General features: G+C 37.9%; 3 protein-coding genes and 1 pseudogene across 4 annotated transcripts; 3 read left to right on the forward strand and 1 right to left on the reverse strand.

Moving 5' to 3' along the window:
- Positions 1-4945: 4945 nt before the first annotated feature.
- LOC127441503 (contactin-associated protein-like 2) lies at positions 4946-65641 on the reverse strand. Of its 2 annotated transcripts, none has more exons than XM_051699017.1 (25): positions 65205-65641; positions 46269-46379; positions 44808-45001; positions 43002-43149; positions 42040-42243; positions 41602-41786; positions 40194-40337; positions 37255-37513; positions 35959-36108; positions 35178-35340; positions 32225-32331; positions 31910-32029; positions 29088-29203; positions 28892-28976; positions 26375-26531; positions 26002-26129; positions 24904-25074; positions 24513-24731; positions 23482-23718; positions 20967-21194; positions 17131-17264; positions 16941-17034; positions 9257-9487; positions 7720-7794; positions 4946-7420 (listed from the first exon to the last, which is right to left on the reverse strand). In XM_051699017.1, the coding sequence occupies exons 1-25, from the start codon at positions 65290-65292 to the stop codon at positions 7221-7223; spliced, it is 3948 nt and encodes a 1315-aa protein (XP_051554977.1). In that variant the 5' UTR covers positions 65293-65641; the 3' UTR covers positions 4946-7220. The 2 variants fall into 2 exon arrangements, with proteins under 2 accessions (XP_051554977.1, XP_051554976.1); XM_051699016.1 differs by having other exon boundaries at positions 29088-29206.
- Positions 65642-76039: 10398 nt separating this feature from the next.
- On the forward strand, positions 76040-78758 carry LOC127441226 (vimentin-like; annotated as a pseudogene).
- Positions 78759-101982: 23224 nt separating this feature from the next.
- LOC127441635 (dual specificity calcium/calmodulin-dependent 3',5'-cyclic nucleotide phosphodiesterase 1C-like) lies at positions 101983-201578 on the forward strand. The gene is made up of 18 exons (XM_051699251.1): positions 101983-102067; positions 104956-105006; positions 106901-107072; positions 171906-172019; positions 175275-175457; positions 178612-178678; positions 181016-181132; positions 181211-181351; positions 182940-183040; positions 184214-184342; positions 186983-187084; positions 188380-188500; positions 191542-191623; positions 192269-192387; positions 195653-195833; positions 196133-196339; positions 200107-200160; positions 200279-201578. The coding sequence occupies exons 1-18, from the start codon at positions 101983-101985 to the stop codon at positions 200293-200295; spliced, it is 2043 nt and encodes a 680-aa protein (XP_051555211.1). The 3' UTR covers positions 200296-201578.
- A 14002-nt stretch (positions 201579-215580) lies between these two features.
- Positions 215581-218283, forward strand: LOC127441647 (neurogenic differentiation factor 6-B-like). The gene is made up of 2 exons (XM_051699272.1): positions 215581-215649; positions 216498-218283. Exon 2 carries the CDS (start codon positions 216503-216505, stop codon positions 217463-217465), a length of 963 nt encoding a protein of 320 aa, XP_051555232.1. The 5' UTR covers positions 215581-215649; positions 216498-216502; the 3' UTR covers positions 217466-218283.
- The last annotated feature ends 6043 nt before the right edge of the window (positions 218284-224326 follow it).

A 224326-nucleotide genomic window follows, 5' to 3' on the forward strand; every position in this document is an offset into this window, starting at 1 on the left:
GAATTAAAAGAACAGTGTCATGTCTATCCTTGTATTTTCCCATCTTGTCGAGGTTGATAAGGGTTTTAGAAAGTAATTAGTAATAAGTAATGCAATTACTTTTCAGACAGTGTAATTAGTACAGTAATCTAATTACACTGTAAAAGATGTAATTAGTAGTTAGTAATTAATTACTTTTTTAGAGTAACTTACCCAACATTGATGATGCCTGTTGAAAGTGGATTGAGTTATTACACAATGATATTCAGTAACTCAAATAAAAAAGTTTACCCAGAAGAAATGCACATTCTTTCATCATTTACTTTTACTCACCCTCATGCCATCCCAGATGTGTACGATTTTCTTTATTCTGCAGAACATAAATGAAGATTTTTAGAAGAATATCTCAGCTCTGTAGGTACATACAATGCAAGTGAATGGTGACCAAAACTTTGAAGCTCTAAAAAGCACATAAAGGCAACATAAAAGTAATCCATAAGACTCCATTGTTTTAAACCATGTCTTCTGAAGCAATCTAATCGGTTTTGGGTGAGAACAGACCAAAATATATAACTCCTTTTTCACTGTTCATCTTGCCATTGCAGTCTTTAGGCACGATCATGAATTCAAGCTCGATTACACATCCTAGCTTCTTGACCTGTGTGCAGGCTGCATCTAAAAACAGAAAAATGCTTCCTCCGTAGGCTGTATATGAAGGTGGGAAGGGATCAAGGCCTGAATCCAATGTTCGTGTCACATCCTGTCTAGTGAGATACCTTCATCTGATCAGTTTTCGAATGCAGCATAGATGTATCTTTCGCTGCCTATGAAATCTCACAATCGTGTGCACGCAGATCCACAGTGGTTGGCAGCCGAAGAGGTGGCTGATAGCCAATTTGTGTATAAATGTATGTTTTTTCCCAATTTTTCCAACTTTTGATTCCATTTCTAGTGAGAAATTAGTATTGTAGTAATGAAATATGCACTTGGTTATCGCCAAAACTATCTTGATTTTGTCGGTTGGACTTAATGAAGCTAGGTATCCTAGCAACGATGTGATGTTATGCTGCCTCAGTAGCCTTTCCAAAACCAGTTTCATACGCAAACGCTTGTCTATCCACAGTTTTCCTGAACAACCACTGGGCGGTGCCATGATAATTCTAATTGCCTGTTTTGTATTTCTGGTCTTCAGACAGCAAGTAAAAACTGACAAAACGAGGGATCCAGAGGAGAACAACAACCATTTTAGAGCTGATTAGTGTAAAAATGAATTTCAGGCTCAGGCCAGGGTGGCCCACCCAGAATATTAGAGATTATTCTTTGATTTAAAATATATTCAAATGTATACACACACACACACACACACACATATATATATATATATATATATATATATATATATATATATATATATATATATATATATATATATATATATTCACACAGTGCTGTGAAAAATTATTTGCCCCCATCCTGAATCTGTTTTTGTGTTTAAATTGTTTCAAAAACACAAACAAAATCTAATATAAAACAAAGGCAATCTGAGTAAACACAAAATACAGTATTTAAATGATAATGTTATTTATTGAAGCAAAAAAGTTATCCAATACCAACTGGGACTGTGTGAAATAGTATTTGCCTAAATCCTGTTACTCAATTGCCAAATCTATGAAACTGCATTCATAATGGGGTTTAGCTGGGCTAGACACACCCAGGCCTTTTTACTGCCATCCCTGTTCAATCAAATCAACACCTAAATATAACTTTTTCAGCAGCATGAAGTTGGCTAAAAGGTCTCATCCAGTAGCACACTATGCCAAGGTTGAAAGAAATTCCAGAAATGATGAGGAAAAGGAAGATTGAAATACATCAGTCTGGGAAGGGTTACAAAGCTATTTCAAAGGCTCTGGGACTCCAAAGAACCACAGTGAGAGCCATTATCTCCAAATGGAGAAAACTTGGCACAGTAGTGAACCTTCCCAGAAGTGGCCGACCTTCCAAAATTCCTCCAAGAGCACAGTGACGACTCATCCAGGAAGTCACAAAAAAGCCAAGGACAACATCCAAGGAACTGCAGGCCTCTCTCACATCAATAAAAGTCACTGTTCATGACACCACTATCAGAAAGACACTGGCCAAAAATGCCTTCCGTGGAAGAGTGGAGAGGCAAAAACCACTGCTAAACCAGAAGAACATTAAGACAAAAGACATCTTGATGATCCTCAAACCTTTTGGGAGAGTGCTCTGTTGGCTGTGTAACAAGTGGAACTGTTTGGAAGACAGGGGTCCCGTTACATCTGGTGTAAATCAAACACGGAATTCCACAAAAAGAACATCATACCTACAGGCAAGCATGGTGGTGGTAGTGTGATGGTGTGGGAATGCTTTGCTGCTTCAGGGCAATATTTGAAGGAAACATGAATTCTGCTCTCTACCAGAAAAACCTAAAGGATAACGTCCGGTCATCAGTCCGTGAGTTGAAGCTCAAGCACTACTGGATTATGCAGCAAGACAATGATCCAAAGCATAGGAATAAGTTCATCTCTGAATGGCTTAATAGAAGCAAAATTAAAGTTTTGGAGTGGCCTAGTCAATGTCCTGACTTGAACATGATTGAGATGCTATGGCAGGACCTTAAACGGGCAGTTCATGTTTGAAAACCCTCCAGCGTATCTGAACTAAGGAAGTTCTGCAAAGAAGAGTGGGCCAAAATTCCACCACAGCATTGTGAAAGATTGATCTCCAGTTATCGGAAGTGTTTGGTTGAAGTTGTTGCTGCTAAAGGTGGCACAACCAGCTATTAAGTTTAATGAGGCAGTTTGTTTTTCACATGGGTGATATAGGTGTTGGATAGCTTTTTTGTTTCAATATATATATATATATTGAAAACTGTATTTGTTTTTACTCAGGTTGCCTTTGTTTTCATGTTATATCTTGTTTGAATATCTAAAACAATTTAGTATGAAAAATACACAAAAACAGAAGAGAGGGGCAAATACTTTTTCACAGCACTGAATATATATATATATATATATATATATATATACATAAATAATATTTTTTAAAAATGCATAAATTCTGATTTCTGAAAGTGTGAAAGAACTGTTTGAATGCACTGCTTCTCTGTTGTTAAGGAAAATTTGGAGGAAAAAAAAACTAGGGTGAAAACTTGTCCCATCCATTTTTAGTGAGGCCCACCCAAAAGTAATTTCCTGGCTACGCCCTTGGCACTGTCTATAAAAAGGGGTCATCTCGACTTGAAGCTCCAAAAAGCACATAAAGACAGCATAAAAGTCATCCAAATGACTCCACTGGTTAAATCCGTGTCTTTAGAGTCAATATGATGGGTGTGAGTGAGAAGCAGATCAATATTTAAGTCCTTTTTATATCATAAGTCTCCACTTTCACTTTCTCTTCACTTTTTGTGCTGTGCCGATTTGCATTCTTTTGCATATCACCACTTACTGGTCAGTCCTAGTCAAACGTGGATATTTATCATAAAAAAGCACTTAAATATTGTTTCTCGCTTCTCAGGTCATGGATTTAACCACTGGAGTGCTAATTGCGCTAGGAAGTGTAATCGAGCTTGAAATCATAATTGCCAAGGAGACTGCTGATGTCAAGATTAATAGTGAAAATGAGTTATATATTGGACTGTTCTCACCAAAAATTTATTTGACCGCATCAGAAGACATTGATTAAACCACTGGAGTCGTATGGATACATTTTATGTTGCCTTTTTGTGTTTTTTCAAAGTTTTGGTCAGGATTCACTTGCATTGTAAGGACCTGCAGAGCTGAGATCTGGGATGGCCTGAGGCTGAATAAATGATGAGAGAATTTTCATTTTGGGTGAATTATTCTCTTAATTAAAAAAAAAAAAAAAAAAAAAAAAAAAATATATATATATATATATATATATATATATATATATATATATATATATAATCAAACTTTCACAAATAATATAAATAAAGTAAATGTAGTGTTATAGTTAGATTTTATACAGATCTAACAATAGTTTCTATCCCCTAACCCTACCCCTAAACCTAACCCTCGCAGAAACCTTTTTGCATTTTTACATTTTCAAAAAAAAAACAACGTTTAGTATGTTTAATAAGCCATTTCCATCATGGGGACCACTGGCTGGGCCCCACAAGGTAGGTGATCTCAAGTTTTACTATCCTTGTGGGGACATTTGGTCCCCACAATGTAGTATAAACATGTACACACACACACACACACACACATGCACACACACACACACATACTGTATATATACCAAAAAAAGCTACCATGTTTTTGAACATGTACTTTGGTATTCTTTTAAGTTCATAGGAGTACTATGTAATACCATGAAGGTAATCATTAAGTAGCTATCAAAGTTTTATCATCTGATACCATAGTATCGCTAAAGTACTTTTTAATCAGGGTCAAAATTAGAGTTGGATGTATGTTAGAACAAAATATTCAGAATTCAAAGCTTCTGAACTAAGAAATCACTGTGGAATATGCAGGTATTCAGAACTCAGGCAATCATAATAGATGTCATTTTCATTTGATTAACGGTTTCTTAATTGTATCAAAGGAACATTAACAATCACAAACATAATCATTACAAACATAATGAATCATTAAAAGAGGACTGTGTGATGCAAACGCAACTGTATCATCACTTACTACCTAAAGAAATTTGTATCTGTTTAGTAACAAAAACAATCAAGTATAGTTTATTGATATTTGCAATGTGTTCATTATTGGAGACTCAGTCTCTTTACAACCCTTAAAATTAAATGAACATCTTCATGAACATTTCTCGAAATGAACGAGAGAAACAAGTGTATTATAAAGTCACATTAAATAATTTCAAGACAAACCTTAAAGGGATAATTCACCCAAAAATGAAAATTCTCTCATCATTTACTCACCCTCATGCCATCCCAGATGTGTGTGACTTTCTTTCTTCAGCAGAACACAAATGAAGATTTTGAAAAGAATTCCTCAGCTGTTTTGTTCTATAAATGCAAGTGAATGGGTGCCAAAAGTTTGAAGCTCCAAAAATCACATAATTCAGCATTAAAGTTATCCATAAGACTCCAGTGGTTAAATCAATGTCTTTAGATGCGATATGATGGGTGTGGGTGAGAAATAGATCAATATTTAAGTCCTTTTTTACAATAAATTCTCCTCCCTGCTCAGTCAATCTCCACTTCATACATACCGCCCCCTACTGGGAAGGGAGAAGCATTTCTAACAAAAAATAACTTAAATATTTATATTTTTCTCACCCACACCTATCATATCACTTTTGAAGATAAGGATTAAAACATTGGGGTCGTATGGATTACTATTATGATGGCTTTATGTGCTTTTTGATGCGTCGACATTCTGGCACCCATTCACTTGCATTGTATGAACCTACAAAGCTGAAATATTCTCTAAATAATCATAATTTGTGTTCTGCAGAAGAAAGAAAGTCATACACATCTGGGATGGCATGAGGGTGAGTAAATGATGAGAGAATTTTCCTTTTTGGATGAACTATCCCTTTAATAAATATGTTAAGTAGGCCTGTCCTCATTAATTATTGTGTTAATTTAAAAGATCAACAGACATATTAATAATGCATGGAAACAATTTCAAACAGTTGAAACAACTCAAAATGAACAGATGTTTAATATCTTTAAAAAGCAACAATACTTTAGTGCTTTAATACAAATCAGGTTTAAAATCTTGCTGATTAGGTTCAAGTAATACTCATGTTAATGAATCCATGTGAGCAGATAGGGGAAACTCATTGAGAAGTCCCACTTTTTCATCATGTATTTCAGACTTAGTTAAGAATTAAAAATGACTTAAAGCACAAACAACGAAGACAATGATAAAATGGTTTGTACATAAATTTGTTATTTGATTCTGCTATGACCAACCTAAATTAGCAGTGTATTAAACTGCAAACATGTACTCTATTAACATTTATAGTAATGGTTCACCCAAAAATGAAAATTCTCTCAGCATTTACTCAAAACTGTGAAGCTTCAAAATGCACATATTACATTTTAAGCTCGATTACACTTCCTAGCACCATCTAGCGCTCTACACATGCGTCAAGAACTAGGAAGTGCAATCTCACCAAAAACCGATGGGATCGCTTCAGAAAACATGAATTAAACCACTTGAGTTTTATTATTTATTTTATGCTGCCTTTACGTGCTTTCTTGAGCTTTGGTAACCATTCACTTGCATTGTGAGGACCTACAGAGCTGAGATATTTTTCCAAAAATCTTAATTTGTGTTCTGCAGAAGATAGAAAGTCATACACATCTGGGATGACATGAGGGTGAGTAAATGATGAGAGAATTTTCAGTTTTTGGGTGAACTATTCCTTTAAGGGTCATCACATCTCTCATGAAATCCATGCTTGGCCAGAAGCATGACTGAACCCTTGAGGCACATTAAAAGTAATGAATATTTTACGATTTAACACATTGGAACAAAACTGCAATTTCTATCTAAAGCTTATGATTTTAAGAGCATTCATGTTAAGACATTATAAGAGTTATAAAAAGCCCAACCAAATGTGTAGAGGGGGGGGGCTCTAAAATGCCTTATGTTTTTCATAGAGATTAAACAAGCACTTATGGAGAATCAAATAAATAACACTGAATTCTGATAATAACTATAAAGAACATTTACGACGACATACAAATGTGCTGCATTAAAGTTGATGAATGATTCAGGAATGCCACTGTCTGATTTCCATGCTACAATATATTATTGTCCTGAAGATGCTAACAACAAAACATTTAAATACAATCAAATGTCATTATCGGAAACATAATTATGCATTCTGTACATGTTCCGTTTTGTGCTGTTGGAGTATTTGGTGCATTCACATTTGCCGGACATACATTTCTGCCAGTCCAGCATTGTCTGTTCCATTTGTTTACAGACAGTAATAATGCAATGATAAAAATGCTTCAATTCCTTTCACCGTTGTCCATGGAATATGCCTGTCAAGTGTGAAGAATTTGATCTTATAGAAGTCCTTGTGCTGCAGACACTTACAAACAAAACAATTACAGAAAAGACATGCCAGCCAGTGCACAGACGTGGTCCAATTGGACACTGCCAAGTGTTCATTTCACATAGGCTACCCAAAAGACTAAGAATGGGCACTTTGCCCAGATGTATCCCGTATGGTATCCATGTCAGAGAATAAAGCCCCTCCAAGGTGTGTGGCTAAATGAACCACTCCTTCTTGCTCTCGTCGATGGTCTCTGTGAAAGCGGGGTCATTCACAATAATGGCTTCATCAGCGCAGTCGGCAGACTCCGCCCCTTTCGCCTCATTGGTGTGGTAAGAGCCCTTGTGACGGAACATGTGCCGAACCAGGAACACCAATGTGCATAGGATGGTGAAAATGACAACTGCTATGATGCCTAAGTGAGGACGGAGAAGGAAGAATGCTATTAAAATCATGATACGGCTAGTTTTGAAATTCCTTAGAAATTCCGCGAATTAACAGGATTTTTCCAAAATAATGTTTAAATAACGCGGACTGGTGGCTTCAGCTGAAGCATACACCATTGATTAACAACATCTGAGCTCTGAGAAAATCAATTATTCTATGGAGAATATGAATAGGTTTTCAGAAAATACACATGCACTTCACATTTAATATACCCAGCATGAAGAATCTATCTAAGAAATATTTACAAACTAGAACAATAGATTTCACCTCCAATTATTGCAGAGTTTCTGTTGACACCATCACGACTAACTCGCTCATCATTGAATGGGAACTGGGCACCAGCTTGATAAAAGAGGAAAAAAGTGTGGCATTAAATAATTTTCCATTTAAGTAACTCTAAACCTTTACAGATATACAATAAAGAGAATAAGAACTCCTTTAATTTAATCTCTTGTCCTTCATGAATTTCAGAAGGTCAGTGGAACACTATCACAGATGTTATCTCGGCAGCAGATGAGCAAATCTTTGAATACACTCGGAGTGTTTTCTCAGTGTGAGTTAGTGGGTTGATGTTGGCAGGGGAGCAGATCTAAGATGAATCGTCCGCTCTTCTCAGCTGCCATCTCTGCAGGCTCCAAACTCTATACCATAAATATCCAAGAAAGCTCAAGGTATTCAATTGGACATGGGTTTAAACACACAAAGATAACCGCACACAGAACATATTATGTCTGTCCTAAACTCCTTTATAAAATGCAAGATCTTTAATGCCCTCTCTCACTGTTTCAATTATATCTCAATTTAGTGTATTGTTGTGACAAAACCTGTGCATTTGTATTGCCAAAGCATTTTAAGCTTAGCTGTGACAAACACTGAGAACTGGTGCATAAATAAGTTAAATAAAGGTGGGCTCAGTGGGTAGTACAAGTCCCAGCTCAACTGGGCCTTTCTGTGTGGAGTTTACATGTTCTCCCTGTGTTCCTCCAGGTGCTCCAGTTCCCCCCACAGTCCAAAAGACATGCTAGTAAGTTAATTGGAGACCCTAAATTGCCTCATGAGTGAGAGTGTGTATGTCTGTGTGTGTGTGTGTGTTGACCTGTGATGGACTGGCCACCTGTCCAGGGTGTTTCCCTGCCTTTAGCCCAAGACAGCTGGGATAGGCTCCAGCACTACCCACAACCCTGCATAGGACAAGCAGCCATAGAAGATGGATAAAGGTGCACTAGGTAATTTCTTCCCCTTTAAAAAATGTTCTCCTAACGAAATGAATTGCAATTTTAAAAGATATGTATAAAATCATTAGCACTCACATGAGACGAGGACTCGAGTCATATCAGTGACCTTAAAAAAGCTGTTTTATTCTACATTCTACATATATTTAAATATTTAAAATGTCATTTGTTTAAAAAAAGAGTTACAGCGGAAGAAAGATTTGGAATCCGGTGTATAGCACTCAAGTTGTATGGACTGCTTTTATAGTGCTATATTTTCCTTTTTTGAGCCCCTGGTCACAACATGCTTTTGTTGTATGCAAAACAGAAGCGTGAACACTCCTCGAAACATCTCCTTTTGTGTTCCACAGATAAAAGTAAATAATACAGCTTTCAAACAACATGAGAGTGAGACACTTTATGGTGAGCTGTCCCTTTAAAAGGCTTGGCTAGACAATGAACTTTGAACTTGGCACAGAATATCTTGCTGTCATGCTATATCAAACAAAACAAAACTGTGAAATTCATTAAACAACTATGTCTGGGTGTCATGATGAGGAGGTCTATGAAAATAGCATCATTAGTTTGTTCACCTGAATCCGGGTGCCAGGGGTCAAATGCTGCAGACATGGGCGGTACTGTGAGTGGAGACGCCCCGCAGTTGGACTCCACCAGAACTCCCTGTACGGAGGCTGTGGAGGGAATGCCTGTCCTCAAGGCAGCCTTCAGTGGAGCAATGCGGTTGAACTGCACTCTGGAGAGACAGCCCACGAAGCCTGGGGTGTTATAGCGCTCAATCAAGACTGGATCAATCTGTCCGGTCTCTGAAACACAAAGATTACAGCAGAAATTATCAATGCAACAGGATGGAGCAATTCATGAGCAAAACAGTCATTTGAGAGAGTGATCTGTTTCTTTGTGCAGTCTTTCTCTCACAATTACTGAAAAGGCATAATTTAATATAATCCACAAATAAACAGACACATTATAGTCAGAACTGCATGCAAATTATACTCTTAAAAATAGCTCTTTGGCTGAACTTGATTCAACCATGGACAGTGGTTCCACATGTTTGAAATGAGTTTTCTTAACTATGTTAAGCTATGTAATCACAACACAAACACTCTGTGTAGAAAGAACCTACTTGAATTGGGTAAACCAAACAAAATTAGAAGAGGAAATGTAACTCAAATAAATCTCTTTTCGTTGTGTACTTGCTGGTGAAAATGAATGTTAGCATGCTAAATACATGCTGTTTGGAAGCACTACAGAGTGTATTTAAGTAATTATACTATGGTTAGCACAGCAATTTCTCAACGAAGTGAGTCCAGATATTGTTGTTTTCCGTGTCCGTGATCTGATCAGCCAGCTGTTGCAGCGTTGAGCTCACACACGATTGTGGAGGAATATAAACACTCACCAGAATAAACTAGGAAAACTCCTGTGGTGAATAGAAAGTCTTACAGTTGATAAACAGCACTTCCAAATTAGGACAGCACATCTTCTTTAACGTTGTTATATCTGTACACCAACTTTTATTTATGTAAAAGCATGTTCCACCATGTTCCACCAGTTTTCCCTGTTAACTCCGAAAATGCAATCCGCTCTGAACAGCTGAAAGCCTGGCAAATGTAACATGCTCTCCGGAATGGCTTCACTCAGCCAGGTTTCTGTGAAGCACAAGACAGCAAAGTCTTTTTTTTTTTGTAAGGGTGAAGAGATGTAGTTTGTCCATTTTGTTAAGAAGTGAGTGGAGATTCACTAGATGAATACTCGGCAGCGCTGTTCGAAAGCCACGCTGTCGGAGCTTGACCAGCATGCTGGCTCACTTCTGTAGCATCTGGACCAATCAGACACACAATTATTCATTATTTAATGAATAATCCAACAGACGTCTCAAGACCGTAACAAGCAAAGGTCCAAGTAGGCCCAAGCAGTCTCCGAGATGTCTGCTCTCCCACTGATCATTATCAGCTTTTACTCCCCCTTTGCTGACATTGGTCCAGCAACTAGTGTACTTCAGAGGTATTCCAGGTGGGGGAAGGTAGCCACATGCAAAAGCAAAGGAATGTGGGGAAAGTAACTCATTCCATTGCCCCATAGGAAAGACACATAAAACCCATAAAACAGACTTTTCTTCATTAATTTATAGAAAAACTGTTCTATAAATGAGCATGCAGATCCCCAGGACATTGTGTGTATGATTATTACTGTCTCGAATAGTGTCTTTTGTACTGTATACCGTTTTATGCATGCTTTATGACAGAACCACTAGATCATGTAAAATGACTGGTATCATGCTTCCTATCAAATTAATCCTTGTGTGATGCCCTGCACACTGGTGTATCTCACCGCCTTATAGCATGCATTGTATGCTTGTTATATTAATCAGAGCATAAAGGGGCACAAACTGCTAGCATACTCCAATCATGCAAATGAGTCAGCTTCCAAACAAAAGAACTTTTCCCGCTGGAAAATTGCACCTTTCTCATTGGAGTGACCTCCCTCAGGAGTTAAAGGGCACTGTCGGAGTGACCTCCCTCTCTCTATCTCTCCCTTCTTCTCCTGGTTGCTATACGTGTGGGACCGGAAACACCCGGCCGACAGGCCTCATCACATCAAGCCATGTGTAACTTCCTCGACCATAACTAACACCGCAAGTTCATCATCATTTCTTCATTCAACGCGGAAGAAATTGATTGCAACTTCAACACCATCGACTCAAGCAACCATCAAGACTTTCTCCTGAGACTGCATCTGGGCACTCCCTCAACAGCCAAGGCATTGCAAGTATCGTACAGTTAACTAAATAAACAGAGGTTTAGTATAAGCTATGAACCCCTTTGAAGTAAGAAACTCATGGTTCTTTCAGATTGTTAAATGACTCTTTTCATAGATTCATTCCCCTGTTCTGTTCTGGTTTCATTCACTTTCACTTTTCGATTTCCCATGTATGCGTGATTTGTGTGTATGTGTTTGTTTAGATTAGTTATGTGTTCGTGATTTAGTTAAATAAAGCTTTTTTGTACATTCTTGCGAGTTGATTCTTGTCTGCTTGTAAATCAACATCAACTGAACGATTTGATCACAGCTACATGCTAAGAAACAGTTATTTTTCTGTGGCCAAGAAAAATATCCTTTCTGAGAGTTGATAGACCATCAATACTGAGTGTTCGCTGGACGAACAGATTAATTGATTGTAATATTAATTCAGCTACATCAAGTTAATTCTATTAACTGATCCAAATATGTATAATTAATTATAACAAGTTAATATAACGGGACTTATAAATTTGCGAAAATGTCCAGAATTCGGCTTTAGTTGCATTATGATGTGCATCTGGTCTAATACTTCATTGTGTGTGCACGCATATTTGCATTGCTTTAACCCCTCTTTGTAAGTCCCGCCTTCTCGCACACCAATTTTAAGGTCGATTATAAGATGCTTGCAGCAACTATTGGCCAAATTCCTGCCTGTCAATCTCTCCGCGAACGCATTAAGCGCTGTTGTGTTTGGCATCAAACAGTTGCTTGACAGTAGCAGCAAATGACAGCTGAGTGGAAACAATGCCCAATCGAAAGTGCAAATTTACCGAAAATTTGCACAAAAAATTCCCATGCATTCGTCCAGGTCGAGATCCATGGGAAGCAGAATGTATGACATGTAAAGCTGGCACTTATGTGTCAGTTGCTAATAAAGGTGCAAGTGATTTAGAAGCACACAGTAGCTCTGCGAAGCATAAAGGGTCAGCAAAAGGTGAAAGTTCATTAGGTAAATTAATGGACTACTTTTTGCGACCAGGTAAAATTGTTATCACATTGCTTCATTTTCCATGGCCATTCAAAATAATAGTAATAGTAAATGAAGGTATACTCATGGCATCAAATATTTTATTTTAGTACATGGACATTCAAAAGAATGTTGGAAATTTGTATTTATTTATATATATTTATGTTATGCTAATAGAGTGTATTTTTCACTGTATTAAAGTTTGTATTTATAGTAACACTGTTTTGAACCCTATTATTCCAAAAAACAGAAGCAAAAAACAAAACAAAGCATAATATCATTTTAACACTTTAGGGCTATTTTTTACAAATTATGAAAACTGAGGAGAAACATTTAGATCTGCTAAAGCCCTCTCACATTATCAGCCCACATATAAAAAACATTGGTATTAAAGAAATGTCATGTTTACTTAAGAATGCATTTAAATGTAATTTTCTTTTTGGAAAAAAAAAAAAAAGGTAAAATGTCTATTCTTCCATTTTCTCTATAAAGTATCATACTATTCAGTGAGGACAAAAACTGTCCTGCAAATATTGTGAATTTGCACACAATAGCCAGTGCAGCAGCCAGATTTTTGTGATGCTGTTCGTGATTGAGATGGCTGACTCACAGCTGTATAGAACCAAATATAATCAGGACATTTGCAGGTTCAGTTTCACATTATCATTTTTTTTAAGAGCTACAGACCCTGAACAGGTGAGACACACCTGTTTGACACTTCAAGAATAGTGAATAAAAGCAAACTTTTCAGCGCATTTTTGTTGAATGGTCGGTTTTTAAAATCGATTTCTCCTTTGTTGTCTAGGATGTGCATATGTGCTGATAACATTTCTGTTAAAACTGTGGTGATAATTTTTCCATCTGTAGATGTGACTGCACCCCACACAACTAAGCAATTTATATAAATACATTTAATTGAAAAAGATGCAATCAAATGCTCGCCTAAACAGTGTGATCCAAATTTAACAAAGCAGTGTAACTATACTATCGCCAGAAAAGCTTAAACGCGCACTCTGATCCGCACAACTGGTGACGACTGAATGCTGTTGCATGCACCATTGAGCATTGTTAAACTCATCGCTGATTGCTGAGGCTCACGCCTACGGATGCTGAGATTTGCACAGAGAGCTATGGAAGTAAATTCATGACTAAAGTCTTTGAAGCATAAAAGCAGGTTGAATTGCTCTAATTGAAAAAATAAAATTATTGTATTATCAGTGCTTGCATTTTGGAAGGCTGAAATTTAACATTGTTGTATTTTTAAGCATTGAATATTTCATTTGAAAACATTTCACAACTAATTTCATTATTAAAAATTCAACAATAAATATTCACCTTCCAAAGTTAATTTCCAAAATATTCAGTTCATTTGAAAATACAATCTAGTTTTTTCGACAGGTAAAATTCAGCCCGTTCTATTTCGCTAAACAAAATTTGCTTCCTCAAATTCAGTGGTTCAAATTAGATTGGAAATTCAACCTTCTACATCCGGTAATTTCAGGAAAAGCAGCAGAGTACCGATGCACAATCTCCACCTGATGCCTTTAGTTCTCACCAGTAGGTGGTGCATTGCAATCGGGTGTTGACTGCTGAAGACCAAAGCTACAGCTTGAGAGAACAGCCGTGTATGTTTTGATAGTTTGTTTTTTCAAAATTGTTCATGGGTAGAAAATAGATAAATATTTGATTTGCACATGTGGGTGGGCATGAAACGTGTCTTTCCACTGATTGGTCAACTCGCGTCATCATCAGTTCCTCAATGCCGTGCAACAGAATAATTATCCACCGCTGCTCAACTTTTATTGCAACTACATATTATCTCTCTCTCATCAAACAACCAGACTAAGGAATGCCTGTGCCTGTGACACAAACCGTACTAGTCAGGAAAGGGTCTAGACAGGGCTTTGTGCCAACTTTCTTCTGTGTAGGCATGGGTTCTGCAACCTACATGGGCCAGAGAAATATTAGTTGTCTGTTTTAGAAATGGCCTATTGATGTCCCTCACATCTGCATGCAAAATTACTTAGCCTACTTCTTAGACACACAGCCTGTTTTATTTATCTTTCAGCTATCAAAATCTCTATCAAAAGGTGTGGCGAAGCTGCGCACCCAGCGCGACCCACTGGACCGTTGTAGTGAAGCACAGAGCAGTATGTGGAATGCATTGGCTTTTAAAAATGTTTATAAAAAGAATGCCGATACATTGTCCAGGTTATTACATAACTCAGATGTTTGAAGCGCTGTGTAGGTAGGCATTACGTATAATGTAGTAGGGTGACCAGTCCCGAATTGGAAGATTTTTTGTCTCATTTCACTTATTTGTCCATGGCTGGGTTTCCCGTGGCACTAAGTAGAACGTTAGTATCACTAAAGCAGTAGGCTACTTAAACTCTACAGCATGTTTCCCAAAAAGCAATCGGGTGTTGACTGCTGAAGACCAAAGCTACAGGTAGAGAAAACAGCTGTGTACGTTTTGATAGTTTGTTTTTCAATTTGAAAAAACATAATTAATCTAGTTATGTTTATATGCTTATAATATAGTGGCCTAATATCTATAGCCCAATATTTGTAGCCCGAGTAATTTCATAAATACACAAACATTTTTAAACATCAAATACACTATATATACACAGAATATATTGTATATATATATATATATATATATATATATATATATATATATATATATATATATATATATATATATATATATATATATATATATATATATATACACACACACACACACACTGCTGTTCAAAAGTTTGGGGTCACTTGACTGAAATGTTTCTCATGATCTTAAAAATCTTTTGGTCTGAAGTCGTATTCTTAAATGTTTAAAATTAGTTTTGTAGGAAAAAATATAATTGTGCCAACATATTCATTTATTTCATTACAAAACTAAAATTGTATTTAAAAAAAAAAGTTTTTGAAATGGATAACTTTGACCGAATAATAAAGAAAAGCAGCCAATCAGTGCCAGGCATTGATGGGAACTCCTTCGATACTGTTTAAAAGCATCCCAGGGTGATACCTCAAGAAGTTGGTTGAATAAATGTCAAGAGTACATGTCTGCAAATTCTAGGCAAAGGGTGACTACTTTGATGATGCTAAAATATAACACAGTTTTGATTTATTTGAGATTTTGTTTAGTCACAACATAATTCCCATAGTTCCATTTCTGCTAATACAGAATACATGCTGTAAAATGTAATTTGTAATGTATTCCGTTAGATTACTCAAGGTCAGTAATGTATTCTAAATACTTTGGATTACTTCTTCAGCACCGGTAGATTTTTTTCACTTGTTTTGACTATAAAAACTCTGCCAGCACAGTAAGACAAAATATACATGTTAAAAATACATTCTCTGAAAAACCGAAATATCTTATGCAGTGTTGTTTCTAAAACAAGATAAATCAAACTGATCTTGATTTAAGGATTTTTAGATATTTTTACAGGAAAACAATACAAAAAATATTATCAAGAATACGATTTTTGCCCTAATATCAAAGGTCTTACAAGAAAAAAAGAAATTATGATCCAACGTGAATTTTCTTGATAAAAAAATATGATCGTGCCTGGTAATGTGCATGTAAAATGGCTAGAAATAGCATTTTAGCTTAGCGTAAAGCTGACAATTTACACAAGGTTTATTTCTATTTCTTCTGCTCCAAACTTACTTCAAACTTACTTCTCTGTCTGCTCGTATGAATGTAACACATCGCAAGAAAGTGTTTCACTGCTGTTCAAATGCATTTTGGATCGCATCATTTATATGTATAAATGTTTTCCATCTGAAAGGACTAAATATTAAATGAAACAAATGACAATAAAATGCAAAGTAATCTCTTCAGTAATCAAAATACTTTTTGAATGTAACTGTATTCTAATTACCAATTATTTAAATTGTACCTATAGTGGAATACAGTTAATTATATTTGGTATTTTAAATACGTAATCCCGTTACATGTATTCTGTTACTCCCTAACCCTGTATATAAATATTTATTAATTTTTTTAAAGAAAAGGTGGTACGATTTGAAATAATTTTTTGCGGTATGCCACAAATGCTCTCGATTGCACTTTACTTGTATTGATCCCAGAATATTCCTTTAATAAAGTATTAAAATATGTACTATTCATTACATACTGTATATAAATATATAAATCATTTCTTTATTAATTACAGATTTATACCTTCTTAATTTACTCATAAACATTTCTTTACTACAGGTTTTGCATTAAATGAAATATTTTTGCTAGGTATGGTTAACATGTTGATTACTAAGAATGAAAAACCATTTTAAAACTACTTATAAATGAACGTATTAAACAATAATAAATCATTTCCAACAGAAACTCACAGTTCCAATAGGACTATTATGATCGGAGACAAGTTAAAATGCCTTCCTAAAAGGACTTCCTAATTGTCTAGCAGCAACACATTATACCAATTAGTGCTCAAAATATTTAAATAAAAGCTCACCAAAAACTTTTCCTAAGAAAATGGTCTTCACAAGGTTAAACACAATGTCTGAGGCCTCGGGAAGAGTGTAGCTTACTGTTGGATAATGATCCATCTGCAACACACATTGAGACACAGAAATCAACATTCTCTAAGATCACACAGCAGATACATATTACAGGGAAGCGAAAAGCATTTCGGAAAGCTGTACCTGCAGCTGAATGAGTCTGTCATGCCGTGTAATGTTGACATTATGGGGCTGTCCGTTAGCCATGTTACGATTGTTCAGACTGATGGTGAATGGCTCCCTCAATCCCCCTAGATTATAGCGGATCTGCAGACTGCCTGAGAGAAAACACAAAAGACATTCAGAGGAAACATTTTCTAGACATTCACTCTCCATGCAAAATTTAAAGCTGTTGTAAAATAGCTGAAATGCACACCATGTGGCCACTCATCAGATGATGTACAGGTGCATCTCAATAAATTAGAATGTCGTGGAAAAGTTCATTTATTTCAGTAATTCAACTCAAATTGTGAAACTCGTGTATTAAATAAATTCAATGCACACAGACTGAAGTAGTTTAAGTCTTTGGTTCTTTTAATTGTGATGATTTTGGCTCACATTTAACAAAAACCCACCAATTCACTATCTCAAAAAATTTGAATATGGTGACATGCCAATCAGCTAATCAACTCAAAACACCTGCAAAGGTTTCCTGAGCCTTCAAAATGGTCTCTCAGTTTGGTTCACTAGGCTACACAATCATGGGGAAGACTGCTGATCTGACAGTTGTCCAGAAGACTAAATCATTGACACCCTTCACAACGAGGGTAAGCCACAAACATTCATTGCCAAAGAAGCTGGCTGTTCACAGAGTGCTGTATCCAAGCATGTTAACAGAAAGTTGAGTGGAAGGAAAAAGTGTGGAAGAAAAAGATGCACAACCAACCGAGAGAACCGCAGCCTTATGATTGTCAAGCAAAATCGATTCAAGAATCTGGGTGAACTTCACAAGGAATGGACTGAGGCTGGGGTCAAGGCATCAAGAGCCACCACACACAGACGTGTCAAGGAATTTGGCAACAGTTGTCGTATTCCTCTTGTTAAGCCACTCCTGAACCACAGACAACGTCAGAGGCGTCTTACCTGGGCTAAGGAGAAGAAGAACTGGACTGTTGCCCAGTGGTCCAAAGTCCTCTTTTCAGATGAGAGCAAGTTTTGTATTTCATTTGGAAACCAAGGTCCTAGAGTCTGGAGGAAGGGTGGAGAAGCTCATAGCCCAAGTTGCTTGAAGTCCAGTGTTAAGTTTCCACAGTCCATGATGATTTGGGGTGCAATGTCATCTGCTGGTGTTGGTCCATTGTGTTTTTTGAAAACCAAAGTCACTGCACCCGTTTACCAAGAAATTTTGGAGCACTTCATGCTTCCTTCTGCTGACCAGCTTTTTAAAGATGCTGATTTCATTTTCCAGCAGGATTTGGCACCTGCCCACACTGCCAAAAGCACCAAAAGTTGGTTAAATGACCATGGTGTTGGTGTGCTTGACTGGCCAGCAAACTCACCAGACCTGAACCCCATAGAGAATCTATGGGGTATTGTCAAGAGGAAAATGAGAAACAAGAGACCAGAAAATGCAGATGAGCTGAAGGCCACTGTCAAAGAAACCTGGGCTTCCATACCACCTCAGCAGTGCCACAAACTGATCACCTCCATGCCACGCCGAATTGAGGCAGTAATTAAAGCAAAAGGAGCCCCTACCAAGTATTGAGTACATATACAGTAAATGAACATACTTTCCAGAAGGCCAACAATTCTCTAAAAATGTTTTTTTTATTGGTCTTATGATGTATTCTAATTTTTTGAGATAGTGAATTGGTGGGTTTTTGTTAAATGTGAGCCAAAATCATCACAATTAAAAGATCCAAAGACTTAAACTACTTCAGTCTGTGTGCATTGAATTTATTTAATACACGAGTTTCACAATTTGAGTTGAATTACTGAAATAAATGAACTTTTCCACGACATTCTAATTTATTGAGATGCACCTGTATATTAATGTTCAAATTGCCTGCCAGCTGCTTAGCAACATACCATAACCACTGTAATATCACTCTAAAATACCTTAAAGAGGATAGTTCACTCAAAAATGAAAATTCTCTCATTGTTGATATCCCAGGTGTGTATGACTTTCTTTCTTCACCAGAACACATTTGAAGAATAATTGAAAAATATCTTAGCTCAGTGAGTCAATGGAGATTTCTCTTTTGAAGCTCCAAAAATCACAGACAGTCAGCATAAACGTCATCCATATAACACCAGCTGTTAAATTAATGTCTATTTTTCTTCAAATGTTCTGCTGAAGAAAGAAAGTCATACACATCTGGGATATCATGAGGGTGAGTAAATAATAAGAGATTTTTCATTTTTGGGTGAACTATCCCTTTAAAGAAATGTACAGTGAAGGTGTAAGATGGTAATACCATGGTACATTTTATATACAAAACCAGGCAAATGTCTGGATACAAAAATTTATTATATTCCACAAACTATGAAATAATACAAATGGAAAGTAATTATGGAGTGACCAAACATATTAAACAAATCAAAACTCTCAAATATTTTGCTTCTACATGTTCAAAAACATAACAACAACATGGTAATACCATGGTACTCTTTTATTAGTGATGCAGCCTCCCTTGGATTATTGCTATTAATATGAGGGGCTCTATTTTCATGAGCGCGCAAAGCGCAGTTCTACAAGCAAATACCGTGCGCAACGTCTTATCCAATTTTCGTGAAAGCGCTAATTCTAATTGCAATTTTCGTGCCAGTGCAAAGTGCAAGTGGGCGTGGGTGGGAGTGTTGCACTATTGTGGGTGTATGCGCGCAAACCGTGGGTGTATTGCATGTTAATGAAGTTCCGCAAAGCGCAATTTGCTATTTTCCTGAGAAATAGGTAGTTGCGCTAAGACGTTTGAAAACCACGTCTTAACTTAGCGCAAAGTTTAAACTCAGTTCCTGGATTTGAAGATTCCACCAGCAGGTGGTAATAAAGTTCATGTCCAAACTCTGAAAATATAGTGGAACATCAAATTATGTCCTTGACAATCAGAATTTTATATTTTATATTATATAAAAATGTAATGTGAGATTTGTGTTACACCATCTATAGGTCATGGCTTATTTTTCAATTATTATTATTATTACATTTAAATTTACAATTGTATTTATGGTCTAATTTGTAAGTATAAAGGTATTATTCCACCTGTTGTCGTAGAGTGATTTTTAAGTCATTGCAAAACAGGCCGATGGAAGAAGTTGGTAAAATGTTTGAAATTGGTCTGTAATGATTTTTTGACCACTTCGTTATTTTGATTATATTTTCGTTTATTTTGAAGTGTAATTTCAATTTAGAAATATTTTTCCTTTATTTTTATCGTGTATCAGTAAATTAATGTAATTAATCAAAATCGACTAGTAGAATTGAAGTGCGTGCCGATACAATCACTGTTAATACTAGCCAAGATTTGTGTGTCAGTAGATGAAAATGATTAATAATCCATAATTTCTGATGAGAATCACATTTTCCATTCGTATAAAAGGAGCGTGCCGCTGTCATAGAAATATGCCCGACAATCATCAAGGACGCAGTTAATACACAATAGAACGTAATTCTTCTAATTCATTGCATACAGTCCATTTACACTAAAAACTTCTTATGAATGTGCAGTCTTGATTTATATCGCTGATGCTTGAGGGAAAGAATTATAGCCTATAATAGGACACAGACGGTGGAATAATAACAGGAGAAAACATTACAATTAAATTGCACTTAATCCAGCCCATTTGTGCGTTGCGCATGCGATTTTGCCAAACCTACATGCGCGTATACTTAGCGCATGCTTGCACGAAAATACCAAAATATCATGGCCATGCCCACTGACTTTGCGCTTATGACTTATGGCATAGCACTGCGCTTAACGCTAGTGTTCTTAAAATATGGGCCAAGAGATTAATGTCTAAATAAATCGAACACATCTCACCATTGTGTCGCATCACCACAGCCATATAGTCTTGTGTCTTGGAGCTGATGTAGATGAGGACAGAGGGTGTGTGAGAAGTACTGAAGCTAAAGCTCAGCTCCTCACGAGTCAAATTACCCACAGTACTCAGAACTCCAGAACCACCTTCTTTTACTGCAGGAAATGAGCTGCTCTCTGACATAAGGTCATAGCGCACCAGCGTTCCACTCTCAAAGTACCCCCCTACATCTAGAAGAGAGACAGAGGAAGGCAAGAAAATCATTACATTTTGCCATAAAGACTTCAAGTGATCCCACCTGGTTTAGATTTCTGAATAAATTTGTCATTAGGAAGGTCTTTCTCCATAATTTACAGATAAATGAGAATACGGCAACAGTACTGTTACTCTGATGTCTATAGAAATCACTCTGAACACAATAAAACGTTTAAAGGCATTAAATAAATACATTTACAAATGTTTAATTAATGTCATAAGTAGGACTGTCAATTGATTAAAATCTGTAATCAAATTAATTACAGGATATGGTGATTAATCAAATTAATCGCAATTAATCGCATATATAAATACTTGCTGAGAAAGGCCCTCAAATATCAATAATTCAATGTATAATGATTAAATGCTTATAAATAGATTAAAATAATTATAAATATAGTATATACATATATAAATATATTATAAATATAATAATTCAGATAATTAAAATGCTTTACATCCTTGTGGCAGACGAGTAAAACATTGATAAGACAATACAGAAATGTGGAATTTTGCAATTGAATTTATCAGTCTGTCTGAGATAGATTTATTGTGAGGGCTTTTCTAAGGACACGTCAATGTACACATGCATCAGATGGACGCTTTTAGAGCATCTCACTTTGGTTGCATCGCATCATAAACACAGCGTTTTTAGGTTGCTGTGTCAAGTTAAACGTAGTTTGAAACTTAAAAAAAATCACATCTCGACTCTCGAGATCCCAGCATTCAGAATTGCACCCTGTCCAGCTGTTTGAACGCAAGAATGCGTCCTCATCAAGCAAGCCTGAGTGTCGTTTGTTGTCTTTACAGCTGCGTGTTGCCTATACAGCTGGAGTACCGCTTACTGCCCCCTGCTGAAAATGTGGTATTTCAAGCTTGATTTGCTTTGATAATAGGAATATTCAAAGTCAATTTAGCAGGTCAGTCCACTCGGCAGCCATCTTTGGAACGCTCTTGGGCAGGCTGGGCAGCTATTTTCAATGTAAACAAGCAAGTATAGCTCCGATCTGCTTGAATGGGGAAAGACCGAAATCTCCAAAATGGTTGGTCAAGATTACAATCAAAGAACATGTTTCAAATCAGCAGTAAAATCTGACAACACTGGCATCATAAATTGTGCTTCTTTATCTCAGATTATGCTAAAAAAAACAACATAATTTTCCCAGTTGTCCAGCTAATGCACATGCACGTTCTCGAGTTGACTGACAGGTGATGTCTGTATCTAAAAGGTGATTGGCTCTTTTTACCTGTAAGGCAGAACTTCCTTTCTACATCCATTAACCGTTGGGCATTCTAATTTCTCCCATTCATTTTAATAGAAGTGACCCATCTCTGCTAAATAGTCTCTGAATATTCCATATTATACAACAGTTAGTTCCGGTCCTTGAATCTGAATTGATGAGAGACATTCCAACTGGAGCAGTGCAGTAAGAGCAGCGCAGATGTGTAAAAGCAGCTAGATTTGTGTCTTTTAATTTATCCCAGTGATATTAAAGATTTTAGCCAGCAGGTGGCGACAAAATAAAATTTGTATGTGTTATGAGCCAGTTCAGTTGATGTTCATTTGAGTCAGCGCTGTCAGTCAGCGAGCATTTTTTTTTAAGTCATCGTCATTGTCTGTCACTCCTTGATCACTCGGATTACTACTACAGTACAGCTGGGAAATAGAGGTAAACTAACAGCTTCAGCAATAAGTCTTATCACAGCTGAGAGACACAACAGACGGAGTAATCAGGCTTACTTGATATAGGAGATGTTTAGAGGAGATGTAAACATTCAACATTGCGGAGAAGAACATAGTTTCTATAGGAAATGACTCTTGCAAACCAGCTCCTGCAAAATACTCAGGGGGGACCTCTGCTTGGGCTTGGGTGCATCTTTTGAACTAGCAATGGCAGATCCTGATCCGTGGCATAAGAAAGTAGTTCCCTGCACATGTGCATTTTTTGTGACAGTCCTTAGTTTTTCCTCATTATTTTTTCTACTTGTTTGTTGAACTGTTGTATAAAAGCAATATCACACTCACAACCACTGTGATTCACTCTCTGTGATTACCTGCGGCACTCTACCTGCTGCCGAATCACAGCCGTGCTGATATAGGACAATTGTTTTATGCATTATTTTTATTTTTATTTTAATCACACTGCATATATACAGTACACACACTTTTTGTCATTCATTATTTAGAATGAAACAACATGGACTGTAAACTGAACTGGACAGTGATGCATCAACAGTATTTACAACAAGAAGGTCCTGTACCATCGTTGCAGAACAGTCCGTCGAAGGCAGTCAGACCGCAGTCGCAGGAGTATCCGTTGTATTTCTCAATACATTTCCCTCCATTCTGGCACTGCATGCCATAACTGGTGCATTGACCCGAGCAGCCCGGCTTCACCCCTGGTGTGACCTTTGCCCTCTCCTCCAGGTCAAGGGTCACCCCGTTGATCTTCAGGGAACGAATGCAACCCAGAAAACCTCTCTGTCCCCCTGACGCACCTGTAATGTGTAAAAACAGATGTACCGCGTTATTAATTTGCCATATAAAAAAAAAAAAAAAACTACAAAACCTATACCCTTATAAAGTCTGTAAAGAATTGTAAGAAGAAAAAAAAAGGCTAACTGTATGCTAAGCATGAAGTGCTACTGAAAAGAGACCACTTCTTTAACAATGGTAATGTGACATCTGTTCGCCGGAATAAATTGATCCATTATTGTTTGACTAATTTTAATTTAAACTACAATTTCAATCATAATGACAATTTTTTTAAACAACATATGTTTTTTATAATATTATGAAAACAAAAATAAATCTTTTACTTCAGTTACATAATTTGTTTTATCATTGTAATACAGTTTTACGCTCATCAACAGATTTTTTTTTATGAACGTATTTTTTTTAATGCACTTAATAATTAATAACCAAAATATTACGTTTTCACATTGTTGAGATTTGTGAAGTGAATTTAATTTATGGATTTATTATTATTGTAATATTTCTAATTTCTATATATGAATCTTCTTATTCTATCTAAATTTCTCTTTCAGTTTCTATCTATTTTTGTTTGTATTTCTCTCTAGAAACCTTTGGGATACACTGAAAACTAACTTTATATTGTAAAATTTCATGTACACTGAACAATGATTCGCAATAAAACAATACTATCATTAAAGCAGAACATTAGCAGATTGGCTGTATTTATACAGTAGCTATTCCTGGAAATGTACAATTAAATCACTCAAAATTCTTGTTGCTAAAACTCTACTTCCCAAATACCTGCTGGAGATCTTACCTACAAACAGCTGACTGAAGAGCTGCAGGCGGGTGTGGCCCTGAGGCGGAGCTGGCCGCACCTCTCTGTGCATCTTATCCAATCGCAAAACAGCCTCATTAATGTTCCGTTCCGCCTCCACCCTGTGCCACTGGTCATCATTGAGGGGTGTTGATGAGCGTACGGTCAACTCCACCGGTCCGTTTCCCACATCAAAAGAGAACGACACCACCGTGGAAGCTGTTGGAAGATAACTATGATTCACTTTCTCTGAATGACAAGACAAAAATTAAAAGCGCAGTTCATCACAATCTCAAGATGCACTCATAATGCTTATGGCAACCCTATCTAACATGACGTGAAACAAATATATCACGTACACTACATGTTAGATTTTGCACAAACATCTCACATTTCAGTTCCAAGCGAATAAAGTCTGGATTGCCCAGATTTTCCAGAAAGACACCATGGGAAGATGAAGTCTTGAAGTAGAAGGAGATGTCAGCGCTGGTCTTGCCTTGGATGGTGGGGAAATGCAGATAAGATGCAGGTGTGTTGAAGGATGCTGCATTCCAGTAGTGGCCTATAAAGTAATGCAACAAGCAAACAAACAAATAGCATGACGTTATTTAGCGCTGTATCCGCATGCTGGATTTAGCGTGATTTACCCAAGAAGGAAATGTTACTGGGTGAACATAGGGTACTAGATGACGATCAACCAATCAGATTGTAGTGTTAAAATTGGGGTTAAACAACAATCTTATCAACCAATTATTTCCCTCAGATTTAAAGGAAAGGTTAAGGGTAGGAATAGGGATATGTGTGTTCAACAGGAATTTGTTTCGGGACCAGCAAAGGACGTTCATATCCAGAAACATGCTCTACTAGGCTAAATCATGTTGTACGTTGAAGCTAATACATTAAGCTTAAGCCTGATCATGCAGATTTGCTCTGTATAACATCAGAAAAATCAGACCCTTCCTATCTGAACATGCTACGCAACTCCTTGTGCAGACTCTTGTTATATCTAGACTGGACTACTGCAATGCCCTTCTGGCAGGACTTCCTGCATGTAGAGTCAAACCTCTGCAGTTGATCCAGAACGGGTGGCCCATTTGGTCTTCAACGAGTCCAAGAGAGCACACGTCACGCCTCTTCACACTGAACTGCACTGGTTGACAATGGTTGCTCATGTTAATTTCAAAGCATTGCATGCAAAGCAAGCCAAACTCCACCCGTACAGCTGACTCACTAGCCACGTTCAAGAAAAATCTAAAGACGCATCTCTTTCACGAGCAATTGACCGTCTTGACCCTATCTAATTAATTCCTTTGCCACTGTCTCTCACTGTACGTGTGCTTCTCTGAGCAATTTACAACTTTGTATCACAGCACTTCTCTTATTACTGCCTCCTTAGAATGAATCACTTTGGTTGTATTCCAAGTCGCTTTGGATAAAAGTGTCTGCTAAATTAATAAATGTAAATACATTTGAGAACATGAACACTTACGATCTCCTTGACATCGTAGAGGCCCAACAGTGAGTTTGGCTTCAGATCCAGAGCGGTGTGTGTCCCCAACAACCACCTGACTGACAGGCAGATGATCCTTGTACATTAACAAACCTGCATCTTCTTTCCTGGAGAAACACCAATCAAGGAAAGAATCACTGACCACAAGGGGGCAACATAACATTGTGCAATGCAGTTGATAGCATTTTCAAAACTTCATATCACTGTAAAATGCTTCCAGGATTAATAGATGAGTGGCCTTTCCCCCCTGTCTTGCAAAAGTAAGCCATATAACATCTACTGTATTTCAACATCCAGTTGAAAGTTTCCTGCTTGTTTCTTTCACAACAACTTGCAAAGAATGAGATCTCACCATTGTCTCAGGTCTGCATCGCAGTTGCAGTAGTATTTGGGGTCTGTGCAGTTGCGTTCAATGCCACAGGCGCATTTCTGCACGCCTGGTCCTGAGCCGCCCCAGTAGAAGTGCTTCTCATTGCCCCTGCCGACCCACCAAGTGGACGGAGAACCATCTAAGACAGACAGAGAAGCAAAGAAAATGAAACATGACAAACTCTGATGAACGAGAAATTGAAATAAAAAAAAGACTGACTATTAATTCATTCCTACCCATCATTATTTTCCCAAAGTTAAGAAAAACCACAAAGAAGATCTCTTTAAAATCTCAACTGTTTCTCCTAGGCACCGATGAGATGAAACAGACAGCAAATGCTGACTTGTTTAAGTGTCCCATTTCTCAGATTTTTCTCCTGAGAAAGAAACCCCAGTAATCTCACGTGTCTCCTCTAGAGTTTCAGAAGAGATCTAAACTAAGTTTCAAATTGTGCTAAGATTTGCCATAATACCAAAGTCTGCAATCAAAGTCAGAGACCTCAGTATCAACTGAGAGATTTCAAACATTTTCTGAGCTATGCCATTCACTTTCATTATTCGTTCTATATGCTTACTGTATGTCAGCAAATTTCTCATTTGTGTCTATTTAGATTTCATTTAACTTCAGGTAAAAGATCTGAGACAAAGTTGATCCTAAAACTTCATTAATGAATAGTTCACCCCAAAATTCTCTCATCATTTACTCACCCTCTTGCCATCCCATGTGTATGACATTCTTTCTTCTGCAGAATACAAACGAAGATTTTTTTAGAAGAACATTTCAGCTCTGTAGGTCCATATTATGCAAGTGAATGGTGACCAAAACATTGATGCTCCAAAAAGCACATAAAGGCAGCATAAAAGTAATCCATACAACACCAGTGGTTTAAACCATGTATTCTTGGGTGTGAACTGACCAAAATTTAACTCTTTTTATACTGTACATCTCGCCATTGCAGTCTCTAGCCTGGACATTCTTCGGATTCTGTAATATTTCAGTTCCCCAGACTTTTTAAAGTGGTGATTCACTAAAATGAAATGTTAAAAGCTTTTTACAAGATGTTGATATGTCCATTATAATGAATTAAAAGAATGAAAGCATTAAAATAATCTTTATCTTTAGAGCATTTTTTAATGTCCCTCAGGCTTTTTGGGGGCCTGGGTAGCTCAGCAAGTAAAGACGCTGACTACCACACCTGGAGTTGCGAGTTTGAATCCAGGGCGTGCTGAGAGACTCCAGTCAGGCTTCCTAAGCAACCAATTGGCCCGGTTGCTAGGGTGGGTAGAGTCACGTTGGGTTAACCTCCTCGTGGTCGCTATAATGTGGTTCTCGCTCTCGGCGGGGCACGTGGTGAGTTGTGCGTGGATGCCGTGGAGAATAGCGTGAAGCCTCCACACGCGCTACGTCTCCGCGGTAACGCGCTCAACAAGTCACGTGATAAGATGCACGGATTGACGGTCTCAGACGCGGAGGAAATTTAGCCCATAACACAGCTTGACGTGTTATGGGCTAGCACAAAAACATTGGGGTTTTAGTTAAAAACTCTGAATTTACAACATTTTTAACCAAAAACAATGAGACCACAGACAATTTGCCTATTTTTTTACCACATAAAAAAAGAAAGACTATCATAAATATTTTATTTGTAGTCATTAAATTGGTATGAGGTAGTACACATGAGCAGTAGATGTTTATTTTATAAAGAGTGTTGAGTAGAATCATTTTCAAACCACTTACATTATGTTCATGATGGGGCTGAGAACAAAATATGTCCAAATCAGAAAAAAATAAAAAAATAAAAAACGTCTTTGATGCCTAAGTTTGGAAAATATGATTTGTTGGAGGTTTAATATGTGCTTAGTATTGTGGAGTATTCAGACAATTAAACAAATGTAGTTAAAAAAAATTACAAGTTGAAATGTTACCGAATCCCAGGAATGACCCAGGCACCATCACAGTTTCAAGATCGATTACACTTCCTTGTGCTTGTCGGATTACACACAGAGTGCTAGATGGCACTAGGAAGAGTAATCAAGCTTGAAATCATGATCCCCAAGGACACTATTTATAATGAAAAAGGTTTTTGGTTATAGTGATTTTGGTCTGTTCCCACCCAAAACAGATTGGATTGCTTCAGAAGACATGGATTAAACCACTGGAGTTTTATGGATTACTTTCATGCTGCCATTATGTGCTTTTTGGATATTCAAAGTTTTGGTCACCATTCACTTGCATTGTATGGACCTACAGAGCTGAAATATTCTTCTACAAATCTTCATTTGTGTTCAGCAGAAGAAAGACGTACACATCTGGGATGGCATGAGGGTGAGTAAATGATGAGAGAATTTTTATTCTGGGTGAATTATTCCTTTAAGTATAATGAGCTACAGCATGAAAGAGCAACCTCTGTGCTATAAAATGTTCCTTTGGGAAGCTAAAACATAATCAATCACTGAATGTAACATAGTACAGCCAGTAAAAGTTGCCACATCTGTTTACCTGGTGAGTGGAGAAGATGGGATTTGTAACACGTATAGGCCACATGCTGCTCACAGAGCTCTGCACTGCTGGTGACTGCATTCACCTACAAAAACCACACCGTTACAACAGCAGTTTTGCAGGTAAGCTGATCGCCAACTGCGGCGTCTGTTGGTCAGATGTAATGTTCTCTATTAACACTGTTTTTAATGGTCACCTGCTCAGCAGACATGCTGTAGTTGAGTGTGAGCACAGTCTTGTCTTCAGGACTCGAGCCCGCTGTCACTGAACTCTGAGCTGGCAAATCATTCACAATGGTTGTCCACACCTTGTCTTCTGAAATATACATAATTTGCATGAGTACCAGTTAGAGTATTCAGTTTTTTTTTTACTGGAATTATAGGGGTTTGATAGATCAGTGTTAACATAAATAGGTAATGTTGGCACTGGCAGAGATGAAAAAATCAAATATTCTTCATTTAAAATGGTATGAAACTATAAGCAACGCATTTACTTTGGTGAAAATATTGGATGTATTTATTACTTCATGGGGTGATGGGTCATTTTCAACTTTGGCCACTTTTAGCACTGTGGATTTGTACAAAGTGTTGTTACATTTTTTTCACACTCTCACTAGTTTATTTAATTTGTCTAATAACAATATTCAACACTGTATGTACATGCATCACAAGAGATTTATGTAATTCTGTATTGTGTTCAATAGAATTCTGTGGTGGACAGTGATGGAAATGATATTTTTAATGTCTTTGAAATAAAATGTCCGACTTCTTTGTCTTGCTAAGGCTAATTTGATAGCAAACATGTATGTATCCTAAATAGAAACAATTATTATATATATTTTATTTGTATAAAACTTGTATATCACTTTTTATTTTATTGTTTTTTTTTTTTTTTTAAATATCACTTGTCTCATATTTCATCTCAAGAATGCTCTTCGCTGACACTTTTATTGACTTGGTTAAAAAGTAGACTAACTAAAAAAAAAAAAAAAAAAAAAAATTATTAAGGGCAGATTGGTTTGATGTAGGACTGTCATAATTTTAGAAAAACTGATAGAAATCAATTTCACACTATAAATACTGAAATGGTTTATGCTTAAATCAGTTTTATTTAGATTATCATACTTTTAAACGTACTAATTTGTATTTTTATAATTCATTTTGATAATTTAATATTGAACGTCTGGGTCGGGACAAGGCTAAAACAGTAAAATCTGCACATTAAAGACATTGGAAAAGTACCATAAATAAAATATGAAGGCCTGATAATGTTAATGTTAATTTAATGTCATTTTTTTTTTTTTTTTTTTTTTACAAATTCTTAATGTTTGCTTGTATACCTAAAACCAGGTATGAGGAATGGTTCAAAGAACGAAAATCAAAAGTGAAAGTCATTTTTTGCAGAACGTAACCGAAAACCGGAACAAAGTTATTTTCAATTGTTCCGGAGTGAAAACGCTGATCCACTGTAACCGATTAATTTAGTTTCGATACTTTTTCCATGAAACCAAAGGCTAAAGGGTTTATCACAGTAAATGTTTTGAAATACATCACTTCATGTTGCCCGAAAAAATTAAACGTGCTTTGATCCTGAAGGAAACTGCTGCATCACACATTTTTTTGCCTAATTGCCCGAATGTTGCATTCTGTGAATGAAAACCTTTTTAACAACTCCTGTATGTATAATTACTACATATACATGCATGGTTAATCCATATACAAGGAAAACATTATTAGATGTAAAAAGTGTATTTCTCAGTTGTTTCCAAGTCTTCACTGAATTATTGTTATTTTTATTATTTTTTTTGTGGATTTTTTCTCCCCAATTTGGCATGCCCAATTCCCAATGCACTCTAAGTCCTCGTGGTGGCGTAGTGACTCGCCTTAATCCGGGTGACGGAGGACGAATCTCAGTTGCCTCCACATCTGAGACCGTCAATCCGCACATCTTATCACATGGCTTGTTGAACGCGTTACCGCGGAGACCTAGAGCGTGTGGAGGCTTCACGCTATTCTCCACGGCATCCACGCACAACTCACCCCGCACCCCACCGAGAGCGAGAACCACATTATAGCGACCACGAGGAGGTTAACCCAACATGACTCAACCCACCCTAGCAACCGGGCCAATTGGTTGCTTAGGAAGCCTGACTGGAGTCACTCAGCACGCCCTGGATTCAGTTATTGTTAGATATGATGCATTAATACAGATGTGATGCTGCCGGGTTTTGACTGAGAATCAGATCTGTAATTAAAATTAATCTTATCTGTTAATTAACCGTATGCTTGCTATGATTTCCTCTTATTTTGGTGAGGCAAGTGGCTTATTCTGGGCTTGTTTTTCCAGGTTGCTTGTTTCTCTTGTGAGATCTGGCAACACTGCAATTGGTATTTCACCCTTAGCGCAGAGTACTGTCATTTTTAAAAGAGCGTTATTAAACGTACATTTTTTTTTTTTTTTTTTGTTCTAACCAGTTACCATTTAGAAAGGAGAAAAAATACAGTTTTGCTCAGAATGAACTGAAATGAAAAACATCTCATTTTTAGTCCCTGCTTAAAACTGCTCTTGGATGCCTGAAAAACTCCAAGCACAGTTTACTTAAAATTTTCTGTTGTCTTTATTTGTTCAATTGCTTGCAATTATTTTTTTTATTTTTTTTTATTACTTTCACTTTTCTTGAATAATTGCTTGAGAACTTCAAACAATGTTTACTTATTTAAGGAATTTACACTAGTTTTTGCTGTGCTATCGAAATTTATATTGAGAATGCATGAAATCTCATTGTATTGGTATCGTCTACTGAAATTTCGGTTACTTGAAAAAACGACATTAAAAACAATTACATTGACATTCTTCATGATAAGACCCATTTAGATGTTGTTAGTCTGGGAGAAGTTTTCCTTTTGGTGATATCAGCCTATTCCAGTTGGATACAGACACAGAATAAACACCAGTGTATTCACTCACTGTGTTGTGTTTACATCATTATAATTTCCACATTTCTTTGTTAGTTCTGACCCGTCATATTGCAGGCCACTTTGAATGGCTCGAGGGGTCCGCTGCCATCTGGATCGATCCAGTATGTGCCTGAGCCCCTGCCCAAGTGTTTATACTCCTCACAGGACTGCTCGTACACAGCTGCAGAAACACACAGAATAAGCATCAAAACAGCCACCACTGCAAGAAAACCTACAATGCATTATCTATGTGTACCAGTCAGCTCAATCCCTGAAGAATAGAAGGACAAAAGAAGTTTGAAAAATTTTTCTACCACAAACCAAACCTTATGAAGTTGTAATAAATGTTGGATAATATGTATTGTAAATGGCTTACAGTTGTGGCAGGTGGCACCAGAGTATCCAGTACCATCACAGGCACATTTAAACATGTCTCCAGTTTGAGAGCACTTGCCTCCATGTTCACAATGGTTTGGCACACACCTGGAGGAAGAGATCAGGTTGAAGTCGTTTCTTAAAATTCTTTAATAAATGAAATTACATTACAACAATTTTTTTTGACAGCCCCTGATTGGGTGAATTTTATGAAACCTGTCAAGAAGTTGTCCAGGTCACATTTCACCCCCATATCAAAAGGAAATCATAATTGCTTTATGCTTAAAGACAATAAAGCCTACTTTAAGATGTTTTTGCATTGTGACATTGCATCATGACAATTAAACATTTTTTCCTCCAAATTCTAAATACCACTTTTATACAGTATATATTAATTAATTTATATATATTATTTAAACTAATTCAATGTATTATTTAATTTATATACTGTCCACACACACACACACACACACATGTTGGTGCATGTGTTGGTGCACGGATGGAGTTGGGAATGACCTTCTTTCTGTCTTCAAAAAAACGGCTAAAAACACATCTTATCCATGAGCACTTAACAAGTCACAAAAAAAAAGTTGCACTTTAATCTGTCTTGAATACTATTCTGATGCTAGTGAAACTTGTAATATGGCACTTTATATGAGACGTACCACTGTCTCCTTAAGATGATTCGCTTACAATGTATTCCTCTTTTGTAAGTCGCTTTGGATAAAAGCGTTTGCCAAATGAATAAATGTAAATGCAGCTATCCTTATGAGGACTCTCCATAGACATAATGCTTTTTATACTGTACGAACTATAGATTCTATCCCCTAACCCTAACACTACCCCTAAACCTAACCCTCACAAAAAACTTTCTGCATTTTTCATTTTCAATAAAACATCGTTTAGTATGTTAAGTGATTTGAATTATGGGGACACTAGAAATGTCCTCATAAACCACATTTATAGCATAATACCCTTGTAATTACCAGTTTGTAATAAAAAAATAAAAGCCCTCGGAAACCACCCAAGCCAGCACACACACACCCACACACACACCCACCCACCCACCCACCCACACACACACACCCACCCACCCACACCCACACCCACACACACACACACACACACACACACACACACACCCACACCCACACCCACACCCACACCCACACCCACACACACACACACACACACCCACCCACCCACACACACACACACACCCACCCACACACACTGTATATATTGTATATATATAAACCGTATTCTTATATTCTATTTATAATTTGTGTTAAAATTGTATTTAATTATTTAAATGAATTGAATGATTTATAATTATTAATTATTAATCAATAAATAAGAGAGAGTAATTTAGAATAATTACTAGCTGTATTTAAATTTTATTAATAATGAATAATATTAGATAAATTATGAATTATTATAAATATTGTTCATTAATAATGATTAATTAATATTTATATAATTATTTTTATTTAAATTGTTATTTTTACATTATTTAAATATATTGTTGCAATTGTAAAGTATTTATAAAATTATACAATTATAATTATACCATTAATATCATGGTAAACTTGTTGTACTGCCTTTAGTTTATGATGATCATTGTATTACAGTATTGTTTATGCTAATGTGTATATAATGACTCACCTTTGAGAAAAAGGTAAATAATAAAATGAAAAACAAAACAAAAGTAAAACATCTAACGCATTAGGCTAATGGAATTTGGGTGGAAAATGTGTGCTTAATAGTCATGTGAATACTGCCACAATGCAAAAAACCTTGGTTCCAAATGTAAATTTCTTTATGCAGAAAGAAAAACATAAAAAAAAAAAAAAATGATATACAGTGTATGTTACTTGAACATTTTTTAGTAAGTTTCACCATATGTTCCTTTTACATTTAGTAACATATACAGTAAACCATTTAGACAAAGCACTGAGTTAAGCAATTATCATTACACAGTTAATCTGACATCCTCGCCAGTATCATTGGCCTCATTGCCCTGTTTTGATAATCTCTGGGAAACCAGGGTCAGGTGCTGTAAAGCCTTTGTACAGAGCATCTGCTGCTTAAACTTATGTAGCAATGTTATTCTGTATTGTCCCTGTCAAATTAACCAACAAACAAAATTTTGTAGCTCTCTAAAGCCTCGTGTCTGCAGCACTTGAATCCAGTCTGTAGAAGTATCAGATTAGTGGAGAGGTTCCCCCTGATCATGCATGTTAACACAGTCGGCCTGATCAAAAGAGGCCAGGGCACCTGATGGAGTTTGAGGAACTCCTGCTGAAGTGATTCAGATGTGGCTTATGTAACCTCCTTAAAACAGCTCTACAACTCTGAAAGTCCATAGGACACTAATAAAACAACCAATGCCACGACTCGAGGAACAGCACTGACTTTCTATGAATGACTCTTTTGGAGAACACAGCAAAGGCTTTGATCAGATCACAACATTGTGATCAAAGGCAAACATCTGCTCTTCATTAATTTGCAGAGTCATTTGCCATGGGTTTATGAATGAATATGGATGTGCACGGGGACTTGTCTTTAGTGCAAAGGGATTGACTTGCATTTTGTACACTGACTTTACCATATTAAAGAGCGACTCTGTTAGGAGAGTGCATGCTTAGTTTTACAAAGCAGGATATTTATTCACAACCAGTCAAAAGTATTTAGAATAACAGTAAAGTCATCAAAACTATAAAATAACATAAAGGGAAGTACAGTATGGGAATTATGGAGTGATCAAAAATGGTCATATATACTGTACATACATTATACAATATACATAAACATATAGAGTATCTTACATACAAAACTATCTTATAATCAGGTATGTTAACATGTTTTTAGCATGATCAAATTTTGTTACAGTGTTCACCAGATTACAAGGTTTACCGGTGCCTCATCATCATGCCAACAAAGTTCCTTATTACCTGTCAATGATGGCACACATGTCCAGACTGACATTCTCAAAGCTACCCAGTATGCCATGCTCCACAGAACGCAGGTCGACCAGCTGATCATCTACATGTATGAGCTGCATGCAGCCCTGAAATGAGCGCTGGGATGGAGATAGGTCTGTCCGCGGGAAATATCCTACACACGATGACAAAGAAAATTAAAATCTGTAGCCTCAGATTATCTCAGAAAAACTGAAATCAGGCAAAGCAGGAAAGCCAATCTTCATCAATATGATGCTGACATCCAAACTGACATTTTGAATTTTTGTTTATAGGGCAGAATAACTTTATAACTTCCATTATAATGTTGACAACCATGTTTACATCTTAAACCAGCTTTAAATGTTGGTCTTAGCTGGTCTCGCAGGCTGGTCTGGTTTACTGGTTTTAGATGGGTTTTGGGGACTTTACAGCTGGGAGACCAGCTAAACCATCATACATCAACTACCAGCAAAACATCTTAGACTGGTTTAAAAATATGTTCCTTGCAGCAGGGAAGCTCTTTTGAAAAGAGAGCAATATAACTTCATACCTTTCATTATTACGTGGACAACCCTGCTGAAAACAGCATCTTAAACCATATGTCAGCTAGGAGATCAACTAGGCAACCAACTGAACCAACATGCCAAGATGGGAGACCAGTAGACCATTTTAGATTGGATTCAGATGCTTTTCTTTCAGCAGGGAAGCAGTTGTAATAACAAAATGAAATTTATGTTGCAGTAGTTTGACACATGCTCATTTCTGAAATGACCTCCAAAGAAATAATCTCCTCCAGTCCGTATCTGAATGGGAAGAGCAGCTCTCACTGTGGACATCTCGTCTCCATTGATGGTCAACATGGCGATGCTCTCCAGTGCCAGAAAGTGAACACTGTGCCACTGACCGTCATTCAGACCAGAGCCTGCAGAGAGAAATGGCTTCATCAAGTAGTCATTTTCTGAATCCACTGGTCACCAACAGTAATCTTGGATCTTATACTGATAACTGTGGATGTAGCATCACATTAAATCAAAAGTATATTAAGTATAAGCATATTTGTCCCCCATTATATATTTATTCCGCAACCAAAAGATTCTAAAAACGGGGGTTATTGAGATAAAGCAAGTTGTTTTTGGCTGGTAATGTGATCTCAACAGGGCAGCCACTATGAGGGGGCGCCCCATCTTATGCAGAATACATTATCGTTTTACATTATCTTCATCTCACGTGTACATAATTTCAAACATTTGTCAAAGTACTAATCATTTCTTATTAATATACTGTAGGTGTACATTTAAAAAATAATAATAATAATAAAAAAAAATGCTCAGTACACCTTTCACCAAAATAGCACACGTGAATAATCAATTTAAATACAGCTGTTTAGCCGTGATGTCAATTTGTAGGCGAACCTGGAAGGCTAAATCGCCATTGGTTCCACTCTCTGTGAATTTCCTAACGGTTTTTATTATTTATTTTTATATGTAAAATAAGGTCTCTGGTAAACATTACTTGAAGATACTTGGACGTTTTCTTCTACAACGTAAAATCAAACGTAAATCTTTAAGCTGCCTTTTTAAAAAAAATATATACTTTGCTAATAAGTTGCTAAGTAAGGAGCTTTTCTCATGCACTCATAAATGCACAACGTCAGTATTTTCACTGAAAAATTACTTACAGTACATTTCAGGTTGTTTCTCGCCAAAACCTATCCTTTGCATACAGAAGACTTGGAATATGATGCACGAGTCGCATGGACTATTTTAGGTGCCTTTTTAAGCTTTAAAGTGAATCATTATCCACTGCCATTGTATTGAACAGACAGACCGAGATTACAATTTTTCCTTTTGTGTTCCACATCAGAAAGAAAGTCATGCGTTTGGAATGACATGAGGGTGAGTAAACAATGACAGAATTTTTTATTTTTTCTGCAAACTATTCCTATAAGATGCTGTCTAGATAGGCAGCTCACAAGGTTCTGGAACAGATATAATGTTTATTAAAGAGAAACTTGAAAGTTTGAAATTGTGAAGGAGCTCTTAAATGGCACTTTCAGATATAACGTTACCTGAGGATATGTCCACGCGTGTGTTCTTGCCCATTGTGATGTAGATGTGGACAGTGACTTTGCCCTCCACCAGGCTGACCTCCACGCCCCCAGGCATCAGAGGGGTAAAGAACAGAAGACCGCTCGGGTTCCACGTACGGAACTGAAGTTTGACTGAGACCGTATCTGCGTCGGTCCGACCTGGGAGCTGCAGGGAGCTGGTGGAGTTAAAGAACGCCGGGAATGTTTGCGATTCCGAACAGGTGAAGGTCAGGTTGTGCTGAAATAGAAACAGCACAGGATGAGAGTCAATATTTGGTCAGAAAATTAAAGGGACAGTTCATCCAAAATTGAAATTCTGTTGATGATTGAAAATCATTTACTCACATTCTGTTCAAAAGAAGATGTCAGGCAGAATGACTCAGTCACCATTCACTTTCATTGCATCTTTATTCCATACAATGAAAGTGAATAGAGACACTGAGTCATTCTGCCCACCATCAATTTTTTGTAATCCATGGAAAAAAGAAAGTCCTCTAAATCCGGGTTTAGAAAGACATGAGGGTGAGTAAATAATTGCAGTATTTTCTATGATGCCACTTTGTTTTTTTGGAGTTTCAAAGGAAAGATTAATTTGGTCACATGACAAGGGAACTTGACACAGGAAAATTGGTTAGTTCACATCCGGACCATGCTGGAAAATCCAGCTTAAACCAGCTCCAAGCTGGGCATTTATGGTAATTATCTGGTCCAAACTGGTCTAGATGGTTGGTCATCTTGACTACCGGTGGGTAAACCCCTTTCCGACCTGGTAGACCGTCTTGTTTAAGCAGTTTAGAGCTGGTAAAGACCTTTTTGAACCAGCAAAAATTCAGCAACCATATCCCAAGACCCTGTTTAATCACTTTAAGCTGGCATGACCTGGTTTTTCCAGCATGGACAGGGTCTGCGGATAATAACCTCCTGTTATTGGATGTATGCGAACTTCTCACTTCCTAACTGTTCACACATACGCATTATGGGAAAGGGGAGGGAATCTCCATTAATGGATAAGGTTAATGCAGGAGAGGAACTTTAACTACTGACTTTTTAATGTGAGATATAAAAACGGCAAACCTTGGTGAGCTGCGATTACTGTAAGCAATACAAAGAATCAAATTAGAAAAATCATTGAAAACAATAATACATAATGCATATCACAATTGAAAATCATAAAACACAACAAAAATAAAGACATTTTATATTCTTCTCTTAAGGCAGTGCCATTAAAGTTGGAGTTTTATGGCTTTTAGTCCACGTCTTTTAGCTTTTAAATCTAATATTACCTTCTGTATGCTATTGAATTCCTCAAAGCTGACAAAAGTAACTTTAAGCAGATACACACAATTAGTATTCATTTTCGCTTCTGGGAAAATGGACAAAAATACTGATGATGGCTCATCTTGTACACTTGTATATAGGGCTGACTGTTTTAGACAAAAAATATAATCTGTGATATGATAAACATTAAAAAGTAAGAGACAGAGAGAGAGAGAGAGAGAGAGAGAGAGAGAGAGAGCAGCGAGAGAGAGAGAGAGAGAGAGAGAGAGAGAGAGAGACAGCAGAGAGAGAGAGAGAGAGAGAGAGAGAGAGAGAGAGAGAGAGAGACAGCGAGAGAGAGAGAGAGAGAGAGAGAGAGAAACAAGTAATTCATTTTAACCAAATTAAACCATGTTTTGCCCATGCTCAACGGCCAAACTGAAACAGTGTTCTGGAAGGGTATTCACACTTGAGTCCTCTTAAAAAGAACCAACTAAATAAATAAATAAAACAGTGAAACACAGAGGGAAAAACGTCACAATCACGTTGCATCTGTCCGCTGTGTAAATATTTTGTCCAATTTGTGAAAGGGTCAGATCACTATTCATCTTCTTTTTTTTTTTTTAACCCAATCAACATTATTGTAATATAATAGTAATAATAATAATAATAATAATAATAATTATAATAATAATAATAATGTTAAGAAATGATTATAGAATATATTATTATTGTATAATAATAATATTAATAATAATAATAATAACAATAACAATAATAATTACTATTATTAGTAGTAGTAGTAGCAGTATTATTATTACTATTATTTTCAATAGTAATTTATTTCTTAAAAACACATTTTTACTTGCTTGTGGCATTGCTATGCAGTCTGGTTAATCCTTTATTTTGGCAGAAGCTTTTATTCTGGCAGAAAACAGAAGGAACTGAAGTGTCTGTTGTTTGCAGTTGACGACAACCTGTTAATGCAATGAAATGTCCATTTTTCCGTCCACAAAAACCCAGTGTCATGGGTTTATTTTAGACTTGTACATTAAACTGTAGCGGCCAAACACAGAAGTATGTGAAATTATGCAAATGTGCAATTAAAGTAAATCTGGAGTGTTTTAAATATAATGCGTTTAGCGCACATAAGCACACCGAGCTGAACTCAGAGCACATCTGTTACTCAGGGCACATATACATATATAATTTGTGTGTATCAAGCACAGAACAGCTCTGGGTCACATTATGTTATATTTCAATTCATCGCTCAGCCATACTTGTAAATACAAATGGTTGCCCATTAAAATGCTCTCCGGAAAGGGAATGTCCCTCACCCTAATACCGCCTGCCTCAGACCGTTAATAGCAAGTAGCAAATCATGTTTTTTGGCTACTGGTTAAACTAAAGGGTACCGACTATTAAAAAAAAAAAAAAGTAAAAGCCCTTCGATTGCAATATTAAATGTGTAAACACAGGGAAGTATATTGCCTTTTTTAAACCATTTCACGGGCACTTTAACCAGAAGTTCATCTTTTAGAGTTGACAGTAATACCAAACAACAGAAATTCCTCTGTACAGCCACTGATTATCTTCTCAAGGCATTGGATAGCTCTGCAGTGTTTATTTGATAAAAATAGATATGTAAATGTGGCACTTACAAAACTAGATGTGTCGACTTTCTTCCTGCGGGCAAAATTGGTGATGTTGTCCCCGTTGTAATAAATGGCCTCCATGCAGCCGATGTAGTTCTCTTTGCCCCCAGAGCTTGGCTTGGCAGACACTGGCATTCCTCCAAATGTAATCTGGGAACAGAAAGTGATGGAAACATTTGCCATCTGTAATACAGTTAGCGAAACATTAATCTTATGTAATCTTATCTGTGCTTTCTCTGAGATGATTTTAGTGGGGGAATCTCTCACAGAATCTCTCACAAAATCATTCTCATTAAAGTAATTTTTTCATAGAAAAATCTAATTTCTTGTTTTTTTTCCCCCTCCTATTAATTTTGGGGTGAAATATGACCCTAATATTTCTAAAAGGGATGAACATTTTTGTAACCATTTATTTGCTTTTATTTTGTTCCAAACATGTACGATTTTCTTTCTTCATTGGAACACAAAAGCCAAATGTTAGCCTCAGTCACATTTCATTTTCATTGTATGAAAAAGATGCAATGCAAGCGAATGGCAATTCAGTCTAACATTCTGCCAAACATCTCCTTTTGTGCCATTAAAGGGATAGGTAACCCAAAAATGTAAAAAAAGTATCTCATCATTTATTCATCCTCATGCCATCCCAGATGTGTCCAGATGTGTTTATGTCTTTCTTTCTTCTGCTGAACGCAGATGAAGATTTTTAGAAGAATATCTCAGTTCTGTTGGTCCATACAATGCAAGTGAATGGTGGCCAGAACTTTGAAGCTACAAAAAGCATATAAAGGCAGCAAAAAAGTAATCCATACGACTCCACTGGTTAAATCCAAGTCTTCAGAAGGGATATGATAGGTGTGGGTGAGAAAGAGATCAATATTTAAGCCCTTTTTTACTGTAAATCTCCACTTTCCCTTTCACATTTTTCTTTTCTTTTTGATGACTTGCATTCTTCATGCATATCGCCACCTACTGGGCTGGGAGGAGAATTTATATTAAAAAAGGACTTAAATATTGATTTATTTCTCACCCACACCTATCATATCACTTCTGATGACATGGATATAATCACTAGAGTCTAATGGATTATTTTTATGATGCCTTTATGCCCTTTTTGGAGCTTCAAAGTTCTGGCCACCATTCACTTGCAGTGAACGGACCAACAAAGCTGAGATATTCTTTTAAAAATCTTCGTTTGTGTTCAGCAGAAAAAAAGAAAGTCATACACTGCTGGTGGTATGAGGGTGAGTAAATGATGAGAGAATTTTCATTTTTGTGTGAACTATTCCTTAAACAGTTTAAGAATTCAGTTTAGGAATCACTCTGTAGATCTCCAAACCTATAAACAGTGAACAGTCCCCCGTCACCAATAACACTAAAATATCACAAAATAATTTATTCTAATTGTTTTGTTTACTTCATAGTCCAGATCCAGGTGATCGAACTCTCCATTGGTGCGGAAGCTCTGCGTGTGTTGATCGAGAGTGAAGTTGACGCTGCGTCTGTAGCGTTCAATCAGAACTGAGTGCCAATGATCATCATCCAGCAGACTTCCACTGCTTACTGATGTGTGACCCTGAATGGAGCCGTACTGATTACTGCCTGAAATAGACACACCCACAAGAAGCAATTAGTGAAACAGGTCACATGGGTCAAACTGTGACCCTGTATATATATATATATATATATATATATATATATATATATATATATATATATATATATATATATATATATATATGTACACAAGCAATAGTATTAGCTTACCAAGCAGGACTAAATTTCACATTCTGTAGCTTTTTAAACATCATTATGTCTGGTCCTATCACAGTCACTCTTGAGATAAATACTTTACCTAGGTTGATCTGCAGCAGTAGTTTGGCTCGGTGGAGCTCCAGAGTGATATAATCACCCTGCTGCCCCTCTCCATGCAGAAGAACACCGTCTCCTTTAGAGGTCTTAAACTTCAGCGAAATCACATCCTTTAAGACCTTCATCTTTTTCTGTCGGAAGCGATAGGAAATCACTCCCTGCCCGTCAAAACTGATTACGTCCGCCCCTGAATACAGAAAAATGTTTCAGTCTTAAAGGAATATTCAGTACAGTACAAATTAAGCTCAATCGACAGCATTTGTGGCATAATGTTGATTACCACAAAAAAATAATTTTGACACGTCCCTCCTTTCCTTTAAAAAAAAAAAAGCAAAAATTACAGTGAGGCACTTACAATGGAAGTGAATGGGGCCAATTTTTGGAGGGCTTTAAGACAGAAATGTGAAGCTTATAATTATATAAAAACACTTACAGTAATAATTCTGTTAAAACAAATTTGAGCTGTTGTTTAAATTGTCGTTTTTAAAGTCATTTCAGGGTTTTAGAGTTTATCGACATTACATCGTCATGGCAATGAAGTTGTAAAATTGGCTATAACTTCACACAGAAAAGGTTAGTATGTGATTTTATCACACTGAAATCATGTTAACACGCATATAGTTTATGTCTTGTGGCTATACTTTTGAAAAAGTGAGTATTTTAACGTTCAAAAATTGGCCCCCATTCACTTCCATTATAAGTGTCTCACTGTAACCTCAATTTTTGCTTTTTTTAAAGAAAAGGAGGGGCAAGTCACACATTTTTTTTGTGGTAATCAATATCATTCCACAATCGCTGTCGATTGAGCTTAACTTGTATTCAACCCGGAATATTCCTTTAAGCAAATATATCAAGTCTTTTGAAAAAAAAAAAAAGAGTAATAAATAAATTATGATGTGGCCCTTTTTAAATCACAGAAAGTGAAATCTGTGTTTAGACACTTACAGTAAGCACAGCCATAAAGCTCCACTCTCAGTCCAATCCATCCCTCCTCACTCCAGTCCAGCGGAATAAAACGCACGTATCGAGCCAAAAAGGGGTGTTGAAGTTCATGACGCACGGCTCGCTCTGAGTTCCAGTTACCTGAAAACGTCTGAGACAGAAAAGAGGGAACCACACTTCATTAAAGCTCAATTACTCCAATACTACACAGATCAATACAAAACAGATCAACGGTCTTGGCACATATTTCCAGGAGAACTGACCATTTAGCATTTTTTTCTGCCGTTTAGCATTTCAGTATAATTATGTAAAGAATGAGTCAATAAGTGCAGTAATGTTCAACTCTCCAGTGTCATAGAGAATCAGGGTAATCCTGTTTCCAATCTTGAGATGAAATATTTGCAAATGAGCATTTGAAAATGAGAAATAACATCAGTTTATGAGGCTTGTACTATTTCATGCTAGAAAGGAAGCCATTAGAAAGAGAGATCACAAATGAGACCTCTTTAATATCTTAATTGTTTCTCAAAGACAGACTAAAGGAGGCTTTTCAATTGTTTCTCCTAGACAGCAATGCGATTAAATGGAGAGCAAATGGAAACATTTTCTTAAATTTCCGGCTGTTCAGATTTTTCTCCTTAGAAATAAAAAAACAGTAATCACACACATGTCTCCTCTAGAGTTTCAGAAGAGATCTTAGCAATGTCTCACATGTTCTCAGGTTTGCCAAGATACCAAAGTCTGCAATCAAAAATCAGAGATTTCAACATGAACTCAATATGAACATTTCTCAGATTCTTCCAAGACAAAATGCACCTGCTATCCACATTAATTTTATATCTCTAAACTATTACTGTAAATCCAAATTAAGGAATTTTAGGGAAAAAATCTGAGAAAAGTTGATATTTAAATGAAACTAAACTGAGAAGTCCATTAAATTGCCTCTGAGCAATAAACAAGCAATAACATTTCTCATTTTAATAATCCTGCTTTTCAGTATAAACATTACCATTTCATTACCAAATTGGAAATAAAATATAAAAATTAAATCCCAGATGTGTATGACTTTCTTTCTTCTGCTGAACACAAGTGAAGATTTTTAGAAGAATATTTCAGCTCTGTTGGTCCTTACAATGCAAGTGAATGGTGACCAGAACTTTGAAGGTTCTAAAGAGACATAAAGCAGCATAAAACTAATCCATAAGACTCCATTGGTTAAATCAATGTCTTCAGAAGCGATATGATAGGTGAGGTTGAGAAACAGATCAATATTTAAGTGCTTTTTTACAATACATTTCACCAGCCCCAACCAGTAGGTGACTGAATGTGAAATGTGGAAGTGAATGTGAAAGTGTAGATTTTCGGTAAAAAAAAAAAAGGACTTAAATATTGATCTGTTTCTCACCCACACCAATCATATTGCTTTAGAAGATATGGGTTTAACCACTGGAGTCTTATGGATAACTTTTATGCTGCCTTTATGTCTCTTTTGGACCTTCACTTGCACTGTGAGGACCAACAGAGCTGAAATATTCTTTTACTGTAAAAATCTTCATTTGTGTTTTGCAGAAGAAAGAGAGTCACACACATCTGGGATGGTATGAGGGTGAGTAAATGATGAGAGAATTTTCATTTTTGGGTGAACAATTCCTTTAATGTCAATATATTTTGAGTAAAGTTTCACTTTTGCCCCAAACTTATATGGGTATTCTGCAACACAACATCAGCTGTTTACTCTCCAGTAAGGCAGCTAAAACGCCATATATATTCCCTGAGCAATAAATCATTCAGCATTCCCTGTAAACTCACCCATATGTTGCCGTCCTGCCGATAAGGCTTCCAGTTACTTCCTGTGTCACTGTAGAGAAGCTTGTACTGTTTCGTCCAATCAGAGCTGCTGTATCTGCCCTGTGTTGCTATGGCAATGATCTGTTTCTTGGCCCTGAGGTCCACCTGCAGCCAATGGTACCTGTCAGAGTCTGACGGCGACCATCCTCCATTGCCTTTGAAAGATAACACACATGAAATCAAATACTGTAATATAATCGGAAAACAGCACATGATAATGCCAAACTTAAATTATGATGCTTTTAGAATATAGGCTATTTAGACGCATATGCTAATGGTTTAAAATGCTCCATTTCCTTACCAGTAGCCAAAATATGCATTAAAGTTCATTATGACCTATGGAGAAGTACTTCTAGGGAATGCCATCTAAGCAAATCCTGATCTACGCTCTACATTTTCACCAGTGAACTGCTCCCCACATCTCTGTCTAAATGTCAACAAATGAGGAGAGAGTGGCCACAATGATCATGAGGGTGACATTTTGGCTATGTTCAGAATAGAATACTACCATACTACACTTACTACTATTTTTGCACATATATCCTGCAGTATGTTTACTGTGTGCAGTATGCATGGGACTAGACCCACCATTTTTAGTGTCATGAATGAACCAGAAGTAATAATAACTACAATTTTTAACAAATCCCTCTTGACTATTTATTTAATCAGACTGCCAAAAGACATTTTACAGAAAACTGGATGAAAAATGCAAAATAACTGTATTTTTTCTGTGATAATATCTGGATTCCACTCATTGAATTAAACATGTAACGTAGCTAGGTCCAAGAACAACAAGAACTTAGCATTCTACTGTTTGAAATGTTTAGCGATACATACTGCACACCACTTCACATACTTCTTTTTAAATAGGAGGGAGTATACAGTGCATACTGCTCAGTATGCACTAAGTAAACTATTATTCCATTATGAATATATAGGCCATGTGACAACAATATACTGTAGCATACTACAAGTTTTCGTTACATACTTCATACAGTTTTACACACTTAAAAAAAAAAAGTAGGCAGTATACAGTGTATGCTGCACAGTATATACTAAGAAGTAAACTAGTGTTCCATTCTGAATATATAGGTCATGTGACAACAATATACCATACTACTGTTGTGAATGTTTATCGTAACATTCTGCATAATGTTTCACATACTTTTTAAAATAGCAGGCAGTACACAGTGTATACTGCACAGTATCTACTAAGTTAATTAGTGTTCCATTCAGAATATAAAGGTCATGTGACAAGAATATAGCATATTACTGTTTGAAATGTTTATCATTGCATGTCGTCTACATACTCTTTCACATACTATTTTGAAAGTGCAGTATACGGTGTATACAACGCAGTGTGTACTAAGCAGACAAGCACTAGTATTCCATTTCGAACATATCCTAAAAGTCTATGCTCACCTACTCTCCTGTTGAGTTTTGCATAGCCAGCCCCAAATTCCGCCGCCAGCACAGAGGAACTGGTGAAGGCGCTGTAGGGAAGGGGAGAAGCCAACACCTCTTCACATCTCTCTAGAGAAAGACAAGATAGAAACAGACAAGCACATTTAAAATCACGCACAGAATATTCAAAAAAGTTTCAAGAGCAGTTATAGAATAAAAAACACACACACACAAAAGCATCCTTTTTAACATCCTATTAACATCTTAACAATGCATGCCAGGAAAGTCTGTTTTGTGCAAAATCCTAAAAGTTCTGAAATCTTTCAGAAGTGGGAAATTTGTGTCACTGAAAGGTTCTTCATATTTACCTTTATGCATTTGGCAGACACTTTTATCCAAAGTGACTTACAGTGCCCTGATTACAGGGAAAATCCCCCTGGAACAACCTGGAGTTAAGTGCCTTGCTCAAGGACACAATGGTGGTGGCTGTGGGGATTGAACCAACAACCTTCTACTTACCCATTCAGTGCTTTAGTCCACTACACCACACCACTCCATGGAGTGACTTGTTGAGGACACTGTGTGTGGTCCAGGATATTTCTGGACACTGTGTGTGGTCAGTCTGCAGAGTTTAAATAGGCCCCACATAACCCAATTTATCCTGCCAGAAGAGGAGACGTTCAAGGCCAGAGCATGTGTACTCCTTTCTACATCAACAGTTACACCAATATAATTCTATATATTATAGAGTTAATATAAATCATTTTCCAAACTTTACTTCTTCTAATTAACTAGAATCATTAGGTATTAAAAAGCAAACTTAGGTAATAACAAAAATATTCGATGTTTAACACAGCACGCTGACAGCCTTGGTCTCCATTCAGTTTCATTGCACCTTTTTCCCATAAAATGAAAGGAAATGGTGACTGAAGCCCCATTCACACTGCCAGCGACACACAATGACAAAGTGACCCAATCTCATACATTGTCAATGAATGAATGAACGTTACATTTATATAGTGCTTTTCTGACACTACACTCAAAGCACTTTACACAGTGAACAGGGGACTCTCCTCAACCACCTCCAGTTTGCCGCATCCACCTGGATAATGTGACGGCAGCCATAGTGTGCCAGTATGCTCACCACACACACCAGCTATTGGTGGAGAGGAGAGAGTAGAGTTATACAGCCAATTAATGGATGGGGATTATTAGGAGACCATGATTGAGAAGGGTCAATGAGAGCAAAGCGACTTCCAGCGACATGAGCAACAGTGACCGTTAGCAACAATATGTGGGATGGCGTGAAGCCTCCACATGCGCTATGTCTCCATGGTAATGCACTCAACAAGCCACCTGATAAGATGTGCAAGTTGACGGTCTCAGATGCAGATGCAACTGAGATTCGTCCTCAGCCACCCGGATTGAGGCGAGTCACTACGCCACCACAAGGACTTAGAGCAAATTGGGAATTGGGCATTCCAAATTAAAAAAAAAAAAAAAAAGACTGCTCTAAGTCTTGCTTCATAATAAAATATGATCTAGTGTGTGGAATCCCCCTTAAGGCATTGAGTTGTTTATCCCCAAAGCGCTTTTTAAGCGCTATATGTGCTTCCAATTTGTACGGCGAGCCATGACTCGCATGCATCCTCGCAGTAAAGTAATCTGATTGCAATTTTAGAGAAGTTATCAGTAACAGGGGGCAGGTGATTATTTGGGGGAGGAACTCACACAAGCAACTATAGATAGATAGATAGATAGATAGAGAGAGAGAGGGAGAGAAAACACAGAGAAGAAAAACAATAATCTACGTCTACAGACGTAACACTGTAATTAATTACTTTTTTGAATGACTTGCCTAATACTGCTGTTCAACTGGCTGAAACTCAATGTGAGACTGACATGGACATAAGAGACAACAGGAAAAACAAATAAGACACTTTAAATCGGTTTAATACACACATTAACCAAATTTACATAGAGGTTGTTGCAGGAACAAAAGCAGTGGAGAAAATTTCAATGAGTGTTCCTGCCGCTGGGTTTCATATACAGACACTGTACATGAGCAATTATGTGCTGCGGTGAGAGGATATGCCTGCTCTGTTATGATATGGTTGCATTTCTACATTTAGTCAACCCTTAGGAGATCACTGTAAATATCAGCAACACATGTGGAATGTTGACCTTCATCCTAATGTGAGGTTGAGGTTGAGTCCTAAAATGAGTTTTCAGCATTTTGGCATGGGGGCACCATGGTACTAAATGACTGCAATATTCAAGTGCCATTGTATTTACATGGTACTCCAACATACATGTCCAAAAACATGGCAATGCAATGGTACTTTTCGGTACTTTAAGTGCTTTTGATAGTACACCTTGAGTTGCTGGCAAATGATCCGATGTACAGTAGATGCAGTTTTGTTTCAATTGATCGTAGGTAAATATCTACAGTACTTCATCCGACGCTCTGTTTCACATCAGTTTTCTAAAGTTCCCGATACTGGTCTACGGAGTAAGAAACCACTCTAAATAAAAACTCAGTCGCGAACTGATTCAGACCTTCTGACCAATTCATTGAAAAGAACTGCAATTTTATTTTCGCTGTACATAGTCAGGGTTGACAAACCACAATAACCACGTAAGCCACGTTTTCAATTCTCATATCAAAAACAAGTACTGCTCGCGTTTATTGACAATGGAGGATGATTTACGACTACAGTATTAAATCCCGGATTGGTGTGATGTGCTCTCAAAAACAGACTCAGCTGTCACACGGTACGAGTAGGTCTTTGTATTTTATGTTGGCATGCGTATAGAGGTTTATAGCATGTTGTAAATGGTGTTCATGACCATGTGCATGCTCCAAAGAGCTAAGCAAACTAGAGCCGTTTTCATTACCATAAAACTAGGCTAACTCATTCCGTTTCGGTTGATGCTGTTACTGTTCATGAACTTTGCAAATTCTATGCCTACATGAACAAGCCTAGTTTTGCTGGTCTTGGCCAAACATTTACGAACACCCCCAAGTTTAGCCTTTTCCTGGGTTATAGCATTTAAAAATTGGGGGGAAAAATGTGTCAGTCGACAAAGCTGCAAAGACAGAAATTCTTTATCATATTTGAAGGAAAATAGACTGCATTCTCAAATGTACTACACATGTCTTTTAAACATGAATGTTATAGGATCACATAAAGGTTACTGAGACAGTATTGTTTATAGGAAATTAATAATGAATGTTTAATAGTGCCACTGTGCCAGTGAATGTCAGAAAATCTGTACTGCTATACTAATATGCAGACTGCATTAATTATTATGCATTATTTTATTTTTTGTGTGTGAAGTACTGCATATTATATGTAATATATATATATATATATATATATATATATATATATATATATATATATATATATATATATATATATTTTATTTATAAAAAAACATTTTCAAGAATTTTATTTAGTGTGGCGATATGAAATTCATTTACAGTATAGTTCTGGTTGTTACTGTCAGTCTGTCACCTGTCAATCTATCAGTCTTGTCGGATGAGCACTTTGATGAACACCCATCAGAGTTTCCTACATGCCACATAACACAGACCTCAAATCAAGCCATTTACTTTAGCTATTTACTCCCTTCAAAGGCAAAAACAATGGGTAAGAATGCAATCTTTCCCATCATGACAACAAAACAAAGTAAATGATGTGTTCAAGCAAAGTGAAGAGGGAATTATTCATTGATTTGTTGGGATTTTTCGTTTTAGATTATACAAACGTATTAATGTACACCAAATTCCCTTGTGCGATAAAGAATACAGAATACAAAGCAAACCTGAGCGGTATAACGAGATTTTCACTGCTGTTCAGAGCAAATGTTGAATCCTTTATTAAATTAACTTTGCCTATACGCATATTGAAACAGGTAAATTCCTTAGAGCACTATGAACAGAGCTCTGAGCAGAATCTGTTATCTGACACTAGAGTGCTCATACTGTATATTGATCAGTGTTCTCCAGCTGGGATTAACCTTTCATTTAGGGGCATTATGCACCTATTTTCCACAATAATGCCCAAAACTGCTTCAGCTCAATAGAGAGTGAAAACATGTAAACCATCTCTGAATGAGCCAGTCATGTAAATATTGCATTCTGTGTTCAAGTGATGGCTAACAAAAATAAGAAAATTATCTAAATAAAATGTTTTGCATTTCTCTAAGAGTGTGTTATTTCTCCATAACATATTTTAACCACGACCACAGACCACAACATAATTGGTAAAGCAGGAAAAAATAAGTGAAAAAGAAATGCAAATAAAAACATTTTTGTAAGCCAAAGTTGGGTTATTTCAAGGCTTTCTAATAAATTAAATATTTTACTGGGATTCTTCTTCTTTATACATCTCATTGAACTAAAAAAAAAAAAAAAAATGTACTTTATTCATAAAAAATAAATAAATATTGAAAACAGATTGGGTCTTCATAAATGTAGCTTTGTGCATAAAAAATTTAGCCAGTATAATTATGCAATTTATAATATACTCCTTGTCTTTGGGTTTCCCATAATCCCAAACAGTATACAGGCTACTACAACAGTATATAGGGAATAGGGAGCGATTGATCAGTTCGATCAGCCCAGTTCCCAATGCGCTCTAAGTCCTTGTGGTGGCGTAGTGACTCGCCTCAATCTGGGTGGTGGAGGACGAATCTCAGTTGCCTCCGCGTTTGAGATCGTCAATCCGCATATCTTATCACGTGGCTTGTTGAGCGCGTTACCACGGAGACGTGGCGCGTGTGGAGGCTTCACGCTATTCTCCACGGCATCCACGCACAACTCACCATGTGCCCCACTGAGAGCGAACCACATTATAGTGATCACGAGGAGGTTACCCCTTGTGACTCTTCCCTCCCGAACAACCGGGCCAATTTGGTTGCTTAGGAGACCTGCTGGAGTCACTCAGCACGCCCTGGATTCGAACTTGTGACTCCAGGGGTGGTAGAGACTGTTCTTAAGGGAACTGAATAAATAAAAGCTAAATGACAACTGAATAAAGTCATGTCTGAGTGCTCAATGACATGCAGCAGCAGCGAAAATACAAAATATTTTTATCTTGCGCAGTGTGTGCCGTAAGAATTCATGAAACAAAGCGGCTGATGTCTCGTGAACACAAGCGCTGCTGCTTCGATCCGTTTAGCCTTCTACCCCCCTTTTCCCATTGCAAATACGGAACCCGCGACCACCGAGGAATCATGTAAAACAGCCTTTCGTTACTTAAAGTTTTTATAATGACTTGAAAAGGAGAGGATTCACATTGAAATAGAATAGACTATTGTCTTTTTAAAGGTCATTTTAGAATGGCATTGTTTATAGAATATGTGTAAACAAATTAATTATCAAAACACCTTTGGTTGTCTTAAATGACTGATTTATTTTACCATGACAATAATAATAATGTGCATTGTATACATACCTTGGCTTTTCTGTGTCAATGTTTTAAACCAGCTTTTTAAGCGTCTGTCTCTATAAATAGTCACGTTGCACAACAAACTCCATACGGAGTTAGTGATTGTTTTTATTTAACCTCTAGAGGGCGCCGTTATACTGTTGAAACAAGGAGTTCAGACTGTAGAACCCTCCAGCACCGGCCTTGGAGAAATGAAACCAAAAATAACTATCGTAAATTATTGGAGTTGATTTTTTCCGATAGCCGATAGTTTAACCACGCAACTATCGGCCCAGATTAATCGGTAAATCTGTTATATTGTTCGACCTCTATAATAAACTGCTGTTTTCTTTGAACATGAAGAAAAGAGTGTAAAGACACCGCAAAACCTGTCAAATGCATTTCCGCACCAAAGTAAATGAACAGCGACCAGTCAAATAAAAACAAAGAAATAAACTATATTAGACTATAAAAACTGACTGACTGTCTCACAAAGATCAGACATAGTTGGCAAACGTTAATTGCACTGAAGTTGATGCAAATAATTCGCCATTGCCACAGCCATCACCATTGTGTCCTTGAGAAAGGCACTTAACTCCAGGTTGCTCCAGGGGGATTGTCCCTGTAATAAGTGCACTGTAAGTCGCTTTGGATAAAAGCGTCTGCCAAATGCATAAATGTAAATGTAGTTTTATCATTCAAAAGTTGCTGCTTTAAGAACCTGTTTCAACAGTGATGTCAAATGCCATTGGCTCTCTCACCTTTTTTGTGACCGACTGCGACCAGGCTTAAGTTCGGATGTATCTTTTGAATGAGATTTGACTGTTTTTTTAAAGCTGCTTGGATGTCACTGCCTTTACGGAGGGGGAAGATTTTCAGCAATTAAAACCTTCAGTTTCACGTATGGTTTGGAATACTATAAGAGTGCTTTTGTGTCATTTAAAAAAAATAGATATATTAACTATACTTTTATCTGCTTATTACGACTTTATTATTGTTGAGAATTTGTGAGGTTTAGGCATATGGGTTGGGGTTAGGTGCTTGGGAGTGATAATGGGTCGGAGATCTCATTAATTCGAAAATTTCACTAAAATATTCCAAGACCGAATTATCTACACTATGCCAGCCACATTAATTTTATAACTCTTTAGTCTGACTCTTGATGTCAACAATTGTCTCATTTGCATCTAATTTCTCCAAAGGAATTTTTGGAGAAGCATCTGAGATTACATCCCCAAAACTTGAATTCTGTGGCTCCTGTGCCTTCCAAACATAATCTTTAGTCAAGAACTTGACATTCTCTGACGTCTCTACAGTACCATCCACCACAGGAATACTTTAGCCAGCAGTCTGTTCTACTGCTCTGGGATCTTTCTTTATTCCACCTCCTACCTCATTACACACAGTTCTAAATGAACAAGTCGAAATGGACCCTGCTAAGTCGAGGTTATGTCAAAAATAACCCTTGTGTCCTCTTAAAAAAGATTAGCCTTCTATTCATGGCAGCAAATACACACTCGTGTTCACCTGAGTTTGAATAGGCTCAAACTTTTATTTTCTGTGTGTATTGGAGAAGAAGTGATCATTCTAATGATGTTGTTTAATAAAATAGGCTCATACATACTAAAATAGACTCTTCTAGAATTAGTGACATTATCAAGTCACTTTTAAGACACTTTCAAGTCCTTCCAGTTCTGAAAGGCACAGTATGCGCATATAGTCACTAAACACTTTCATGGTCTTAGAGGTATCATTTGGACTGTTTACTTAAAAGGGGATAATTCATCTCAATTGTACTGTGTCAGAACTACCAGAACACATACTTTCCTTTAGTAGAATTCAAGTGCTCATCATCTAAAAAAACAATAAAATGCAGGTCCCAGAGAATCATTTGCGGTACAGTGAGAATTATGATGCAGTTGCTTGGAGTAAAACTCAGTTTACTGTTTATCCTCAGAGAGTAAATTGCATATTTACTGTCTACTTTTTAAGTTGCATTGCCTATTAAATTTGCAGTAATCATACACTCATGAGAGCAAAACCGAACCAAAGGAAGAATGCAAAATGAATCATACTCTCTTGCTGAAAGAAAACTCCTTCAATATTTCATAGTTGACTGCAGTAGTCTTGCAGAGCCAGACTGTTGCAAACTTTGTTGCAAACTAGTTCTGCAGAAGCATTCACCCTGACTTCTTGAAAATTGTGTAAACTGAAAACTGCTTGTTATGATTTCTATGCTGATAAATCCACCACATAGGAAAAAATATAATTGCTTATTTTCGCTTATTTTGGTGAGGAAAGTGGCTTATTTTGGACTTATTTTTCCAGACCAGGGCCTCGTTTCCCAATAACAATCAATCTTAGCGGTTAAGAGCGTTTTCTACTAGCAATTTTGCGAACGTTATTTTTTACATGCGTTTCCCAAAACTGCACTTAACATGAATGCGAGAGAATGCACTTTAAGTGCTACTTTAGAGAGTCACTGTCCCTGTGACAGTGCTGAAATGTGACTGTACAGTGCTGCTCGTCATCTTTTTTTATATTTGTGCGTAACTTTACAATCATTTATAATATACCTCGCTAATATTTGTTTAAAATATTTTCTTAAATATTCAACCTAATTAACTACATATTTACATATTAACTTTACAATAATTTTGTGCAGAACGGTCTATTTCTTTTACACAATCTGCTTCCATAATCAGGTGTGCATGTGTAATATTTTGTTTTCACACATTTCTCTCGATATGAAAGCTTCCAGGATTAGTGAAGACAGCGGAGGCCCTGAGTATGATCCTGCAAATTACAAGCATTCCTTAAACATTACGAGGTTCACCGTGTTATCACGCAGCGCAAAATAAGGAGACGTTTAGAAGATGCGTTTTAGGGACATTCACCAATAAAACGGAGGCCTGCTCTTTACTCCAAAAACTGATAACGGTGATAGCAGTGCTGCATGTGTGGTGCTACACAACTTGTAGTGCTGGTGAGGGTGCCTTTGGGTGTCAGACAGGAAGAGGAGACAAGGATGATGAGCCGATATATACTGACGGTTTTCATGCAGTTATTGACTTTATTCCTTCTCTCTCTGATTTTAATTTATACAATTGTCTGCATCAATCATGCCACCACTTTGCTGTTACCAACTAGTCCACACAAATAACTTTATATGTTTATTAATTAATCTATTCATCCATTTATATAGACTATCTATTTTATGCATTTTGTTATTGTTGTTGTTATTATTATTATTATTATTATTATTATTATTATTATTATTATTATTATTAGATTTGTCTGTTGAAAAAATTAAAAATAAAACATAGGTATCCTGATATTAAAGTTTTAGCATAAGTGTAGCTATAGGTATTTAAATTGTAGCAGGTGTAATTTCACGTTTGTCCTGCAGGTGTCTGCAGAAGTCTATGTGCTTATGATGCTCTTAGCGCTGTACGATTACTCCAGAGCACTCGTAAATCTACGAGCATTTTCAAGCACTACTTCAGTTATGATGCTTTTGGGGAATGGGATGCAAAACTAAGATGAATTGTAAAATGGATTCTACGATCTACTTAGGCTTACGATGCTTTTGGGAAATGAGGGCCAGGTTGCTTGGTTCTCTTGCGAGATCTGGCAACACTGCAACTGGTATTTCATCCTCCCCTTAGCGCAAAGTACTGTCATTTTAATAAGAATGTTATTAACCGTTCTTTTTTTTATTTATTCTAACCGGTTACCATTTGGAAAGGAGGCTGCGGAACTTCTGAACCGTAATGAAAAAATACAGTTTTTGCTCAGAACAAATCTAAATGAAAAACATTAATTTTTTAGTCCCTGATGAAATATAGCATTAAAGAACAAAGAATGACAAATTTCATGTGATGCATGTACAGTTGGACATTGTTAGAAGACAGATGTAAAAAAAAGAGTGAGAGTGTGAAAAATGCTTAAATGGGACTTTACTTTCTAGAAATCCACAGTGCTTAAAATGCTAAAAGTTGAAGAAACACCCTTAAATGTAAACAGCATGGCTATCCTGGTCCACCAGCTGCAGACCAGCACCAATCAGCATTGAAATTCATACTGGTCTAAGCTGTTCTTTTCAGCAGGAACACAGTAAATACTGATCTGTAAGCTTGAATCTTATTGTACCAGACATACTGTAAACTGCGCAAGTTTCAGGATCAGATGCAAGATAACACTGGTAGCAAGGTTATCGATTACGTTTTCTTACTGAAGCAGATGTCTGAATTGGATTCAGTTACGTCAAAGTGACGACATGGTATCTCCTAATAGAACGTAGGTACAGTAAATGGAACTAGTTTTTCCATATCTATTCCATAGAGTGAATGAGATCAATGTTTTGTCAATCTTGATATATTTAAAGGCCCCAGGGGCGGATCTAGAATTTTTTTATGGAGTGACAAGGGGGTGGCATGAAGAGTATGAGGGATGGCAACACTAAATCATGTGCCCATGCGTAGTTCTTATGGATTAAGGTACCAAGCTTCACTGCAACAAGTACTAGTTCATTAATTGGAGTCATTATCAAATTATAAATATCCATGAATTTGTGGTACAACTACATTTCCACAGGAACCAAATAGTAACTATTTTGATACCAACATTTGCCGCCCCCTCGTGCCTCGTGCAGCCCCCCCACAAGATGCCGCCCTGGACAACTGCCCATGTCACCCATGCCTAAATCCGCCACTGAGAAGGCCATTACAATGGGGGACATGGAAAAGAGCACGAGTTGTGGCAAAACTGCTGACACCAAAAAGCACTGATAACAGCCGCAACGAACACTTATCATAACATTCAAAATAGCACATTCCAGCACCTGATCGCCAGTCAAAACACACAAAGATGAAATAGAAACTCAAGAACTGGAGATGTTTCATCCGGATTATACACATACCTGATGAAAGCTATTTCAAAAAGTGGCGAGGACATGTCCCACGTATCTGTTCATGTGGTCATTGTTGTTGAGGAAATAAGCTCATCAACCCACGAGACCCCAAACACTGTACATGCGCTGCAATAGTAGGTAGGCAATTGGTCGATGCTGTGATTGGCTGCTGCTGTAAACAATCACAGGATTGGTTGCTGCTGTAATCAATCAATGGGTCGGTAGTCATTTGTGCGTTCTGTGAGAGTTTAGGCAGTTTGACATGAATAAACCCCTACACAATGTCAAAATCAATGATAATATACTTACATTTATATTTAATACATTTGGATGCTTATGCTGGGGTGGCAGATGGGGTGGCAATGCTTTTTCTTAGGGCGGCATTTGCCACCCCATGCCACCCTGGTAGATCCGCCCCTGCAAGGCTCATAGTAGAGCTTTCTTTCTAAAGCTGTGTATGCTAAGTGTTTGGAGGACCAATTAAAAAAGTTCTTGGAGTTGCAGAGAACTTTTTCCATTGGGTTCTTACAAATGCACTTACAAAGGCATTTATTTTGAGAAAATGAGCAGGTGCAATCGGACAGTCCTACACAAAAACCTATTGTTGAGCTAAATTGCACCTAGAACCTATAACTGTACCTATAAGGTTTTAAAGGTATGCAATTTTATGAGCATACAATGGAATCCAACAATGGATTCTCAAATATACCTACATTAAGATTTAATTTGAAACATTTTATTTCTCTTAAAGGTATACATTTATGCATTTGGCAGACGTTTTCATCCAAAGTGACCTACAGTGCATGTACTCTATACATTTTATAATTTTTTTGTGTTCCCTGGGAATCAAACCCTTCATTTGGGCATTTGCTTGCGCCATGCTCTACCAGTTGATTTACAGGAACCCTCATGATAGTTCACCCAAAAATGAAATCTCATTATTTACTCACCATTATGTTGTTTCAAACCCGCATGACTTTCTTTTGTCACTGGAACACAATTTTGGGCAGAATGTTAGCTTCAGTCAACATTCACTTTCAGTGCATCTTTTTTTTTTTTTATGCAATGAAATTGAATGGTGACTGAGGCTGTTATTCTGCCTAAAATTGTCTGTTGGGTTCCATGGAAGAAAGAGAGTTATGCGGATTTAGCACAACAAGAGGGTGAGAAAAAAAAAAAGACAGAATTTGAATTTTCGGTTGAACTATCCCATTTTTACCGAAGAACACAAAAAAGATAACGATTTTTTAGATGATTCTTAAAAATACCAGTGCAGCCCAAACAATTCCAGTCCACCTTTCAGGGAACATCACATTTTATGTAAACTCTATGAAGCACGTATTTAGACACTTAAATCCACTTTATATCCATGGATTCATTCCTGCTCATGTGAGCCAGCAGCTGCTCTGAGTCAACATGTTTAATAATCTCTGTGGTATAAGCTGTCAATTATGAACCTACAATCAACAGCCACATCTTGAATTAATAAGTTGACAGTGTCATCGCAAATGGCCTTTGTTTGCCTTCTCTTGCTCTCCAAACCACATCTGTTCATAAATTGGGATTTGATTGAAAACATGAGCTCTCAGAGGCTGGATGTGGAGAAGGGCCTGCTGGGGGGCTTTGTGTCATTCAAGTCTCCCTGGGTGTTAGTGAACTGTGATTCAGATTCATTGAGCAAGCTGAAGCTCTGAGTGATAATCAGACATAGGGAGTAATTGAAGGCTCCAGAACCTATACAGCCATAATGAGGTAAATCACACACACACACACACACACACACACACATACATGCATGCAGGCACACGCACACACACACTATCCTTTTGAGGACTCTCCATAGACATACTGATTTTTATACTGTACGAACTATAGATTCTATCCCCTAACCCTAACACTACCCCTAAACCTAACCCTCACAAAAAACTTTCTGCATTTTTACATTTTCAAAAAAACATCGTTTAGTATGTTTTTTAAGTAATTTGAATTATGGGGACACTAGAAATGTCCTCATAAACCACATTTCTAACATAATACCCTTGTAATTACCAGTTTGTAACCTAAAAGAATGTCCATGTAAACCACTCAAACCCACTCCCACACACACACACACACACAGACACACAAACATGTCCAGGTCACATCTCACCCCCACATCTATAAAAAAAATATAAATATTCTGCATATAAAACAATTATGATTATTTTCATGACAGTTAAGCTCATTTATCCCCAAATTCTCCGAACTGTAAAGCATCCGAACATTTAACTTTTGAGTTGTTTTTTTTTTTTAAATGCCCATTAATCTCAATGATGATTCTTAGACTCTCATTACTTTAACAGTCATTTTTACAGCAAAAAGTTGTAGTTTAATTTGAATCTATCAAATATAAATAGCTTTTGATTTTGGGGTAAATTATCTATCTAAAAATTTTAAAGGAAAAATAATGTAGAAATGCTACAGGAAAAAAATGTTAACCTTAGCATGTACAGTGAAAATTATATTTAATTGAACAAGACAATACATGTCATTAAATTATTAATTTGTTAATTAAATTAATTTGTTAATTACATTGTTAATTAAATTAACAATACAATACATATTACAGTAAATTAAAATAAATTATAATTTTTTTAAATATATGGAAAAATTATGTAAAAATTCTACAGTAAAAAACTCTTAATTTGTTAACCATAGAATGTATGGTGAAATGTTATATTTAATTTAACAAGACAACACATGTAATTCTACAGTAAATTATTGTTAAAAAGATTAATGTAATGGAAGAAGAATGTATAAATTCTACAGTAAATAGGATAACCTTATTATGTACGGTGAAAATGTATATTTAATTTAACAAGACAATACATGTAATTTTACAATAAATGATTTCTTAAAATGATGTTACATTTTATTTTTAGTTAATATTTATTGCATTATTTTTAATGTCAGGTGTGTTACCCTTTGTGTTTGTGAGTGACACTGTGCACTGCCTATACATATTTATTGGCCATTGTTCCTGGAATGGCCTCTCTTGATGAAATTTAAGTCAACATGTGGCCTTTTGTAATACCACATGTGTTATTATGGTGGTTAACTGTACATTTACAAACCCAATACATCCATCCATCCATCCACCTATCCAGTCGATAAAGAACCAATTTGACTAAATGTATACTTTGTTAATGAGTGAACAGGTAAAACCAAATAACCACCAACCTTACCAACTGCTGGAGGTGTGACATTACAGACACTGAGTGTGAAATACATAGGGGTGCATGCTTGCTTGTAGGCTTTTGTTCAGTTGTGTCCATCTCTGAGTGGACAAAGGGAGGTGCCTGGTGGATGGGGGAGGGGTGAGATGACAGGGGGAGGCACACACTTTGACAAATCAAGATGGCAGGTGCCAGGAATCTAAATGAGCTTCCTCATTAGCATCACAAAACACAGCGGTACTGATCTAGAGGAGCTGCCACAGCCAATAGGAGAGCTTGAACTGATCTTATGAATATCTGTCTGTATTACAGAGCAGAATTATGTCATGCACGTTATATTGCCACAGTCTCTGCAAATGATACCAACATAGCGTTAACTGGAAAATCTTTGAATGGATAGTTATAATTTGGTTAACACAGATATATTTTGGTTTTGTTAAGACCTGTAATATTTTAGTCTACCACTCTGTAGTGTTGGTTTGAGAGCTGCTTATTGTGTGTTGATTTCTACAATGACATCTGATACTATTGTGTGTGTGTGTGTGTGTGTGTGTGTGTGTGTGTGTGTGTGATTTAATCTGATTTCAAATAAAAAAATTTTTTATTTTTATTAATAAAAATAATAATTACATTTTTATGTTATAATAAATTCTGTTAGAAAAAATATTTTTTCTTGGCTGTTTATTATTGGCAAATACAACTGAGAGACACACTGAGGAAAACTGATATTTATTATATCATAATCTACATTCATAATGTAGGAAGGGCATTTTCTGTAAATGGTGGATCACATAGCAAAATCCAGATATTTAAGATATTTAAAAGATTGACTTCTTATAACTCATCAAGAACAATATTTAAAAAATGACTAATTTTGCACAGTACATTGTAAAAAGTAGCAACCTGCAACTCTTACCTTTAGGAGCTATTTCTACCTGAAGTAGACTGTACTGTAACTGTAATGATACCACATGAAGCACATTTGTAGGTCAGCATTATATGGTTTGATGCATAAATGTCACTCTATCTGGGCATTTGTTTTAGTGGACTGTTACTAGAGAGTAATGGCAAAGGTATTACTTTTGGCTACTTTATATACTATATGCATGTGTAAAATATAATTTCTCATGAAAATGTTGCCACGAAAGTTGTATAAGATTTTGGGACAAATGGTGATGCTAATTTGATTGGAAAATGCCCCATGTTTAACTTTTAACATTTAACTTTTGTCCAAATGCAATAATCTTTTTAGTTTTTTACTTACCTCAACACACACTAAACAAAGTTGTTACATACAATTATTACCTTAAGCTTCTATATCTACTTGATCTGTTGCTTAAAAATTATTTTTTGTCAGTGTAACCTTGTGTATTTATTTTAGGTTAATTTTTTCATAGTAAATAGTATTTCGGACTTTAATAAAACCAGTTTATTTAAATGTTACCATATAGAGCACACTTTAAACGTTTAATTCACACAAAAATTAAAAAAAATTCTCTCATTATTTACTCACCCTCATGATATCCCAGGTGTGTATGACTTTCTTTCTTCACCAGAACACATTTGAAGAAAAATAGAAAAATATTTTAGCTCAATAGGTCCTTAAAATGCAAGTGGATGGTCCAAAAATCACAGACAGTCAGCAAAAATGTCATCCATATGACTCCAGCTGTTAAATTAAGGTCTTCTAAAGTGATACGATAGATTCTGGTGCAAAAAAGATCAATATTTAAGTACTTTTTTTAATTCGAAATCATTGCTTTTAGTCAGCAGCGGTATGCAAGGTAGAACTGAGGCACGTGCGACACAACCGGAAGAGCAGCGCTGTTTACAAGTGAGAAGGAGGAATGCTGTACAGTACCATCATTGGTTTTGGTTTAGATCTGTATTTATCAGTTTCTTTACTCACAATGGTGCATTTGTGTGCTTATCCTGGATATCTCAACTGAAAGGAGAACGTGAGATTACGTCCGTAAAAAGGCAAAGCGAATACGTCACATGAGAGAACGCATGAACTCCACCCGCTCGTGAAGCATTGGATTATAGTTAAAAAGTACTTAAATATTGATCTTTTTCACACAAAAGTGATCGTGTCGCTTTAGAAGACATTAATTTAACCGCAGGAGTCGTATCGATGACGTTTATGCTGACTGTGATTTTTGAGCTTCTTAAGTCGGATCACCATCCACTTCCATTTTAAGCACCTACTGAGCTAAGATATTTTTCGATTTTTCTTCAAATGTGTCCTGTGAAAGAAAGTCATACACACTTGGGATATCATGAAGCAGAGGGAGGCATCCTCCTTAGCTAGTAAGCTGGTGTGCAGAATATTACCAAAATAAACTATTTGGACATGAAATTTTGATAGATTTTGTTATCTGGTGAAATTTAGTTGATAAAGTCATCAATTACATTAACATTATTTAATAAAAGTTCAATTGGAATTGTGTGTGTGTGCCCTCGTGTATGTGTGTGTGTTGGTGCATTAGCTAGCTCCATTTGGAGAAGCTTGTCACTTGTTTTTCTCTTGCTAGCTACCGTGAAGCATGGGTTACCAAGTATTGAAGCAGGCCAAGGCAAAACAAAACGCAACAATGGGTAAGACTTTTAAACAGCACAACATTTTTGATAGGATCATGTTTTTTTCTTAGCTTCATCGCAGGGCAGATTGCAGCAGCTAAGTTGGATAAATTGTTGCTAGCCTAACTTGAGCATACATGGGTCTCATTCCCGACTCGTGGAAGTGTAACCGGTCCTACTTGACCCGATCTGAGAGGGATTCGAACCGGCGTCGCTGGCATGGGAGGCGGGCACTAACGAGGAGGCAAAGGGCTACTGCCTCTAGCGTCAGTCGCTAGTGCGCCTCTTGAGGCCAGGGGAGTGAGGTTTACATACTGCACAGCTACCTACCAGCTGGCTACCGTTACACTCACCCCCCTAAACTTTTGTCTCTGGAATGGGAGGCAGGCATGCTAACAAGGGGGCTAAAGGCTACAGCCTCTAGCGTCAGTCCCAATTCGCCTTTTGAGGGGAGTGAGGTTTACATACTGCACAGCTACCTACCAGCTGGCTACCATTACACTCACCCCCCTAAACCTCACTCCCATCCAGGTCACGGCACCACTGTAACCGGTCCAGCTCAACCCGCTCTGAACGGGATTTGAACCGGCGTCTCTGGCATGGGAGGCAGGCATGCTAACAAGGAGGCTAAAGGCAACAGCCTCTAACGTCAGTCCCAATTCGCCTCTTGAGGGGAGTGGGGTTTAGACTTAAACCAGCTAGTGTGTGTGTTTGTGTGTATCGCTGTACCATGCTACTGCCCTTTTATGTACTGTTGTCAGTAGTAGAAACATTTTGTTGTATTTCTAATGGGAAGTGATGCATCAAAAAAAATTGTCATAGAGCCATCAGTCTTGCCTATACATTTCTACATTAGTAACTAATTCCTTCCTCTGCAGGGAAGAAGACTCCAGTCCAGGAAGAAGTATCCAGTTAAGGAACAATAAAGTCAGTCTTAGACATTTTATTGTTTAAAATTCTAGTTTTTGGTTCATATTTAATTGTGTTTTTATACATTTCCACTTTTAAATGAACATTTTAATTGCTTCCAGTGCTTGGATTTTACTGTTTTGATTGTAAAAATATCTTGTGTGACAGAGTTTTCTACAAAGTGATGTTTTTGTGTGTTTTTTTTCACATTGAATCAATGTTACAAGGATGCACGTGACTGTCAGCGAGTCTCAGAAAGCAAATGTAAAACAATAGAGGACTTGCACACATCTTTATGATTAACAACTCCTTCCCTTTGTTTTTTTCTTTTTCTTTCTTTTATATTTGTCTATAGAAGTACAATCAAATGAACTAAAACTCCTCAAACAATAAATCAATCATTTTAAAACTCTCTAAATATGCATAAAAGATTAACAAAACAATTTCAGGCCCTGCAGTTTACATTGTCAGGGTTACTTGAACAAAGAGGAAGGATTTGCATGTTCAGGAAAGTAGTGCTGTTGTTTACAAAATACATTTTTTTTTTTTTTTACAAAATGCAAAAGTGTTTACAAAATGAAAAATACAAAATAAAATCTATTTAGTGCCTATGTATTTTCAAATTTCAAATGTTGAAAGTTGAATGAAGTTATAAAATAAATATCATTTTTGTGACAAAAACAGTGTCTTCATTTCACAGTATGTAATTATTTTACAGTTATTAATTTACAGTATTAAAATTAATGCAGTAATGCCTGTTACAGTAGTATAATATTTGCTGTGATCAAAAAATACAGCATCCTATTTCTCTGATGACAATTACAGTACTGTGATTATTACTGTAATAACAATTACAGTATTTTATAGGTACTGTGATTACATTTACAGTAAGCATACTGTGTAATGCACTACAGCAACTTACTAACTAATTGCTGCCAGCCAGTTACTGTACATTTCATAGTGTTCTTTTTACAGTGTGTCAATGTATGTAACATATTTGATGAATGCATATTTTAGATAACAATCTGGCATGGATTACTGTAACTGACAAGTAACTGACCCACCTAGTAGGTGGGACACGTGGTGCTCTACATTGTCTCCTAGTGCATCTCAGATTTCTGTGCAGCAGTTTTTGGTTTTAATACTCCATCTCTAATTCTCTCCTAGCTCCATCCCCACCGTTTTCTTTCATTTTTACTTTATACTATATTAATGGATGCCAGCATGTCCATACATCTCTGTTGGGGATTATTTATTAATGCATGACCTCAAGCGGCAAGTGAGGCTACTTGTTATTACTGCAGAACAATTTCATTCCATATGAATTAACTATACAGTATATAAACTTGACTACAACAACAATACTTGGCTAAAAGAGGTTTTTGAGAAAGAAAGAAAGACTACAGAGTTCAGAGTTATTGTAACTTAAAAATTTGCTTATTTTGGTACCATGCACATTAACTGGTTGAAGTCAATAAAAACTATAATGTAATTTGACTGAATCAAATTCAATAATTTGACTACATTAGGTTACACCAACTATACCAATTACAAAAGTAATTTTTAGGGTCAAATCAGGTAGAAATTAACCCTTAAGGTAAAAACTTTACATTTGCCCTTTTTTACAGCACACTAATATTATATACTCCTTGATACTCCCATGCAAAGCATTAAACGTGACATCTCATGCTACCATTTGGCACACATAAATACCATTTTTGTACACATTTGTGCATTGATCATTTAGAAGTGCATTTCTTTCGATTAATCATCTACTAAAACTGTAAAACGTAACAATATATGCAGCATATATGTTAGTGACCAACAGATGAAGTGTCACTGCTGACGCATAATAAGAATATAGAACACGCGCGCGCACATAGGCTACACATGTACTTACGGGATGCTGAACGTGCTCCACTGAGGTGTAGATAAACACTCCAAATCCACAAAATCAGAGGCATCCCCAGTCCGCCAGTCCGTCGCATTCTCACTTTTATTCCGATGTAAACAAAGAGAACCGCGGCGTTATTCCTCCTTCACGCTCACCCCTCCCTGTCCGGAAGGGAACCCACAGCAGCCTGCGCTATTTCAGCGATCTGTACGTGCGATGTCCGCAATACAGCCAGCTTTCCTATATTACCCGACAACATAAGGCCCCAGAAACGGATTGAAGTCGCATTGTTTGTCAAACCATGTCTTAGACGAATATCGCTTCACTGAACGCTCAACCTGCATTGTTACAGTGAGAGGAGATAAAGAGGAGGGTTTCCGAGACAGTCGCTGTCCAGGTGCTGAAGTTAATGAGGTCTCGAGTTCCCCCACTGCGAGAGAAAGTGGTGCAGCCCACCAGCACACATGAACTTCAGGAACTGGTGAAACACAAGAGGAGAGGGGTGGTTGGTTGACTTCTTAAAGGCATAGTTCACCCCAAAAAGAAAATTCTGTCATCATTTTCTAAGCCTCATGTTGTTCTAAATCTGTGTGTTTTTTTTCTGCTTATATTGAACACCAAATAAGATGTTTTGAAAAGAGTTTATATTGCTATTGTCCATATAATGACACTGGATGGGGAGGGGGGCTGTCAAGCCATAAAAAGTAGAAGAAAAACGTGTCATATTAGTAGTCCAAATGACTCATGCTCTATAGTCTAAAACCATAAAATAGTGTTGCGCAGGTACAGACCCACATTTAACTGTTATTCACTGAAAACCAATGAGGTTTGATGTTATTGACATGTCACCCTATTTGATTTGGGTTCTGTATATATGAGTTGATCACTGATTTGATAGTGAACTATGAATTTCATTCAAATATAAACTTTTGTGTTTTGCAGGAGAAAGAAAGTCATATAAGTTTGAAACTTTAAAGGGACAGTTCACCCAAAAATGTAAATCCTCTAATCCAGGGGTGTCAAACTCAGTTCCTGGAGGGCCACAGCCCTGCAGAGTTTATTTCCAGCCCTGCTCCAAAATGCCTCCTTGTAATCTTCAAGCACTCCTGAAGACCTTGATTAGCTGCTTCAGGTGTGTTTATTTAGGGTTGGAGCTAAACTCTGCTGGACTGTGGCCCTCCAGGAACCGAGTTTAATCATTTGCTTACCCTCATGCCATCCCAGATGTGTATGACTTTCTGTCTTCTGCTAAACGCAAATGAAGATTTTTAGAAGAATATCTCAGCTCTGTCGGTCCATTCAATGTGAATGGTGGATAGAACTTTGAAGCTCCAAAAAGCACATAAAGGCAGCATAAAAGTAATCCATACGACTCCAGTGATTTAATCCATGTCTTCTGAAGCAATATGTTAGATGTGGGTGCGAAGCAGATCAATATTTAAGTCATTTTTTACTATGAATTCTCCTCCCTGCCCAGTAGGTGGCGATATGCACATAGAATGTGAGTCGCCAAAAACAAAAGAAGAATGTGAAATTGAAAGTGGATATCTTTTACTCACCCACACCTATCATTTAGCTTCTGAAGACATTGATGGAGTCAAATGGTTACTTTTATGCTGCCTTTATGTGCTTTTTGGAGCTTCAAAATTCTGGTCACCATTCACTTGCACTAAGAGGACCTACAGAGCTGAAATAGACTATTCTTCTAAAAATCTTCGTTTGTGTTCTGCAGAAGAAAGTTATACACATCTGGGATGGTCTCAGGGTGAGTAAATGATGAGAGAACTTTCATTCTTGGGTGAACTATCCCTTTAAGGTTGCCTTTTAAGCAAGAAAGATCTAATCTTTGACAGATACGTAAGTATGAATTTTCAAACAGGCATAACAATCTAACAAAAGAAATTTGTTAGAAATTTTAAAGTACTGTATACTTGCATATTCTAATATTAGTTTAAAATGGACATAATCACACTAATTATGTATTATTCCCTGGGGCAATTAATGGAGTTAGGCACCATTTTGTCATTAATCTAGTACAAAATTACTTCTATAATGAAACATGTGTCATGCTATAGTTTCCAAACAACGTTTCCCTTAAAAACATAAATATAAACAAATAAATAAAAGAAAAATCTTAACGGGATAGTTCACCTTAAAAGTAATAATTTTCCAAACCTATATGACAATAAATGCTAGCATAATTTTATTATATGAAGAAAAAATGCAATTAAAGTGAATGGTGACTTAGGCTAATGTTTTTCATCTCCTTTTGGGTTTTGAACAACATGAGAGTGAGTAAATGATAACAAAAATTTAATTTTAGAGTAAATGATCTCTTTGAGGACGCAGTTGATGCCACAGTAAGGAAATGCTATGGTAATCAACGAATGGTTTATCTGAACACCACATGGGATATTAGACAATTGACATTAAACCCATGTTAGAACCTGATTGTTGACTGCGAAATCAGATGTCTGCATTTGCTCTCTGGCAACAGATTTCTGCCGTTTTACAGTGGAATGAAAGAGTGACCACTAAGGGGCGACAAAACACCATATAGTAATTTTACTCTAACTACTTTATACTGTAATGTGTGTATGTGCATGCCTATTAGTGTTATTATGTAACCCATTCCAACCACTGCAATTATTTGCTTTTATGACTACTATAATTTCCTAGTTTTAATATATCATGCGCTAAACCAATCAAGCTAATACCTTACTAGTTTTCCACAGACTACTCAACTGTGATATATAAACAGTAAATGCAGAGAAAACAATTTAAACTAATATAATACATTTAATATACATTGAAGGTATATACATTTTAAAGCGTTGGTCACCCAAAAATGACAATTCTGTTATCATTTACTCAGCCTGATGTTGTGACATTATTCTGAAGATTACAAAAGGAGATATTAGGCAAAATGTTAGGCACAGTAAGAGAACTTTATGTATGCATTGAATACCCGGATGAACCTTTACCTGTTACAAGAAGAGAAAGAATAGACAAATAACAAACAAACAAAAAAACATAGAATCGACTTTGTTGTTTTTTTTTTCCATTTATTTAGTGTAATTAATGTATTAAAGTGGTCATGACACGAGGAATCAAATTTTCCTTTCTTTTGACATATAAGAGGTAATTGTACTTTAAAAACACTGTAAGTTTCAGAGCTCAAAACTTCCCCCTCACTGCAAAAAGAAGAACATTTGTTGAATTTAAGCTGCCAAAATGTCTCGTTCTGTACTTCCTCCACATTGTAATGTAACACTGTGGTATACATTTGCATCTGACCGCCTCCACAACAACACATCAATGTCTACTTTACCTTATCACTTCTGTAGCCCTGCCCAGTAGTGGTGAGTAGTGAAATGGCAAGGACAGAGCAGGTCAGTCAAGAGCAGAGAGCCAATCAGAACAGTGGACGTTTACTGTCAAGTCTTAAAGGAGAAGCAGCACCAAAACCGAGCGTTTCTGACAAAACGTCAGAATGAGGGTGGAAAATGATCATGTTTTACAAATATTTGGCTTTTTTTTTTTTTTTTTTTTTTTTTTTTTGTTGCAAAAAACATTTACCAATATTACAAATGAAGCTCAAGGAACATATTAAAATAATAAAAAAGGAATGTCATTACCCCTTTAAGTAAATGAATGAAATACAAATTAAAAAGTAATTTAAAAAAGTACAAAATAAAAATTTTAAAATGTAAAAGACACATTTACATAATTTTTTTTTAGGGGTGCTGAATGATTACCATATACAGTATACATGTGAAATATCATGCAATTGCTGTGGTATTTACAAGGAACTTCAAAGAATAGCATAGTAATCAACTTGTAATTTTTATAGCTTTAGTCATATTGTAGTCATAATGTTGTCCTGTTAACAGGTCACACACTCCTTTGAATGAGCCAAAGCTTTACCCTCTGGTTGGCAGCAGATTTACCCAAACACAGTGCTAAACAAAGGGATCACAAAGGCGGCTTGACAAAATTACCACAAAAGTTGCAAATGTGTGCAAAATATGTAAGGTGGACAGAGAGATTTGTGTCGTTGTGACTCAAGTTCCTCTTTACAATAAACACGTTCATGTGCACACATATACATAAATCTCTAACTCTTTTTACAGAGTAGTAAATTCTGCTTTGCTCTCTGTTGTCCTGGAAACCATCCATCACCCTCCTGGGTCATCATGGCATCCTGAACAAAGACCTCTCAGCCTCATTATTCCTCATGGGTGAACTTGAGAGTAAAGGGAAGTCTGCCAAACTCCTTCTCCATATGGAACATTAGACTGTACTGCAAAAACGTTTTACAGTCACTAACACCATTCTTAGGTCCTTTAGAAACTCCCGAAAGATCCACAACTGAGCGAGATTTTTCAGTTTCCATTTGTTCCCTAAAAAAGGCTATCCCGGGACTATATAGCAATATATTTATTTGCTCTTAAAGGCTAAAAATGAAACTTCTCTTATCATTTACTCACCCTAGGGCCATCCCAGATGTGTATGACTTTCTGTTTTCTGCAGAACACAAATGAAGATTTTTAGAAGAATATCTCAGCTCTGTAGGTCCATACAATGCAAGTGAATGGTGGCCAGAACATCGAAGCTCCAAAAAGCAGACAAAGGCAACATTAAAGAATCCATTCGACTCAAGTAGTTTAACCAATGTCTCCTGAATTGATCCAGTCAGTTTTGGGTGAGAAGAGACCAAAACGTTATTCCTTTTTCACTATAAATCTTGCCATTGCATTCTCTAGGCACAATCATGATTTCAAGCTTGATTCCACTTCCTTGTGCTTGAGGCATGCGCGGCGCGCTAGATGGCGCTATAGGAAGTGTAATCGAGTATGAAATCATGATCGTCAAGGAGACTGCTCTCAAGATTTAGAGGGTGCTTCTCAGTTGGACAGCTGCAGCTTAGTAAGGCTGTGTCCTTCCTAGACCAGTCCTTCTGAGGCTGTAGCCTAGGCTCCTCCTCAGCATTCAGCGCTTTGAATGAGATGGTCTAGTACAGGGGTTCTCAATGGGAGCCTTCAAAGGATGCCAGGGGGTGCTGAGAGAAAATTAGTAGAGAGGGGGCATTAGGTTACAAATGGGGGGCGTTTATCACTCATAATATTCAAATCTATCGTCAAGTTCCTCTTTGCATTAAAATGATTATCTAGACTTGGAGTATTTCAGTTGGTTCTCAATCATATGAGTTGGTACACATTTGTACGGCGATTCATCTGATTTTGAAGCGACTCATCTAAAGGATCTGGTTTAGCAGCGTCAAATTCACAGGCGGAGGCACAACCTTGGCTAATGCACCTGTATGGCTCTGTAGATGGATACGGCTCAATGGACAGAGCAGCGTGAGCGAAAAGCTCTTAAAGCTTGAGCTCTTAAACTCGCAGCTTTGCGAGAATCAGTGAGAAGCAAGGCGCAAGAAGCGAAACCATTTGAATTCGGCACAGAATTCTACATCATCACCCTTGAATTTACTATAGTAACACTAACTGTACTTTAGGCAGAAATAGATTGATAATAAATATTATCATTTCACTACTTCAGCTCTATTAAATATATCATAGGGGAGTGAGGGAACATAATACATTTTTGCTACAACTTATAAAAATGTATATTTTGTATTTATTGTTTTTACATGTGTTTAGAGTAGGTCTACTGTTTATATTTACAAAAATGCCATAGTTTGTTTTATAGAAATCATGTTACATCTAACCATGGTAGTGAAGAAGATCCATGCTTCCATGTGTTTACTGTGGTCTTGTTACAAATACCACTGTTAAAACTATACAAATAAATAATCAATGAATAAATTAAAATGTTCAAAAAGGCATATGTAAAATATATTAACAATATCACTGTGATGAGGAGAAGGGCGGGGCCGGGCCGTAAATTGGGCTAATCAGCCAGGAGGGGGATAAAGGCAAGCCGGAGGCGCCAGTTCGGGAGAGAGAGAGACACATGCGGCCGCTGTGTGTGTGTGTGTGTGTGTGTGTCTATAAGTTTGCATTTACATTGATTTAATTTAATTTATGATATTAAAACTTATGTTGAATGCTCAGCCGGTTCCCGCCTCCTCCTTGCCCACCTGTTACACTGGTGCCGAAACCTGGGAAGGAGGAGGGATGTGCTGTCGCGGAGTCCTCGCCACTGCCATCCACCAGGGGAGCAACAACAGCCGTCTGCCTGGCCGCCGAGAGTCGGAGGAACCACTGTCGTCCGCCGAGAAAGGGGAGGAGCTGTCCATCCACCAGGGGTCGGAGGACTCACTGCCGTCCACCAGGGGAGGAGGGAGCTGTCGTCCGCCAGAGGAAAATTGTGATGGAGTGGCTGAGGACCAGGCGATGGCGTGTCTGGGGACCAGAGAGCCAGTTTTCTCTCTCTCTCCTCTCTCTCTCTCTCTGTTGCTCTGCCTCCTCTTTCCCTCTCCCCTTTCCCTCCCCTCATCCCTCTCAGGGCTCCAGAAAGGCAGGAAGACCTAAGTCGGGCAATGGAGGAATGTGACGAGGAGGGCTGTGAGGACACACGCCCGGCCCTGAATCTGGCTAATCAGCCAGGAGGGGGATAAAGACAAGTCGGAGGTGCTAGTTCAGGAGAGAGAAAGACACATGCGGCCGCTGTGTGTGTCTATGTGTTTGTGTTTACATTGATTTAAGTTAATTTATTATATTAAAACTTCCTTTGAATGCTCAGCTGGTTCCCACCTCCTCCTTGCCCACCTTTACCTGTTACAATCACATTTATTATTAGTTTCTGTCTACACATTTTCATTTTATAGGCCCCAGATATAGCCCTCCATCTGCATGAATTCAAGAAACGCAAGGTCTGGTCTCACATTCATGATGCGTAAGCCTGCTGAATTTATTAACAAAACTTTAAAATTATGCAGTGCATCGAAGTTGCATTGAGCAGTTTAAGCAAATAACACAAATATTGAGTTTTGTGTTTTATGTTTTTTTCTTTTCTTTTTTTTTTTGTTACAACAAAGTCTCCGCTTTCAAATTATGTCACATAATTGGCATTCATCAGAACAAGGTTGAGAACCACTGGTCTAGTAAGTCCAAATGGCTATGTCATAAAGGTTTTGGGTAAGAACAGAAGAAAATACATTATAACTCTGCGTTCACTGTGTGAAAAGTTCGAAAATAAATTATTTCTGAACCTCTACAACAACTTTGTATAAATGGAGGAAGCGACCAGGAAGGTGCACCTCTGTTTGATTTGTTTTCCAGTGTTTTCTTTAAAAAAATCTGAATTGTGCAAAGGACTGTGGGTGATTGAAGGCTGCGAAGAATGCATCTGATGCATCCTCCAAAATAAGTCGAACGAAGGCTGCGAGACAAGGCTGCCTTCCAAGGGTCCTCACAATTGAGATGGCCTTTGACGGTGCTTAATGACGTGGCGGCCAAGATATCCAGCCTAACTAGGCTGCAGCCTTCCAACTGAGAAGCACCCATAGTGAAAAAGGAGTTATAAGGTATTTTGGTCTGTTCTTACTCAAAACCAATTGGATTGCTTCAGATGACATTGATTAACCCACTGGAGTTGTTTGGATTACTTTAAAGCTGCCTTTATGTGCTTTTTGGAGCTTCAAAGTTTTGGTCACCATTCACTTGCATTGTATGGACCAACAGAGCTGAGATATTCTTCTAAAAATCTTAACTTGTGTTCTGCAGAAGAAAGAAAGTCATACACATCTGGGATGGCATGAGGGTGAGTAAATGATGAGAGAATTTTTATTTTTAGGTGAACTATCCCCTTAACTTAAGGGGCAACTGGAACAAACAAGCCCCTTACTTGGAGAGTGCCACCTCAGGACATACATGGTTGAGTTTCCATAGAAACGGGACATGAACAGTGGCTCAGAATCACGGGAGGTGAAACAAAAGAGCTTTTCAGCCAAATAGGCCTAAGGTTAAAAACCAAGGCTAAATGAAAAAATAACACTTGCTGTAAATCATTTCTCTCTCTTTTTCTTTTCTCATTCAATTTCAATGTCAATTTAGAAATTCTTTACTGGCATGACTGTTTGAAATGCAATTTTTGTATTTATGTTTTAGCAATAGTTTAAATAAAATAAAATATACTGTATATTTAAACTTTTTTTGCACTGTTCGGTCATTTTTGACTGAAATTTTGTTTCTTCAATAAAACTGAGATTTGGTGACTTTTCATCCATTTGATATCTGAACACACAAAGAAAGAGTTGATTTGATCAGTCTAAGTGGTAGAAAAAAAAGTTAGATTTTTTTGTTCATTATCTACTATATATATATATATATATATATATATATATATATATATATATATATATATATATAAACAAAAAAAAAAACAGCCACAATGCAGAAAACACTCACAGAGACATCTAAACCTAACCCTCACAAAATACTTTCTGCATTTTTACATTTTCAAAAAAACATCGTTTAGTATGTTTTTTAAGCAATTTGAATTATGAGGACACTAGAAATGTCCTCATAAACCACATTTATAGCATAATACCCTTGTAATTACCAGTTTGTAACCTAAACAAATGTTCTCGTAAACCACCCAAACCCGCCCACACACACACACACACACACACACAAAATGGATGTCCTCGTAAACCACCCAAACCCGCCCAGACTATAAAACAGTTTTTTTTTTTAAATTTGTTTTTTTATGTACAGTAATTTCAAATCAGATGATTGCAATGCGCTCCAAAAAAGTTGGGACAGTCGAGTGTTGACCATTGTGAAACATTACCATTTCTTCTAATAACACTTATTAAACATTTGGGCACTGAAGACACAAGTTTGTTTAGTTTAGAAAGCAGAATTTTCCCCCATTCATCCATTATGCAGGTCTTCAGCTGCGCAATTGTACGGGGTCTTCATTGCCGGATGGTGTTCTTAATAATGCGCCACACATTCTCAATTGGAGACAGGTCAGGACTGCAGGCAGGCCAGTCTAGCACCCACACTCTCTGCTTATGTGGTTTGAAGTTGTCCTGCTGGAAAATGCAGGGATGTCCCTGGAAAAGAGTGTGCTGGATGGCAGTATATGTTGCTCCAAAATTTGTACATATCTGTCTGCATTCATGGTGTTCTCACAGATGTGCGAGTTACCCATGCCATGGGCACTTACACACCCCTGGCACATACAGACACTGGCTTTTGGACCTGATGCTGATAAAAGCTTGGATGGTCCTTTTCCTCTTTGGCCTGGATAACACAACAAATTATCTTTTCAAAACTTTTTAAAATGTGGACTCTTCAGACCAAAAAACACAGTTCCACTGGTCTACTTTCCATCAAAGATGGGACCGAGCCCAGAGAAGTCGGCAGCGCTTCTGGACAGTGTTGATGTATGGCTTCTCCTTTACATAGTAAAGTCTTAACTTGCATCTGTGGATGCAGCGGCGAATAGTGTTGACTAACAAAGGTTTACTAAATTAATCTCAAGCCCATGTTCATGATATCCATTACAGATGAATGACGTTTTTAAGACAGTGACGTCTGAGGTATCAGAGATCATGCGCATTCAGAAGTGGTTTTCGACTTGCCCTTTACGCACCGAGATTTGACCAGATTCCTTGAATCTTTTAAGTATATATTGTGCACTGTAGAGGGTGAAATGCCCAAAATCCTTCCAATTTGTCTTTGGGGAACATTGTACTCAAAGTGCTGGATTATTTGCTGAAGTATCTCGAATAATACTTACTCTTGAAGGACTAGGCTATTTTTGGAGGCTCCTTATATACTTTGACACGATTGCCTCTATAGCAAAGGGTGATAATAATTTATAAAATCCCTCCTTTTTGTTTTTATTAGCATTTTTCATACTGTCCCAACTTTTTTGGAACTGGGGTTGTAGGACTATGATTACCAATATGTCAAAATGCCCCTGTAGTACATAAAAAATAAAATAAAAAAAGACACATTATTTTAATAGATCCTGTGATTTCCTTTAACTTTCCAGCAGCAAAACATGATTTCAATACAATACCAGATGAGTTCTGATAAAGATTCTACAATAACTAAAAGGACTCTAGGTTAAAAAAAGAATAAATAAATATTTGATTCTTAAAGAAATCATATTCGATTGCTTGCAAGTTATGATTATAGTTAAAGTAACAATATTTACATTCCTTTTGAAAAGGTTATGAAAAAAAGTTGGATTTAGTGAATTTTTTTTTTTATATATAATTGAAAGTCATTGTGTTACTGTTGCCTACATTTCGAAATGTCAGTAAAAAGGACGTTTTAAAACCTCAGTCAGTCCAAGGTCTCCTCAGTTTGTTTCCTCATAAATTAGATGGGACATGCTGCTGAAAAAAAAAAAAAAGACAAAACCAGTCTAAGCTGGTTGGCTGGTTTAAGATGGTCTAAGATGGTTATAGTTGGTCTAATGGGGCTGCTAAAAGTGCCTAAAACCTCTCTAAAACCACCCAACTGAACAGCCTGGGTGACCAGCTTAACCATGCTAACCAGCTTAGGCTGGTTTTCTACAGGGCAACCAAAATGACTCTTAAAAACTCTAATGTAACTCAACAGGGTCCTTTTAATGTCACTCAAATCCTCCAGCAGCACCGTCATGTGAATTGCATAGGGTGGACTATAAATGATGTTTCCTCTCAACAGGGCCATAGCTAGTGGGGTGAAAGGTGGAAATGATTCTAGGGGCCCACTGTTCCAGGGCCCCTGTATTTTTTAATAGGAAAGGGGCCCAGAGCAATATAGAGTCGGGGGGGCCCAGAATACCCTGCCTCTCAAACAGTCGCTCCCTGTTTGGGACAGTCCTGCGAGCCAGAGGGGATAATTTTGCAAAGCCATTACAAGTTCAGTATGTCTACATCCTATGTCTACAGAAAAAGGTTTAGAGATGTCAACCGGGGCAGCGTGTACTCCAGCCAACAGTTCTTGAACTCTGTGCGCTCCCGTGTGTCTTTCGGTGTCTCATCGGCTCTGATGACCTATGCGTCCAAGAGTTCCAGGGTGCACAGCGCGGCGATGCCACGACTGACCTCGGAGACCCTTGACTTTAACCTCTCAGACACCTTAAATACGGAATTCAAGAGGAATCGCCTAACGAAAAGGTGCAGATGCAGTCGCCAAATGACCGCTTCGCCAGATACATTGAGAAAGTGCGTTTCCTGGAGCAGCAGAATAAGTTTCTCATGGCGGAGCTGGAACAGACACAGGGCCAGAGATCATCCCGCATCACGGATTCATATGAGGAGGAGATGTGTGACCTGCGGCGACAGGTGGATCAGCTAACCACGGAGAAAACACGCATGGAAGTGATGCGAGACAATCTCACAGACGATATAGAGTGACTCAGAGAGGAGTATGGACAGCAAAAACTTACAAAAACTGCAATAAAAAGGTTGCAGTGGCCCCCAAAAGTAGTAATCAATACAAGTTAAGCTTAGTCAACAGCATTTGTGGCATAATGTCAATTAGCACAAAAAATTATTTTGATTCGACCCTCTTCTTAAAAAGAAATAAATAAAAAATAGAGTTACCACGGTGGGAATTACAGAGGGTCTCAGGGGCACTCAGACCCCACTGAAAGAAAGAACCGGAGACCCCACGGAAAGCTATTTTGGGAATAATCTGAATGGAGTCTTAGCCGATGCAGATCTGAGCAGATCCGCTCCTGTTAGCTGTAACTCCACCTCAGCACGCACTTCAACCACCATAACGTTGTGCTTCCAGCCCTTGCAAAACCTCCATCTGCACCATGAATGACATCACAAGATAAAAAAATGATGGGGAGAATGGAGCACTGACATTTCCCCCACTTTCTGCTTTCCTACTCTCCTCACTCCTACATAACTTTTTCTCATAATGCGTATTTATATGTACAATACATACATTTTTAATCTGAAAATGTAGGCCTCGTGAACAAAGTAGTCTTTAGGCTTTGATCACAAAAGCCTTATTTTACTGACAAAACATTATTTTTCAATCTATCCCGATGTTCTTCTCCAATGTGCAAAATAAAGCATTTATTGGGAGTTACGTTTTATAGCATTGTTCAAAATTGTTCACATTTTAAGGAGTCTTCCTCAAGATGGCGCTTACCGGCTGAAAAAGCAGAATCCTCCATTGGGCTGCATGCAAAACTCAGGACGTTTTTGACTTAGACAGGAAACATTTGTACACGAAAAGTATGCTGGCTTAAATCTATTCATTTCCAGGATTGGAAGTAAGATACCAATGAAAATCCGCCCGTGTAATATCCAGAAAATATTTGTTAAAAATCTTACAAACGACTGTAATTGGTGCATCCTGAATAGCGCTGACATACTGTAGTAACAGGTGCCACGTGACAACACTGATTATGCGCAAAAAATTGTGTGTACAAAAATGTGCATATGAATAATTATACTAAAGACCTTAAAAAGTTGTTAAAATTCAAATAAAACCATACTATAAATTTAAAGTATTTTCTGTGTAGTAAAATTGCCCAAATGTTGGTCCGGACATATCCCATATTCTGAAAGGTAATAGGGACATGTCACTATCATCCCTACCTAAATTTACGCCTATGCAGTGAGGCACTTACAATGGAAGAATGGGGCCAATGTTTGGAGGGTTTAAAGGCAGAAATGTGTCATCTGGATTGAAGTTGCCATGCATGTTCTGGTACTGTTAGAGTTCAGGTATAGCACTACAGCGGCACGTCAGGCTCTAAGCTGAATGTCTATGTGACTGGCATTAGTGCTGGGAAATCTTCAAAGCTGCAGATTGCTCTTCATCCTGACTCTGACAAAACAAACTGTTGTGACTGAACAGGCTGCCAAGGGCAGGAATGTCTGGATATGTATGTGTGTGAGCTTGCATTGAGAAAAAAAAAAAAAAAAAAGGGAGAGTTTATGGTAAAGCCCTGGTTAGTCATGCTTTTATGCTGGATGTGCAAGTTCAGTAAGCAGGAACAGACTGAAGGGCATTGTGCCCAGATACTCATTAAAAACACAGAGACCACTTCACTGTGTATTTAGCTGCGTTCATCACAGGAATACTGCGTTATGAAGTGTTGTTAATGTTGTGCGCAGGATGTGGATAGTGCTTCTCTTGTTCGAGTGTATCTGGAAAGGAAGGTGGAGTCTCAAGAGGAACTCACCTTCTCAAAAACTCCATGAAGAGGTCAGACACAATGAGTGCAATACCAATATTAAAAAAATCAGACAAAGCAAGTTTATTTTTGAAACATGATTTCAAGTCTCATGTTAACGGTTTTCTTACGTTGTCTGATTTTTTGAGTAAGCTGATTTTTGGTATTGGTGTGCCACTTATATACTGATTACATTATACTCTCTCATTCTATTTCTATGTTCACAAGATAAGGAAGTCCAACATGATGCCAATCAAAATGTACTACATAGGAATCTCCCCCTCTCTCTTCCTCTCTCTCTAGGAGCTGGCAGAGCTGCAGACACAGATCCAGGGCCAGCGGGTACAGGTGGATCTGGACATGACCAAACCTGATCTGACAGCTGCTCCACCAAAAACATCCAGGAGTCAGAGGAGTGGGATAAATCAAAGGTTTTTAACATGAAACACTTCAAGCACTCTTCATAACCTCTCTGGGGTTTCCTTTTGTATCATCTTCTCAGGCTCCTCTTGCTTTTCATTGCTTCCGCAACCCATATTTCCATATGGGTTTATCTGATTTTATCACTAATTTGAGGCATGATAAAATGGCCCAGTCCTCTTCCTCACTAAAACTCACTAAAAGAGCAATGTCTCTATTTCTGTTATTAATCTATCCGAGGCAGCCAACAGGAATACGGGACTAAGTTGTGAAATTTTAAGCAATACCAAGCTATAGAAAGTCAGATTTTTTCATCAAATAGTTTATAATGTTTCCTGGAGTGTTGGTTATTCATGTTTTTGAGACGTTATAGACATTACAGCTGATTTTCTATAAAGCTGAATAAATAATTTTGATTAAAAGTAGTGGCCAGCATCATCAAATCACTGCCAACCATGTTAAAATACAATTTTGCATTATAAAATTCTGAATCTATGTACTGATTACCATTGTCCCATGTCTGACAAACATTTTGAGTGGTCCAAACATCATCTGAGTGAATGCATTTAGCTGCATAGAGAGCTATAGGATGCACCCTTGCTCCCTTGCTCCCTATTTAGTGAATGACTTAACCTCCAGTGTTTTGTCTATCTGCACTGGTCTCAGAACAGTTTAAAATGCACCTTATTTCCATCCTAACTCCATATAAAGCCTCTAAAAAGCAACATTTTTCAGCTTTTGCATGAACACATGGATTCTCAATGTGAAAATGCATAGTCAATATATAGGAATGTATTTACTAATACTAATGAATAGAACCGTATTGTACAGTAATAACAAAATAAAATATAACAAAATGTATATTAAAATGAAGCATAGTTGAAAATTATTAAAAATAATTTTAAAGTTTAAAATAAAGTTTTTTCAACTTTTAAGGGAATAAGGTCCACATTTTCCACATATGTGGACTTCATCTTTATCAGCGTGCTGATGCACGAAAAATGTATGGATTTTTTAAAGCGGCATATCAAACGAAACTAGAGACACTACTCTTTACAACCAAACAGGTTTCAATCAAAAAACATAAAAACTTAAAGTGCGGCAGAAGTTTAACCCTTAAATGACAGTGTAGAGTTTTGTGGACAGTATTCAGTCAGGTTTAATTCATTTAAATGATGCGTTGTGTATAGCGAAAACAAAATACAACATCTACACAAATGGACGCGGGGTTGCGCAAGATTAACTAGGAAGACAGCAGTTTGAGCCCAGCAAAGGACGCGCGAAACGAAAGTGAACATAAACCAGTGACATTTAAGCGACACGAATTGACATGGTTGATTCAGAAAAAAAAAAGTGCTTTTCATGTCGAATTTGCTTTTAAAACACTATTGGTTAGGTTTAGGCATTGGTTAAGGGTAAAGATGTATGCTTTGTTTACCTCTCATTTATCTTTTAGGACACTATTGCTTATGTTTATGCTAACGTTTTAGGTTAGGGAAGTACATTTTACTCATTAAAACATTCATCTAAAATTCACCTTGCAAACTTGTTTTTGGCGCCCCCCACTGGACATTTCTCTAGGAAACTGCAGCCAAACGTGAAACACAACATGTAATTTTTGTTTCCAAAAATGTTGCCATGGTCACGTAAATTTCATGAGATCAGGCTGGATTTTTTGGGAGTAATCAGCGTATTGGTGTACATGTAAACAGGCTCATTTATTATTCTGGGTCAATCCAGATATATTTAAGCACATACATATGCACAAAACAACACACATTGCCAGCAGCCATATAACCCTGTAGCTCAAGACTGGTTGCCCACTGAAGCTAAGCAGGGTTATAGGAAACCTCCTGGGGAAAACTCAGGTTGCTGCTGGAAGAGATATTAGGGAGCCTAGCAGAGGGTGCTCACCCTGTGGTCTGTGTGGGTCCTAATGCCCCAGTATAGTGAGGGGGACACTATACTGTAAAATAACACTGTCGTTTGGTTGAGATATTAAACTGAGGTCCTGACTCTCTGTGGTCATTAAAAATCCCAGGGCACTTCTTGTAGGGGTGTAACCCTGATGTCCTGGCCAAATTCCCCCCATTGGCCCTTCTCACTCATGGGCTCCTGATAATCCCCATCCATTAATTGGCTCTATCACTCCACTCTCTCCTCTCCACCAATAGCTGGTGTGTGGTGAGCGCACTGGCGCACTATGGCTGCCGTCGCATCATCCAGGTGGATGCTGCACACTGGTGGTGGTTGAGGAGAGTCCCCTGTTCACTGTGTAAAGCGCTTTGAGTGTAGTGTCAGAAAAGCACTATATAAATGTAACATTCATTCATTCACCACTGTTGTATAATAATATGTAAAATAATATAATTTTTATGTTTTGTGCAATAATATGTATTATATCTTTCTTAAACATTTTATTCTCTTGCATGTAGAATTGCAACCCCAAAGTCACCAATTAACACAGGGCCAAAAATATTATCGTGAAATATATAGAAAAGAGTATGTGCAGTTCAGTTTAAGATATTTTTGCATTATCACAGAAACAATGCTTGAGTCCAAGCCTTTTACTGAAAGCACAACTACTAAGAAAGTTCTTATCAAGACCATTGAGACCAGAGATGTGTGTATGTGTTTTATTTCAATTTCACAGAATCTTAGTCAAAAAAATCTTAAAGAATACGTACATTATTCCTATTTGAAATAATTCTAAATGATCATATAGGGATCAAATAAGACTTCTCAATGAATGTATTAAGAAATTACTAGACAATCTTGAATAATAATAATAATAATAAATAAAAAAATTATATTCTTCTTATAATTTCTTAGAAGACTCTTATTGATCCCATTAGGTTTATTATTATTTTTATTTTTTTACAGGGTTTATAAAGAAGTAAAAAATGTTTTGAAGGCTTATAAAAGTATAAAGCTTTAGAACTAATGCCTTACACTGTGATTTTACTGTATTCCTGAATGCCAATGATTTCTTTTCTATCTCTCATGAACATTTCCACTACTCTCTTCCATGAAGGTGATAAAAGAGTCTACTCAGAACCATGATGACCTGTAGTGAATGAAATAATCACCCAGAGTCTTCAGCTGCAACCAACCAACTGCAGCACATATTGCATTCCATCTATCAACTTAATCTTAAGTGAACCACCCACAATAACCTGCTTCAAAGTGCCTTAATCTGCCAAAAAAATATAAAAAAAAAATATAAATATATATATATATATATATATATATATATATATATATATATATATATATATATATATATATATATATATATATTTGACCCAGTAAAAGAAGTGTAATCTTGCTCAGTGTTAGCATTCTTTGGGTGAATTTCAATATTTATAGTAGGATATTTGATTCTTGGAGGTTTCTTATTCTTTTCAATTAATATTAAATAAATTCCAATAGGAGTGCTGAACACATTAGGATTTTTGATTAGTGAGCCGAATTATGATTTGAAATCCAAATTTTCAATGTTTTGGCCCGAAAATAATCTTGCTAAATTATTAGAGCCAAATAACTGCTTGACTGAGGATTGTTCAATATTTTTGTTCAATAAATTGAGTGTCACTCAAAGTTACTATTCATATCATACACTGGCTCTGGATTTGTAGCCCCTCATTGCCACCATGTGGGGAATCAGGAACAAAAAAAAAAAAAGAAAAAACCTTCATAGGGGCATCCTCAGGTTTAGTCTTATTTTTATAATACAGACAATTGCATTACACTTTCTCTCACCGAGGAGGGTTCATGTCTTCTATTAGCAGTTCATATGGGAAAGGATGTATGTTTGTGTCTGTTTGTTCCAGTGATGGAGACTCGTTCTCCCTGGACACGAATGTTCAAGTTCCTGTTTGCTCCCTTGGAGGCACACAGAGATCTCATGTGTCATTACTGAATGTAGATTTTAAAGGAATAGACTACCAAAAATTTAAATTCTGTCATCATTTACTCTCATGTCATTCCAAACCAATATGATTTTCTTTCATAAGTGGAGCACAAAAAGAGATTTTCTTGTTTGTTTCCAAGCTCCAAGCTTCTCTTTCCTTATAGTAACAGTATATAGTGACCAGTGGCTGTCAAGCTCCAAGAGGGACAAAAAAATTTACATAAAAGCAGCCCATATGACTAGTGCATGATATCTTAAAGTCCTCCAAAGCCATACAATAATTTTGTGTTACGAACTGTAGTCTGTATTTGCAGAAAATCATTCCTTCCACCATAGCTCTAAAATTTAATTTGCCCTTTCACATATTCAAATATCAATCACAAAATTAAAATTAAGAGGTACAGTGGAAGGCATGACTTTCAGTGACTACAATTTTGGCGTTTTCCTCACACAAAGCTACTGTATGGCTTCAGTCGGCATTTTGCTTCCGATTCTTCTGCTACCCTAGGATCGGCCACATTATGCCGACTCACTGACAGCGCCGTCTCATGTTAGACATTTTTGCATCGACTCAAGTGTGTTTACCATCCCCTGTAGTGCAACCGGAAGCTGCGTGGTAAATCCGGGTTCAGATTCTGCATTGAAAATAAGAAGTAATCAGGTTCGCATAATCAGTGATGGGCGCAATTTGGAGGTTGCATTTTTCGCACTAACATTACATTTTTACTCTACTGATGGTTAGGTTTAGGTTTGGGGTTTGGGTTGGGGGGTACAGTTTATAAAACATGTATTCCTCTTCACTGTATTACAGTCTGTACAGCTAAAAACAACTCACTCCTCAAATCGCTTTTGGCAGCACTCCGTGGACATTATACCCGGAAAATGGAGCTCACACGTGCCCATACGCCCAACAAAATTACCGCTTTGGACACTGGGGGCAGTGTTTCTCATTTCACAAAACACAGACTGATTTTAGCTCAAGAAAAGTCAACCTACTATTTCTGATATCACTGTGAGATCAGTCTGCATTTTTGACCAAGGACAGGTAAAGAATACATCATACCACATTTGTTGGAATGGATGTGCAAAGTTGGCCCATTTTGGAGAAAACAGGCAAGGCAATAGAGGAAGTGCAATAGATATTCATTTGTGAAATAGCATGTATGAAAATTGTAACTCTAAAATGCACATTGTACATTTTCTACAAGCAGAAATTGTTGTAATCTAGTTAAGATATTATAAAATGCCAAACGGAATTGAAATAGGCTAAACGTAGGCCTAAACTGAGACATCCATGGCCAATTTTTGCCATGTTTTTGAATTTTTGTTGTTGTTGTCATGTTTAAAAGAATTCTTCAAAAATGATGTTATTCCATTAATATTCGATAAATATCTTTAACCCCCTATCACTATTTACTTGTCGTTAAGGGGGATCTTTAGTGCTGTTGTACACTAATCAAGAATTTGTGCATTTTTAATGGTTTTCAATATGGGTCAAAAATGACCTGTAGCACAAAAGGAAGGTGCAGTTTCTTAAAGGAATAGTTCACCCAAAAATTAAAATTCTCTCATCATCAACTCACCCTCATGCCATCCCACATGTGTATGACTTTCTTTCTTCTGCAGAACACAAATGAAGATTTGTAGAAGAATATCTCAGCTATGTAGGTCCATACAATGTCATAGAATGGTAACCAAAATTTTAAAGCATCAAAAAACACATAAAGCCATAAGGTAAGGTAATCCATAAAACTCCAGTGATTTAATCCATGTCTTCTGAAGCGATACAATCGGTTTTGGGTGAGAACAGACCTAAACTCCTTTTTAACTATAAATCCTGCCATTGCAGTTTCTAGGCACGATCATGATTTCAAGCTCTTGGTTACACTTCCTAGCGCCATCTATAGCTCTGCGCATGCATCAAGCACTGGGAATGTAATCGAGCTTGAAATCATGATTGTGCCAAGAGCTTGCAATGGCAAAACAGACAAAATAGTAAAAAAAAGGAGTTATATTCTGGTCTGTTTTTACCCAACATTGATTAGATCACTCCAGAAGACATGGATTATACCACTGGAGTCTTACAGATTAGATACTTTTATGCTGCCATTATGTGCTTTTTGGAGCTATACAATTTTGGTCACTCACATCTGGGATGGCATGAGGGTGAGTAAATGTTGAGAGAATTTTCATTTTTGGGTGAACTCCTTTAAGACAATAGCAGGGTTTCACGTGTGTGGATCGCCTAATGTGATACACTTGACAGACTAATTACAGAGATGCTTGTTTTCATCGCGCGTGACCCCAGAGACTCGTGTTTGCCAAACTAACTTTATTCGCGTGACGACAGCGCGCTTCTCTCGGGAAACCGCAACAAGAGAGTTTTGCTTGTAAAGCGCTTCTTGCAAATAAACGGAACGGTATTAAAGGAGGTGGAACAGCACTTTAATGACAGAAGACACAGTTTGCTTTGTATTGTAGTTTTCTAAGGAAGAGAATTAGAGAGATGACAGAGCCTGAGTCAAAGCCATGGAGTGTTTAATTCGGTTTTCGTCCAGTCACCTGAAGGTTGTTCGGCAGAGATGGGCTCAGTGACCTCAGCTTTTACCAAGTCGCGCAACACGTTAGTCAAAGTGGGTTCGGAACCGCAGAAGGGGCCGGACGGGAAACAGCGGACCGTCTCCGGTGTGATCTCAAGGCAAACCAGCAAACAGCTGCTGTCTGATGCGCTGAAAACAACCGGGACCTCCAAAACGACGACAACACAACCTCCTGGTACAGGTGGGTTCGAGGCTAACATTGTTAAAAGTGCTTTATTTTGTATGTTCTGTTTATCAACAGTGGTCTCAAAAAGAGTTTGGACACTTAAGTCACACTTGAAAATCTAGAACATGTTCAAACATTTGCTTAACTTATGATGATTATGATGCATGAAGTCAGTTCACATGAAGTTCACACAGGTGTCCTAGCAGAATAACCAAAGGTGTAAGATATATGGACTTGTTCCACTGAGATTTGACAACCTGAAAGTGTCCAAATACTTTGTCTTCATTTTATACACTATATATGTTGTTTCATAATTAAAAGTAAAACCAATCAAATTATTTTCGTGAAACGTTGTGCTTCAAAAAGTGTGCGTGTGCTATGCCTCTTTAAAATACATCTCGCATGGTTTGATATTTTGCTTTTCAAAGGAATGACATTCATTTTTAAGTGTGGGTGTCCAAATACTTTTGGGGCCACTTTATCTTTCTGACTCTATTCGAGGAATAGTTAATACACAAATCAAAATTGTGTCATCGTTTGCTCACCCTCAGGTCATCCCAGACAGGTATGTCTTTCTTTCTTCTGCAGAACACAAAGAAGAATATTGCAATGCAAGTGAATGGTGACCGAAACTTTTAAGCACCCAAAAGCACATAAAAGCAGCATAAAAGTAATCCACATGACTCCAGAGGTTTAATCCATGTCTTCTGATGCGATCAAATCAGTTTTGGGTGAGAACAGACCAAAATTTATCTCCTTTTTTTATTTTTTCTTACTGTATATCTTGATATCAGCTTGATATCAAAACCGTTTTGATCATCTCAGAGGACACCGTTCACTTGCATTGTATGGACCTACAGAGTTGAAATATTATTTTAAAAATCTTTGTTTGTGTTCTGCAGACACAAAGGGTGAGTAGATGATGAGAGAATTTTCATCTTGGGGTGAACCATTCTAAGTAATTGTGGAATTTCAGTGCTTGCCTTTATGAGACAACAGGTGGGAAACAGGTGTCTGCTCATTTTGGGTCAAAAACGCAGGTGACAGCAGCCATTTATCTGCACATAAGAGAGTTCAGGCTCTCGTATGTGATGATCAATGATGTGCCGCTGTGATTCTTTGAAGGGTCCAGATCCAGTTTGTTTGAACTCTTTGATGTTCGAATAACAGGGTCTCCTGATTCTTTATATAGCACAACTGTCATCTGAGAGTGTTTTTATGCAATCTAAAACCTTGCAAGCTTTTTTTTTTCTCTAGTGATTTCTGTCCACTTGGAATCCTTGCTAGATTTATTATATATACATAAACAAAGGTGAAGACACCATTTCTGTCATAAAAATGCACTCGTAGAAGAAACGGTTCTATATAGAGCCTAAATTATACTATTACTCGCTTTGTATGTGGAACCCTTAAAGGGATAGTTCACCCAAAAATGAAAATTCTCTCATCATTTACTCACCCTCATGCCATCCCAGATGTGTATGACTTTCTTTCTTCAGCAGAACACAAACGAAGATTTTTAGAAGAATTTCTCAGCTTTTTTGGTCCATACAATGCAAGTGAATGGGTGCCAAAATTTTGAAGCTCCAAATATCACACAAGTCAGCATAAAAGTAATCCATATGACTCCAGTGGTTAAATCGATGTCTTCAGAAGTGATATGATAGGTATGGGTGAGAAACAGATCAATACTTAAGTCCATTTTAACTATAGATTCTCCTCCCTACTCAGTCAGGCTGCACTTTAACTTTCACTTTCAGGTTCTTCTTCTTGTGTTTTTGGTGATTCACATTCTTTATGCATTTCGCCCCCTACTGGGCAAGGAGAAGAATTTCAAGCAAAAATGGACTTAAATATTGAACTGTTTTTCACCCACACCTATAATATCATTTCAGAAGATATGGATTTAACCACTGGAGTCATATGGATTACTTTTATGCTGCCTTTGTGATTTTTTTATTTTTATTTTATTATTTTTTTTTTTGGAGTGTCAAAATTTTGGGTTGCATTGTATGGACCTACAGAGCAAATATTCTTCTAAAAAACCTTAATTTGTTAAGTTGAGAAAGAAAGTCCTACACATCTGGGATGGCATAAGGATGAGTAAATAATGAGAGAATTTTCATATTTGGTGAACTAATCCTTTAAGAGGTTCCATATAGAACCCTTTATAAGGTTCAGTCAAATTAACCTTATAGATCTTATTCATAGTAGCGCCATCTTTGATTTTTAACAGGAACGAAAACAAGGCTGTGAGGGATAGACTTACCATCTGCCCTGTTTTAAGTATTGAAGGGTTCCACTCACATATTTGGACAATATTTAACTTCTCTGTCTTGTCTTATATCATCTGACCATTAAAGCAAGAGGCAACCCTTGAGGGCGACCAAAATATCTCCTGTAGCTCTATGTTTCATGGTTACCATGAGCAGACGACAGTATCGTCTCCCGCTGAACTCCCTGTTGGTCCCAGGTCTGAGTTGTTCAGGATTTTTTTCCTTCCATGGCGTTGCATCTCCAGAGAGCTACAGACGGGGAGACACCAACCAACAGAGTGACTGAACATTACAGCTAAATAGAAGTTTAGATCATAGAGAACAAAAGTTGATGACTCAAAAAAAAAAAAAGAAAAAAAAAGTTAAGTGTTCAGTTTGACCTGTTAATGTGCGGTCAGGTTGTATGGAGTATTGTAAGATGTTGTGAATGCAATTGTAACGGGAGCCAGCTGGTAGATAGCTGTGCAGTGTGTTAACCTCACTCTCCTGACATCGAGAGGTGCACTAGCGACTGACGCTAGAGGCTGTAGCCTTTAGCCTCCTTGTTAGCGCACCCGCCTCCCACGGCGGAGATGCCAGTTCAAGTCCCGTTTGGAGCGGGGCGACCGGTTACAATGGTGCCGTGACCCAGATGGGAGTGAGGTTTAGGGGCGTGAATGTAACGGGAGCCAGCTGGTAGATAGCTGTGCAGTATGTAAACACTCTCACTCTCCTGACCTCAAGAGGTGCACCAGGACCGGTTTCACAATGTTCTTGCATCTCTCCAGGATACTACGATATGTAGCCTATGTCACATGTTTGTTACATAGCTGAAGCAAACTCGTCTCATCAAGAGATCGACCGATAATCGGATTTTCTGATATTCAAGCATTTTTCTGTAATCGGATATCGTTTTGGTAATATTGGATCCACTGATAACTGCCGCTATCTAGCGGTAGTTTCTGAAATTGCACGCAAGACGGCCATTGCAGCAGTGTGTTTGAGAGGAAACAATGCTGGGGGTTGTCCACAGGTAAAGTAACCTGCTTTTTTATTAATACATTTTATTAAATGTAACAGCCATTCATGCTCTAGTGAGATGTGTTACATAAATGCTTGATGTATAGTTTAAGCACTGAGAAACGGAGATGAACTCACGTAAGGACAAATCCTAAAAGATGTAACATTACTTCACATTAATCAACTCGAAGTGCCTTGATGAGTGCATGTTGGAAATATGATGGTTTAATTTAATTCTCTCTTGGCTGTGTTTATTAGTCTTGTAAAGTAAAGTTTCCGGTCAGGTAGATGCTCATGTTCCAATGGAATGACTGGCCGTATGCCAGAATGGCCACCGAATGGCAGTACAGTTTTTTAACACGATCCACTTGTTTTAAATTGACTAAATTGTATTAACATTTTCTATTAAACTTTATTTCGCTATGAATCATCATTTACGTTATTACAGCTCTGTGTAAATTAATTATCTCTGTGACACTGTTTGAGTAAAAGTTTAGCGTAAATGCAAAGACACTTACTCGTGTCACAATAAACGTGTCTAAAATAGCTTTGTGTCGGAATGAGAGCACTGACACTATTTGCGTGTTTTTTATTTTTCTCCCCAATTTGGAATGCCCAATTCCCAATGTACATTTACATTTATGCATTTAGCAGACGCTTTTATCCAAAGCGACGTACAGTGCACTTATTACAGGGACAATCCCCCTGGAGCAACCTGGAATTAAGTGCCTTGCTCAAGGACACAATGTTGGTGGCTGTGGGGATCAAACCAGCAACCTTCTGATTACTAGTTATGTGCTTTAGCCCACTACACCACCACCACACCATCTATGTACTATAAGTCCTCATGGTGGTGTAGTGACTCGCATCAGTTTGGGTGGCGGAGGATGAATCTCAGTTGCCTCCGTGTCTGAGAAGGTCAATCCACGTTACCACGGAGACATAGTGTGTGTGGAGGCTTAACGCTATTCTCCACGGCATCCACGCACAACTCACTATCCGCCCCACCGAGAGTGAGAACCACATTATAGCGACCATGAGGAGGTTACCCCATATGACTCTACCCTCCCTAGCAACCGGGCCAATTTGGTTGCTTAGGAGACCTGGCTGGAGTCACTCAGCATGCCCGACTCGAACTCGCGACTCCAGGGGTGGTAGTCAGCGTCTTTACTCATTGAGCTACCCAGGCCCCTAACATACCGGTTTTAAAAAAATCAATATCGTCAATGTGTAGTCCCTGGGTAACTAGGCATCTGAGGACAATACAGACACCTGCAATGAATAATTAGGGCTTTTGCAATTTTAAATAATGAGCAAGCCGTATGAACAGATGCTGTAGAACTTCATACACAGATCGTGACAGCAAAGATCAAATTTAACCAGAATAAGTGGCACCAGTGTCCAAGCAGAAGGGCTCTGTTCTTCTAATATCTAATATAAAGTGAGGATACACCACCTACAGCTCTTGAGCATAGAACTAGTTTTACTTGTTACAATTTGGTGTAGTTATTAGGGATTACATTTTTCAACACAATAAGAAAGCTAGTGTTCCTTATTGCACTGCAAGTATCTATATTTTATTCACTATTGTGATGAATAATTCCTGTCAGCTTCAGTTTTATTCTGGGAGTCAATGGTGTAAAAATGGTGTTTTAAATGATGCTTTTGAACAAAGATTGAATGATAAGAATTGAATTTGATCTTAGTTAAAGTGCTTCTGTGCAGATGTTTAAAACGAACTTTGAAATGAAATATTTGCAAATATAGTGGCCCAAAAATTATTTGGACACTTAAGCCACACTTAACAATATTTAATTTTATTGTATATAGGTTCAGTCCATCTGAAGTGGTCCAATACAGGTTGCTTGACCATTTTTAATTTTCCTATTTTTTTGTTTTTTTGTTGAGTGATTACCTCTATGTATTGGCAGTGGCGGATTTAGGCATGGGCGACATGGGCAGCATGGGGGGGCGGGCAGCGGCACGAGGCACCCCCAGGTCAACAACTTTGGGGCGTTCTCATTTAGAATCAACACCACAGTCAGCAAAGCTAAAAGTGAACTACAAGGACCTGCTGGAACTTCTAGTCTGTGACCTAAACAGTTATGACTGCATGCTCAACAAGTGTGACCATTATACAAGTATAGAGGCCTTACTGCAAATGCTTGAAGAGTCAGACAAAGATGACACTTCCTGATAACATCACATTTATGCAGTGGGTTATGACTAACAGAGCAGATATGATCACTGTCGTTCTCCCTATGGATGAATTCTCTGTTTCTCTGGCTGAGAAACTCAACGCCTTAAAGACACACCATCGGTTGAGGACATCAGTGTGGAAAACTGTGATATTTTTTTTTAATTCTTCCACCCACCTGGACCAAGAACATCATTCAAAATATCTACTGAGGACAAAGTGTGGGTTGTCATGAATAATGTTCTCAGAAAACTGACACCTGCCAAATTGACTACTGTCAACGGACGCTCCCACAACATTTCAGAGAGACTGAGTGAGGAAATCTCACAGCTTCTAATAAAACATGTACATGTAAACATGTAAAATACTGTTCATTTTTGTTATTTGTTATGCTTATATAACATCTGCTCGTTTCTCAAAATGCATGTATAAAGTAGGCTTTTCCCCAGATTTCTACTAGCCCTAGCTCTGTAACCAGTGGAATCTCAAACTCAGCATTTTTACAGCAGAATGCCACTTTAGAGGACTTATTTCTGTTAATATTTCAGGTTCCTATCTGGTCCCCCACCAGAGATATTCAACCCGAAAGTGAGGGGAATTTTTAAAAAATTGCACTTTCTCATCCCCATAAAAAATAAATAAAAAAGAGAAGTCTCAAACCTGAAATGTTCTGCATGCACGCTATACTTACCTAGGTACCCCCTAAAATAATTAAGACTGAGACTCAAACCCTTCCCATTATAAATTGACCCTAAATGTGGAACTTTGAGCAATCTTGAACATTACATTAGGACTTAAGTTCTAAGCCTAAGGAACAAGAATGTAAAATTCTAAATGTTTATATAATGTAATGTGCTCTAGAAATCAGTTTTTGTTCCAAGGAGCTAGGACCATCCTGAGCCGAGATATTGAGGTTTCCGTAAACAGCCGCATAACCAACATTTGTCGTGTGCCATGACATAAAGATGGACGTCGTGGTTAAACCAAGTAAAATAAAAATAAAAAACTGGTGGTTTTGCCATACCAATACATAGAGGTAATCACTCAAAAAAATTCATTCATTAAAAATGGTAAAAAACTTTACAATTATTGGACCACATGAGATGGACTGACCCTATATAACAAAATATGAAACCAAATAAATAATACTAAACTTTTTTACGAAACCATTTAATAAATTTTTTTTTGTATCAAAATGGTCAAATTAATTAATTAAAACCTTAATCAAATGATAATAGAATAATTGTAATCAATTAATTCTTTTAACATAACATTGCATAATTTTTTATACAATTTAATTTTAATTTTATTTATACAAAATCCTCACAGCACAATCAATTGCTGCACACCAGAACATCACAAACGTGAGATATTGCTTTAATACATTATTATTATCATTGCAGTAAAAATTGCATTACTATATAGTAGTAACATATTGTTGTCTTTTTTTCCCCCCATTTCACACATCCATATATATTAAGCTTTTAATTTGTCATTTCTGTGTGGTTTTGACGGTAGTTTCTCACCTCCGGATAAGCAGTTTGCTACATGGCCCAGTGTGATTATCAAACCCAAAGACGCTGTGATTTAATTTAGAAAATATTTATTTTGAATGTGCTGTGCACTTCAGAGAGCTCTGCTCACTGTCACTTACTACACACATTTACACACCCAGAGCACGCAATGATCATGATGAGGTGTTTTCAGTGTATGAGCTGCCGGCTTCACACATTCATTTTGAAGCGTGCAGCACATGCAGATTAAATGTATTATATTTATGGTGGTTTAATAATCACACTAGGACATGTTGTGATTTTAATTTGAAGAATTGTGTATTCAAACATTCATTTTCATCTCAATATATGTAAAATTCCACGACATTCAATATTTTATAGCTAATGCCATTTTTATGACTGGATTTAGTGATTCCGTCTGTGTTTTCACAATCATGGAAATCATATGGCCCTACATAGGGTAACCGCGGTCTAAACGGACTCCAATTGTTCAATTATTGAAAATTAATTCACACCTTGTAAAGGCTGCATCACAGCACTGTTACCATGGGGTGTGAATTCACCAAAAAAAAAAAAAACAGCATTCCAACCCTTGTCATTAGCCCACGGTAATTGTTTTACATGGGGACGTGAAGTAATTTTGCTGGGGCTAGTCAGTGATTTTATTGCTGTCCGAATCTAAAATGATGGGGCTTTAGTAAAGCTACTAAAGTTACTCAGTCAAGAGCAGTGAGTGGTTTTCTCATTTTCTTGTTATGGTTGTTTGACTATTATAAGGACACACTAGACGGAGGCAGTTCTATTAGCCTACATTTACATATACAAGTTTGACATTTTAATACAAATCCACTTGTTTTCTCCGCTTTTTATGTTCACTTTAAAAATAACTCTCTGTCTTTACGTAACGGTATTTGACTGTTCAGGTGCGTATTAGCGCGAGCATTTTCGGAACACGTGCATGTTCAGCACACACCCATACGCCACCTGTCAAACAGGGCGCAGCTGTTACTAGATCAAACTGTAAAATTACGTGCTCTGGATTACTTTCAACAGTAGAATAAGAATATGAACTTTCTTATAAGTGACACAGGCCTAGGCTATCACAAATATAGCCGGTTATTTTTTTGTTATCGACGTTTTAATCAGTCTGCTTGTCCGGTCGGGCAAGTAAAATTCTCTTTCATTTGCCCCATCAAAAATCCACTTGTCCTGGACAAGCGGACAAGCGTTAATGTCGAGCCCTGATTAAATATTGTATTCAACATTCTCCGATAACAATTTTTTCTTTTGCAGTACAGCTCCTAAAGTAAATATACGTTGTTTTAAAGGAGTTTTAGATATTATTTTGGAAAAAAAGCCAAAAAAGACTAATCAAAAATGTATTTTGTTCCAGTGTATAATGGGCAAAGACTACACACTCTCACCTTTTATCTTCACTTCGATCCATCTTTAACTCCCAAAAAAACAAATTTCTCTTCTTTAATAAAGCTGCGTATCGCTGATTTTCTTCATGATAAGATACACAGTGAACGTGACACATAAATTATGATTCACTATGTCACGAGCCATCACGTAATAATCTAGCTGCGGCAAACGCGCACGAGTGACGAGCGGCCCTGTGCCAGAGTGTGCATCAGCCGAGAGAAGATTCGATCTCTTCCCCGGTCACTTCACGCAACTCATAGACATGGCGCTGACCGCACAGAGAAATGCCAGTTTATGAGTTTATTTTCATAACCTGCTTCCTTATTATTTGAACTTTAATAAAGGATGCTTTAAAGATATAACGCCGGGGTGTTTCATTGCGAAACGGAATGCGGCACAATAATTGTTTTATCTCGATTATCTTGTTTTCATAATCGTTGGAAGCCAAAATCATAATTGAAAATAAAATTTAAAAAACCACCGTGCACCTTCTCTCTTTTTAATGTTGTGGTCATTCAACCATAAACATTTGCTCACAGAGCTGCCAGTTCTCTTAAAGAGACAGTACCATTTTAGAGCTTGTTATACATATCAGTGTAAACTCAATGTAAATCGTACAAGTGCATATAAACAAACATGTAACAAAATGTAGTAAGTGTAATAAATGTGTAAATATAAAAATTTAAAGGCACAATCATACATTATGAAATATTTTAACTTCAAAAAACACTATAAATATTGAAGAATTTGACAAATAGGCTCTTGCAGCATATGTGCAGGGGTTTTTACATGGTACATTTGATATAGTAGCTTTAATTATTATTTGTATAATACAGTGGTTTAGGGCTGTGGATTTAAAGCGTTAATTTAGTGTGATAAATTATATTTAAAAAAAACGTGTAAAACGTCATGCCCCCTGACCCATACGTAAATTCCGTAATAAAATATGGCTTTCCTACATACGAGCAATTCAGACTTGAAGTACATGTGTTTTTACGAGCCACATCAGTAGGTGGCAGTGCGCCTCAACAAACCTCGCAAGCAGCAACCACCAAATGAGAACCACTCACTGAGGAAGCACAACAGGTGGGCGAAGCACAACAGAATACAGGAATCTTGAGATGCGATTTTCAAGGTTTCCACTACTTTTGACTTGACACAGAATCCTAAAAATGTGGCATTTATGACGCTGAATACCACTGAGATGCTCCAAAAGTGTCCATCTGAGGCATGCACGTACATAGAGGGACAGATAAAAATAGTGCAGACGGAATGCAAAAACGCGTACTTTGAGAACTGGACACATTGACGAATCAATGCAAAACAGATTGCTGTCAACTCTACGCTTGTTTAATGATATGAGAATAAAACAAACAATATACTGAGTTCTCAAGCTACTTTTTGTATTATCTAATCGATGCTTTATTCATCTGCCACAATAATGCAATTTATTTCAAACTGAATTTCAATCTGTATTCTATATTTATTATAGGCCCTACATAGTATATTTATAAATTTTGAATTATTATGCATTTTTATATATGTATTATCTTTATTTTGGGGTCTTTCTGAGCAAATAATGATGTATGCCATTAATTCTATTAATTCATCACCATGTCATGTAATTAATTCAGTGAATATTTTTAATTGATTGACAGCCCTACAATTATTACATTATTGTTGGAATTCTGTTTTCATGATTAGGTTCCAACCTTGTGAATTTGTTGCTAAAAATGTGTATGAAATTCATCAGAAGTCTGGTGAGTAAAAACAAAACTTTACTAGCCAATGTCGATTCTCTCTCCAAATTGTGCAAAGAGGGTTGTTCATTGAAAATGTTTAAATCACATTCATAATGTGAATGTGATTAACTTTTAAGATTAACCTGAAGAAAATGTGTGTTCTTTATGTGCTGTAGTGTAGTTTTGTATTAGGCATTGAAGGATTGTTCCGGATTCAACTCTGTTGACAGACACTTGTGGCATTCTATGGATTCTCACAGAAAATATTTTGATTCGTCCCTTAGTTTATAAAGACGAAGATGAAAAAAATGTTCTTTATGCTAATGCAATTATAACGGAAGTCATTTACATTTATTAATTTAGCAGACGCTTTTATCCAAAGTGACTTACAAAATTAGAAATGATACAACAAAAGCAAAAGCAATTCATCATGGAGACAGTAACACGACAAGTGCTGCATACAAAGTTTTAATTGTATTAGAAAAGTACTAGGTAAGACAGAGATTAGAGTGCAAATAAGTAAATATATATATAATGTATACAGTATATTGTATATTATGAGTGTAGGGTTAAGTGCTCACAAAAAGTTGTCTTTTGCTGTTTTTTGAAGACAGAGATGGAGTTTGCTTCACGGTTGGTGTTAGAAAGGTCGTTTCACCATCGAGGTACAGAGAAGCCGAAAGTGCGGGAAAGTGATTTGATGCCTCTTTGTGTTGGTACCACAAGGTGCAGCTCATTTGCAGATCGCAACCTTCCGGTGGGAATGTAGCTCTGTAGAAATGATTGGCTTAGACCCAGTGACTGTTCTGTATGCCAGCATCAGGGTGTTGAACTTGGTAAATGCAGCAACTGGCAGCCAGTGTAGAGAGACAAGGAGGGGTGTAACATGCACTCTATTGGGTTCGTTGAAGATCAGCTGCGCTGCTGCACTCTGGATCATTTGCAGAGGCCTAATTGTGCATCCAGGAAGACCGGCAATGAGAGCATTACAGTAGTCCAATCTGGATAAGACAAGAGACTGAACAAGGAGTTGTGTAGCATGTTTAGAGAGGGTCTTATCTTAATTTTGTAGAGTGCAAATCTACATGATCAGGCTGTTTTTGAGATGTGGTCGGTGAAGTTAAGCTGGTTGTCAGCGATAACCCCCAAGTTTCTGACAGTTTTGGATGGCGTTATTGTAGATGAACCGAGTTGAACGGAGATGTTGTGCTCGACAGCAGTGTTGGCTGGAAAGATGAGGAGCTCAGTCTTTGCTAGGTTGAGTTGAAAGTGGTGTTCCTTCATCCAGGCCGAGATGTCTGCCAGGCAGGCCGAGATCTAAGCAGTCACTTTGGTGTCGTCAGGCTGGAAAGACGAGTATAGCTGGGTGCCATCAGCATAGCAGTGGTAAGAAAACCCATGTGATTTTTTTTTGAGCTTCGACATTCTGGTCACCTTTCACTTGCATTGTAAAGACCAACAGAGGTGAGATATTCTTCTAAAAATCTTTGTTTGCATTCTGCAGAAGAACGAAAGTCACACAACTAGGATTGCATAAGGGTGAGTAAATGATGAGGGAATTTTCATGTTTTGGTGATCAATCCCTTTAACCTTTATACCTGTGCAGTTCTTGGTTAGAGATGCTGTTGATAGAGCCTAACTTGTATGGAACATTCCTTTAAATTCGAACACAAATAAAAACAAATAGTTACTATAGATCCTACTTGTCCAGACAACACAGCATGACAGTGAACATGATCAGTGTGGCTTGGTCCACTAAGTGTCATTATTCTCACATTAACCCCAGCATCTCTACAATGCTGTGGGAAAAGCCTTGGTTGGTTGCTTAGTGACGAACATTCACATTAGAGGCTAGATATACACGAGCTGACCTCACGGGAAAATCACAGAAACAACCAAAAGGATTTTATGTTGACTAAAAGCTCATGAAACTTATAAATAATGACCAGTAAATTTGAATGTGTACCAGTGAACATAATTGCTTATGTTGGAAATAGAGAATGTTTGCACACTTTATCAATAATCATCTACATTTAGAGTCATTTAAGCATTGTATTGTTATCATGATTGGAGACAGGGCAGTTAGAATTTAGATAAATATTCCCAGATGTAAGAATCTTATCTGCATAATATTAGGTGGAGGAGGAGTGCATTGGTGCACTCTTCTGTTTTTTTGTGGCCAGTGTGGTGTAGTAGTTCAGGCTCAGTACTGGTAACCAGAAGTTTGCAGGTTCAATCCCTGCAAGAATAAAGCCATGAGCCATCAACACTGATTCCTTGATTAAGATACTTTACCCCTGGTTGTTCCAGGGGTTTGTCCCTGTTATAAGTTGTGCAATGGTGCTGTTCAATGGCGAGATCACGTGAAATTCTTGGAAATAAATTCCACTGGCCCAGGTCAGATGACGATAAAGAAAGGTTCTATTCTGTCCAGTAACAATTTATAACTTTCTATTCTATCCAAAGTATTTCTATAACTTTCAAATCCATTACTTTCTATTTTGATCTGTTCTATCCTGTTCAATAATGTTGCATAACTTTCAACTCTGTTCTATTCTATTTTGATCAATTCTGTTCCATAATATTGCACAACTATCAACTTTGCTTATTCTGTTCTTTTCTATACAATGCAATTGTATAACTTTCGACTCTGTTCCTTTCTGTTCTCTTCTATTCAATTCTGTTCCATTCTATTATGTTCTACGGTGGCCAAGGGTTGCACAACAAATTAGTAAAGTTAATTTTTTTTCGAAAACACAGCGGGAAAAGCCACAACACAACAAAATTAACTGTGGCAGTTCTGACTCGATGCAGGCGAGTTCATGAGTTTGTTGTTTTGTGGTTTAATTTTGTTGTGTTGTGGCTTCATTTTTGTTGTACTGTGGTTTATTTACATTGTGTTTTCAGCTTTTATTTGCTTTGCTAATTTTGTTGTGTTGTTCACCCCTGGGCCACTGTATTATTCTATCCAATAACATTTTATAACTTATGTTTAACTGTTTCTTTTCTATTTGGTTCTTTTCTATTCTGTTCAATTCAATTCAATACTCTTATTGTGTTTTTTTGTTGTTTTTTTTGGTTTGTATTCTGTTTGTTTGGAGAAGGAGCTTTCTGATTGTATACCACACTCTAATCATTCTCTCACATGCGAGACAATCACAGATTAAACTGTTACAGAATCAGCAGGGGTTTGAGGCCACCTAGTTTCAGCCTCAGACGGCACGCCCACATTCTGTGTACTAACCATCTGACGCTTATAGCACGCAAAATTGGAAACACTTTCTCAGTCCAGTCAGACCAAATCTGATTGGCTGACTTCTACAGGATTTCCGCGAGCCTAGATTGCACTGGTCCGGGTGGAAGCACGAGTCGAGTTCACAAGGTTCCGTGTTGGTACAGTGAGCGCTTTGAGGATTGAATAATCACAGAATTTGCCAGGTTAGTCACATCAACTCTTTTAAAGATATTCAGCATTTGATTTGAGGCACGTAGCAGAAAGTAAAGCAGAGATCCATGAGCAGTTTGTCCATGTCTGTTTAATACTCTGTAATGAGGTTCTGTGCTGTACTTACACTCGTTACACATTTTCCGCTATTTTCCCGTGTGTTTTCTGTGCAATTGCTCGCGGAGACTCGCGTGCCATTATATAAATTATTTGTTTTCCCGTGCTGGTCTTTTATTATGGTATGAGCCATCTTGGATAACCCCGCCTCTAAACATCACGTAATGACAAACCCGACTGTGACTGGTCATTTTACATGTCAGTTAGATGGCTTTTCCTGCCTAAGTGGGTGGTTCTTTGCCAATGTTAGCTGCAATAGATCCCAGACCTTTGCTGTTTAAGTCAAAGGTATGGCTACGCAACGTGATCTCATGAGAATTTGTATGCATTCTTACGTAAAGTTTGGTTCTAGCAACTGTACATTCTCTTACATTTGCATAGACACCAAAACATACAGTTGTAGAGGGGTTCTAGTGGGAAGGAAACGGGAGACGGGGTTGCAGTCCAAGTAAGGGTGTTTTTATTTATTTTCCTCATTTAACTAAAAATGCTTTTCATCCAGACATTCACTTTTCACACACAGCTTCCATTAAACAGTTCAAGCAACTTAAGAATAACAGAGGTTCAGCTTCATGGCGTGGCATCAGGGTGTGCATGTGTGGCACTAAATCTCTCTCTCAATCTGTCGCTCCGGCGGCCTTTTAAAGCCTGCTTTGAAACGAGACACAGGTGTTTAATATCAACAATCACCAGGTGATGGCCCTTACTGCTTCCTCTCTCCCCAGTGACAGACACATGACCACGTCCCGCCCCAAAACAATATTGACTTATTGACAGCATCTAAACGTCATCATTTTACATGTTAACACCTATAGAAACGTACAAATGTTTACGTGTGTCATTTGAATTGATTAATATTGAATAATTCATAGAATGAATCAATTAACTACATTTAATTTATAATCAATGAGATTAGTTAAATGCCATCACATTTATTTAACACAGTTGACATTGTAATATGACATTTTAACGGTTTCATTCGGTTCTGTGTGATTTCTGCTGCCCTATACAACGTTTTAAAGGATTATATCACTTTAACCAAGATGAAACTTTAAAATGTTAAAATGAATACAAATTCTGTTATCGTTCAATCATTTATTAAGCATTTAATTTAAAATTTTGTTTAAAACCACAAAACCACAAAAAGCACCATATAACAATAATAAAATTAATCCATAAATTTGTTAGCTATAATTCAAATATTCAGGCTGCTTTCTGTGAAGAACAGACCCAAATTCCAGCCTTTGTTCAACAGTCTCCATCTCCATCCGCCACAGCGCCACCGTGCCCACGGTAACCGTCAACCTGCTTTGGTTGGTTTCATTTTCAAAATTAAACAATTGGCACCTCAAACATTATGACCAGCGGTTTTACGGCAGTGATGTCAAATGCTCATTGGCTGTCAAGTGTCTCGTAACCACTTGCAACATGCCGTATTCTGCGTTGGATATGTTTGAATGAGATATTACAGCGCTGTTATGGAATGCATCAGGAGAAGATTTACAGCAATTAATAATTTAAATTCTACTCTCCACCTCACACAATGCTATTGTATGCCGTCTGGGAGCACATCGGATGCAGCGCATCGCCCTTTGGACTACTTTTGTACTGAATATTGTCATTTTGTTTTTTTTTTCTGAATGTATCATTGTGATTAAATGTATTTGCCTGTTAAGTTTTTTATATGCTTAATAAATGGTTATGGTTAGGTTTAGGAGTAGGGGTGGGATTAGCGACTGTAAAATATATATAATTGAATATATTGTATCAAAAAGTATTGCTACTGTACATTAATCTACTTGTTACATGTTTTTATATTGTTGCAATGTGATTATGTTTAGAGGTTGGGGCAAGATTAAGGGATCTAAAATATCTATAAAACAGTAAAAATGTACAGATATTTATAATAGATTTGTGTATTCAAATATATTTGTAATGAATTTGTCAGAATTTTACGTTTCTAAAGCAGTAAATGCGTAAAAATGTTTACTTTTTAGACGCTTTCAAACGTCCATATTGTACATTTTAGTGTCTATCCAAATGTAAAAACATGTACGTTTAAATGTTACAAATGTTAACGTACAAATAGCTATGTATATTAATGAGATCAGGCTGGGCTATGTGAGACTAGAGGCCACCCAACCCTACTGTATTTGGAGAGAGACAAGAAGATCTAACCTCCAAAACCATTGCATATTATTTCACCATAATACAGTAGCTCCATCTCTGCCTCCACCCTTCTATTCATCTTTACACTTTTCTTTTCTTGCCTTTGAAGAGAAAGCAATGATTCGTGCTTGAGTCAGATCACGGGAATTGCATGGCCTTGACCCAGCCTAACGCATTTCTAAGATTTTGTTCAACAAATCTGCAGTAACTCGAAATGGATTCAATTCCATTTAGATGATAAAATCATACTCGCACACACACACGCACACTAGGAAAAAGAAGCACATGTGAAAAAAACGAATAGCATTGCAGAACATTGCACAAACACAGTCGAGTTGTAGTGTAGATGAGAGGGGTTATGTTATGCATTGGTACACTAAGTGCTCAGTTGAGAGGGGACTCACATTCAGCCGGGGAGACAATAATGAGACAGAGCTACAGAGGAAAATAATGACAGAAACAGAAAATAGCATGTCCTTTGAGGGAGTACAGTGAGAGGTGGTCAGGATAGATAGAGACAAACAAAAGGACAAGACAGACAGAGAAGCAAACGACTCCAAGCCGTTGGTAAACAAGTTCACTCCACACGTACACCCTAGGATTTTTTACGACGAGACCTCTGCATGTTTGAAAGCTGAGGAAACTCACAAAATCCTCAGCAAAAAGGTAGAAAAAAGAAAGAAAAATGACTGAAACAGATTCAAGAAAAAAGGGCTTCACAAAGGGAAGAAGTGCCACATTCAGCATCGATGGATTCAGCTTCACTATTGGTAAGAAACTAAAAAACTATGTTTATTAGATCCACATGCACTGAAATAGCGTATTGTGTTTTATTTGAGGCTGGATATTGAGTGGATTTCATGAGAATTAGGTTGGTAAATTATTGAACAATTTTTGAAATAGAAATTGGGTTTTGATATGATCAAGAACCAATTCTTTCTGATCTCAGAAAAGATGTGAATTTCAGGATTTGATCTGAGAGTCTGATTTCTGAAAAGACCCTTTCAGGTGAGCACAACTCCACAGTTCCATAGCAGCCAGAGTAAAATACACCTAGGCACAAATGCACGCACATTCACAAACCTACCGAAAAGAAAACATTGCTCTTTCATAGCTCAATGCATTCTCCGTTATGTTTCATTTCAGGGTCAACTTTGTCTTAGATGTTTCTAAGAAAATTCCTTAGGAAGAATGAAAATAGAAACAATTGTTGACTGACTGTAAGAGCATGGAGCTCTAAAATGAATGTGGAAATTATAGCTCAGATAATTTGGTCTTTGAAGAATTTGATGAGGAATGTTTGAGTTCATATTGAAATCTCTAACTTTTGCTTGCTGACTTTGGTATCTTGGCAAAAATCTAAACACCATTTGAGACATTGAGATTTCTACTGGAATTCTACAGAAGAAAATGAGATTACTGAGGACTTTTTCTGAGGTTCTGAGAATCTGAGAAGCACGAGACCAGCAAAAGTCTCCATTTGCTCTCCTTTTAATCACTGCTGTCTTGGAGAAACAACTAAGATAAAAGAGATGCCATTTGTGATTTTTATTTTTCCCAGAAACACATGCCCACCTGAGAGGACAGCGGTCAGAGCGGGTCTAACAGGGAAGGTGTTATAATAGAAACATCATAACACATGTGAGGTGTAAAAATGGTTTTAATATGTCCAGATGATATTTGTTTTTTGTTTTTTACAGCAAATGCTAGTTAAAAGGAAAAGCAAATGCTCATTCCTTGTCAAATTATTTATGTTAATTTATTTAAAGCAATAGTTAGCCCAAAAATTATAATTCGTTCATCATTCTCTCCCCCTCATGTTGTTCCAAACCCATCTGATTTCTTTCTTTCTTTCTTGAAACATAAAAGGAGATGTTAGGAAGAACGATAGCCACTTTCATTGTATGGAACATATATGCAATGAAATTGAGACATTCTGATTAACATCTTTTGTGTTCCCCAAAGGACAAAAAGTCATATTAGTTTGGAACAACATGAGGATGTGTAAATGATGACAGAATTTTCATTTTTGGGTGAACTATCCCTTGAACTAACGAACTTGTTAATGAGAAAATAACACTGCGGAATGAGTTACCCAATAGTACAAGAACGCAGCAGGGAGCCTCATATTCACATTTCATCATTACATGGTAGCATTTTCAAACATCTGCCTGTCGCCATGGTTACGTAGCCCTGCGATCAATTGCTCAGTGTGTTCTGAGCTCATTTTGTGTGATGTGTTGTCAATCAGGTCCAGGGGAGCGTGACGGTGAGCTGCTACAAGCTTAATGATGGTTGGCAAGAGCTGTACATGACCACTTCCTCTCTGAGTGTCACTCTAAAGGCTTTTAATGGGACTGTTGGGGAAAGAGTGTGTGTGTGTGTGTGTGTTTCGGTCTATTTAGGTCTCTGTTATGACACCTGTCGGGGATGGTATGATATTGAACTTCACTAATGCATTTGATAATGTTGCCTCAAATCGGACAATGTGTGTCCATGGAAAAATTGCTTTTATTTGCAGGTGCATCATTTAGACTGTTTTTCTTTGCCTAACCACGATGTATTCCAAAGACAAAACCGCTATTTGCCCAAAAACACAAAAGCAACCATTACAAACCGTTAAAAACTCCTTAGGTTTTTATGACATCAAAACACTCACTTGTAAGATGAAACATTTTAACATTTGCACTACATTTGCAAGCTTATTTAAATTAGTTGTGTGGTAGTTCAACTGATAGTGTTGCACCTGCAATGCAAAGGACCGGAGTTCGAGTCCAAAAGAGCATGCGAGTCGACACGTGATCAGAAAGTGTCTTAGAAGCACCACAAAATGATGTGGTTGCTTCAGCAATTGTGTTTGTAATCTCACATTTGCTTTTTATGAATCTTTTAGCATCACACAATGGAAATTTCCTTGGAACTGCCATGTTACATGTATTTGGCTGTAAAATCATATGGGAAGAGGTGTGCTTATACTTTACTAAGTGACTGGATGATTTTCACCTGGTGGGCAATAAAATGGCTGCAAAAATCTCTTAGACTTCCATTGAAGCAGGGACCCGAGCCATATCTAGGGAACAGAATATCATAGAGTCTTGGAGGTGGGCTCTTTTGACTTGGGCCAGTAAGTTACTAGCTAGCAGCCACCCAGAACACCTTAGCAACTGCATAGCAACACCCTAGCATCCACCCACAAACCCTGTGACAGTGATTTCAGAAAACATACAAATCTAGTTATGAATAAAGTCAATATTGGGCTTGATTGCCCTTCAAATTATACAAGCAACATGCAAAAGACTTTTCTGGGGAACACTCATTTTTATGCTTTTTTTGTACTTGATCTTGTGCCTTTTTATTTGAAGCAACTCACGATACACTAACAACACCCCCACCAGTCCCCTACTGACCAAGATCCATTTAAAATCCTAATGAAAGGCTCACAAACAGCAGCTAAAGTCCTATTAAAGCAGTGTTCCACGCTTTTCCAGCAGCTTAGTTCATTATATTCACATTATGCAAAGAGACACATTAAAATAGCAGCAAAAAGCTTTTTGTGTGGTACATTTAATTTAGTCTCTAAAAAAAGGCTTGCGAGAAACACACACACACTATGCTAATGTTTTCATGTCTTAATACTCTGGTCTCTTTCTTTCTGTAGTGGCTAATGAGGATGGTGAAACCAACAGCAGGCCACTTGCAAGGTTTGCACGTAAGTATCTTCTTTGATAAAGAAACACATTTAAGTTCTTTTGCAAATTGGAATTTTGCACTACCTAAACTGGATTTTATTTATCCAGAGTCTTTCATCTTGTTTCAAATTCATGAGCCACAGGATACATTGAAATAATTTGCTTAAAAATAAAATAAAATAAAAGACCAATTGCTGTAGAGAAACTGCTGTAGAGATTTTGTGGTTTCATAGCTCATGCTGCTCATCTTTACAGCAGGGTTCCCACGGTCATGGAAAATCTGGAAATATTCTATTCCATTCTATCATAAATGTATGTTTTTCTAATTTAGCTCTGCTCTAAAATATTTTTTGAAAATTAGCTAGAAATTGCTTTAATTGAATGCAGTCTCTATGTAAAGATTTGTAAAAATCCTAAACAATAAATCACGAAGTTATGACATTTCTATTGTACTTAATGTTTTTCTAATGTTGCTCTGCTCTAAAATGTTTTGTGTGTCTATTTACACCCCGGTGTGGCAAATGCTATTTACACAGTGCAGCTATTTGCACCCCAATAGTCTGGTGGAACCACAGAAATATACGACAAACTAAATAACAGGTGTCACTGCCGTGGTGTGGGGTGTAAAGATGGTGTGTGATTGTGTAGTGTTATCCTAGCAACCCCGGTTCGAATCTGCATTTGTCCCACACTTTTTACCATCTGATTTTCATACACATACATAAAAATGACTATAAATGTTGATTTCATGGCAGTGATTTGGTCACTGAATGTCGGGGAGTGCAGAGAAGGGTTTGATCCGCAGGCGGGGTCTGTCAATCTCACTCGTCCCGCGTGAAACCATGGTTACTGTAGTAAAACCAAGGTTATTTTTTCTAAGGTAAGGCTAAGGTTAGGTTTAGGGGTAGGGGTTAATGTAGTTTGTGTGGGACTCTAAATAAACACAATAAACACACTGCAGTGATGCCCATACTGTATGTTAGTATTTAAATATGGGTGGAAATAGTATCTTAAACTTTATGCACCAGGGTGCAGTTGGTATCTACCATTGTTTGCACCAGGGTTGGGGTGCAAATAATATTTTCCACTATTTGTACTGGGTGTAAATAGCATATATCATTATTTGCACCAGGGTGCGCTAAGTATCCACCATTATTTGCACCAGGGTGCAAATAGAATCTGCCTTTTAAAAATTGGCTAGAAATTGTTTTAATTGAGTGCAGTCTCTGTGTAGTGATTTTTAAAAACCCTTAACAATAAATCATAATAGTTATTCAATTTCTATTGTAAATTTATGTTTTTCTAACTTCACCCTGCTCTAAAATATTTTTTTTTAAATTGGTTTGAAATTGTTTTAATTGAGTGCAGTCTCTATGTAATCTTTTTTTTAAATCCTTAACAATAAATCACAAAAGTTATGAAAGTTGATTGATAAAAGTGTGGGTACCTTGTTACCGTAGCTGGAGTCTTGATCTTGTGGTCTTGACTGTTTTTTAATTTTTTTTATTTTATATATATATATATATATATATATATATACACACACACACACACACATATACATATACATATAATTTGAAACTTTTAAAATAAGGTAAAAACTTGATTATTGTGTGTTTGAATGCTGTTTTGGTTAATTAAAATTAACAGCCAGGTTCTTACACCAACAGGTCTTGGTATAGATCTAGGCCTCGATAGGTCTAGTCTTAGTCTGTGTCTGGTTCTTAGGGTGTTTAGGCTTGGATAATCTGATTCTGACTCCACGTCTGGTCATTACAACAATCCAATGATTGCAGAAGCAATTTTTTTAGGCATAGGCCTAATTGTATACATGGGCCTTCCACTAGATGGCAGTGTCCGTCATTAGATATTCATGAACGGAACATCTTTAAGTATTTCTTATTTTCTTTGCAGGCTCAAAGTCTCAAAGTGCACTATGGAACACTCTCACAGCTGGGACGGGGAGTAAGGAAAAATTCAAAATTCAGAGCAATGTTCCAGATGATCCGCATAGACTAGAAGAGATCCTAGCAGATGAGCTTCCATCTGCAGATGTGCCAGAGGCAACAGAGAAAACTGCTATCAGGTTCATTTCACTCCATTTTAGTATGATTTAGTATGATGATCTTTTATCTTTCATGTGATTAATCACTAATCACTTGTTTGGACTGATCTGGGAACTGCACCCAGAGGAAAAGTATATCATGGTCTCAGATGTTTCTCTTAAAATTCAACAATTTGTTTGGAAAAGTACAAACAAATTAGACAGTTGTTGACATACAGTAAGAGTATAGAGCTATAAAATTAATGTGGATTTATAGCATAGCTCAGATCATTTGGGCATGAGAGATGATAGGAAATGTTTGAATTCATAGATTTGAAATCTTTTTTGATAGCAAACTTTGGCCTCTTGGCAAATTTGACTGCAGTTTGAGATCTCCTCTTAAACGCTTTTGCAGAATTAAGCCAAATCCATTTTGCTCTCTGTTTAATCTCATTGCTATCTTGAAGAAACAATTGAGATATAAAGTGATGCAATTTGTGGTTATTCACTTATAACACGAGAGGCAATGTTATGAAGCGGAAATGCGTGTTCTTTCTTTGACACTTTACGTTTAAACAAGTAGATCTGATACTCTAGATCAGGTTCATGTGTGACCTTGCCTTTCCTTGCCAGTTTTAAAATGACAGATGGAGTTGTGTGTGGCAGAGCATTCTCTGCATTAGCTGACAGGATTAAAAGCTCTTGAGAACTCCTGAGCACAGCTGAGCATATCGTGAGTGGAGCAATAATTCATCTGTTCCACATCAATGCTGATAACTTAATATATGAAATGACAAACAAATAACGTAACATAGGGTGACCATACATCCTCTTTTTCCTGGACATGTCCTCTTTTTCAGACCTGAAAAAAGCATACTCATACCCCCCCCCCCCCAAACACACACTTATTTCGTCCTGGCGTCGACTTTGCCAATAAATAATTAAATACAAATGCTATAGAATCAAATACAGTATATCTATATAATACTTTTTGCACCATCATTTCTAATAAAGAAATATAATTTAAATAATTACAAATATTTTATAATAAATATATTTGAATGAATAAATAAATACCTATAAAAATAAAATAAAAAAACATGAGAAAAATAAGTTCAAAAATAAGATGAGAAAAATAAGCCAGTAATGCATAGCTTCTGTGAACTTCCATAATTATTCTTTAGAATGTATTTAGTATAACACTGAAAGAGTTATGTAGGACATATCCTTTAACTGATCTCCCATAGAAAGGGCCCCTGACCCTTCATGAGGTCATATAACCTGCTTCCACCATAAAACACACTGTACCATTCAGAGTTTCCAATAATGTGTGTGTGTGTGTGTGTGTGTGTGTGTGTGTGTGTGGAGAGGGTGGAATTATTGATTGAGCAGATAGATAAACACAAATGACTGATTGTAATCAATACCACAATTCCACATTGACTTTAGTTTATCAATTATCTCCTAACACTATGTTTGATCTTGGCTGAACTACTGTATTTTAAGCCTAAACAAGTTCAGAAACAGTTGACTAATATAGGAATTTGCTCATTACTGTAGCTTATTTTGGAATAGTCTAATAGACTGAAAATAAATGCTTCCTCTGACGTATGACTTTCTTCTGTGGAACGCAAAAGGAGATATTAGGCAGAATGACTATGGAAAATTGATGCAATGTAATGGTGACTGAGGCTAATACAGCCTAACATCTCCTTTTGTGTTCCATAGAAGAAAGAAATGAATACAGGTTTGGAATGACATGAGCGTGAGTAATGGATGACAGAATTTTCATTTTTGGGTGAAATATCTCTTTAACAATGCACCTCCAGCGATTTGTTACTATATGTAAAGGTGTATCAAATAATTCTCTCTAATACTTGGCTCCTTTTTTATCAGTGCACTTCATAGCCACTGCTACTATGTGCCCTCAATTTCTGTTGTTAATCTCCCATCTCTGTTTATTTCTTACACCCAGAGACCAACAAAAGTAATATCCTGTGACGGATGACCCCAAGAAATCCAAATGTTATTACATATTTAATTGGATTTCAGTCATTTAGTTCAAATGAGCTTTTTCATTTGAAACTCTTTAGGATGGCCTTTTTGAGGTTTTTCATATCAGAGCAAGTATGATACAACTGCATTAATAGCTCCTTCAGATGGCATTCATTAATTGGCATATACTGTATACTCCAAATGGCAGTCACTGTAATTCTGTTTTGAAAACAGGGCTTTGCAGATTCATTACTGTGAAGCAAGCCTTTTGTAATGTTAACATCAAGATGGCTTGTAATACGCTTTGCTGCTAAAATGTGTTCTTCAAGAGAAAGATGAAAATAGATGAAAGATCTAACCTCTTCTTTTGTGTTCCACAGAAGAAAGTAAGTCAGCGACACTGTTACATCCTCCTTATAGCAGCTGGTTTAAATGCCAACAATACATTGAAAGAATTGAGCACCATTTTTTAGTCAAACAGATAAACACTTTTAATCACAAACCGAACAACTGATACAGCTCACCTAAATGAGTCATTAATCTTTGTGTTTGCTAACTGAAGAAAAACTTAACTATTGGAAAAATGTCAGAAACTTTCCATCATTCACTGGTCTCATAACTGAAGTCTCAGTAATGAGACTTCAGATCTCTGACTCATCTTCAGGGAATACAAATACATAATGCATTTTTGGTTGAAAACACCGTTTTTCTATTTCTTACCATCAAGTATGTGGTGCTAGAGTATTTTTGAAAGTCTTCATTTTCAGTAGAGAAAAACGGCATGTCGACGTTAATGCGTTTTTAGTTAAATTCTTTTTTTCCCATTTCTTACCGTCAATTATGTGGTTCTAGAGCATTTTTAAAGTCTTAGTTTTTGGTGGAGAAACAAAAACGCCATGTCCACTCTAACTAATTTTTGGTTGAAAACTGTTCTCAATTCCCTACTGTCAAGTATGCAATACTAGAGTGTTTTTGAAAGTCTTCAAAACACTGCTCCATTGTGGATGAGAGGCACAAGCGTAGCAAAATCGGTGTGTTTTCACCCACAGTCTTATTGGTGTGGCCTTTCTGCATGCCGGTACATCTGGCCCTACCCTCACATACCCTAACCTTTAGTCTCGCAAAGCTTAGAGACCTTTGACTCTAAACTAAATCTGGTCCACATTGAAGGTTATTCTGGCCAAGAACCACTCACTTAGAAGAGTTGGCTTTCTAAACAACATGTAAACAACACCAACCACAGTTTACTTCTTTATGTGACATTTAGGTGCAGGTAAATCTGAATGCAAAAAATATAAATTATACAGATGTGCTTAAGGATGTCTTGTTTACATGCTAATAAGGGTCTCAAAAACTCCCAGTATCATGCAGAGATTCAGTTCCTTGCACCTAACACATTTTGTCAAGTCTAGTGACTAGTTCTTCCTCAAGTTTACAGCCTGAGAACAAATAAGACAAATGATGACACTCAGGAATTGCATGGATAATACTTTTTTTGAGAAAACACTAATTTTTGCGTGCAATATGCTGACAGACAATATTTTGGCTTGGTGTTTTCAAATTGTGTGAGTTAGGGCTCGACATTAACGCTTGTCCGCTTGACTGTGACAAGTAGATTTTTGAAGGGGCAAGTGAAAGAGAATTTTACTGGCCTGACCGGACCAGTAGTCTGATTACATTTACATTTATGCATTTGGCAGATGCCCTTATTACAGGGACAATCCCCCTGGAGCAACCTGGAGTTAAGTGCCTTGCTCAAGGACACAATGGTGGTGGCTGTGGGGATTGAATCAACAACCTTTTGCTTACCAGTTCAGTGCTTTAGTCCACTATGCCGCCACCACACCGCTGATTAAAATGTCAATAACTGAAAAATAACCGGCTATATTTGGGATATAGACTAGACCTGTGTCACTTACTACAAAGTTTGTATTCTTATTCTGCTTTTGAATATAATCCAGAACGCGCAATTTTAGCATTCGCTAGCGATCTAGTTGATGAGCGGTGTCTGACTGACAGGCGGCTTATGTGTGCGTGCTAATGCAGATACGCGCATAAACTGTCAAACACATTTCAAAATTCCTCCAAAATGCCCATCTTGATGAGGTGTTCATGTAAACACAGAGAGTTATGTCTGAAGTGAACATAAACGGGGGCCGGCTTTGACTCAAAATATCGTACTTGTAAGTGTAAATGTGACCTAATAATAGACCTGCCGCTGTCTAGTGTGTCCATAATATTTATCAATCAACCATAACACGAAAACGAGAAAACCACTCGCTCTTGGCTGGATAACTTCTGCAGTATAAAACTAACTCTCGGTGGGGTGCGTAGTGGGTTGTGCGTGGATGCCGCGGAGAATAGCGTTAAGCCTCCACACGTGCTACTTCTCAGCGGTAACGCCCAACAAGCCACGTGATAAGATGCGCGGACTGACGGTCTCAGACATGGAGGCAACTGAGATTCGTTCTCCACCACCCAGATTGAGGTGAGTCACTACGCCACCACGAGGATTTAGAGCGCACTGGGAATTGGGCATTCCAAATTGGGGAGAAAAGGGGAGGAGGTATTGGAAAGTATATTGGCATTGTGATATATATATATATATATATATATATATATATATATATATATATATATATATACTGAACAGTATATATTGTGCATGGTATATCTTGCAGCAATAACTTGATGAAAAAATAGATCTGATACAACATACAACAGAAACTTTGACATGTTACTACTTGAGCATGTAACCAATGCTCATGTCATTTTTTCTCTCTGGACAAGTAACTTTTTTTAGTCAGACAAGTGAATAACCAGTTTTCTTGTCTGAAGGACAAGCATATCACAATGATTAATGTAGAGCCCTGTGAGTTATGCATTTCAGACAGTGAGACTTTTCCCTGTCAGCTTAGCTGCTGGGACTGACCTGTGACATTTGAGAGACTTTTACCTTTGTAGGCTGTGATGGCTGCTGGATTCTTTTGAACTCAAAAGAGTTTTAAAACTGTTTAAAGAACAACAGCACTTACTGGTGGTGAGCAATTAGGGTGTGTTTTAAGTGCCAAAGTCTAGTTAAAACATTCTAATATTGCTCATTAGAAAATTATATTTGGAAATTACATTATTGGTTTATTTAGCATTTTTAATATCTGGGCTACTACAGTATGCAAGTATGTGAATGCAAACACTTCTTGCTATGCATGCTTGAAATCACACATTAAGCGATTTTCCACCAGCGGGCTAAAAGCACAGTGAGTAATTGTTACAGTAGCATTTCCACTTGACCACGGTTCTTTACGGTACAATTACGGGCTGAATTTCTCATGTAACCATGCTGGTGGAACCCCTGCAGTGACGTGGCGACTCATGATTGGTCATGCAACACCACAGTGGAAAAAACTAAATTTAACCATACCAATGAACCTGGATCAGTACGAAACGGTATTAATGGTTCCAGTTGCATACCAAACACATCAGAGCACAACTCAAATACAAAATGCATTCTCATGTGTTGCCACAAGGGGCAGTGTAGAATCTTGCTGAGCCAGTTAACGATTGTTAAACTGTCGACATGTCTATAGCTAGCCACCTGAATAATAACATCCAGTTCATTCATCCTATCGCCCCTTAACAACAGAAAATAAGTATGAACAAAGGGACCAAAGGCTTGCAACGCTTTGGCCAAGAATGTGAGTCTCTATTTGCTTCTGCTAGAGTATATTTCTAGCTTTACAGTTTAAATGTTTGACACTCTCCGAGAAACATTATAGAGACAAAATGAGTAATGTGAGATGGGCAAAAAATGGCAAGTCAAATGCTTATTCAAGCCTTATCAAGCATAAGGGCTAAGCTTTTCTCATTAAAGGTTAATTTGCTGTGAATTTGCAATTTTGGCAGCAAGCTCAGTTTTCCCACTGTTTCTTAATGAAGCCAAAGTTTTAGGCTGTCTTTTCTATATTAATAATTATATGGATTACAACACCTTTTTCATTTACAGAAAGTAGTAGAACGTATAAACAATTTATACAGATATCTCACACGATTACGAAAACAGTAGTAGTGATCGTTGTTGGGAAAGCTACTTTAATAACATTAACTCATAAATTAAAAACGTTACTTACAAAAAGTAGCTGACTACATTGAAGCTATTTAAGGGGGAAATTATCAGATGATGTACATTTTTAAAACAAGTAGCTTTAAACATAAACAAATTCGCAATAGTAATGCAAAGTGTAAAGCAGAGATTCTAATCAGCCAGTCGTTTCTTTTTGAACCAGTTCATAAACACGAACTGTCTTAATGAACTTATTTGCCTTAAACTAAAGTACTTAAAAAATTTAACAAAAAACATACTTCCACCGCTAATTGCGGGGGTTGTTAGTGGTAAAGCTACACAGTTTTGAATAACTCTCACTGAAAAATTGTATTAGTAACTTCGCTAGTTTTAGAACCACCCCCCCCCCCCCTCCCCAAACAAGTGGTTACTATTGAAATGGAAATACATTTTCAGTTTCACCGTTATCATCATGTAACTGGTGATGATGTGAACAACTGCAAGAGATGCAGGTGAGACAGGTGACGTTAGTCACATTAGATGCTCTCAGCTTCCAGGATGAAATTAACACAAACAATATAAACCTCACTTAAAAGAAAAGTGCTGAGTAGAGATAGCAGATAGAGCAAAGCAACATCAAACAAGACATCTGAAGTGCTCAAAGAATACCAGTTGCCACAACATATACACACAGAGCATCTCCTCGGATGAAAGCGTGGCAGTGGTGATGTGTCTTTGAGACTTTGGCCTGGCATTATCTTCTGCTTCCTGCATCAGGTAATTGAAAGGCCCCTTGAAGCGACTCATCATCTGCAGTGAACAGAAAGGGAAGTAGAGAAAGGCAGAGGAAATCGAGATTGAGAAAAGAGGAATGTCATCTTAGAGCTAAAGAGAGTAAAAGAGTGTTTTCATACAGGTTTTCCGAAAACTCCCCCCATCTGCTGTTGGTCAGATATACAGATAGTCCCGCCCTCATGCTGTTGGTTTGTAGGGCTGGTTGGGATGTGCAAACAAACTAAGCAATGTTTTGACAGCATCTCAAAGCCACAGTGTTTACATTTTTCAGGAAAATAAACCAACAAATGCCTACTTATTTTTGTGTTTTCTAAAAATGTCCTTCCACAATCAGAGCAAGTGAATGTGAGGCTAGGTGATTGCTTTGGTTGGGCCTGTCTCTGTTGGTGTCTTCGAAAACGCAGTGCATTTCTGTACTGGGTGCACTGGTTTTCTAGTTGAGCATTACCCCTTCTGCATGTGGCGCTCCATAGCAGCTTGTTGGTGGCAATTTTTTCTAGGTCTCCTCACATTTTTTCAGGATTCCTTTTAAATGGTCCTTAAAACAGCGCTTCTGCCTACCAGGGTCTCTGTGGGCATTGTGTAACTGACCGTAGAGAACCTGGTGTGGAAGTGGGTTTGAGGGCATTTGGATGGTGTGTCCGACCCATCGCAGCTACTGTCTTACCAGAGTTCCTTCAATACTGATGGTGTTAGTACGTTGAAGGATCTCTGTGTGGGGGAGTCTGTCTCGCCATGTGACACCTAGGATTTTCTGGAGACACCTGATGTTATAAGACTCCAGACTCTTGGTGTGTTGCCTGTAGGGGGTCTAAGCTTCACCACTGTACAGGAGTGTAGAGACACAGACTGCTTGGCAAACAGCTACGTTGGTGTTAATATTTAGCTTCTTATTGTCGAACATCTGTGTACAGAGCCAACCAAAGGCAGTGGAGGCAAGATTGATGCCTGCATGGATGTCCTCATCGATAAGGCAGGAAGGTGACAGGATGCTTCCAAGATAGCAAAAATGTTTGACGACCTTCAGGCAGACACCGTTTATATGAAATGCAGGAGTTTGGAGTGTAGGAACAGTACATTGGGTGATAATCTCTCTAATTTAAGTTTTCTCTGTGTTCACTTTCAGGCCAAAGGCCTGATAAAAAAGAACACACGATGTCTAATGTGTGTTGCATTGCAGCAGGAGTGTGGGCAAAAAGAACACAATCATCAGCATACTGAAGCTCATGAATCCTGCAAATGGTAGTCTTTGTATTTGCTTGTAGGTGGCGGATGTTAAAAAGACTGCCATCCAGTGAGCTGGATGCCATCATTGGGGCTAAGGAATTTGTGATCTACCATAGTTACAGCTGTCAGAAAGAGATTGAAGATTATAGGAGCCAAAACACATCCTTGTTTAACCTCTACCTGAACGGGGAAGGAGTGTGACTGGATCCCACTCATGACCACACAAGCCTGCATGCCATCATGGAATTGCTGCAGGATGTTAAGAAATTTGGGAGGTACTCCAAACCTCTTCATCACAATCCAGAAAGCATCACAATTGATGGTGTTAAATGCTTTAGCCAGGTCTATGAATGCAATATACAGGTTTTTGTTCTGCTCCCTGGCCTTTTCCTGTAGCTGGCGTAAGACAAAAATCATGTCAGAAGTGGAACTATCTTTTTTGAAGCCACATTATAATTCTGGAAGGATGCTTTCTGTGATATAATGGGTGAGACGGATCATCATGACCCCGGTTATTATTTTTCCAGCTACTGACAGCAGTGAGATACCACAGCTGTTTCCGCAGATGGCCTTATCCCCCTTTCTTTTGTGTATTGTTACAATGTTTACATCTTTCCAGTCTTGAGGGACAATTTGGTTTTCCCATATTATGAGGATGAGGTTGTAGAGGCTCTGTGTTAGAAGGTAGCCACCTTTTTTAAGTGCTTCTGCAGGTACATCATCAGGACCTGCACGCTTGTTGTTCTTGAGTCTTCTTACTGAATCAAGGACCTCTTTAAAGGTTGGTGGTGCATCAAGCTCATGCACTATGAGTAAATGTGGTAACTGACTGATTATGCTGGAATCTGAAGGGTTCTTTTGGTTAAGAAGTAGGTTAAAATGTTCAGCCCACCGCTTAAGGATCTGCCCTTTGTCCTTGTGCAGCACTTTTCCATCATCAGCCATATTACCCTGTAGCTCAAGACCGGTTGCCCACTGAAGCTAAGCAGGGATGTGCCTAGCAAGTACCTGGATGGGAGACCTCCTGGGGAAAAACTAAGGTTGCTGCTGGGAGAGGTATTAGGGAGGCCAGCAGAGGGTGCTCACCCTGAGGTCTGTGTGGATACTAACATATAGTGAAGGGGACACTATACTGTAAAAAGGCACCGTCTTTCGGATGAGATGTTAAACCGAGGTCCTGACTCTCTGTGGTCATTAAAAATCCCAGGGCACTTCTTGTAAAGAGTAGGGGTGTAACCCAGTTGTCCTGGCCAAATTACCCCCCATTGGCCCTTCTCAATCAGGGCCTCCTAATAATCCCTATCCATTAATTGGCTCTATAACTCTACTCTGTCCTCTCCACCAATAACTGGTGTGTGGTGAGTGTACTGGCGCACTATGGCTGCCATATTTTTTTCATTTGGAATATTGTGTTGGTTATTGTGTTGGTTATGACCAGATTGTGCTCAGAGCAGTGGGTGAGAAGTTTAAGGCCATTGGTGTTCATCTTGCCAATTTCGTGTCTCCCAATAATGCCCAGCCAGAGTGAACTGTCTGTGCCGACGCTACCATTAACCCTCTGGGGTCGATGGATGTGCCGGCGCATCCTGCTGGATTTTTTCCTCATAACAGCGGAAACAACTTAAAATACTCTGTCATTTTTGGGCATACAGTTAAGTGTAAGACATTAGAGACTATAAAGGGTCTACTTTTATTTGTGTACATTCACAATAACAACAAAACCTTGTGCTTTTGTAAAATAAAGAAAATAAACAGGGTGCGCTTCCATCCGTCTCTGTCTCCACGAGCATCTTTCTGAAACACGTCACAAAAATGAAGTGAAAATGTCTACTTTTAAATAAAACAATTCAAATTTAATGCAATGTAATCTGTATGAAACAAAGCGATGTACAGTTTCTCCTGGCTCATCTAATTATCGCTAATGTGATCACACCCACCAGCAGAGTGCGCTATTCATACAGTAATGTGCTGAGGCGATCAATGCAAATGGATAATGCCCCCAACAGTGCCTTAAATAGCATCAAGTTCATCATCAGATTCATTCACTTTATTGCACGTTTGGAAGATGGCATGCTACACAGGTGAGGAAGCTCTACAGATGGTCCTGGATAGGGACGAAGAGTTCACATTTTCCTCAGAAGAAGAGCGGGAATCTGATGAGGAACGTTTGCATTTTGAAGAGCGACTTGATCCAGTCGAGGATACAATTTCGGAAGAGTAAGTCTTTACTTACATTAGTTGACATGCTATTTTATATAAACATGTACATATTTTACTAGTTGGACAATTTCCAGACTTGCCATCCAGTATTCAGAGTATTGAAATTTGAAATATGTCCTAATAGGCAAGTGTTAGTTACATTTTAAATGTTTCGGCTAAAGCAGGTATTTAAATTGTATGCTGTATGATACAAATATGATATGTAATATGATATAAAAATAATATGAATGTTTAGATTATATTTTAACTAGTGTTTATGCTGCCTCATTATCACCAATGAAGCTTGTGCTTGCAAATATCTGTTTGGGTGTAAATGTGTAAAATGTGCTGTAAATATCCCCATATTAGAAAATCAGCATATTAGAATGATTTCTGAAGGATCATGTGACACTGAAGACTGCAGTAATGATGCTGAAAATTCAGCTTTGATCACAGGAATAAATTGCATTTTACAATATATTCAAATAGAAAAGTTATTTTTAATTGTACAAATATTTCACAATATCACTGTTTTTGCTGTATTTTGGATCAAATAAATGCAGCCTTGGTGAGCAGAAGAGACTTCTTTTAAAAACATTAAAAAATCTTACAGATCTAAAACTTTTAAACGGTAGTGTAGGTCTAAAGTTTTTAAGTAAAGTCTTTATGTAAAGAAAATGTATAGTCAGATTACTTCTTTCAACTTAAACTTGATTTTGTGAATAAGCTACAAACAATACATTCAATCATTAAGTCTCCTCACATTCATTCTCTCTCAGGGGAGGGGTCCTTGTCTCCTCAGGTGTGAATCACATCAATATTCATGATCATCCACGCCTCCTCGCATATGGCCTTTCTAACACTAAAAGTGTCTTACAAAAGTTAAATGACTATATTGTTTTGTATGAATGAGTGATCAGGATGGTTTCCACAATATTTTTGTAGCAAAAACTCTAGGCTACAAGATCCAGTTCTCAAAAGTCTTGTGAACAAATGTTTAGTATGTGTTATATGGCCTTATTTCAGTGACTTAAAATGTTTGTTTTTTCAAAAACCATGCATAAACATTATTTTCTCAAAAATACAAACATGTACATACATGTTGTTCACATATTATTGTGGCCCAGTTTGTGCTGAATACAGTGTTATCAGACTTTAGCCATTAATATGTTTTTTAGCAACTGAAAAAAGCACAAATGTCAAGGCATGTCAAAACTTCTCCAGGGCCCAAAACACCCTCAGACCCCAGAGGGTTAAAGTCTCCCAGGTACAGGAGTTTATCAGAGTTTGGGACCTTAAATATGATTGAATCCAGTGCCAAAAAGTTCTTGTCCACTTCTTCAGCCTCCAAAGTTGTAGCATAGGCACCTACCAGGGTCACATAACATCTCTTTGTAAAAGGCATGCGCCAGGTCGTCAGCCATTCATTGAGTCTTCTCCTGAGAATCGTGTCTCACTCAAAGCAACGATGTCTATATTTTATTTCTGGAGTTCGTTTGCAATTAGTGCTGTGCACCTGTGGGGTAATTTGTCATCATTTGCATCCATTAGGGTGCATACATTCCACGTAACCACAATAAATGGTCTTATTTGCTTTGCTTTTCGACCACTTAATGGCATTCCTTAGTGACTGCGGTAGGCCACTCAGGTAAATAAGGAGCAGGCAATTTTTAGGTCACCTTTTCTAGACCTCTCCCCTGTCAAAGGGTGAGCAGTGCAGACCCTAAACAGGGCTGCTTAGACATGTGAGATGCTACCGGAGGTGAATGCTGCTCCATCCCGTCCACACAATGACCATAAGCTCACGTCGCCTGTGTGCAGGACAAGAGGCTCCTAGCCTATCCAAGACCTGCCTCCATCACCATTGTTCCATCGCTGCAGGACTTGTATTGGTGGAAGTGAAGGCCAGCGCATAGAGTGGATTTAACGAGAAGCCTGGGGTGCGCAAGTCCTGACTCCACAGCTTTACTCCATAATCCATAAACCAGACAACTAGAAGGAGGATGTAGCTTCAGGGGGCTGAACGTTCTTGTTGAGACTTCCTCTAGCAGGCCCCCAATGCTGTCTTGTCTTCAGAAGTAGATAACTTGGAAAACTAACCACAGGCATGTGGTGGCAGCAGGCTATTTGATGGCGGCCTGTAATTGGCATGTCGAGATAAGCCGTATGGCGTATATGGAGTTTTTTCTATGGATCTAGCGATACCAATCAGCTAGCCCCTCCATGCCTGTTAAACCTCCACTGTTGGTCTGCGACTACTTATTCGACACAGAGCTGCAAAAGAGCAGCTCTGGCTTATTTTGTAGCTGTCCTTCATACCAGAAGGATTGCCCACTATCTGACATCTGTGGATGTGGTTGATAGCAGCCAGCTCTGCCCCAACATATGTATAAAATCATGATCACCCACAAGAGATGAAGACTCCAGTCATATCATTAACCTTATAAAATCTGTTTTACTCTACATGGAAAGGGTCCCCTCATGGGGGCTGCCATGTAAGGATCACATGACCAGCCAAATATTACTCGCTTAATCTCAGTAACTGTCTTGTTATTGGACACTTTAAATTAATCCTGGCTGACTGTGAATAGTGAATTTCTACAATGGCATTGGTAACTGAAAACTACTGCCTTTGAATGATGCTGCATCCATATTCAAAAAATTACTGAGTGCATCTTTAAAGTCTATGGGGCAAACGTTCTGGATGGTTTAAGCGCTGTTATTCAATTCAAATGTTTAATCAAATGAATTACATGAAATGCTGATTAATTAATTCAATTAATCTTAATTACTTACATATCAACATATGCTGAGAAAGGCCCCCACATAAAGGTAATTCAATCTAAATAGTTAAAAATATAAAGGCTATATAGTAAATACAACAATTCATATTTTCATATATTCAGATTCAAAAGCATTGCATTATTGTGTCAGATATGTAATGTTTTGTTTAAATAGCTTTAGAAGTCAATACATTGTTTACATGGCAGTATGACATTTGCATATACTGTAATATTAAAGGGATAGTTCACTTTTAAATCGACAGCATCAGTGGCCTGCTGACAATTACCCCAGGAAAACAGAAAATGCATTTACAGTAATACACTTACAATGGAAGTATATGGGGTAAGCGTTCTGGAGGGTTTAAAAGCAGAATTGTGAAGTTTGTTAAAGCACTTGCATGAATTTTTGAGTTAAAAATACATGTTATTTTAGCTGTAAAGGTCAAAATCAACCTTTTGAAGTAGGACTTACTCCCCCTAAAAAATAACTTATTAAAAACCTTTGCTGAGTTTTAGGTCACAATATAATATTTGTATTTAATTCTAAAAGGGCTAGTTCACTCAAACATGAAAATACTGTCATCATTTACACCATAATTTTGTTCCAAACCTGAGTTTTCGGTTGCACTTTATTTTACAGTACGTGTACTTTCAGTATACTTACAGTGTACTTGCCAAGGAAAGTACTGAGTAACATTAGGTAACTACATGTACTTAATATGTATTAAGGTTCGGCTTGGGGTTAGGTTTAGGGTTGGTATCTAGTAATTCCTGTAGTTGTTGTAATTATGTAGTACGTAAATGTAAAACAGTACTGTAAATTAAAATGCTACAGAGTTTTCTCACCATTCACTTTCTTTGCATTTTTTTCCATAAAATAAAAGTGAATCGTGACTGAGCCCAACAAACTACCTCACATCTCTTTTTGAGTTTCAGGGAGGAAAGAAAGGGTGAATAACATGAGGGTGAATGACGTATTCCTTTAACACTATTTGATTTTCTTTTTAAGGAAGTGCTTCTCTGGGTATTGCACAATAGATTTTATAGGTTGATCTGTATGTTATTAATAAACAATGTTTTTAACAATTTCCAGCACTAACCTGCTGCTGTATCTCTCCTACTGATAACAGTCGTTCTTGAATGTCTCCCTTGAGAAAAAACATTTCCAGTGTGGAATTAGATCTCTGCATTAGATTGGTCATCCTAGCTTTCAGCTTTATTGGATTTTCGGGATGTTCAGGAAACTTCCTGCCCATTTATGTAATGGCCCCTTTGTGTGGAGCAGACGAAAAAATACAAAGATAAGAAACAGAGAGGGATAAACTAAATTAATTGTTTCCTTCATATTGGGTTTTGCTTTGCTGGCAGGGAAAAGTAACAGTGTGAGAAAACATAAAGGGGAACCACAACTTGGTATTATGACATTGGCTTTTATTCAGCAGAATATTTTAATTAAAACAATAATTCTAGAGCATTACACTCTTTCAAATAAACTTTTGACGAAACTGTGCAGGAATAAATATAAAGGATAATTTTATTGCTCAGAGGTTGCTCTTACATAGCTCAGCGATTTAAAGAAGTTTCATTTAAAGGAATAGTTCACTCAAAAAAGAAAATTTCATAATGTCATAATTTTGTTACCCTCATGTACACCGATCAGCCACAACATTAATACTGGAATTGTGATATAGTCAATTAAAAGTGAAACAATCTGTCTGTAAACAATTGTTGGAAGAATAACTTGTGTCATGCATAAAGTGGATGTCCAAAACGACTTGCCAAAACTATAGTTTGCTAATATTAAATCTGTGGAGTGGTTAAAAAATGAGTTTTAATGACTTAAACCCAAGTGTGTGTAAACTTCTGAATTCAGCTGTAACTGTATATATATAATAACATGTCTGACAAACGTCTTTGGCTACTGCATTGCGTCTTGTTGTTCCAGTGTATCGTCTATTTATTATTATAGGCTGTTATAAAATAATCTGTTACAAAATGTACAAAAGATTGCATAATCAAAATATAATGCATCATATTTTGCCATTACGTGAAGATTCGCTTCACAACTCAATGAAAGAATGTGCACAACGCGCATCTCTCTGTTCTTCCTTCAAGTTTCCGTGGTAATCTTAGTAAGTGCGCACCAGTTTTTTAGTGACTTTCTGAACCTTCTATTTTCAAATCGCAGTTGACTTAACAGGAGAAGCCATAACCATAGTGTTTTAAATATGAGTGTTAAGTTGAAGTTCAGTTTTGAAGATGCTGCATTCTGTTCCATTTAGCTCCACTCTTTCTAGCTGTTTGAAACACTCGCCTGCTGTTTATGTGCTGCTTCAGCGCATTGAGTCCACTGCCTGGTGTGTGTGTGTATCTCCCCAAGTGTTCGCTCCTGTGGGGAAAGCCATGATGCGCTGTATTGTTGTTGCTGTGATGATTCATGAAGCATTCCATTCAACTCGGAGAGTCAGAATTTCCATCTTTCAACTCGGGGAAAGTGCAACGGAATGACACTACGTTGGACTTCAAACTTGGAAAATTGTACGGAAATCTTCAGCTCCCATTTTGTCAAGATGCAGGTGTGTGTTACGTCAACCAGGGCAGGGAGGTTTACAGTCAGTGACAAACATTCACTTTTATTAAATAATATCCATTAACAAGTCAAACTTCTTACATTTAAATGATAATAAATAGTTTTTTAGCAAACGTTTTGCAGAGACAGGTGGTTGAAACACGGTTAATTACACTCTCTTTTGATTATCGTAACAGTAGCATTGCAGCATCGTATATCAGTTTGGTTGCTATGAGACGTCTCTGACAATCAGTGTACCCCTCAAAATCACAATGTAATCAATCTCAAAATTAAAAATAAGTTCCCTCTCTGACACGTTTTTGTTTAGTCGTCAGCTAATTGTCACTGAATTTCGAATTAAGTGAAAAGTCACATCATGCATGATCACCATCGATCATCATTTTCATGATTGATCATTGTTGACACGTCCGAGTACCCGAGTACTCAAGTACTCATGCTCATCCCTAATTGAAAGCACTACAACAACACATTATTTGATTTTTTTACCTTGTGAATTTAATAATTGTTTTGAAAATATACTCTTATTTCAAATCACATACTTTGCAACACGCTCCAACAAAGTTGGGACAGTGGAGTGTTTATCACTGGAACATCACCATTTCTTCTAATAACACTTAAGCGTTTGGGCCCTGAAGACAAAAGTTTAAGTTTAGCAAGTGGTATTCTGTGCATCATAATGCGCCACACATTCTCAATGGGAGACAGGTCAGGACTGCAGACAGGCCAGTCTAGCACACAGCTTACGCAGCCATGCACTTGAAATCCGGGCAGTATGTGGTTTGGTGTTGTCCAGCTGGAAAACCACTTCTGAATGTGTGTGATCTCCGATCCCTCAGACAGCCACTGTCTTAAAAACCGGCTTGCGTATGTAATTGATATCATGACATGGGCATACTTCGGTAAACCTTTGTCAGACAACACCATTCACCACAGCATCCACAGATGCAATTAAAGGCTTTACTATGCAAAGTAGAAGCCATACATCAACACTCTACAGAAGCGCCGCCAACTTCTCTTGGCTCTGCCTCATCTGAGATGGAAAGTAGAACAGTGGAATCGTGTTTTGTGGTCCAACGATTCCACATTTCAAATAGTTTTGGGAAAAAAACTGCCATCGTGTTCACCGGGCCAAAGAGGAAAAGGAAAAGCAGTTTTCTGCTTCAGACCCAAAAGCCATTATCTGTCCATGATATGGGTAATTTACACATCTGAACTGCAGTATGCAATTCTGAACTCAGCCAAAGTCTCTTTAGCTAGTCAGTACACTTGGCAGCCAAATTTGGGCTTTGGACTTTGTAAACAAGTGGCATACAAGTGCAGCTCCTATCCACTTGAATGGGGAAAGACCAAAATCTCCAAAATGGTTGGTCAAGATTACGATCAAAGAACATGTTTCAAATCAGCAGTAAAATCTGACAATACTGGTATCATAAATTGTACTACTTTACCCCTGAAATTTTTCCAGCTTGTATAGCTAATGCACATGCACCTTCTTAAGTTGATTGACAGGCAATGTCTGTATCTAAAAGGTGATTGGCTCTTTTACCTGTAAGGCGGGACTTCCTTTCTACATCCGTTGACCGTTGGGAGTTCCAATTTCTCCCATTCATTTTAAAGAGCACCTATTATGGTTTTTCAAATATTACCTTTCATGTAGTGTTATATAGCTGTTTGTGAATGTAAAAAAGTCTGCAAAGTTTCAAAAAAAGTGCACGAAATATGGAGTTATTGACACCCAAAAGAAAGAACCGATTCTGAACACCTGAAACGAGTCGTTAGTAATTCCAGACTTACTTCCTGTACTAACCTACATAATTTGGTAACAAAAAACCCACCTCTGGTCTTCATTGGCTGCTCACGAACAGCTTTGACCCGCCCTCAAACACTACACTAAGCGGTAGACCAATCACAACAGACTGGGACATCTGACCAATCAGAGCAGAGTAGGCTCTCTGAAAGGAGGAGTTTAGAATGAATCCTTATGAACGAGTCATTTTTGACACTGGGAAAACAAAGTTAATGCTGCAATTTAAATTATGAGCAAATTAAAGTGTTTTTTGACCTTGGATGCATGTAAATCTATTGTATGAGACCTTTAAAACAAAATTAGGCACGTTTAAAAACCATAATAGGTGCTCTTTAATAGAAGTGACCCGTCTCTGCTAAATAGTCTCTGACTGGCATGATTATTACTGAATGCATTTGTGCTGGAATTTATTAATCAATGATCTACAAGCAAATAGATCTTATTGAACTAAGAGAAGTTACAACCCCAATTCCGGAAAAGTTAGGACAGTATTGAAAATGCTAATAAAAATAAAATTGGAGTAATTTTTAAATTCTGTTCACCCTTTGCTGTTATATAGAAAGCACTACAACAACACATTATTTGATGTTTATTTGATGATCAAAGTCTCTTATGATATTCTGGCCTCTACATATAGCTCAGGTCAAGGCTGTTTCTAAACTTTTGGCACCCTGAGTGAAATCACATTTGTCAAACAGTAGTTTTACTCTGCCTTAAAAAGCACAGGCACATCTGCCCTTCCTCTTTCCTTGAATTCACCCAGTGGGATTCAAGCACTGTGCGTGCACCGCATGAAAAGCTGCAAAAACTGGCATGTGCACGACCATGTGTAAATTTAGGACCGGGGTGTAAAAAAGTGTCAAGAGTATAATGCCACAGTGCTAAAAACCTTAGCGTTCCTAAATGTAGACTTAATTTCTTTAATGCAAAATAAAATTTCGTATTTTTTGTATTGATTTTGGGTTATGTCCAGAACATTTTCTTGGCGGCTTTCATGAGAAATCCCCCTTTTATCGTCTTCCAGGCAAAAATCCATAAATCCGAACGCTTAGAAAAATAATAGCACACCACAAAATTTGCGGTACCATACAGGTCTGTAGCGCAATCAATGCAGGACGAGATATTTTGGTCTTGGAAGAAATGTTTGAGTTCATATTGAAATTTCTTAAATGACTTTGGATTGCAGACACAGATCTTGAAATTGTTGAGATTTCTTCTGAAACTCTATAGCAGGCACATTACTATGGTCTCTTGTCATGATCAAAATCTGAGAAGCAGGAGTCTTAAGCAAAAGTCTCCATTTGCTCTCCATTTAATTTCATTGATGTCTAGGAGAAGCAATTTAGACATTAAAGAGAACTCATTTGTGATTTCTCTTTCCTACGTGAAAAGACACAGTGTGTCATTATTGATCAGGCTGCAAATTGCCGCTGGTGGCTTTGGGCTGCCTGCAATGCCCCTCCCACCAACACTCATGAAATCAGAAGTCTGGGTTAATCTGGGCTGCGCTGTGCTTCTGAATGAGAGAGAGCGAGCGAGCTAGAGAGAGAGTTCTAAGTCAATCGTACAACACTGCAGTACCCACACATACACACTCTCATGCTGAAACCCGGAGAAGAGTGCACAGACATCGTGAGGAGGAAAAGGTAATGGGGGTATGACGACTGCAACGTCCCGGACACAGCTGAACTGAAGAGGGAACTCTGAAGAGTCTCTCTCCTCCTCATCATTTCTGTGATTACGTTTTTTACCTCCTCGGAATCATGGAATCTCCGACCAGAGAGATAGAGGATTTTGAAAGCACGTCACTCAAGTACTTACAGGCAGACCAGATCGAGAAAATTTGGCTCAGACTCCGAGGACTGTAAGTATGATCTCTTCACTAGATTTTCTTGCGTTATATGTGTACAGCATGTGTTATGTGTGTGTCTATGTGTGTTCATAGTTTTGAAGACAACAAAACAAGACAAGGTCACTTCAGGTCACTTTTTTACTTCCAAAAGGAAATAACAAAAATAAGAAATTAAGTTTTTTTCATTAAGAAAATGAATATTTTAGGTCTATTTTAGGTTTAGAATTTTTTTTATATTTTAGAATTTAAAATCAGCATAAAGGCAGTACAACAAATATTACCAAGATATACTGGAAGTTTGAAAACTTTACAATTTATAGAATGGATCATTATGCATAAAAAAGTGAGACTTATTTTATTTTTTTGTATTGGAAATGTTTAATTGACCAAAACAAAACGTATGTTGCAATGCAAAATATTCATTGTCCTAAAAATTTGCTTAATTCTTTTTTATGTTGTGGTGATGTACCGTATGACCCTTACATATTCTTGATGGGTTTTGTGACATGAGATTAAGCAAAGAAAAATGAATGTCTTCAAATGAGCCTCCATCATAAGTATTCTTTAAATTACTGTAGAAGGTAAGTGTTGTTTTACAGTGATTATTCTCACTTCATTGAGGTATTTTCAAATTATATTCTCCGACATAACGGAGAGCTGGTTGCGTTTGATTTAATCAGTTACAAATACTAATCAAATATATACTAAAATGACTCCCATCTGTAGACCTGAACTCATTTCTTGATGTCAGTCACTTTTTTCTTTCTCTCTGGCTGTTATTGGATGTCTGGAGACTCTTCAGATGTCTCTTATTGCCCCAGGACTCAGTGAATGAAATACAATTTCCTGACTATGTGTGAAAATGAAAAGAGGAGGGAGAGACTGAGAAAGATGGAGAGAAAATGCTTAAAAGCAAGAAAAAGCTGAATGAGTTGAGGGCATGTTTGTCTCGTCTCCAGCAGAAGAATGCATTAGTCTTGACTTTTCTCTCTCGACACGCAAAAGTCAACATGAAATTAAAAAGACCCTATTTACTTTCTTAATAGATATGCCCAATCTTATTGTGCATGATTCATCTCTGCATTTTATTTCAAAGAAAAGAAATGTTTGTTTTCGTAATCTCTAATCGAAATGTAACAACTTGCTCCGTCCCTGAAACAACGTTCCTTTTTGGCTGACGTCACTAAACTAAAAAACAAAAAAACATTTATGTAATTGAGATCTCTACAATTTGTTTATATTTGAGAAACCTGGGCTTTACCTTCAAACATTTCATTCAGCAATGACATATATGGCCCTTACACAGTCAATTGTCATGCAGTTTTTGTAAGGACCTAAAGAAATAATTCTGTGTCTAAAATGTAGTTTTTTCAAGCTGATCCAAGTTCGCTCCTTGTATGGACTACTTTATAATGCTTTTATAATGTCTGTTTTGGAGCTTGACCATATATATCATCCTACAGTTTCATTTTATGGAAAAGAGCAGCATAACCATTCATCACTAAATCTCCTTTTGTGTACCACAGTATATAAAAAAGTCCAATTAATTTAGGGCCAAAAACAAATGCTGTTTTTGCCATAATCACGTCACTCCCTTCACTCAGTTGGGATTGTCTGTAGGGCAGTTTTCAGGATGTTAATCTGTTTTGCAGTGTTTTGGGCATGTAGACACAGCTGTATATGTGGATGTTGAAGGTTACAGCAGTGGGTAAATCTGACCGCATTAGCTTTAATCTCACAGAAAGCTTCAAACATGCACAGATGTCATCCTTGTATGTATGCGCACAAACATGAAGAGGTTATGCATGTGCCCTTGTATGTATACGACAGCTTAAGGGTGTGAGGGAGTATTCAGAACTGTGTTTAATGACACCCAAAAATGACAATTCTGTCATTATTTACTCAACCTTCGTGTTGTCCAAACCTGTATCGACTCGTATATTTTTTTCTATGCAATAAAAGTGAATGGTGACTAAGACTAGTTAGTCCCTAACATTCTACCTAACATCTCCTTTTGTGTTCTTCGGTAGAAAGTAAGTCAACAACATAAGGGTGAGTAAATAATGACTGAATTTTAGTTTTTGGGTGAACTATTTCTTTCAGAGAACACAGTGAGAGAGAGCAAGAGGAGGAGTTTCCTTTTCATACGGTGCAATTTCAGGCACCACCAGTGATACAGTGTCTCATGGCAGAAATGACTAATGAATGGGCAGCTGTGATTTCTTTCTTTCTTTTTTTTTTTTTTATATGCGCTGACTAATTGCTTCCCTGTCCTTGTGCTTTTAATGGCCTTTAAGGAGACACGTATGGGTTGTTAGTGAAACACCATAAAAAACATACAGTATCAGAGGTACCAATGCTTTAAACAGCATGCATTCAGACTCATAAAGGCTGAAAAGTTTGATGGTCTTCATTTGAGTCTCAATGGCTCACAGAACACTTTATAGATCCTTTACTGAAAAACTGAACAGATTTGATTGATTATGTCTTTAAGGTATTGCAAGATATTATATTATCAGAAAGGGTGTGAGTTTGCGTGTGTTGAATATGTAGAAACATCTCCGTAAATTCTTGCACAGGATACAATCCTAATTTAATTAACTAAATAAATACAAATTTTCCTGAACATTTAAAAATAATTTTTACTCACACCCTGTCACAAACGCTATGTTTCCAGCAAGTAATTTGACGATCCACACTGAATGTGGAAATACTAAATCTAACTAAACAGAGCATGTGTGTATATATGTGTATGATACCTTGTTTGTGTGTGTATTATTGTTTAAGAAATTAATCACAAATAATTGTGGGAGCCTAATGCACGTTTATAACATGGTGTTTCTGTTTTATTACAGGAGGAAATACAAGAAAACTTCACAGAGGTAAGACAGTGAAGATCTGCTGCATGCTGAACTCACTGCAATCCGGTCTGATACCCAGAACTGTCCTTTAAGCACAATAAACCAGACTTCCCCAAGACTTTGTTAGTAACAAATTCACTCAACATGGTCTTCCTGCTGGAAAATCTAGGTAAAAGCAGCTAAAAGGAGCTGTTTTCTAGCTGGTTTAGGTGGCTGACAAACTAATGAGGTGCTCCTTACTAGGAGAAAAAAAACATAAGCTGGTTTTTGGAACATGGCTGCTGGTTTATTGCTGGCCAGTGTGTTTTACCAGCTCTACTTGGCTTGACCAAGATGATTCATCAGCTCAGCCAGGTCCCCTTTGGCTGGTAGACGGGATGACCACACAAGTTAGAAACCAGCAACCATGTTCCAAAAACCAGCTAATACCTATAAAGTCAACATGAAATGGCAGTTGCAACCCATTTAACTTCCATAATGTGATGTATTTCCCAGTGAATCAGGATTTTCAATGAGAAATCATGTAGGACTTGATTTTATTCTTCGGGAGTGGATCGTATTGTGAAAAGTGGTCTCTATAGATGGTTTGAGAGGTTGAAAAATAAGAGGGGTTGGTGACATCAGCCAAAAAGGAAAGTTGTTTCATTTAGATGGCAAACTGCAAAGACAATTTTTTTTTTCTTTGTATTAACATGCCTGATGAATGGCAAAAAAAAGACGACCAACAGGTATTAACAAAATAAATAGGTTTCTTGTTGACTAAGTTACACTCAATGTTTTTAAAGATTTATGCATTTCAATTTCATGACAAAATTCCATCAGTTTAATTAATAAAAATGTGTTAACATTTACACAGTTCAATTTGATGGAATTTTGTGTGTGTATGTGTGTGTGTATATATATATATATATATATATATATATATATATATATATATATATATATATATATACACACAGGTGCATCTCAATAAATTAGAATGACGTGGAAAAGTTCATTTATTTCAGTAATTCAACTCAAATTGTGAAACTCGTGTATTAAATAAATTCAATGCACACAGACTGAAGTAGTTTAAGTCTTTGGTTCTTTTAATTGTGATGATTTTGGCTCACATTTAACAAAAACCCACCAATTCACTATCTCAAAAAATTAGAATACATCATAAGACCAATAAAAAAAACATTTTTAGTGAATTGCTGGCCTTCTGGAAAGTATGTTCATTTACTGTATATGTACTCAATACTTGGTAGGGGCTCCTTTTGCTTTAATTACTGCCTCAATTCGGTGTGGCATGGAGGTGATCAGTTTGTGGCACTGCTGAGGTGGTATGGAAGCCCAGGTTTCTTTGACAGTGGCCTTCAGCTCATCTGCATTTTTTGGTCTCTTGTTTCTCATTTTCCTCTTGACAATACCCCATAGATTCTCTATGGGGTTCAGGTCTGGTGAGTTTGCTGGCCAGTCAAGCACACCAACACCATGGTCATTTAACCAACTTTTGGTGCTTTTGGCAGTGTGGGCAGGTGCCAAATCCTGCTGGAAAAAAAAAAAGCTGGTCAGCAGAAGGAAGCATGAAGTGCTCCAAAATGTCTTGGTAAATGGGTGCAGTGACTTTGGTTTTCAAAAAACACAATGGACCAACACCAGCAGATGACATTGCACCTCAAATCATCACAGACTGTGGAAACTTAACACTGGACTTCAAGCAACTTGGGCTATGAGCTTCTCTACCCTTCCTCCAGACTCCAGGACCTTGGTTTCCAAATGAAATACAAAACTTGCTCTCATCTGAAAAGAGGACTTTGGACCACTGGGCAACAGTCCAGTTCTTCTTCTCCTTAGCCCAGGTAAGACGCCTCTGACGTTGTCTGTGGTTCAGGAGTGGCTTAACAAGAGGAATACGACAACTGTAGCCAAATTCCTTGACATGTCTGTGTGTGGTGGCTCTTGATGCCTTGACCCCAGCCTCAGTCCATTCCTTGTGAAGTTCACCCAAATTCTTGAATCGATTTTGCTTGACAATCATAAGGCTGCGGTTCTCTCAGTTGGTTGTGCATCTTTTTCTTCCACACTTTTTCCTTCCACTCAACTTTCTGTTAACATGCTTGGATACAGCACTCTGTGAACAGCCAGCTTCTTTGGCAATGAATGTTTGTGGCTTACCCTCCTTGTGAAGGGTGTCAATGATTGCCTTCTGGACAACTGTCAGATCAGCAGTCTTCCCCATGATTGTGTAGCCTAGTGAACCAAACTGAGAGACCATTTTGAAGGCTCAGGAAACCTTTGCAGGTGTTTTGAGTTGATTAGCTGATTGGCATGTCACCATATTCTAATTTTTTGAGATAGTGAATTGGTGGGTTTTTGTTAAATGTGAGCCAAAATCATCACAATTAAAAGAACCAAAGACTTAAACTACTTCAGTCTGTGTGCATTGAATTTATTTAATACACGAGTTTCACAATTTGAGTTGAATTACTGAAATAAATGAACTTTTCCACGACATTCTAATTTATTGAGATGCACCTGTATATTCCATATGTACAGTGTATATACACCGATCAGCCACAACATTAAAACCACCTGCCAAATATTGTGTAGGTCCGCCTCGTGCCGCCAAAACAGCGCCAACCCGCATCTCAGAATAGCATTCTGATATTATATTCTTCTCACCACAATTGTACAGAGCGGTCATCTGAGTTACCGTAGACTTCGTTAGTTCAAACCAGTCTGGCCATTCTCTGTTGACCTCTCTCATCAACAAGGCATTTCCATCCACAGAACTGCTGCTCACTGGATGTTTTTTGTTTTTGGCTCCATTCGGAGTAAATTCTAGAGACTGTTGTGTGTGAAAATCCCAGGAGATCAGCAGTTACAGAAATAATAAAACCAGCCCATCTGGCACCAACAATCATGCCACAGTCCAAATCACTGAGATACATTTTGTTTCCCCATTCTGATGGTTGATGTGAACATTAACTGAAGCTCCTGACCCGTATCTGCATTATTTTATGCACTGCACTGCTGCCACACGATTGGCTGATTAGATAATCACATGGATGATTGTTGGTGCCAGACAGGCTGGTTTGAGTATTTCTGTAACAGCTCTGTACAATTGTGGTGAGAAGAATAGCATCTCAGAATGCTAATCTGAGATGCGGGTTGACGCTGTTTTGGTGGCATGAGGGGAACCTACACAATATTTGGCAGGTGGTTTTAATGTTGTGGCTGATCGGTGTATAAGGGCTGTTTAATCTGTTAATTCAGTGTGATTAATTATACACAAAATAGCATACTGTCCCCAGACTGTATTAAGGAATATTCATACCATAAGAGCAACTCAAGCTTGAAATACCACCTGTTTTCAGCAGGGGGCAGTAAGCGAAACTCCAGCTGTATAGGCAAAGTGCAGCTTTACAGAGAAAAAAACCACCACACTAAGCTTGACACTAGAGACAGCAGGAGTAGAAAATATCCATGTGTTCAAACACAAATATAATCTGCAAATATATGTGATTCATTTAAATTGATTAGATTAATTAATTGGCATGCCATGTAAATAATTCAATTACAAATTTGAATCAACTGATAACTGAGTAATTCTTGTCCCAGAAGAACTGACTCTGGGTTTTGGAGTATTGTGACTTTACAAGCTTCAGATCGAGTAAAGCTGGTATTACCCCTTCCATTTATCAGAATTACATGGCAACACAAACCGCAGAGAGGGCGATGATGGCGTACAGCGTTTGTATTCAGTATGTGGCACTCTGCATCAAAAAAACATCTGTTGAAACAAATGTGTTTTTCGGCCGGCACTGAGCACTCTGCAATTATGAGTGAGAAGAGGTGGAGAGATGGATAATAGAGAACGAAATATGTCAGGAGAGCCGGTGCTGAAAGATAACGTAAAAGAGACCGAACGACAGAGAGATGGATTATCCAGGTCTAATATTAGAGTGAGAGTGGGTTTAATTGGGGGGGCTCAGTGGAGACTTTCCTCAGCTAACAGAGGGAGGGATGACTTCCTGCGCAGCTCCACTCTGATTGACAGCTCAGTGGGAGTCTGGGTAATTATGGCAGGCTAATTGGCTGCAGAGCATTCTGGGACTCTTTCATTACTGACGCAACAGGACAGCTACAAACACGTGTGTGATTGTATGCACATGTGCATGGACAAACACACACAGAAAATGTTGACACCCTTTTTGTCCTTTGAAATTCCAGGACTTTTCTAGTCATATGTGAATACTAGAAACAGATTTTTTAAAATATTTTGATTCAGATACAGCAAATTGTTTGTGAACCGTTTCAACCATTACATTGAAAAGAACCGACTCAAAGGAATGATTCGCTCATCACTGTGGCTTACAAGCAAGTTTTACACAACACAAGAGCAATATATACAGTTGCTGATGAAGTATTTAAGAGGAGAGTAAAGCTAGAAAATGTACATTCACGATTGGAATGGCTTTTAATATTTGTTAATTTCCATGACTTTTCCAGGCCTGAAAAACACAATTTTAAAACACTAGAATTTCTAGCTTTCCCATGACCCTGGGAAACCTATGAAAATTACAATTAAGTATTCATCTAAAATTTCATAAGTGAAGATATTGAGGAGTTATTCTCAGAATCAAACTGTGTTGTGTTTATATTAAGGGTGTTAATAGATAAAAATCATTAAAGATATGTTCCAGGTTCAATACAAGTTAAGCTCAATTGACAACATTTGTGGCAAAATGTTGAGTACCACAAAAAGTTATTTTGACTCATTCCTTATTTATTCATAAAAAAAGCAAAGGTTTTGGTCATGGTCACAGTAAGGCACTTAGAATGGAAGTGAATGGGGCCAGTCCATAAACATTAAAATACAGTGGCGGCCCGTGCATTTTAAGTCTAAGCCTTCAGTGCGATTCATACCATTAAGAAAACACCACACACGAAAGCCAAATCCAAGGAGGTCTAATACCAGGAAACAGCTACTTAATGTTATTTGTGATGCAAATGTTGTTTATAATATTTTTGGTTTTGTAAGGGTACACGGTTACTTTTCAAAACTTGAACCGACACTGAATGCTCCAGCCAGCCTAATTTACACTTAGAAAACTCCTGGTGATGCCATAATGCAAAAAACACTTACCAGTTTGCTTGAAGTGAACATCAGCCCTCCTTTCCTGTTTACATCTCGGTTTTTTAAATCCATAAGGATCTCTTTCTCAGATAGCGGAAGTGATGATACCCGATTAAACCGCGCAGCGCTAAAGCCGAGCGAGATCGGCCCTCCTGTACAACGCATGCACTGGCCGTCGTGCGAGAGCCGAGAGGGACCGTCCCTCCTGTGCAGTGCTGAATAACCTGTTCTGCGCTCGCACGGCATAGTCCCGTGGTAAACACAGCACGAGATATGAAAACCTTAAAGGCTCCATGCAAAGCTGTTTGAAACCAGATTAAACAGCCCTGACGTTCTAAAGAGCAGTGATGAAGTAAACAGGAAAACATTGTCTCATTCACATTGAAAATTACATTATTTTCAATCCACACATCACCATACTTATTGCATTGTAGGGAGTAACAAACTGTAGAAACTATGGTGTTTGTGGTGTTTGTGGCAGTGGTGGTGGTGTAGTGGACTAAACCACATAACTGGTAATCAGAAGGTAATGCTGGTTTGATCCCCACAGCCACCACCATTGTGTCCTTGAGCAAGGCACTTAACTCCAGGTTGCTCCGGGGGGATTGTCCCTGTAATAAGTGCACTGTAAGTTGCTTTGGATAAAAGCGTCTGCCAAATGCATAAATGTAAATGTAAATGTGTTTTGGCAGAAATATTGTATATATTTGTAATATATGTCACTTTAATTATAAATATATTCCATATTTTATATTAAGGGTATATTTCATTTTTATGGCAGGCTTTTTTATAGTCTCTTCATGGATATTGTTTTTCATCATTTAAAATTCCATAGTTTTTTTAGAAACCAAAACTATGTCTTGTAATAAGGAGCATTGTTTTACCTGTGATCAACATGCTCTTACTAATACCATGGATATTATGCAAGAACTCTGGTAAATTATCATAAGGGCAAGTACAAAGGAGAATTTAACGAGAGCTTTAAAGCCTAGACCACTGTGAATTAAGGATGAAGCGATGAGTTTTTCCTCCGTAAATATGTTCAGTTCTAATGAACATTAATGGAAAAAGTTAATTAAATAATTAAGATCCTGATGAAAGAGAAATATCAGTTAAGAAGTCCCACTGTCATAGCTTTACATAGATTACTGTTTACAGATTTTATTGTTGTTAATTTCAGTAAATTCACATCTGCCTCCCAATCAGATTATGCAGTATTAATACTGATAACTGCATTTGCAATTCAATAATAATATCACTATATAAACATCACTATATACAACGTTATCACATAAAAAATTAGACAAGGGACAAGTCAAAATTGTTGTTATTTTCTTGGTAATCAACTTTGTCACAAATGTTGTCAAATTGAGCTTAACTGGTATCGAACTCAGAACATTCCTTTAATCGTGATTAATCTCATATTTTTCTGCTATTGGTTTACAGATACACAGGTTTCAATCTGGTTTGCTTCATGTTCCAATCTTGTTTCCTGTTTCTTGCAATTGCCCTGTAAAGCCATTAAAATTAAGGTCAAAAGTGGGAATAAAATATCTTTAAGAAATCACATAGAACAGAATGTGACAATTGTCAGATTAGGTATACGTGTTAAGAGTTTTCAGTTCAAAGGGATAGTTCACCCCAAAATTAAAATGCTGTTGTCATTTACTCATCCTTATTTTGTTCCAAACTCATATAACTTTCTTTCTTCCAGCCATATACATTTTTGAAAAATGAGGGTGAGTAAATGATGATAGAATTTGTATATTTTAGGCGAACTATCGTTTTACTGCATTAAATATGGTGGCACTATTTTGTGACAAAATTTCTGAAAGGTGGCTGAAGAACAGCAGTGGCTGAGGTTCTGAAAGCCCCTGCACCTGGAGATCAGTCCTTTGTGTAAATATAGTCTGTAAATACAGGATAATAATAAATGCAGCATTAATTAGTGCAGAATATTAGAGTGGTGGCTGCAAACCCTCACAGAGGGTAAAGAGAAGAGCATTGGGCTAATTCAGTTCTGAAACACCTGCATATAAATGACACCAGCAATCACACACACTTCACATGAGCTCTTAAAAAACCACTCAACTTCCCTATTGACGATAAAACTCTTTAACATTATGTGAGTATGTGTGACATACTAGCAGATTTCTATTAGCAGGACACATTTGATACATGCACAGTACAACTGCTTTGTAAGACTCTTTTAGTACAATCAACGCCTTTCTACCCTAAACTTTAACTCTTACCTAAACTTTAAACCTAAACCTAACCAATAGTGTCGCAAAAACAAAAAAATGCAATTGCCGAAGACACCATGTAATGGTCTTCAAGACTCGTACCCCTGTCTTTTGCATCATAAGCGCAACGCTCTATTTGAGCTACTGCACAATTTGATCACACTCGAAGAAGCTTGTAAAGGTAGTTGGTTATGTAATGCAAACATTAAAGGGATGTTCACCCAAAAAAAACAATTCTCTCATCATTTGCTCACCCTCATGCCATCCCACAAAGATTTTTAGAAGAATGTCTCAGCTCTGTATGTCCAAACAATGGAAGTGAGTGGGTACCAAGATTTTTAAAGCTCCAAAAGCTTATAAAAGCAGCATAAAATTAGTCCATATGACTTCAGTGGTTCATTTTTTTAGAAGCGGTAAGTGTGGGTGAGAAACATCAATATTTAAGTCCTTTTTACCATAAATCTCCACTTTCACATTCTTTTTGTGTTTTTGTCGATTTGAATCCTTATCGGCACCTACTGGGCAGGGAAGAGAATGTATAGTAAAAAAGGACTTAAATATTGATCTGTTTCTCACCCACCCCTATTATATAATTTCTGAAGACATGGATTTAACCACTGGAGTCGTATGGATTATTTTTAGTCTGCCTTTATGTGCTTTTTGGAGCTTCAAAGTTCTGGCAACCATTCACTTGCATTGAATGGATTAACAGAGCTGAGATATTTTTTGTTTGTTTGTGTTCAGCTGAAGAAATAAAGTCATACACATCTGGGATGGCATGTGGGTGAGTAAATTATGAAAGAATTTTCAATTTTGGGTGAAATATCCCTTTAAATTAGGTTTACGTAGTGTCTCAAACATTTATTTCAAAAGATAAAGGAAAATCCAGTGATATAACCCCTTTGAAGTATTGAGTTTTTGTTGTTTTGTTTTGGCTACTATAACTGGATTTTTCATCTCTCTTAAAAATTTAAATTAAAATTAGGCAAGACTGTTGCTTTCACTGGTAATTTCAGGTCTCTATATCATCCATGTAGTGAATCATTGGCACCATAAATCAAAAGCAGCACAGCCATAAACTCTCACTCTTATCAACTCTACAGCAGACTCCATAAACTGTCGTCACCAGATTTACACAGATGATGACTTGATTCACCACTTAGTGTCTCTCCAGAGGTTAATGAACCAGAGATGGGCATTCATGCCACTTTATTACTTCTCTGCCCTCCTGCGATAAGGTGCCAGGCATAGACAATCCATCAGACTGTTCATCAGCTGCTCAGGCATAGCCAGCTAGGTCTGACTGAGTGAATTATCTGGATTGATATTGAACCGGCTGTGTAGCAACTATAAATTATTTACTGGAGCTGATGAGCATGTTTGAATGTGTGTGTGTATGTGAGGGTATGGTTATGTTTAGAATGAAATACCAGTGTACTGCCTTCTGCATACCACACAGTGTACAGTACACTCTCTACTATATTTCAAATAGTGAGGCAAACTCACTAAATGGTTGTGCCACTTTTGGACATGTTATTTCAATGCAAAAATCTGCATCTTATTCACTAACAACCTACAATCTAGTTAAAGTATTTCAATAATTAATTCCTTTCCATGCAAATGGGCCTCCTTTCTATATATATATATATAAAAAAAATTAAAATAAATTGGCTCATGATTGATCGCACCTTATTCACAAAACTCTGTGCTATTTGCCCCACCCAATAAACATTGCACTATTAACGCCCGAGAAAAGCAGGCAGTATACTGAAATTTATTTAAAAGAGATGATTGTGTACATTTTTGGTTGATTTTGGCATTCATCACATAATGATCAAATGATGGAGTAGAGTATTATAACCTGGCATATATCCACATGCACAGTGTAGTCAAGGACTTTATAATGTAACTGACATACACGCACACTTTGTACCATCACTGCTGAACTTCTGCATTAGTGCTGGTCTGCTATTGTGCACCTTATTAATCAAGCTTAATTGAGCTGCAAATGGAATATTAATCAGTGTGTTTTACAGAGAACCCCATCTTCAAAATATTAAGAACAGACCTTCATGCAATTAGCCATGGTGTGGGGAATTAAATTGGAAGTGAAAGATAAAGGCGTTAATCTAGTCTGCGGTTTCCTAAAACATTATTTTGCTAATTAAAGTCTGGTCAAAGAAGAACTGTTCTTCAAGGTACATTCAAGGAAATTGAATGGACTTTAATGTCATAGAAGACCAAAAGTAAAATGTTTAATACAAGAAAGTAGGTGTGCTATTACTTTTGTAAGCAATGAGAATTACGATTTTCTTCTGGCGAATGATAAAACAGTTGAAAAATCCTGTAGACCTTTATTGAAGTAGGGAACTGAGCCATATCTAAAGACCAGATTTTTATAGAGACTAGGGAGTGGGCTCCTGAGGATGCCCTGGCAACCACATTTAGAACACCCTAGCAACTGCATTGCAACAAGCTAAAAAAAAAACAAAAAAAACACTCATGTTTTCTTTATAAATTGTACAAATCTAGATATGCATTTTATTGGCAATCTGATTGTGATAAATAGTAAATAGAAGGCAAACTGCAATGAGAACAACATGGGTAACCTATATTGACATTCTCCCAGGGATCTCACATACACGCACACCTGTCACCTGTGTTCAACACCTCTGTTGTGTGATTTGGTCCATTCACTTTTGGGCAAAAGTCAACACAGAAACTGCATTAAGAATGAGTCACCGTATTAGGCCGCAGGTCAGTTTTGCCTCCCTTGACAGTTTCAGCTGTCATGTGCCGACAATATAGATTTGATGAGTGTGACGCTGTGGCATGTGGCAGACAACATAAATAAGTTGGAAAAAATCCCTTGACAGTTTAAAAGAAAGTAGAAAACAGCAATAGGATTCTTTGTAATATTTTGTTTGCAAAACCTTTTCTTTTGCAAACATTACTAATTCAGTTTATTAAAGTAATGGTTCACCCAAAAATGAAAATTCAGTATTTACTCACCCCCATGTTGTTCCAAACCCACATGACTTTCTTGCTTATGCTAAACACAAAAAGAGATGTTTTTATGAATATCGTGGGCAATCTCACCAATACAATGGCAGTGGATAGTGACTCGCTTTTAAGCTTAAAGTATCCTAAAGTGTCATAAAAGTAGTAGTCCATGGGGCTCGTGCATCATATTCTAAGTCTTCTGAAGGTAAACAAAATTTTAAATCAGTGATTTAGAAACAATAAAAATAAATAAATAAAAAACAATGAAAGTTCAGGTTGAATGCCTTCAGAAGACTTGTAATATGAGGCACAAGTCGCATGGACTACTTTTAGATTTTTGGGTCCTTTTTTAAGCATTAAAGTGAGTCATTATTAACTTCCAATGTATTGAAAAGACGGGCTGCACTATAAATCATAACATCTCTTTTTGTGCGTTTAAGAAAGAATGGGTTTGGAACAGCATGGGTTGAGTAAATGATGACAGAATTATAATTTTTGGGTGAACTATTACTTTTAAGTCCATTGTGTTGTTAAAGTGTCATGCTGCCTTTGAATTGGATAAATACATAATTTGATAAATAAATAAGGCTATCTTAGAAACCTTTTAAAACAGCTTTTGCATCGGGAGTGCGCCAACGCCTTAAAATGCTGCCGGCATCTCACTATGTTTTGGAACACAGCCACTGTCTCCATAAACACTTGGCACTTGGCTGTGGGCAATATGTTTGTGTTTATGTGTCTACCAAGTCAGTCAGCAAGGAAACCTGTGATGTTTTCATCTCATGGAGTAATATGTAGATTTAGTGACCTTTCAGAGATTGGATTGCTTTTATTGGATTACAGCAGACGACAATGTGACTAACTGACCTTTTGTCCGGAAAATAAGGGCAGAAATATTTTACACCCTACGTCTTCATCCATCTCTGGGCTATATGACACTGAAATTAATTTAGTCACTGTGCAGTTGAACTATTATGGATTTGCAGGATCCTCAAGCATATGTTTATAACCTCAAATCATATATGCTTAAAGGAATATTCCAGGTTCAAGACAAGTTACGCTCAATCGACAGCATTTGTGGCATAATGTTGATTACCGCAAAAATTTATTTTGACTCGTCTCTCCTTTTTAATATATATAAAAAGCAAAAATCGAGGTTACAGTGAGACACTTTCAATGGAAGTGAATGGGGCCAATTCTGAAAGGGTTTAAATGCAGAAATGTGAAGCTTATAATTTTATAAAACCACTTAAATGAATTATTTTGTTAAAACTTGTGTATTATTTGAGCTGCAAAGTTGTTTTACTGTCATTTTAGTGTTTACGGCATTATGTTGTCATCAACAAAGTTGTAAAATTGTATATAACTTCACACAGAAAAGTTTAGTAAGTGATTTTATCACACCAAAATCAAGCTAACACACATATTGTTTACAGCTGTGCTCAAAAGTTTGCATACCCTGGCAGAAATTGTGAAATTTTGGCATTGATTTTGAAAATATGACTGATCATGCAAAAAAAACTGTCTTTTATTTAAGGATAGTGATCATATGAAGCCATTTATTATCACATAGTTGTTTGTCTCCTTTTTAAATCATAATGATAACAGAAATGGCCCTGATCAAAAGTTTACATACCCTTGAATGTTTAAATGGCAATTAAAGGTTAATTTCCCACACCTGTGGCTTTTTAATTTGCAATTAGTGTCTGTGTATAAATAGTCAATGAGTTTGTTAGCTCTCATGTGGATGCACTGAGCAGGCTAGATACTGAGCCATGGGGAGCAGAAAAGAACTGTCAAAAGACCTGCGTAACAAGGTAATGGAACTTTATAAAGATGGAAAAGGATATAAAAAGATATCTAAAGCCTGAAAATGCCAGTCAGTACTGTTCAATCACTTATTAAGAAGTGGAAAATTCGGGGATCTCTTGATACCAAGCCAAGTTCAGGTAGACCAAGAAAGATTTCGGCCACAACTGCCAGAAGAATTGTTCGGGATACAAAGAATAACCCACAGGTAACCTCAGGAGAAATACAGGCTGCTCTGGAAAAAGACAGTGTGGTTGTTTCAAGGAGCACAATACAACAATACTTGAACAAAAATTAGCTGCATGGTCGAGTTGCCAGAAAGAAGTCTTTACAGTGCCAATGCCACAAAAAATAACCCGGTTACAATATGCCCGACAACACTTTGATATGCCTCACAGCTTCTGGCACACTGTAATTTGGAGTGACGAAACCAAAATAGAGCTATATGGTAACAACCATATGCAATGTGTTTGGAGAGGAGTCAACATGGCCTATAGTGAAAAGAATACCATCCCCACTGTGAAGCATGGTGGTGGCTCACTGATGTTTTGGGGGTGTGTGAGCTCTAAAGGCACGGGGAATCTTGTAAAAATTGATGGCAAGATGAATGCAGCATGTTATCAGAAAATACTTGCAGACAGTTTGCATTCTTCTGCACAAAAGCTGCGCATGGGACGCTCTTGGACTTTCCAGCACAACAATGACCCTAAGCACAAGGCCAAGTTGACCCTCCAGTGGGTAAAGCAGAAAAAGGTGAAGTTTCTGGAGTCCTCTGACCTTAATATCATCGAGCCACTCTGGGGAGATCTCAAACGTGCGGTTCATGCAAGACGACCAAAGACTTTGCATGACCTGGAAGCATTTTGCCAAGACGAATGGGCAGCTATACCACCTGCAAGAATTTTGGGCCTCATAGACAACTATTACAAAAGAATGCACGCTGTCATTGATGCTAAAGGGGGCAATACACAGTATTAAGAACTAAGGGTATGAAGACTTTTGAACAGGAGTCATTTCATTTTTTTCTTTGTTGCCATGTTTTGTTTTATGATTGTGCCATTCTATAACCTACAGTTGAATATGAATCCCATAAGAAATAAAAGAAATGTGTTTTCAGAATCAGAATCAGCTTTATTGCCAAGCATGCTTACACATACAAGGAATTTGTCTTGGTGACAGGAGCTTCCAGTGTACAACAATACAAAAACAGCAGCAAGACATAGATAATAATAAAAAATAAAAAATAAAATGAATTATACACATACGTACAGACACACACATACATACATACATACATACACACATACACATGGGTAGTGCAAATCTAATACAATCGGTTATGTACAGTGCAAATTTTATTTATTTTTTTCCTCAGAGGAATGAAATGGCAGAAGAGGTTGGATATGTTATGATAAATATAAGAAAGACTAAACTGTGTATTGCACATAGTTATTGCTCAATGGGGAATTTAACTGTTCATGAGATGGATAGCCTGAGGGAAAAAACTGTTCCTGTGCCTGACTGTTCTGGTGCTCAGAGCTCTGAAGCGTCGGCCAGAAGGCAACAATTCAAAAAGGTAGTGGGCAGGGTGAATGGGGTCCAGAGTGATTTTTCCAGCCTTTTTCCTCACTCTGGAAGTGTTTAGTTCTTGAAGGGGGGGCAGGGGGCAACCAATAATCCTCTCAGCAGTCCGATCTGTCCTTTGTAGTTTTCTGTTGTCCTACAACCTCTGCTGGGCCTTTTTCACAATGGAGTCAATGTGGGTCTCCCACTTCAGGTCCTGTGAGATGATAGTGCCCAGGAACCTGAATGACTCCACTGCTGCCACAGTGCTGTTTAGAATGGTGAGGGGGATCAGTGTTGGGGTGTTTGTCCTAAAGTCCACAATCATCTCCACCGTTTTGAGCATGTTCAGCTCAAGGTTGTTTTGACTGCACCAGACAGCTGTTCAACCTCCCTTCTGTATGCAGACTCATTGTCATCTCGGATGAGGTCGATGACAATGGTGTCGTCTGCAACTTCAGGAGCTTGACAGAGGGATCCTTGGTGATGCAGTCGAGGGAGAAGAGTAGTGGGGAGAGCACACATCCCTGGGGGGCACCAGTGCTGATTGTACAGGTGCTAGAAGTGAGTTTCCCATGTCTCACAAGCTGCTGCCTGTCCGTCAGAAAGCTGGTAATCCACTAACAGATAGACATGGGAACAGAGAGTTGGTGAAATTTATTCTGGAGTATAGCTGGGATGATGGTGTTGAAAGCCGAACTGAAGTCCACAAAAAGGATCCTTGCATACGTCCCTGGTCTGTCCAGATGTTGCAGGATATGATGCAGTCCTATGTTGACTGCATCATCCACAGAGCTGTTTGCTCGATAAGCAAATTGAAGGGGATATAGAAAGGGTCCAGTGATGTTCAGGTGGGCCAGCACCAGTCTCTCAAATGATTTCATGACCACAGACGTCAGAGCGACAGGTCTGTAGTCATTAAATCCTGTGATTTTTGGTTTCTTTGGGACAGGAATTATGATTGAGCATTTGAAGCAGCATGGGACTTCACACTGCTCCAGTGATCTATTGAAGATCTGTATGAAGATGGGGGCCAGCTGATTAGCACAGGATCGAAGACACGCTGATGAGACGCCATCTGGGCCTGAAGCTTTCCTCATCTTTTGTTTCCGAAAGATGCGGCTCACATCATCTTCACAGATCTTAAGTGCAGGTTGAGTAGCAGGAGGGGGGGAGGAGGGGGGTTGCAGGAGGCGTTGGTGTATGTGTGAAGTGAAGGTCAGAGTGGGTGTGGTGTGTGAGACCGGGCCTTTCAAATCTGCAGTAGAACACATTCAGGTCGTCAGCCAGTTGTTGGTTCCGTTACATCTGTACACCATTTTACATTGATGTAAAAACATGTTCCACCACCTCTCGTTTTCCCCATTAACTCCGTGATGCGATCCGCTCTGAACAGCTGAAAGCCTGGCAGATGTAACGCGCTGTCCGGAATGGCTTTACTCAGCCAGGTTTCTGTGAAGCACAAGGCAGCAGAGGTTGAAAAGTCCTTGTTTGTGCGGGTGAGGAGATATAGTTCGTCCGTTTTGTTAGGAAGAGAGTGGAGATTTGCTAAGTGAATACTCGGCAGCACTGTTCGAAATCCATGCCGACGGAGTTTGGCCAGCGCACCGGCTTGTCTCCCTCGCCTGCATCTCTTGAACAGACACTGAAAATATAATTAAGATGTATTCAAGTAACACTCAAGTGTCCCCTGTTTCTCTCCCATGATTTCTTTGGTCTTATTCTCCCCAGCATCTCCTGCATGTATGCCATCTGGATCCCTCAGTAACTGTCTTTCATCTCTTTAATCCAGATTACTCTCTCTGTTTCTCTCTTGTGGACACGTCAACACAAGTCAGCAGCACCTACTGATTTGCTGTAGCACTGTGTGTGTGTGTGTGTGTGTGTGTGTGAAACCATCAATGAAAGTTGGTGTACAGATGTAACAACGTTAAAGAGGATGTGCTGTCCTAATTTGGAAGTACTCTTTATTAACTGTAAGCCATTCTACTTGCCGCAGGAATTTTCCTTGTTAATTCTGGTGAGTGTGTATATTGCGCCAAACGCATGTGTGAACACAGCGCTGCAACAGCTGACTGATCAAATCACAGACACAGAACAACAATACCTGGACTCAGTTATTATTATTCTTGGGGATTTTAACAAAGCAAATCTCACACTTGAACTGCCCAAATACAAACAGCACATTACATGCCCCACCAGAGACAGGAACATACTGGATCATTGTTACACAACAATAAAGGATGCATATCGCTCTGTCCCTAGAGCAGCTTTGGGACTCTCTGATCACTGGTTCATCTTCTTCCAACCTACAGGCAGAAATTAAAATCAACCAAGCCAGTAGTAAGGACTGTAAAGAGATGGACCAATGAAGCAGAGCGGGAACTACAAGCCTGCTTCGATTGCATGGATTGGAGTGTTTTTGAGGCTGCAGCCACAGACCTGGACGAGCTCACAGATACTGTTACATCATATATCAGTTTCTGTGAGGATATGTGCATTCCTACTAGGACTTATTTAAAGTTCAACAACAACAAACCGTGGTTTACAGCAGAGCTCAGGCAGCTTTGTCAGGCTAAAGAGGATGCTTATAGGGATGGGGATAAAGTCTTGTACAATCAGGCCAGGAGCACACTGGACATGAAAATCAGAGTGATACTCTTAGAAGCTGAAAAACAAGTTTTCAGCTAACGACCCTGCAACATTGTGGAGTGGCATGAAACAACTCACAAATTACAGGACTCCTACCCCCAACCCTGTGGTGGACAAACAACTGGCTGACGACCTGAATGTGTTCTACTACAGATTTGAAAGGCCCAATCTCACACCCCACACCCACTCTGACCTTCACTTCACACAAACACCAATGCCTCCTGCAACCCCCCTTCTCCCCCCTCCTGCTACTCAACCTGCACTTAAGATCTGCGAAGATGATGTGAGCCGCGTCTTTTGGAAACAAAAGATGAGGAAAGCTTCAGGCCCAGATGGCGTCTCACCAGAGTGTCTTTGATCCTGACTTCAGTTCGGCTTTCAACACCATCATCCCAGCTATACTCCAGAATAAATTACACCAACTCTCTGTTCCCATGTCTATCTGTCAGTGGATTACCAGCTTTCTGACGGACAGGCAGCAGCTTGTGAGACAGGGGAAACTCAATTCCAGCACTGGTGCCCCCCAGGGATGTGTGCTCTCTCCACTACTCTTCTCCCTCTACATCAATGACTGCATCGTCAAGGACCCCTCTGTCAAGCTCCTGAAGTTTGCAGATGACACCACTGTCATCGGCCTCATCCGAGATGACAATGAGTCTGCATACAGAAGGGAGGTTGAACAGCTGGCTGTCTGGTGCAGTCAAAACAATCTTGAGCTGAACACGCTCAAAACGGTGGAGATGATTTGGGACTTTAGGAGGAACACCCCAACACTGACCCCCCTCACCATTCTAAACAGCATTGTGGCAAGCAGTGGAGTCATTCAGGTTCCTGGGCACTACCATCTCACAGGACCTGAAGTGGGAGACCCACATTGACTCCATTGTGAAAAGGGCCCAGCAAAGGTTGTACTTCCTTCGCCAGCTGAGGAAGTTCAACCTGCCACAGGCGCTGCTGATACAGTTCTACTCAGCAGTCATTGAGTCTGTCCTCTGCACTTCAGTAACTGTCTGGTTTGATTCAGCTACGAAATCAGACATCAGAAGACTACAAAGGACAATTCAGACTGCTGAGAGGATTATTGGATTCCCCCTGCCCCCCTTCATGAACTATACACTTCCAGAGTGAGGAAAAAGGCTGGAAAAATCACTCTGGACCCCACTTTCCCTGCCCATTACCTTTTTGAACTGTTGCCTTCTGGCCAACGCTTCAGAGCTCTGAGCACCAGAACCGTCAGGCACAGGAACAGTTTTTTCCCTCAGGCTATCCATTTCATGAACAGTTAAATTGCCCCATTGAGCAATAACTATTTGCAATACACAGTTTAGTCTTTTTTATATTTATCCAACACATCCAACCTCTTCTGCCATTTCATTCCTCTGAAAAAAAAAAACAAAAAAAAAACATTTGCACTGAACATAACAGATTTGTATTTTGCACTGTACATAACAGATAACAGATTTGTATTAGATTTTACTACGTATGTGTATGTATGTATGTGTGTGTCTGTGTGTGTGTGTATGTACGTATGTGTATAATTATTTTGTACTTTGTATTATTATCTATGTCTTGCTGCTGTTTTTGTATTGTTTTTGTATTGTTGTACACTGGAAGCTCCTGTCACCAAGACAAATTCCTTGTGTGTAAGCATACTTGGCAATAAAGCTCATTCTGATTTTGATGAGGGAATTCCCTTACTCAGGGGCTTCCCTGAGGGGGATTTCCCTCTGTAGCAGTCTCATGACGAGACCCTCAAGCACACCTTTGACCAAGTGAAAGTAATTGATGGTCAACTGCTCTAACCTAATGTGACGCTCACATACCCGTACTTTTCTATTATCAAAAGCGGTTGTATCAAGTGACGCAGGACACTCAGACCAAAGAGAACACAACTCAGCTGTTAGTACCAAAGAGCCGCCGGGAAACACTCTTCCAGGCGGCTCACTATAACCCAATGGCTGGTCACTTAGGTCACGAAAAGACTTTTAACCGTATAATGGCCCGTTTCTTTTGGTCAGTCATTCACGGTGACGTACGCAAATGGTGTGCGCCATGCCGTGAATGTCAGTTGGTGAATCCACCGGCCACCCCAAAAGCACCATTGCGCCCTCTGCCATTGATCGAGGTCCCCTTCGAGAGAATTGGCATGTACCTCGTCGGGCCATTAGAATGGACTGCACGCAGCCATCGCTTTGTATTAGTTCTGGTGGACTATGCAACGCAATATCCGGAAGCAGTGCCCCTGCGCAACATCTCAGCACATAGTGTTGCGGAGGCACTCTTCAGAATTATCTCCCGAGTGGGGATTCCAAAGGAAATCCTCACTGATCAAGGCACAACATTCATGTCACGTACACTACGTGAACTGTACGAATTATTAGGCATTAAATCAATTCGCACCAGCGTTTATCACCCACAAACCGACGGGTTGGTCGAACGATTGAATAAGACCTTAAAAAACATGATTCGTAAGTTCATACACCAAGACACTAAGAATTGGGATAAGTGGCTGAAACCCCTGCTGTTTCCAGTATGAGAGGTCCCACAAGCCTTCACAGGGTTTTCCCCATTTGAGCTACTGTATGGGCACCGGCTGTGTGGCATGCTCAATGTCTTATGGGAAGCTTGGAAGGAAAGACCTTCAAATAGCAATAACCAAATTCAATACGTTCTTGACCTTAGAGCAAAACTCCACACTTTGGAGCAGGTAACACAGGAGAATTTGCACACGGCATATGCTGCTGCATATCTGGACAATATCAATTATTGTTTTGATTGGCAGTGGCATATGCAACATCTGAGGGCTGTCCTGAGAACGCTGTGGTAGGTGGGACTCAGGACAACCCAAAGAAGTGTGCAATTGGGCAGGTGGAAGTTAGGTATCTGGGGTTCCACTTGGGTCACGGGCAAGTGGAGCGAGCGATCGCAGCCTGCCCGGCGCCCAAGACCAAAAAGGAGGTAAGGCATTTTTTGGGGCTGGCTGGCTACTACTGGAGGTTTGTGCCTAGTTATTCTGATGTCACCAGCCTGCTGACTGACCTTACTAAAAAGGGGGCTCCCGATCCGGTCCAGTGGACAGAGTCGTGCCAACAGGCTTTCCTTAAGGTAAAGTCTGCACTGTGTGGGGGGCCGCTTTTGCATGCACCTGATTCACCTGGCCATAATTATCTCTAACACCTGTCTCTCATTATAGTGATGGCGGAGGAAGACCTGAAAAGGCATGTCAGAGCGGGGAGAGGGACCAGATTCACCAAGTGAATTTGTGTGTGTTAGGCCATAAAGAGCCCTTTTTGTTTGAGTTGTTCTAAACATTGCAAAAGAGTAATAAAACTCTAACCATTGACTATTCGCTGTCCCCTGACTCCTTTGCCCAGAACTCAAAGACATTGTTACACTTGATATCAGCAATAGAAGTACTACTAGTCGAAAATACCAATTTTCTAAATAAATAATTACATTTTGCACCTGTAAATTAAAAATGACCACATTGTGGAAATATGAGTTCTGATCTCAAAAAATTGAATTTCAGCTAGCAAAAACATAATTACTGATAAATTTAACTAGATATTCACTTGTAGAATTTTAGTTATCTGTCATTCACTTCTGTTCAAAATTACATGTACATTAATTTATTACTAGTTGAAATTCCAGTTTTACATACCTGCTACAGTATGTAATATTTATTAATAAAAATGAGATTTTTTATCAATAATTACGTTGTTACTTGTAGAAATGTCCATTCCTGAAGTCAACAATTGAATTACATAGTAAAAATGCAAATTTTTGATATATGTAAATGTATTTCAACAGGTTAGATTTCAGATATCTGGAAATTAATTTCAGATGTAATTAAATTGAAGCGTAATTAACACTGCCACTTATGAAAACCAAATTACAGAGATCATAAAGGAGAATTCTTGCTAGTTTTAATTAGATTGTTGATATTATAAATGGACATTTACACTCGTAACGATGTAATTATTGATATCAAAAATTATAATTTTTAAAAAGTGCTTTTTAAACGTAAAATGCCCTTCCCATTTGTACAGCGTGACTCGCACGCATCCTCGTGCTGGACATGTCATAAACCAGGCTTGACTGGATCGTGCGGAGAGCTAAACATTGTGGCATAACCCAAAACCTGAATTAAATTGATAATTTTCTACTTTGAAGCACTATGGAGAATGTTAAACATCTCATAAAGCCAGATAAACCTGACATTATAAACAGCGCTGACGAGGAAAAGACGAGAAACAATGTGTGCCTTTAATGTAATTACACCAACTGTACAGGTATGATTTGACAGAAACATTATTTTTATCATATAAAAGGGGAAGGAGATGTCTACTTAGTTTTATAACAAAGTCAATTTTAATATGGATTTTAAATATTTAGGCTGTTTTTTCCTAAACAAAATGTTATAGTTTGTTTTATAGAAACCATAGTTACATGAACTTATTCAGTAAGGATTAGATACCCATGGTCAAACCTGTGGTAATTCCTACCAATAAAAAAAGTAAAATCAAGGGAGTTAAAGCTTGGACCTCTTTGAAGTATGGGAATAGTTTTTTATTTTTTATTTTTTTACCTGTATAAAATTTGTTCTATTCTAATGAGGAATTTTTTTTTTTGCCTTCAGATATTCTGAGATGACTTAATCCTAGAATGCATATGTAACTTAACCCCCCTTAAATACAAATGTGAAAAGGTGAAATATAGAGGCTTCTACTTATTTTTTTCCAAGGAAATTTAACTCTAATGATAATTTTATAAGTAATTAACATTTTTAAATAGTTTATATATATTTTATTTAATGCTGAAGACTAAAGACTTTCTGACACATTTAAAAAAAAAAAATGAAGTAGGAATTATGGATGAGAGTTTAATAAGAAAAATGAGCGATTTCCATGTTTGGTGGTAAAATGCGAAATGTCTCAACCTTATGCACACAAACACATACAAAGGAGTAGGATAAAATGTGGTTTTTTATTTTCAAAAACAGTTATAAATTTCAACCTTATGTACCCTGTATTGGCATATGACAATATATTTCTATATTAATCGACAATCAAGTATTACAAAAATAATTCCAGTGTTAAATGCATTGAATACCATTGGAAATACATGGGTCATATAGGACCGACATATGCATTCTAGTGGTTGTCATGAAAATTCTCTTATAATTTAAAAAATATTCAAATACATTTTAAAAAGTTAGTTCACATGATAGAAGACACCATATTTGAGGAATACCTGTAGTGGCAGATCAAAAGACTTGGACTTAATTATGTCTTAAAAACTAGACGCTGAGTTTTTGACCGATAAATGCATTCTAGGGTTAAATCAACTTTTAAAACATCAATAATGTAATATTTCCATTAGAAACACAGTCCCAACTCGCTAACTCACTTTTTTTAGTGTCTCTTTTTGAATGTGTAATCATGCTTATGTTCACGTTTATTAATAATGATAACTTTAATGATATTGCAACCCATACAAACAAATGTTGTATGGGTTGCAATAAGATAGGGGGTCCAAAATGCAAAGTTGTCAGGGGGCCAAAAAATCCTAATGGTGCCCCTGACGATATACAACTTAGCTAAGATTTTGGACATGATTAATAGTGTTGACTGGTCATTTTAAATCACCACTCTATGTCTGACACTCTCATTTACACATGAAAGTTTAAGTTTTGCCAGAAAAAAATAATAAAAAATAAAATAAAATGAATTGTAGGAGAAACCAAACATTTCTGACACTGTCAGAACTTCGTCGGAGGCGCCTGAGATTCATCGCAAAAGCCAGTTAATCGGCAGTCGTTGAACTTGTTACACTAAGCGATCAAAGAATCCCTTTTACGGTTCTAGAAATTTGTCTCAAATTGCAAGATCAGGCCCAAAATCGTTCAGTGTGCACCCGGCTTTAAGTTAGCTGCCTATGAAGCACGTGCTCACTAGGGACTGGAACAAAGCCAAAGTCACTCATTAAAATGTTAATTTAACACTTTACATGCTTTCTTAAAACAACTCGGCTTTAGTTGATTGCAGAGCTTATCAGAAAAGACTAACTGTTTAACACTATCGAAGCAATTCATTTAAAAACAGCCATGACATAACAACTCTTCTTTATCTTTCACCAACAGCAGCAAGTCTATTGTTCACTACAAATGCAACAATTCTGTCTCTCTTGTTCCGTAACTACACAGGGTCAGTATTTTTTCTATTACTATACAACAGAAATTTACCCCACAGTGTGTCAGTCATGCTGTCTGTCCCTATACTGGATTACTTTTACTTGTAGAGATTGAGAGCATGTTGTTCATTAAGATTCTCATTAACTGTCTAATTACACTGTAAAACATTGTGCTGACATTTCTCCAGACACTGTGTTCCATCATTATTTTAAACCGTTTTTCATTAATTGATTTCCTGCCTAGTCTGACCCTTTATGCACTGATTGGCTGCCGCTGAGAGAGAGAGAGAGAGAGACAGAGAAAGGGAGAGAGAGAAGCTGAATTAGTGCTGTCGTTTCTCACTCTTAAACCTTAAATGGTAAAAAGTCTTAATCCATTAAAGCAGTAGTTCTCTCTCTCTCTTTTTGTCTTTCATTTACATTTATTCATTTAGAAGATGCTTTTGTCAAAAGTTAATTAAAATGAGGAAAATACAAGCAATTTAGCATTAAGAAGCTAGCACTTTTAGCAGTGAATTTATGTCAAACATTTAATTTAACAACTGCTATGAAAAGCATTAACTGTATTTGTTTATTGACCTTTTCAGTTGAATAACAAAAAACAGCTTTATATATATATATATATACACTATATTGCCAAAAGTATTCGCTCATCTGCCTTTAGACGCATATGAACTTAAGTGACATCCCATTCTTAATCCATGGGGTTTAATATGACATCGGCCCACCCTTTGCAGCTATAACAGCTTCAACTCTTCTGGGAAGGCTTTCCACAAGGTTTAGGAGTGTGTTTATGGGAATTTTTGACCATTCTTCCAGAAGCGCATTTGTGAGGTCAGACACTGATGTTGGACAAGAAGGCCTGGCTCGCAGTCTTCGCTCTAATTCATCCTAAAGGTGCTCTATCGGGTTGAGGTCAGGACTCTGTGCAGGCCAGTCAAGTTCTTCCACACCAAACTCGCTCATCCATGTCTTTATGGACCTTGCTTTGTGCACTGGTGCGCAGTCATAATGGAACAGGAAGGGGCCATCCCCAAACTGTTCCCACAAAGTTGGGAGCATGGAATTGTCCAAAATCTCTTGGTATGCTGAAGCATTCAGAGTTCCTTTCACTGGAACTAAGGGGCCATGCCCAGCTCCTGAAAAACAACCCCACACCATAATCCCCCTCCACCAAACTTCACAGTTGGCACAATGCAGTCAGACAAGTACCATTCTCCTGGCAACCGCCAAACCCAGACTCGTCCATCAGATTGCCAGATGGAGAAGCGTGATTCGTCACTCCAGAGAACGCGTCTCCACTGCTCTAGAGTCCAGTGGCGGCGTGCTTTACACCACTGCATCCGACGCTTTGCATTGCACTTGGTGATGTATGGCTTGGATGCAGCTGCTCGGCCATGGAAACCCATTCCATGAAGCTCTCTACGCACTGTTCTTGAGCTAATCTGAAGGCCACATGAACTTTGGAGGTCTGTAGCGATTGACTCTGCAGAAAGTTGGCGACCTCTGCGCACTATGCGCCTCAGCATCCGCTGACCCCGCTCTGTCATTTTATGTGGCCTACCACTTCGTGGCTGAGTTGCTGTCATTCCCAATCGCTTCCACTTTGTTATAATACCACTGACAGTTGACTGTGGAATATTTAGTAGCGAGGAAATTTCACGACTGGACTTGTTGCACAGGTGGCATCCTATCACAGTACCACGCTGGAATTCACTGAGCTCCTGAGAGCGGCCCATTCTTTCACAAATATTTGTAGAAGCAGTCTGCATGCCTAGGTGCTTCATTTTATACACCTGTGGCCATGGAAGTGATTGGAACACCTGAATTCAATTATTTGGATGGGCAATATAGTGTATATATATATATATATATATAATATATATAAGGAAACAATGAAAAATACTTTGTTTTCACTTTTTTTGTTGAATAATTATACAGCCTTTGTTGTAAAATAATTAATTAGCTTTTTGTCAGTGGGCCTACTGTGTGTTGTTTTGTGTAAAAATTCTGTATTTGCATTTGCAAAAATACTTATAATACAAATTAAAGTATAGCCACAAGGTGCAAACAATATGCGTGTTAACATGATTTAAGTGTAATAAAATTGCTTACTGACCGTTTCTGTGTGAAGTTATAGCAAATTTTCAACTTCATTGCCATGACAATGTAGTCAACAAACCACAAAACGACTGTAACAATTATTTAAACCATTTTACAGCTCAAATAATACACAAGTTGTAATAAAATTATACGCTTCCAATTTCTGCCTTTTAAACCCTCCAAAAATTGGCCCCCATTTACTTCCATTGTAAGTGCCTCATTTTAACCCAGATTAATGGACGAGTCTAAATACATTTTTGTGGTACACTGTAAATGATTTTTGTTGTTTTGACAGTATTATTGCTGTATTTCCAACTACAACTTACTGTAGAAACTGTTTACAGTATGTTACTGTCAAACTGAGCTGTATTCTTTAGGAGAAAAAAATGAGCGAGAAATTAATTACAGTAATTTACTGTTAAATTGCATGAGAACTGGCCCAATCTCAAATCTGCACATTCATAATTTAGAGGGGAAATTTGTGGTATTATTCAGTGATCTGTATCAAAAAGACAAAACCCAGGAGATGTCTTCTTTCCATTGGATTTACTCAAACAACCATATAAAAAGTAGAGCTATATGGGAATGCACCTGGAACCTATGAACGTTGAGCCTGCACTCAACTCCTCGTCACTTCAGCCTTGAGAGCAGAAGCAAAGCAATCTCTTTTCCACTGAACCAGGTGAGTGCCAAAAATCGCACAAAACATCTTTTTTCAAACATTCATCATTTGACAATGAAGATCTGCATGTAATTTTTGACAAGTAGCTTTGTAATGATAAAGTGTACATTCTCAAACAGATACTAGTAGCCTATTATTTATAGCGCCATTCTGTTTAGTATTGGAGGAAGCACTTACAAGTTTTGAAGTACTGTAAGTAACCAAATTACCTTGTCTGTGAACATATTTTGCGCAGCTGGTTGGACGGCCCATTTTTTATTTTTTATTTTGATGTGCTGCGGAGTTATACCGGCCTCTTTATTTGACCCATCCATCTAAAATAAAGTTATGTTATCAACAAATATAACATATGCAAATGTTATACATTTGCTGAATGATGCACAGCCTTGGTTGTTGAGAGTGTATTCTTTCATTTGTAGCTTAAATGTCATGTTGATATAGAAACAAGACTGAAGTTACATGATACGAGTTGATTTTTGTATTTTGTTTTTTTAGGTCTGGACAGGCAAAGAATCGGAGAGTGTTCTTTCAGTCATTTGGACATCTGGTGAACTTTATATTGTAGTTTTTGAATGGACGTTTATGTGTGTAGTCATAATTTACCTTTATGAGCAACATTTATGTGATATTTGAGTTGTCATTGTGCAATAAATGTTTTGTTTGCAAAAAGGCCTCAATTGTTTCATTCTTTTTTTAAACTTGTAATAGATAGAAGTTAGTTACTCTAACTCTGTAAGCTAATACAAACAATTACTGTAATTAATTTTACTGTACAGCTTATAAACTGTATTCAGTGTTGGGGAAGCTACTTTGAAGCTGTAGTTTGACAAGCTACAAGCTATTCAAAATTTTAAGTAGTTAAGCTACAGTCAAGCTACGTAATGAGGCAATTTTTGTTTTTATGTTACTATCAAACCAATAATATTAATAACAAAATTTACCCTAATGACATGTATTTATTAATGTATTAATTAAATACATTTAATGTGTTTAATTAAATATATTAAATGTATTTAATACATTTAATGAATAGTAACATTAATACAGTTAATAATGGCCATAAAATAAAATACAACAGTATTAACAAAAAAGATCAGACACCATTCAAAAATCTTTTTTATACTATACTTCACACTTTTCAGTCCTGCTGTGGCCAGGTGTAGCCTACTTCCCTAAAGATCAAATTTTGATGACAAACTCTCCTTGGGCTGGCATTTTTTGTTCTTGCCACATAATATTTACTCGGGGCTTGTTTCTCCCCTCACCTGGGTTCATGCTCATTGTATTTTCTGACTTTTTTGCCATTGATATGCAAGTGCCAGCTTTACAGGTTACATACAGAGGTTGCTCTACAAATATTTGTTCGCTTTGTTCAGGTCCAAAAAAAGTGGACAGATGGTCATCCTAGATTGTTGCATAATAATACATGCCATAAATGATTTCTTTTGCCAATCATTTGATTTATTTTGCATGAAAATAATAGTTAATTAAATGCTAAGAAATGGAGAAATCAAATAGTTCTGCATGATAGTAATTATTATAATAATATATACTGTATATTTATAAATATTATAATAATAATTTACCCGCTGCTCCCAATAACGCACATTTGATGAGAAGCGAAATAAACATATTTACAACAGAAACAAAATCCCTCAAAAGGCAATAATAACTTGTTGAATTATTTTATTTAAAATAGTAAAGGCAAATATGCTGTTGTGTGATCTGTTAAGAACAAAGTGTCTGAAACATTCTTTGTTTCATAGAAGAATAAAATGGTGTTCTTTTATCATTTTCAGATTTACCTGCCCCTGTACGTCTTGTAAAGGTAAACAAACTGTGGTTGCTCGCTTTACATAACCATCAGACAATCTCTTCTTATCCAAGTGAGCTGTAATAAGCTCTCAGTAGTTGCCGATAATTCACTATTTTTGTTTGTGATCTGCCATTACGAAAGAAGAAGACGACGCTGCCTGATTCTGATCAGCAGACAGAAATATGCTGCCAGATCGTCGGACGTTTTGCCGGTAAAAGTATGGCTTCTTCACAATAAGGAAGGCTATTAGTTATAATCTGACCAAAATGATGTTACTTGCATGAAAAAGTAGTTTGCTACTGGAAAAGCTACTCTGTTTTAAAAGCAGCTGAGCTACTGTGAAGCTACTGAAAAATGTAGTTAAGTTAGTAGCGTCGCTACATGTAGTTAGCTACTCCTCAACACTGACTGTATTTTAATATACATCATACAAACAACTACTGTGATTAATTTTACAGTACAGCACTGTAACAGGGAAAGGATGGGCAAGGAGGCGGCGGGAACTGGCTGAACAGTAAACAAAGTTTAATGATATAAATGAACTTAAAACAACATAAAACATAAACGAACACAGACACACATGCAGCGTGACTGTGTGCGTCTCTCTCTCTCTCTCTCTCGAACTGGCGCCTCCAGCTCCCCTTTATCTTGCTCTCCTGCTGATTCAGCGCCTGTCGTGCACTATCACGGCCCAGCCACACCCTCCTCCTCTTCACACTCCTCCCCCATCCAATTCAGGCCAGGGCGCCACCGGTCTGACTGACCCATCTCTGGAGGGGAGACGCTGCCCTTCCAGCCATTCTGTCAGCCGGTGGTCCACCCCGCCTCCTTTGAACCTGGGGGAGAGATGAGGGGAGGCGTGGGGAGAGGGAAAGGGCGAGCGGAGACACGCAGAGACAGAGAGAGAGGAGAGAGAGAAGAATTTGCTCGCCAGTCCTTTGCCCGGTCCTCAACCGCTCCTCTCCTTCTTCAGTGGATGGCAGCGGTTCCTCCGGCTCTCGGCGGCCGGCAGCGACCCCTCCATCCCCAGGCAGACAGCCGTGGCTGCTCCCCTGGCGGATGGCAGTGGCGAGGACTCCGTGACAGCGCATCCCTCCTCCCTCCCAGGTTTCAGTACCACTGTAACGTGTAAAGAAGATGCAAGGAGGAGGCGGGAACCGGCTGAACAGTAAACAAAATTTAATGATATATATGAACTTAAAACAGCATAAAACATAAACGAACACGGACACACATGCAGCGCAGCCACATGTGTCTCTCTCTCTCGAACTGGCACCTCTGGTTCCCCATTATCTCGCTCTCCAGCTGATTCAGCCCAGCCAAGCCCTCCTCCTCGTCACAAGCACATACTGTAAATCATTATACAGTATGCTGTAAACTACTGTAGATAGTTTTACAGTCATTTTACTGTGGTATGGAATACAGCAGCTTGCTGGCTATTTGTTGCCAGTAAGTTACTGTTGATTTTACTTAAATTTTTTACAGTGTACTCATCATTATGCCACAAATGCTGTGGACTGAACTTAACTTGTATTGAACCTGGAATATATTCCTCTAAAACATTTTAATTAGGCCTACAGAAAAGGGGTTTTAAAACATACACTGGCGGCCAAAAGTTTGTAATAATGTACAGATTTTGCTCTTAAGGAAAGAAATTGGTTCAGCATTCAGCTGATCACAATGTATAGTCAGGACATTAATAATGTGAAAAATTACTATTAGAATTTGAAAAAAAATTTCAGAACTTCTTAAAATATTTCAAAGAGTTTTCGTCAAAAAAATCCTCCACGTGCAGCAATGACAGCTTTGCAGATCCTTGGCATTCTAGCTGTCAGTTTGTCCAGATACTCAGGTGACATTTCACCCCACACTTCCTGTAGCACTTGCCATAGATGTGGCTGTCTTGTCGGGCACTTCTCACGCACCTTACAGTCTAGCTGATCCCACAAAAGCTCAATGGGGTTAAGATCCATAACACTCTTTTCCAATTATCTGTTGTCCAATGTCTGTGTTTCTTTGCCCACTCTAACCTTTTCTTTTTGTTTTTCTGTTTCAAAAGTGGCTTTTGTTTGCAATTCTTCCCATAAGGCCTGCACCCCTGAGTCTTCTCTTTACTGTTGCACATGAAACTGGTGTTGAGCGGGTAGAATTCAATGAAGCTGTCAGCTGAGGACATGTGAGGCGTCTATTTCTCAAACTAGAGACTCTGATGTACTTATCCTCTTGTTTAGTTGTACATCTGGCCTTCCACATCTCTTTCTGTCCTTGTTAGAGCCAGTTGTCCTTTGTCTTTGAAGACTGTAGTGTACACCTTTGTATGAAATCTTCGATTTCAAGCATTGTATAGCCTTCATTCCTCAAAACAATGATTGACTGACGAGTTTCTAGAGAAAGCTGTTTCTTTTTTGACATGCCAGTCTATTGCATACTGTGGCAACTCAAAAACAAACACAAAGACAATGTTAAGCTTCATTTAATGAACCAAATAGCTTTCAACTGTGTTTGATATAATAACAAGTGATTTTCTAGTACCAAATCAGTAATTTAGCATAATTACTCAAGGATAAGGTGTTGGAGTGATGGCTGCTGGAAATGGGGCCTGTCTAGATTTGATCAAAAATGACTTTTTTTCAAATAGTGTTGGTGCTGATTTTTTACTTCAGTAATGTCCTGACTGAACTTTGTGATCAGTTGAATGCCACTTTGGTGAATTAAAGTACCAATTTCCTTCCAAAACAGCAAAATCTGTACATTATTCCAAACTTTTGGCCACCAGTGTACATCAATTAAAAGGTCAAAATATCTCAAAAGCTTAAATAGTTACTTGATATGGCTCGGAAACCTCCATCAATGGAAGTCTACATTATTTTCAGGGTATTTTTTTGTCTGTCGTGAAAAATCGTATGTCTGATTGTTTAGAAACATTTATAGCACAACTTATACCACAATTTGTAGCATAATGTAGATTACCACAAAAAAGAATTCCCTACTTTTCTTTAAAAAAGCAAAAATCGAGAGACAGTAAGACACTTACAATGGATGTGAATGGGGACAATTTTTTGGAGAGTTTAAAGGCATAAATGTGAAGCATTTATTTTTATTAAACCATTTACATTAATTCTTCTATTTAAAATTATGTATTATTTGATCTGTAAAATTGTTTAAATCATTGTTTTATGGTCATTTTAGGGTTTACGGCATTAGGTCATTATGGCAAATGCTGTATGTTATAAAATTGGGCATAACTTTACACAGGAAATGTTAGTAAGCAATTTTGTCACAATAAAATCATGTTAACACACATATTGTTTATGCTTTGTAGTTACACTTTTGAAACAGTGAGTATTCTAACATTTACTGACTGGCCCCATTCACTTCCTTTGTAACCTCAATTTTTCCATTTTTAAAGAAAAGGAGGGACAAGACAAAAAATGTTTTTGTGGTAATCAATATTATGCCACAATTGTTGTCAGTTAAGCTTAACTTTTATTGAACCTGGAATATTCCTTTAATACTTATATAATATAAGTATTATATTTTGATGCCTTCCTTAGCAAGCAATACTAACAAGAACATACAGTTGGCAATAGATCAACTGAGATTTTGTTTTGATTTAAACTGCATGCCTCAAAAGACCAGATTCAAGGTTCTTTTAATCTTTATGGCCTATTATTTTTCTTCCTGGAAACACTTTGAAATGCAGAGAAAATGCTGTGATTGCCAAACAGGTCTCTCCAAACAGAGATTAAAAGCACCGCAGATTCACATGCAGTGCGGACAGTGAAGATACACAGTTAAAACTGCTTACAGTAAATGTTCATTTCTATGTAGATTTGAGTGTTTTTGTGCAGGCATACAGTAATTCTGTATGTGTGTGTGGAATATAACCACATGGGGCATTGTAGAAATGTATAGGCCTGCATGTACATGATGTAAATAAGTCATAAAAAGTAGAAGGAAAAAAAACAAGGTGACTTGGGCCCTTTTGATCTTGACCAGAAGCAACTAACCAGAACACCCTAGCAACCACATACAAACCTCTCATAACATCTCTCATAGATAAAGCATTGCAAGTCATGTACAATAGTAAAAGTGTTTAGATGTCATAGCATTGTGTGAAGAACAGGGCAGATTGTAAGTGTTTATGAACTGATAATCTGCCGTTTCCTCATGATTTATGTGGAAGTGAATAAAAGTAATTGTTCCAGGGCCTCTAGTGTTCGTTTCATCAGGAAACTGCAGCGATACGAACAACAAGCCATGTAAAAATCAAATTGTAAAAATGTAGGTAGGGATTTGCGGTATGACGATATACATTGTGACAACGATATAAAGTGTCAATTGATAGAGATTTTGTTATACCGTGTATATCGCTATATGCAAATATCAGTGTGCGTGTGCGTATCTATCAGCGGGCAGGGCTTCACTTGAGACATGGACAGAGTTTTTCAGGCATTTAAATTTTCGGTGAAATTCACCAAATTCAATGACATTCATCTTGTGTTCAGCGCTTCATAAGAACTGTGATGAGGAGGAGGGCGGGGCCGGGCTGGGCCGTGAGGACAAACCCCCTGCCCTGAATTGGGCTAATCAGCCAGGAGGGGGATAAAGACGAGCCGGAGGCGCCAGTTCAGGAGAGAGAGAGAGTGACGCATGTGGCCGCGGTGTGTGTCTATGTGTTTGTGTTTAAGTTCGTGTGTTCAACGTAAAACTTACGTTGATTGTTCTGCTGGTTCCCGCCTCCTCTTTGCCCATCCTTTACTCGTTACAAGAACTAAATATGCTTCTTATCTGACACGCGCATCTGTGTTTCACATGAGTGTTGTGGAGCATGCAAATGTGCATTTGTAACAGTATAAGGACATGCAAGAAGGAGGCGCAAACCAGCTGAACATTAAACATAAACTTTTAATGACATAAATGAACTTAAAACAACATAAAGCATAAGGACACAGACACACATGCAACGCGGCCGTCTGCGTCTCTCTCTCCCTCGAACTGGCACCTCCGGCTCCCCTTTATCTCGCTCTCCCGCTGATCAGCTGATTTAGCGCCGGCTATGCACGATCACGGCCTGGCCACGCCCTCCTCCTTGTCACAGCGTTAGTGCAGCATGCTTTTAGATATTTGTGCTCCTGAGACAGGAGAGCGCAGAGTTGTGGATCACTTGTGGCGAAGACCACAAAACTGTTTTTTTTTTCCCTTAAAGCGCTATGAAGGAAATCAAACAGCTAGACAGGCTCTATATTCTTTATAGAGATCACTTCAATAATTAAGTGTTTATTTTCACTTGATATTTTTTTACTTATGTATTATTTTCTTTGTTGCATTGCTTTGAGAAGATGAGTTTCTTGACGAACGTGTTTTTTAGAACATTGACAATATTTGTCAAGTTCCAAATAAAGACAAAATTATAATTCATTTATATATTTTATTTACCGACTGGATTATCTGAAAATAGACATTAAAATATGGATCTTTAATATTAACCCATTTTTATTGATTTTCCAGAAAATATATTATATTATGAAATACTTTATATCGTTATTTTGATATAACATTTATTATAACGTGATATAAGATTTTGGTCATATCGGCCACCCCTAACTGTAAGTATATTAACGTGATTCTATGATACCGGGTTGAAGATTTCTTCTGGAACTCCTGGACAACTCTTTTCTTTCTCTGTATTCACATCAGCTAAAACCTGCATGCGTGAATTTCTCACTTACCTTGACCTTCAATTGGAGTTTCATTAGCCAGAAAACATTGGCTGCCCGGGAAAGCACTTTAGCATGAGTATGTCATAAGCAGTCAATGTGAATAGTGGCTTTGCATTGGGAGAGGGAATTAATGGCCTGCAGGATCATTCCATGTACAAGATGGAAGCCACTCTATGGGCTAATCTCTCTTTCTCTGACACCCTCTTTTTCCACAGCCGTAAAAGCTCTTACGGTGGATGAATGAGGTTGGTTTTTTAAGTAATAACTCTTGTGCCTGAAAATCACTCATGGTCATAAGCTCTGGCAAGCTGACTTGAGCCTCGTTTAGCATCCCACCTGATTGTAACACTCGTACACATTTGTTTATATGCTTGAACACTACAGTATACACTGCACCTTTACAAAATACACATTGTAAAATAGTAAATATATATATATATATATATATATATATATATATATATATATATATATATATATATATATATATTCTGATCAATCGCAAAGTTCATTTGAATGATCCTGATATTGATTCTTAAAATCACAAGATCAATCTTTTATGAGAGAGAGAAACTACACAAATAACAAGAATCCTAACGATCACTATTTATTTCCTAATTTTGCTACCCATTTTGGTATCTCTGTGTGTGCGCTTATGTGCACGTATGCTCCGAGAGAGCTCATGGAGTTGTGATAAAGTGTGCTTAAATGGTAAAATACACTTCAAAATATCATGACAGTGCCCATCTTGGTAAGGTATTAATGTAAGCACAGTGATTTATGTATAAAAGTGAAATAAAAATTTCAGATTTGAAGTATTAATGCAGCCTAAAAGACCTGCTGCTGTCTGGTTATTGTTGTTTGATTAATATAAATGACATATTGTACAACAAAATGAGAAAACCACTTACTGCTCTTGGCTGAAATACTAGTAGCTTTAAAAGGTATTAATATATTATAATCATACAGTGAAGACCAGTAATTTAAGTAGCTTTATGTTACATTTCATGACTTTTTTTCCCTCTTTTTTATTGAAATGCTTAATTGAATACTTGATACTGCTGTTAAAGTTTGTTCTATTGCTTTTTATTTGTTTCTTTGTTTTTACCTTATTTGGTCCCACTTTATATTAGGTGTCTTTTACTACTATGTACTAAAGCATTTTATACAATGCACTTATTATGTACATATGTGTTGTTGCATTGCACTTACATTTAAAGTACCTGCATTTAATTACATTTTTAGTTACACTGTTAACCCTAATCCAACCCTTACCCTAAAACCTAACTCTAACATTTATAGTTACACTGTTAACCTTAGCCCTAACCCTTACCCTAAAACCTAGCTCTAATCCCTAACCTTAACCTTAAGCCTACCCCTGCTCCTAAACCTACCTGTACCTCAACCTCAACCTCATTAGCAGCAAATATGAATCTTGTGAGAATTTTGCAAAAAAATATGCGGTTACACAGTAAATATGCTGTATTGTATGCATTTTAATGTTACTACATAGTAGTTAAAGACACCTAATATAAAGCGTAACCCCTTGTTTTACTGTCTGTTTACTTGTCTTAAGTAATTACTTGATAACTTGAAACAATGTTTATCTTAAATATTCTATTTTGGTATTGAAATGGGTATTGAGAATAATCAAATTGCTTTCATTTTTAAGCAAAATGAACATTATGTGCTCTTTTCATGAGCGCACAAAGTGCAGTGCTACGCGCTACAACCTTGCACTACGTCTTATCCGATTTTCGTGACAGCGCTAATTCTTGGTGCAATTTTTATGCCAGCGCAAAGCGCAAGTGGACGTGGGTGGAAGTGTTTATTATAATTGTGGGTGTATTGTATGTTATTGAAGAGGCGCAAAGCACAATTCGCTGTTTTCCTGATAAATAGGTAATTGCGCTCAGACGTTTCAGGACCACATCTGTTTTCAGCGCAAAGTCTAAATTCAGTTCCTGCATTTGCAGTTTGGAGAGTCCACCAGCAGGTGGTAATAATATTTATGTCCAATTAAATTGCACATGACCCAGCCCATTAGCGCTTTGCGTGCGCAATTTTGCCAAACCCACTTGCACCTAGCCTTAGCTCATGATTGCACGAAAATACCAAAACTTAATGGCCACGCCCACTGACTTTGTGTGCATGACTTAAAGCATAGAATTAGCACTCTTAAAAATGAATCAGAATCAAATAAATCCTAACCGAAATTGGAATTGGATCGAGAGCTTTTGAATCGAATCGGAAATCTGTATTGATAAACAGCTCTACTGTAAAGAGTAAAACTGAGAAGTTGTTACTTTTAATTAAGCTTTTTTCTACCTGATCTGACCCTTATAATGATTTATGTGACCTAATGTAATCAGGCTGACTTGGTAAATAAAAATTAAAGGCAACAAGATACAACACATTTACTTCCATATGTTACATATTTCTTTTTGAAATGGGATATTCTGCTGAAAAAAATAAATAAATAGACTGGATTTTATCAATTGGGAATTGATTGGATTATGAAAAGTGGGTGTTCTATACTAAAATGGCGTGGTTGGTGGGTATGGGTTGGACAAAGAAAAAATGAGAGGCATTTGTGATGTCAAGAAGTCAGAGTTGGCTAGCATTGTCCAGTTAGCTACACTAAAATGGGTGCCAAAAGCATCTTTCTTCATTGATGGCTTTTAAAATGTAGCTAAATATTGTTTAACTAATAATTAAAACTAAATTTGATTACAAAAGTGACCAAATTATTTTGGATAGCTAGATAGACTTTATCATCTAGAATGAAAAAGTCATTCTAGAAGTGGTGAAAGTTATTTAAATTTGACTAGATTTTACCACATAAAGCACACAACATTTTTGAGATACTGTAATATTGAAGAAAGTTTGATGCCCCAATCCCAGACTTTGTTCCAGCTGGATTTTCTGAGAATTAAATGGATAAATAAACAATTCATTAAGGAGAGAGAAGTCGGAAAAAGTGGGATTTTATCCACACAGTACTGTATATGCAAATGCTGCACTCTGGATCTGAGTAAGACTAACCTATTCTCTTGTGGCAAAAATTAATCTGCTGAAGTTTTCCTCGGAAAGATTTCACTTTGATTGGCAGATGCTGACATGGGTGGTTGCGTTCATCCAGTCAAACATCATGTTCCACCCACGTGCCTTAAGTCATCTGTCAATCCCAGCTTTGTGTGCTTAACAATAAGGACTGTTGTTGTTGTCATGATTCTTTATTGACAGCATTTCCTCCATGCATCTCAAACACGCCACCTTGTCACAACATACAAAGCTCACATTGTGAAATGTTTTTAATTAGTGCTGCTTCTACAGCAAACATGACTATTAATATTGCTCATTCTTAAGCATTGAGCTTTCAACATACCACTAACCCTAAGCATAAATATTTGTCAAGTAACTTGTCCTGGACTCTTTTCTGATACGGAATGATACCTCAAATGATAAAGAATCCCAAATCCCAAGTAATTTTTGTTTAGGAGAAACATCTGAGACAAAGTTGATACTTGAATGAAGCATAACTAAGAACTCCTTTAAATCACCTGAGCTATGAATGAGCAACCTCTGAGCATTAACATTTTCCTCTGGGCCGACACAAGAGGAAACTAGACGAGTTATTTGATTGAGGCTTTGTTATGAGTATGATTTGAAACCAGGTGTCGAGAGATACGTATAGACCCATTGTCCTCTTATCTGAGGGCAGCTGTCAAAACGTTGAGAGGAAAATGTTAATCTCCCTCTGTGATTGCATTGACCCCAAGGCATCCATGACACTCTGTCACTGTGTGATTGTCATGGTGACATCCACTCACCCCCTTACTATAGCTCAGGATATGAAATTGCTGGTATTATCATTGTAGAATATTTCCTGGTGTACACAGGTGGGACACATTTGGATTATGCTAGACTATCACATTGAGATACAAATTTAACATAAATATATCAGATATATATGAAAGTATGGTCCGTTTGATCAAACCACTATGGCTATGTTCAGAATAGTATTCTAGTGTACTGCACTGCATACTATTTATTAGCACATTAGCATACTGCACACTATTTTTAAAGAAAACGTGGTGCATGATCTCATGAAAATGACGCGACTGTGGCAACATTTTTGCAAAATGACTTGGCTGCTTAAATGCATTGCTGTGAACTCTTTATTTACTATCGCCTTTACTAAGTCCTGAATCTGGAAATGAATTAAAGTTAAGTTATTAGCTTTAATTTACCTTGGAGCAAATGTAGGTTTTGTTGCTGATGTTATACATGTTCATTTGACAATGAGGAATTACACAATTTAATCCATAGCATGCTCTTCTCAATATTTATTTAAAGATTTTTAAAAAGGAAAGAAAAAACGTGTGTATCCTCGCTTGGTACCTCTTGTCACTATTACAAGTGACCCAGCAACAACATTTTTACATTTTGTGGAACATTTATGTAAAATTCCGCTTAAAATGACTCAATCACGCATCACTCAAGCAAGCACTTGTCAGAGAAATGGCGCACGGCAACAGTTGCTAAGATAAAATTGGTCAGAAACTATTTTAAGGCGGGGCTTAGCGAAGGGTCAGTTAGATTCATTCTACATCCTGGAAATGGAAGGTTATCTCAAGCACATTGCATTGTGGAACACAGTATCTCACCCTAGTTGTAAAGACCTTAGTGATGATAGACGCTAAATCTGTAACCAATGAATTTATTTAATCTGTGACCTGTGTTTTACCAGAAATTCTAAGGGGCTGTCCAGAACAAAAGTGTCCATTGCAACAACAACAAAAAAAAAAGCCAGCCATATTGCTCCATATATAACAGAACACAAGTTGATTTTTTTCTTTTGATTTTTTTTTTACCTGATATGGCGTCTAAAGACGTGGCACTCCTGAACTATACGCTGAAAAAACAGCTGGGCTCAATGGTCAAAGACCACTGAAAAAGAGTGTGGACAGACTCAAAAATCTGTTCAGTGTGAGTGGTTCTTAAAGGGATAGTTCACCCAAAACATGAAAATTCTCTGCAAAACACAAATGAAGATTTTTAGAAGAGTAGCTCAACTCTGTAAGTCCAGTTCAAGTGAATGGTGAACATAAAAGTAATTCTTAAGACTCAGTGGTTAAAGCAATGTCTTCTGAAGCAATCCAATCGTTTTTGGGTGAGAACAGGCCAAAATATAACTCCTTTTTCACTGTACATCTTGCCATTGCAATCTCTAGGCATGATCATGATTCCAAGCTCAATTACACTTCCTAGTGCTTGACGCATCTGCAGAACTTAGAGGTCTGCAACCCGACCCGGGCCCGATGGAACAACCATCACAACCCCGGTTCAGCGGCATCCGCTTCACTTCGGTGAGGGGCGAGAATGCCGCCACCTTGCGTGCGGAGATCGCGACCCTTCTGCGCAAGGGCACGAAAGGGTTAAAGGGTTTTACAGCCCTTACTTCATTGTACCGAAGAAAGGTGGTGGGTTGCGGCCAATCTTGGACCTGCGAGTTCTGAACCGGGCCTTGCACAGACTCCCGTTCAAAATGCTGATGCCAAAGCACATTTTGGCATGTGTCCGGCATCAAGATTGGTTCGCGGCGGTAGACCTGAAGGACGCGTACTTTCACGTCTCGGTTCTACCTCGACACAGACCCTTCCTAAGGTTTGCTTTTGACGGCTGTCAAGTCAATACAAGGTCCTTCCCTTCGGCCTGTCCCTGTCCTCTCGTGTCTTCACAAAAGTCGCAGAGGCAGCTCTTGCCCCGTTAAGGGAAGTGGGTGTCCGCATACTCAACTACCTCGATGACTGGCTGATTCTAGCTCACTCTCGAGAGTTGCTATGCATACACAGGGACCTCATGCTCAGGCACCTCAGCTGGCTAGGGCTTCAGATCAACTGGGAAAAGTGCAAGCTCTCCTCGGTTCAGAGCATCTCTTTTCTCGGCATGGAGATAGACTCAGTCTCGATGATAGCGCGCCTCATGAGCGAGCATGCGTTCGGTGCTGAACTGCCTGAAGTCGTTCAAGAAGAGAACAGCGGTTCCACTGAAACATTTTCAGAGGCTCCTGGGGCATATAGCATCCTCAGCGCCGGTCACGCCACTAGGGTTGATGCATATGAGAATGCTTCAGCACTGGCTTCAGACTCAAGTCCCGAGATGGGCATGGCGCCGCGGCACACATTGTGTGGCCATCACGCCGATCTGCCGCCACTTGTTCAGCCCTTGGACAGACCTTGCATTTCTATGGGCAGGAGTTCCCCTACAGCAAGTGTCCAGGTGTGTCGTCATTACGACAGACGCCTCCAAGCAAGGCTGGTGTGCCATGTGCAATGGGCATGCAGCCGCTGGTTCCTGGACAGGACCGTGACTGTGTTGGCACATCAACTGCCTCAAGTTGCTGGCAGTATTGCTCGCCCTGCGGAGGCTTTTGCCTTTGATCCGGGGTAAGAATGTGTTGGTACGGATGGACAACACAGCGACAGTAGCATATATAAATTGCCAAGGCTGCTTACGCTCACGTCACAACTCGCCCGCCATCTCCTCCTATGGAGTCAGCGGCGACTGAGGTCGCTGCAGGCCACTCACATCCTGGGCAACCTCAACACCACAGTGGACATGCTGTCACAGCAGGTGACGCTCAGGGGAGAGTGGAGACTCCACCCCCAGGTGGTCCAGCTGATTTGGAGTCGGTTCGGCAAAGCACAAGTAGACCTATTTGTCTCCCGAGAAACCTCGCACTGCCCGCTCTGGTATTCTCCGACGGGGGCCCCCCTCGGCCCAGACGCGCTGGCACACAGCTGGCCCCGGGGGCTGCGCAAGTATGCGTTCCCCCCAGTGAGCCTACTTGCACAGACCCTGTGCAAGTTCAGGGAGGACGAGGAGCAGGTCACCTTCGTGGCCCCATATTGGCCCACCCAGACTTGGTTCTCAGACCTCACGCTCCCTGGCGAATTCCCCTGAGGAAGGACCTTCTTTCACAGGGACGGGGCACCATCTGGCACCTGCGCCCAGACCTCTGGAACCTCCCCATCTGGCCCTTGGATGGGACGCGGAAGACCTAAGTGGTCTAACACCAGCAGTGGTAGACACGATCACTCAGGGCAGAGATCCCTCCATGAGGCAGCTTTATACCCTGAAGTGGTGTCGGTTCGCAAATTGGTGTTCTTCCCGAACTGAAGACCCTCATAGATGCGCAGTCGGATCAGTGCTTTCCTTTCTGCAGGAGAGGCTGGAGGAATGGCTGTCCCCCTCCACCTTGAAGGTGTATGTGGCCGCCATAGTAGCACACCACAATACAGTGGACAGTAAATCCTTAGGGAAGCACGACCTGATCATCAGGTTCCTGAGAGGCACCTGGAGGCTGAATCCTCCTAGGCCATGCCTGTTCCCCTCATGGGATCTCTCCGTGGTCCTCCTGGGCCTTCACAGGGCCCTCTTTGAGCCTCTAGAGTCAGTCGAGTTGAAAGCACTCTCCTTGAAGACAGCCCTCCTGATTGCGCTCACCTCCATCAAGTTTTCTGTCAGCGATACCTGCCTGGAGTTCAGTCCGGGTGACTCTCATGTAATCCTGAGATCCCGGCCGGGCTATGTGCCCAAGGTTCCCACAACCCCCTTCAGGGATCAGGTGGTGAACCTGCAAGCCTGCCCCAGGAGGAGGCAGACCCAGCCCTGTTGTTGTTGTGTCCGGCGCGTACTTTGCACATCTACTTGGATCGCACGCAGAGCTTTAGATGCTCTGAGCAGCTCTTTGTCTGCTTTGGCGGACAGCGGAAAGGGAACGCTGTCTCCAAACAGAGGCTTGCCCACTGGATCGTGGATGCCATCACTATGGCATACCAGGCCCAGGCCGTGCCCGCCCCTTCGGGAATACAAGCACACTCCACAAGGAGTCTGGCATCCTCGTGGGCACTGGCCCGTGGCACCTATCTAGCAGACATATGCAGGGCAGCGGGCTGGGCAACACCCAATACCTTCGTGAGATTTTACAATCTCGGGGTTGAGCCAGTGTTCTGTCAGGTATGAACAGGTAAGTTCAGGAATACGGACAGCTGGCCGGGTGTATCGCTTGCGTATAGCACCTTTCCCCTCCAAAGGGGCGAAGATGTGTACTTCTTTTCCCATGCGAGTTCACGAACCTGTGAACCCTGGATGTCCTTCCTCCCTAACCCTGTGGCTCATGAATTCAGCAGAGGAATTCACAGCCGGAACCAGTACGTGTGCTAATATGCCCTTACTGAGGTAGGTGCTCCACAGGTGCCGGTTACTCTGGTTACCCCCGTAGTACGGTCTCCCTGTTGGCGGATCTGCATTTCCCTTTGACAGAGCCCTCTCTGTCCCAGTTGCTGTGTTTGTAGAGCTCCTCCCCTTTCAGGCAGGACCTCCCCCGTGCCTCTTCCATGTGCGGCTCTGAGCCCACATGACGTGCTTGCCACATGTTACCTCCCCTCCGGGCAGGATGTGGTCTCCACAGGGTCTTTTCCCCCTGAAAGAATAGGATAGGAAAAGAACACATTCCCCGGCACATATATTGAGCATTAAAATGACCCCAGCCAAATAACTGAATACTCTGTGGAGAGAAAACATAGAGAGATGGCGCAGCCTGCTTCCATACTAGATACGTCTCTTCCCCCACCCCAGGGATGTGGGGAACTATCCGACGTTTTTTGGGGCGTTGGGGGAGGCTATGTGCTTGCTTGCACCTGCACCGGCAGTCCACGTAACACAGTTCGGCTAGTTGTGGCGTTTCGTATAGGGACCCCTAGTGTCACTACATCGACACAACATCGAGTGAGTGACAGAAGGGGAACGTCTCGGTTACTGTCGTAATCTCCATTCCCTGATGGAGGGAATGAGACGTTGTGTCCCCCCGCCACAACGTTGTACTACCTGCTGAAATGGCCGGGACCCTGTCTCGGCTCCTCAGCACAAAACCTGAATGAGTGGTTGCGAGCCAGCTCCTTTTAGACCCGTATTCCACTCGCCAATTCTCATTGGCCTTTTCACAAAGATCTGAGGTGTTCGGGGCTCTCAAGTGCGACCCCTAGTGTCACTACATCGACACAACGTCTCATTCCCTCCATCAGGGAACGGAGGTTACGACAGTAACCGAGACATTTTGCTTTCTGCAGAAGAAAGAAAGTTATACACATCTGGGGTGGCATGAGGATGAGTAAATGATGAGAGAATTTTCATTTTTGGTTGAACTATTCTTTAATAGCCAGACCAATAATTTTGGACATTAGAAAAGGCTACCCTTTTTTCACTGATATTTACCTAAACATCAATAACTAATTTTCTAAGCTAAAATTCCACTTTTTTTTTACTTCTTGCTAGTAAATTTCCGCAAACAGTCTTAATTGTTTTAACACACTGCAGAGTGCGGAGAGCATTTGATGTTTTGATTTGAAAGTCTTTCCTGGAGGAGAGATTTTTAAAATGGGTTTGATTAGGCTAATGAGCTTAAATTTATCAATTGGCCTTAAAAGCTCAATTAAATAAATACAATCAGAAGAGAGGTGTCTGTCACCATGACAACTCAAATACTTAAATGAATGTCCCTAACAAAAAGATTTCTTTCAAAATACTGCATCAAGATTTAATTGTTTTCTTTTTCAGCTAGGGAAGGAAATGCAATATTAATCTTTATTTTGCAGAATAAAATGCTTCATTTGGCACGCTGAAATCTGCTGATACTCTCAGAAAATTTCTACAAAATAAAATAATAAAAAAAGAGCTTTCAATTGTGTTGTTAGAATTAATGTATGAGTATTTGATTGTCTTTTTCAGATTACGATGTCTGGTGAAACAGTTGGAGAGGGGAGATGCTTCTCTTGTAGACCTAAAGAAAAACCTGGAATATGCTGCCTCTGTTCTGGAATCAGTCTATATTGAAGAAACAAGGTAAAGTATAGATTTTAGTTTTTAATAAATATACCCAATATATACTCCACAATGCAAACAATAGAAATGTAATCCCAGAAAATTTGGAAACAATTAACATTAAACAATTAATATGAGGAAAACCTCAAATCTTTCAAATAAACTTGGTTATATGCGGAATGGAATACTGCCGTTTAGGGCTGTCATGATTATGAAATTTGGCTTATGATTCATTGTCAAACAAATAATTGCGATTATGACGATTAATTGTCTGTTTTAGGGCTATGACGATTAATTTTCATATAAATTGTCATATTTCTTAAGGTGTGCTTTTTTTCTGCATGTGTGCTTCATACATCTTAAGTAATTTTTACACATTTAACTTGAAATATATAAATCAATTAATAAAGTAGGGATATGTGATTTCCTTTTAAGGCTTTAAAAACATATGAATGACACGAAAAATTATGTTTTAAATATCAAAATATTTCTAAACACTTAAAATATGTCTCCCTTTTTGGTCAGCTTTAGCTTCAGTCAATTTTACATTTAAACTGCTGTTTTTTGAACTCATATATTTGACATTATATATTTTTATAAAAAATAAAAAATAATTTGTATATACACTGATCAGCCACAACATTAAAACCACCTGCCTAATATTGTGTACTGTAGGTCCCCCCCGTGCCGCCAAAACAGTGCCAACCCGCTGTTGTACAGAGCGGTTTTCTGAGTTACCGTACACTGTCAGTTCAAACCAGTCTGGCCATTCTCTGTTGACCTCACTTCAACAAGGCATTTCTGTCCACAGAACTGCCGCTCACTGGATGTTTTTTGTTTTTGCACCATTCGGAGTAAATTCTAGAGACTGTTGTGTGTGAAAATCCCAGGAGATCAGCAGTTACACAAATACTCAAACCAGCCCATCTGGCACCAACAATCATCCATGTGATTATCTAATCAGCCAATCATGTGGCAGCAGTGAAGTGCATAAAATCATTCAGACACGGGTCAGGAGCTTCAGTTAATCAACCACCAGAATGGGGAAAAAAATTGATCTCAGTCATTTGGACCGTGACATGATTGTTGGTGCCAGATAAAGTGGAATATCCTGAGTATGCCAGATTACATACTGTAAAATGTTTGGTAGTAAGAGTAGTATAATAGTGTGTAATTCCAAAAATACCGTATGTCATGCTGTTTCAGGAGTTGTTGTGAACTAACCAAGCTGCTCTCAGCCTTGCTTGAGCTAGAACTTATGGGGCAGCTGTGGCTCAGGTGGTAGAGTGGGTTGGCCACTAATCACAGGGTTGGCAGTTCGATTCCTGGCCCACATGACTCCACATGCCAAAGTGTCCTTGGGCAAGACACTGAACACCAAGTTGCTCCCAATGGCAGGCTAGCACCATGCATGGCAGCTCTGCCATCATTGGTGTGTGAGTGTGTGCATGAATGGGTGAATGTGTCACAGTGTAAAGCACTTTGGAACCACTAAGTTTAAAAAAGCGCTATATAAGTGCAGACCATTTACCATTAGTGCACATGCTACATTTATAATGAATCATCATGTCCAAGCTATGTTGTATTCTCTTCAATAATATTTGTACCCACTGCATTGCACACAAAATCGTGACAACAGATTGTTTAATCTTCCACGTCAGATGCTGATCCAGCTTTTCCACACAATCCCTGATTGGAGTTATTGTAAAGAAAATATTTAGAAACTGGACTAGGATCAGTCTAATGGAGCCAAAAGCAAAGTGATGCAAATAGAGGTCAAAGCTATTAGTAGTTAAAGATCCGTGTGTGTCATTCCCAAAACACTTTGTTTTTGACTGAATGGCCTTTCAAAGAATCAAGAGGTCACACTGTAGCGTTGTGTCCTTTAGCTAGACCTTCAACCTTTGGATGACACTCTCTTACATAACACCATGTTTTCATTGCGTCACACAAAAGTACCTTGGTATTAACATGTTTTTGTGTAATTAGTAAAATGATTATTTTTTGAATGAATAAATCAGTAGACAAGTAATTCATGATTTGTAGTGGATTACTTTATATATATATATATATATATATATATATATATATATATATATATATATATATATATATATATTTCACCCAACACTGGCCACAATGCAAAAAATCTTCCAAAAACAGGCAACATTTTCTTTATGCAAAATACTTCTTGTTTTTTCTTTAGTTTTGTGTCATGAAATGGACATGTATTTGTAATGTTCAAATCTCTACTGTGCAGATGTGAGGACATACTGATTGCTGTATTGAGATCACATAAATAAACACCTGCACTATGAAACAAGTCGAACAACGTGCTTATCCAGTAGCATTTCATTCTCGCTCAATTAATGTATTTAATATCTCTCCTGGCACAGCACTCGAGTGCCTCTAATGTCTTTTCATTTTCATGAGCAGAGTGAAGTGTAACAGCTGTGAACATCTAAACGCAAGAAAAGACATGATAAAAGCTTATGGAATTTTGGAATCAGACCATCATCCCAGACCAGAATTAAGCCCTCTCACGTGTCAAACCAGAGAGACCACCAGTCTGATCTGATTAGATTCATATTCCCTACGTGGTTTATGACGGTTGTGGATTAAATCCACATCCAGATATACAGAAGTTTATATCTGGATACACAGATTTTTATGACACAGTTTCACACTGATACTGCTAAGATGTGTTTAGTGGTATAATATCAGACTGACCAATCCATTAAAGAAATCGAATGAAAATTCACAAAAATTCCGTCATTGTTTACCCGCTCTCGTGTTGTTTCAAAACAGAATGACTTTGTCTTGATACTTTTATGGTGTTTTTTTTGGAACTTGGCAGTCCCAGTCCCCATTTACTTCAACATATGGAAAGGAGTGGCCAGGATATTCTTAAAATATATGTTTCACAGAAGAAAATAAGTCATACGGATTTGGAACAAAATGAGGGTGAATAAATGACAGAATTTTCATTTTTAGGTGAACTATCCCTTTAAGCCTTTGCCATATTTTAAGATGGATTAAAGTGAAAATCATTGGTGGAATTACCATAATTATGTGGATGAGTGATGGATTAGTCCTAAACCGGTAGTCTTGGCTGGGGCTTCAGTCACGGTTCAGATTTATTATAAATAGTCATTTATCCTTCTTACATGCACAACATTACCTGTCATGTATGAAATGTTTGGTGTAAATGATGGTGTGTACAATATATTCTAACTGACTAACGATTCTTTCTCTCTGTTTCTCTTTCCTTCTAAGGCGATTGGTCGATACTGAGGATGAACTCAGTGACATTCAGTCAGATTCGGTGCCTTCAGAAGTCCGTGATTGGCTGGCCTCCACCTTCACGCGGCAGATGGGGCTGATGCTGCGACGGACAGAGGAGAAGCCGCGATTCCGCAGCATCGTACACGCAGTGCAGGCTGGGATATTTGTGGAGAGGTGGGATCATGAAATATATCATTTTTGAAAAAGTATTATTGTGAAGCTGCCGTCACTGGCTTTGTGCTCTGTTCACTCCCATTCAAACGTCTCCGGACGCTGGAGACCGGAAACGCAAAATCATGCGAAGAAGTTTTGCATTCCGCTGTGTACAAATGTACAAGTTTGGTAAACTCTGACCTGCAAATTCGTATGATGAAAAGACGTGACCAATAGAAGATGGCAACATCACACACTGACCTCTTGGCTCAATACAAAGAATACATATAAGTTGTGTGTTTTTATTGTTGCAATAAAGTGAGTAGATTGTATACATTAACATTTTAAATACAATATTATTTGTTATTTGTAGGGATGCACTGATGTATGGGCTGCCGATATCGGCCAATTATTGACCAAATTAAAATAGTTTATAAGCATGAAAACACAGAAATGAAAAAAATGTCTTTATTTTTATTTTTATAATTTATTAGTAACACACTTTGTTAAAACTCTAATTTCAAATGCCCAATCCAGAAATAGTAATAGCCACAATATGGCACTCCTAAGAACATGTCATATTTATTTTTTATTGTGGTTGATATTTCCGTGGAGTTGCCCAACATATGCATAGTATGAATTTGTAACAGATCCAATCCATGTTCAATAGAAATTATTTATTGTTAGAACAGTAAAAAAGCTTCTGCACCTTTGTACATTTATCGTACAAAAATACGATATTCTGTTAAAATCAGTATCGACCAAAAATGTTCATATCTGTGCATCCTAGGGGTGTAACGATCCATCGATCTGGATCGATGCATCAATCCAATAACCAACTATCCAGTGTTATTGATACGATGCATAAATATCGATATCGAATTTTTTTTTAAGATGCAACTTTATTTTAATACTCTCATGTCAGCCACGTCCGTACGCATTTCCGTATTACATTCATTTCACTTTAATGAGCACTAAATATGCTTTTCATGTGGGATAAGGATGTGTGCAGGGTCCTTGAAGCCAAAATGTGCTCTGCTGTCCGTGCGCGCGCATCAACCAAGCTTACCGCGAAACACTTGCTCCAGACCAGTGACAGGATCAGTGTGCGCATCAACCGGGCACTCCTTAAAATGCAAGCTCTCATGACAAACGCAGAGTGGCACACATGCGCGATTAATTCAGGCTTCCGACGATATTGTTGCGCATGAGACCCATTTGAAATTTACATGAGAATTTGCTATTTAAAAGTACCATGGAGCAGTTCAACCATCATGTGAAATGTCTTGACAATGCAGACATTTTGAACAGCACTAATGAGGGAAAGAGAAATCACCTGCTCAGCTCCAGCATCAGTTATAAAGCTTTACACATCTACACATCAACACCCTAACTAACATTTATCCCAGTTAACTGTAACAGAATTTTTTATTTCAACTGTGGAAGTTGTAGCCAAGAAAACCGCAGATAGCACGGATAGTTGGAAACAAGTCATGGGAATGCAAGTATTTTGAATTGGATTAAACTGAAAAATAAGCTATAATCAGACGATTGATGATCACTTGTGTGTGACATTATTTTGTATATTATTATCTGTATAATTTTAGTACCTTATTTTGTTGTGGATGTCCCAATGTGGATACTAAATTTGTACTTTTCAGAGAGCTCAATAAGATATTTAAATTATATTTTGGCTGCAAATTGTAATTGATTGTGTAAAATAGGCACATACTATCGATCGCAGGGTCCTGAATCAAATCGAAATCGTATCGCGGCAGACTTTGAAGTATCGGCAAATATCGGATCGCAGGCCAAGAGAATCGATATGAGATCGTATCATGATGAAATGTCTGATTTACACCCCTAGTGCAGCCCTAGTTATTTGTGATTTATTATTTATTAAAACCAGAATCCCTCGAGTGTGACATGATATCCTTTCAGTTGTGATGTCAGCAGTAATTTTACATGCTCTGGCATAATAAAGTAACGGGAACACTCCCCATATCACAAATTCTTTTCTTCGTTTTATTTTTTTCCCTTAGGTCCAAATATGTTAGTCACAGTTCCTTCTAAGACAAGAATCACTATTACTATTATTTAACAGTGTTGTATCATTAACAAAAACTAAAATTAAAACTAAATGAAAACATTTTCATTAACTGAAAAAAAAACTAATATGTAAAAAAAAAAAAAAAATTAAAACAAAACTAAAATACTTTTCCATATTTCCAAACAAATGTAAAAATGTAATTTAGTTTTATTTTTATTTTTTGATACATAGTAATTGTATTCAATTTGAAACCTTTACAACCTGTCTTTATTAGGCATAAACATGCTACTAGATAAAACTAGACAGCTCTGAAAAATGTAATGCCTTTAACATATTTAATTGATATTAGTTAGCGCATGAAATTGCACTAAAATTTAAATAAAAGCTAACTAAACTGAAAATAAATAAATAAAATACCCAAAACTAACACTCACAACTATACTTAATTGGAATGACAAATTAAATAAAAATAAAAACTAAATAAAAAATTCTAAACTATAATAACCCACTATAATAAATTAGGGTTAAGAGGTATCTTACAATGGTGCATAACTTTTTCAGCACCAATGGATGATTTACAGCCAAGGTTGTGATGTCGCAACTCTTCCGAACTCTTCTTACGAAAAACAAATTCTTTTATTTTCAAAAGATCAAAGAACTAAAAGCACATCTAACGCCAATTTTCAATGCTGAACCGAACACAAACAGGCAGTGCTCATGAATCAGTTAATCGGTTGGAATGCTCTCTTGGACATTTTTTCATGCCAGGCAAAATTAAACTCCTCTTCTTTGAAATTATTCTAAATCTATGCATTGAGCACAAAGTGAGTCAGCGTACGTATGCTTCATACATCATCCTCTTGACAAGCTTGAATTACAACCACATTTCCAACCAAGTTCTCTCTCTCTCATCCGTTGGCATCATATCATTTTGTTCTGATATATTTCAGGCAACTCTGCACAAATCAATTTGCTCTGACAAAGCATTTTACTTAAAGAAAGTGCAGTTTGTCCTCTACATTTGATGTTTTGGGGGTTTGAAGGTGAAGATTAGGGTACTATGTTTGGAGTGACTGAGGTCTGTGCAGTCACATTCACTTGATGGTTTTCATCTCATTCTAACAGAATGTACCGGCGAACTTCAAACATGGTGGGACTTTGTTACCCTCCTGCTGTTATAGCAGTGCTTAAGGTGACACACACACACACACACACACACACACACACACACACACATACACATGCATTTTTCCATTCGTATAAATAAACATCCTTATTTGTTATTATTTTTCTGCTTCTCTCCCTTTGTTTCTCACTTTTAAAAAAAGGCTTTTAAAAATACTTTCCTCTTAAAGTAATAGTTCACCCAAACATAAAATGTTGTCATTATTTACTCACCCTTATTTTGTTCCAAACACATATGAAGTGTAGAGTGTCCTGACTGCTCTTATACGTTCAGCGAAAATAAAAATAAAGAGGGATTAGTTCCAAAAAGGCAAAAAAAAAAAAAAAAAAAATACCTTGTGCACTATATTTCAAGTCTCTTGAAACTACACTTAGTTACCACTTTATTAGTGTACACTTGAACACCTACTTATTTGTGCGATTATCTAATCAGCCATGCACACAGATGGAAGGCCCCCTGCAGCCTCAGCTTTCTGTTCTTGGCTGACTGAGATGCTATTCTGCTCGCTACAATTGTACAGAGTGGTTATCTGAGTTACCGTAGCCTTTCTGTCAGCTCGAACCAGTTTGGCCATTCTCCGTTGACCTCTCCATCAACAAGGCATTTCCATCCACAGAACTGCCGCTCAATGGATGTTTTTTTGTTTTTGGCACCATTCTGAGTAAACTCTAGAGACTGTTGTGCTTGAAAATCCCAGGAGATCAGCAGTTACAGAAATACTCAAACCAGCCCGTCTGGCACCAACAATCATGCCACAGTCCAAATCACTGAGATCAAATTTTTCTCCATTCTGATGGTTGATGTGAACATTAACTGAAGCTCCTGACCTGTATCTGAATGATTTTATGCATTGCACTGCTGCCACATGATTGGCTGATTAGATAATAACATAAGTAGGTGTACAGGTGTTCCTAATAAAGTGCTCACTGAGTGTATATGATAGCTTTGTGTGAGGAACAGAATAAAATTTATGCTGTTATTTGCTGAAAATCTTTGGCTCCACCATAATTGATAATTATATTATTATTATTATTAATGATTTATACAAAATCATAATTAATACTACTATTAATATATACAGTAATTTTTGATATATAGTATATATACTGTATAATAATTACAAGATCTCAAATCTCGCTTGCGCTTTTTATCATATAGCTTCAGAAGACATTTTTGGAGCTTGGCAGCCCCTGGTCAGAATGTAGCATGAAAAATAGCAGTGTGGACATTCTTTAAAACATCTTTTGTGTTCCAAAGAAGAAAGCCATACGGGATTTGAACAACATCAGGTTTGGGCCACATCCAAACTAATTCAGTATTAGTATGCGATTTTCAAAACGCTCCCTTTTCAGTGGAGGAAAACACAGTTCATGTGTGGATGAGAAGCGTAAACATAGTGAAATTAATGCATTTTTAAACAAAAAATTATTAGTTTGGATATGGCCTTAGTAAATGATAATAAATTAGGGCTGTCAATCGATAAAACATTTTTATCTGATTTTTAATCGTATATATATATATATATATATATGTGTGTGTGTGTGTGTGTGTGTGTGTGTGTGTATATATATGTATATATGTATGTATACTGTGAAAGGCTCCAAGTAAAGGTAATGTAGAATATAATAATTAAAATAATTATATGTAATATATATTAAATATTAGAATTGAGAAAATTCAATTACATGAAATCATAGACATATATTGTGGCAACAGACAAGTGAAGCATTTAGAAAATACAAAAGGTGTCTTAAAGTCAAAATACTGTTTGTTTTATTTCTATTAAACATAGCCCTATTATTGGCCTACATCCCTCTGCTCTGTTTAATTGATGGTCTGTGTATTTGTGCATCAGGTGGGTGCTTTTGGAGCGTCTCAATTTGGTTGCATCTTGTCTCACTAGTTTTCAGCGCTGTGTTTTTAGGATTATGTGCGAAGTTGACTGTAGTTTGAAACTTTGAAAAACGTGTTACGAGAGCCCAGCTCGGTCCAGCTGTCTTTGAGCACAAAAGCGCCTATGTGGAAGGCTGAGCAGTTGCCTTGACTGCCCCCTACTGCATCAAGTTGGTACATCAAGCTTGAATTGCTCCAATAGTAGAAGCATTCCTTTTTACACAATTTACATACAGGTCGGGGCGTAATTAATAGTGTTACTTTTTAAAGCGTTATTTTTAATAGATAGTAGTCACATGAAAATGCAATAAATCAACAGCCCTATAATAAGTAAATAAAATAAATAGTTTTGGGGTGAACTATTCCTATAAAGGTCTATTACCACTATACATGATTAGCGTACATAATGTTTGCTGTATCTGAATTTGTGTCTCTGTTTTTTTCTCTCAGCATGTGGACAAGTGGTCGTTTGATGTATTTGCTCTGAACGATGCGAGCGGCGAGCACTCGCTGAAATTCATCTTTTATGAGCTCCTCACCAGATACGACCTCATTACTCGCTTCAAGGTGAAGAAAATCTTCTATAGTGAGAGGTTATGCCTGTAATGGTTTACATCAGAGTTCATAAAGTTGTGTTTCCGACAGATCCCCATCTCAGCGCTGGTCTCGTTTGTGGAGGCTCTGGAAGTAGGTTACAGTAAACATAAAAACCCGTACCACAACCTGATACATGCAGCTGACGTCACACAGACGGTGCACTACCTGCTTCTCAAGACAGGGATGGTGGTAAGCTCAAACACACTTAAAGGAATAGTTCACCCAAAAATGGAAATTCTGTAATCCTTTACTCACTCTCATGTTGTTCATAACCCTCTTCTCTGGAGCACAAAAGGTGTTAGGCAGAGTGTTAGCCTCAGTTACCATTCACTTGCATTGCATCTTGTTTTCCATACAAAGTGAAACATCTCATTTTGTGTTCCCCGGAAGAAAGAGAGTGTGGCAAATCAGGTTCTCAATGTGGAAAGGAGGAAGCGGGGACCGGGTGAACAATCCACGTCAGACATTTAATAAACACTTTTCAGTGTGTAACAAAACAAAAACACGCACTGCTTTTCAGCCAGCTACGTATAAACATAAAGACACACACAGACACAGACAGGCTTCATGCATCTCTCTCCGCCTCCCCCAGCTGTCCCTCATCGCTTGGCCATGCCCCCTGCGCTCTCCACAGAGAGTCATATGGGTTTTCATTTTTGGGTGAACTATACATTTTAAATGCCTAAATTGGAAGTATTGGTACTTACTGTACACACAATACATACATCATGTTTGCATTGTTTCTACACTTGCGATGTAGACCACTACTTATTATTATAATACTTACAATGGCAGCAAACCAGTTTTGTTACATTGCATTGTGTTGCTCGTTTTAAATCTATACATTAGGGCTGGATATGATCAACCATGTCTTGATACGCATCACAATACATATGGCACAATTCAGTATATTGAGATACATGCAAAATTATGTGTACAGGTGAAATTAATCTGACATCACACCACAGGCAACCAAGCTTCCAGGTTATTTTGAGCATCAGATTTCAATGGTGGATATGGCTAGCGGTGCAGTTTTAATAATCTTTTAAGCATTATATGATATGATATTGTTTGTCGATGTTACTAAATGTTATTATAAAAGAATATCTATGGTTTACAGTTAAGAAATTATGCAGGTTCTTTCTGAATTATTGCAAAAACAAGTTTTAACTTGATTTGATAGGCCTGTATGATTATGTCGGACATGTGACAGGTTGATGAATACACATCCTTCAATCTCTTCCCTTCTAATCACCTTTCATTCTCTCATCTTGTTTCATCTTGTCTCGTTTGATCTAATCTTGTTTGATTTTGTCATATATCTTCTCACGTTTCATTCTCTTCTCTCCTCTTCTCCTTTCACTCTCTCATCTTGTCTGATCTTTTCTCTTCTCATCTCGTCTTGTCTCATTTCAGCTCTTCTCTTCTCCTCACCTTTCATTCTCCTCTCCTCTTCTGTTCTCTTCTCTCATCTTGTCCCTTCTCATCTGGTCTTATCTCATTTTGTTTTGTGTCGTCATCTCAGCTTTCATTCTCATTCAAATGTAACCTTTCATTGTCTCATTGTCTTGTCTCATCTCGTCTCTTCTGACATGGTTGAGATCTCTTTTAAAACTCTAGAGGAGACAGATATATCAGATTATTGGGGTCTTTTTCTTGGGGGCAAAAATCTAAGAAGCAGGAGACTCCAGGAAAAGTCTCCATTTACTCCGTTTAATCTCATTGCTGTCTTGGAAAAACAACTGATTTTTCTTCCTTTCGGTTCTCTTCTCTCCAGCACTGGCTGACAGAGTTGGAGATTTTTGCTATGCTTTTTGCTGCTGCCGTCCATGACTATGAGCACACAGGGACCACAAACAACTTCCACATACAGACCAGGTAACGGCATGTGAGCACTGGGAGCCAAAGGGCGAGACATTCATCAACCACCTACGCTGACAAACATAGCCTACGGTCACAATACCTCAGTGTGAGCAGGCCAAATGAGACTAGCATGAAAGAGAGAGATAGATTGCCTTTTTTAATAAAACCTAACCAGGGACAAATGAGATGAATGGGGAAAGGGGAATAAAAGAAAAACATAAGTTTTGTGACATTAGAATGAGTTAAATAATCTAAACCCACCTTGAAGGCTAAGAGAGATTTTTCCTTGGTTTTGTTTTCAAATATTTGGATTCAATTGTGGGCATATTTGTACATGCTGACACACACGGCTACCAAATAACATGGACGTGAACTTTTTCAACATTAACGGAAAGTGTGTATTTACAGTATTGTGCTTGCTAAGGTGAGCATCACAATTACTATTGCTCATATTGATGATTAGGGATTTGAACAAACCCCTAACCCAGAGTATTAAACTTCAGCATGTAAATCATCCGGCACCATTTGTGCTAAAGTCATGAATAATAGCTCAAATCATGCATCTTGTTTAGGAAAGGCGTGCTTATACTTAAAATTTTTGGCCTGGCAGATGATAAATCCCATAGACTTGCATTGATGGGGAGGGACCTGAGCCATATCTAGAGACCAGAACACCATAAAGATTTGTGAGTTGGCTCTTTTGACTTGGACCAACAAGCAACCATCCAGAAACCAAACAGAACACCCTAGCAACCACATAGCAATGCACTGGCAACCACCCTAAACGTTCCAACGTCATGGTGGAGAGTTTTGCATGGGCAAGCACCACTCACATTTCATTTCAAAAATGTAAAAATCGATACTTTTTTGCCGTCTTTCAGTTTTCCCACCATATTCAATCACCTTTCTGCTGCTTTGCAGTTCACTGTAATTTTCCTGAAGTGAGACAATTGTATTTTCAGTGAGCTCTAAAACTACTGTACATGCATAATTATTTTACCATACAAAAATAAGAATAATGCTGTTTGAAATAGTTTCAGATGGAGTATGGCATGCCACACTGTAGTGTGCTGCATGTCAGCTACCCAAAGGCTACATTTAATTTCAGTTAAATGCTTCTAAGTCAATTTTGTTTGACCAGAATCCATATGAAAGCTGCATGTAGTGGGAGTATGTTTATTCTGTCAGGTCGGACACAGCCATCCTGTACAATGATCGTTCTGTGCTGGAGAGTCACCACGTGAGCGCGGCCTATCGACTGCTGCAGGACGATGATGAGATGAACATCCTGTACAACCTCTCCAAAGACGACTGGAGGTACAGCAGCATTTCAAATCCATTATTCTGTTTAGTTTCATCATCATCTCACTTCTTTGTCTGCAAGACAGAATGAATTTATAAAACTACATATCACGATTACAGGTGGGGTGAAAAGAAATTGGTATTTCCAATTATTTGACCAAAGGGTCAGTCCATCTCAAGTGGTCCCATAATTGTTAAGTTGGTTGCTTGACCATTTTTAATTTTCCTGTTTTTTTTTAGTGATTACCTCTATGTATTGGTTTGGCAAAACCACCAGTTTTTTATTTTTATTTTACTTGGTTTCACCACGACGGCCATCTTTGTGTCATGGCACACGACAAATGTTGGTTTTGCAGCTGTTTATGGAAACCTCAATATCTTGGCTCAGGATGGTCCTAGCTCCTTGGACCAAAAACGAATTTCTAGAGCACATTACAAGGTACAGGTACATATATAATTGCACAACATAAACATTCTTGTCCCTTAGACTTAGAACTTAAGTCCGAGTTTAATGCTCAAGATTGCTCAAAGTTCCACATTTAGGGACAATTTATAATGGGAAGGGTTTGAGTCTCAGTCTTAATTTTTTTTAGGGGGTACCTAGCTAAGTATAGTGTGCATGCAGAGCATTTCAGGTTTGAGACTTCGCTTATTTATTTATTTTTTTATGGGGGCGAGAAAGCGCAATTTTTTAAAATTCCCCTCAACTTCGGGTTGAATATCTCTGGTGTGGGACCAGATAGGAACCTGAACTTTTCACAGAAATAAGTCCTCTAAAGTGGCATTCTGCTGTAAAAATGTTGAGTTTGAGATTCCACTGGTTACAGAGCTAGGGCTAGTAGAAATCTGGGGAAAAGCGTACTTTATTCATGCATTTTGAGAAATGAACAGAAGTAATTTAAGCATAACAAATAATGAAAATGAACAGTATTTTACAGTAATTATGTTTATGATTGACATACAATAGCTTATGCTTGTCAATGAGGTCTAAAACGTTACTACAATGGCAACAGTGAAGCATGATCTATCACAGGGTTCTTCAAAAAATTACACTGTCTGTGTCTGCACACAACATCAGATCAAGCTGATGATTGAGTCAGCAAAGCTATAAGTGAACTACAAGGACCTGCTGGAACTTATAGTCTGTGACATAAACAGTTATGACTGCATGCTCAACAAGTGTGACCATTATACAAGTATAGAGGCCTTACTGCAGATGCTTGAAGAGTCAGACAAAGATGACACACTTCCTGATAACATCACCTTTATGCAGTGGGTTATGACTGACAGAGCAGATATGATCACTGTCGTTCTCCCTATGGATGAATTCTCTGTTTCTCTGGCTGAGAAACTCAATGCGTTAAAGACACACCATCGGTTGAGGACATCAGTGTGGGAAAACTGTGATATTTTTGTACAATTCTTCCACCCACCTGGACCAAGAACATCATTTAAAATATCTACTGAGGACAAAGTGTGGGTTGTCATGAACAATGTTCTCAGAAAACTGACACCTGCCGAATTGACTACTGTCAACGGACGCTCCCACAACATTTCAGAGAGACTGAGTGAGGAAATCTCACAGCTTCTAATAAAACATGTACATGTAAACATGTAAAATACTGTTCATTTTTGTTATTTGTTATGCTTATATTACATCTGCTCATTTCTCAAAATGCATGTATAAAGTAGGCTTTTCCCCAGATTTCTACTAGCCCTAGCTCTGTAACAACTGGAGTCTCAAACTCAGCATTTTTACAGAAGAATGCTACTATAGAGGACTTATTTCTGTTAATATTTCAGGTTCCTATCTGGTCCCACACCAGAGATATTCAACCCGAAAGTGAGGGGAATTTAAAAAAAATTGCACTTTCTCATCCCCATAAAAAATAAATAAAAAAGAGAAGTCTCAAACCTGAAATGTTCTGCATGCACGCTATACTTACCTAGGTACCCCCTAAAAAAAATTAAGACTGAGACTCAAACCCTTCTCATTATAAATTGTCCATAAATGTGGATTTTGAGCAATCTTGAGTATTACATTAGGACTTAAGTTCTAAGTCTAAGGGACAAGAATGTTTATGTTGTGCAATTATATATGTACCTTTACCTTGTAATGTGCTCTAGAAATCCGTTTTTGTTCCAAGGAGCTAGGACCATCCTGAGCCGAGATATTGAGGTTTCCGTAAACAGCCGCATAACCAACATTTGTCGTGTTCCATGACACAAAGATGCCCATCGTGGTTAAACCAAGTGAAATAAAAATAAAAAAACTGGTGGTTTTGCCATACCAATACATGAGTGAGTAAAAGGTGGCAATATATCAGTTTTAACAACAACAACAAAAATCGCAATATTATTGTATTGCGACCCAGATATCGGCATCATATCGCAAGGTCCCTGCTGATTCCCACCCATAATCGTGATATGGTTTAGTAACAATAAAGTGCCGAAATGTTTTTTAAATGTGCTGTTCTCAGCTGAACACAAGAGAAAGTTGGATGAAACTTCTGTCAAGTTGTATAGCACAGCAGAGACCGAAATGATTTGTCTCTTTCAGAAAGAACACTATTATCCTCACACTTTGAAGCGGAACACATTACCTTTCTTCGGTGAGGACAGTGAGTGTAGTTTCTTTCTGCGTTTGTGTTTTAGAGAGCTCAGGGCACTGGTGGTGGAGATGGTTTTGGCCACCGACATGTCCTGCCACTTCCAGCAGGTCAAAGCCATGAAGAACTTCCTTCAACTGCCTGAGGGGTGAGAAACCTTTACAAACTTATATCAGACATGCTTCACTGATGTCTGTCACCTTTTTGTGTGTGTGTGTGTGTGTGTCTCCACAGAGGAAAATGTTATTGGTCAGACCCAACTGAAAAACAAAACCAACTCAATCGACAGCATTTGTGGCATAATGTTGATCACCACAAAAATTTATTTTGACTCATCCCTCCTTTAGATAGGGCAGTGGTAGCTCAGCGGTTAAGGCTCTGGGTTACTGATCAGAAGGTCAGGGGTTCAAGCCCCAGCACTGTCAAGATGCCACTGTTGGGCCCTTGAGCAAGGCCCTTGACCCTATCTGCTCCAGGGGCGCCGTATCATGGCTGACCCTGCACTCTGACCCCAGCCTAGCTGGGATATGTGAAAAAGAAGAATTTCACTGTATATGTGCAAATGTATAATGTGTGATAAATAAAGAAAATTATTATTAAATTATTATAATTATTATTATAAATTATTATTTAAAAAAAGAAAAAATAGAGGTTACATTGGAGCACTTACAATGGAAGTGAATGGGGCCAATTTTTGGAGGGGTTAAAGGCAGAAATGTAAAGCTTATAATTTTATAAAAGCACTTACAGTAATTCTTCTGTTAAAACTGTTCTGTTCACTACCTGGTCTTCCAAATTGTCTTCCGGCCTAACCAGCTGACAGGTACCCAAAAAACCCTTTAATACCAGCAAACTCGACAAACCTGACCAAACTGGGAGACCAGCTAAAACCAACAAAAGGATGTGTTTTTTTCAGCAGGGGAGCATGCTATTTCATAACAACACATGTTGTTTCATTTAAATATCAATTTAATCTAATAAAAGTCTTATCTCATGGAGACCAGATGAGATGAGACTTTGCTCCTAAAAGTCTAAAAATCAAATAGAAACAAATTAGACAATTGTTCACATAACCTAAGAGTATACAATTATACAGTTATTGTGGAGAGCATGGCTCAGGTTATATGGTCTTGGAAGAATTTGCTGAGAAATGTTTGATTTCATATTGAGATCTTTGAACTTTTTATGGCAGACTTTGGTATCTTGGCAAATCTGAGCCTAGTTTGACACATTGCTGAGATCTTATCTGAATTTCTTGAGGAAACGTGTTAATTTAAACAATGAGCCACAAGGAAATGGCTTAATAAACATACTAAATAATGCCTTGATGAAAATCTAAAATGCAGAAAGTTTCTCTGAATGTTAGGTTAAGGGTATGCAAAATGTAACGACAGTATAATACTTTAATAGAAAAACAAACTTGTGTGTGTTCTCCTCGCACAGAATTGACAAACCCAAAGCCCTGTCTCTGCTGTTACACACGGCCGACATTAGTCATCCAGCTAAAAACTGGGATCTGCATCACCGCTGGACTACATCACTGCTGGAGGAGTTTTTCAGACAGGTTAAATGCATGTTTGTTGTTCAAACACTTTCAACAAGTGTTTTCATTCGTGTATGTGTGAGAAGATCAGGACATGCAAAGAAAAATGTAATCTTGTACCTTGTTTTTTAATCCTCTCTTGGTTCTCTTCCTGTTCTGTTCTGATTGCCCTTTCATCCAATCATGCATAAGCCTGCGTGAGGATTATCAGACCGCAGAAATGAGAGCATGTGGAGAATCATGTCATTCAAGCATGTTTACACCTAATAAATCAACCTAGATTTCACCACCAAATCGAGCAGTCCTGAAATAAAACTGTGGCACATTACAACCATGTGACTTATCAATGAAAATGCACTGTTACAATTAGAGATCATCTCTAAAAATTGAAAACAACTTCATATACAGTACATGCATTTTGTTTTGCTCCAGTAGAGTGCAACAGTGCCCACCTATTTTCTTCTGCCATCTTTGTTCCAGAAGTGTTTTTCCCCTTCATTTTTTCCATAGGGATTTCATAAAGTACTTCGTAAAAAGAGTTCTAAGCCATGAGGCAAATCACAACATTACAAATTTAGATTTTAAGTAAATAACTATTTGAAATTCAGACAAAAAGACAAAGGTGCAATCTTATGAAGTGTTAAAAACATCAGAAAAATATAAAACTGTTGATTATAAGTATAGAATAAATATATTTAAACTATATTGCAAAATATTCAGATATAGGCTAATATTAGGGGCCTGGGTAGCTCAGCGAGTATTGACGCTGACTACCACCCCTGGAGTCGCGAGTTTGAATCCAGGGTGTGCTGACTGACTCCAGCCAGGTCTCCTAAGCAACCAAATTGGGTCGGTTGCTAGGGAGGGTAGAGTCACATGGGGTAACCTCCTCATGGTCGCGATTAGTGGTTCTCGCTCTCAATGGGGCGCGTGGTAAGTTGTGTGTGGATCGCGGAGAGCAGCATGAGCCTCCACATGCTGTGAGTCTCCGCAGTGTCATGCAAAAAGAGCCACGTGATAAGATGCACAGATTGACAGAAGCGGAGGCAACTGAGACTTGTCCTCCACCACCTGGATTGAGGTGAGTAACAGTGCCACCATGTGGACCTACTAAGTAGTGGGAATTGGGCATTCCAAACTGGCAGAAAAGGGGATAAAAAAAGAAAAAAGATATAAGCTAATATTAAGTCATTTGGGAGTGTAGGGAGACCGACTCGTTTGCGTCATTTGCAGTGCGCGGTCGCTGCTTGGCTCTTTTGCCGCGATTTGTTTGCCGCAATTCTCTTGATTGGTGGATTTTCCCCTCAGGATCATGGTTAGTGTAGTTCTTCACAAGGAATTCAGCTATTAAACACTATTTTTTTAAATTACGTTGAAATAAAGTGACTGATTGCTTATACCATTGACAACCTCGGAGCTCACTGTAGGTCTTTAAGGGTTTATTTGAGGATTGAAAATCAATAAAAAAATGTAACTAATTACTCGGACAGTTTTCTGATTAATCGCGATCTTCTGGCATTTTCCAGTAGACTCTTTTAATAATAGGATCAAATGGGCAGATTCAATTCATATTGAGCTTTATTGGCAAGATGAACTTAAGTGTACATTGCTAGTGCATTATTAGACACAATACATACAGATATAAAACAATTTGAATGCTGAAGTTTATTTTGCTAATGTTTAAAGTCTATTATTCCTCTGTCTGCCGTTCAGTCTCTGTCACGCTCATCTCGCGCGGTTTCGCTTTTGACACTGGTTCAGGTGAAAGTGAGTTAGCATTTTCGGGTGATGCGAAGAGATAAGGCAGATTTCCCATATCTCTCTCACACCTGGCTCAGCGCTTGCGGGTAAAATCACCATTCTCTATACAGTTAATAAGCTACAGTGTTTATTATGCCCGGGAAATGCGTCACACATAATTAGTTAAGCATGCACTGCTGCACACAGTCAGTTTCTGTGCTAAGATTTGCAGTTGAGCGTGTACATGCTGGAAATGTATATGTGGCAATTTTAGCCACAGGAAGTGGGGAAAAACATAGTGAAGTTTCAGGAAGTGAAAAAAAAAAAAAAAACGATACAGCATTAATCACGTTTTTTGTAGTTGTTGTTTTGCATTAAACTGTCAACTATTAATCTTATAAATTAACGCGTAAAATTTCCCAGCCCTAGTTTATTAATAAGTTATCGTTAAAACTCAATGGAAAAAATGGAAAATGGGATTCCTCTATGGAAAAAAATGAATGGGATTTTTTACTTCTGGAACCCGACTGTTGCGCCCTTAGTGGTGTTTAATAAGGCAGTCATCACTTATCATTATTTCTCATACAGTTTTCACCCGGCAGAACAAATTTTCACGAACCAGTTTTAAAACGACGCCACACAACTTGGGTGCTGTAGATTGTTCGGCTTCTTCCATGTATAAATTAGGCTTTATAAAGCACACTAACTGATTCTATTCAGCACAGAGTGGGCTACATAAATATGCTTTGACTGATTGACAGATTTAGAGGATGGGAAATATTCCTGTGTGTGTGAGCAGCATTGTTCTAGCAGTTGTACACTCCAGGAGGCACATCAATCCTGACAGCTGAAGCGGGCCAAACAAAAAAAGCTTGACAGTTTATTTTAGCCAGCATTCATGAAATGTTTACAAATGCCTTATATATATATATATAAATCTAATCTTTCAGAACCAAATTAGTGCTGCAACTGCCTGTCAGCCATGTTTGAATCTGACATTTCATAAGCATATACTGTAGTTGGAGTCTGGCAAGTTACTAGTTTCTGTACCTCAGTCAGAACACTTGCGGGCAACAGACTGTGCTGACATTGCTTATTGAGGCTCAGACTGCTACAGCAGTTTTGCTGCGACATTAAATTTAGCTCTGTTTTGAAGATGTGCAGTACAGTATGACTTTTTAATACTTCACATTTTTGTAGCTGTGCTGGTAAGCTTATGTTAATTATTGTGCTATATATTTGCCATAAATTTCCCATGAAACTATAGTTTGTAATTCGTTATTATAGCAATGCAGTGCAATTATGTATTTGTTCTTTTTCAGGGTGATAAGGAAGCAGAACTTGGTCTACCTTTCTCACCTCTGTGTGACCGCAAGTCCACTATGGTGGCCCAATCCCAGATCGGTGAGTTAGTTCTCCTGAATAAATCATAATTAACACACCCTCATGTCATTACAAACCTGTTTCTTTCTTCAGTGGAACACAAAGTAAGATGTTTTGAAGAATATCAGTGCTGCTCTTTTCCATCCAATGAAAGCATATAGACGAGGGACTGTCAAGCTCCAAAAAGGGCAAAAAGCACCATAAAAGTAGTCCAGACATCTTGTGCACTATATTTCAAGTCCTCTGAAGTCATATGATAGCTTTGTATTTATGGATCACTGTCATGGCACATTTATTTAACTTTTATGGTACGTTTTATATTGCTTAACAACCTCTGTCCCCAAATCCCCATTGACTTAAATGGAAATGAGTCGTCTGAACTTGTCTCCTTTTGTGTTGCACTGAAGACAGAAAGCCAAAGATATCTACATTTTCTTGATAAGGTGAACTGTTCCTTTAATAAACAGCCTGTTGATACTGCAATGACTAAAATGCATAACTTACCTGTTAGAAATGATGCCCCGGAAAGTGTCATGATTATAAATATCAGAGTCGAGTGGGTCTTTAATTCAAGTCAGGTTTGTTATTCAAACAGCTGTTTATCAAGTTCAGCGTGGTGAAACACATTTGCACCAAAAAATGACATTAGTATGTAATTTCCTGTAGGGTTCATTGACTTCATCGTTGTCCCCACGTTTACGGTTTTGACTGACATGACAGAGAAGATTGTCACGCCACTGATCGAGGAGGCATCAAACTCTGGTCTTGCTGGATTCCGCAGGTCAGTCTTTTTCTTTTATCCTGGAGAGCATCATTTTTCATACGCTGCTTTAATAAAAAGCTCATTTATGCTTTAGTTGCTTTTGATGCTTTCGTTTCTTTAGGTGAAAAAATACGGCTTCTTACATTGTATAAATTAGGCTAGGTATTAGGGTAGGAATGTAGTTCCGTGACAACTGCATCTTAAAAAGTAGTTTTTTTTTCTTTTAGCAAAAAATGCATCCTGTACATATGAAGGACTACTGAATATACCGTAAATGTAACAAATTGAAATGGTATACAAACAAATTGAGGGTGAAAATATACAGAAGGTTCATAGAAATTTCACAAAGCAGCAGCAGCTCAACAGCCAGCAGAACAACAGAACTGTGATAAAAGATGAACTATTTAATAAAATGTAAAGAGTAATTTAATCCACCACCCATGGAGGAAAACTGTTGCCTGGGGTGTCAGTTCGGTTATAGAATGCGGTTGTCACTCTAACTGAGTTGTCTGTGAATGTAACCGTATTATCCTTTTTCACACTCTGGGTTTTGAAACACGGAAGTAAACGTTTGCAGGGTAAACTTTGACAGCAGGAAACAGGAGTGAATGGGAGATCACAGCAATTGTTATTTTCACTTACCCATTTTCTCCAAGAGCAAAAGAAAAAATCCACTATTTCGTTTGAATGACTTTCCAGAAGAGGAAGAAAATAGAGAGCGGTGGATTAAGACAGTAAAATGGGAGAAGATGCCAAATTTACTGTCACTCTCTCAGTAGCTGTAATAGAAACCCCCTCACAGCTGTGGTAATTCGTTTTTAAAATGAATTCCAGGGTAATACAACACAAAGCATAATGTTATAAATTTACACTCAATATTTAAAAAATGTAAAATACAAAAAAAATTGCGAGATTTACGCTGATAAATAAGGTGGAAATGCGTCATCACAGTCTGTGAAAAGGTTTATTAAGCACTCAAACAGGACTGACAACTGTATTCTGCTGCTCTGTGAATGTGGCCAAGGAGTATTTTGTAGTCAATAGTGGATGAACTACACACACACATACGCAGCCAACAAACTACGGTCACTATACACAACAAATTACAAACACAGAAAACTTCAAACATTCAGTCTACATGTGCTTCAATCTCACAATACTGCAAATTACAAAGTCCATGAAATACACACTAGAAACTAGGAACACTACAAACTCCAAGCATTATAAACTGCAAACACAAACTACACAGTCTAGAAACATTACAAACTCCAAACACTACACTTCAAACCTTAACCTTTACAAACTATAAAAAGAAAACATCACAAACATTATAAACTCCAAACACTAAACTTCAAAAATTACAAACTATACACTGTAAACTATGAAAAAGAAACACTACAAACTCTTTACATTATAAACTCCAAACACTACATTTAAGCGCTGCAGATGTCAAGCATGACAAAAAATGCAAACTGCATGATGGCCCAGTGGGCTAAAGCACAGAACTGGTAATCAGAAGGTTGCTGGTTCGATCTCCACAGCCACCACCATTGCATCCTTGACTTAACTCCAGGTTCCTCCGGGGGGATTGTCCCTGTAATAACTGCACTGTAAGTCGCTTTGGATAAAAGCGTCTGCCAAATGCATAAATATAATATAAATATTACAAACTACACTACACACTACAAATTTCAAACATTACAAACACAACAAACTACACACTATAGAAACATTCCAAACTACACAAACTGTAAACTACAAACTCTACAACCTATAAAAAGCACTACAAACGCCTAACATTCCAAACTACAAGCACAACAAATTACACACTCTAGAAATATTACAAACTACACATTCTACAAACTATAAAAAAAGAAAAACCACAAACTCCAAACATTATGAACTCCAAACTTTACAAACTACACACTCTGCAAACTATTAAAACTAGACTACAAACTAGTTACTACACACTCTACAAACTGTAAAAGGAAACACCACAAACTCCAAACATTACAAACTACACATTGCAAATATCAAGGATTGCAAACACTGCAAACTACAAACACAAGAAATATTACAAAGTACACACACACACACACACACCGCAAACTACAAACACTACTGCATTCTACAAACTATAAAAAGAAATACTGCAAAATCCTAACGTTATAAACTCCAACCACTTCAAACTCCAAACATTACAAACTACAACTACTGCAAACAATCCACAATATTCTCAGTGAGTCCACTGTATTTCGCAAGGTGGTCGGAATTTCCGGATGGCTAGCGGAAGTGCGATTGGTTGGCGTTTTGTGTGTAGCCGGTCACTGCTTGCTTGCATGTCATGCGGTTAGATTCTTGCTTTTTGAATGTTGTAAGATGTCTTAATTTCCCAGACAATGTGTGCAGTTAATGGTTATCCTAATAATCAAGCAAACTAAAGTTTTGTCTAAAACAGCAATGTTATTATCAGAAGCCAATCTCAAAGCACAGCGCTCCTGTCCCAGATGCTGCTTCTTCCATTGGCTGCCTACAGAAGGATTGACTTGGGAACATCTGTTTGACAAAGCTTTGAGATAATTTGTTTGTGTGCTCTTTTCACTTTATTGGCAAGAAGTCAACAGTGGGGATTATTATATTATCCACCGTGACGGTCCGGCAACGATAGAAGTCCAGAAACGGAGCGCAGTTAATTACATAATCAATAGCATTATTGTGTTAACAGGTGTGAGAACCTGTGCTGAAAGTTCATTAGAAATTTTGAGTGTGTTCTATTTAGCATCTTTTTTTGTGAATGCTTCACATGTTTTGAAATGGCATTATAACTGAGTGTTTTTCCTGAACTGTCTGTGAGTAGTGACGATGTTTTCATGCTGTGATGCTAAATGGATAAATTCTACAGTGAATGACCATATTTATTAGATGAGACATGTACAGTAGTGAGCACTAACTAGTCAACTGACAATTACTCTACCCAGATGACACACACTTGCACACAGATAAACCTTTAAACACATATGATACACAGAGCAGTGACTTTCCACACCAGCAGAGAGACAGGAGTAGCAGCAACAGGTGAAACTTAAAATCTCAGTTAGTAATCTGTTTAATAAAAAAGAAGCAAAATCAAACGTTTGTTTCCGATTTACAAAAACGATCAACTCAGTGTGCTTTTCTGTCTCTGTAATACTGCAGATTAGTGCTGTAAGTTTACATTCATTCATTCATTACAAGGATAGTACTGCTGTTAATCCAAATGTAATGTTATGATTTTGATTTAGAATCAGTTAATAGTTTGTTCTATCCTCTCCCTGAATAGTATTACTGCAGAAGATTCAAAGCGAAGCAGTGTGAACAGCTCAGGTTCTGATGGCTCTCTGCTTACCGTGGACCTGAAGAACTTTAAGGCCATCTGGAATGAGAAGGTTTCTCAGAACAGAGAGCGGTGGAAGACGCAGGCAGCTAAAGGTGAAAAAGCGCACAAGCAGCTAATGATATATGTTGCTAACTAAAACATCCTCTAACAGGAACTCAACAGCAGCATGACTTGGGTGTGAAATTATTTAATTTTTTTCCCCAGAGGTCCACTGACAATTGTAAGGGGCCCCCCTCCCCCCACCCAAAACAGTCATAATTAATTTTTCATGACCATTTTCCACCCACTCTCTTTATTGTTTTGTAAATCGATATAGAAAACTCTTGCCGCATTTTTTGTGAGTGAATAGTGAATAATGCGTCTCCCATTGTGTGTTTGATAACAGAGACAGAGGAGAAGGCCAAACGGGAGATGGAGGAGCAGCAGGAAGCAACAGCAGAGAACCAGGAGCAAAAAAAAGACTCCGAGTTATCAGAACCGAAGCAGGACGGGGTGGGACAGGACAACCCAGAGCCAGGGGGGATAAACGGGCCTTCTGAAGAAAGCCCCCATACTAACAAACCAGACGTAGATAAAGGAAACCAGAAATTACACAACGGTACATGTTTGTTTTGGTGATTAGCACTGTTTTGAGGTGGTATTGTATACAAAATAAACAAATATGATTGTTATCAGTAGAGGTTGCATGATATTTATCGCTAATACCGATAACTAAGGTGGTGGAAAAGGTTGATAACTGATTAATCGGCTGATAGTTTTTAAAGTCCATTTATAGAATGTTAAAAAAATGTCTTAGTCTATTTCACATTTCAGGGATCAAGAATTGCACAGGTAGACTGAGTAAATACAACCAAACTAGCATTCTCTAAATATATATACAGTTAAAGTCAGAAGATTATATACACCTTAGCCAAATACATTTAAACTCGTAGAAAACATTCCCTCTCATAGGTCAGTTAGGATCACTACTTTATTTTAAGAATGTGAAATGTCAGAATAATAGTAGAGAGAATGATTTATTTCAGCTTTTATTTCTTTCATCACATTCCCAGTGGTTTACATACACTTTGTTAGTATTTGGTAGCATTGCCTTTAAATTGTTTAACTTGGGACAAACATTTTGGGTAGCCTTTCCTCAAACTTCTCACAATAAGTTGCTGGAATTTTGGCCCATTCCTCCAGACAGTCAGGTTTTTAGGCCTCCTTGCTCACACTAATTTTCTATCGGATTGAGTTCAGGGCTTTGTGATGACCACTCCAATACCTTGACTTTGTTGTCCTTAAGCCATTTTGCCACAACTTTGGAGGTATGCTTGGGGTTATTGTCCATTTTGAAGACCCATTTGTGACCAAACTTTAATTTCCTGGTTGATGTCTTGAGATTTTTCTTCAATATATCCACATAATTTTCCTTCCTCATGATGCCATCTATTTTGTGAAGTGCACCAGTCCCAAGTAAAGGCTTGACATCATTTTCTGGAATTTTCCAAGCTGCTTAAAGGCACAGTAAAATTAGTGTATGTAAACTTCTGACCCACTGGAATTATGATATAGTCAATTAAAAGTAAAACAATCTGTCTGTAAACAATTGATGGAAATATTAAGTAGTTGTCCTAAACGACTTGCCAAAACTATAGTTTGCTAATATGAAATCTGTGTGGAATGGTTAAAAAATGAGTTTTAATGACACCTAAGTGTATGTAAATTTCTGACTACAATATATATATATATATATATATATATATATATATACGTATTTACAATATACAGATACAAATCTGTTATATACAGAAGCAAGGGAATGTAATGGCAGAAGAGGTATGGTATGTTGGATAAATATAAATAGACTAAGCTGTGTACTGCACATTATTGCTCAATGGGGCAGTTTTAACTGTTCATGAGATGGACAGCCTGAGGGAAAAACTGTTCCTGTGCCTGATGGTTCTGGTGCTCAGTGCTCTGTAGTGCCAACCAGAAGGCAACAGTTCAAAAAGGTAGTGGGCTGGGTGAGTGTGGTCCAGAGTGATTTTTCCAGCCCTTTTCCTCACTCTGGAAGTGTACAGTTCTTGAAGGGATGGCAGGGGGTAACCAATAATCCTCTGTCCTTTGTGGTCTTCTGATATCCGATTTCGTAGCTTCACCAAACCAGACATTTACTGAAGTGGAGAGGACAGACTCAATGACTGCTGAGTAGAACTGTATCAGCAGCACCTGTGGCAGGTTGAACTTCCTCCACTGGCAAAGGAAGTACAACCTCTGCTGAGCCTTTTTCATAATGGAGTCAATGTGGGTCTCCCACTTCAGGTCCTGTGAGACGGTAGTGCCTAGGAACCTGAATGACTCCACAGTGCTGATTAGAGTGGTGAGGGGGGTCAATGTTGGGGTGTTCCTCCTAAAGTCCACAATCATCTTCACCGTTTTAAGCATGTTCAGCTCCAGGTTGTTTTGACTACACCAGTGAGCCAGCCATTCAACCTCCCTTCTGTATACAGATTCATCGTCATCTTAGATGAGGCTGATGACAGTAGTGTCATCTGCAAACTTCAGGAGCTTGACAGAGGGGTCCTTGGTGGTGCAGTCATTTGTATACAGGGAGAAGAGTAGTGGGGAGAGCACACATCCCTTGGGGCACCAGTGCTGATTGTGCATGTGCTGGAAGTGAATTTCCCATCTCACTAGCTGCTGCCTGTCCATCAGAAAGCTGGTGATCCACTGACAGATAGACATGGGAACAGAGAGTTGGTGTAATTTAGTCTGAATAATAGCTGGGATTATGTTGTTGAAAGCCGAACTGAAGTCTACAAAAAGGATCCTTGCATATGTCTCTGGTATGTCCAGATGTTGCAGGATATGATGCAATCCCATGTTGACTGCATCATTCACAGACCTGTTTGCTCAATAAGCAAATTGAAGGAGATCTAGAAAGGGTTCAGTGATGTCCTTCAGGTGGGTCAAAACCAGTCTCTCAAATGACTTAATGACCACAGATGTCAGAGCGACGGGTCTGTAGTCATTAAGTCCTGTGATTTTGGGTTTCTTTGGGGCTGGAATGATGATTGAGTATTTGAAGCACCATGGGACTTCACACTGCTCCAGTGATCTATTGAAGATCAGTGTGAAGATGGGGGCCAGCTGGTTAGCACAGGTTTTTAGTGGGTGAAACACCATCTGGGCCCTGTGCTTTCCTTTTCTTTTGTTTTTGGAAGACACGGCACACAGATCTTCACAGATCTTAAGTGCAGGTTGAGTAGCAGGAGGAGGGGGGTTGCAGGAGGTGTTGATGTTTGCGTGATGTGAAGGTAAGAGCGGGTGTGGGATTGGGCCTTACAAATCTACAGTAGAACACATTCAGGTCATCAGCCAGTTGTTGGTTCCCTACAGTGTTGGGGGATGGAGTCTTGTAGTTAGTAAATTGTTTCAGGCCACTCCACACTGATGCAGGGTCGTTAGCTGAAAACTTGTTTTTCAGCTTATCAGAATAGTTTCTTTTAGCCACTCCAATTTCCTTATTCAGTGTGTTCCTGGCCTGACTGTACAAGATTTTATCCCTACTTCTGTAAACATCCTCTTTTGCTTGATGAAGCTGTAATTTTGCTGTAAACCACGGTTTGTCATTGTTGTATGTTAAATAAGTCCTAGTAGGAATGCACATATCCTCACAGAAACTGATATATGATGTCACAGTATCTGTGAGCTCATCCAGATTGGTGTCTACAGCCTCAAATACACTCTAATCACTGCAGTCAAAACAGGCTTATAGTTCCAGCTCTGCTTCATTAGTCCATCTCCTTACAGTCTTTACTACAGGCTTAGCTGATTTTAGTTTCTGCCTGTAGTTTGGAAGAAGATGATCCAGACTGTGATCAGAGAGTCCCAAAGCTGCTCGAGGGACAGAGCGATATGCATCCTTCATTGTTTTGTAGCAATGATCCAGTATATTTCTGTCTCTGTCTCATGTAATGGGCTGTTTGTATTTGGGCAGTTCACCTTTGAGGTTTGCTTTGTTAAAATCCCCAAGAATAATAATAAGTGAGTCCGGGTGTTGTTGTTCCTTGTCTGTGATTTAATCAGCCAGCTGTTGCAGCGCTGCATTCATGCACACGTGTGGAGGAATATAAAAACTCACCAGAATAAACGAGGCGAGTAGAAAGGCTTACAGTTAATAAAGAGCGCTTCTAAATTAGGACAGCACATCTTCTTTAACGTTGTTACATCTGTACACCAACTTTCATTGATGTACAAGCATGTTCCACTGCCTCTTGTTTTCCCATGACATTTGAATGCTATTATTATTATTTTTTTTATGTTGACTGATATATTTTCTCTATTCAACTGAATCAGTGAATGTCTGATCTTTGTGAACAGGAGAGGTGTCTGAGACAGAATCACCAGCAGATGAAGATGAGAAAACGCTTAAAGGTAAATATTTACACATCTATTCTGTTGTTGTTTTGCTACATAGAAGTGATTGTGGTATTCTCCATGCTCAAGTCTCTTTTCCAGTTATTATAAATAATTTTTGATATTCTTTTAACAGAAACTGAAACTGCCTAGAGTGATTTACAGTGGACCCTTGTCCAAAGGACAATAATCAGAACTGAAGGTACACAGCGGCCTCTTGTGGACACAGCTAAAGCTTACATTAATTTGTGTTTGGCCTCTTTTCTCTCCAAAATCTTTGCTACGGGATCTCTTTGACTTTTAAAGACTGATCTTTGACGACAAAGGATACAACTGATGGCAGCAACCGGCAATGCTTTTGTACAGTCTTAAATCTTTTGATTTAACGAATCAGACCACAACATCCACTCTAAAAGAGCCAGTAAAGAAAAGCATGCAACAGCTGAAAAAATATTGGCAAATTAGGATTCTTTCTAAAACAACCTTCATTTGTAAATGCTTTTTATGTCTATCGGCATGTCTATCCCAGCTTGCATCAGTGATCAATATTCATCCAAATCTGCTTTCTGGCCTGACAACATTGTGATGTTTGGTTCAGCTGTTTTAAATGCGCTTTACTTGACACAGAATGATGTATTTCAGCAAACATGCTCTGCTGTAATGACTCATTATAAGCCTCGTTTGCTAATAGAGGTTGCGTATATGAAATCCGGAATGTGTATATGTATTATTATTGTACATTAATATGTCAGCGCTTAGATCAGAGCTTTTATTATTGAGAAAAGCTGTATGAAGTGGCAGTATTTCTAATCAAGCATGTCTTTGTACAATTGTGGAGTAGAAAAAGCCTGACTCGACCTGAGATTTTCCTTCCCGCTACCTACAGATGCCTTTCTTTATGTAGTCTTTCTGAAACTGACAGAACTGAAATGTCTTCTACAGGAACACATATGCAGAGAAACTAGCGTTCAGCATAGATAATGTAACTCTTATTAAAATAGAACATAGTAGCGTGTTGATCATAACCATATCACTGTGCTTTCTCAGCAATTCCTGGATATCACACAAATTACATCCTTTTTCTGATTTCTTGGGGTTTTTGTGACATTTGCCTGATATACCTCTGTGTTTCATCATATTCCAGTCTATCTTTTCTATCTTGTCTGTTACGGTGACCAAACTTTCCTCTGTTCTTCAATCAGTTAAACGAAAAATGACAAAAATGTATTAGGGTAAATCTCACGAAGGTCACATTACACCCCAAAAAAGAAAAAAAGAAGAAATTATATTTTCTATAATGAAAATCAAGCCTGATTTGAAAGCATTTCAGCAAATTTTCCTCCGATTTCTTATGGTTTACTTTTGACTTCAGAAAACAAATTACTGCAATACAATTATTTCGGTAACACTTTACAATAAGGTAGTATTCGTTAACAGTAGATAACACAATAGTTCAAATAAACTAACAATTAACAATACCTCTACAGCATTTATTAATCTTGGTTCATGTTAATTTCATTAATTTTCATTAAAAAGTTGTATATCATAACATTTAGTTAATACAATATGAGCTAACATGAAATAACAATAAACAATAGTATTTTGATAAATTAACATTTACAAATATAAATAAATGCTGTACAAATGTCATTATGCATTGTTAGTTCATGATATCTAATGCATTAACTAATGTTAACAACCTTTCTTTATTGAAATAAACATATATATATATATATATATATATATATATATATATATATATATATAATTAGGGGTAAAACAATCATATTTATCATTAAAATAATGTCACGTTGCAAAAGATCTTAATGTTCCTTTATTTTCCTTGGGACTTTGAAGTGAAATGTGACCTGGACATGTTCTTGATGGGTTTTGTGTGATTCACCCATTAATAACTTACTTAATTTAATAATTAATATGATTATTTTTGTAATCTGTTGTGCTGTTAATATGGTTTCTCTGGTCTTTTTCTTTGTTGAATGAGTGGGTTGGTGTGGATGAGATATGCGATAGATATTGTATAAATTGATTTTGTGTGTTTGTTTCAAGTTGCTCTCTCTGGATGTATTCTTGATTTGAGAGTACAAAGTGAGTAATGTTGAGCTTCTAAACTGTTTTATTTATTTATTTTTGTTTGTGACTACAGATTCTCTACAATTCTTTCTTGCTGCCTCTCACTGGCTTTGGTTTCATGTATATTATTTACTAGCATTATTAGTGTGTATGTCTTGTTCTTCACAACCGGCAGAAAAGAATAACATTGTTATTTCCCGCCATAAGAGCAGATAATGAATATGTCTTTTGTAATTAAGCAAATTGTCACTTTATTACAATGGGTTACATGATTTATTTATTTATTTTTTTCTTTGTTTACCTGTAAAGCTTCCTGTAGATTCAGACTACACAGACAAGCTGGTTTCAGTTGACGGGGGCAGGTGAATGTGACAGCACGTGCTGAATGATGCTACAGCATGTGTGCGTGTGATTGAGTGTGTGTGCATGTGTGTATGAGCTGATCGTGTTCACTTTCTAAAGTTTACACTGTGATCTTTAATGTATAGCTGTTCCCATGATGTCTGTTTTTGAGCAGGACACAAAGAGAGTGGCATCTGCCACTACTGTATATTCCTCTGCGTCTGCACAACCGTGATTCACAATAAACATCAACTTAAAGGGCTCAGAAAAAATTTGCTGCTGTTTTTGGGACTGTGTTTGTGTTTGTGTGTGTGTGCGTGTGCGTGTGCGTGTGCGTGTGTGTGTGCATGCGTACAGGTTTCACTATATTTGTGAGTTCCAAATTTTTGAAATTGTCCTCACTAATATACTGGAACTTTTTGAGAACCCACTAGTGAGGACATTTTAGGTGGTCCTCACTAGTAAAAAAAATGGCCCATAAATCGGCCAAATCTTGTTTAGCTTAAAATCTACTGATGTGCACAGGTTTCTGCGAGGGTTAGGTTTAGGGGATAGAAAATATCATTAGCCTGCTATGAAATCAATGGAAGTCTATGAGATGTCCTCACTTACAGTTGAATCCAGAAGTTTACATACACTTAGGTTGAAGATATTAAAACAAATTTTTTAACTACTCCACAGATTTCATATTAGCAAACTACAGTTTTGTCAAGTCGTTTAGGACATCTACTTTGTGCATGACACAAGTAATTTTTCCAACAATTGTTTACAGACAGATTGTTTCACTTTTAATTGACTATATCACAATTCCAGTGAGTCAGAAGTTTACATACACTAAGTTAACTGTGCCTTTAAGCAGATTGGAAAATTCCAGAAAATTATGTCAAGCCTTTAGGCAATTAGCCAGTTAGCTTCTGATAGGCCAGCTGGCAGCTGGAGTCGATTGGCGGTGTACCTGTGGATGTATTTTAAGGCCTACCTTCAAACTCAGTGCCTCTTTGCTTGACATCATGGGAAAATCAAAAGGAATCAGAAAAAAAATGTGGACCTCCACAAGTCTGGTTCATCCTTGGGAGCAATTTCCAAATACCTGATGTTACCACGTTCATCTGTACAAACAATAGTATGTAACTATAAACACCATGGGACCACGCAGCTATCATACCGCTCAGGAAGGAGATGCATTATGTCTCCTAGAGATGAACATAGTTTGGTGCGAAAAGTGCAAATCAATCCCAGAAAAACAGCAAAGGACCTCGTGAAGATGCTGGAGGAAACAGGTAGACAAGTATCTATATCCACAGTAAAATTAGTCCTATATCGACATAACCTGAAAGGCTGCTCGGCAAGGAAGAAGCCACTGCTCCAAAACTGCAATAAAATGTGCAATTGCACATGGGGACAAAGATCTTACTTTTTGGAGAAATGTCCTCTGGTCTGATGAAACAAATATTGAACTGTTTGGCCATAAGGACCATCGTTATGTTTGGAGGAAAAAGGGTGAGGTTTGCAAGCAGAAGAATACCATCCCAACCGTGAAGCACGGGGGTGGCAGCATCATGTTGTGGGGGTGCTTTGCTGTAGGAGGGACTGGTGCACTTTACAAAATATATGGCATCATGAGGAAGGAAAATTATGTGGATATATTGAAGCAACATCTCAAGACATCAGCCAGGAAGTTAAAGCTCGGTCGCAAATAGGTCTTCCAAATGGACAATGACCCCAAGCATACCTCCAAAGTTGTGGCAAAATGGCTTAAGGACAACAAAGTCAAGGTATTGGAGTTGTCATCACAAAGCCCTGACCTCAATCCGCTAGAAAATGTTTGGGCAGAACTGAAAAAAGCGTGTGCGAGCAAGGAGGCCTACAAACCTGACAGAAGTTCTGTCTGGAGGAATGGGCCAAAATTCCAGCAACTTATTGTGAGAAGCTTGTGGAAGGCTACCCAAAATGTTTGAACCAAGTTAAACTATTTAAAAGCAATGCTACCAAATACTAACAAAGTGTATGTAAACTTCTGACCCACTGGAATGTGAAGAAATAAAAACTGAAATAAATCATTCTCTCTACTATTATTCTGACATTTCACATTCTTAAAATAGAGTAGTGATCCTAACTGACCTAAAACAAGGAATGTTTATATGTCAGTAATTGTGAAAATCTGAGATTAAATGTATTTGGCTAAGGTGTATGTAAACTTCTGACTTCAACTGTATATAGTGAAACAAACCTGTGTTTGTGTGTGTAACTTAAAGGAATAGTTCACCCAAAAATGACAATTCTCTCATTATTCACTTACCCTGATGCCATTCCAGATGTGTATGACTGTCTTTCTTCAGCAGAACACAAATTTTTAGAAGAAGATAGAGCTCTGTCAGGTCCTTATAATGCAAGTAAACGGGTGCTAGTTCTTTGACGGTCCAAAAGTCACATTTAGGCAGCTTAAAAGTAATCCACATGACTCCAGTCGATCAATGAATGTCTTCTGAAGCGAATCGATAGGTTTATGTTAGAAACAATAGATAATTAAAATGTTTTTAAATTTAAATCGGTGCTTCCGTCCAGGGCTCTGATGCTGTTTGATATGGCCGAACTCTCGCGTGACATTCGTTCTCTGTTGTAAATAAGCGCCACTTTTGAATTCTCGCATGAACTCTCCGACACGCTTGCGTCACACGGCAGCTGCGTGATGCATCAACTGCTGGCAGGAAGCGCTTTTTAAAAGTTAATAATGTTTTAATTATAGCTTCATTTTTACACAAACCTATCAATTTGATTCAGAATACATTCACTGATCGACTGGAGTTGTGTGGATTACTTTTATGTTGCCTAAATGTGACTTTTGGACCGTCAAAGATCTGGCACAAAGATCTGGGAACTGACAGAGCTCTATCTTCTAAAAATCTATATTTGTGTTCTGCTGAAGAAAGACAGTCATACACATCTGGGATGGCATGAGGGTGAGTAAATAATGAGAGAATTGTCAAGTTACTGACAGCATGCCAGGCTATTTAAGATAGGTGGCAAGTTGAATATAACACAGAAAATTCCTTTTGAGGTGTGCATCTAAAACTAGCCACAAGATGTCACTACTGTCATTGTAAGAGAACAGATTTTCTGTAAGGAATATGGTGTGTATGAAAGACTGTCTGGGCTTGTGTGTAGTTCTCTTTGTCTATCTCACTGAAGTGCATTCTTTAATCTCCAAGATTTGTCAGAGTTGATTGATTTTATTTTTTCACTTGGTGAAACAGCAGGTGAGCAGTTCCATCTCTCTGGAACATCTACCAACTCATCCTTCGTGTAAAAGAGACAACATACAGTTACTGATTAGCGTACACCTGTAGTGTGCAGTCTGCATGTTCTACAGTTTGCTTTAAACCCTTAAATCAAACATCTTGACTGAGAGAGATCGTATTGGTTTAGTACCAGCCTTGGGCCTGAAATACAAACTGAGCTTTTCACATCTGAGCTTCCATCTGTTTTTACATAACAGATTTTAATTTAAAATTACATGTGTGTTTCATACATTAAAAAACAGCACAAACAAGAACTCTCGGGACAGAAACATAGCACTTCAGTTACACCATATTCAGTTTTCGCAGCAAACATGTCAAAGTGAAAATGATCATCGGGGCATCTAAGCAGGTGTGCGCACACATCACATGCCATACATCTGTGTCTGTGAGTGTTTAAGAGTCCCTATATACCTCTATATTACAACTGGGTCGTTTGTGTTATGCAGTACCCTTAACACTCTTTAGCAATGATTGTGCTTGTATTGCAATTTAAGGAAGTATTTCTATTCCAGACTTCAGCAATATGCTCAGGTCAAGCTCAGGCACTTAACTTCATTAATAAGAAGTTATTTACACAATGACAAGAATATTAACAAGATGGAAGATAACAGTATGGACATAAAGAGCTGAAGTTAGCAACTGTGCATTTAGGGATTGAGAGTTAGTTTACATGAAGGTGTGAACTTTAAGTTAATTTAAATGAAATGTTCATATTAATATTCAGATTTCTATAACTATCAAACAAGTTGGAAATCCAAGTAGTGAAGATACAGTATTTAAAATTCACTTCTATGTTTACTTAATTTTTGTAAAAGAAAATGGACAGTATTTTACAGTCCTGTTTCCTAAAGGTCAGCGTATTAAAGCTGAATTTTCCAATAGGAATATTGTAATCAAGAGCGGGTCGCCATTGCAACAGGCCATATGCTGTGCTATCTGAAGAATATTGCAGAAGTAAAGGTGTCAAAGTAAGTGTTGCCCGGAAGGTTTTTGTGATTTTTTTTTTTTTTTTTTTTTTTTTTACATTTAAAAACTGCATTTATCAATAAAACAAATAATAAAATACAAGGAATTTATTGTGAGATTGGCAACATTTGGTAATTTATTTAAATGTTATGTTTCTGGTTCAAAACATTTTACATCTTTATGGACATCATCAGTGGCATGCTGCTGATTACCTCAGACAATATCTTCGATTGGAAAAAATTTACAAATAAGCAGTGGAAATCTATGGGGCAAGGCATTCCGGAGGATGTAAAAGAAGAAATGTGCAGCTCGAATTTTTTAAGTGCGTTTTTAAAGGAATAGTTAACCCAAAAATGAAAATTCTCTCATCATTTACTTAACCTCATGCCACCCTGGATGTTTGTGACTTTATTTATAGTGCAGAACACAAATGAAGATTTTTAGCAGAATATCTCAGCTCTGTTGGTCCTCACAATACAAGTGAATAGTGACCAGAACTCATAAGGTCCAAATAGCTCATAAAGGCAGCATAAAAGTAATCCATAAGACTCCAGTGGTTAAATCCATGTCTTCTGAAGTGATATGGTAAGTGTGGATGAGAAACAGATCTATATTTAAGTCCTTTTTTTCTGTAAATCTACACTTTCACTTTTACTTTAACATTCAGGTGTGGTAGTGACTTTCACATTCAGCCACCTACTGGTCGGGCTGATCAAAGGTGGTGATTTATAGTAAAGAAGGACTTAAATATTGATCTGTTTCTCACCCACACCTATCATATGACTCCTGAAGACATAGATTTAACCACTGGAATCTTGGTATGGTATGATCTATGCTGTGATGTTTAAAATTAACACAAATAATTATCACATGGCCTGCCCATATTTGTAAATGTGCAAAAAATAAACATCTACAGGTAAATCCGATCGGTACAAAGACATTGTTTTGAATATTCATTCATTCTAATGGAATCTTAAAACGTTCTGTAGAAATGTATGAAGTTGTTATAAGCAACCCCCCCCCCCACCCCCTCAAAACCTTACCTCTAATGTATTTACATTGTACATTTTAAAAACACATCAATTATTCATGATTTCAAATTTTATGTTAATTAGTATATGTGTATCTCCATCTGTGTTTTCGTGATTTTAAACCTCACTGAATATTTTAAATACTTCATTTCTTGTAGTCCTGATCCATACACTCATTTAAACAATGTTGCACCAAACGTCCTTCTTGTATATCTACTACTCCCCTTAATTGAATTATACACAAAAATATAAACCTTTCTATATTTAACTATATAAATAAGTGTCTATATTAATAAGTGTTATTGTGCATGTGTCTTCCAGGAAATAAGACACCTCCACATATGTGTTCTTGTTTGAGTTGTGTTTGTGTGAAACCATCACACCTTTCGGAAAGGTCCTTTCCTTCCATCTGAGGTTCCACCTGGGCGGAGTGGGCTGCTGGCATATGGGCCTTGTAATTGGTAGAAACAGCACAGCTGTAGGTGGTGGTTCTGAAACCCAAAGTCCTCTAATCATTCTAGAATAACAGTGCCTACCTGCACATCTCACTGTGTGTGTGACTGTCCTCTACAGCCACTGTGGCATCAATATTATCATCTCATAAGCTTGTTATAACCTTGGTGTTCTTATTTAATTCTGATAGAAAACATTCCAAAAGTTTTTGTTCTTGATTGAATTTACTGAAACAAGCAAACAGTAATGTATTTTACTGTAATGCCTATGTGGCTAGACACTGCACCGGGATAAACACTGAAATACACACAGTTTCAAAAGCATTGTCACAAGTCTTATAACATATGTTTAAAACTAAACATTTTTGGAACAACATAATGTACTAACCTTGTCTATGCAAAGTTACATCCAATCTTTCAACTCCTGTTCTGACCATAGCTTGTAAACCTTGTAACTTTCACATGATATGCGCAACGATACCATAAAGGGATCGTTTACATCAGTGGTTCTCAACCTTATTGACTTCAAGTTCCCCCATTGTCAAGATGATATTTCGAAAGTCCCCATCCCCTAACTAGGAGATTATTAATCATTTTATATTCTGCAGGCCTACATCTTGCTTTTCAGCTGTTTTTTTAGCATTCTGATTAAGTTTATTTAATATAACTTGGCCCCTTCAATAAAATTGTTTTTGTAATTGATTTACTTAAAATATATATGTAGCATTTTTGCATCATTTTAAGTAAATTAAACTTATGGTAATTTTAGGACAGCATAACTAGAAAAACCTTGTTAGATATACACAAATGTATCCATTCATTCAACTTTATTTACTTAAAAAGGTATGTCACATGAATAAGATTTAACAACTAATGTTGAAACACATTGTTTCACATTTATATTATTGTTTCTACTTATTAAATTGACTCAATAATAACTAAGTAAATTATGACTAAGGCCAGTTATTAAACTTGATTCTCCAAAGAAGTGCAAACAAAGCTGCACTTCATCTATGCGCATTCACATGTGCAAGGAAATATTGCATGAACTGAACAGGATACAAGTTCACCAAAGGGAACACTAATCACCTTAATGGTGCCTTTACACGAAACAACTAATTACAGGAAAACAACACCAATAATACTAAAAAGAGCTAAAATCTCTATGAATTCTTAAGAACAACTAATAAATGTCCTTTTTTACTATCAATCTCCACTTTCACGTTCACATTCTTCTTCTTTTGTTTTTGGCGATTAGCATTCCTTGTACGTATCTTTTGAATTAAAAAAGGACTTAAATATTGAGCTGCCTCTCACCCATACACTTCTGAAGATACAGATTTAACCACTGGAGTCTTATGGATTACTTTTTTGCTGCCTTAATGTGCCTTTTGGAGCTTCAAAGTTTTGGTCACCATTCACTTGCATTGTATGGACCTACCAAGCTGAGATATTCTTCTAAAAAACTGTCTTTGTGTTCAGCAGAAGAAAGAAAGTCATACACATCTGGGATTGCATGAGGGTGAGTAAATGATGAGAGAATTTGCATTTTTGGGTGAACTATCCCTTTAAGCACCTTAAGCAGGACATCTAAGATCCAACAGATATAGCTCACCTATCACAATGTGAAGTTACTTACGTTGTGTTTTGATTTATGATGTTTGTGTGAGTGTGGTTGAAATCAGGGCAATTTTTGTATCTTTCAACACAATAAAGGTGCGTCTCACAACACTGTCAGTAAAGTGTAAGTGTTAGTTAATGCCATTGCACAAAACATCTGCAGAGCAGCTCCTTTAAAAGTTTCACCAGACCTATTTTTAAAAACATTTACTCAAGAAAAGGTACTGCACAGATTTTCTTCATCTAAACATCTCTCCTTCTTTCTGTTTGTAAGATTATCTGTGCAACAGACCACCAATCTGATGTCACCTGTGATTCTGGCAGGCGGCTCATCTCATCTTCTCATTGTGAGAGTTCCAGCGCCTTCAGTAGCAACTCGGCTCGTCACACTGTCTTTAAATGCTGATAATTTGATAATTAAAACAGCTGACGAGCACAAGCTGTCATCGCTGTGGCAACAAAGAGCCTAATTTACTGGTGGAAAAATTAGCAAACCATCATTCAGGTTTAACAGCCTCCACACTGCAAACACGCCTCTACCTCTTAGAACACTAAAAGATGTTGTGGAAATACCATGATGGTACTTTGTGGTACCGAATGATTACAGTATTCATACATATTGATATTAATACTCAAAATGATTTTTTTTTTTTTTTTTAGGATTAACACATTTCGATTTCATAACCAAATTCCATCAGCTGAATTTGTCAATCTTTAATAAAGTAAAATAAAATAAAAACCTAAATATAACTTAATTTGGTTAAACATTACACAATTCAATTTTATGGAATTTTGTTATGAAATTGAAATGCTTAAATCTTTAAAATAGGATAAAATATATTTTTTGTGTGTGGTATTCCAAGCATGTCTAAAGAACATGGTATTACAATGGTAATTTCTGTTAGTAGCCTAAATTTCAATCAATATTCAATCAAGAGTTGATTTCCAGGAAACACATTTAGCGATAAAAACCTTAAATGTACTTATAAGTCACTGTCAGACATTTGTTCTCACACCCTGTCTACACCGGACACGAGCGGTGCGTCAAAACCAAATAGATCCCATTATAATCAATTACGCTCTCTACACTGGATGCAACCGTTCAATTGCTGACGCACTGAACTACTCCAGCCACTTTATTATTCCATCCTTCTAAAATAAAATGACTTTATTTACCATATATGCGTAAAAAAACGTGTGAATCTTTCAGCCATTCATTTTATTCGCTATACATATTTCAATAACTTCTGAAGCTGTGTCCCAAATGACACACAATACACGATGCACTTTTAATATACACTATGCACTCAGCCATTTAGTGTATGAGATTTCAAAATGTAGTATCGTCCCAAATGGAACACTTGACGTTTTTTTTACTAAAGGGAAGCATTCACAGTTTAACAGCAGACGGAAGTGATGTGTCAGCGTGGGTGATGTTAAAGCTCTCAACTCACATTTGTGAGGCGCTGTCTTCACCGAAGTTTCGCTAGTTGCTACTTTCTCCATTATTTACAACTGTTTCGTCAGACCAGCAACTCAGCCAGGTAACTCCACCCCTTCCACTATGTATGGCAAGCCGCGAGCACTGAGTGCATTAAGTGTCCAAAATTCCTCACTTCATTTTAACGGTTAAAGAAATGCATCATCTGGGTACTCATAAAGTGTGTCCCAAACCGCACACTTCTGCTCCGTTCTATGTCATTTTGTAGTGTGCGTAGTATGTTAACACTGAAAATGCAACAAAAAGAAGTGTACTACGAGTACCCAGATGATGCACTTTTTCAACCATCAAAACGGAGTATGGAATGTTGGACACTTCATGCATTCGGCACTCGCTGCTTGGCGTACTTTGCAGAAGGGGCGGAGTTACCTGGCTGCATTACTGGTCTGACAAACAGTTGTAAATAGTGGAGAATGTAGCAACTGGAGAAACTTAAGTGTAAGTTGAATGCTTTACCATCACCCCTCGCTGTGTGAATATGTATGTTGATTGAGACACAAGTGTTGAACTGAACTTGGCTAACGTGCTAACGCTAGCGGCAACACATGACATGCGTTTAAAACTTCATTTCCATCAGCTGTTAAACAGCGAATGCTTCCGTGTAGTAAAAAAACAATAAGTGTAGGGGGCCTGGGTAGCTGGCTACCACCCCTGGAGTTCGCTAGTTCGCTAGTTCGAATCCCAGGGCATGCTGAGTGACTCCAGCCAGGTCTGCTAAGCAACCAAATTGGCCCGGTTGCTAGGGAGGGTAGAGTCACATGGGGTAACCTCCTCGTGATCGCTATAATGTGGTTCATTTTCAGTGGGGCGCGTGGTGAGTTGAGCGTGGATGCTGCGGTGGATGGCGTGAAGCCTCCACACGCGCTAAGTCTCCGTGGCAACACGCTCAACAAGCCGAGGTTGACGATCTCAGACGCAGAGGCAACTGGGATTCGTCCTCCACCACCTGGACTGAGGCGAATCACTACATGACCACAAGGACTTAAAAGCACATTGTTAATTGGCCATTCCAAATTGAGAGAAAAAGAAAAAAAAAAAAAAAAGTGTTCCATGTGGGACAATATTACACTTTTAAAATGTATACACTACATGACTGAGCGCTTAGTGTATAGTGTTTCACTTGGGACACATCTAAAGTACACTTCTTTTTGTTGCATTTTCAGTGTTAACATACTACTCACACAACTTACACTACAAAATGATGTAGAATAGTGCAGAAATGTGCGGTGTGGGATGTACCATGAATGTGACATAAGCTAGCTTGTGTTGATTTTTTTGGTGTGGTCGACTAATTAAAGGAATATTCTGGGTTCAATACAAGTTAAGCTCAACCGACAGCATTTGTGGCATAATGTTGATTACCACAAAAAAATAATTTTGACTCGTCCCTCCTTTCTTCTTCTTTTTTTAAAAAAAAGCAAAAATCAGGTTTACAATGAGGCACTTACAATGGACGTGAATGGGGCCAATTTTTGGAGGGGTTAAAGGCAGAAATGTGAAGCTTATTATGTTATAAAAGCTCTAACATTAATTCACCTGTTAAAACTCATCTATTATTTGAGCTGTAAAGTTGTTTTTAGAGTCATTTTAGGGTTTGTTGACATTATATCGTCATGGCAACGAAGTTGTAAAATTGGCTATAACTTTACACAGTAATTTAGCCAGGTTAGTAAGTGATTTTATTACAATGAAATCATGTTAACACACATATTGTGGCTATACTTTCGAAAAAGTGGGTATTTTAATGTTAAAAAATTGGCCCCCATTCACTTCCATTGTAAGTGCCTCACTGTAAAGTTATGTAACCTCACTGTAATTATTTTGAGGCACGTCAAAATATTTTTTGTGGTCATCAACATTATGCCACAAATGCTGTCGACTGAACTTAACTTGTACTGAACCCGGAATATTCCTTTAAATTATATTTTGTTTCTAACCACGTGATATGCAGTTTTAGCAACAGTAACATTACAATAATAACTATATAAGTAAATGTTTACCAGTGGATTTCCGCTGAAAATAAAGTATGTTACTGGTTATTTACCCATAACGGTCCCTGAAGTCTACTCAGTCCCACAGCTGATTGGTCCATGCTTTTTGCATGTCATTTACAATGTTCACTTCAAAGTTTCCAGTGTGCCTCAAACCGTTGCATCGCTTAAACTTATGCATCCAGTAGTCATACTGGAAGTTTGACCTAATAATAGCTATTAGTGGACATTTTTAAGGATCATTCATTTCCTTTATGGACAGAGTGAACAAATGAGCCCTGCTGAGGTCCTGCTAAACCCTTGTGTATGACTATAAGAGTATTAGCTGGCAGATAAATGCATTTAGCCTCTCTCTCCTTCTTTCTTTCAACTACACAATGATTTATTACCTGAAAAGACCAGAGAACTAATTAGTGGAGTAATTAATTAATTTAAATTTGCATATTTGCATTTGCAATTAGTGCAGTCAACTGATTAGTCTGAAATGAGGAGTTTGACTCATCAGATGCTGGTGTGAACTGGACCAGAACGCACAGAATGCCAGCTGAGGCATTTTGGGGGCAGTGTGTGAAAGTGTGAATGTGTGTGTGTGTGTGTCCAAATGTCGCTGTTTTTGGGACTGCCCTTTGCTGCACACAGAAATATTTCCGTTATTTAACATGTGTAACGCTTAAATATTGTGACTATACTTTTGAAACAGTGTGTATTTTAATGTTTTTAAACTGGCTTCCATTGTAAGTGCCTTATTGTAACTGCGATTCTAAAAGAAACGAGGGATAAATTGAAAAAATCGTTTGTGGTTATCAGTATTATGCCACAAATGTTGTCGATTGAGCTTTAAAGGGATAGTTCACCCCAAAATGAAAATTCTCTCATCATTTACTCACCCTCATGCCACCCCTGATGTGTATACTTACTTTCTTCTGCTGAACTCAAACAAAGATTTTTAGAAGAATATCTCAGCTCTGCAGGTCCTCACAATGCAAATGAATGGTGACCAAAACGTTGAAGCTCCAAAACGCACATAAAAGCAGCATAAAAGTAATCCATAAGACTCCAGAGGTTAAATCCATGTCTTCAGACTCAATCAAATCGATTTTGGAATAGAACAGACCAAAATATAATTCCTTTTTCACTATAAATCTTGACATCAGCAGTCTTCTTGGCAATCATGATTTCAAGCTCGATTACACTTCCTAGTGCCATCTAGCGCTCTGCGTATGCGTCAAGCACTAGGAATCATGTTTAAAATCATGATTGTGCCTTGAGACTGCAAAAAAGGAGTTCGATTTTTGGTCTGTTCTCACCCAAAACCAATTGGATCACTTCAGAAGACATGGATTAAACCACTGGAGTCATATGGATTACTTTTATGCTACCTTTTTGTGTTTTTTGGAGCTTCAAAGTTTTGGTCACAATTCACTTGCGTTGTATGGGCCAACAGAGCTGAGATATTCTTCTTAAAATATTCATTTGTGTTCTGTAGAAGAAAGAAAGCCATATACATCTGGGATGGCATGATGGCTATTCCTTTAACTTGCATTGAACCCGGAATATTCCTTTAAATAATCAGTTGTGATGATTCAGGTTATCTAACAAAAGCTATTACAAGATTTTAATCATGTTAATTTACAGTTAATTTATATGTTACCATATGAAGCACATTTTAGGACACGACTTGAGCTCAGTGGCTCTTTATTGTAATTAATAATTCTCCTTTAATATATGCCTTTTTGTTATTTATGCAAGCGTAAATGCATCTTAACTGTAGGCCTGTTTTGACGTGACTCGCCCTATAATCAAATACATGCCTCACTTTAAAGGCAAAACGATTTAGCAGTCTCTTCACTAGTATTGCCAGCAGTACTGGCATTAATCTCTTTTTTTACTCTGAGTTTTTTTGACGGTAAATGAGAGCCTCCCGGTGCCCATTACCGAGCGCGCCAGATGATGAGAGAGGAATGAAGGTCCCTCGAGACTGCGTCACGTGACCATCAGAACGTCAGTGGCAGATGGCATGGGTACCAGCGCTGGTGCCTGGCATGGGTGTCATTTCTCAGAGAGAGAGAGAGAGAGAGAGAGAGAGAGAGAGAGAGAGAGAGAGAGAGAGAGAGAGATTAAAGGAATTCTTACAGCTCAACATCAAGCACATGGGAGGTAGTTCTGAATATCGTGAGGAATTTGAGCATGCAAGCTAAACACTAAAACAAACAGGTGAGCAATCGAAAATTAATTGATGTTAATTTTGCCATATAGCCTTCTACATTTATTTTTGTCAGTTTTGCTATCCATTTATTTTGACTTCTTTTTTTTTTTTTTTAAATTCTCTGTCATGATTTGCTCCAATCTTTGCTACCAATATTGTTAAAACGACCAAAGCTCCATCTCGCTGTTTTTAAACGCAAGAACTCGACCTGTGAAGGCCCCTTAAGCGAAAATGTTGCAATCGAAAAATCGGTCAAATGATTAATAGTGATAACTTTGTCATGCATTTATTTTTGGTTTATTGTTTAAAAAATATGTTATGTTTGGCTTGAATCTTTGCTATGTTGTAGCAATCGTCTCTGTCTCACTGGGGGGGTTTTCACGCAAGAACGCGACCTAATGAACGCCCCTTTAAGAGAACATTTTGCGACTGATTTATAGTCAGTTTTGCCGCGCGAATTTGTTTTTGGTGTAATTGTTTGTTTTGTTTAAAAACAAGAAGGCTACTCTGGGTTATGGGTGGCTACCTTTTTCATGTTGTTCAAGCCAATGATTTACCTGGCACTTTACAGGGGTCGTTCACGCAGGACACGTTCCAGCGTTCCGTCTGTGTTATTCTGTTTCTCAATTGTTGGTCTGTGTACACATGCGTCAGACAGACTTATTGGGCAGTCTCTCTCTCTCTCTCTCTCTCTCTCTCTCTCTCTCGCTCTCTCTCTCTCTCTCTTTAACACGTATCACTATTTTCCCCTGTGCGTTGATGCGTCAAGTTCAAAGTAGTTCAACTTTCATGTTCTCTCTAACAGACCTCAACTTATCCCATATGTTCACTGACTCAATTTACGTTTGGTTTCCAGGGACGATGTTAACCGTACCATTCGAAGATCCAGACATGATGCGCGAATCTCATTTCGGTGCCAGATTCCAGCGTCAAGAAGTGCGCACGCTCAATAACGCCTCCAACACGGAGCCCAAGGAGGCTGAGGACGACAACACGGACAGGGAAGAAGAAAGAGAGGATGACCGGGACGAGAACGGTCTCCTTAAGAAGAAAGGCCCGCGTAAAAAGAAATTTCCTGACGGGCGAGTAGATCGCGTGAAAGTGCGGCGCCAAGAAGCGAACGCGCGCGAGCGCAGCCGCATGCACGGGCTCAACGACGCGCTAGAGAGCCTGCGCAAGGTCGTGCCCTGCTACTCCAAAACGCAAAAGCTCTCCAAGATCGAGACTTTGAGGCTGGCCAAGAATTACATCTGGGCTCTATCTGAGACTCTGAGTGCGGGCAAGAGACCCGACCTGCTCGCCTTTGTGCAGACCCTGTGCAAGGGACTATCGCAGCCCACCACCAACTTGGTTGCGGGCTGCCTGCAGTTGAACGCCAGAAATTTCCTCACCGATCACAATGGGGAAGTGTCGTTCTCTGGCAGGCCTCCATGCGATGCTCTGTATCCGTACCCGAACGCTGAGACGGGCACGCCCACCGGCTTCAGCTCCGGGACCAGGGACAGCGCCAAACCGTTCCGGCCATATAACTATTACGCGTCCTACGAGTCCTATTACGACAGTGCCTCTCCGGAGGGCGGCAGCCCACATTTCGACGGCCAAATAAGCCCCCCGATCAATTATAATGGAATTTTCTCCCTTAAAAAACAAGAGGACCAAGTAGAGTACAGTAAGAAATGCCATTATGGAATGAGGTACTGTAACGTGCCTGGTCGGGGCTCCATGTACCGCGTTTCCCCAGACAGCCATTTCCCTTATGACTTACATCCCCGCAGCCAATCGTTCCAGAGCCAGGACGAATTAAATACGGGTTTCCATAATTAAAAGCAAGCGTAGGGGTTGGATGCCAGTTACACTAATCTGTCAATTAATTAGTGCTTGTTGCAGGAAAGGGTGTTTTTCTTTTTCTTTCTTTTTTCTCCTGCATTTTAAACGTTGTAAGCTTGATTTCATCATAGCATATTTGAAAATAATGTCAAATCAATTCTATTTATTTCAGATTGCATAGTTTTGTTGATATTGACACATGCTAATGCATTGACGCAGGCTGTGGTAGGCCTGTAGCTATTACAATCAATTAATCGAAAAAATTAGGATGGAAATATATTTTAAGGCCTTTTAAAATAAAAGAAAAAATATTTGCCTCGATTTGTGGACATTTGTTTATTAGTGTTATATTACCACGCGCTATTCAAAACGTCATTCGATTCATGATAGCAATAATGGAACTATGCAACACAGAATGACATCCGTGCATTTACTAATGACAGTTTTTGAAGACGTGTAAATATAGCCTAACTGTGTGAATTGTATTTATTCGTTGGACAGTTTTGTCTTTGATGTGATACTCCCGAATCTGGTTGCGAACATCCGCAAAAGTAATGTGATTTTTTTCTTTTCCTTTTTTTTATTTTATTTTTTTTATTTTTATTTTTTTCGTTCGTGTAATTCACTGAGGTACATCGGGTCTTGTAAATGCGAATGTAAAAGGAGAACTTGAAGAGGTCACTTCGTTTGTATTTCGATCACCTTGTCGAAATAAATCTTGAATGTGATGAACTGTGTTTTTGATTTGCCTTTTCTTCAGGAAGTATTTGTAAAAGTTTATCATTTATCAGCATTAGGATTAGATGTGTTTTGAAATCAACGGAACACAAATATTATCATGTGAAGATATTAATTCATGCATATTAGCAACTATGTAAATGTATACACACATGTAAACATGTACATTAATAAATCAGCAACACTCATTAACACAATTTCAATAAGTGTCTGAAACGTATTTTAGAAAGAAAACAGGAAATGGACATGAATAGAAATACGGGATAGTCTATAATAAAGAGCACATTGTGATGAAATAAACAGATTCAGATCTGTTTCATTGCAGCGGAATTGAGTTTATTTGAAATCAGTTCAGTTCATTCGTCCAGTGAGAGGCCTGTAAAATAGCTGTTATTTAGGCTCTATTGGCCAGCAAGAAAATGCAAAGAGTCTTGCAAAGTGCACGGGTCTTTAAAAGTTTTGCATAAGTATTGTAGTGACGTTTTGTAAACACTTAAAGTCTGAAATATGGACCATTTTTTTTTTTTTTTTTTTTTTTTTTTGTATAGGCCTGATGCATTTAATGAAGAACTGCTTGATACATTCAAATAAAAACTCAACAGCACGAAGTAATCTGACACCCGCCTATTCGATTTAAAGTATTAAATATTGTTTAATTTTTTTAGGTATGGCCCGGCTGTGAACTCCAACAACAGAGGGTTAAATACAAAACTTAAAATAATAAATATTCAATTAGCAATTGTTTGTATTTGACCTTATGTTTATTCATATTTGGATTTAAGTGCTCCACTGGGGTTTCAGTGCGAACATGCTGAATTCATAACTACATTTTACAAGCTTGTTAATAATGTATGTGCATGGCTTTAATGTAATTTTATTATTATTATTATTATTATTATTATTATTATTATGTTAGCTAAAACATTTAACGAATTGTATTTTCCTTAAACAATCAAAAGGTTTGGTGCTTTTCTACAGATTTACCATTTAAAACGAAGTATAGGCCTACTTTAATATATATTGATTTCGAAGTGTAAATAGAGGATTTCTTTACTAAAATCTATAAATGTATTCGAAAGAGTTAAACCTTACTTTGCACTTGTACAATAGATAGATGAGATTCAAGAATAATTAAAAAACCCCAGTGAACAATTCTGTGATTCTTCGTATTATTATTATTATTATTATTATTATTATTATTACTATCATTCTCATCATCATCAATATGACCTAAACTAAGTTCCTCTTGAGAATGAAACGAATAGTTCATGAGGTCGGACATTGGACTCCAGCATTTCGTCAGACTGTTCGCTTTATAAGAGGCCGGACTGAATGAAACACCTCGCAAAATCAGGTTTTTATTATTATCCAACAACTTAAATATAGTCAAGAGAATTATTATTATTATTATTCATTTATTTCCATGTAAAAAGTCGTTTTAAACCCTCTGAGACTCAAAAGCAGTGGTGGCAGATAAACAGTCTCATATCGCTGTTTGTCAGAATATTGCAAGCAAATTTGGCGTTTTACATTCTTTTTAGTAAACGCGAAATTTATAACTATATATATATTTACATAAATGAGGATGAAATTATTTTATCATCCACATTGTTTTGTCATCCCGCTAATACAGGAGAATATAAATTATTTAACGTCAAGTGTACAAGACTACAAGATGTGGTGCCTATTATTATTATTATTATTATTATTATTATTATTATTATTGTTTTGTAAAACTGACAAATATACTACATTTAAAGCAGAAAACCTCAATGACGTGAAGATGTGAATGATGTGCCTTAAAGATAACATTACATTGTTTCAAAGGGCAAATTTAGGCTGAATGTTCATGGTCAATGACACCTTGTCCTGCTCTGTCGTTGCAGAATGTTAGTGTGAAAATGTTTCTCAGACAGTGTTTGACATGTGAATCTCTGGAGCTGGAAACCTCCAGGCCATTGACACCATCCTTCCTCTCACTCTCCTTCAGTCAGTCTTTGACAGCTGCTCCCTGACAGGAGCAGTGTGTGTGTGTGTGTGTGTGTGTGTGTGTGTGGTCTACAGGCAAACAGTCTTAAGGATGAAGGTCTGAATGGTTGCATGCAATTGCTCTTTTTTGGCTAATAGGTTAACCATGAGTGTGCTCTCTCTCTCTCTCTCTCTCTCTCTCTCTCTCTCTCTCTCTCTGTCTCTCTCTCTCTGTCTCTCTCTGTGTGTGTACAGGTAAAGTATAGAGCAGCATATGGCATATTCTGTGTGGGTGGCAGAGCTGTGGGGGGGTCATTCTGGGTTTTATATGGACACAGCTTTCACATACATATCTGTTCTCTATATGGATACATCCATATTAAAATGCTATTCATAATGTATGCGTTGCATGCATATATGCATGTACATAAACATATACAATCAACTAACTTTAAGTGACTCAATTAACGACTAGTTCATAATTGCACCATGGCACAATTGTCAATATGTCACATGTATGTAAATATGAATAACATTTACAATGTATTGCACTGTTTACTGACAATATACAGTATATATCACAAAGCTTGAGTTGCAAGTTATGGTAGAGGAAAATAATAAATAAAGAAATATTTTTGAAATTACAATACTCTCTGCAGAAAAAATAAATAAAATAAACATTATGACAAAGCTTGAGGTGCAAGTTAAGGTTGTGGGCAAATAATAAATAAGTAAATATTTTTGGTATTCCACTATATTCCACTGTTAGTTGACAATATACAGAATAAAAGAAAAAAGTTAAGGTATAGAGATGAAAAAATAATTATAAAGTTAAAAAAAAGAATGAATAGGTAAACAAATATTATTAAATGAATTAAATATTTAGAAAAGGATATTAGGATTTTGTTAAAATACTAACATTTATTTTATTGGCAAAAATAATTAGTCTTTTATTTGACATTATTATACAGTAATTATTTTACACCAAATCATTGCATGACAATAACACAACACAGAAGTCAAATTTCAGAGAAATCTTATTTGACAATTTTTAATTTGATATTTTTGATAATGATCTAAAAAGTGCCAATATCCAAGACCAGTATGAAAATTATAAGTGATTCGGAAGTACATTTGGGAAAATAGCTACTGCAGTGACTCTACATGTGTTTGTGAATGTGAGAGATAAATTGAATTGATTGAATTAATTGCTTAATTTACTGAATATAATGAAGTGAAATACTGAAATGCAGTCCTGATAAATAGCAGTTACTTAAATGGACAAACAGTGTCGTGAATGTATAAAAGACAAACCTGTATTTCCTCTGTGTCTGGCATTGCCTGAAATAAATAGCCTGTTAGAAATAATCTGGGTGATTAAAAGTGAAAAATGTCCTGCCCCCACAATGGTGATTTAGCACCTTAAACTTTGGCTGCGAAAGTGAATAATAATTCTCAGAAAAAAGGACAGCTCTAGTCACATCGTCAACCCTTCCCAAATTTCCAGCCTTTCTGCGGGGCACAGATGGCCTGGGACACAAAACTCTCCCTATTAAATTCCTAATAATCATTTCTCTTGCGGAATGGTGTGAGGGGCTGGGAATGGGGGGTGAGGCTGAGGGATCTGCTGTTTTAATTAGATGCTTTAAGAAGCAGAGGCTGTGTGGGAAGCAGTGCATTCTGGGAGTGATGGGTGAGGGGCTGCCATAAAATGACACCACAGCAGAAGTCAGAAGCTCATTTGCATGTCAGATTGGCACCGGATTGGCACGAGGCCTGGGCACAGGAAAACACTCCTGAACTCAGCAGTCAGAGGTCTGGAAGGGAGAAACAGACAGCAATTATCTTCCAGGAGGTGTGAGAGAGGAGAACACAGGACAAACATTATGTAATAGTAATAATGCATGATAACAATTACTTTAAACAAATATTAATGTCATTAAGAGAGAGACTCCGTAATCATTTGGTCAAAAACATTCATTGTAACTCGACTGATGATTGTGGCATGTTTTGTTTAGTTTGACCCTCAAAACTAAATTTCATGCCGGTTTTACAAAAAGACTTTCAAATGCCTGTAGATTCTGCTGTCACAGTGTTTGTGCCCCATTGGGTAGTTTGTTTGTTTGCTGTCAAGACAATAGAGTGCAACAGTCTGGTTCCGGAATTAAAAATCCAATTCATTTTTTCGAAAGGGGAATTGATTATTAACGATCACTTAAAAACCATTAAAGACAGACCTAATGTGAGCTCCGAGGATGTTAATCAATGGTATATGTTCTGTTGAAGTCATCAGTCTGTTATTTCAGCTTGAACGGAAAGATCCACCAGTCAGAGAATCTCAGCAAATAAAGCGCGCCAAAAGAGCTCTGCAACGACTGCTGCCCACTTTATGACGCATTGTGAATGACCAATGAGCAATCAAGTTGGTCTATCTATACTATCAAACTACTTATATATTTGGTTATCTTAAGATAATCAACTTTATATCAATAGTTTAATATTTTCTATGTTTTAAATCAGTTACGTCATTCACAGTGTTTCATGGGATTGTAGCTCATTTAAGACGTTAAGTACAGTCATTAATTGTTTTTTTTTTTTTGTTTTGTTTTTTCCATTTTATTTGCTTCAAAATGAAGTTTGTAATTTTGTGATTCACCTTGAAACTGGTTGGTTTGGTTCATGGCTAAGAACTCATTTTGAAGGATTAAATGAAATTCCTATTGAAAAAAATGAATGGGAAAAATTCTGAAAAAAAAAAAAAAGTGGATGGGCACGGTTGTGCTCTATTAGGAGACATCGGGGCTAGTTGTCACATTGGCAAGTCACAAGGGCTCTATGTGAGTAACTAAGGTTTTGAGTCAAATGTCCAACTGCATAAATGCTTTATGCATAAATAAAGATACACTGGTGGCCAAATGTTTGTAATAATGTATAGATTTTGCTCTTATGGAAAGAAATTGGTACTTTTATTCACCAAAGTGGCATTCAACTGATCACAAAGTATACTCAGGACATTAATAATGTGAAAAATTACTATAACAGTTTGAAACTACATCAAAGATTTCTCATCAAAAAATCCTCCACGTGCAGCAATGACAGCTTTGCAGATTCTTGACATTCTAGCTGTCAGTTTTCCAGAGACTCAGGTGACATTTCACCCCACGCTTCCTGTAGCACTTGCCATAGATGTGGCTGTCTTGTCGGGCACTTCTCACGCACCTTACAGTCTAGCTGATCCCACAAAAGCTCAATAGGGTTAAGATCCATAACACTCTTTTCCAAATATCTGTTGTCCAATGTCTGTGTTTCTTTGCTCACTCTAACCTTTTCTTTTTGTTTTTCTGTTTCAAAAGTGGCTTTTTCTTTGCAATTCTTCCCATAAGACCTGCACCCCTGAGTCTTCTCTTTACTGTTGTACATGAAACTGGTGTTGAGCGGGTAGAATTCAATGAAGCTGTCAGCTGAGGACATGTGAGGCGTCTATTTCTCAAACTAGAGTCTCTGATGTACTTATCCTCTTGTTTAGTTGTACATTTGGCCTTCCACATCTCTTTCTGTCCTTGTTAGAGCCAGTTGTCCTTTGTCTTTGAAGACTGTAGTGTACACCTTTGTATGAAATCTTCAGTTTTTTTTGGCAATTTAAAGCATTGTATAGCCTTCATTGCTCAAAATAATGATTGAATGATGAGTTTCTAGTGAAAGCTGTTTCTTTTTTGACATTTATGACCTAATACTGACCTTACGACATGCCAGTCTATTGCATACTGTGACAACTCAAAAATAAACACAAAGACAATGTTAAGCTTCATTTAATCAACCAAATAGCTTTCAACTGTGTTTGATATAATGGCAAGTGATTTTCTAGTACCAAATTAGCAATTTAGCATGATTACTCAAGGATAAGGTGTTGGAGTGATGGCTGCTGGAAATGGGGCCTGTCTAGATTTGAAATAAAAATGACTTTTTTCAAAGAGTGATGGTGCTGTTTTTTACATCAGTAATGTCCTGGCTATATTTTGTGAACAGTTGAATGCTACTTTGGTGAATTAAAGTACCAATTTTCTTTCGAAACAGCAAAATCTGTATATTATTCTAAACTTTTGGCTGCCAGTGTAATTGGTAACACTTACTTGTTGGTTCACATTAACTATA

Source organism: Myxocyprinus asiaticus, chromosome 5, assembly GCF_019703515.2.
Source record: "Myxocyprinus asiaticus isolate MX2 ecotype Aquarium Trade chromosome 5, UBuf_Myxa_2, whole genome shotgun sequence".
NCBI lineage: Eukaryota > Metazoa > Chordata > Actinopteri > Cypriniformes > Catostomidae > Myxocyprinus > Myxocyprinus asiaticus.

Coding starts and splice junctions, on each gene's coding strand:
- LOC127441647 (XM_051699272.1), top strand. CDS start 216,503: ATGTTAACCGTACCATTCGAAGATCCAGACATGATGCGCGAATCTCAT.
- LOC127441503 (XM_051699016.1), bottom strand. CDS start 65,292: ATGCGACGGACTGGCGGACTGGGGATGCCTCTGATTTTGTGGATTTGG. Junction 29,207..31,909: donor AGTGGCCTGCAATATGACGG/GTCAGAACTAAC, acceptor TGTATATTTCAG/AAGACAAGGTGTGGACAACC. Junction 26,130..26,374: donor GATGCAGACCTGAGACAATG/GTGAGATCTCAT, acceptor GTGTTTCTCCAG/GAAAGAAGATGCAGGTTTGT.
- LOC127441635 (XM_051699251.1), top strand. CDS start 101,983: ATGACTGAAACAGATTCAAGAAAAAAGGGCTTCACAAAGGGAAGAAGT. Junction 107,073..171,905: donor ACAGAGAAAACTGCTATCAG/GTTCATTTCACT, acceptor TGTCTTTTTCAG/ATTACGATGTCTGGTGAAAC. Junction 192,388..195,652: donor TTGCTGGATTCCGCAGGTCA/GTCTTTTTCTTT, acceptor ATTTAGAATCAG/TTAATAGTTTGTTCTATCCT.